The 243,356-nt window shown below is 37.2% G+C and overlaps 9 protein-coding genes and 1 long non-coding RNA gene across 23 annotated transcripts; 8 read left to right on the top strand and 2 right to left on the bottom strand.

The window, feature by feature from the left end:
* Window positions 1-10,016: 10,016 nt before the first annotated feature.
* Window positions 10,017-13,975, top strand: LOC117422848 (eotaxin-like). Its single transcript, XM_034038050.3, has 4 exons — window positions 10,017-10,178; window positions 11,308-11,428; window positions 12,985-13,055; window positions 13,147-13,975. The coding sequence occupies exons 1-4, from the start codon at window positions 10,103-10,105 to the stop codon at window positions 13,164-13,166; spliced, it is 288 nt and encodes a 95-aa protein (XP_033893941.3). The 5' UTR covers window positions 10,017-10,102; the 3' UTR covers window positions 13,167-13,975.
* A 33,599-nt stretch (window positions 13,976-47,574) lies between these two features.
* Window positions 47,575-51,879, bottom strand: LOC117974111 (C-C motif chemokine 20-like). The gene is made up of 4 exons (XM_034928588.2): window positions 51,695-51,879; window positions 50,814-50,928; window positions 49,747-49,824; window positions 47,575-48,980 (listed from the first exon to the last, which is right to left on the bottom strand). The coding sequence occupies exons 1-4, from the start codon at window positions 51,774-51,776 to the stop codon at window positions 48,947-48,949; spliced, it is 309 nt and encodes a 102-aa protein (XP_034784479.2). The 5' UTR covers window positions 51,777-51,879; the 3' UTR covers window positions 47,575-48,946.
* Window positions 51,880-62,422: 10,543 nt separating this feature from the next.
* On the top strand, window positions 62,423-65,250 carry LOC131697964 (uncharacterized). Its single transcript, XR_009307580.1, has 2 exons — window positions 62,423-62,735; window positions 63,374-65,250. It is a non-coding gene; the product is annotated as an uncharacterized LOC131697964 (long non-coding RNA).
* LOC117423289 (C-C motif chemokine 20-like) lies at window positions 63,274-66,031 on the bottom strand. The gene is made up of 4 exons (XM_034038822.3): window positions 65,350-66,031; window positions 64,333-64,447; window positions 64,154-64,231; window positions 63,274-63,410 (listed from the first exon to the last, which is right to left on the bottom strand). The coding sequence occupies exons 1-4, from the start codon at window positions 65,420-65,422 to the stop codon at window positions 63,380-63,382; spliced, it is 297 nt and encodes a 98-aa protein (XP_033894713.1). The 5' UTR covers window positions 65,423-66,031; the 3' UTR covers window positions 63,274-63,379.
* A 6,431-nt stretch (window positions 66,032-72,462) lies between these two features.
* On the top strand, window positions 72,463-75,707 carry LOC117422969 (C-C motif chemokine 20-like). The gene is made up of 4 exons (XM_034038234.3): window positions 72,463-73,276; window positions 73,495-73,603; window positions 73,964-74,041; window positions 74,257-75,707. The coding sequence occupies exons 1-4, from the start codon at window positions 73,198-73,200 to the stop codon at window positions 74,279-74,281; spliced, it is 291 nt and encodes a 96-aa protein (XP_033894125.1). The 5' UTR covers window positions 72,463-73,197; the 3' UTR covers window positions 74,282-75,707.
* Window positions 75,708-77,629: 1,922 nt separating this feature from the next.
* Window positions 77,630-79,632, top strand: LOC117423000 (C-C motif chemokine 20-like). Its single transcript, XM_034038305.3, has 4 exons — window positions 77,630-77,942; window positions 78,161-78,269; window positions 78,629-78,706; window positions 78,923-79,632. Exons 1-4 carry the CDS (start codon window positions 77,864-77,866, stop codon window positions 78,945-78,947), a joined length of 291 nt encoding a protein of 96 aa, XP_033894196.3. The 5' UTR covers window positions 77,630-77,863; the 3' UTR covers window positions 78,948-79,632.
* A 6,376-nt stretch (window positions 79,633-86,008) lies between these two features.
* Window positions 86,009-87,603, top strand: LOC117422971 (C-C motif chemokine 20-like). Its single transcript, XM_034038235.3, has 4 exons — window positions 86,009-86,169; window positions 86,543-86,642; window positions 86,832-86,909; window positions 87,136-87,603. Exons 1-4 carry the CDS (start codon window positions 86,091-86,093, stop codon window positions 87,173-87,175), a joined length of 297 nt encoding a protein of 98 aa, XP_033894126.2. The 5' UTR covers window positions 86,009-86,090; the 3' UTR covers window positions 87,176-87,603.
* Window positions 87,604-89,969: 2,366 nt separating this feature from the next.
* LOC117422972 (C-C motif chemokine 20-like) lies at window positions 89,970-91,607 on the top strand. Its single transcript, XM_034038236.3, has 4 exons — window positions 89,970-90,133; window positions 90,300-90,408; window positions 90,766-90,843; window positions 91,202-91,607. The coding sequence occupies exons 1-4, from the start codon at window positions 90,058-90,060 to the stop codon at window positions 91,224-91,226; spliced, it is 288 nt and encodes a 95-aa protein (XP_033894127.1). The 5' UTR covers window positions 89,970-90,057; the 3' UTR covers window positions 91,227-91,607.
* A 25,502-nt stretch (window positions 91,608-117,109) lies between these two features.
* On the top strand, window positions 117,110-140,417 carry LOC117423218 (transferrin receptor protein 1-like). 8 transcript variants are annotated; one of them, XM_034928583.2, is made up of 22 exons: window positions 117,110-117,243; window positions 121,903-121,970; window positions 122,109-122,325; window positions 122,737-122,956; window positions 123,283-123,420; window positions 123,714-123,810; window positions 124,373-124,495; window positions 124,877-124,972; window positions 126,050-126,189; window positions 127,878-128,044; window positions 129,250-129,369; window positions 129,462-129,547; window positions 129,874-129,937; window positions 130,102-130,169; window positions 132,511-132,581; window positions 133,297-133,378; window positions 133,478-133,705; window positions 135,823-135,963; window positions 136,471-136,591; window positions 139,105-139,137; window positions 139,371-139,431; window positions 140,152-140,417. In XM_034928583.2, the coding sequence occupies exons 2-21, from the start codon at window positions 121,938-121,940 to the stop codon at window positions 139,382-139,384; spliced, it is 2,259 nt and encodes a 752-aa protein (XP_034784474.2). In that variant the 5' UTR covers window positions 117,110-117,243; window positions 121,903-121,937; the 3' UTR covers window positions 139,385-139,431; window positions 140,152-140,417. The 8 variants fall into 8 exon arrangements, 5 of the variants coding, with proteins under 5 accessions (XP_034784474.2, XP_034784475.2, XP_058846113.1 ...); XR_009307582.1 differs by lacking the exon at window positions 139,371-139,431 and having other exon boundaries at window positions 136,471-137,188; XR_009307583.1 differs by lacking the exon at window positions 139,371-139,431 and having other exon boundaries at window positions 136,471-136,747.
* Window positions 140,418-142,345: 1,928 nt separating this feature from the next.
* On the top strand, window positions 142,346-230,777 carry LOC117423530 (activated CDC42 kinase 1-like). 7 transcript variants are annotated; one of them, XM_034039467.3, is made up of 17 exons: window positions 142,346-142,755; window positions 166,739-166,938; window positions 205,401-205,578; window positions 206,704-206,774; window positions 210,198-210,425; window positions 210,853-211,005; window positions 211,477-211,754; window positions 213,195-213,321; window positions 214,036-214,182; window positions 215,120-215,214; window positions 215,919-216,113; window positions 217,801-217,892; window positions 218,880-218,924; window positions 219,772-221,225; window positions 223,894-223,989; window positions 224,810-224,937; window positions 225,689-230,777. In XM_034039467.3, exons 3-17 carry the CDS (start codon window positions 205,416-205,418, stop codon window positions 225,693-225,695), a joined length of 3,279 nt encoding a protein of 1,092 aa, XP_033895358.2. In that variant the 5' UTR covers window positions 142,346-142,755; window positions 166,739-166,938; window positions 205,401-205,415; the 3' UTR covers window positions 225,696-230,777. The 7 variants fall into 7 exon arrangements, with proteins under 7 accessions (XP_033895358.2, XP_033895354.2, XP_033895360.2 ...); XM_034039463.3 differs by lacking the exons at window positions 142,346-142,755; window positions 166,739-166,938 and adding an exon at window positions 178,229-179,779; XM_034039461.3 differs by lacking the exons at window positions 142,346-142,755; window positions 166,739-166,938 and adding an exon at window positions 191,958-193,188.
* The last annotated feature ends 12,579 nt before the right edge of the window (window positions 230,778-243,356 follow it).

A 243,356-nucleotide genomic window follows, 5' to 3' on the forward strand; every position in this document is an offset into this window, starting at 1 on the left:
AAGATGGATATCTTTGCATGTTGCAAAGTCACTAAGGTTCAGTGTATTCAGTTGTGTCATAAAATGTATTGACAAAAAGTGACCTGATTCAAACATTTCTCAAGATCACCCTGTAATAGCCACACTCCATTTGTGTGATCTACACATCGCTTAATAGTGTCAGCATACACTGGTAACCCATCTCTATCGTGAACCTCTGATCACTGTATTTTTATTGTATTCAGTGATGTTTTCAAGAGGGGCAATGAATCACTGCTGGTGTAATACAGCAGCAGAATTAAACTGATGCACTGCAGTTAATACCATTATAAATGAACTCCATGAACTACTCATGCCAACCTCCCCTAAGAGGCCCTTGTCTGCTGTCTGTGACATAGAAACATTTGTACCAAAATACAGTCTCTTGGTTTTACATGTTTTTATTGGAGATTAGATGATATGGTACTGTATCCTGTTACAGTGTGTGTATAACGACTGTGTATTTACATAGTAGTTACTTAGTAAATACATGTACTTATACATAATTACAATGTTATTATGCATAGTTACAATATATTTAATGTACACATCTTTTTCGCAAGCTATAACCCTAACCCAACCGTAACTCTAAGCCTAACCCTAACTCCGTAACCCTTTTCTGATACAATTCTGTACTTATATCATGCACAAAGATTTATACATTAAGTAAATTATAACTATGCATAATAACACTAATTGTGTAAGTACACATGTATTTACTAAGTACTATATAAATACACAGTAGGTAAAGTTTTACCATAGATGAAGCTAAATGGAAAACCATGCCTTTTATTCAGTGAACACCTACCTCTTGTTCAACCAACAACTAGTCCACCCAGTTCCTCAATTTAAAGAGAGATGTAAAATGTTATACACCATGAGGTTTACTTTCGTTCCATATCTAATTGTTTCTAAGCTTTTTTTTATGGGAGATTTTTGGATTCAGTTTATTTTTCTCATGTTGTGTGTTTCAACAGTTTCAAATATTCTACTTTGCAGTTGTCCTAACCACAGCCTCCCTTCACCCTTCTTATGATTAAAACCTTGTTTAATGGTAACTAACCAAGTTCAAATATGACCTAATCCCTTCATGGCTCTACAGTTTGTGATAAATGGGTGATTTTATTTCAGTAACACTGTATGTGTGGATGTATTCTATACATCCACAGCAGCCAACAGCCTTTCTTGAGTGGAATACAGCTGATGCACAAGAGTGTAACCATTAACTTGTCCCCCTGCAACACTCTAGCCCTTGTGGATATAAGAAATACATAATTAAGATATACTGCAGCGAATAAATGTGGTATTTCTTACATGCCCAGGGGGGCAAAGCATTGCAGGGGGATAGGGTAAGGGATATACTCTGATATACCAGCTGTACTTAGAGAGGAGTCATATTTGAGTGCTGTAGAGACCACAGGAGTGTTTAAAGCTTCTAAGATTCCCCAGGATGTGATGACTGAAAGAGAAAATGGTATACAAAGTGAATCTAAATAACAAGGGTAATACATTCAGTTAAGATACTATAACTGGTTATGCCCATACTCTTTCATCATGCCGTACTGAAATTGTGGGACACTCAAAGACACACTCTTGTTGATCATGAAGAGCACTAGGAGCTGGTCTGTGGTGTTGTATGTATGATTAGCAATGTGTTCAAAGTTACAAAACATATTAGAAATAGCTGGTTGAGCTGAAAGGGAGTGACAGGGGTACTGAAGCTATGAAACATCAATCTTAAAACCTTACTTTCTACACAGTGGATGTCCATGTTGAAAGTTCTGCAATGAGCATGTTTTGAAAGTTTATGTAAATTCCATAGCTGTTACGGTATTTTAGCAGCATGGGTTTCTCGTATTAGCTGGTGGAAAGGGGGGGGGGGGGGGGGGGGGGGGGAGTGTTATGTTGCCTTGTTGCTTTGACACATTGACCACCTTTAACACTTTGTCATGTTCATGTTAAATATATAACTCTGTGACACACCCCTACGCTGCGTGTTTTCCAGCTTTACATTATTTCCCTGTCTACGAGTTATACTTATATGAACAGAAGATAATTGTTTGAAGTTGAAGGTGTATTAAGTTCAGCTGTGTTTCAGAGTTGCGAAAAAGGATTTGTAAAATGAATTGTAATTGGAGCAAGAGACTATTTTGGACAGCAGTGATCTTGATCATTTTAGGAAATGTAACTTTGGTGGGCGGCAATTGTAAGTATCCTTCAGAATAATAAGTACAACAACTGACAAGTATACTGTTGTACATTCAATACAAATTGTAACGTATATATGGACATTGGTTTCAATATACAGTTTTATATATTATATTTCTATGTATTTATTATTATTATTTATTTCTTAGCAGATGCCCTTATCCAGGGTGATTTACAATTGTTACAAGATATCACATTATTTTTACATACAATTACATTTTTTTTTTTTTTACACATTATTTCTACATACAATTACCCATTTATACAGTTAGGTTTTTACTGGAGCAATCTAGTTAAAGTACCTTGCTCAAGGGTAGAGCAGCAGTGTCCCCCACTTGGGATTGAACCCACAACCCTCCGGTCAAGAGTCCAGAGCCCTAACCACTACTCCACACTGTTGCCCTTAAGTTAATTTAAACTTATATGGCAGAACACTGCGTTGATATAGCATGTTATTATTTTGTAATTGGTAACCATTGAATAATGAATTGTCAATAATACCCAAATTAGTGTTAAATTACCGCTGGTAATACCATTAACTACTGTACAATAAACAATGTTCAAATATATATATATATGCAAAGTAATGCAAAAGTCATTCTTGTGTTTCACTGATTTATTTTCGAATATACTGTATTTGAGACTGTGTAACCAATACATCATGATAATAATAATAATAGTAATAATAATTTCCTTTCAGATCGTCGACCAAGCAAGGTTACTACAAATTGTTGTACATCTGTTTCCATAGCCAAGGTTAGCTACAAGATAACCAGATTCAAGGAACAAAATGCTCTTAAACCCTGTGTAAAGGCAGTAATGTAAGTACAGTTTAATTTTTGTTTTATAATGAACATATTACAATTGAGTACTATGTGTTGACCACTAATTATTATATGACAAGTGGAATCTGGTTGCCATTCACTTGTATTGCACTTTAAATACTATTATCCTGCGATAACAAGCCAGTTTCAATATACAAAAGTCTCCCATTTACAACATATCCTTTATAGGAATGATACAGTTGAAGTCAGACTCTGTTAAATTAAAATCCAGGACCTAAAAAAAAAATCAACAGCACTTTATTGCCTAAATATACCAGTAATGGTATATTGTTGCAATTAAATATCCATATTTTATATAAAGGCAAAACATTGCTGCCGTAATAAAACTACTAATAGATTAGCATTTAAATTAATCTAGATGAATCGTCCCTTTCACGATTTACAGGTAATTTTCGTGGCTTGCACCAAGGTGGAACATCGTGTTGGTAATTGAAAAAAACCTATTTATGAATTTGAACAACACAAACAAAGACATGATGTGATTTGTAAAGCAATTCTTCCTCTTTTTCTCTGCAGATTTTACACTGATGAGGTTGGCCCATTCTGCGCAGATCCAAGAGCTCGTTGGGTCAGAAGCAAAGTAAATGAGCTCAGGTTAGTGGATCCGCTTTAATCTTGATTAGTTATCATTAGTGCGTCTGATTTTCAGGTGAATATTTTTTCCAAATTCAGGTGAGTGCTTTTTAAAAAAATGGGTAGAATTATTTAATATAAAAATCGGGTGAAATCAGGTGGATTGTGTTATATACAGTACACTCAAGAAAGGATCAATATTCGGATAGAAATCGGGTAGAAATAAACAAATGCTTAAGTACAAAGTGTTGACAACAAAGTTGTCGTCGACAGTTTAAATCTCCAACGTATGTATATTTCCACACATTGGGGTATGCAAACTTTTGACGACATCTCTCTCTCTCTCTCTCTCTCTCTCTCTCTCTCTCTCTCTCTCTCTCTCTCTCTCTCTCTCTCTCTCTCTCTCTCACACACACACACACACACACACACACACTGTATATGGAGGCATTTCTCCGTTCCAGTCAATTTTTATTTTGTAGTGGAGATGCAAGTATAATTGCACACAGAACATACGGGAAAACTAAACAACTTTACTCCATGTTGTTTTACAAAGAGAAACAATCGACTGTTGCATCTAAACGCTCTTGGCTTAAACACACACTCATAAAATAACTGACTGGGAAGAAAAAAAGCAAAAACCTTAAAGCTATATTGCTGTAATTTTGAAAAATCTAAATATATATATATTACACTAAGAAGCCACATTTTTCCAATAGGTAAACCAGTTTACCGTCATCGGTGCCAGTTCTGTTCTGTTGCATTTGAATCACAGACAACTGCGCATGCATCTATTCATATACAGTAACCCGAATGCAGAACCCGAATGCAGAAAAAAGCATTGGAGGGGGGTATCGGCTTAAATTGGGTAAAACCAGATCAGACGCCCTAGTTATGATCCTACAGTCTTTGCTACATATTGAAACATTTAAAAAAACATGGGTGTTGGGACTGCTTTAGCTCCCAGAGTACTTCAGCGGCTGTTGATGATCAATTAGAGCCATTAGAGGCAACGGAAAGACATTTAAACTAAACTATTTGTTTTGCATGGCTTTATCAAAGATTTAAAGACATTACACAACAAAGCAAGGGGGTTAATCTAAGTTACGTCATACTGTCATTAAGTGAATGGACTCACGCATTGTTCTGCGCAACTCCTTTCTCAAGTTATACTGTGTTTTATTTGTCACATTTGTGTTGAATAATTCTCATCAACTGAATATTTTTTACACTATTTAATATTATGCAAATTAAGAAGGTATTCCTTTAGTGAGTTTGTCCAATGGATAATGTTGCATAAACTTAATTAGGATTTGGAATTTATTAATTTGTTTGTGTTGTTTTGTAGGAAAGCAGCTGCACCTACGAAAACCTAGTTACAGGACAAGCCCTGCATTCTAAATGTTTTTGCTAATATTATTACGAAGATGGCCTGCATTGATTCTTATACACCCAAGGCTAGTGCAACCATGTGGGCTCTGGAAAAATGTAATTTGTGAGCATGCAACAGTTTTTTTATTCTTACTGTATATGTTTCTCACCTATGGGTTTCTACACCAATGGGGAAGCATATTGGTGTAGAAACACATAGGTGAAGCACTGTCCACTGAAACCTGTGCAACACTGATATACTTCCCCAGAATCAGCCTTGGTGAGTCTTTTCAAAAGCATTTGTTTGCTGAAATAGTTAGTAAGCGTGGCAACTCAACATCTGTGATATATTGCACACACAGATTTGTATAAATTGGCTGTCCTCACATCACTGATTACTGTGCACATTCCTGTTCCAAACTATTTTAGCTCCCAATGGTTAAGATGTGACAGACTGTAATAGCAGAACTCTGTGGGCACATTTAGAAGAAACTAGGTGTAGTTGACTGCAGTTTTGGCTAATGCCTACTATTTTTATTTCATTACATTACTCAGCAATTCAAATCTAAATTATTATTATAGTTTATATCAAGCACCTTGGCACAACATTAAAATACGCTCTCTATATGTACAGTACTGCACAGTGTTTATTTGGTTGGATGCTCTGGTAGTATTTGTATTTTTTGCTTTCAGAAGTGCAGAGATAACAGAAACTTTTTTGTGAACTTTGAATCACTTCTACTTGTATTATTGTATAATTAAAAGCTGAATTTAAACATGTACCTCCTACCACAAATACAAACATGTTTTACTGTCTTGTCTTGGTGTACTGACCGATATTGCTCTATAAACAGTTCAGCTGAATTTGAAAATATCTGCTGTATACATTAGCTGTTTTCTGTATTTTGTACCAATAAAAAAAGGCGCTTTTGATTTTTTCTTTTTTTTTGTGTGATTTCTATTTTGTTTCCATACTTGTAGTCATTTACCTTCATGCTAGTTTAAACAAGACTGGGGGGAGGAGGTAGCTTGTGTCCCCAAAGTTATGTGCCAGTACAGTGTATCTACCTTTCAAACTGGAAGTTAACAGAATACAAAACTATGGAAGAATGTTGTAAACAGACACCGAAGAATTATGTTGGTTAAAACTTTAACTGATCTAATCAATTTTTTGTTTTTATTTCAGTAATATCAGTAAAGCTGTAAAAATATAAACCGTTTGTTAAATGCTGACTTGCATAAAAAAAAAAAAAAAAAAAAAAAAAACTGTACTGAGAAACTCCTGTAATGCTTGGCAAAGCTTTCTGTGCTGGACAAGTGTGAAATTGCTGTTGACATTGTGGTTGATGAGTCAACGCAAAAACGGTGTTGTTGTCAGAAGCTTGCAGTAGTGCCTGCACAGTAAAAATGGGGGGAGCAATGAATGTCATCATTTTATTTGTATGTATTTTGTATAGAAAATAATCCTGGTGCACTCCAGTGAGTATTTTTTTCTCACTTACTTAAAATGTATGTGAGAAAAAAAAAAAAAAAAGTTCTTGTATGTATTATTTTACCCTTTACCTGGGCAATGGGAAGGACTACAGCTGGAAGGCAAGTGGATATTTCAATCTGTAAAGTGACTTTACATAAAGTCTTGTATCCAGCCTCTCACCCATAGTAAAAGTTTGTCTTTATATGTGATAGATATATAGGACCATTTTCTTTTTTAAACCAAAATAATCTTTAATCTTAACTACATTCACTTAAATCCTGGAAAGGAGTATACGCTATTATAGGAATCTGTAGTGCTGTACAGTTCTAGTGTGCTGCATCGTATTATACAACACCATGAGGGAAGTAGGATTAATGCAGTCGGGTTATATTTACTATATAAGAAAAGAATTGCCAGCAAAAACAGGACTGCTGCAGTGCATGCTTTTTTCTTAAAAAAAAAAAGTAAACTACAGCAATACTACAGTTCCCTTTCAATTTGAAAATGATCAACAACCATACTTTTGGGATATGCCTGCCTGTGGCAAAGTGGTTTGCAGTGCACAGGTGTAGTGGTGATGCGATGCTCAGCAATGATAGACATAAATACAGTTCACGGTGAAAACACAGCTCTTTATTCAGCTGGGTTGCTTGGTTTGCAACTTGAAATAATAATACCTAGCTCTACACAACGATGTGTATTGCACAGGTAAACCACAGGTTTCAGTCCCGAAATAATAACAGTAATCACACACACTTAGTACACACACACGATCACAAGTCCAATAGTGAGTGCTCCTAGTGTAAGTGGTGAATTAATACAATTGGTGACAACAATGGTGTAGAGTGGTCCAGGGTGGGTGCTGGCTTTTGGCTCCCAAATTAGTTAGCCGTCTACAAATGACAAATGTACAGTTTAGTAGACATACAAAACAACACAAAACACACACAATTTTTTTCTCATAGGTCCTTTACTGGTCTTTCCATAACCACAACAAATAAACAGATTGCTTAGCCACATCTCCTGATATACCCTCAGTCACGCCCCCTTCGGTAGCGAGTGCAATCACATATCCTTCAATCCATGACTGACACATCACCTACCACATTAAGGCGATGACTTCTGGTGTTGTGACTCCACCCCATTTCTGGATGGCCGACTTCCAATTGACCCTGGAATGAACTGCCAAACCATCCAGTCCGGGGCACACTGTTCCTGTTATAGAGCGCCCTCACAGGTCGGGAAGGAAAGTATTGACTAGGATTAATTTGGTCTCTGTCACACTGCCACAAGTCAGGTATTTACTGAGCATTTTATGTTAAAGCTGCTGATAGGCCCCTCCGGGTCGGGTCGATAGAAATCCCTGCACATAAATGTGCTGGAACTGTGAGCGGTTCACCATGCTCTCCAGCACTTCCAGTGCTCCAGAGGAGACATGTACTTGTCCATATGGACAGCATGTCAGCAGTGGCTTATGTCAACCGTCAGGGAGGACTTTGGTCCCCGGGGTTGCACTGCATAGCTTTTCAATTGTTGAACTGGGCAAAGAGGCACTTGTTATCCCTCCAGGCTGTTTATCTCCTGGGAGTGGTGAATTAGGCCGCAGACTTCCTCTCCAGGGAGGGTCCTCACCCTTCAGAATGGCAACTCCACCCTCAGGTGGTACAGCGCATTTGGGAACAGTTTGGGAGGGCCTGAGTCAATCTCTTTGCCACGACAGAGATGACTCACTGCCCCCTATGGTTCTCCCTCCACCGCTGCGGCTGTCCACTAGGCATTGACGCCATAGCGCACAAGTGGCCCTGAACGCTTTAATACACATTCCCGCCAATATCGTTGCTCCTGGCCTTCCTAGAGAAAGTTCGGAGAGAAGAGGTGACAGTTCTCCTGGTGGCCCCCAGATGGCCCAGGAGAATCTGGTTTACACATCTTTGCCAGCTGCTGCAAGGCCAGCCCTGGGAGATCCCGCTGTGCATGGATCTCCTCAGTCAGGCGAGAGGCACTCTCTGGCACCCAGAACCGGGCAGACTCCAACTGTGGGTCTGGCCCCTGAACGGGACCGTCTGTCCGCCTTAGGGCTCTCAGATGCCCTTGTCAGTACACTGCAGAATGCTAGGGCCTCCTCCAGAAGGGCACTGTATGCCTACAAGTGGAGGTATTTTCAAAAATGGTGATCAGGTCATGATCCCATCTATTGTCCTATAGCAACTATTTTACAGTTTCTGCAAGATCTGCTGGAGGCAGGTAGGTCCCCATCTATACTGAAAGTGTACCTAGCAGCTATATCTGCATGCCATGGCCCCATTGACTCAATTTCCCCAGGCACTCATATTCTGGTGACCCATTCTAAGGGGTGCTCGTGGCTACGTCCTCCTAAGGCCCCGTTTGAGCCTATACATTCCATAGAGTTTAAATATCTCTCTATGAAGACAACCTTTTTGTTAGCCATCACCTCCCTAAGCGGGTTAGTGAGTTACAGGCTCTGTCAGTGCACAGTTCTTGTATGAGTGTTTGGGATGATGGAAACGGTGTCGTTACAAATGAACCCCGCTTTTCTCCATAAGGTGGTTACAGCTTTCCACTTGAATCAATCAGTGGAACTAGAGGCTTTCCATCCACCTCCTTTTTTTTTGGAGGAGGATTGGAGATTGATTTTCCTCTGCCCGGTTTCGGCCATTGACATGTTATGTGGATAGGACGAAAGCGCTGCGTCATTCTGACTAGCTCTTCGTCTATCATAGTGAAAGGACCCTGGGTCAAGCCCTCTTGAAGTAGCGACTGTCCCACTGAATTTTGGACACTCAACTGCATATACCAATGCCGGTCTACCTCCACCTGGGAGGGTGGCCGCAAACTCTACCAGAGGAGTGGCTACGTCATGGGCCCTCTTTAGAGGTGCCTCATTGACTGATATCTGTACTGCGGCTAGCTGGGCTACTCCGCATACATTCACCAGGTGCTACTTAATGTGGTAGATCCCTCTATGCCTTCATTAGGCACAAGGGACTTTGAGGCTGCATGCTCACACCACAAAGATTAGTTTGGTGGTAGTGAGACGTCCCACATCTGCTCTCTGCTCACGCCCCCCTGTGGCAGCTCTGATATACTTTCCCAAAAGTATTGTTGTTGGTCATCCTCAAACCTTGCGAGGTTGCATCACTCGCATTCACGGGTTTGATGCAAAAGAGAACATAATCGCCACGGAGTGACTACTTAATCCCTTGGTAAGTGGAACCGAGGACATCAGTCCCCGGAGGGGCCTATCAGCAGCTCTGACATAAAATGCTCAGTAAATACCTGACCTGTGGCAGGCATATCCCAAAAGTATTGTTGTTGGTTGTCTTCTCTTTCAGGGAAATCGTTTTTCAAACTGCCCTCCTGTGAAATCTTTGTGAGCACATGCTTTGTGTTTCAGTGTGTTAGAGGCAGGACATGATTTTTTGTTACTGTAATTGACATGTGATTTTTTTGTAAAGCCTCCATTTCCTGTTTTCACACCGTTGTGGTAGCCTCTTTCAAAAGGACATGTTGATGCAATTACCTGTCATTATATTGTAGATGTATGATCAGAAAGTGTTGCATTACAGTGTTAGTGAACTGATAATCTCGCAACATGCAGCGTTCCTTGAAGTTTGCCGCATTCTCCGTTTTAATTGCCTTGGTGGTTACTGCAGTCATGGCAAACCCTTGTAAGTATAATTTTGCATCAGATTTGAAATGTGTTTATCTTCCTGAGAACCTTGAACTTTTGTTGCGTGATATTTTATTATTATTATTATTTATTTCTTAGCAGACGCCCTTATCCAGGGCGACTTATAATTGTTACAAGATATCACATTATACATTATTTCACATTATACAGATATCACATTATTTTACATACAATTACCCATTTATACAGTTGTTTTTTTTTTTTTTTTTACTGGAGCAATCTAGGTAAAGTACCTTGCTCAAGGGTACAACAGCAGTGTCCCCCACTGGGGATTGAACCCACAACCCTCTGGTCAAGAGTCCAGAGCCCTAACCACTACTCCACACTGCTGCCCTATTTACAGCATGTAATGTGGCAGCAGCGTGGAGTAGTGGTTAGGGCTCTGGACTCCTGACCGGAGGGTTGTGGGTTCAATCCCCAGTGGGGGACACTGCTGTTGTACCCTTGAGCAAGGTACTTTACATAGATTGCTCCAGTAAAAACCCAGCTGTATAAATGGGTAATTGTATGTAAAATAATGTGATATCTGTATAATGTATGTAAAATAATGTGAATCTGTATAATGTGAAATAATGTAAAAATTTGGTATCTTGTAACAATTGTAAGTCGCCCTGGATAAAGGCGTCTGCTAAGAAATAAATAATAATAATAATAATGTTGGGAAGTTAACAGGGAAGTTGTATCTCAGTTAACATTTATAAAAAAAATATGTGGGGTCGTAGGATCTAAACAGCCCACAATAATCTCTTGATTCCTACAAAAACTTTTTATAAAGCATTTGCAAATGTTGTTTCTACAGTGTATAGCTGTACTGTGTTGTTAATTAAATATATCCAATATATTAAGTATACAGTATACAGAAAGTATGTATTTGGTTATCATGTGTACCTGCTTTCCATCAAATACAATACTACTGTAGAGTCAAGGGATTATTAGCCTCAACTGATACTACATAGTCCCAGGCAAAGTATCTGTCAGCACTATTCAATGTTATAATACACTTTACAACATTATAATAGTTCTAGGAAAGTAAAATCTGCATTTCATTTATTACATAAACTATTTGTAATAAAACATGCCAATTACCATGTATTGATAAAATGCAGATCGTCGACCAACAAAGGTGACAACCAGCTGCTGCAAGTCAGTCTCCCGAACCTGGATTCCCTACAACATCACCGGCTACCGTGAGCAGAATGCTCTGGAGCCTTGCGTGTCTGCTATCATGTGAGTAACAAATCCTTCTGAAGTCTGGGTCTTATTTATTTTAAAATCTTTCTGAAGGGTTTACCAGTTTGTTTTATGCACAGGTTAATTAGACGTGCCTTTTGAGTATACTTGTCAATGTTATGGTTTTTCAGATAAAGATATTCAAAGACAGTCAATATTATGACTTTACACAACTTACACAAAATGCACTAAGCAAACATGACCCAAGTCACATTTTGCAGCCTTGAACCCAAACAGCAAAACTCAAACAGTCCCCATGCAGGGCTGTTTCATGTGGACTGAGAAAGCATGTGAAAATGTGAGCTAGATTATGTATACTTTTCTTCAGTTTACAGGAATATACCCAACATAGTGCCTGATGCATAACATCCAGGTAGCGATATAGTATACAGTAGTACAATTCTGTGACGTTTATTTTAGCCATGCAACAAGCACCATAAATTACAATTCATCACCAAGTCATTTTTTATTACCATCCTAGATCAGTGGTACTTTTGGAATGCTTTTGGTCTGCCTTGACCTGTGCAAAATAATCCATTCCTAATGTATCATTAAAATAAACCAAATGTTCATTTGACTGACTTTTCCCAAAACAATGTGCAATCTCTGTGCATTGTAGGGATTGTGTATTGTTGTCTCTGGATAAGAAATTGACCCACCAAATTGTAAATTATTTGATTGCACATTATCTCAACCTTGCCTCAACCCTAGAGTTCATGTGATCCCTGTTTATTGTTGGCTGTGTATTATAAATAGAGCTTCTGATTTTTGGTTTTAACCGATAAAACACCCAATACAAAAAAAAAATGAAATCTGTGTATAGCCAATAAACACCAGTAAAACACTGGAAATGGTTACTCACATGTTGACTTGACCCCTTTCCCCGTGAAAAAAATAAATACAATTCTACAAAAAAAAAAAAAAACCTTTCCCAGTGCAGTTGGGGCAATGGTCATTCCTGACTTGTATCTCGCATTGATTAATTGTGAATACTTTAAACCCACCGCAACTACTGAGTGGCATCAAATTCCTACATTTCTATTGGAGGATTGTAACACCCTTGCGAGATTTAAAACGAGATGTTCTTAAATCTATATTACAGTACGATAAGTATTTACACACTCGTGGAATTAAATAACAGAATTGCCAATTGTGGCGAAATGTAAAAAAATGCCTAAAGACACAACAATCCCAGAATATGCCCATGTCCATAAGGATCTTGTTGTCAAAGACAGCAAAGGCAAGAAGGTACATTGAAGTGTGCAAGTACTGTCGAGTTACTATACGTACTGTGACAGAAAAAAATGAAAGTAACCAAAACAATAATTTAATACAGTACATAAAAAGCAAAAGCCTCAAAAAAAGAAGAAAAAAAACAATTTACATATAACTTGAAAATAGCTCAAATAAGCACTGAAAAATGTAATTAATAAAAAAAAAAAAACAGAAGCCCTAATTATAAAGCATGTCACAAACCCCTTAGGATCAAAATGAAGGTAACATACACATGTGATTTTGAAGGTTTTCATAATACTCCTTTTTTTCTGATGTAGATTTTATACAAAAGAAATTGGGCCAGTGTGTTCCAATCCTATTGCCCGCTGGGTACAAAATAAAATAAAAGGTAAAAAAAAGTACAATATATATTTTTTCTTATTCCTTGTTTTTAAAATCTCATTTACTGACTTGAACAATTATGTCTTACTTTTTTTCAGTGGTACCAATGGTCAATTAACTCATCCAACTGGGAAGACCAAATGTCACTTTGAATTGTGATTGATTAACATGTTGCATAACCTTGTTATTTTGCTGAATTGCTACACTGGAATTGTTGCTCATATTTCAGTTGTATTCTGTGTACGTAAGTGTTGGTGAGTTGACATACTGTGCACTGTAGTCAATGGCTCATGTTTTTCCATTCATTTACATTAAGTATAGATGTACTCATTTAAACTTCACATGCTCATGGACTATACTTCTAAAAATGACCTCAGGTCCTCACACAGTGTGTGGACACTGATGTCTATAAAAGTGATGCCACATATATTTGCCCACAAACATATTTTTTAAAGCCCTATTAACATTATTGACTGAATCAATCATTTGTCAGATATATATGTCTCCATTCTCCTTCATCCATAAACATTAGGTCAAGGTTTGGGTTTGGGTTCAATTTGGGGTTTCTTGATTGCTTTGTAACATGCTAGAACAATGTGGTTATAAAACTCTTTTATACCTATAGATTACTAGTCATATCCACATTTAATTTCCAGTCATTTAGATATTTTACCGTAAACCTAAACTACAGTGTTAACTGTTTTGTTCAAGCTGCCAATGCATTACTAATGCAAGTGTGTTTTTTTCACTTTATTTTGTAATGCTTTTAATATTTTAATGTATTGCACTGTGTGACAAAGGCCCTTTATAAAAGCAATACCGTGATGTTTTTGTTGTATTTGGTCTAACTGGTCCATAACTATAAGTAACTTCATTGCTTTTTATTCTATGCAAATAAATGTATCAATCTAACCCTATTGTTTATCCGTTGTTTACTTGTCAAACCAGGGATTAGAAAAAATAATATTTTAAAGCTTAGGTAATATAATGATCTTTCTAAAGATCTGAGGTATAACTATACAATGATAATGGGCCATTACTATGTCTGAAAGATATTTCCATCTAAGATATTTTGTAATGTCTATATGATAAATGATGTCTAAAGAGGTGTTAAGGGTAACCATGACTGGGGATGGGATTTTGTCATGGTTGACACGGCAGTCACGGAACCCGTGAATTGTGACATTTGTTTCCACTCAGCGTGAGATGTTTTCTTTTGAATTGGTTTCAGTGTTAAAGCGGTCAGCAAACTTCAAATAAAGATGAATACTTACACAGAACTATAAAAAAGGTGCCAAAATTAAGTTCTAAGCAACTAGCAGAACAATATCCCAAACAATTTCATGAAAGCAGAGGGAGCAGCTTTAATGAGAAACAAACTTCAAATTTACCAAAACCTTTTGTGCAGAAAATATACCTCTGCACAAACTTGCAAAACCTAAAGGGAGGACAACTTACAGTTCTGGAGAAGCATGAACCCTGATTTGCAGCTTGTCGTTCCCCTGAGGTGCTTAACCTGTCAACAGTGTAAATGCAGAACGAGCCTTCTGATCTTTTAATGTACAGCTTGTAATACCAAACCCACAGCTGTGTTTAAACAGACACTAACGAAAAGGATATTGTAAAATTCTCAATTTACAACCAGAACATTTATTTAAAAAAAAAAAAAATTTCAGTGTTCAGATTCATTTTTTTTTTACATCGAACAAGGATTATGTGTTAAAATTAAAAGGTAAGCATATTCCTGCTTTGGTTGTTTTTTAAAAGGTAGGCTACTATTAAAAAAACTAATCTATGTTTACTTTTGACTAGAAGAGTGTGTTAAAAGAAAACACATTACAAACATTTTAAATACATTAAATATGTGTTTACTATGCACAAATACAAAAATATTACAATATATTACAGGAATAAATATATTTAAGTTCAAATCTTTGCAGCAGTGACCATTCCTTGAAATTGTCTATTTTTATCTGTGACTGTGCCATGATTTTAACATATTTTTACCATGACAAAATCACTAACCATGATCAATGCTGGTTAGACCTGGTCAACATTTAACATGAGCAAATCATTTCGCACCAACCATCTCCACTCATCATTTGCACGCTATTTTAGAACTTTGTAGGGGTGAGAAGGCATTTGTGGGTTTCCCGTGTTTTCAATTGCATGAACAATTCTAATAAAATATCAAGGTTTTTTTTTTTTTTTTTTTTTTTTTCTAATTAAAGTATTTCATTTTTTGTTATGCTAACCCTTTCCGGTCCGTAATTATTGGTTCTGATTGTCAATAAGCAGCCCACTGTACCCTCCCTTTGCACTGTGGCTCACAGGTTAACAAACACAAATGGTGGGGTGAAAATGGGTAAAATATAATATTGTTAATTATTGTAATTTCATCCACAATACTCATTTTTATATATTTTGGCACTGTAGTGCTGTAATCAACTCCAGATCCTGTTTTATGTACAGCTTACTCAGTAAATTCCAATTCTGTATTTTGTAGCTTGCATTGAACGGTATCTAAAGAAACAAGTCATATAGTCAGAGCGAAAGTGGAGACCCGCTCCATGTAGTCCATTAATTATTGTGTAAATACAATACATTGGTCACCTCGTTACAAAAAGGATATTGCTGCTCTAGAAAGAGTGCAAAGAAGAGCAACCAGAATTATCCCAGGTTTAAAAGGCATGTCGTATGCAGACAAGCTAAAAGAATTGAATCTATTCAGTCTTGAACAAAGAAGACTACACGGCGATCTGATTCAAACATTCAAAATCCTAAAAGGTATAGACAATGTCAACCCGGGGGACTTCTTTGACTTGAAAAAAGAAAAAAGGACCAGGGGTCATAAATGGAGATTAGATAAAGGGGCATTCAGAACAGAAAATAGGAGGCACTTTTTTACACAGAGAATTGTGAGGGTCTGGAACCAGCTCCCCAGTAATGTTATTGAAGCTGACACCCTGGGATCCTTCAAGAAGCTGCTTGATGAGATTCTGGGATCAATAAGCTACTAACAACCAAATGAGCAAGATGGGCTGAATGGCCTCCTCTCGTTTGTAAACTTTCTTATGTTCTTATGTTCTTATTTATACATCTACAACGTGTATGTGTTTTCGTTTAAAGCCTCAATGGCTATTCTACATACATAGCTCACCATACCTACAACAAGATTTATGTGCTTCACTTTTATGCCAGTTCTAGGGATGTTTTCAATATTCAAAGGCGATAGTCTTCCATTGACATAATGTAATTCCAGATATTATTTCACTGTTTTGTATGGGTCATTCTACGAAAATGATGGCTTTCCTGTCCCGGCCTTAACTACCAGGAAAAACACTTAAAAGTGTCATATAATGACACAAAATAGATGTTTTTTGTTTTAATTGAAGTGTTTTATTGTTAATAAAACATATCTAAGACAGTTATATTGCAAACCATTTTTTTTATATATTGTAGAACACGGTCAGTACCATGAAATTGGCTTGTCCCTTGGGTCAGGAGTCGTGGTTTAGTGACATATTTTGATTTAAAATATATATATTTCTCCCCCTTTAAATGTCATAATACAAAGGAAAGTATTTTAGTTATTTAGTGGACTACTTAAAGAACTAAAATATCAACTAAATATTATAAATAATTTACAGGGAATAGCTGTCCCTCAATTTCATGTCACTGGTGTTAAAATTTATAAAAAACACCACTTTGAAAAAAAAACACAACATCCTTGCCAACTTCTTCCTGGGTGAAAGGTTAATTGGAGGCGGGGCTATTTTGAAAAGGACATGTTGAGTGTGCACTCTCTCTCACACTTGGAGGAGCACCTGAATGTGTGAAAGTGGCAGATGGGAACTGCCTACTAGTGAAGAAGCCGTCAGTGCCTAGAAAGCAATGGTAAAAGTGAAGTAAACAGTACAGTAAATATTCCATGAACATGTTTTACTGCATACAAAATGTTCGTATCAGTGCTGTTTTAGTTGTTTTAGTTTGCGTCCAATGTTAGTGTTTCTAATGTTCTAGTGGACATGTTTTATATGTTTGTATGACAATGCTGTGTTATGAAAGACACATTTTAGTCAATAGGTTCCATCTTTTGGTCTTAATCTTCTTATGAAATCTGAAATTATTTGTAATGAAAAATATTACTAATAAATTGATAAAATTTGTTTGAAATAATCTTATGTTATGTCATTGGTTTCACATTGCGTCACTGGTGTTGCATTGCGTCACTGGTGTTACTGCATGGCATATTGGTGTTCTGGCATCAGAGTTGCCCAGTTTCATAGAATATGGTTTTTGTATCTACCTAACTGTTGCTCCATTCATTAGTAAGCATTTTAAGGATATGATCGTTCAATTTTGATGACTCAACCTCAATTATTTCTAATGTTACAACAAAAAACACAATGGTAGAAATAGAAAAATGTCACACAATAGAACTTTACACATACCTGTTTAAAGTAAATTATTACTAATCAAAACAATTTCTTAATATTATCATTAACCTTTTCTGTCTTTGATTATATATGCAAATTACATAGTCAAATTACATTCTGGAAAGCCTGAATTGTCATCTAAAATATAGGTAACACCAGTGACAAAAAGGCAGCACAAGCATTTTTTAATGTAATGTAGTAAAAATATAAAAATACATTAAGCTGTCATTTATGTTGATTTATAATGTTAAGGGGTTAACTATTATCTGACTATAAGTTTTGGTTTAAAAAAAAGAATTACATTTTTTAAAAGTTGGCTGTTCAAAAAGCCACCATTTTCATAGAATGACCCGTATGCTCTTGCCATAGTGCCCATGTTTGGTCAACTTGACATTTTACATGGGACTTGATCAAATCTCTATGTAAACTGTCCCTTAAATGTATATGAATCTAGGGACATACACAACTACTGTATGAATATCTATATCCATTTATATTTATATTTCAGTATTAGACATTCAAATTCCTTATTACTGCAGTTATCATAGGGTGCTCTTTCTGTAAAGTTACTTAGTGCTGAAATACTTCATAATAAGTGATGAAGCTTTACTCAGGGAGACAGATCGTTTGACAGATTCGGAACGGTTTACCTCATAAAACAATATTACAAGTCTGTGAAGCTATGTAAATAAGCAGCAGGCAGTTTTCTGAACCACTAGTGCTTTCAATTTGAGAATGGTTTCCCTTGTTATATTTCATCAGCCACATTGAACCATTTCTTAGAATTGAGTATTGCCTTCCAGAAATTACCTTTTTCAGTTGTACTGGTAGCATGTCAGGGGTGTTCAGCATAGTGCTTACAGTTATGCGTAAGGCCAGTGTGCCTGTAGCTAGTTCTTAACTAGGGACTAGATTGTCAGCCTTGGTGTGAGGCTATATCTACAAGTTTGGGAGCGCACTATAACTTAAATACAAGGGAAGATCCTTGCTTTATGTTCTGTTTTTTCCTCATTGTACAGTAAATGGTTGAGTCACGTTAGCTCCTGGTCTCCTAGAGACACCAGTGCTTCACCTGTCAAAATGTATTTTGCTTGGTGGGGGACCACTTTATTTGGGAATATATTAGGCACATGAGTCTTACACAAAACCTACACAAATGGATGGAATGCATGTTTTCATGAATGAATGGTTTATCAAAATGTTGCAGGTTCTAATCTAATTTTAGATGAAAAAATTATATTTTTGGCTGGACTCTTAGCCACAAAAACAAAAATTGTGTGTCTGCATTTTTTTTTTCAATGTCTTTGTCCCAACCAGTAACACAGGAAAGAATAAGTTGCAGTTTAGAGATATGTCAAATGTTAATAAGATGTAACAGTATTGATTTTAAAACCTTGGTTGTCCCTCATTTAGTATACAATGGATGCACAGTGGGGCTAGATTGATACATTTATTTGCATACAGTAAAAAAGGTTAGTGATAGTTATGGATCAGAAAGACAAAATACACAATAACATCCCAGTATTGCTTTTATAAAGGGCCTGTGTCGCACAGTGCAATACACTAAAATAATTAAAGCAATACAAAATTAAGTGAAAGAAAACACACTTGCATTAAAATGTGTTGGCAGCTTGTGGATATGACTAGTGGTCTTTTGGGTATAAGAGTCAGTTTTAACTTAATATATGTGGGAGGGGAGATAACAGCCACTTAAAATAGGGTAACATACCCAGTTTATCATGGCATGAGTTTTTAAGTACAATTTTTTTTCAGCATACACACACACACACACACACAAACCAATTGAAAACTAACAACATTTTAAAAAAATAATCATAGACTGTAAAAATACAGTGAAGTTTATCTACCAGCTTGACAGACTAAGGCATTACGCCCAGTCTATGGGTTTATACGGGAGTCTATGGTAGCTATATATACTGTACAGTATTGGTGCATGTTGATGTAATTCATCATGAATGTTCATGCAGATTTCTTGGATAATAATGAATGACACATCGATAAACTGCTAGCTGAACGTGGGCAGTGAACAAGCTTGCTGACCATATGGATTGACAGAGGGTCAGGAATGACCTTAACTCTTTCAACACTGCAGATTTTAAATTACTGCTTTTCACAAGTTTTTACAAAGGAGTATACGGACAACATGCCCCACATGTCAACCTGATCCAGTTTTAAATAACTTCAGCATAACAGAGGCAGAAGTCTTAAAAGGACTAGGAGCTCTTAAAATAAACAAATCCCCTGAGCCGGATGAGATCCTCCCAATAATACTCAAAGAAATGAAAGAAGTTATTTACAAACCGCTAACCAAGACCATCAACAGTCTCTTGACAAAGGGGTTGTACCAACAGACTGGAAAATTGCAAACATAATACCGATCCACAAAAAGGGAAACAAAACCAAACCAGGTAACTACAGACCAATAAGCCTGACTTCTATATGTGAACTTCTGGAAACTATAATAAGATCCAAAATGATCCAAAAACTATATGGTAACAGTATCCTGGGAGACAGTCAGCATGGTTTTAGGAAAGGGAGATCGTGTCTAACTAACCTGCTTGATTTTTTTGAGGATGCAACATCGACAATGGATAATTGCAAAGCATATGAAATTGGTTTATTTAGATTTCTAGAAAGCTTTTGACAAAGTCCTGCATAAAAGATGAATTCTCAAACTGAACGCAGTAGGGATTCAAGGAAATGCATGCACATGGATTAGGGAGTGGTTAACATGTAGAAAACAGAAAGTACTGATTAGAGGAGAAACCTCAAAATGGAGCGAGGTAACCAATGGAGTACGATGGGATCAGTAGTAGGTCTTCTGCTATTCCTAATCTACATTAATGACTTAGATTCTGGTATAGTAAGCAAACTTGTTAAATTTGCAGACAACACAAAAATAGGAGGAGTGGCAAACACTGATGCAGCAGCAAAGGCATTTCAAAATGATCTAGACAGCATTCAGAACTGGGCAGGCATATGGCAAATGACATTTAATAGAGAAAAGTATAAGGTACTGCACACATGCAATAAAAACGTGCATTATAAATACCATATGGGAGATACTTAAATTGAAGAAGGAATCTATGAAAAAGACCTAGGAGTTTAGTTGATGTTTATGTTGCTATAAAAAAGGCCAACAAGATGCTCCGATATATAGTAAAAAGTGTTGAATTTAAATCAAAGGAAGTAATGTTAAAACTTTACAGTGCATTAGTAAGACCTCATCTAGAATACTGTGTTCAGTTCTTGTCATCTCGCTACAAAAAGGATATTGCTGCTCTAGAAAGAGTGCAAAGAAGAGCGACCAGAATTATTCCAGGTTTAAAAGGCATAAAAGAGCAGACAGGCTAAAATAATTGATTCTATTCAGTCTTGGCGATCTGATTCAAGCATTCAAAACTCTAAAAGGTATTAAGGCAATGTCAACCCAGGGGACTTTTTCGACCTGAAAAAAGAAACAAGGACCAGAGGTGGAGATTAGATAAAGGCACATTCAGAACAGAAAATAGGAGGCACTTTTTTACACAGCAATTCATGGGAGTCTGGAACCAACTCCCCAGTAATGTTTTTGAAGCTGACACCCTGGGATCCTTCAAGAAGCTGCTTGATGAGATTCTGGGAGCAATAAGCTACTAACAACCAAACGAGCAAGATAGGCCGAATGGCCTCCTCTCGTTTGAAAACTTTCTTATGTTCTTATGATCTTTTCTCTAAAGGTGTCCAAGACAAATAATCTTACTCCAGTTAGACAACTAGAGCAGGGACAAAAACACTGCTAAATTGTCCTGGTTTCCTGAACAAGACACTGAAACTATTTCATTAGAACAAGTACTTTTTGCAAAGTTACTTGGTGATGAAACAGTTTAACTACTAGTGACCTCACTGAGTAAGCGCTTACCCAGAACATGACACAGTAAAACTGGGAGATGGAAACTCACTTAGTTTTATCAAGCAAATGCAGTTTTGTCTTATGACACTCAATGTGGGGGTTGGGAGACTGAGTGTTATGAAATGTGGTTTGAGGTTTTTTTTTTTTTTAATCTATTAACTCAACCGATTTAGCTTTTGTTTCAAAGCATGTTGTGTTTGGATTATAAGGCAATATTATATAAAAAGAAGTTGAATTTAGTACAGTAGTTAAGTTAGTCAGGATTTGTGAGATTAATTCAAATGTTTTGCTTTGCTTTTGGACATAAAATATTAACAGTGATGAACAACAGTAGTTCAGATAGAAATTACTTCTGTTAAAATATAATATTTGTTATTATTATTACAAAGTTAACACTAGAACTGCCGCTGTTATACTAATACTTAAAACCACTGCAGTCATTATGACGGTTACTTTTTAAACATCAGTATTAAAATGAAAAACAAACTATCAGATACAACTCAAAAGTTTTATTCAAGCACATCATATCAAACATCTGCACAGCCAAAACACAATTTTTCAATGAACAATTAAACATAAAAGGATTTATTTTCTAACTTAATTAAACAATGAAAAACTATAATAAAATAAACATTTCAAAAGAAACTAGTGTGTAAAAAGGTATATGTACAAATGTAAAAACAAATGTATTTTTTAATTTAAAATGAAAGTAACATGTTTACTCTGCGTGCGTCACTCTGTGTAACACTGAATCCAGGTTGAGCTGCTGCAGAAATGCAGCATTTAAAAAGGGGGTTATGATATGTCATTTTATGTTGCCTTTTTAATACACATGCTGTCATAAAAATTAATACCATGTTAATATACAAAGGCCAACCTTGCTTTTCCGTTGTAGTCATTTTCAGTACCTATTGCCATTATAACTACCGGTACTGTGAAGTTTTGTAATATGGATTTACTGGACAGGACTTGCTGCGACGCTACTGTTGGTAGAACAGGTCTGGATTAACAAGGAGCAGTTCCACAAACCTGGCCAGAAGAAACGTGTCTGAGATACAATTGCATTAAATATTCAGGCGGTTGGATATAGCTTTGTATATTCAGTAGTATTTGACCAGTATGTGACCAAAAATGGCAAAATTTAAAAACTGTATCTGATAATAATAATAAAGCCAAAAAAGGAAAAAAAAAAAAAAAAAAAAAAGTGGTAATATTTTAATGTAATGTCGCAGTAGCATCTCCTGAACCGCAGACCGGACCTCCAGTATCATCTACATCTACAGCAGTGTCACCCAAAACCCCTCAAAATCTAAAAGATCATCAGAGAAGCCCACCATCATGGTTTAAGAATGCGTTAATGAAAGAAGAGGACAGTGACCAAAAATGTAATAAATTAATAGAAATAGGTAATAAACAATTGGATATATTAAATGAAAGGAATAATTTGCTGAGGGAATTTAACCAAATTTTGAAGGATATCCTTAAGAAATATGGGTGAGTTTTGTGGTTTTATTTTATAATAATAATAATAATAATAATAATAATAATAATAATAATAATAATAATAATAATAATAATATAATAAGCCTATGTTATGCCCAAGAGTGACACATTTTGGAACCAAGCATTTTAAAGTCATAATATATGCGTTGATAATAATCTGTAATTGTATATATGAAATGAACAGAATTTGTTAATAAAATTCATGAAATTGATACATTTATCATTTGTGTTTTTAAGAGAAACTGCATTTCTGTCTTTGTTTACTTCTATTCTTAGATAATACATTTTATACAAGTAGTTGTATATTCGGCGAGCGTATTGCAAGGCAAAAATAAACACATTTACAAACAAATCTTAGGAATTCAATACCAATGCGACCCTCATCTCGGGACATTTCATCAACCATAACATCACAAATACCCAAAAGCAAAGAATTATTAGTTGCCATTTTAAAAGTCGCTCAGCGCTCTCGTGTAGCAGAGTGTTAAATTCAGCTCAGTGTGCTTTCTGAGCGTTCTCACTCTGAGCAGCTCAGTTACTTAACGCGCCCAGTGTGCCTTAGTAGTGATGTCACCATGCAAATGAATAGGATCTAGAATGCTGAGATTGGTTGTGATGCAAATTGGTAGGATGGGCTCCAAAGACAAAGTGATATGGTATTGTATTAAAGGGTAGCTTGTGTCATTTCTAGAAGTCGCTAATAAAGGCACTTACCACTCAATATCCATGTCCATAATAATATCCTGTCCAGTTTGTTTTCTCGCATGCTTTGAGACCCAACATGTGTGAAAACATCTGCACTGCACAGGATATTACTTTATTATTATTATTAATTTCTTAGCAGACGCCCTTATCCAGGGCGACTTACAATTGTTACAAGATATCACATTATTTTTACATACAATAACCCATTTATACAGTTTTTACTGGAGCAATCTAGCCGGTCAACAACCCTCCGGTCAAAAGTATAAAGCCCTAACCACTACTCCACACTGCTGCCCAATTACTATGCACATACTGAGTGTTAAATGCCTTTATTAGCAACATTTCTAATCAAATCGCGTTACCCTTTAATATAACATTACAACAATATGTACAAAGATCGGTAATCCTTCATTCCCTATATGGGGGTGGTGGAAACTTGCATTATCCATATTCGAAGGTGTATTTGCAAATACAGATCTCACTATGTTATATAACATTGTAAGCAGTATCTTCAGTGTTGTCTTCACATATTTCAGAGGAGTCATCCTGACGTCTCCACTGACAAGGCTGATGCTGATCGGCCCCGGTCTTCCTCCTCACATGTTCAGCCCTTCAGCATTCCCACTGCTACTTCAAAGACGTACAGTTCTACTCATGCTCATCAGCTAAGAGCCACCAATGCCTTGGCAGACTATATAGCTGACACCATTACTCCACTGTCCCATGTTGATCATCCCAGCTTCTGCATATTCGTCGAGGCACTGGATCCAAGCTACAATGTTCCCTGCCGCAAAACCCTGTCAACAGTGTGTCTTCCTGCCAAGCACAGCAGTATCCACAGTCACCTTGTCACCCTGCTATTCTCTGCATATCAAATCTCTATGATGTCCTGCTGGCCTCCAAGAGGTTTAAGGGGTGTCACACAGGGGACAACATAAGTGTTGCATTTGAAGAGACTATAAACCAATTTGGGATTAAAGGGAAAATCACCAATGTGATCACTGACAATGCCAGTAATATGAAAAAAGCTTTTCGACTGCCTGAATTTGAGGAGATGGGTCAGTGTGATAGTGACACTGACAGTGGGGATGAGGATACTGTGTTGGAGAAAGTTGACCTTGTGGAATCCCTTGATGTACTCCCCCATCGTGAAGGCTGCTTCATGTCACACAGCATGTTGTGAGAGATGGCCTGTCCAAGTGCCCAGCATCCCGGAAAGCCCTTGTCAAAGCTGGTTCTCTTGTGTCCCACACCCACAAATCAACCATTGCAGCTGACATTCTGGATGGAGAAAGAAAGCTTCAGCCTGCAACTGCTGTACGCTGGAACTCTGATCTCCAGATGATGCGATCCATTTTGAGGGCTGACCAATATAAACTCAAGCAGATCAATGAACCAGTACAGCTGACCCCAGCAGACATCCAATGCCTCTAATGAACTCTCCTCACCCCGGGTTCCAACTTTGTTTCTGCCAGCTGAGTCATTCCCAGCATCATTGGATTAAGGACCTTCATGAGCAACTTTAATACAAAGTACAATGCCCAGCTTGTGACTGCCCTGAAGGCATCCCTGGAGAAGCGCCTCTCCCTTTATGAACAGATGCCTCTCTACAAGCTGGTGTCCAGAGCAGCTACTGACAGCCACAGCTCTTCTCCAGCAGGAGTGTGCCAGGTTTGCACCATAACCTTCCCAACCTGCCACTGCCCAGGATCCACCTCCAAAGAGAAACAAATTGTTCTCTTTCATGCCGGCCCCCATACCATCTTTCGCTTCTGCTTCCACAGAGGTAACAGACTACCTGTCTGCCTCCTGCCTCCCAGAAGGATCTGACCCCCTTAGGAATGTGTGTCAAAATGTGTAAAATGGGTGTTTTTTGCAGTGCAAACTCCACATTCCATTACACTAAGATACCACCTGAAGATTTTTAGACTGGCAGGGACTAGGAGACAAACTTGTTTGCCAGGTCAGTGTCCAAAATATCATACAACAGAGCTTTGCAGAATTGCAGAATTATCTTACATATTTAACATACTTCCTGTGTCATTGCATATGGTTTCTTGTTTGGCAATCATGGAAACCACATGTAATTTGGCTTTTTCTCACATTTTTGAAAATGCTTGCACACCACATTTTTAATACACGGTTTACCTTGCATTTCCAACCACACATGTCTCACATAAAAATGTATATGAAAGGTATAATTAGAACTGTGAACCCACTTTTTCATTTCACTGTTAGATTTTGTGTAATGACATTTGACAGTAAACAGGTTTGGTTGTTTCAGCACATATTTTATGTAAATATAAAAGACACATATTAGTATTACACATACTAAACTGTAGTTGTACTGTTCTCTCTCCATACACCAAGGTGGCTTTGCACTCTAATTGTCTATTATTATTATTTGTTTATTTAGCAGACGCCTTTATCCAAGGCGACTTACAGAGACTAGGGTGTGTGAACTATGCATCAGCAGCAGAGTCACTTACAACTACGTCTCACCCGAAAGACGGAGCACAAGGAGGTTAAGTGACTTGCTCAGGGTCACATAATGAGTCAGTGGTTGAGGTGGGATTTGAACCGGGGACCTCCAGGTTACAAGCCTTTTTCTTTAACCACTGGACCACACAGCCTCCATGCACTTGTTTCATCGTGGCAAAATAAATGAACTTAAGGTCCCATTTGTTTAAAAAAACAACAGCTGTTTTTGGAGGTAGGAGGGTGCATAATGGTTGAGACAGCGATAGGCAAGTTTTGAATTGGATGCGAGCAGTGATAGGGAGCTAGTGGAGGGAGCCGAGCAGCAGAGTAGCGTGGGAGAAACGAGGAAGGGAAAAGACGAGCAGCAGAGTTTAGGAAGAGCTGGAACGGATGGATAGCAGAGGCAGGGAGGCTGGCCAGGAGGGAGTTGCAGTAGTCAAGGCGGGACAGTACCAGGGCCTAAACTAGGAGCTGTGTGGAGTAGTCAGTGAGTAAGTGGCGAATTCTGCGTATGTATGATAAACGCTTACAGATCTCACAGTGTCTCATATTCAGGTTTTTTTTGCCATTGTAAGAAGGCAACCTGTTGCTGTTTTATGGGATATTTGGAGTTTCAGATTTATCAGTTTGAAGTTTAGGATGTGATACAGGTGCACTGAGTAGGATGGCATTTGCTATCATGCTCCTGTGATAAATAATTTCTACTACCCAGTGTATGGACACCTTACTAACAGTTAGGCCTTGCAGTGTATTGCACAGTGTATATTGCACAGTGTATCACAGATGTGACTAAAAGATGAGGAGCAGGATTGGGTTAACGTTCACAGAAATTCACAGTTAATACATTTATGATACATAAACAGAGAACCAGTGACATCTGCTGGAAATGCACTGATTTTTTTTTTCTGTAATGTGTTACTTTCATTTTTAAAAGCTTGGACACTCACACCACTGTTTACTAAATATCTTGGTATTATTGAATTGATAATCATCTCCTTTCCAGAAACATTTGTTGCTGTATTTTATGACGGTACTTTTGTTTTTACGAGCAGAGGCATCTCATCTAGTCTCTTTACCACATCCTGTCCTAGGCTGTAACGAACACTAAAGCAATCACAATCACCAGCCATCTGATGAGCTGTGCTGCAGCAATAAGAAACTTCCAAGGGATTATATTAAACCAATTGTTACCACTCTGCACATTTTATATTGGACTTTAAGGAACCAGCTCTCTATATTAAAGTTAACTATGGTACACCATGTAACAGCATAGAAAAGTAAACTGAAAAATGCATATTAACCACAGCTTTAGTTTCACCATACTTTTATGATCTTTACCACGCTTGCTCATGCATTCAGATGGGTTACTGTGCTATTTCAGCAGGGTTAGTAGGTATTCCTTCAGAGATGTCTTGAATTATTAAATGGCTATTTGCACTTTCTTTCTATATATACAAAATACACATCTAAATGTTTTTCTGCTTAACCCCAACACCCAAATCAATAAAAAATATGAATACTAGCTCCCTCTTGTGACAATTACCAACAATGCACCCTGTAACTTTTTGTAACTACAGATGTTCAAACCTTTAGTATAATTGTTTTTGCTGCCATTATTACTGTACGGTTTAGTTTGACTTTTAATTATCAGTACAAGCACATGAAGCACATAAACTTTAATAATTATAAAAGTTTACTGTGATATGCCACTGATAAATATTGTTAAATCCGAAGAATCCGACCCTTCCTCACCAACTATGCTACCCAGCTCCTGGTCCAGGCCCTGGTACTCTCCCGCCTAGACTACTGCAACTCCCTCCTGGCTGGCCTCCCTGCGTCCGCCACCCGTCCGCTCCAGCTCATCCAGAACTCTGCTGCTCGCCTGGTGTTCTCTCTACCTCGCTTCGCCCACGCTACTCCACTACTCCGCTCGCTCCACTGGCTCCCGATCACCGCTCGCATCCAGTTCAAGACTCTTGTACTAGCCTACAGATGCCTTGATCAGACTGCACCCAGCTACCTCCAGACCCTCATCTCTCCCTACACCCCCACTCGACCTCTCCGCTCCGCCTGCACTAGAAGACTGGCTCTACCTCCGCTACGCTCCCCTGCCTCCCGAGCCCGCTCCTTCTCCACCCTTGCTCCGCAGTGGTGGAACGACCTTCCTACAGATGTCAGGACTGCCCAGTCCCTGACCACATTCCGGCGCCTCCTTAAGACTCACCTCTTCAAACAGCACCTGTAGAACTCCTCTGTTGTATCCTGGGACACTATCACCCTTCATTTAAATATGCTTTATTTTGCTCTTATCTGCCCCCTATTTTACTGCATTTAATCCTGTACCTCAGAATATTGTAATCTGCCAAGTGTTTAATCTGTAGTATTTTGTACTTAATCATATCCTGATGCAACTATCACTATTTAATCATATCCTGATGTAACTTTCACTATTATCTGCTGTATTATTGAATTGTGGTTTGTCACACTTGAGAATTATTGTATTTCTTGTTCTTATTGTATGACTTATATTGTAACACTTGAATGTATTTGTTTTGCTTGCGATTGTAAGTCGCCCTGGATAAGGGCGTCTGCTAAGAAATAAATAATAATAATAATAATAATAATAATAATAATAATAATAATAATAATAATAATAATATGGATAACCATGATAAATAAAGAAATAAAAATGATGCATGTTAAGTGTAAAAACACTGCAAATTGTTAAAGCAACAAGTCATTTGTGTTCATGGGGAAGATTGCTTGAAAATTAACACTGACAGCTTTAAAAATAGTACACGTATGGGATACCATTTGCAAATCAATACTGCGATTGACAGCCCATATGTATATGTGTGCGCTGCACACTACCCAGTTTTGTACTATAGCAAGTAACCACCAGATAGCACTGGTGTTCAGGGATTTTTTTCTTTTTTTAAAAGCTATCTGCATTTTATTAACCTTTTTCAAAATCACCACTAGGTGTCAATCCAACACCATCATTGTGTAAAGCAGAGTTTATGCTCAGCTGTTAAGTAAAAAGTGGGTTCTGTTTGCCAAATAACTGTATCTTGCTCCCCTCGCAATTCATTAACCAATCAAAAACTGGAACTCTTATTAAGAGAAATGGAGCTTCCAACAGTAACTGGATGTTTGCTTGTTTGTTTTTTTCTGTGGGGGAGAAGACAATATGGCTGATCTACATGAAGCCTAGTCCAGTATATCCTGGAATTCCAAACTTCCACAATCACATGCTTGTATAACAAAACATAACGAAAAGATTGTACATGTGTTTCTAGGCAATGCTTATTCCCAATTTCACTTGCTTTTTGGGTTGAAGGTGGGGGCTTGAACTAAAATGCAACAAGATAGTAAGCATTTGGTTCAGGGGCAGGGGGCAGAGTTCCTTCCCCTTACCGTCTTCAGTCAGCTTGCTATTTAAACATCTAGTCAAGCCCCCTGTTTTTTTCATTTGCACTTTTTCTACACCACTCCTCCCCATTACTACCTTTGCAATAGCATCTCTACCCCTCTCCTCCCCCTTGGAGGCTCACCTCCTCAAGGGTGAGTGAGGTGGAGGGGGACCCCCGGCCAAATCCATACAAAACTAGCATAACCCTATCTGACACTCTCAGACATTGCTCCTGTCCAGTGAATGTTTGTAACCCTGAAAAGGGGTTTTGTTAAAAAGCAGCGATGTAGTGATCAAAGTGATGTTTCAGAAACGGATTTGCAAAAGTGTACATCTCTATAAAATCTATAGGAAAGAGAGTGTGTGTGTGTGTGTGTAACTATAATAGTCACTGTCCTAAATGATTCACTGTTCGTTTTTACAGAACGTTTAACACCATCCTACACTGTTCTACAGTTTCATTCCTATGTAATTGAAGTTTAGCAGGACACAGTTACATAATGTTAAGTAATGAACTTCAGATGAATGCAGTCTTATTCAATTCTATTGTAAAAGTCTGAAGTGTTTACCACACCAAAAAGCCTTATTCTAATTAGGTCAAATGATGATGTACTGTACCTCCTACAAACTGCAAACTTCATCAAATGCCTTCTGTTCTACTTGGGGTAGATGGGTAAAAGAAAATTTGGGTGTCTTTGGTCTGGGGTTAAGTGGTACAAAGCACCCACAAAAGCATTTGTAACCCTATAGTGAAAGTCCAGTATAATTAAAAAGCAGTACATTTTTTTTTTAATTGTAGTTAATAATGATACCAGAATATAAAGTTGTTAGGCTAATATACACTTTTAAAACAAATGTATTATTTAGGCCACATTTTTTTTTTTTTTTTTTTTTTTTTAAATATAAAAATAGTTAACAAACATGTTTGGTGGGTGATTTAAAACTAACTAAGCACACTGATATGGGGAGGACGGTGCTAAGGGCAAAGTTGTACATTTAGAGAAACAGGTCTGTTTCAACTGCCATAAGCAATAAGGCAAAAAAGCATGTTTGCTAATGTAGTGTTTGTCCTTTCTGAAAACATAGATGCAAAACAGGAATGCAAATACAGCGCAGTGGTTATAGAATAAAAACCTGTAGATTTGCATACAGTATCCAACCTAAATGCCAATGTTATTTAATTATTTAGACAGGCAAGTTCTTCTCATAGTAATAATAACAAACAAATAAATCTCGAAGAACCTTGAATAAATCTTGTTGTGAAGGATATTCTCAGGTGCCTAGACTTTCAGTCATTTGTCCAGACTGTTTGTGACCTGTACTGTTTGTGACCTGTACTGTTTGTGAGCTGTAGTGGGAAGGGTTCTATTGCACCAAGGCCTAGTTTTTAGAGTAAGTGTTACACTACACCATCCTGACAACATTTACACATCACTTTAAAGTCTGTTTCAAAGCTCTTTTCAAAATCGCCACTCTAGTGCACTGATATTGTAAGGATTAAACATTGTCAAACAGGTAGGGACATTTAGAGTCTAAATCACTGCAGGAAGTGATTAAAAAAAAACAAAAAAAAAAACATAACAACAAGTGTGCTGGCTTTTCTGTTCCGCACCACATCATGGATCGTTATTGCTGTTTTACCTGTTGACAATGTGGGCAATAATCCTTACACTATCAGTGCATGTGGCAAAGTGGTTAACAAGGTACAGGTGCAGAAGTGATGCGGTGCTTAATCAGGAGACTAGACAGTGATAATCCAATCCGAAATGTTTTAATGTTGTAATTCAGGTTTGGTGACCTCAAACAATGTGTATTGCACTGTTCAAAAGAAAGGGTTTCCAGTCCCAAATAATAAACACAGTCCAGTTACAAACACAATACACAAACACGGTCACCAGTCCTGGGTGCGTGCTACAGTGCTCGTGATGCTAATACAATTAATATCGTGACACAGGTGAAGTGATGTCCGGGTTTGTGCTGGCCTCTGGCGTCAGCTCCGGAACGTGTTAGCCGTCACTAATAACAACAAGTAACAATTAGAGACGAGACAAAACAAACAAAACACTCACGATACGTTTCACAATAATGGTAATTCCGGGTCGTTCCTTACCATAACTGTAGGAACTGATCACGTCGCTTTGTTCCCTATTTCTACCGTCATGCATGACCCTTTGGTAAACAATTGCAGCCGCTTCTCCAATCCGCGGCTGCCAAATCATTTCCCTTCCGGGTCGATGAGTTAGTGCACCGAAGCTCCATCCCCTTTCTACGACTTCCTTTTAACCCTGGGAATGAATTGTCAGGCCAACCAGTCCAGGGTACTCTGTTCCCGTTACTTAGCGCCCTCACAGGTTGGGAGGGAGAATCACCACCAAGAATCATTCTATTTCTGTCACAGTGCACTAGAGCGGTGATTTTGAAAAGAGCTTTGAAACAGACTTTAAAGTGATGTGTAAAAGCTGTCAAAATGTACATTATTTAAACAGTTGTAGCAACACGTGAGGATGTGTAACGCTATATTTTTTGGAACCGCTACTTACAATTTATTAAACCCCTTACACATCAACTCAAATTAATTAAAGACCTGCTGACTCACTTGAGACATTACAGATTTTATGACTCCTAAAATAAGAGATTTAGCAAGAGCTGCTTTGCACCTGATCAGTTTAGTAACATTTCTACACAAGGAAGTTCTAATAACCAGTTGTAAGAATGAAACTATAATTGGGTACGCCTTCCTATATATGCCAATATATTTTGGTGTTTAGACAGCAGGTTGGTATATGAAAGGCTGAACCATGTGCTTAACGGCAGTTGAGTGGGATTACTGAAATTTACAAGATGTACATCTATTTTAAAGAGCTAACTACTCTTGAATGTGGCTATTCCGTGGCTTAAAAGCAATAAAGACTTATTTATGTGTTATTAATGCACTAGCGTCTCCTGGTCGAAATGTGGGTAACCAGTCCCAGCAAGAAAACTTCTGGATCATTTTAAGAACAACCTCACAGCGCGGACATGACAAAGTGAATCCCTCCCCTTGCTTTGACTGTTTTTTTATAGAAGAGGGCACATACAGTTTAGTTGTGATTAAACTTGCTGAGGACATTGTTTAGCTCAAGGTTTTAATGGTATCATAATCTGAGGCCATAATTAGGTGCCCTCTCTGTCAAGGTTATATTTTTACATATACATAATGAATATCGTTAAGACGTTCAAAGTTTCTGAGTATGAGAATCTGGGGGTATATAGAGTTTTCTGTTGCTCTGTCTGCCTGTTTAGCCATCGTTGCGGCCTTTTTTTTTCGACCTTTATCAAAAGTCACTTTAAGACGTTTCCCCTTTTTTCACACCCACAGTAGGAGAACTGTCTGTTGGTTCATGCTTCTGTAAGCCTTTTCTATTCTTTGACATTAAAACACTTTGTCATGTCCAATAATAGAGCTGCGTTGGAGTGCAAGCATGTGAATGTGTTGAGAATTAGGACACGAGAATCATGTCAGGTGGTAAACACGGTTGTTAGAAAGTCTGCATTCACTCAGAGAAGGCTGCTGCATTGTGGAAATACCACATAACTCAACCTCTGTGAACAAATATAGCTCCTTTTAGTTTCAGCCTCGGTTTCCATAATGCAGGGGAATGCACAGCAGTAATATAAGTCTTCTTAGTTCATTTTGTGCTCTTAAAGGCAGAAAAGAAAGACAACCTGTTAGAGTTCTTTGAAGAAGTTACTGCAAGGATAGATATAAAAAAGAACGTATGAGATCATATTCTTGGACTTCCAAAAAGCTTTTGACAAAGTATTATTATTATTATTATTATTTATTTCTTAGCAGACGCCCTTATCCAGGGCGACTTACAATCGCAAGCAAATACAAATACATTCAAGTGTTACAATACAAGTCATACAATAAGAGCAAGAAATACAATTTTTTTTTTTTTTTTTCAAGTGTGACAAACCACAATTCAATAATACAACAGATAATAGTGAAAGTTACATCAGGATATGATTAAATAGTGATAGTTATATCAGGATATGATTAAGTACAAAATACTACAGGTTAAACACTTGGCAGATTACAGTATTCTGAAGCACAGGATTAAATGTAGTAAAATAGGGGGCAGATAAGAGCAAAATAAAGCATATTTAAATGAAGGGTGATAGTGTCCCAGGATACAACAGAGGAGTTCTACAGGTGCTGTTTGAAGAGGTGAGTCTTAAGGAGGCGCCGGAATGTGGTCAGGGACTGGGCAGTCCTGACATCTGTAGGAAGGTCGTTCCACCACTGCGGAGCAAGGGTGGAGAAGGAGCGGGCTCGGGAGGCAGGGGAGCGTAGCGGAGGTAGAGCCAGTCTTCTAGTGCAGGCGGAGCGGAGAGGTCGAGTGGGGGTGTAGGGAGAGATGAGGGTCTGGAGGTAGCTGGGTGCAGTCTGGTCAAGGCATCTGTAGGCTAGTACAAGAGTCTTGAACTGGATGCAAGCGGTGATCGGGAGCCAGTGGAGCGAGCGGAGTAGTGGAGTAGCATGGGCGAAGCGAGGCAGAGAGAACACCAGGCGGGCAGCAAAGTTCTGGATGAGCTGGAGCGGACGGGTGGCGGACACAGGGAGGCCAGCCAGGAGGGAGTTGCAGTAGTCTAGGCGGGAGAGTACCAGGGCCTGGACCAGGAGCTGGGTAGCATAGTTGGTGAGGAAGGGTCGGATTCTTCGGATGTTGCTCAGGAAGAATCGGCAAGTGCATGCCAGAGTGGAGATGTGCTGGGAATAAGAGAGGCAGGGGTCCAGGGTGACTCCAAGGTTCTTAGCGGAGGAAGAGGGAGAGAGTGTGGTAGATTCCAGAGGAACAGAGATCAGAGGAGGGGGAGGAGGAGGGAAAGAAAAGGAGGTCAGATTTAGAGAGGTTGAGTTTGAGGTGATGCGAGTGCATCCAGGAGGAAATAGCAGACAGACACGTATAGATACGGGAGGAGATGGTGGAGTCAGAGGTGGGGAAGGAGAGGAAAATCTGAGCATCATCAGCATAGAAATGGTATGAGAAACCATAGGATGCGATGAGCTGGCCCAGGGAGCGGGTGTAGAGAGAGAACAGGAGAGGACCCAAGACTGACCCTTGGGGGACTCCAGTTAAGAGAGGGTGAGGTGTGGAGGTTGCTCCACGCCAGGTTACCTGGTAAGTGCAGTTGGAGAGGTAGGAGGAGAACCAGGCCAGAGCAGTGCCAGAGATCCCCAGGTCAGCAAGAGATGATAGTAGAATAGAGTGATCAACAGTGTCAAAGGCAGCAGAGAGGTCGAGGAGAATTAGGACAGAGGAGAGAGAGGCAGCTCGGGCACACTTAAGTGAGTTGGTGACAGACAGGAGGGCGGTTTCAGTGGAGTGAGCAGAGCGGAAGCCAGATTGGAGAGGGTCAAGCAGAGAGTGGTTGGACAGGAAAGCAGAGAGCTGGCGGTGTACAGTCCGCTGGAGGGTTTTGGAGAGGAAGGGTAGGAGGGAGACAGGACGGTAGCTCTGGAGGGAGGTGGGGTCGAGGGTAGGTTTTTTGAGGAGGGGAGTGATAGAGGCTTTTTTGAAGGCAGAGGGAAAGATGCCAGAAAGTAGAGAGGTGTTGAGGAGTGAGGAGATGAAGGGGAGTAGAGCAGGAGCAGCAGCTTGAAAGAGGTGAGTGGGGAGGGGGTCCAAGGCACACGTGGTGGGTTTGTGACCCTGGAGCAGGGAGGAGAGGTCAGAGTCTGAGAGGGACAAGAAGGTGGAGAGGGAGGGCGAGTTAGTAGGGGATGTAGTGGGTGTAGGGGTTGGAGCAGGAGGGGGTGCGGGGGAGGGAGAGGTGTTAAAGAGTTTGCGGATATCTGAGATTTTAGAAGAGAAGAAGGAGGCAAAGTCATCATGGGAGATAGAGGAGGGAGGAGGAGGGGGGGAGGGTTTAGGAGGGAGGAGAAGGTAGAGAATAGTTTACGTGGGTTGTTAGTGGAGGCTTCGATTACAGATTGGAAATAAGCACATTTAGCAGAGGAGAGAGTAGAGGAGAAGGAGGAGAGGAGAGTGCGGTAAAGGTCTAGGGCAGTAGGGAGTTTGGTTCTCTTCCATTTCTTTTCAGCAGATCGCAGTGTGATTCTTGCCGAGCGGAGCACAGAGGAGAGCCAGGGATGGGGAGGGGAGGGGCGAGCAGTCGGGAGGTGAGGGGGACAGAGGGAGTCGAGGGAGGAGGTGAGTGAGGAGAAGAGGGTGGAGGTAGCAGAGTCTACGGAGAGTTGTGAAAAGGAGTCGATAGGAGGGAGGTGAGAGAGAGCAGTGGAGGCAAGGACAGAGGGGGAGAGAGAGCGGAGGTTACGGCAAGAGGTGACAGTGGGGGTAGGTGGAGTAGGGAGAGGGGGGAGAGACAGAGAAAAAGAGATGAAATAGTGATCAGAGAGGTCCAAAGTACTGCATGAAAGACTAAATTGTACATTTGAAGTCATAAAAAGAAGCACATGCAACTAGATAAATAAACCTCTGGACCCCTGTTTCTTATCTGTATCAGTGACTTAGATTGTGGGATAATTGGCTTGTAAAATGTGCATATGACACAAAGCATTTTGGGAGTGGCTGTTACACTTTCAACCACCCAAGAAATCCAAAGGATTTAGACTGCATACAGATCTGGATAGAAATGTGGCAAATTAAATGTGAAGTGTTACTCAACAGACAGGCCCACCAAGAGAAAGACCTTGGTGTTGTAATGGACTCCCCGCTGTCAGCAGCAAGGCATTGTGGGAGGCAATTAAAAAGGTGGATAGTCGGTGCAAATCAATGGAGGTTATGATGAAGTTGTTAAATGCACTTGTGTGACCGCACTTGGAATACTGTGTTTAATGCAGCTCACCACATTAGCAAAAGGACAAACAAATAGCAACCAGACTAATCCCAGGGTTTAAAGGAATGAACTACGAAGACAGGCTGAAGAACTGAATTTATTTAGACTAGAACCAAAAAACAATTAGGGGGAACTTGATAGGAGTCTTTAAAATCTTAAAAGGAGACACAAATAACCCTAACCAATACGTTGGCTATAGCACAGAGGTCCCAATTGGAAATTAAGTATAGATAGACTTAGGAGACACTTGGTGAGGGTATGGAATGGGTTGTCTAGCCATGTTGTTGAAGTTGAATGATTGGGGATACCCAACATGATAACGTTTTGAGATCACTCAGCTACTAAGAACTGGACGAGCATAGATGGGATGAATGGCCTCCTCTCATTTGTAAAATATTCTTATATGTTCTGATGTTCTGTTGTTTTTGTGATGTTGACTAATGACTTAAAGACATAACACATTTGCATTTATTTTAGTAATACTTGTGAACTGGATTTGAACAAAGACATGTAGAGTTAAAGGCAGGATTAGCAAGTGAATTAACCTACTGCACCAACTACTCCCCAAGTCCTGTTTGTTAAGGCTTTTACGGCTTTAGTAATCGCCATATGCTGACTTTTAGAGGTCAGGCTTTTAACTCAGTATTACATTTGCTCTGTAGGCGTATTACTTTACGACCACATGTATCAAAAATAACTATGAGCTACATACTGTAGCATGCAGGAAACATGTACAAACCTGTAGAACCTGAATTTAAAACCCACGTGAAAAGGGAAAGCAACTGGGGGTGTTATTTCTTTGGTGATGTCTACATACATACCTTAACCGCAACTGATAATATGGTGAAATAGCTTTGGAAATAACATTTAAAAGGGACAGTTACTAGATTGTAACAAAGATTGTCTTTGTACTACTGTATACATTGTTTTAATATTTAATTATAAACAGTGGTTATTATTTAAGTTATTTCAATCCCCACCCTCTCTATTTTGAAGCAACTGCCCATATTTTATTCCACAAATGTAATGTAATATAAAACTAGCATAACAATTGTTCAAAACAATAATTTGTTTATAAATTGTTTATTGCTAGTTTTAGATCATTGATGTGTTTTTCCTTTTTGAAAAACAATGTTGGTGGACATTGCATTGTTTTCATTTGACCCTTAACTTTTCGACTACCACACAGATAAACGTACACGTTCTGTTAAAACATTTTTAAAACAAACAGCATATAATCTACACTCTGGTCCAGTGATTACATATAGATTGATACAGATTAGAATCTGTGTGTTGCCTGTTTTAGAAACAGCGCTGTCAAATCACCCTGCTTATATACACATATGTATAAAACAAATGAGTGTATGACAGATATCGAGTGTGTGTTTTATACATATCTAAAACTTCTCCTAAATAGATCAGTTGAAAGTAATGCTCAAATGAGCCATTGCAGTTATCTCGCACATAACTCTTTTAGTGCATACATTCAAGAACAGGAAAAGTAGTCTTGGGACACTGTACAAGAACAAATACATTGATCAGTATAGACAATCAGAAAGAAAAACCATAGCAATACATGTGAAAAAAATAAAACAATAACTATGAACACAAAAAAACATAACAAAAACCATTTTTAAAAAAGGGTTGGCTTCCATCTGCTAAGGAGATCAAAACAGAGCCCATGCATGTTTTTTAAAGAGCCCACACACTTAGTTTTTGGTAGGTTGCACACTGTTACAATCTTTATAACAATATACTATATGTGTGCTGAGACCTCTCCAGTTTTAACCCTCTCCATGCAAATTAATTTACATGGAAACTGCAACAGAGAACACCTCACCAGGGGGCACGTTATATTTGTAGATACATTACTTTTATGTTTAGAATGGATCTGCAAAATAATGTGATACTGCCTATTTCTCCTTATTGAAAACATGAACATTGTGATTTAAGGGTAAAGAGTTTGTTTAAAAATTATGTATTTGGTAAATCTATTAATTTACTACATCTGTGTAAGTGCGCCATTTCAACAATTTGGGAGGCAATTTAATAGGCAATGCTATTCTGACAGTTGGAGGCCAAGCGAAAATAAAGCAATATCATCTACAGTAATACTCAGAGGTTAACACCTTTCACCACAACTGCCACAAACCCGCCTGCCACAAATTAAAATTAACTGTTTTCACTTTTTTGTATCACCTATAGTATACACCACGGTTTTGTGGTCAATGTGCCACAGCACAGTTTAAATAAGGATTATATCTGTTACGTGCATTAGTTTAAAGATTTTTTTGTTTGTTTTATTAACTAACATGATTAATAATTTACATTATTGTATCTAGATTGTATGTATCCTGTTATGCACACAACAGTGCAGTACATTTGCATTAAGGAATGTTGTTGACAGAATTTTTTAAGTGCACTTTCCCCTACACACAGTATGGGTGTGTTTGTAAACTTCTACAACATGGTTTATACATGCATTTCATGTTTACACACCATGCAGTTGGCATTGTGGGGGGGGAACAGTTGCCAGAAAATGACATTACTCTCATGTGATTTAGGTCTGGAGAGAGTAGATCCATTGACCATTACTGAAGCATGTGAAAAGTACCAAGTTCTGTCTATCTGACATCAGGGATTTCCAAAGTTGGCTACCTTTCACCTGTGTCTTTGGCAGATTGAAGTAGACATTTCATTTCCTTACTTCCCTTTTCTTTGTATGTGTCTTCTGATAACTATAGATATAAGAGTTCACAATCCAAACCTGGTTTAATTTGACTTTATATATCCCTGACCAATTACTAACATGTCTCTTTCATTTTAATGTGTGGACGGGGTTATGAATCTGTATCCCTATGGTCGCCCTGTTGACTCCACTTTCTCTTAAAGTAATTGTAGCTAACATAATATTTCCATAAACCTGTTGAGCACAATTCTCAAGTGTGCAGTTTTGAAACCAGTGATTTTCAACCCCAGTCCAGGGGACCCACTGTGTCTGTTGGTTTTCATTCCAACTGAGCTCTCAATTACTAAACCAGACCCTTAATTGAAATGATAATTTGCTTAATTTTACCTATTTTATTTCTTTTCAGCTCTTAAACAGTTGCAGAGTTCAGGTTGCTAGCTATGGTATATCAGTTCAATTAAGGGTCTAGTTAAGTAATTCAGAGATGGAATGAAAACCAGCAGACACAGTAGGTCCCCAGGACACATAACTTTTGTACAAATGAAGGAGGGAAGCTTTCATTTTCAAAACTGGTAACACTTTATTGTAAGTGTTTGTATGGAAATTTGGTGGTTCAGTGGTTAAAGAACAGGGACTTTGAGGCAGGGCTGGTCTCTATTCTCCAGGATCGGTGGTCTGTCGACCTGTCCTCTGGATTGTTTTCAATATCTGCATTTTAAATTGAGGAAATTCTCATGACACAATCTATTGCATTGCTTCACGAGTACCTTCAAAAAAGCAGAACAAAGGTAAATATGTTTGGTATTGCATTTTTGTTTATCTTTTGGCAGTGCATACCTTTGGTATAGAAAGTCCCTTCACTCATGTGGCAGACTGTAAAGTCACTTTTCTAGAAAAAAATAAATACCCTCCAATACAAACCTGGAAACAAAACAGATTTATATATTTTAGTACTTGGTTCCACATTTCTTTCTAATAATTTCAAATTAAATGAAGTAAGCTTACTCATTTATTTCCCACTTGTCTGTGTAAGTATAACAGGTATTATTGGGGTACAGACAGAAAAGCAGTTCTTCTGTTTCTGTTCTCTGTGACTGCCAACAACTGGCTAAGTGACAATGAAAAGATGGTTAAGCTAACCTGTATCGGTACATTCAACAGACATAAATACAACTGCAGGCTATTTGGCCCATCAGTGCTTGTCCAGTTCCTAGTCTGGAATGTGTCTTGCTGCCAGTACAGAGTTAAATATAACTACTACCACCTGTCGTGTAACCAAGGTGACACTTGGAAAATGATCCCAGTAAAAACTAGAAAGAGTTTGTTTTGCCACTGCCCACACAGTTGTGGATTTTACTGTGGTTACCAGGTTACCCTTATTAAAGAAATGGATCTTAGTTAATGTTCTACCTTGGCCCTCTTCAGCTTGACTGGTCAAGCAGACACAGCTGGTTTCACAGCCCCCGATTAGCACTAAAGTTCCTTTATTAGATCTTCAATAATTCATGGTAATTGGAATCCTTGAAACCAGATCATGGTTTGATATTGATATGCTTAAGTTAGCAAAACAAGTTAATGCAACAGTACATTTTAAAAGTCTCAGGTAATTAATCCGAATTAGCACGTTCAGGATGATTACACTGTTCTATTCTTGAGTGCACTCCCCAGTACTGAAATTATCAAGTGCACATGTAATTAAAGAGGTAATTGGGGCGAAATGGCCAATTAAGCAATTAAGGCTTACACTTATAATTGCAAAAGAGAGAATACAAAATGTAAAGGAGCTGAAATACAGAGCTGCTTTATTTCCTGATTTTTAAGGCTACTGCAAAATGGTAGTGGAAGGAATAGACTAATTCAAATTGAAATATTAAGACAGTCAAAGATGGCAATGATATGAATTCATATATCTTTAAAATTAAATAAATATATACTTAATATAGTGTTTAATAACCCAAGTCTCAAGCGCAGGTCAAAAGTATATTCTAGGTACAGTATTATGGGTTTTTCCAATGTTCACGCTAATGTGCCCTAAACTGATAACAGTGTGCCTTAACTTTATGTAAATATTACATCATGTGTATATTAGAGAGCGAGCTGTGGGGGGAAATTCCTTTTATACCAAATGGAATTTCTTTCATTCCAAAACCACATTAAAATCATTGTATCTTTTGATTACATTTTGAAAAAATGAGGAACATAGTCTAAGGTGAATTGAAAACCATTAAAGGAACATGGTATGACAGTGCTTCCTTATAACTAAAGGGAAACAGCTGATATTTGTGTTTTCATGGAAGTTGGAAACATTTGACAATTGAAGCACTGTACTGGGGACGGTAGCCTGTATTTTAAAGGTTTATATTAATAACTATTTACATACAGGTTATTCCAGCGCAAAGGGACCAAATTCTGTGGTGGAGTTTCTTCCATTTGTGGTTGATCTCATGTGATGGAGAAGAAGCTATTAATTTATAGCCCTGTGTTGAAAAAAAATCCTCATGTCATTGATCAATCCCTTTTAAAAGCCCTTGAAACAAGTTTTGAAATTACATTAACATTATATGTCGTTGGATTTTCAATATACTTTGCAGGATGGAATTCCTTTACAAACTAGTGCGATCATGTTCTCATTTAAAGTAGTGACAAGGCCAATGAACTAATCACAAAAAGCAAGCAACAATAAGACTTAACTAAACAAGTGATGTGGGCCCATTGGAACGATATTTTTAATGCTATAGTTTACTGTTTTATTGCACTATTAATATTGTTATAGTACAGTATGTAAATACTGTTTAATCTGAGTTCAGGTCAGCAACGCTTGCATAACTAAGCATAACCCACATAATGAAAGAAAATATAGACTGCTACAGTACAATATTTTATTTCAGATCTACAGTAAACAGGTGTCCACCATCAGGGTCATCCCACTCAAGTGGACCAAGTTGCTCAACCCCTATGCCAGTGACTTATGTCTTTTTTTTTGTTTTTTTTTTGTTGGCAAGCCATAGAAACAAGTGGTAAGATGTCCTGGGTTTTTGAAGCATGAATGACATTTAAATACATTTAAAAACCTGGCTCAGCTTCTTGACCTGTTCATGTTTTATTCTTTTTTTTTAATTTTAACTAAAATGTATTTTCAATACAGACTTAGTCAAACCCTTTTAATATCACTTCAAACGAATTGAGCAAAACTGGTGACAAAAAGCCATGTTGACTTTTTACCTAGTAAAATAAGTTTTAAAACACATAAGTGTGATGCAACAAATATGCCTGCCATGGAACCAGAATCAGTGTGTGCTATTCTACACATGTACAACACATTATAATTATCAGGAAGGTTTCAACACACAGTGTATTGTTTTGTACTCTATCGATGTTAAATGGTACAACGTTATACTTCCCAAAGCGAAGTGGAGTGTAGCGTACATCTCTTGTTTTTCTGATATATGTGATTGATGTTAATTGTAATGTGATTTCAGGAGCTTGTGCTCATTGACCGTTACTGAATATTCTGGCCAAGACATTTCAAAGTGGTGATAAGCAGAAGGTGATATTAAATGGGTGTAACTGTAATCAAATGACATTTTTAAATCAATATGTAGGCATTTGAATTAATAAATAAGTGTTTGTCATCTTAATGTTTATTTAGGACACTATAAAGTGTTTCCTATGTGGGTTATAAAACTGGGGGAGTGAGTTTAACATTATTGTGCAAAAATCAGGTCACCCAACCTCACATCCCTTGAAGGAAATAATAATGGTTAAGAAAGCAATATACATTAAAATTTTTTTTTTTTTGACATACATTTTCCTATTGAAAATGCATACTTTATATTAAAAGATTTTATTTACCAATTTTATACTAGGTGTATAATATGCCATTATATATTTATTTAGTTTAAACATTGTTATTATGACTTAAGATTTTAGGTTTTCTTTCAAATATACTTTCCCTCACTGTCAGTCAAGTGTTTAAGGATGCAACAGATTATAAACATGTTGTATTGTTTATATACTTACACTGTCTTATTAACATTAATTTAAATGTTCACTATAAAGGGATGCATATGAAATATCAAGATTTGTTTCTGCTGCCGGGTTCATTGTCAATCCAAAGTAGAACTTTTAGAAATTCAAGAAAACAACTATAAAAGTACACTGAAGATGGCCTTCGTTTACTTGACTTAGTTTTATCTTAGAATATCTAACCACTCACTACTGTCACTGTGACAGATTATGATAATTACTGTGAATAAATGGCATGGTAAATATGCCATTTAAAATGTAATTAGGAAACCAGTTTTGCTCTGTGGAACCTATCTGAAAATATGGGTTTGGCAGATGATGGGACATTCATCAAGACAGCAATTTTTGTTATAGGGTTGTCTTTTTGCAAAGTTAGTGGTGAAAGAGTTAAAGAATAGATTCATTAGATGGATGCTTCTATAGTGCTCATACAATATTTGTGGTGGTTTCCTAATTATTTAATTTGTCTAAGAATGACAAAGTACTCTCATGCTTTCATGCAAAGGGCACTTGTTTTGATATCAGACATTCAGACTCAGACATTAATCCTATTCTACAGAAAGGTTTATGTGCATATGCTTCTGGGGTTGTAGAATGTGTAGACAGCAGCTGGTGAGCTGTTAGTTGAAGGAGCATGCAGTTAGACAACGTTGTTAGTGAATGGTTCTTTGTTTGTTCATGTCGAGTCAGAAAAAACTTTATACCAAAAGCCCACTGTTATTTATGCCTCACTGTAGACAGCCTTAGTCTATTCTGAAAGTGATAACGTTTGTGTTTTTTGTTTTTAGATAGCAGAAAAGTTATAAAATGCCCCCACTTTTCCCAGTCATCTACTTTCTTCCTACATTGACCACCTTGACCTCTTGCAATGGTTGTATGTACTTTTCCATGTAGTGCTATCAATTATTTTATTGCAGGGGAAATCCCTTGTTGCCCGTAGTGTGAGTACTGTAGTGGACGTCATAACACTAAACAAATATGTGGTTTGCTATTTGTTTGCAGATTCATGGCTGCAAATTAATATGTGTTTAAGTGTTGCCACAAATCCCATTAACATAGAGAAATTCCACACAAACTAGCTCAGTGCATTTAAAACAAATTGATTTTTATTTTAACATTATCAGAAATAAATAATAAAAAAAAAAAATTAAATGCAAAAATAACAAATGCATGCTTATTGTGCTTTAATAGCTTACAAAGCGATCATTTATGGTTTACTGGTTAAGGTTGTACTGGAATGTGGAGTAGGTTGACTATCTCGCTCCAGGTTCACCTGGACATATTTTATTTATTTAATTACGTATTTACCCAATATATTAAAGTAATGTTATATTACTAAATGGTCCCTACAGTATAACGATGTACATAATGTAACTGTATTTTGAAGTTTATTCTTACTTTCTTTCCTTAGCAATATTCTATTGTGTGTGTGTTATCTCTTGTTCTTAGAGATGCAAGACTACAAGTACCAGAATGCATTGCTGTGTGAGTTTAAACAAACCTAACCTGGAGCATTAGTTGTGAGGCATGTGGTACAGTCCTAAGCCACCTGGGAAGACACAACCACATACAGTATACTGTACAACACAGTCCCAATTGAAGCAATAAAACAAATCACAAAAAAAGCATTAAAAGTTTTGGTAATAGTCAATTGGCTGTAAAAGCCATACATATTTCTTTTGCCATTTATGGAGCTGCTGGTGTCATGATAGCTGTGAAATGATCAGGAATAGCCTTCTTCCCATCTCCATTTTCATCAGGACGCTTTTTAGACAGCTGCTTCAGCCTATAACTGCAAATAAAACATAAAGCATGCTATTTACACAATCAAATGGTTTACATTTTCTAACACCAAGAATGATGGTATTAAAGAAGGAGGTACAAAACAATATGCTATTATTGCTGAAGTTAATTTTAACTGACAGATTAATGGACAGACAGGGAGATGGGTGCGTAGAGAAATAATGAAGGAACTGTCAGGCTTTTTTAACATCAACATCAAGTGTGTTCTGTATAATTCTCCATGATTTCTGCTTAGATCATAATTTGCCAAGCTAACTACAGTGTTTGCTACAATAAAGAATACAAGGTTGGTTGTCGGGAAGTGAGGTGGGGAAGCTTTTAAGCATTACATTGTGCACTGAATGGAAACAATTAGGCACCGCTGGGGAATAATAGCCTAGATATATGAATAAATGTTTGTTACCTGAGACGTCTCATAGTGGATTTAACCCAGGCATCTTTTGAGTTGGCGCACACCTTTTTGTCCTCAACAGTAAGGAATCTTTTACAAAAAAAAAAAAAAAAAACAGGTGCACTTATAGTGAGTGTCCACATTTTTAAAACACAGATTCCTATGAAGGGACACCTCCTGTCAGCAACCTGTACAGATATAATAGGGTTTAATCCACTGAAGACCAACTGTGAGGTCATATATTTAAAATGTGGTATAACCGTATGAGAGGCAGTGTGGTCCAGTGGTTAAAGTCCAGGGCTTGTAACCAGAAGGTCATTAGTTCAAATCCCACCACTGCCATTAACTGACACACTGTGTGACCCTGAACTAGTCACTTAACCTCCTTGTGCTCTATCCTGCGGATGGGATGTTAAATCAATGTCCTATTGTAAGTGACTCTGCATATAATGCACAGTTCACAGCCTACCTCTGTAAAGCACTTTGTGATGGTGGTCCACTATGAAAGGCGCTATATAAATATATTATTATATTTATAAAGAGAAGTAAGATCACCCTGGGGACAAAAGACACAGTCTGCTATTATGCTTTAGTGGTGCTTATCTGAAAACACAATTTGAGCTTGCTCTATGGTTTATTGAGAGTTCTACACTAGTGCCAGAGAAGGAGAAAGAGAAGCACCTTTTATGCACATAGTGGTTCAGGAGATATGAATTCTTCAGTTTAAATGCAGTATTGAACTTGTTTTGTTATTCCATCTAGTGTTGTGCAGATACTCTGATGTTTCAAGTAATTCCTTTTAAAGTGTTTTAAGTCAGCAGTTATTATTTAAAACAGAAAGAAATGTGTTAATAGTGAAACGCAAAAATGATGCTTTTCACAACGTCTTAATAAAATAAATATCAAATAGCTTGTTAGAAGTTAGTCAGTCACTTTTACCTGCAATTTGTATTATTTTAGTTTCAATATATAATCCATTTTCTAGTACCCCCTAATTCCATGTATTGTATTTTATCTGAAAAAAAAATGATCAATAAGGTCTATTCATTGGAAAAGTACAATACACAACAATACAAACCCATGGAAGACTGGGAATTACATTTTAGTGTAAAATGATAGTAGAAAATTGCATACTTTAAGTATGAAGAACTGTGAATTTGATTTCTACAAAGCAGAAGGGTCTCTGCTTTGCATCTAATTAAATAGATGTATCTATTTACTTACATGATTGCGTCAATTCTGCAGACTTTAAGGGAGCTTTGTTCCATGTACCCTTTTATAAATCCAATGGGTACAGGCTTCCTGGTGTAGTTTATACAACAGTCATATTTATGTGGTCCAACTACAAAAAATAGCATGAACAGTATATCAGTAATACTTGGAGCCAGTATCAGACTTAGCAGTAGTAGTAGCAATCATAGTTACAAACAATAATAAATGTAACCCCAACTGTACATGGTAATTCCATCTCAGAATTCACGTGATGAGAAACTTGAGTCTTGAGTGCTTTAGTAGATCAATCACACTCCTCTAATGGAAATCCTTCCGTGTACAATATGTGTAGTTCAGGTGTATTTGATTGATTGTAAGATATTCTATTCACATTACAGAACACCATGTCTACTCTTAAATCATTTGTGTCGGACAGGTTTGCAAAGCGTCATTCTCCTTGGTTTTGAAAAGGGAAAATCTGGGCAGATTTTAAAATGCTGCTATTCACTTTATAAACCTTAGAACAAAAGCCTTGTTGATAATTGCTTTTCATTACCAGGAATCCATCCAACCCTGGTTAGTTAGAATCACACTGACTTAGTCTATAGTTACTTTAATTAGATTTAATAATTTTACTAGATTGTAACTGATAAAGTGGTTTTTACAGGAGCTATTAAGAACAGTGATTTCACATTGATTGTTACATCAATAATAGTATGAATTTCCACAAAAATGTTGCAGTATTGTTAGTCCTGCATAATTTTCCTAATGGTGTTAAAAGAGAACACAATTTACTACTGTAAATCATCACTCCTCTTTTAATAGTTGCTGGTTTTTCTCAAATGTATTCATATTTTAAAAATGATTACAATATCACATTGAATTACAGTAATAATGCAAATTAATATATTTATTTAATAGTATCTTAGATAATAAATATTTGCTGAAGTAGCCATGTATTTCAGCACATTGGTCCAATTTATACTAAATTATGATTCATTTTTAAGATAAAAAAATAACTTACATGCAGATGCCTGGTCAATGAGAATGCTAAGAATGAAGCTTGATATCAGGACATATGTGAGCAGGCTTCTGTTAGACATCCTGCTGGTAAGAGTGGTTGAAAATTGAGGTTGATGCTTATATACTTTTTGGTGTAGGTATTAGGATGTTTTCTGCATTTCTTCACCAACATGCAGATGTTCGAGTGTACGAAGCAATATTTGACAATAACATCCTGTCCTAATTTTTGGAGAGTGGTTAAGTTGGGTAATCGCTAAAGACAAGAAAGATCAACAACAATTTTAATTAATCAATTGTACTTTATATGCAACATATACAAAAATATACAAAAAAAGACAACACAATTTACCCTGCAACACACGCACACGCACACGCACACACACACACGCACACGCACACGCAAACACACACACACACCCCTAATATGATCTTTGGTTTCGAAATATGAAAAAATCCCACTAGTTTCTGTAAGCACTGGTATCTGGAGTTAATGATAGCGAGATATGTTTATTGATAACTTAAGTCTTACGTAGACATTTAAAACTAACACACTATCAGCTTGTGTATACAATTTTGGATATCCTGATAAGGTTTAGAATTGGAGTCAATAAAGCACATTGTTGTTTTTGGATTTCTTCCAGTTTTTCTTTAGTTGGCAGTAGTGTGTAATTTATTTATATGTATAATTTATTGTCGTTGAGCAGAGCAACACACACAGCTTTTGATGTGTTTCTGCATATAAAATGTATATTGTTCTACATTGTATTGCAGGAGCTTATATTTCCCTTGAGAAAGCATTAACTGAATTAACTATATTCCATATAAATAATATTTGTCTAGACCTTGTTTTGGATTCATATTTCTCTATGCATATGATCCATAGTAACATCTCCAATCAAAAGTAAATCAGCCAGTATACCATTTGTGAGTCACAGTTTTCCCATCTTTTAGACATTTTCTATCATGGCTAAAACACAAATCCAGACTGGAAGTGTAATTTTCATGTCATTTTTACCATGCTCGAGAATGTGACAGACAGCTTATGAAGCTGTGTTGCTATCTACTGCAAAAACTTAAATGACAAACAAAACAAAAAAACTTTAACTTGTGCAGTGGTTTCACTACAATCCAACTGTCAGTGCATGTCAAACAACAAACAAGTGAACACATTATATTGACCATTTCTCATCTACAGCTTATGGTTTAAATACACATACAACAACCCAAGCAAGGACAAACATTAAGCATATTAAATCGTTGTTTAAATAAACTAGAAAAACCCTAGAGAGCGGTTACATTTGTGTTCTCCCTCAATACGAAATAGAGGAAAAACTGGTCTTGTGCTTTAAAACAAAGCAAGATGTTTATAGTTAGATGCAACATGAATCAACTTTTTTTCACATCTCAATGATGTTCTTGTGAAGATTACGATGTATTAAGACTTTGCGATGACTGTCTTCATTGTTTTCTCGTCTTCCTCTTGTTTCTCTTGCTGTAACACAAACACAAACAGAATTTAACTGAATTTTAATGCTGTCACTGTATTGTATAGCCAGTTTACTGTAAAGTTGGATGTGGTAGTGGTATATTTGCTTATTAGTTTATGTTTATATATATATATATATATATATAGAGAGAGAGAGAGAGAGAGAGAGAGAGAGAGAGAGAGAGAGAGAGAGAGAGAGAGAGAGCTTGTCTGTGCTTTACTACTGTAATCATGGATTCTGTTGTTAGCAACTAATATTCAGTGAAACTCATCTACAGCAGTGTTTCTCTAACCTAAATAGTGCAGACACCAACACTTACTGGTGGCAGCACTGTACTACAGTGCCCAATATGAACTATTAAAGAGAAGCAGTTGGAGGGATAGATAATATTGATTGCTGTCTAAACCATGACAAAATGTTTTCACTCTAGCTCTGCCGGTGAAATGATCGCCTAGGAAAGCACTACATCTCCTGCAATTACCCCCTGATAACCCTTTGTACCTCAGTAAAAGTGAGGTGGTGTTTTTCAAGGTGATCGTATCTCAGTATTTCTCAATTATTACAAAGATTATGGGACAAGCAGAACTGGTAATGCTAGGCATGTTTATACAGCTACACATTGGCATCACTTCCAGTATGCGTTATCGATGCCAGGCATGTATTGTTTCATGTGCTGATCACAGGGTGCACAATATGGCAGGTGTGGTGGTTGAATAATTTCCCCCTGTAAACAATCTTGTGTGGCTCCTATGTAAGTTGCACAAGACTTACCTCAGACGATTAATCAGTCGCTTCACCCACTTAACCCTTGGATCGGCACAGATTTTCAGATTTCTTCTCGTGTGGAATCTGTAAAAGAAAGTATTAGTGATGTCTCCGTTGGACCTATTGGCAGCAACTATGCTTATAAGTGTATTGAGAATGTCACACTCAGAATGTCAATGACAAACATTCAACATGTGAACCACAACAGGTTCTAAACAGCTGAATGTGTTGATATCAGCTTGTCATCTGTTTTTTTTTTTTTTTTTTGATGAATCAAGTTGAATTAGATTTAACTAATGAAGTTGTGGGGTATTATCAGGTATCAACACTCAGGTTAATTTTGCATTGGAACATATCAAATGGATTTACTAATATATTTTAAAGAGTCTATACTATAACCATAGTATTGGCTTCTATCAGGCAGAATATTCAACTTAATAAAAACAATAGCACATTGATCCATACAGTACATACAGGCTAACCAATGCATGAGTGTCCTAACATAATATTACTTATTTTTATTAATGATTATATAAATAAGGATGATGAACACTCAGCTTTACATAAGACTATAATTCCATTAAGGAGTTCCAGGTGATATGATAACCATGAGAGTTTGAAAATTAATTAGTAACTTCAGTAATGAAGGACAGTTAGACTACTAAACTACTAAACTTGAATTTATTGGAAAATAAAAGTTCACTGTGAAATGTCTTTAGATGGAGAGGTAGAAAGTAAGATCCTTGGTGCACAGGTTCTGTTCCATCAATCAAATTAATGCGAACAGTACATGTCATGTGCTTATGGGTTGTACACCATATGACTTTCAGAGTTGACTGCTTCAAACAACTCTACTGTTATCTAAAGTTCAGGTGTCTCCCTACAGAAAATATCAATAGCTGATGTAATTTCATGCACATCAAAACAGACCTGAATTAAAATAACACAATTACAGACATTGTATGCAAGATACAATAAGAATAGTACATGTTTGCTTGTGTGTATCAATGGCATGTGTGTATCAATGGCATGTCTTAAAGTGATGGGTAACATGTAATAGATATCCATCTTACACGATGGCATCAATATTGCAGAGACCAGTGGATTCCTGTTTTGTGTATGTCCTGATTGCTCTTAAATGTATCATATTGGTTGAATAACTGATACAGCAGCTCCCTGGGCCCGCAACTGTGGATTAAAAACAAATGAAAATAATTGATTAATGCAGATCAATTACAGTGTATTAACCGATTTATCAAATATGTAGTTAAGACAGCTTTTTCATTAAATGCCTTGGGCATATTTTTTAAGCATTACCTCCAGTCTTATATTGTAAGTTAACACTTTCTATCAAAAGGAGAAAAACTGTTTTACGAATGTAGAATCAAACTCTCTTATCCTAGTCACACTGCCAATATAATGTGCAAGCAACACATTTTGACATTTGAGTTTAAGATTGGAGTGAATTCTTTGACAATATTGCCCTGGCAAAAGCTTTGTTTCATGCACTGCAGGGCTGGTGTTTCAGGTCAAGATTGATCCGTCACTAATTAGATGAATGAAGGAAGGATTTCATGCATACCTTGTACAAAACATGCATTCTCTTTGTTTCTATAAATCTTGCAAATTCATTGTGCGATCCATGCATCCCTTGCATCATCCAGGCATACCTCTGGAATGTTGTGTAAGACATGCATGGAAATCTCCTTATCCTTATCATCCTTACATAGTTCTTGCTTTAAACTTACACATACTGTATGGTGCTGTATGTTTTACTTCATCCTAGTGTATATCCTTGCATTATTGGTAACCTAATAAACACTATTGACTTTTCAAATCTATTGTCACTATCACCTTGTTTAACACAGCAAAAGCATTCAATAACATAAACAGTAAAATATAGAAATCGTAATCAGAAAGCACCCCATCATTCAAATTCCAATGATCTACTTACAGAACGCATCTGCGGTGTTGTAGGATATGAGCACCAGAGTAAGAGCCAAGACAGCGGGGATCAATATCTTAATGCCAAGCATTTTGAATATACCAGTTAGCAAAGTCTATGAAGAGTCTGTTGAACTGAGTCTTGGTACAATTTTCTGATTTGCAAGCAGTTTACAAGCTGTGTTTTATACACCTGTCCCAAGCACAGGGGAATCACACAGGATTCTTGGCAACTATTCATTATTTCCTTCTTGTGTTCTAACTGGTGTCTGATTACGCAACCTCACTAAAGATTTGTTTTGTTTGTTTTATGGAGGACTGTATCAGAGTCTTTGATATATGCTAAATAACATAAAGCTTATGGTTGGTAGGATCTAGGATAAAGATAACATGAGAAAGTACCAATATTATTTCCATTTGATAACTACATTAAACATGACAATAAATGCAAACCTGACTGCTGATTGAGAACAGGTGAAAAACCCTGCTACTGCCCAGGCAACTTTACAAGAGGCACTGATCTAATGTGGAAAATAATGTTCCAATGTGAGTGTATAAGAGCCAACTGTGCCACGCTCCATGTTTCTTATTGTTTGAGTCATTTGCAAACCGAACTAATGCGTTGTAGTTCTTATTTTCTTGTGACACTTGTTTTTAGATGATGCACCTTGTTGCCCCAGACATGCAAGAAAAAACACATTTCATAATCCATGACCTCAAGGGGTTCTGCCTAATCAGTTTTCACAGCAATGTGGATTTATGTGACGTTATCTTGTTGGATCTCTGTGGTAATTCCCCTCATTAGCTGCACCTAAACATTAACAAAAATGAGGTGAAGGTCTCACTGCAAAGCACATTCAGTGCAAATCTGTACAAGACCAGGGCAAGCTGAAATCACCTTTATCAACTTTATATTGCAAAGCAGACTTCTAGTTTTTGAAAATATAAATCTCACACACAACTTTTGTTATGCATTGATATTAAATATGTTCTTGTTAATACCACGAATTATCATAAGTTCCTTTTAGTTTTGCTGTTAAACTTTTGTCTTATTTCCTGGGGGGGGAGGGGGGGGGGGGGGGTTGTTTTTGTTAAAATGTCACCAGCACTGTTCCACTGGTCTTCGGCAAGGAGGAAATCCTCTGAGAAGACTCTGTTACCCTTGTCCTGGGCAACTTGTTGTTATACAATAAAGTACCACAGGTACCTTAAACAGTATATATACCTAACAGGCTAACAGCTGCAAATCCTCACCTCGTTTCAGAAATTCACCCTTAAATGATTGAAAAATGGCTTTTTGATATACTGTGTAATAATCGTGGTATTGTGCATAAGTATAAAGCATAAACAACTTGAGAATTGTAGGGAATGCAGTATAGCACCCCTAGCGGTCATTTTGGGGATACTGGATGATACAAAAAATGTAGTTCAGTATTATAGCGTCCACACTTCTGACAAACCGCACTACCTGATGCAATCTAATTTTGAACCGGACTCAAGACTACCCCATGAAGTGTTCTCGAGCATGGTATTAAACGCTGCGCAGTCTAGATGCTAACTGTATAAAGGCAGGTATAAAGCTGGTTTAAAGGCAACTAATACGGTTTATAGGCATAGAGTGGACAGGGCCTAAACTCAAGAGGTTGACTGTGCATCTACACAAAGTCTAACAACTAGTGGGGAATGCTAGCTTTTTCCACCAAACCCCAAAACACAAAGTTTTACGATTTACTAAAACATTAATACATAGAATAGTGGAAGAATTCAGGTTCACAGTTAGCAGGTGTTATATACTATGCCGAGTTACCTTGGTGAGGACAGAGCTATCTGATTGGTAGCACTCAATGCATTAACTCAATTCATTAAACCTACCAATCTTGCAGTCCGCCCCCAACTCTACCACAGTGAAACCAGAAGGTTATCCTATTGTACTGTGGGCAAAACTTGTACATGCCATGTCACCAAGGTCCTAACGTCCACCAGGTAAAGTGTGGGATGTACACCCCATCACAGGAATCACACATAACATGATATTAAACAAGTAGCTGATTTAACTGGGGGAAAACAAACACTTTATTACATGTTAGAAATGTTGTTCTGTGCCCTATTGTGTTTAGAGTTAATGTATCATAACCTATTTATAAACAAATACAAAAAGGGGCAGCTAAAACTGTTCCCTACATTATCAAATCCAAGTCGATCATATCATTGAAATGGGGTTTCACTTGATTAAAGAAAACAAACCCACACAAAATGTAACATAAAACAATCAAATAATCATCTGTATGAGTCTTTCTCTATTCTAAGTGACAATTTATCTTGGCTCGCCTATTTGTGATTGAAACCTTGCCAAGAGGAAGCTTTTGAAAAATACACTACCTTGGTTATGTATTATGTTGCTACTAAATGGCAAGCCAACCCTTTAGGGTGCTTTAATGAATGCTTTTTAGTAAGTGGACAAGTGCCAAACATGCATAACTCACCCACAATGCCACACCAGAAAAAAACTCCAACTGCACACTTATGTCATTGACTACATCCGTTCACTCCCATAATATTGAGGTCATGATACTATAGGATAGTGAGCAATACAAAGGTATTTAAGGTGCTGCTTTTAACCTATTAGGCTTCAAATGGCCTTGGCCCATCATACTTAAATGATCTTTTAACCCCATATGTTCCTAGATGCTCACTCCAATCACAGGATGCCGGGTTACTTACTACTATATATACAAAATTCAGAAAAAAAAACCCCAAAAAAACAGGTTGTACAGCATTCAGTATAAAGCCCCTAAATTATGGAATAACCTGCCTAGCTCTGTTAGGAAAGCTCCCACGTTGCTGCCTTTAAAACCAGATTAAAAACACATTTTTATAATCTAGCATATATTTTAAAATGCTTTCTTACATTTTCTTGCTTGCTTTACTGTTTTACTGTTTTATTGCTGTTTTTATTCTGCTGCTCATTTTTACTGCTTATTGTTACTTTTTGTGCTGAGCATGCTTCAGTGACCACTACTGGTCAGGTACCCCAAAAGTCCATGCAGAGATTTTGTATATTATTTTTTTTATAACCACTACTTAAAACTGCATTTCTGAAGTGAGATCGAGATGATTTGAAAAATGACCACACAGGTCAGCAAGATGGCAATCGCTGATTGGAGAAAAAGTGATTGCACATGCTACCGAAGGGGGCGTGACTGACAGTATAAAAGGGGATGTGCCGAAACAAACTGTTCCTTTTGTTATAGTTACGTAAGGCCCGCTGGAGGACCATAGATAGAACCGTGAGTGTTTTGTGTTGCTTTTGTCTGTCTAGTAATAGTCTTGTTTGTCATTGTTAGACGGCTAAGATCCAGGAGCTGTCCCCTAAGAAGCCAGCACCAAACCCAGACTGCACTATACTCATCGTTCACTATAATTGTATTTCACCACCTGCAGTCACTGTGGACTTGTGACTGTGCCTGTTGCTTGTACTATTGGATTATTGTATTATTATTTTGGGACTGAACCCCGTGGTTTTTAACTGTGCTAATACATATTGTTGTGTTTTTCCAGTTATTATTATTTACGGTCGCAAACGACCAAACAGCAAAATAAAGAGCTGCTTTAACCGTGAACTGTGATTGGTCAGTTATTGTGTGCACTTCATCCCCTCCACACCTGCACACTACAAACCACATTGCCACACTCACCCACCAATGCCACACCAGAAAAAAATTCCAACTGCGCACTTATGTCATTGAATACATCCGTCCCCTCCCATAATATTGAGGTCATCATACTTCTGGCAGGTTTATTATTTGCCAAACATGTACAGTAGGATGGTGAGCAATCGGCAAGAACCTGCATAACAGTGTACTTCCACAATTCATTGCTCAATGATGTTGCTTTGTTATGCTTCATGACATATTCTAGTAAGTATGATGTATTGCCCAAGTTAATTAAGGTATGGTAGAACTGTGTGCTACTTCAAAAATTTCAGCATTTCAGCCAGTGGAAAAACATGAAAAGGTTCTTGAAAGAAATGAGGGCTGGGCGGCGCAGTGGATTTATGCAGTAATTCGCCTTGCAGTAGAGTGTAGGAGTTCAATACAAGTTTAGAGTGAATGTTTCCTAAAAAAAATGACTTGCAGTAAGAATATATGTCTTTATTTGCTTCTGTTAAAATAACTGAGTCCAAAGGTTTAAAAAAGAAAGAAAGGCAAATGCCTGTGACAAAGTCCAATTGTGCTGTGTAACGTCACGGCCCAAGATGTTACCGGGAGGAAAGAGACCCAGAGCCAGGCACAAAATAAACAGAACACAAGGTCCAAAATAAAAGGTTCACACAAAAACAAAACAATATAGACTGGGCATCTATCTTTACAAATGAAGTGCTTATTAGAAGCTTAATTTGTCCAATTATTTAATTTAGGGTACAACTGGAACAAAAAACCAGGAGGGACACCAGCCCTCCTGGACCAGAATTGCCCACCCCTGCTTTAAACCAACAAGGGATAGCCTGATGGCTTTTCACAGCAAAGATCTGTAATGAAACAAGCCTACTCCCATACAAAGTGATCGAACTGATCAGGAACCTCATTTGCATTTTGAAATCAGTAAGTGATAGTAAAACAGCATGCATTCTTTATTACAAGTAGAGCTTTTCTGACATTCACTTTCATTGGGATTACAAATCCTGTTATGCAGAGATAAAATGTTACATGAAAATTAGATAAACACAAAAGTCATAAAGGAATTGATCTGGTTGAATTTTAACTCATAGTGAAAGAGGCAGTTTGATAACCTTGGAATTGTACAGGGTGAGTGATATGATCAGGAGATTGCTACTTTGAATCCTGGTTGTGCTGAGTTGTTGACCTTGGTTCGGGGCCCACTGGGAATGTTTCACTGGCCTTTGTGCTCCTGTGAGTTATGGAGGAAAATCTGCCAGGCATGCTTCAGTGACTGCTACTGGTCAAGCACCCCAAAAATCCATTTCTATGAAATGCCTGCTATACCCTTAAGAACTTAAGTGCCAATTGAGAACACCGGCTGTTTTGTTAAGTGTTCTAATTATTTTCTCTTTGTAGGCAAAAAGTATTTAAACTGAGTCAACCCCCATCCCAAGATGAGGGAGAATTTTTTTTTTTTTAATGAGCAGAGTGTGGAGGTATTGGGAGACGCGAGGACTATTGGTTTGTTTTAGCTAGGGTTACCATGTGGCTCCAGATTAACCGGACGTTGTGAGACAGAACGGGATTTCAAACTTGCCCCTAAATTGAAATAAATGAAGGTGCAAATGAACCATCCTTAGCTACAATTAATAATGGTGCTTAAATACCCGCATGCGCGTCAAATAATTGTATTATACTAAGAATGAATTGCAGCCAGACGCTATTTTTTTCTGTTTGTTAAAATTCAATCGCCCAGATTATTCTGCAAATACAATCGCATCATCATCTCGTTGCTCTATCGATAGATTAGCTGTTCGTTCATTAAGATCTGATCGGAAGCAGCTGATCAGTGTGAATTGTTTGCTGCGCCCAAGCAATTCCACCACAGCAGGATTAATCTCAGCAAAGGTGGAGCTCATTTATACGTGAATTACTTTCAATTTAGGGGGAATTTTGAAATCCCGGTCTGTCTCAAAGCGTCCGGTTAATCTGGAGCCATATGGTAACCCTATTTTAGCGAGTGCTTGAAGACCAGCTTATTTTTAATTGCATTGAGACGTTCTCTCTGCTTGTGCCAGTTGCGCTACTTTGAACCTCGGAGATCCACAGCTGAAGTATTCTGTATAGATAAGTACTAAATTCAAATTATTACTAAACAGCCTTACCCTCTACGCTCCGTGTTAGGCCAATATGTATCGTGTATGTGTTTTTACTTATTGTGTGTAACTATTTGAAGGTTGCAACAACAAGGAATTGCTTATTTTAAACTTGTAACTTTACCGCAATTGTATTGCTACTGTGCATTGATTCTGATAGACATTTTGTTAATGTGATGGCCTGATCAGTCTAAAGTATCAGTTGCTTGGTGGTAGTTAATTATTTTTAGTATAGTGCACTTAAAAATGTTGGATTGTGGGATTCTTTTTTCTGTGTGTGAATACATATTTGAGATTTGGTTGCTGTTTTATTTATTTCTTTATTTTCACTGATATTTGTGTTTGTTTCACATTTGATATTTATTTTAATTGTTCTGTAGTACGCACTGCTGCTAAGGGCTGAGCCTTTTTACTTGTCACCTGATTGTTGCTGAATTGAAACAATTGCTGCTACACTGAAACAATTGCTGCTGCATTTAAACCATTGCTGCTACACTGAAACGGCTACAACTAAGTACATTTTCTAAAGAATTACCTGGTGTTAAAACCTGTTACACAGGGCCATTGCATCCAGGGTACAGGAGCTCAGTAGCAGTCCTCGTGTGTTGAAAACTGGTACTTTTTTATGGCATAAACAGAGGATTGATAATATGAAATGCTCTATGTATCCTTACTTGATATTTTCTTTATATAAATCCAATATTCAGTATAAAAGGAAGTTATTTAGTCATAGTTTATGGACAAATGTTAGTTATGCTGTTAATCCAGCATTATAAAGTAGCATGGCTGTATAAGTTTGAAAGTAAACTGTTGAAGCTAACATTGTTAGAAAAATAAGGGTTTTTTTTACTAGGAAAAAATGTATAGTTTTCTTTTACCTCCAGTAGCTAACATTACCAAAGTTGTCAGGATCAAATGTATGCTTTTTAACTAATAGTGTCATTGTAACTATTTTTTAAAAGCAATTTCCTTATGAAGTCATCTAGTTAGTACAACAGCAAAGGTTTCCAGGAACAAAAAAGGTATTTTGCTTTTGGGCTACATCAGAAAATCTGTCTGGTACAAAATCTGGTATTGGCAAGTGTTCAAAGCACCTGCTCTTTTGACCTTGTGAATTTCCCAGAGCAGAAATTAAGTTACACAACAGTGACAGCAAAGTGGTGTGAGATTTTGGGCTCATTATCAACAAGGGCAAAGTTCTCTCACTTTTCTTAAGAGAATGTAACCATTTTAATATAAATATAACTAGCAATAGTCGTAGTTACAGGCAGAAGCAATTAAACTATTATGAGTTTCTGCTTGATCTTTTTTTATATATTGTTTATTCATTTAAAAAACTATTGGAGCAAACATGTCTGTTCTTTGAATGAAAGTAAAAATACTATAATATGTGTTTTTGGTTAATATTTTTTGCATAAGATTGTTTTCCTAACGTATAAAAAAAAGATTATTCTGGGATACGGTAGGGCTTGTATTTATTACTTAATCTGTCATAACAAACTTAATACTTTCTCTTGAAAGGTGAGAGGTTCTGTATACAATCAAGCACAGTGCTGGAAGGCACTATAAGGGCAAAACCTCAAAGCTTTGCAGAAACACTCCTATCTATTGTGTTGTGCTTTTGTGTTTGACTATTTTCCACTGGGTGCTTTCCCATGTCCTGGATCGCTTGGGCTTAGTGCTTGTAATAATGAGTACATGACATTATTTGATACGGGGAGGCTGGCTTTGAACTATTCACTGCAGTGATCTCACGCTCCTCTTAGATTCCCACTTTATTCTCTTCCAGTGCATTTCCAAAACAGATCAGCCTTGGCAAGGTCAATTTATTCAGCTATGAAAAATGGACTCTCCTCTATGCCCGTATGCTTCCATGTAGAAATATATCACAGAACGCAATCCTATTTCAAATTCTGACCCCCTGTTCATTGATTCAAGCCGGACAGTTATATCCAGACATTGGTTCATATCTCATCTGTCTACGTTGGTTTCCAGAGCAGGACTACCCCCTCAATTCTATACTCCTCATTTATTCAGAATCAGGGCAGCCACATCAGCAGCAAGAGCAAAGATTAATCAGCAACGATTACGTTCTTCCCCATCTGCGATATCTTCTGCATATCAGTCTACTGCTAGCATATCCGGAGTGTGGACGACCCTTCCGCTGGTGCCACCAAAGGTTTCCCCTTAAAGAAAAGGGTTCTTCACATAGTCAGTAAGGAGCCAGTTACTAACCTCCTTTGTGTTAAATATTTTCTTGCTTTCTTTGTTTGTATATGCATTGGCAGTTCTCTTGTTTGTCTGCACATATAGGAGTCTTTAGTGAGGAGCCGGTGGTCCATTCTTTGGGGGGTTACTGATCTCACTTTCTCCAACCCTTGGTTAAGCTCAGCTTCCTTTACCTCCGCAGGAGGGTTCTCCACAAGTCAGAGGGGACCCACGTCCAAACCCAACCTTTTAGCATCTCATGATCTGTCACTACCCTCGCAATCTGTGGGGCTAAGTTTATTCTTGCTCTCCCTTCGTAATACGAGGCTCTCTCCTCGTTTCAGGTTCTCTGGGAGTGCGTCTCCGTCCCAGCTTTGGAAGTCTATAATTCACCTCATCGAGGGCAGCTCTCTTGAGTTCCCCTTTTCTTCCTTCCTTTCAGGTTCTCCAGCATCTATTTATGTACTGGGCCCCTCCAAGAGACAGGGACCCCTCTTTCATATGTCAGATCCCCCAAGAGAAGGGGGTCCCTTGAGTATGTATTCAGTCTTTACTAACTCTATGTCCCTGAGGTTACTGTGCGCCCAGCCTTGGCGGTTGCCCCCCCACGATGCGGTCTCACCTAACTGCGGCGGTGACTTCACCACGACACAGACCTCGTCCTGCCGAGGACTTGGTCCTAACTGTGGGCGGCTCTCTGGGAAGTCAGGCGACGTCACTACAGGTAGCCTGGCTCCCACCCCATGAATAAACAAGTGATGGGGATTTGTATAGTACATGCAGTGCCCTGGCAAAATGATTGGGACAGCAGCCCTGGGATGAAACAACTATGGTGGTAATTAGTATTTATTAAAGGCTGTAATACTGAATATGCAAGTGGCCAAGATAGAAAGGTTCATAATTCAGGGAGGTAGAATTTAGTGAAGATAAATGCAATTTGAATTTGACTTACTAATTTAATCAGTTTTACTTTTGTTCTCTTTTTTTTTTCTCAATGAGTTCAATCTTTGAAGCTTTTGTTCTGTACCAGTTATTCCTAGAGAATTAACAACCTGTGCAGCAACAACTAATGTGTTAGATTCCAACGTTCTGTCAGGCTTATCATTCTAAATAATAAAATGTTTTCTGTACTATATTGCTGTTCTATATTTCTGCATCTGTGCACATGAATGACCAGAAGTAGAATCACAAACTATCTTACTGCAGCTCATGGCAGTTTTAATACTTTCCCTCGAGCGGTCATGAGACACAGATTCATGGGGTGTTCATGAAACAGTGTGTGCGGTGTACTGAATTTCAATGAAGTTCATGCTATTTCATAAATATTCATGGGCTTCATGACACATTACGCATGAAATCCCTGAACTAGATTCATGAGTGCGCGGTGGCATAAATAATTCATGTATATGCATGGTTTATTCGTGCTCGTAAATGCATGCAGGCTTTGCTTTTAAGACAAAGCTGAGCCCTAGGTTCCAGTCTTGCATTACACAGCCTCAGTTTAGAACAGAAGTTCACCCTTGGTTTTACTGCAGAAACAATGTAATGTAAGAAAAAAAATCTTCAGCTGCTTATTCTGAATGCAAGAGGCCGTAACCTGAAAGGTCTTTTACTATTACAGGAAATGTATCTGCAGCTTCGATTGCTTTGTCCAGATCACCAGTCATCTCTATGAAAACACTCTACAATGGCTGCAGATTCACTATTTGTTTCAGATAGGAAACCAGCAAGGTTTGTTTAATGCTATCTATTTTCTTTTTGAAAGATACACTAGCTTAATGTTGTTTAGTAATTCAGATACAAGTATTAACACAGGCATTGTCTGTACTTAAAATGTACATATTTCTGTTAATTGTTAACAAATAGTAATTGCTGTACTGTGAGTAACAAATAGGTATTTTTTAAATAGGCAGCACATTTTATGCGTAGGTTTGTAGAGAGTATACAACAGTCTATAATGTTAACCTTCTAATTTTACAAAATGATAGCCAAATAACAGGAATATTTAATTAATCTTAAACACCAGCCAGGGAGAAGTATTTTTTTATTTTCTTTTACCTTTAGCCTTTTCACACTGTGTGAACCTTCATTTTCAGCATCTTGGAGAGGCTGGAGATAGTGGAGCAGAAGGTGGCTAGGATACCTAAACTGGAGATGGAAATCAAAGAGCTACAGGACCAAGTAAGAAGGCTTCAGAAGAAGATTCAGATCTTGGAAGGAGACTCAGGTGAAAGTGCAAAGGGAACCACAGAGGATTTATACAATGACCATACGAAAAAAAGTCTAGAATCTGTCCTTGGGCATGAAACATCCCTATCTGGGGCATGTAAAGCATTGCTTCTGAAGGTTTTCGATGAGAGCTACTTGATGTCCCACAGTATAACTGGTCACCGTGGGAACACGAAAAGGGAGGCTAAGCCAATGATGGACGAGAGAATTATTCAGCTCATTCGATATTTGCTCAAGCGGCAGTTTGGTCCACGCGTGACTGACAGGGTCATTACACAAAAAATTCAAAATGTGCAGAAGGTTCTGAGGCTAAAATATCGTAGCAGAGCTGCACACTCAGACTAAATGTCAACACTTTGTAAATATTTTGCATAAACCGCCATATATAGTGTACAATTCTTTTTTTGTATTGTTGCCAATGTTTGCCATTTTCTAAGGCCTACATTTAAACTGCAAACCAGTGGTGGGGGGGGGGGGGGGGGGGCTCCAACCTAATTCAAAATCGAAATCTTTTATTAAAGTTTTAGTTTCCTTCAGAAGCTCACTGGTCACAGGCTAGTGTATTTAAAGGAAAACATGGAATCCATGAACTCAGTTCCAAGATAACATCTGGATACCTGGTTTCCTAGGAGCTAGTCCAGCAGGACAGCTATACGCTAGAATCCGGTGTAGTATTGTGTACATGCAAAAACCAATGTATAACGCTTTGTTACAGGTGAGACAGAAGTATTCTGGTTTGGAGGAATGCTATGGGCTGGTTTACTAAAATCGGTAACTTCCCTCAGATATGTCAACAGAAGTAAGAGAAGTGATATATATATTTTTGAATCTTTAGTTAGTTATCATGGCACCTCAGAATAGGCCAGTTATAAACATTGTAGAGTAATTATAGTGTTGTGCATCAAAAGTACAAAGTATCATCACAGTGGTCAAACCTGTTACAGCATTTGTTTACGATTAGATTAGAACACAACAGCAAGTTTAGACAGAACTCTGCCCCACCCAAAAATAATTGACTAACTAAGAGTCAATTGTATCAGTGAAATTGGAAAATCTTAGTGAACCTGAAATCCACTATCTTCATATTGTTTAAGCAACACAACAATAGTTAATTCATTATCAGTATTTATTTTTATATGTCAGTACAAAATATATAGCCATCTCTTTAGTTTTTTTTTTATATATTACATTTTAAATCTCAATATGTGAACATTTTAAATCATAAAATAACATGTGTTATTAACTTAGTACATTTTACAAAATACAACACCTGCCTAAAAACAAGACCAAATTATAACTGCAGTACGTGAAACAGTACATGGTTCCATTGCACAGTTAATGTTAACAGTTAATCCATTTAAGATTTGTACATTTTAATCAAACACTTTTTGCACGCTTTTATTTTTCACAAGTTCATTCTTCTGTATTTTCTTGCAGCCCAGATCAATGCTTTGCAGCCCAGATCTTTCTGTTACTAGAAAAAAAAAGAAAACTGGGGTGAGCTGTTTGTGTTATCAAGAAATATAATTGCATGAATGGATTACACAGAAATGCTGATTCCAGAGATAATTATGATGGTCCAATTTTATACAGCTTGGTAACAAGCAAAAATCAATAAATGTGTGTTCTGGTTTCCAACTGAAATTCCCAACATATTGATGTTACTTTTTAATATTGCACATTGCAGTGCTCAATTAGTATAAATGTGAACTAATAGAAAAAACATAATAACAAACACATTTGTTAATCAGAGTCTACTCCTATGCAATTCCATGCAACTCCTATTGAAATTCATATGAATTTGTGGCCATTATGGTTCACAGTTTTGTTGGTTTCATGTCTGCTGTAGAAATGTTTTTCTTTTTGCAGTCGATCGATTTGTAAAGCAGTATTAGAAAGCAAAAATCGGTAACAAATCTGGATCAAAAATACACATAGGAGGCTGTGTGGTCCAGTGGTTAAAGAAAATGGCTTGTAACCAGGAAGTCCCTGGTTCAAATCCCCCCTCAGCCACTGACTCATTGTGTGACCCTGAGCAAGTCACTTAACCTCCTTGTGCTCCGTCTTTCGGGTGAGACGTAATTGTAAGTGACTCTGCAGCTGATGCATAGTTCACACACCTTAGTCTCTGTAAGTCGCCTTGGATAAAGGCGTCTGCTAAATAAACTAATAATAATATTCTACTGTATATCCTGTAAAGAAAATGTATGATCTTACTTTACACACTGGATTGCTTCGACAACCCACTCCGCCTTTGGATTCGCACACACTTTCTTTCCTCTCGCTGTTAGGAGACTGAGGAGAGAAGGGAATATATTTGAATAAAACAACCTTTTTCTTGTAAATTAGGAAGTTCAAAATTCCTTGGAATACAGTTTAATATACGTTTCACTTACACTGTTGCTTCAATATTGCAGACACCATTGGCATGCTGGTGTGTGTAGTCTTTAATGAACCTGCATGGCAGTGGCTTTGGGGAATAAGAAAGGCAGCATGGTCCAGTAGCTAAAACTAAAAGAACAAGTTACAATGTTAGTATTGGCGAATATGAATGTACTGCTGAATGTAGTCTTCTGCCATCCCAGGCTGGTATAGTTTTACACTGCATCCACTAAAAAGTAATATTGGGCAGATGTGAACAGTCCCTCTTTAGCCTATGTATTGGCTGCGTCTCCACTTTACCTTCTTTTTGTCATACATTTTGCAGCTCCTAGGGATCCCACACTAAGAGTTACACTTTTTAGTGAGGTATTTGATGATATCCCTGCATCCGGGCTGGAGTTGCCCTGGTCTTTAGAACTCTGTTGGCTAGTTAGATGTCTGATTCTTTTTGCTGGAATGGTGACTGCTCCACCATCATTGGGTGAATCAGGGGAAAAGATGCACACTCTGTATACATGTAGCCTGGAAAAATCCATATAGCTACTATTTCTGACCTACAAATTCCTATCCTCTTGTCTCTACTTCCTTCACTATTTTGTTGGGCTCCCTGTGTTCTCTTTCTTCCTTTCTTCTTTTATCTTCCTGGTCTCTGTTGTTAGGTTAATGTTGGTTCAATAAATAATTTACTGCTACATTTATTTTTCCTCCTCTATTTGAAGCCATGAACTAAGTCCTACTTTTTGAAAATAACAGTTATAATGACACATACTATACAAATTCTCTGTACAATTGGTGATTCTAGTTCTAGATTTTTAAATTGAACAGTTTTTAGTAAATTTTCCATATGCTCTTTTTTTTTATTACCAGACTTTCTCGGTTTGTTTTCACTTAGACAACTATAAAACCTTTAATAAACACTGTTCTAAACTCTTCTGGCTTGTTACATTGATTTACACGTTGGTAAAAAGATTAAACTACCCATTGACTATACCGATCAGCCAATATTAAAAATGAAAGTTGATAATACTTACATTGTGATTCACTGAAGGAACTCAGCGCCAGCACTAACAGGACAGCTGTGACGGTTAAGCTGATGTGTGCCATTGCCTTTTCAATGATTTGCCTTTGCAGTAGAGAAGTAGTGCAACTCTTCAGTTTGTCTTTGATTAACAGATACCAGGGTGTCCATTTTATATAGTTTTGGCATGGGGGAAAAATTTAACATTAAAACCCATAGAAAAAAATCCCATAGGGCAAAGAACTCAGTAACCCGAAGGGAAATAGATACGTAGGACTGTTTCTTAAAGGTAAGTAGGTCACCTGAGAACTGCTAATGGGAAATCATATTTCCTTTTAACAAGAGATGCATTACGATTAATTCCCCATGTATGTAATTAAACCCCCAAAAAAATCCACATTCTTATTTTTAGCTTGAACTTTTAAAATGTAACAATATAAAATAAGTCACAAATTACATTTTCTACAGGTAAGACACAGTTTTGCATACTTGTTGTACATACATCCTCAGATAGCCTTTTTATATTAGAAACTAGGTCCATACACATGAAATGTTCATTTTTTTTTGTTTTATGGGAAAAAATGAACATAACATTCAAATAAACAGAACATTTAGAAAATGCTTCATTTATCCATTATTACTTTGTTGACTAAACCTGTTTGTCTTCACAGTGAGCTGGGTGTAGAATAGGTGCCCCCTCCTCCCAGTTTCTAGTTTAAAAAAAAAAAAAATTAAGCATAACGGACTCCAGTCCTGCGATAACATTTAAAAACAGGTTTAGCAGATTAACGATGACAGAGAAAAACCTACTCACAGTCATTTCTATTATAAAACTTGTGAGAAACATTGGGGCTTGCTGTAAGAAGAACTGTAAAAGCTGTAGTCACAAACGTTTTGAAGTCTGTTTTAGGTCAGGTTTACAAATTGTGAACTGTCTTCAAGAACATTTGATAATGCTATTAGATGTATAATGGAAAACCAAATTATCACATTGGATAATGTGCATTATAAGTCATCTCACCATCAGTAGGAACTACATTTAGAAATCTTAGTGTAAATGAAATTCTAACTATATCATTATTTACTGAACTGGTAATATAATGCCAGTGAGTAAATGAAAATACCTAACTTTGTGCCAAAAAAAAAGTAGTTTATCTTTGTTCTTTTAACAGCAACTCAAGAACAGCTAGGGTAGCCTGTCTCTGGAAAAGTCAAGCCATAGGTATTTTACATATTGCCTTTTTTTTTTGTTTGTAGCAACATGACTTATACTATCTGTAATGTACTTTTTGACCAGGACTTTTTAGAAATCATCTATAATTTAGAGTGCAAATGATATGAGACGTGCTTTACATTGCTTAATTGGTTACATACGGAATGTTTGTAAGGGAAGTGCTCACAGCCAACATGTTATAAATATGGCAAGAATAGAATTGTTCAGCTACGTGGGTATGATTCCTGAAGCATACTGTGAAGATACCACTAAAATTGGTGGGAATCCAAGATGGTTAGACTGTGCAGTTAAAGTTGTTCTGCTTGGTAGCACTCCTAGCTTGAATAGCTACAGTCTACCACTTTGAATGAGTCCCAGTCCTGCTGTCGAAGGAGTCCTTGATTTGTCGTTTGGGGGTCAATATACTGATCACATAGAACTGACATGTGCTTGTGGATTTTTTTCAAATATCTATATAGGCTACTCCCAAAATAAGCACAAGAATGACCCATTTTAATAAACTATTCCAGTGAAAAAACAACCTTAAAACAGGAAGGAGGATATATTTGCATCCATTTATATGAATAAAGGTCTTCATTAAAAAACAAAAAAGCTTTTATATATAATGTAAAATATCAAAATTGGGTGAGGTCGGGGGTGGGGGGTGTATAACTATATTTACCACACAATCAGAAACCTACGCTTACCAAGAAAGTAAATTCTGACCTACTTACTGTACTGAAGTGCATAGGAAATCGCATATAACTGGGCTTTTGTATGGTTCCATATATCTTCCTCTGGTAATTCCCTATCCTTTTTGTCTGGTTTCATTTGAATAGCAACATATCACTCAGTAATTCATTTCAGTATTACATTTCACATTCAAATGTATATGTTATAATCAGCTGATGATTTTGAGTAAATAGGCTGATTTATTCTGTTATTCTGTACAAATGGCATCCCTGGCATACTGTATACTCTGTATTACACAGTGGAATTTGATATTTCTCAATTTGATATCTCTTACAATATACCGATTCATTAGAGAATCTGTATATACTGTGATAAACCACCATCATAAAGGCTGTCCTTTTAAACCTCTTTAGTCATTTATCCACTCAGTTGAGGCCTCTTAAATGTAACTATTATTATTATTATTATTTATTTCTTAGCAGACACCCTTATCCAGGGCGACTTACAATCGTAAGCAACTACATTTCAAGTGTTACAATACAAGTAATACAATAAGAGCAAGAAATACAATAACTTTTGTTCAAGTGTGACAAACCACAATTCAATAATACAGCAGATAATAGTGATAGTTACATCAGGATATGATTAAATAGTGATAGTTACATCAGGATATGATTAAATACAAAATACTACAGTTTAAACACTTGGCAGATTACAGTATTCTGAAGTACAGGATTAAATGCAGTAAAATAGGGGGCAGATAAGAGCAAAATAAAGCACATTTAAAGGAAGGGTGATAGTGTCCCAGGATACAAACAGAGGAGCTCTACAGGTGCTGTTTGAAGAGGTGAGTCTTAAGGAGGCGCCGGAATGTGGTCAGGGACTGGGCAGTCCTGACATCTGTAGGAAGGTCATTCCACCACTGCGGAGCAAGGGTGGAGAAGGAGCGGGCTCTGGAGGCAGGGGAGCGTAGCGGAGGTAGAGCCAGTCTTCTAGTGCAGGCGGAGCGGAGAGGTCGAGTGGGGCTGTAGGGAGAGATGAGGGTCTGGAGGTAGCTGGGTGCAGTCTGGTCAAGGCATCTGTAGGCTAATACAAGAGTCTTGAACTGGATGCGAGTGGTGATCGGGAGCCAGTGGAGCGAGCGGAGTAGTGGAGTAGCGTGGGCGAAGCGAGGCAGAGAGAACTAGCCACAAATGATCTCCTAAATATATAAAGCTGCATCTCCCTGAAGTTATAAGAGGTAGGACACTGATTTGAGGTGTATAGTAGTCACTTGGTTGGCGATGCTTCTCTAAGACTGAATAAATGACTCGCAAGATTACAAAAAAGCTGATTCTGTCAGCCATCATGGAAGACAGCCTTTTCTGCAGATTTCTAACCTTGACTTCTTGGGAAAACTAGGGTTAGTAATTGTTGATCTTAACCTACTTAAACAGCTTGAAGACTTGAAATCAGTACTGACTTGGCTGCTTAGGGTTATGACAGGTTAGTTAGTATATGATTCTAAGTCATTAAAAGTTGATGACACAGCTAGATTGACAGGCAGGCAGGAAACACACAACATTTATTTATAATAATTACATAATGTTTTTTTAAAGGGGAGACGTTTCCCCTGACAGACACATATACAGACACACAAGCACTTATCTTTTACTTTGACTTAAACACCTTCAGTGGGACATCTTTCAACACTTGAACAGTACCGCCTTAAATGAATGTCCCATTCCCGCTTAGAAGTCGGAGCAGTCCTTTGTTTATTTGACAATTGACAAATTTGCACTATTTTTTTATTTTTTTATTTGAATGAAACTTTGATTTCTTGAACCTGTGATTACACTAATAATATTGCAGTTTGAAACCAAAGTAGTGACCTAATAGGGAAATGTCTGTAAATGCTATAATTAAAAAATTAATTCTTCAGATTTGAAAAATAATCCATGCTTTAAGTGTTGGGTGCTGTACTTTAGTCCTTTAGTTGTACATTTAAAGTCAGTAAGCCAATTAGTCAAACACTACTCAGCATTTTTCCATGATTGTATAACCTTTAAATACCTATTGCATTTGCAGTGAGACAAAAATGTTGGCAATATTCTTGCAGTGAAATATTCAAGTCTACCAGCCCCTGGAGGACAAAGGCTAACCCTATAGGTGTCCGCTTGATTTCCCCTGTCGTCTGGCCAGTAGGGGCAGCTGTAGTGTAGTGAGGTGACGGTCCATGACAGTTTTGTCTCCCTAACCTGGGGGAGTACCAGGACTAAAGCAACATTCAATGTGAAATTCCCATGGAAAATTGCCAACTTCGCACAGTGGAGAAGCAAACCTGTGCTCCCCTGTTCATATAACACACCCTGTACAACATGCAGTCAAACCTTTACCAGGTGAGCCAAATATTTAGCATCTGTTGCTAACGAGTTTTGCAATTCTTGTCACAAATGTATGGATTTATTGGGTGAGGGTAATCTGTCAGGACATCCAATGCAGTTGAGTTAAGAACCATTGGTCTAGGAAAAAAAGAACAACTTTCAGGCAAATGACTCCATCATGGTATTATTATTAATTAGTCATTTAGCAGACACTTTTATCCAATGCAACTTCCAGAGACTAGGGGGTGAACTATGTATCACAACTGCTGCTGCAGAGTCACTTAAGACCTTGGTTTTACACCTCATCCGAAGGATGGAGGTTAAGTGACTTGCTCAGCATCACACACAGTGAGTCAGTGGACCACCAAGCCTCCTTAACCCAAACCCAAACAGCTTTCAACACCTTACAATACTGTGCTTGATAAACATGGCTTCTTTGTTTAATCATGACATTAAAGCATAGATTTCCCATTGTCACTAAATAGGCCAACCTGTGTTAGTTCAAACACATAGTCTGTGACTTACAAACTGCAGGGGAAGCCCCATACTAATGGCACTCACAGTTTCAAGGGACTTACCCACTCGTGTCCCCATTTCAATGTTTATATACTAATTGAATTACCAACTAACCTTCTACAAAGAATTGCTCATCTAACCCCATCCGCTGCTGGCTTACAATAGCATTTTTCACCAGCAGTTGTCTCCCTTGGCATTACAATTCTATACATGTTTCCACCTGAAGGCTGTTTCAAAGTGGGTCACACACCATATGGCAAAGGCATTGCTAACTTCTTAGCATCACCATGTTAATACAGGATTAAAACAGACCAGCCAGGTACTGTCTGCTAGATGTTCAAGTTGCTGTGGAGGTCCTGTGTGTCACACTCCTCATTGATAACTACACTTGGGAGGTGGAATGTCAGCAGCCAATTATATTCTTCAGATTGGTCCCCTTTGAAACACTTTCCCATGATTCATGACCCTTCAGTGATTTGTGCCGTCTTGGCAAGAGCAACTTGCTATGGGTATGATATAGCAGTGATATTAACTTATGTATTGTTCTGGGTCTTTAGATTCACTTTGTTGAATAATTTTCTGTTTCAGTCATTACATCTTGGTGAGTTTTTAAAACTCAGAAGTCTTAAGCTTACAACTCATGCACCAGAGTGTAACCTTAACCTGCCCTGCTGGAACACTGCTCCTAGTGGATGTAAAAAATATATCACAGGACAAACCACAAAGAACAAATTAGATATTTCTTACATCTAAGGGCAGAGTTCCAGCAGGGCAGGTTAATGGTTACACTGGTCTACCAGAAGACATGAAGTCACGGGAATTCTAAAAAGTCACCAGAAGGTGTTGACTGAAACGGAAAACTGCACAAAGATATTCTAAACAAAATTACATTAGTTAAGATAACAATTAACATTTTAGAGTAAAGAACTTTGAGATTTTAGCCTACAGATTTGAAAAATAAATTAATTGCATAAAAATAAATAAAATGAATAAACAACTGTTAAAGTGGTATACAACAAGAAACAGCTTAGAAAGAGTAGTTATTATAAGCATAACAAATGCTGAAAAAAACTTTATCTCAATGACAAACGTTTCAACTAGAAGTCTTTTTCAATGTCTCCAACACCATCTGGTCAGAGCGCAACTCAATCCAGGACAATCAACTGAAAAATCAACAGAACGGTACAAAAAAGGAGAAACAAGCAACAGTTTGATCTGGCCTCAAACCTGAAGCACACAATGTACGTGTTTCCATTAAAAACAGAAAAGAAAAGGACCCACCAAAGAACAATAAAATAAACCACTATCAGAAAATGCTAGACAACAGGAAACAAATATTACCACACAACCGCTGGTCAATAGACCAAAACCAAGTGAGAAACCTGGATTGTGCCCACATACTACACTGCGCGGCCTGCCTACAGGTCAGTATACCACAGACATCAAAAGCACAACCACATAATTGGTTAAGTTTGACTGCCAAACCACCAACAGTGTTTACTTTCTTTATTTCAAACGGCACGCATGCATATAAGTTTTATATGCCACCAAAACGCTCAAATTAAAGAATAAAGAGCAACAAGCAACAGCACAATTAATAACTGATAGCCAATTTTGAATGAACAAAACAACACCACTCTTCCAGGAATATCTGACACTGTCTATGATACCCTCCACTACCTCTTATCTCACTTAGAGCTCACACTGTCTACGATCCCCTCCTCTACCTCTTTCTCACTTAGAGCTCACACTGTTTATGATCCCCTCCCTACCACTTATCTCACTTAGAGCTCACACTGTCTATGATCCCCTCCCCTACCTCTTATCTCACTTAGAGCTCACACTGTCTACGATCCCCTCCTCTACCTCTTTCTCACTTAGAGCTCACACTGTTTATGATCCCCTCCCTACCTCTTATCTCACTTAGAGCTCACACTGTCTACGATCCCCTCCCCTACCTCTTATCTCACTTAGAGCTCACACTGTCTACGATCCCCTCCCCTACCTCTTATCTCACTTATAGCTCACACTGTCTATGATCCCCTCCCCTACCTCTTATCTCACTTAGAGCTCACACTGTCTACGATCCCCTCCTCTACCTCTTTCTCACTTAGAGCTCACACTGTCTATGATCCCCTCCCCTACCTCTTATCTCACTTAGAGCTCACACTGTCTACGATCCCCTCCCCTACCTCTTATCTCACTTAGAGCTCACACTGTCTATGATCCCCTCCTCTACCTCTTATCTCACTTAGAGCTCACACTGTCTATGATCCCCTCCCCTACCTCTTATCTCACTTAGAGCTCACACTGTCTACGATCCCCTCCCCTACCTCTTATCTCACTTAGAGCTCACACTGTCTATGATCCCCTCCACTATCTTGCCTTTTATCACTCTTACCAACGACCATCAAGAAACCATTCAAAGAAGACACTGAAAAATCACTGTATGTGCTTCAAAATAAAACTTGTGATCTCTGCACTGTTCTGGGAGATGGTTTGACAGTGTTATTTATTTATTTATTTATTTATTTATTTATTTACAGTAACATTCAAATTGTGTGAATTCAGTGTGGAAACTGGTGTACATTTGTACCTCACATATGATAATGTATACTGCTGTTGAATGAAACACAAAAAGATGTACTGCATAAATCACCAAACAGTTATTTTTTCCCACATTTATTCATGCGTTTTTTTTTCTTTGTTAGTAGCATGGTTTGTGATTTCAGCGTAGCATAGAATTACACCTGTTTAGTTTGTTTTTTTTGTTTTTGTTTTTTTTTATTGTCCCATAATAGTATAGTTATCTTTGAAAATAGTCCCACGCAATGTTTATGACAAGTATTGGAAGGGAAAAACATGCAGGAAGTAATTCATGTTTAACCTGTTGTCTGAGTTGACGGAGTATAGAAAAAACCATTACAAATCTGGCAGCAACTATTTATAGGAACTAGGGAAAGTCCTTCCAACTTGTATAAAAAAGAATGATTCTCAGGCAAGGGAATTCAGAAACAGACTTCAGACAAACAGAGTAACTTCTTGGTTGAGTTTAACGGAATCATTTATTTCAAAGATGGCTCATTGTAAACTGTTTGTTGTTGCTGTGGCATTGCTTCTAACTTTGAACATGTTCAGTGAACAAGTATCAGCACGTAAGTACAAGCAACTTCCATTTGTATTTGTTTAATGTACAAACCTGAGTGATTGATTGTTAAGCTTTAATTTAAACTTCAGGACTTTGCCTTTGGTAGCTAAACAGTAAGCAAATAGGAATCACACTGACATTGTATTGTATGGTGTTTAAGTTTTCTGTATGCAAGTGGTTGAAATATGAACCTGTTAATAAATATGTATTTTGTCCCTTTTTTAGAATATCAAGACTGCTGCATGTCCTATTCCAAAAAGCCGTTGCCATGCCGAGGGATTCGGGGTTACTCAATACAGTCTGTCAAGGATCTGTGTAATATTGAAGCAGTAATGTAAGTCTTTCAAAGGTTTTTTTTTTTTTTTTTTGCACTCTTAAAAAAGTTCATGTCTTAGTTAAGTTTTGCTTTCTATAAATAACTGTTGGCTGTCAGATTCTATTGTAAAGGGATTGTTATATGTTAAATGAATTTCTATGATCTAGTTTGTGTGCATGTCTTTGAATGCCATTGTATAACAACTTCACCTTGGCTCTAGGAAAGGTGAGCCAACAAATACATATTGAGTAAAATACAAATAAAGTGGAAAGGTAATATTGATTTATCACTCAAGATATGTATAGAAATACATTGCAGGATCTCATTAGTCTGAAGAACATATTCACTAATTACATCTCCACTTCTGTCCTTAAACAGTTTTCACACCATTAGAGGCAAGAATATATGTGCAGACCCTGCTCAGGAATGGGTGATGAACCGAATCTCATGCCTTAAGTAAGTACATCTTTCATGTATTGATATACACAGTGCATTATGTTCTACAATCTTGAGGTGTGTCTCACCCACATTGAGTATTTGTTAAAATGTGTGAATTAAGAAAGTCTGTATTATTTTGTTGACCTAAATAGAAAATGATCATACATCAAATCCACTTGGGAAATGCAAATAGCAGTGTTTAATAGCCTATGCTTTTTTTTTTCTTTTTGTAGGAACAGGGTAAAGAAAATGGCTTAAACGGAAGTCCAAGATGCCAAGTAAAAACAAGAAAAGTTATTTAAATTAAGATATAACTGTATTTTATGTTTATTAGTTTAATATAAATGATTTACAATGTTTTTTAAAAAAACATTTTATAAAAAAAAAATGTGAAAAGGGAACTTCGTGTTAAAACTCTGAATTATTTATATTATTATTTATATTACTAAATGATATGTTTTTTTCAGTGTGTGTGGTGGAAGAAATATGTATCTATTATTGTCTTGTAAAGCATATTGCTTTGTTTAACAAAAAACGTGAAGTTTTGAAAACTTAAAGTATGTATTCAGTGGTTTGTATCCACTATTGTGGAATGGATATCTGCCGGACAGTACTGAATTCCTGTAGAATTCATTGTCATCCTACATTTTCTGCTAATAAATTCTAAAATATGTAAATACTGTGTTGCTGGGTATTTCTTTACTTTCCAAAACCAAAACCAAAATGATTCTTTCAAAAGCTTGGGAAAATCCAGAGTTCCATTTGTGTCTCTATTTCTGATCACTGTTATGATGTTGCGACTGGGTCGATGGTCCTTATCTTTACTTAGAAGCCAGTCCCCAAATGTAACTGTAAATATTGTGTTATACTGTAAATTGTGTAGATATTTCATCTTGGGATTGCTTGATCCCTAGTTTAATAAGCTTGAATGGATGGCCAATTGGCCAGTTAGCTAATTGAGGCAATCCATCTGGAAAGCAGGTGGATAAAGTTTGTAAACAGGCCTCCTCTGAGAGAGAGAGAGAGAGAGCTGCAGGCTGGAGCTTGGACAGGAGTGTCAGTTGGTTGGAGATTGAAAGTATTAGGAATCCTAGGTGTCCAATGATGTGAATACATTAACTTGTTGTGCGATATTATTGTAATTAAAGAATGGTTGTTTTTACATCTTTCTTTTGTTACGTTATACTGTAAGCCAGTGTAACGAAACTCCTGCATATGTATTTCCCTGACCTTGTAGCTCTGTAGCTTGGCACCAGCCCCGAAAGACACCCATGCCAGGGAGTGACGGGCTTTTCATAACTCAGACTGCAGCTGTGATGATAACACTTTTTTTGTTTTTGCATAAATTGTTTCTGCTTAATAAGCTGTTTTGAGCCTATGTACAAACCATAATTAAACCAATTAAATCTGTTTCTAAAACCACTTACTTTTGTTAAAAGTGACATGCTATAACGTTAGGTAAAGTGTCACAGAACACCTAATAACACTCTAACGTTTGCTATAAGTGGGGTGCCAGGTAGACAATTTTAGAACTAGCACAAAATGAAAAAATAAAATGTAGGTGCAACTCATTACTAGGCCAACAGACCAAACCCTACATAAGACAATTCCAAACCAGGGTAAATGGCGAAACAATTACAGAACTTCTGTGTTTTTATTATTTTACACAGACAGCAGCAAAGTTAAAGATAATCCTTATAATAGAAAGGATCAGAAACAGCAAAAAACAAACAAACGTATTTACTGTATTAAAAAAAAAAAAACTCAGTCACACATTTTAGATAGCAACATTCAACACCCACAGCCTGTCAGTTAATAACATTTAAGTTAAATTTAAAAAGCTGGTTTAAACAAGGGTGGTTTCAAGTCAAAAAAGAGAGAAAAAATTGACAGAGAAGCTTCTCACTATGCAAAAATTGTGACTTTCTGTTTACACAGAGCTACACAACAGTCAAGCAAGACAAATACTGGTATTTTCCTTAATCGGATTAAGCAAGCAGAACACTTAACCCTTTAAGGACCGGGATCGTGTAACCACACTAAAAAAAGCACTTAGTTTTGATGACATACAGGGCCATCATACTTTGCTGTACAGGCTTGAAACACATATCAATGGATAGGGGAGGGAGTGACGTTAACTTCCTGAATTGTTTTTTCCATGTGACGTCACTGAGAGGGGCATTTAGTGTCTAAAGGGCAGAGACAGTTTACTGCAGCCAGGCAGAGACAAAAGAAACAAAACATCACAGGAACTTGTTTAGAGCGAATAAAAAAGGGAAAACACTGTACATTTGATGTATCTGACTTTTATTCTGTCTCATGTGTTTTAATATATATGTTTTTACAACATTTATAAATATCAAAAACTGAGTGGACATAAGCATATACTATGTCATGAACTAAATGTATCATGTATGTTTTTTTTTTCATTATTACTGATAATAATGGAATAAATAACTATTATTTTATTTATAAATATTTATTTTGTGAAAATAAATCAAGAGTAGTGTCCATTATTGCTTATAAAGACCCTGAGAATAAACATGTATTATGTCATTGCAATCACAGGTGAAACAATGTCTGGTAATTTGCCCAAACATCAATATTTCTCAACAAAACTTTCAGGACGTATTGTAAGGTCTCTCGGGTTATAGAATAACATGTTTTGATACCCCCCCCTACCTCTTATCTCACTTAGAGCTCACACTGTCTACGATCCCCTCCCCTACCTCTTATCTCACTTAGAGCTCACACTGTCTACGATCCCCTCCTCTACCTCTTTCTCACTTAGAGCTCACACTGTTTATGATCCCCTCCCCTACCTCTTATCTCACTTAGAGCTCACACTGTCTACGATCCCCTCCTCTACCTCTTTCTCACTTAGAGCTCACACTGTTTATGATCCCCTCCCCTACCTCTTATCTCACTTAGAGCTCACACTGTCTATGATCCCCTCCCCTACCTCTTATCTCACTTACAGCTCACACTGTCTATGATCCCCTCCTCTACCTCTTTCTCACTTAGAGCTCACACTGTTTATGATCCACTCCCCTACCTCTTATCTCACTTAGAGCTCACACTGTCTATGATCCCCTCCCCTACCTCTTATCTCACTTAGAGCTCACACTGTCTATGATCCCCTCCTCTATCTTGCCTTTTATCACTCTTACCAACGACCATCAAGAAACCATTCAAAGAAGACACTGAAAAATCACTGTATGTGCTTCAAAATAAAACTTGTGATCTCTGCACTGTTCTGGGAGATGGTTTGACAGTGGTATTTATTTATTTAATTATTTATTTATTTACAGTAACATTCAAATTGTGTGAATTCAGTGTGGAAACTGGTCTACATTTGTACCTCACATATGATAATGTATACTGCTGTTGAATGAAACACAAAAAGATGCACTGCATAAATCACCAAACAGTTATTTTTTCCCACATTTATTCATGCGTTTTTTTTTTCTTTGTTAGTAGCATGGTTTGTGATTTGAGCGTAGCATAGAATTACACCTGTTTAGTTGTTTGTTTGTTTTTGTTTTTTTTTATTGTCCCATAATAGTATAGTTATCTTTGAAAATAGTCCCACGCAATGTTTATGACAAGTATTGGAAGGGAAAAACATGCAGGAAGTAATTCATGTTTAACCTGTTGTCTGAGTTGACGGAGTATAGAAAAAACCATTACAAATCTGGCAGCAACTATTTATAGGAACTAGGGAAAGTCCTTCCAACTTGTATAAAAAAGAATGATTCTCAGGCAAGGGAATTCAGAAACAGACTTCAGACAAACAGAGTAACTTCTTGGTTGAGTTTAACGGAATCATTTATTTCAAAGATGGCTCATTGTAAACTGTTTGTTGTTGCTGTGGCATTGCTTCTAACTTTGAACATGTTCAGTGAACAAGTATCAGCACGTAAGTACAAGCAACTGCCATTTGTATTTGTTTAATGTACAAACCTGAGTGATTGATTGTTAAGCTTTAATTTAAACTTCAGGACTTTGCCTTTGGTAGCTAAACAGTAAGCAAATAGGAATCACACTGACATTGTATTGTATGGTGTTTAAGTTTTCTGTATGCAAGTGGTTGAAATATGAACCTGATAATAAATATGTATTTTGTCCCTTTTTTAGAATATCAAGACTGCTGCATGTCCTATTCCAAAAAGCCATTGCCATGCCGAGGGATTCGGGGTTACTCAATACAGTCTGTCAAGGATCTGTGTAATATTGAAGCAGTAATGTAAGTCTTTCAAAGGTTTTTTTTTTTTTTTTTGCACTCTTAAAAAAGTTCATGTCTTAGTTAAGTTTTGCTTTCTATAAATAACTGTTGGCTGTCAGATTCTATTGTAAAGGGATTGTTATATGTTAAATGAATTTCTACGATCTAGTTTGTGTGCATGTCTTTGAATGCCATTGTATAACAACTTCACCTTGGCTCTAGGAAAGGTGAGCCAACAAATACATATTGAGTAAAATAAAAATAAAGTGGAAAGGTAATATTGATTTATCACTCAAGATATGTATAGAAATACATTGCAGGATCTCATTAGTCTGAAGAACATATTCACTAATTACATCTCCACTTCTGTCCTTAAACAGTTTTCACACCATTAGAGGCAAGAATATATGTGCAGACCCTGCTCAGGAATGGGTGATGAACCGAATCTCATGCCTTAAGTAAGTACATCTTTCATGTATTGATATACACAGTGCATTATGTTCTACAATCTTGAGGTGTGTCTCACCCACATTGAGTATTTATTAAAATGTGTGAATTAAGAAAGTCTGTATTATTTTGTTGACCTAAATAGAAAATGATCATACATCAAATCCACTTGGGAAATGCAAATAGCAGTGTTTAATAGCCTATGCTTTTTTTTTTTCTTTTTGTAGGAACAGGGTAAAGAATATGGCTTAAATGGAAGTCCAAGATGCCAAGTAAAAACAAGAAAAGTTATTTAAATTAAGATATAACTGTATTTTATGTTTATTAGTTTAATATAAATGATTTACAATGTTTTTTAAAAAAACATTTTATAAAAAAAAAATGTGAAAAGGGAACTTCGTGTTAAAACTCTGAATTATTTATATTATTATTTATATTACTAAATGATATGTTTTTTTCAGTGTGTGTGGTGGAAGAAATATGTATCTATTATTGTCTCGTAAAGCATATTGCTTTGTTTAACAAAAAACGTGAAGTTTTGAAAACTTAAAGTATGTATTCAGTGGTTTGTATCCACTATTGTGGAATGGATATCTGCCGGACAGTACCGAATTCCTGTAGAATTCATTGTCATCCTACATTTTCTGCTAATAAATTCTAAAATATGTAAATACTGTGTTGCTGGGTATTTCTTTACTTTCCAAAACCAAAACCAAAATGATTCTTTCAAAAGCTTGGGAAAATCCAGAGTTCCATTTGTGTCTCTATTTCTGATCACTGTTATGATGTTGCGACTGGGTCGATGGTCCTTATCTTTACTTAGAAGCCAGTCCCCAAATGTAACTGTAAATATTGTGTTATACTGTAAATTGTGTAGATATTTCATCTTGGGATTGCTTGATCCCTAGTTTAATAAGCTTGAATGGATGGCCAATTGGCCAGTTAGCTAATTGAGGCAATCCATCTGGAAAGCAGGTGGATAAAGTTTGTAAACAGGCCTCCTCTGAGAGAGAGAGAGAGCTGCAGGCTGGAGCTTGGACAGGAGTGTCAGTTGGTTGGAGATTGAAAGTATTAGGAATCCTAGGTGTCCAATGATGTGAATACATTAACTTGTTGTGCGATATTATTGTAATTAAAGAATGGTTGTTTTTACATCTTTCTTTTGTTACGTTATACTGTAAGCCAGTGTAACGAAACTCCTGCCTATGTATTTCCCTGGCTCTGTAGCTTGGCACCAGCCCCAAAAGACACCCATGCCAGGGAGTGACTGGCTTTTCATAACTCAGACTGCAGCTGTGATGATAACACTTTTTTTGTTTTTGCATAAATTGTTTCTGCTTAATAAGCTGTTTTGAGCCTATGTACAGACCATAATTAAACCAATTAAATCTGTTTCTAAAACCACTTACTTTTGTTAAAAGTGACATGCTATAACGTTAGGTAAAGTGTCACAGAACACCTAATAACACTCTAACATTTGCTATAAGTGGGGTGCCAGGTAGACAATTTTAGAACTAGCACAAAATGAAAAAATAAAATGTAGGTGCAACTCATTACTAGGCCAACAGACCAAACCCTACATAAGACAATTCCAAACCAGGGTAAATGGCGAAACAATTACAGAACTTCTGTGTTTTTATTATTTTACACAGACAGCAGCAAAGTTAAAGATAATCCTTATAATAGAAAGGATCAGAAACAGCAAAAAACAAACAAACGTATATACTGTATTAAAAAAAAAAAAACTCAGTCACACATTTTAGATAGCAACATTCAACACCCACAGCCTGTCAGTTAATAACATTTAAGTTAAATTTAAAAAGCTGGTTTAAACAAGGGTGGTTTCAAGTCAAAAAAGAGAGAAAAAATTGACAGAGAAGCTTCTCACTAAGCAAAAATTGTGACTTTCTGTTTACACAGAGCTACACAACAGTCAAGCAAGACAAATACTGGTATTTTCCTTAATCGGATTAAGCAAGCAGAACACTTAACCCTTTAAGGACCGGGATCGTGTAACCACACTAAAAAAAGCACTTAGTTTTGATGACATACAGGGCCATCATACTTTGCTGTACAGGCTTGAAACACATATCAATGGATAGGGGAGGGAGTGACGTTAACGTCCTGAATTTTTTTTTCCATGTGACGTCACTGAGAGGGGCATTTAGTGTCTAAAGGGCAGAGACAGTTTACTGCAGCCAGTCAGAGACAAAAGCAGAAACAAAACATCACAGGAACTTGTTTAGAGCGAATGAAAAAGGGAAAACACTGTACATTTGATGTATCTGACTTTTATCTGTCTCATGTGTTTTAATATATATGTTTTTACAACATTTATAAATATCAAAAACTGAGTGGACATAAGCATATACTATGTCATAAACTAAATGTATCATGTATGTTTTTTTTCATTATTACTGATAATAATGGAATAAATAACTATTATTTTATTTATAAATATTTATTTTGAGAAAATAAATCAAGAGTAGTGTCCATTATTGCTTATAAAGACCCTGAGAATAAACATGTATTATGTCATTGCAATCACAGGTGAAACAATGTCAGGTAATTTGCCCAAACATCAATATTTCTCAACAAAACTTTCAGGACGTATTGTAAGGTCTCTCGGGTTATAGAATAACATGTTTTATACATGTATCTCTGAACAGAATACTTAATAAAAAATACTTAACCCGATGAAAACAGAAAAACATACAACCTGCCAAAGCTTCTCCCAAATACCGACTATTTCATCTCCAAGTTATAGGCAGTTAGTCCATTTACCCAGCTTCAAAACCAGCCAGTCAAACTGCCAACCCTGTTTCGGTTCTTTCCGCACCAGCCAATCCACCTCCTGCCAACTTGAATGAAGCCCCGCCTCCAACAACAAGTTTCGACATGGACTGTTCAACAATTGTACAGTTAATTTATCTGGCAATGTCCAGATAAATTATAATAAGAAAGAGTAAGACCCCAATAAATAAATATGTTAGCCAAATAATAATAATAAAACTGTTTTCTCTACATGTATGTCGTCTTTCTATTCTGAGTATGTTAGGGACTATTTTCCTCAGTGGAAAGTTACCCGGCTAAATATCAAAATTTCAAGGTAAATATAGGGTTTAAATTTTTTTTTAAAGAGAAAATAAAGAAATACATTGTTTTATAATAGCAATAGCCCTCTCGATGCATGCTCTAGATGACCTTGACTTTCATTAGCGCCCTCGCCTGCGGCGTGGGATGCATACCTCCAGTCACGGTCATCTACCACATGGTAGAGCCCGCAACGAAGGCCTCTATCACTTAAATAGATCCTGACATGTGCTGTTAGTAACTGCAGCAACCACCTAGTGCTTGTGAACACATATTTTATATTATGTCCTCAGCCAAAAGGGGGGGGGGGGGGGGGGGGGTAATATGGTTCATTAAAAAAAAGATAGAAACTTGAGGTTTCTTATGCAAGTATGGGTGATGTGCTCCGAGATAGCTCTGTTTATGGTTAAGAAAAGGGAGAGCTCACACTTCCTCAACAGCGATCTTGCGAATTAATAGCCTTATATGTGTTACACAGATCACTGAGTTAAGCAGTGAGTGTTTTTCTTCTGTTACAGACTGCTATCACAAGAGTATGCATTCCCAGATGAGAAAAGAAAAGTCAAGGGCGACCCCATTGTGGTCTTTGACTTTTGTGTGTGTAAGGAGAAAAGGAATTGCTCCCAATGTGTTAAGGATTGGGCATGCACATACTATTTTAGTACTTGTTCAGCCTATAGTGATCATTGTTGTAGTTATACTTCCAGTTTTTAAAAGATTCTGATCTGCATAATATAACTGGTAATGTAATTAACATGGTGATATTAAAAGGAAATGGGTTAGTAATGTTTAGCAGACCCTCCACAAGAATAGTAAAGAGAGATGGTATTTGGATGAGTGTTATTAGTGAGGATGGATGTGTGAGAGGGGGAAATAATATATTATGGTATGAATATGGAGAAGGTTGAAGGTGGGGTATACTAGCATACAACTTATGGAGTATAATATGTTTTGTATTAACATAGTTAAAACAATAGATTACTAATGATAAGAATGAAATGTTTAATTATTATTTTTTGTTGAACAAGGATAAAACACAATTTCTTATTGTTTTTTTTCCTTTCCATTATGAAACCCCTTGCTTATGTTGCCCCTTTAAATGGTAAAGAAATCATTGAAACTACCTGTAAACATTGTGTGATTAATTCTATTTTTAATGTAAGCTCTGAATCAACACATGGTTAATAAACTCTTAAAATTAACCTGTACATAGCTTTAAGTAGTTTTGCACAACCTACTGGGCTGGTCTCTCTGGGATGCCCCAGTTATGGAGTAAAGCAAGAGGTGGAGAGTTATGTGCAATCATGCAATCAAAGTAACATGACTTAACTAGAGGGTAACAGTATATAATGGAGGTACCTGATAAAATAATGCCCAAATTGACCAGCCCCCCCTCCTCCTCCATCCATCTATCTATCAGAATTAGAACCCCTAGTGCCAACCCAAACATACTCAGACATCTTAACATTAGATGTCCCTGCATTAATGGTACTTATTCATTTCTGAACTACATTGAAAGTATTTTAATGTGATATATGTTTACCCCTTCATTTTAATCACACAAAGCAGATGATTCAATAATGCAGTGGGAATTGTATTGGGTAAATATCAACAGGAATGCATTTTTTGATGACCATAATCGTTGATTGAATTAACCAATAATTCTAATAATACACATATTTTACTATAGGTTTAGCGGCTAGTTACACCCTGATTAGCAAATCCTTTGGACTGTCCAATGTTGTTTTAAAGTAATCTAATTGGCTTGTATTCAGTTAGATATTATTTATTAATGGTATGTAACACAATTTTTGTTCCTGGGTAGTAAGTGTTATTTCCTAATTGCTTATGCTTCAAAAGTATAGAAAATTGCTATTATTCCCCACAAACTTTGCTTTTGTGACCAGACAGTGATATTTTGAAATTTACCTATTTCCAATGAGAAAACGGGCGAATTTGTGTCTTTTCGTTCACATAAAGTCAGAAAAAAACAACATATGAATCCAAATTAACATGTATTTATACTAAAGTAATACAAAAATGACTACAAAAGATTTAGAAGTGAGTAGTTTTTCGAGATTTACGATTATACTGTAAATCACTTTCACGAATCAGCCCCCAAATGTAGTCTCCCATCATGTTCTCGTTATACTGTCCTTGGTAGCGGCATTCAAAGTCCAGTATCCTGGTGGAAGCACTCGCCTTGCTCCTCCGAGTATGCTCCCATGTTCTCCTTGAATTTATCAAGATGAGCATCAAGGATATGGACTTTGAGGGACATCCTACAGCCCATTGTGCCGTAGTTCTTCACCAGAGTCTCAACCAGCTCCACATAGTTTTCGGCCTTGTGATTGCCCAGGAAGCTCCGAACCACTGCGACAAAGCTGTTCCAAGCCGCTTTCTCCTTACTAGTGAGCTTCTTGGGGAATTCATTGCACTCCAAGATCTTCTTTATCTGTGGTCCGACGAAGACACCGGCTTTGACCTTTGCCTCAGACAGCTTAGGGAAGAAGTCTTGAAGGTACTTGAAGGCTGCCGACTCCTTATCTAGAGCTCTGACAAATTGTTTCATAAGTCCCAATTTGATGTGCAGTGGTGGCATCAGCACCTTCCGGGGGTCCACCAGTGGCTCCCACTTGACGTTGTTCCTCCCCACAGAGAACTCGGTCCGCTGTGGCCAGTCCCGCCTGTGGTAGTGCGCCTTGGTGTCCCTGGTGTCCCAAAGGCAAAGATAGCAGGGAAACTTGGTAAAACCGCCTTGGAGACCCATCAGGAATGCCACCATTGCAGCCTCTTGATGCCATCTCAGAAAAATGCAGATATGTATCCACTTAGGCAGCTGGAACTAAACTGAACTGGTGGGCTTAAGGCCCCTGTATTTATACTACTATTTATATTACTGGAAAGTTCTAGAAAGTTCTAGAAGTTACTCCAAGTTTACTCAGCACTGAATCTATCTGGAATGTTCTGGAAAATAGGTAAATTTCAAAATATCACTGTCCTGGTCACAAAAGCAAAGTTTGTGGGGAATAATAGCCATTTTCTATACTTTTGAGGCATAAGCAATTAGGAAATAACACTTACTCCCCAGGAACCAAAAAAAAAAAAAAATTGTTACACGGTGTAATCATTTAGTCAGGATTGAATACATGCAGCTGAGCTAAAGAGGTGAATGAGATGAATCTACACAGGGACAAACTAGCACAGCAGCAATAAGCAGTGGTAGTGTCTACAGGTGTAGAGCTGTCTGAGTCAAGATGAAATGTTTGGCTTGAAGGCGTTTTAACTATGAAGTGAAGCAACAAAACAAAACTGGCTTGGTGATTTTTTTTACTATAATAATACAATATATGTAAACAGCTTACAGTACATTAATGTTGAAACACACAGAGCTTTAGTTTGTAAAGACTCCCTCTAGTGGAGAGTCAACAATCTCTGATGTTTTGTGTTACCACACGTCTCCTGCTAGTTTTATATTTGTGTGACTGAACCAGTAGAAAATATACTGGCAGCAGCCTTTTAGCATTTCTTTTTACCAGTACAAATGTTATTGCCAGTAAGAACCCCCATAAAGACTACTGCCATTATTATTATTATTTTTTATTTTTTGTGCCTTAGTCCCAGTAAACTCTGTTTCAGTGTATATATAAATTGTAATAATTGTAATGTACTACTCAGTTGGCTTCAGAATACACACACAATTTAAAAAAAAAAGTATTTTCCTTTTAATAGTTAGAATTTGTGACATGGAAAATCTATAGTATTTATGGTTCATGGTGTATCATCTATTAAGTGTTTATATGAGCAATTATAGTAAAAATCAAAAGTGATAATTAGGTCACAATGTAAAAAAATATAACAGAACATGTCATTGCCAAGCCCTGGAAAAATTAATACAGAATATATATATATATATATATATATATATATATATATATATATATATATATATATATATATATATATATATATATATATATATATATATATATGTTTAATACAATAAAAACATTTTAATGTGTGTTTTATAATAATTATTGTTGATTGTGAACTTTTATTGCGTTCTTCATTAGCATGACACAAAGGCCGGGCGGGGGAAAAACTAAAAGGAAGTGTTTCGGAATGTTTCCCTCGCAACAAAAAAATCCCCATGACAGGCTGAACCACTTACTCGTGGAAAGTCCTTGTTGCTCCAGCCTCTATAAAAGTAACACATTCTCCAAGGTAAATCAGAAAAACACTGCAGTAACAAAGCAGAGGCATTAGTTGCTGGTTTATTCTTGATACTGAAGACTTGACAAGATGGCTCGTTGTAATCTGTGTGTGGTTGCAGTCCTGTTTCTGGCCCTGAATGTATTTTGTGAACAAGCAGCAGCTGCTGGTAAGTACATCATCCATTAAAAGTGATGAAATAGTGATTCGAGTTGTAGCTAAATGGGTAAAACATTTGCAGAAAAGGAATTTCAATTGTAGCTGTAGTTCACTAAGTGTATTTATTACTTTGCAATAAGACAGTAATTACACATGTGCAACTACATCACACAATTAAAAATGGAGGCAGTTTCCAACGCCATGTGATGTCACACTGTGTTCCATGTGTATTTACTGTGATGTACATTCTAATTACACTGCAATTAGATACATAATGCAGACTAAATACATTTACACCAGAAAACAACTTTAAATATTAAATAAAATGTGTTATTTTTGTACTCCTCTTAATTTTGTTTTGCTCTTCTTATCTTTCTCTCCAGGTTGCTGTTATTCCTATTCCATAAAGCCACTGCACTGCAGTCGGATAAGAGGCTACACAATACAGACCACCAAAGATGCCTGCAACATTGACGCAATTGTGTAAGTATTACTCATCTTAATCACAAAGACTATATATGGAGTAAAGTCAAATCTGCAGTAAGGGCAATTGAGATTAAAATCATAGCAATTGATATCGCATGATATTTGAATAGATTCATTCTTGCAAATACTAAATTGTTATGCGAATAATACATTTTTTCACTGAATAAAATATCCTTTTTATTGCAGGTTCCATTCTATCGGCAACCGTAACATTTGCGCTAACCCTCTGGATAAGTGGGTGATGGACAGAATTGAGTGTCTAAAGTAAGAACAGCTCCCCTGTGTTTTAAATAAGATTATAATATACATACTGGTAGTGATATAATGTATGTAAATATAAGAGACGACTATAGAGAATATATAGAGGGTTATTTATACTTTTATTTAAATACATTTGACGTAGATGTCTTTTGATAATGTTGAGCATCAAATGTGTGATCACTACCCCTCTCTTGAAATTAATTTAAAATGTGTTTTCTTTGTGTTACAGCCGCAGAGTGGACAACATAAATGGCAGAACAAGAAAATGAGAGAAAAGATGTTACTGAAAAGTAGTTGCCTCTTTATTTCATAAAATGTGCATGCATTACACTTTCACAGTTTTATTGTGATATAATGTCTGTGGTAAATTGAAATGTTTCAAGATTGAGAAACTTCCAATATTCTTTTATAAGGAAAAAAACCATGAAGTTTTAAAGCTTACTGTATCACAATGCATTTTTGTATATGTGGTACTTATTGGTAAATGGGTTTCTGTTGTCCAGTACTTAACTCCTATGGAATAATGTTATATTTAAAAACTAGTTTTATTGTAGATTTTTATGAATAAAAAATAAAACTGTAAATCATAGGCCTGTTGTTCAATATTGTCTTTGGTTTGAACCATATTTCCAAGCTGTATTGGATGAATGTCTTGTAATGTGTGTCAAATTCACATAACTTATAAATAAAGATATCTACAACATTGACGCAATTGTGAATGTTTCTATTACTCATAATACACTGGGCCAAATGGTAGCTATGTGCTTTCTATGCAAAATAAAGATGATATGAGTTGTAAAGCCAAACTCTTTTTGTTTGGTTTCAATAACTTTCCACTATGGAAAGGAACAAACTAATGAACAAACACTATGGTTTATAGCTGGTTAATACATTTTGTTTTATTTCAAGGCTTTCCCATTCAAAATACAGTTCCAGGTATTGCACTTAACCATTCATTTTCCCAGTTTCTTGTGCCATCGATATACCACCATCCCCAAGCTCCAAAAAAAGAAAGCTTGCATTAAAAAAAAAAAAATCAAGTAAATAAATGATAACTCTACTCACTATAGTATAATAATAAAACATTATCCACGTAATTAGTGTGTAAACATTTAAATGCATCTGCAGCGGTATAATAAGTTTGGCCATAACAATTCTAAAATTCGATGGAATATGCATGCTCCCTCTTTGGGGGGAAAAACACTACAAAGTGAATCTTTCGGAGCTGGCAAATGGGTCTGATCTACTCAAATGCTTATACTCTGCTCAATACAATTATGATTATTTATTTGTAATTTTTTTTTTTTTTTATGTGTGGAAAAATGAGGGAAAAATCACTTTAGTAGAATAAATTAATCTATAGGGGTTAGTTTAAATAATGATAACAATTAAAATACTGATAGCATTTAACATAGAGTAAAGGGATTTAGTAGTCAAGTCAGCAAAAAAAAAACAAAAAACATTACTGTAAGTGTAAGTGTAAGTCTCTGACTCTTGGAAGTAAAAAGCATCTTAAAACAAATTATTCAACATGTTTTAGTTAGTACATTACATTTTAGTTGTACTAGTTGTGCATGTTATACTGCACACTGTATGTGGGTCACCTAACCACATACAGGACTGTATTTAAGATTTTACTGAAGTGTTACACTTGCACCAATTTCTAAACCTTATTTGATCTAAACCACAGCAGTAACTCTTATAAAAGTTTACCACAGTAAAAGCATAGCAGTAAATGTGTAATAAAGTGTAGTGAAAGCATGGTAAAGGACAGAGAGCTATGGTAAAGCAAATTTAAAACCATGCCAAACCATGGTCAACTATAGTAAATGCATAGTATAAATATAGAAAAAGCATGGCCAAACTATACAATTGCTGTGGTAAACTTTAAGGGAAACAATGATGATTTACAGTAGTTATAATGTATTTTTGGTCCTGTTATGTATGAAAAGAGGTTTGAGAACTACCGGGCAGCAGTGTGGAGTAGTGGTTAGGGCTCTAGATTCTTGACCAGAGGGTTGTGAGTTCAATCCCCAGTGGGGGACACTGCTGCTGTACCCTTGAGCAAGGTACTTTACCTAGATTGCTCCAGTAAAAATCCAACTGTATAAATGGGTAATTGTATGTAACAAATGTGATATTTGTATAATGTGATATCTTGTAACAATTGTAAGTCACCCTGGATAAGGGCGTCTGCTAAGAAATATATAAATAAAATGAATACTGTATGAAACTCTCCTCACCTGTTTATTAACAAGGTGTTGGACTTCATTCCTCACTGTAAAAGAAGTGTTTAAGTTTAACATAAATTGTATACATATGTTTACATATACCTTAAATGTTTCTGTGTCTGTTCAGCATCTAAAGTACAGTGCAAAACAATATTAACATACTAAAGTAAGTTTCAAACATTCTTTAAAATACATGGAATTCAAGTTTTCTGAATTGTGCTAATATTAGTAGTCGTAGTAATAGTTCATTTATTTGTTTATTTATGTATGTATGGATTTATTTATGTATGGATTTATTCATAACTATGTTTATTTATTCATATTAGGCTATAGTTTATATTTAGAAGTTTCAAATGTAGGACTGTTTAAGTGGTATATATTATACATGTATTTGTGTAGTGTTTACTTAAAAACATAAAGTGCCCTACCTCTAGCCTTCTACATCAAGCATTGCTGATTCTTAAAATACCTCCAACCTACCTTATAAATAGCTAGACAAATTAATAATCTATCTGCAAAATGTTACTTATCACTGTGTATGGATATATACAGGTAACAATACTAAACAGAAAAATCTGAAACTGTATTGATTGTATTTATTAATTTATTTATTTGCATTAAAAGTACAGCACTACTGTATTGTAATTACACTACCAGATTTTAAAGATGTATTTTAGACTATACTGGTATGCAAATTAATTATTTAGAGGTGAATACGTGAAGGGAAAACTAAAAAAGGAAGTCACTTGGGCTGACCTGATTACCTTTTGTGTTAGCAGAAAAACCCATGACAAAGTGTTGCTAATTTTAGTGACCTGAGAAAACCTCTCATTATTCTAGCCTATATAAAGCAGGACATCTGCAGATGTAGTTAGACAAAGATTTTACAACTTTGATCATTTACTGCAGAAATTCATAAGATGGAGCGTTGCAATCTTTTCCCCGTTTTTCTAATGGTCCTGTTGGCTTATTTATATATTGAACATGCAGCTGCAAGTAAGTACGGTACCTTTGATTTTACATTAATTTCTATCAGAGATGGCACCCGGATTTAACTGTTTTTTAGAGGTTCCATTTATGTGGAATGTAAATTTTTCTGAAATGTGTTTTTGTGGTAGGGGGTTGACCTTTTATAAAAAAGTTTTTTTTTCTGATTTTATAGGGGATCACAACTGTTGCCTTGCCTATTCCAAAAAGCCATTGCCAAGCAGTCGGATAAAAGGCTACACAATACAGACCAACAAAAATTCATGCAACATTGATGCAGTAATGTAAGCTTATTTACTCATTTTGATCAACTATCTAGGCCACGGAAGTAGTGTAAACTGTATCTTAAAAAGACGTGAACATTAATTATGATGTTTGTAATCAGTCATAGTGGCTCGTATTGCAATTACTCAAATGCTGTTTATTTAGTTTGTTTTATATAAATAAGTCTTTGCTTTTATCTAAGTTTGTGAGCTACTCTTTAGTTCTAGTTGCAAAGCAGAAGCAGCGCCATCTAGTGATCAGCTAGATGTATCTTTCCTAATAAATGTACAGTAACTCAATATACAAATGGTGGGAAATATGTATTGTCATGTTCTTTGTAACGTGAAAGCTAACTCAATAATAATATACTTTTACAGATTCCATACAATCAAAAACAAACACGTTTGTGCAAACCCAAGAGATAAATGGGTGTTGAACAGAATCCAGCATCTGAAGTGAGTACAGTACTTCTCTAGCGTCTGTATGAAAAGAAATAGGTATTTAAACCCTTAATAATCATCAGGGCTGTTTGACAGGTAAATAAAAGCTACACATGTAAATGGGGTAAGAGCTACTGTATGAAATCAGAAGTGGATGGGGGCTATGTTGCTTTAGTATTGAGTGGTTTGTTTCATGTCACAGCACTTGGGTGTGTGCTAGGTTGTAGATTTGCGACACATTGATCAAATCGCTTATCCCAGCAGGGTATATGTTGGCACCTTAGTTTCTTATAACTAGGGCACATATACTTAAAACGAATCCACTACCAGTGTGAGATGTGTAATAAAATCTGTTTGTGTTTTTGTGTTTTAGGGTTGAAGTGGAAAGAATGTCTTAAAGAAATATGCACTTTACAGTCAATAAGAAAGGAATCGATATTTGCAATACAAAATGTATTTTGAGTTTCAAAATGTTGAATATAGTATATACAATTTATGTATTTCTATTTTTATATCCATGTAGAAAACTTTTTTTTTTTAAAAAGACCCACAGTAGTTTGAAATAGCACCCCCCACCCACGCATTGTATTTATAATATATATTTTTAAAATGTTAACTTAACGACTAGTTTTTACAGACTGGATCTGCATTAATCTAGGACCACCTACTTTTGATGTAGGTAAGGTTCTACCAGACCTAAAGGTTTTACTAAACTGTGATTTTGTATTTTCATTTTTTTTTATGTTACTTTAAATGTGTTAGTAAGTTATTAGTTTTAATAAAACATCTTATATTTTTGTCATAAAATAAACAACTATATAATATATAATTTGTGTTATTTCCTTATTTATTATGTTCTACCAAATTACCACTAGAGTGAGACAAAGGGCCCAATTTGTCTGCATTAAGGTTTGCATTGCATTGCCCTAGTCCTCTTCATTAGTATGTACATGTTTCCCATGCTGCACTTCCAACACCTTAAACGCCATCAACCATCAGAAAGACACATGTCATATTTGCAGAGTGAAACTTTGAAACTGACCCATTGCCTAGTACGGCTTCCATTACTGTGATTTAACTCTTTGGTGGTGGTGTTTTCAAGATTGGAGATATGGTTTGGGCATACTCTGTGGAAACCAGGTACTAAATACTATGAGGAAATTAGGAGATACAGTAGGAATACAATGAAATATTCAATTGACTATAACCTACTGTAACATTAGTCTATTAAAGCCGAAGCATGTGACAGGGTGGTACATATTTTTTACATTTGTTCTTCATCGTTTCCCTTTAGGATGTGGAAGTTACTGAATGGATACTGTCTACAATACGAATAGAATAATGAATTGTCGTGCCCATACTTGAAATAGATCATAAATTATCATAGAGAAATAAGCTGCAACAAGACTTTCAGAAAGTAAACACTCTATTGCATACAATTCTTGGTGCTGATTGGTTGAAACAATAAGCACCCGCCCTCACATTGCAATGCTTAGTGCTAATTGGTTGAAACACTAAACACCAACCCTCACACAGCCGATTCATGACAATATTACAGGCAGTGCAGATCAACCATACACTGCTCATACATTAAGAAGAGTACAGGTCTGTTCAGTCGCATCGACAGCACTTCCACTTCCCGCATCCTAAGGTACCAAAATAAATTAAATAAATAAAAACTGATGCGCCGAGTATGTGAAATTTACCTGCCCCAGCCCAACAGAGTCGATGATATACTGAAATCTAAGAGATTTCAGTGGGCCAATATCATGAGCACTTGCGTAGCCAGACCATTTTTGCCACTGGGCCAAAAATACAAATAGCTCTAGAAACTTTCACTTTTTGCCAAGTGTTCCTGTTCTGATTCAGTTTTAAATACAGCTATGGCCAAAAGTTTTATTATTATTAGTTTATTTAGCAGACGCCTTTATCCAAGGCGACTTACAGAGACTAGGGCGTGTGAACTATGCATTAGCTGCAGAGTCACTTACAATTACGTCTCACCCGAAAGACGGAGCACAAGGAGGTTAAGTGACTTGCTCAGGGTCACACAATGAGTCAGTGGCTGAAGTGGGATTTGAACCTGGGACCTCCTGGTTACAAGCCCTTTTCTTTAACCACTGGACCACACAGCCTCCACACAGACACAGTTTTGCAGCACCTAGAATTTTAAAATGGAGACTTAATTAAATAAAAAAATATGAATATAATTTATATATTGTATTTATCATGTAATCAGAGAAATTACAAAATGATATCTCAAAAGTCTACCGGAAGCCATAATAGGAGTACAGTATTTCATGCTAGATTTCGAAATGTCACACATATTTTTAAACTACTGCCACCTGTGCGTATACAAGGCAGTAGTGATTGAAAAAAAACTACATCTTGCTTTTCTGGTCAACTGTCTGAATGGGTTCATGTTTATAATGCTCTCGAATGAGGTGATCTTTTGACACTGGATCACATTAAAAACAATTCTAAACATGCACATTTATCCTCATCCATACTGTACTTTGTGTACATTTCTTTCTTTAAACTGTCGGCGGTGAACATATATCCCAAGTATATCCAGCCAATCAGATTAGCAGTCACTATAATAGGCAAGTGGGTGGAACTATTTTTAAGGAACTGTATTTTACAGTGTACGGTTTCCCTGGCTGAGACGGGGATATCCAGCCAATGGGATCACTGCTATCCTGACCCCCCTCCCCCAAAAAGTCCTGGCAAAAGTAAATAAATACATGAATCATTTAAATGTAACAAAGTGCGGGGTTGGTGTAACTAATGAATGCTAGACTACGAATGCTAGACTTATGCCACGTTGGGAAGATTTCGGTGGGAATTGAACTTGTTCATGGCCCCGTGGCAACATTACCCTATTTTTTAATTCTAAAACCCAACATTATTTAATTTACTCTCTCTTCCTTACCTTTTTTCTTTTAATATTGGTCTTATACTCTCTCTTCCTTCAGATATTTTTGTGAGTAATAAATACAAAATATATTCCTATATTTAAGTATTAATATTTCATGCAGTCGTTTCTCCTGACTGCCTGCCAAGTTCGCATTCACTTAACAACGTTTTTTCTACTGTTAGCCACCAACATGTTTGTGCGTGTAGGGAGAATTTATTGTGATTGTTTATAAATGTGGCCCATCTTCTGAATACTTTTCCATTTTTATATTTTATAGGGGGGGGGGGGGGGGGGGGCACGTGTCCCTCCTGCCCCATGAGTTAGGTGCCTGTTTTCAAGGTTACACAGTGAGTGAGCGAGGATTTGAACAAGGGCCCTCCTGATTACAAGCCTTTTTCTTTAACCACTGCACCACACAGCCACCGGAGCTTGAGCTTTTGTCAAACTATGGTCTGTGTGTGAGTATATAGCAACTGATTTATTTAAAGTTATCCTGTAAGCATTTAGAACTTTTCAACTGTGTTGAAGTGAACTGTTTGTACAATAGTGTTGAACAAAGTTTCATGAAGCTACAAAATAACAGATTTTAGCATTTTCATAAGGCTATTGCATTGAACTGCATGTACAAGGCCATTCATTAAAACAAGGATACCACATACAGTAAAATGACTATCCAGTGCTGCACTACATGCCATTTATTTAGGATTAAAACCCACATTTTTTTTGTGTGACCCTGTCAGGCATGTTGATATCCCAGGACATATTCAGAGTTGGTTCACAGTGTTTCAGCAGGGAAACACACCCTGTGGGAGTGGCATGATCTGCAGTGGCTGCTCATAGATAAGGATACTGAGAAGACTCAATGAAAGCAATCGGAGATATTTAAAGGTCTTTTTAAGCCCCGCTCTATGTGTTCTCATAAATTGTTATTAGGATAACAAACAGTAGCAGACCCAGATTAGCACTAATATTGGACTAGTCCAGCGCTAATCGGAGATCTGTGAAACCAGCCATAGAGTATATGACATCCCTAATTCCTGATCATGTGGTTCATGGATGGGCAGCACGAGTCCTTGTGTGGTATAGGTTTATCCAAGGAAGGTTGCATGAACGACTGATGTGTTTAATTTAGACTGAGCACCTCATTTACACTGTACAGTGTTGATCTATTAATAAATCTACACATTTCGTCAAACAAATTCGGAGTAAGTCTACCGGACTCTTTTATTATTATTTATTATTATTTATTTCTTAGCAGACGCCCTTTCCAGGGCGACTTACAATTGTTACAAGATTTCACATTATACAGATATCACATTATTTTTACATACAATTACCCATTTATACAGTTGGGTTTTTACTGGAGCAATCTAGGTAAAGTACCTTGCTCAAGGGTACAACAGCAGTGTCCCCCACTGGGGATTGAACCCACAACCTGTGTGTGCATGTCCATTGAGACTTGTTAACAATATTTTGTGGGACTAACAAGAACCCATGGTAACCCCGAACATGCCTACAATGTGAAGCTGGTGTGACAACATAGAGGGAAAATAAAGAACAAGGCCACACAAACCATTGCATAACAACATGGAGTTCTTTAAGTAATCAATTGCACAATTCTGTCATTACAGAACGTGTGTTTTGAACTGAATATAAACACAGAATTAAACCAATATTGTTGTTTTTAGAAATAAATCATTTGGGAAGTTCAACAACCCAGTGTGAAAGGTAATGTTTAGTTTTATTTTATTATTGTGTTGGGTTTTTTTCTGTTATTTGGCTAAATCCAAACAAAAGTCAAGGCTGATGCTGGATTTTGGCAGGACAGATGTACTTTTAACAACATATTCTACCTTTTGTACAGACACTGAATTACATTTCCAAGTCAATAGCTAGACAACTTGAGTCTTGTCACTGTTTTCTGCAGTTCAAGTTACCAGTTTAGTCCCTATTCTACTACGTGATTTTTTTGTTTGTTTGTTTGTTTTATCATACTAGAACGGGAGGGGTAAATATAATACATTACTTGCACTTGTATTAAAAAGTTCCAGAAATATTAACTAATAGTATTTTTCCCATTTGTCTGTTGGAAGGTTCTGAAGAAATGTAGAATCCTGTAAGATATTACCATGGTTTGTCAGAATAGCATGGTCTTTCCTCTTATTGTATTGAAAATGCCTTGCCATTTAAGTTGTAATATTAAAATAAAATAAATTTTGTCCTTTCTGAATTTAATCAAGTATGTCAGTAATGTACACCACCACTGTTATAAATTCAAAATTAGAGCTACAGTACAGTATCATGATGAAAAAGTTGATACGGACAGATGGCTGTATGGACAGACAGATGCTTCCACATATCCCCAGAATCGGATACTCTCAATAACTTATGGCAGAAATGTAATACCAAGTTTGACAACTGGATATTTGTTTCTCCAGATGTGCAAAAATTCCCCAGTCTGATATGCTCAAAAACCGAACTAAATAATGTTAATATGAAGTTTCATCGTAACTGGATAAGCGTTTCTCCACATGAATGCTAAATGTAAGTGTCACATACATATGGATGGATGGACAGGCAGACAGGCATACATACCCGTATATGACCAGAAATCTGATATCAATAGCCTATGCTAGATTATTTTGGTTCTTGGTTTTTATATTTTAAACAAGTTTATAAATCCTTCAATCCTTAAACTTCAATGTTATGAATCATGAATCTCTTATCCGCCGGTCAATGTCTGATTCCTGAAGATTCTAGCCCAGGGGCATCTTGTTTTCCCACAGAAGGGACCAATATTTAAGTATCTGCACTGTACAGTTTGTCAGTTAATGAAACAGTGAGAAACGTTTTCTCAGAAACACAACTTCAGCCTACATATAGTACCGTATAATTTTATAGCCAGCTTTTTATGATTTACATTATCACTGCACTAGCCAAGCAATTTTCACACAGTGAAGGGAGGTGTGTGGTCTCAAAAGCCTGGAAAATATAATTCACAGTAGGTTTTAGGATGACATAATAACCCAAAATGACTATTTATTTTATTCTGATTCCAGATGACAAGCCAAGACGATTCTTGGTACTGTAAATCGGAGGGCTATAATTGTTTTACACAATGTAAATGAATGTATTTATTAGACCCCACACATACCATTTAGAGCGGGTTCTATCATTGCCCCCCACTATTTCCCAGGGTAGGGGGCTTTCTTGAGAAGTGTCATGCTAATCAAGGCTTCAGTTAAATTATAGTTTCAGTCTACCTTTGATAACACCATACAAGATAAAGATAACTCCCAAATAGTTTTCCTTTTTAAACATGATTTTACCTGAACTGGATTACTGCTAATTGCCTGGACCAAAACACATAGAAAGCAACCCCCCATTATTCTTTGAGTTTTGTTGCTGGTAATTATGACAGAGTCTTATTAAATTCCACACACATTAGGCACCAGGTGTTTAGTGAAATCTTAATCTCGACTTAAGACAGAACATGATCGGTAACCTGTTTCTGATGATTTGTTTATTTTTATTTTATTTTTTAACACAAATAGATCCACAGTCCAGTCATCTTTTTTTCCCAAACACATACTGCATGTCTATCCCTTATAACAGTTTACCATAGTAAAAGCATAGCAAAGTGTAATAAAGTACAGTGAAGGCGTGGGTTAGCATTGTAAAGAATAGTGATGTATGATAAACTATGGTAAGCACATTGCATAACCATGGGAAAATCATGGTGAAATTTCAAAAATACAGTGATAAACACTTAAGGGATTGGTTTGGTGACACCACTGTGCACCAAACCAATAATGACTTCTGGTATCAAAATGGACAAATTACTTAAAAAGCCTTTATTTTAGTATGCTGAAAACACAGCTTGTTTGTTGCCAATGGCCTCAGATAATAGTTACTTAAATCTTGATGACAGTTGATTCTTGAAATAAAAATGAGTCAGCTTTCTGGATGACATTGCAATTATTAATCTGTCTTCAACTTTGCAACTCACAGAATCCTATAACAAAACACAGATCTTTTCATTGGGCTACTTACAAATCAAGCAACCGCACTTGGCATTTGTTGAATCCAAAATGCAATAATACAATCATAATTATCATCCAAATATATTATTTTTAATGAACGAAGCAGAGGAAGATTAGAGAGCATTAGAGGATGAATATTCCTTGATTTTATTTATGGATAAATGAAAGCCCCAGGTTTTCAATGATGTAGCCGAACAATTATCATGCTTTTTCTCTTTACTACTTTTGATGGGTGACGCTGCTATCTAGTGTGAGCCTAGGGAAGTACTTTTGTCTTCTTTGTGCACAACTGGCATAAATGTTAATGTTGTAGGAATCATGAATAGAACAGAATTACAATGAAACTGGGGCACTAGACACTAAAGGGTTAATAACATACAATACTCCCTTTCACCAACAGAGGTCCCTAACTATGTCTATTCATCTCTTTAGGAGATCTTTAATATTGTCCGCATCTTAAAGAAATGCTGAAAGAAAGCCATATACCATTTCAACTTTACCACACACACACTTTACCACTTTACCACATGTAGCCCTGACTTCTCACTTCCTTACCTCACCCCTGGAGAAAAGAATTTGCTTAATACAGTACATCCTTTTCATTTGATTCCTAGAAACATTTCCCACTCTAAAATATAACAGGATAACAGACAGCATAATCAAACACAGTGCAATAAGCCCTTAAAACGCATGATATATAATTAAAACCGTTAAACACAGGGAAAAAACATCATAAGAGACTATTATATACATTTATGATTGTTAGCAGCTAATGACTGTCACAGACCACACATTCATACACACATACAGTCATCCAATACTATATATAAACATAAACAGATTGTAAAGTATTTGAAGATCCAAATTTAATCATGGATATTTGAAAATATGTTTTTTTTTTTAACAATTTCCAAGGCCATAGAAAATCCTGAAAAACTATTCCGACTTGCCATAACTGGTAAAGTATATCACTTTGGATTGTATACTAGCCCAGGGTGAAATGAAGAATAAATATCCCACCTACTGTAGTACAGTAGTTCTGCATTGGTTGTACAGTAAACAAATAAGATTTAGGGTGCAACTGCACTTGTGGGTTTCCTTATTCAGGATATTTTGGAATAAACACATTTTGTTGAACTTCATGAAAATAACATTTACAGTAATCTTAGTGTTTCTCATTGTAACTGATAATGCTTTTTGTTTTTCGGCAGTAATGTCAGTAGTAATGTATTTTAGTATTTAACTATAGTGTAATGTTAGTAAATTCCTGTACATTTGTATACACTATTGAAGCTTGGAAGAATCACTTTAACACAATATAGGGCATACTTTTTCTCCTCACCCTAACATATAAATATTCAGTATATAGAATAGTTTGGATAGAATTTAGGATTTACTTTAAGGATATTTTATTGAATTGTATGATGCTTTTAATCTTTTTTTTCTGACAGGGTGGGGAGTACAAGCTGTAAGTGAGATAAGACGACTCTAAACGTGGCTCCATTTTCTTTGTAGCTTAGGCACCTTTTAGAGGTAACCTTTAAAAGAGTGCTAATCCATTTTGTTACCTCTTATTGTCTTTACCAACATTGTTATTGGTCTCACTTTTATTGAAAATATTTTGGTTCTAGTTTAAAAAAAAGAAAAAAAAAACTTTCATTCTGTATTCAATCAGAATATTATGTGCGTGCACAGGTTCTCTTTAAAAGTAAGGTTTGGCATTTTATGTAGTTGCAGCTGTGGAGTGTTTAACTTGCTATTCAGAATACCTGTGTTACAACTGATAGAATTTCACCTTGAAAGTCTCCATAAATATTCAAGGTTTGTAATATTCATCTGAAGCCAACATAAGCACACAATATTAAACTGTTTAAAGACGCAGCCACCTTCATTTTTTACATATTTCAGCCAGCATGGTTGAACAGTTAGAACAGTTAGAAATGGATAGTTCACCAACATATCCTGCAGTCCACCATGTACTGGGAGACAACTGTAGGTTAGCTTGGCCAAGGGTGGGGTGCTGATAACCATACATAGTTCTGAGAAACACTGGGGTTTCTGATAAGCTGAGGACATCTGGTTACATAGATACTGTTCAAAGGAACCATGCAGCTAGCAATGCTGAAGGATTAAACTGTTCACCCAGTTCTATGATATGTGGCTAGTGTGAACATGGTTGTGGGGTTTATTCATCAAATAATAAAAAAAATTAGATGCCTATACTCTCAATAGGCACAACTATAAATGGGTATTAAACAGATGAAAGGGCAGAGATGAAAGTTGAAGGATATTTGAGTTTGCATTTCTTTAGATTATGTGTGTGTGTCAATTGACAGAAAGAGCCTTTGTGAGTCACCACTGAACATTATTGTTTTTATATTTTGTATCAACAGTGTGATGCACTTTCAATACCCCTGGGTGTGTGGTCGCTGTGGTGCGTCATGCCTCCACATTGTTACATCTACTACAAAAGGAATTTTACTGCCACCAATTGAACTTAAGTTTTAAAATGTTGTATTTTGTGTTCATGAAAGGTGAGGGACAAGGGGCCCTATTTTCTACTGTGATGTAACAAAGACATAACTATCTAGGCCAATGCCACTAGCTACAGCCATGATAACTTGATCTCGGAGCAGGCCCAAGCCAGTCCTCACCCTGAGATTCAGGTCTGGGCCTCTATCACAACACAGATTGATAAATTGTGTGGTGGCTTTTTGCTAATGTTGCTAATGCTATGGAGGTAGGAAAATGTATTTTAAAAAACCTTGGTTATTACTCCTCGAACGAGAAAGTCTCGCCTCTAATGCTGTCACGCTAAAAGTGTGTCCAATGCAAAGTGACTGGTTGTGCATACTAGACTAAGAATGCTTAAATATAAAGCTTAATTGTACCCAAAATTAATGTAAATGTATGTGTTTTCTTTTGGTACTGAAAGGAGTGCTAACCTTTTCCCATGGTCTTACCTTGCAAAAGGAATACTGTCCTTTCTGAGCAAGAATCAACCCTGAACCAACCCATGCACATGTATGCAAACCATAATCAAGCCATTCAAATATGGCCTCCAGAATCAAGCGGCAGCAATTTATTTTTTTGCTTATCAGCATTGTTCAAGGAAAGAACAACAATGTTTTGTTTTCATAATGGTTTTATAAGTAAAATATCCCCAGGCATGTAAGGCAGAGGTTAAAGGACTAGACATTAATACATTACATTCATTGTCTACAGTACCTCTTTCCCTGACGCCAAATTGGGTTTAATGTAGAGAGCCAGAATATCCAAATGCCGTTGCAGAAAAGTGCTACCACCAGGAAGAAATACACTTTGTGTGTGGTTTTGTTTTGCAGTTTCTTTTATAAAGAATAGCTTTTTCTTTTATCCTATAAGATTACTTTTTTAAAGTTCTTAAGTAAGCCAATATGGAAGTATTGCTCAGTGAGGTGGGTTTAGTTCCAAGGCATGTGCGTGTTTATACCACATCAAAAGGGGTTAACATGACCAAACATTCCTAAAAAGATATTTATTGTATACTGTGTATGTCAGAAAAAGGAATTAGCACAAATAATAGGAAAGTGCTCTGTCTGGAGCCAATGAACTGTGTACTGTATTTAAGATAGCTCTGTTTTAAAACTAACCCTGCAGATTAACTCACAGTCAGCATGTTTTTCTGTAATTTTAAAACATGTGGATACCAGTTGTGAACATTATAAATATAAAATATATTATACTCATGGCCCATTAAATTAATGGAAGAATATAAACAGTTTTACCCAAGCAACAGTTCTCCAGTCAGTTGTTTAGTTTAGTTTTGCCATTCTCTATAAAGGTCTCGTGTGAGGCAGCCAATGGATTGGAGACTGCAGAAACCAACATTCTGCCTTCGTAATAAATCATTAAGATTTTGGGTATTTTGCCCAGATAGATTGCATTCTGTGCAATATCACATTTGTTTAGCAAGTATTTGACTATTCAGGGATAGCATGATACCAAGATTACTGAGTGGGGTAAATTAGACAATAAATGTCCTATCGCCATTTTCTGTATTCTGTGGTATTGCTGTTCTTGCTCATTTGAAATATTTTGAAGATGGGACGATTTTCCATTAAGGTATACTTCGATATTTGGTAACCATGGGATCTGAGTGGGGTGAAAAGGGCAACAAATGCCCTATCCCATTCTGAATGTATGGGTGCTTTCCCAAAACTTGCTGGAGGGTACTGTATGACAAACATAATTTATGTAACCATCTGGAAACTCAATTCCAACTTAATAGTGGACCTAGACAGAGAAAGATGATTGGACTGCGGTTTTGTTTAGGACCACACCCTTTCCTTGGAGGGGTGTAACTAATGGTCAAGTCTTTGGTCCCTATTGTCAGATTTCATTGAGTGATGTAGGACACGTACTGTTACAGAAATTTTTTATATTGAATCCTACTACCCTTCCGTCAATTTCTGTACTTTTATAACTTTTTGCTTCGCTGTACAAAAGCATGGCTGCTGGTGATACTCTGTAGACAATGGTAAGTCGAGGGATGTGTAAAATAGTGAAGAATAAAAAGGGGGGAGTTGAGGAGAATGATATGAAATCAGGTATTGGTAAATTGCACAAACCGGTTTATTCTGTTACGCTCACAATAGGTGAGGCTCATTGGTTCTGATTGGGCTAATTTACCACTCCAAGTAAAACAAATAGAGACAGCTGCTTAGAGTTGTGGTGATTGCTGTTCTACACAGAGTCTAAGAAAAGCAGCAATCGTCACACATCCAAGCAGCTGTTTCTTCACTGGTTTCATTTTGAATGGTAAATTAGCCCAATCAACAACAATGACCCTCACCTGATTGTCAGCACCTGGTTTCTGTGGAGAGCTCAATCCGAATGATCAAATAATCCTTCCGTGCAGCACTTAAAGGTGACAACCAGTGCATCTGAACCTTGCAAATCACTGTTTTGCTAAGCTTCAGCCTGCAATGTCAAAAGAGAAGTTCCTGTAATGATCAGACAAGTGGTTTAATTGGCTGGTGGCCACCAGGTTGTTGCCTTGACTTCTACAAGAAGAGTGATTTTATGACTGTCTGCCTGTCATTTGTTTTTCTCTAACACCCTGGTAATGCTTGAGAATAAATTAAACAAATATATTTAATTCAGTCTGATGGTGCTGTCTGACCAATTGAATACAGTATTTAAAGATGCAGTGCTGACCTTACAGGATTTTTATAAAGATATAAAAATGTGTGGGAAGAGTGAGGCTAGATGACCCTTTACCCACTCTGTCAATTTATAGATCAGATATAATTTCTGACAGCTCTATATTAACTGTGCCACAGGTACCACTAATTATTGTTATACGATATTACCAAGTCGTTTTATTACCCAAACTCTAAGCATCCAACTTTTTAACCTATTACGAAGCATTATGTGCATGTTGGCAGCATAATACCTAAAACCACAATGCTATCACAAGATCTGCGCTGTCTTAACATATTGTGGTGTTCATTTTCTACCAGTAAACGTGGAAGTTTTAGAAATCCCCTTCTCACAAGTTTTAGAGACATGAAAGTAGAGAGCACTAAAGTCATTGGGGTAGTTTCTTGTAAACTAACATCCACAATATGTTTATTTTGTTCTGGTAATTTTTGTACCATATGACCAAAAATAAAAATGATGTACTGGATGTACAGCTATTTTCCATTTCTATTGGTCTTTTACTCCAAATCGTTATCAGTGCAATTTGTGTCTGACTGGAAACATAATTTACAATTGCTTGAACAACTAAGTTGTAGATAAGACATATTATTAAATGTCTGAGTTTATTTGTAGTTTGGTAGTTTATTTATTTTATTTTAGGTGGTTGTTGAATTCCCCAGAGCTGTCAGCTGTCAAGCAAGGCTGTCAAACCAAGATATCCCATCTATTCTTTTTTGGAGATGCCTTTGGAGAAGTTCAGGAATGGAAACAAGACTCCCATTGCATAGTGGTTTGATCCATTTCTGCCTTTAGTAGTTTAATAAGACACATATGAGGTTGTTACCTATACACATTGGCTTATCAAGATTGTATTAAAACCTGGAATGGGTGAAACTGCTATGGAATAGGAGTCTTATTTCCATTCCTGTACATGTTAGTATTTTACACGCTGTAAATATTGTAAGGTTTATTTGTTTTAGTATATCGATGATTGATACTATAAGGTATTTTTTGTCCCATAAAGGTGTCCCATTTTACGCTGCTCCAGCTTCTCTTTGAATGACACAAAACTGATACCATCCTCTCTTTTCCTGCTGCCAAGCCAAAGACCAGTTTTCACCCGACAAACCTAAGCAACGGACAGCCTTGGAACCTTTCCCTTGGACAAGTCGGAGGCCTGACCAGGATGATGGAAACACTGAGGTGAACGTACCCAATGCAGTTCTCACTGTGCTTTCCAAGCCAAGATCAATTACTTGGTGTGAACAGGATTTGAACCATGCTTGATTGGCTCACCCTGCACACCAAATGGAAGTGTGTTTACTCAGTTTATCTTTCTTTGAACTCGACATAATTGATAGTTTTTGTGTTCTTCAGCCCAAAAAAAGATTTAAGGATTGCACTGAATGCATGCATAGGCTTATGTAATCTAGCCTATTTGGAACAGCTGCATTTACAAAGAAACTTTGAAAGATTTAAATGACAAATATTTAATCAATGTCTTTGCTGAGAAAGACTTGAAGCGGTTGTCATTGAATTTTACAAATGTATTTATTTCCATAGTTTTCTTTTGGCAGTTTGTTTGCTTCATGGGCCTTTATTTCAAATGTAACCATGTTCTGTTTTATTCACCTGTACTGTATTTAGTTGGATTACGATTAGATAAAACTATTGTAAATAGTTTTAAATCATTTACAAGCACTGTATCCTAAATACAGCTAATAAAGTACAGTAGTTACATGCAACTAATGGATACCAGTCAATGAGAAAAGATTGACTGCAGTTTGAGATAAATTGTGTTCAGAATTAATATATTAATCTTTTCTATCCTTAAAAACACTGGAAAACTTCTTAGCATATGCTATGAAAAACCAGAAGGATCAAAATGAAACAATCTTAATCATGCATAATTTAAAGTGAGTTTTACAATTCCTTCCCCAGGTGTTTCTGTTGAAATTGTTGTTCTGACAAATCTAAAGAACTGTTTTTTCAAACATTCACTGACAAAGAGTTCTTTTAGTACAGTATATCTCTTACCCTCCCACACAGGACCTGTTGAATCAAGTCTCATAGCCCTGTCAATACTCATTGTAACAGGAATTGGTAGTGCAGCAGCAGGGGTGGAGTCTCCAACATACCTGTTGGCAGCAATACAAAATGCTTGGGTATAATTGCACTCCATTTGGCAGGCCAAATAGCTTGAGTAAAGTGATATTGCTGAACATGACTAATGTTATTTTGATTGGGTACGCTTATTAAGTGTACCCCTCTGATTGGCTGAACAGACTTCAACATACAGAATGTGGGTAGATGTTCATGACTTAACAAGTTTGAACCTGTGGACTATCTCCATAGCAAGCAATCTGAATGTCCCCTCTGTGTCACATGATTATGAGATTCTTTTGTGATTCCAAACCGCCAGGAATTGTAGCAAGCTAAAGATCCAAGCTGTACGATTTCAAAGTTTTACCATATTGATTTATTTTTTAGTTACTTTAATCTGAGTTAAACAACAACTAAGTAAAGGCTAAATACAATTAAATTTAAAACAGACTAATAGTAATTGTAAAAAAATAAATAAATAAATACATGCCTTCTTAACTTGCGTCACAGTTGAAAATTAAAAATGTATTCCTATACCTTTCAAAAGCTTCACATGCCCATTCTCATGTGTGGTTTCATACTGAAATAGGATGCAATGCCTGAAATGTGCCTACTGGCAACTTGACAATGATTTCCATTTCATTTGAGAAAAAAAACTCCAATATCTTTCCCTTTGTTTTCAGTACCAAGTGAAGTGTAACCTTTTGAACGTTGCTGAATACCAGTACGCTTCCTAGACTGGTCGTTCCTCTTTCGAGGAGGCCACCTTTCTCTTACAAATATAGTTAAATTGTATTTCCCTTGAGGAATGCTCGTAGGCCGCCAGTACTTGCACTTCCTTTAAATATTTGTACTATATTGGGGTTACAGTTAGCTTGTCCTAATCCCACCTTTGCCCCAAGTCAATGTATCAGACAGTGTTGTGTGATGCGCTGCTGTAATGGGTTCTGTCCTATCTCGCTTGAGATGAGCTTAAGAGCTCTATAACCATGAATGCAGACGAGGCTCTTTCGCACAATGGCAAATAATCTTACTTGCTCTGTGTGTGGTCACCAGTACAGGTAGTGTAATCTGTTTTTGCATGCAGCAATATACCTTAATCCAATTTGGTCAAAAACAGCATGCTGATTTCTATTGATCTATTAATGAAAAAAAGCATTTCACAATTTTCAAATATGCCACAGACATCAAATGGATTGTGAAAAGTCGCAAAATTAGCATCAGTGTAACCATGAACCTGTCCCTATGCAATGTTCTGTTGTTAATGAGTTTCAGAAATTTGTTTACACATTTGTTTTTAAATATCACCAAAAACAGTAAGAGTTATATGGGGATGGGTTAATAGTTACACCCTGGTGTACCTGATCTGCTCTACAGAGGCTTTTAAACTTCTGAGTTTTAAAAAAGTTACCAGGATGTAATGACATATAGATAAAAAATAAGTTATATATTTGGAAAGCAAATGAAGTATTGGATCCTAAATTTAGAACAGGGATAATATTGCCTTTTTATTCAGAATTCAAATAAGTGGAAAATGTTAAGGGGAAATATTTTCTATAAACCAATGTTCTCTTTGGATGCACTGTATGGATGAAAAATGCTGTGCGGGGATTTACTGCAGCTGTAAAAATAAAGCTGAGCCCTATTCTGCAGTAAACCTGCATTCTGATCACGTATCGTCAAAGCAGAGCAGACAGCAAATTTGCTTTAACAGTTATGCTCCATTTAAAGAAACTACACCGCATGAATCTGATTACGCTATCTGAAAATTAGATATCTATGTATACTGCCAACAAGACAGATTGTTCCATATATTTACACAGTAGCACTCTGCAGTACAGTACTTAATCTGACACATACCAAACTTTAGCACTGATAAAAATGTGAAACACAAAACCAGAGTCTGAATGAAAACACAAAACAAAGCAAAACAAAAGTTTTCAGACCGTTTTTCTTACTGATTAGACCAAAATCTGAGCCATTTTTTAATTGGTGACCATTTCCCCCCCAAGTGTAAACACACTCCAAAAATTTAATTAATGGCAAATCAACATATTTTCTTCTTAAGCCAGACATGGTGTCTGTGGGCACTGTGGGAGCTTCTCCCCTCACAGCTCTGCAAGAGCACCAAGTCCTGACATGTGGGTACTGTGGGAGCTTCTCCCCTCACAGCTCTGCCAGAGCACCTAGTCCTGACATGGGTACTGTAGGAGCTTCTCCCCTCATAGCTCTGCCAGAGCACCTCAGTCCTGACCTGTGGGTACTGTGGGAGCTTCTCCACTCACAGCTCTGCCAGAGCACCTCAGTCCTGACCTGTGGGTACTGTGGGAGCTTCTCCACTCACAGCCCTGCCAGAGCACCTCAGTCCTGACCTGTGGGTACTGTGGGAGCTTCTCCACTCACAGCTCTGCCAGAGCACCTCAGTCCTGACCTGTGGGTACTGTGGGAGCTTCTCCCCTCACAGCTCTGCCAGAGCACCTAGTCCTGACATGTGGGTACTGGGCTTCTCTAAGCAGAGACTGCCAATTTGTTTGCACTGCAGTTCTCATTCTCTTTTCTAGGTTCAGAAACGTAAAAATTAAACCACTGACTGAAACGGTTTTTGCCCAGCTTATCTAAGCTGGCATCTTATTCAAAATTTGATTTGAACAGATTTTCCACAGATATGATTAAATGTTCCATTTCCGTCTAGTATTTTATGTTTTTTTTAAATGTATGTTACAAAGCACAATGCCTGCACTTACCAAATCTGTCTGTTTTCAGTTGTGTTGCAGTGTTTTACTTCCTCATTCCCCAGTACCAGTATCTGCACCTGTGGAAAGCATGCATACAGGTGCCAATGCAGTGAATTTAGATTTGTTCTTCCCTGAGCTCTGTGGAGCTACTGTAATTGATAGCCTTGTTGTATTTCGGTTGGTTAAGGTTCCTGTGTATCTGAAACTACCTTTAGGGCACAAGACTAAATATGCAAGAATATATGTTACCCAGGAAATATATTTTAGAATACAATTGTGGTTTAATTGAAATATTGTGAAATACAGCTGTTTTGTTTTTCTTTGTGGATCAAATGTCCATATCGTATGAACTCAGTGTCTTTTTTATTTATCGCAGATCAACGGTCAATGACACACAATGGCTTGGCATGCTTAGCTGGCGACACGAATATGCATGCCATGTACAATGACATCCAACAATAATAGATAAGGCCTGCCTATGCTTCAGGCTCCAATTTGTATTGTTAAATATTTTCCAGTGATCATTTTATACTTAGTAAAGTTTACAACTTGGCATTTTCATTAAGCAAAATCAACCAAGGGAAATAAATTGTAAAAAAAACCATTTGATCAAGAAGACATGTGGGATTATCCTTTCAGTAGAGATTGAAATAAGATCCTTGAATCTTCCTTAGTAAATTAAGATTGGGCGTGCCCATGACAGGCGTCCCAGTTGCACATACATATGAAATGCCAATCCAATTGTACTGATGCTTTTTGCAACTAATTCTATGTTGTAATTTACCAGAGCAGACCGTGACTAAAACCCTAAAACACGACAGAAGAGATTAATGCAAATGTTGCACTTGTAAAAGCCTCCATTTCATTGTTGGTACATTTTTAGGCTTTTACAGAACAGCACAATTCAACAGTCTTTGGGCAGTCTACCAAATCCCCACTCTATACAGTAGTGAAAATACATCCAGTGAGGTGGGATTAGAGAGCACTTTAATTTAAAGATAGAGTGGTCTATATTCCTAGAATATACTTCTCTGATGTGTGCCTACACTATTATCTGAAAGATTTAACTTGCCACTGTACAGTGATAAAGATATTGAGTCTAGGGGGTCTAAAGTACTTGAATCAATCTGCAAAGTGGCACAACCTCTAATCATGTGCACACAGTCCAGTGGAAAAGGTGTATTAGAGCACCTTGCTGGTTCTTCCTATCATAATTGTACTGGAATATGATCATGAGAGTTTACATCTTAATACATGCACTGAGTACCACAGACTTGGACTGACCACCCAACGAAATAGAGAAAAGGTTGCTAAACTAGATGAAACAAGTCGGTTTGAACTCAAGTACCCCTGCAGCTGTGAGATGTTAAAAGGCTCACCCCACTACCCAATACAGTAGGCGCAGTGAAAACAACTTGCTTTGGTCACATTTCAGCACTTTCCTGTGCACTCTCTGCATTCGTATTATTCTTGTTAATCTTAAAAAGCCAAATCAAGACTTCCCCTTTAACTGCCAGGAACAGAGCAGTTTCAGTTTCTACCAAGATCTGAATTAGTCATACAGTTCTACCGTAATCCATGTGTTCGTACAGTAAATAGTTGCTAAACTGTACATTTTATATTTTCGCAGTATTGATTTGGTGTTTATAAAATATGAAGGATTATCATTTGTGAGATATTGCATACTGGTGTTTAATTAATTTAGTTTAGGCTATATATGCTCTGCATTGGTGTTTAGAAATGCATTCTAAAACATAGCATTGCTAATGTATACTGCTTTTGAATGTTTAAGTACAGTCAGTTGTAACCTAGATGTACAGTATGTCCTACTTAAATACAATGGAGTACCAGCAGTAGCACTGTGTTTTGTTTTCTGTTGTATACAGTAGGTTATACATTTGATTTAAGGCAGATTTTTTTTTTACACCAACATCTTATTAAAAAATCCACATCATTTTTCAAAAAAATACTTAAACATCCCTCATTCCCAATATGTTACACATGTAGTTGCTATCACTCTTTTCTGTATTAGGAGCTGTTCTTTCAGTACCACAAGCTTAAGTATAGGGCAATTTAATACTGCTTTGAATTGTAACTGTCTCACGAGACAACCTGCCATCTTCATGCTCCTGAAAAATACATGTTTAAGCTGCTCAATACACTGTAGCAACAAGATTGTGTCATTGCAGTTCATTTAGTTACTATTCATTGAAGCAGTGTCGGTTTGCTCATTCTACTTTCTCATTCTAATCTCTAAACACATGTAAACCCTATTTATAAATGGAGTAGGACACGATTTGCATGATAACCGAATTCCTAATGACCCAGTCTCACCTAGATAGCCATTCCTAATCCTATGAGAAAGGGAGCCATGGCACATGTAAACAATAATGTCCTTAACACAAAGCAATGGTTAACATGCAAGTTAGCTTAGCTTGTAACCCTATGCATTTTTTTTAAAGCTTGCAGCTTTGTCAAGACTTCGTTTTGGCAATGGTTCACATCAGCTATGTGACCAAAAGTACGTCAGCCTGCTGCCATTCATAGATTATCACAAATCTCATTATTCCTTACAGGTAGTGGACTGGTTAAGCATGTTTGGTAAGGTGCAGATTACTGATGGTTTCCACGCCTTCTTACACTTGGGTGCACCTGTGAGTTTACCTGTACCTCTACGGTACCTTTGACACAGGAACAGGGTGACGAGCCAAAACTTTAAAACTCACTCACTGTAAACTTTCTTTACAGTACAGTATGTCTGTATCTTTAATTTCACACTATTCACATGCTCAATTCACCTAGTCCCCTGCCCACCTATTTAGGCTGTGAGGGCTGAAAGAAGAATTGAGCAGTGTATAATATATGCAGACTAACAAAAGTCCATACAGCATTTCTTTTTACACTCAAAATGACACCCGTTTCCAAACAGCCCCTCCTCCAACCATTAGAGAACAATATACTCAAGTCATGCTGATAAGACACATGACAGGGACAGGAACCATAAACACCCATCAACCGTGTTAAAAAATGAAAAGAAGAGCACACAATAAAAAAAATTAAAAAAAAGAAACAGCCACATGATTTGAGCTGTTGGAATCTCCCATCCATCCTTCAATTTCCTTATGACTTTAAAAACAAAATAACTGTCAGTAGAAGTGGTTAATCGCATTGGATTTCCCCTTTTTTTAGAAAATGAACAAAGGTTTATTTGAAGAACTAATTTGTGTTTTTTGTAATAATTATTATCATGCTCTCATCACCTTTGCTTTTCCAAAAGGAATTTTATTTCGATTGCAATGGATGCAGATTCATAGACATTCCATGTTAACTGCAGTTCAAAAGAGCTGGTTTTAAATTCGACAAATAAATTTGTATTTATTGTTTTGGTAATTTGTATATTTTTTATAATTAAATTTACTGTAACTGACTTACAGTAAAAATGCAGTACAAAACATAGGGTAAAATTAACTAGAAACTGAAGGAGACAAACATTTCTTGTATTGCCACTAAACCATTAGCCAACACATTTGTCAATTTGACATTTCTGGTCATGCAGAGGATTCTGTTGGGTTTTGACTAATTCTGAACAATGCTGCCTTTTTGAAGGATTGCAACATAGGATTACAAATTTCTAAAAATCCACTTTTTGTGATATGGAAGGGGCTAGACTAATTGAATTGGAGACAGAAGTCCTTTTATCTACCCACAAATCTGTAGTACAAGATTATTCCCAAAACTGACCCAAGTTATGTCTCAACCCTGCCGTAGAGATAGTGAAGGACCACCCATTGGAGGCCAAAGGCATAGTCCAGTCTTCAAGCCCTTTCAATTCTTCTAATTTGTCTGAAAATAAAATTGTGCCAATAATTGTGAGTAGTTATTCTAGATTTGGAATGTTAATGGAATGAGATCCATTTATGCACCATTTCCATACAGTAGGTTCAAAACAATTGAATGTATGCAATTAGCTATACACTTGCTGTTATGTCTAGTTTGCAAATGGCAGCCTTCAGTATTTGAACTACATAACTGCTGAAGGAGTGGTTTAAGCCAAAATTAACTTTTGTTCAAAGGAAAAGTTGTAATTGTAAATGTTTGGTTAATAAAACTTTTTACTTTTGTGGTGACTTTTAAAACTGTTACTAAATAGTTAGGTTTTTTTCAGCATCTAAGGGTTCTTAAATTAATATTGTGTTTTAGTTTTTTTCAAATTTTGAAACATTTTACTCTTCACAGGTTTTTACAAAGGAGGATACAGACAACATGCCCCACAAATAACTTTAGCATAACAAAGGCAAAAGTGTTAAAGGGACGAGGAGCTTTAAAATAAACAAAACCCCTGGTGCGGATGAGATCCTCCCACTAGTACTCAAAGAAATTAAAGAAGTTATTTACAAACCACTAACTAAGATCATGCAACAGTCTCTTGACACGGGGTTGTACCGACAGACTGGAGAATTGCAAACATAATACCAATCCACAAAAAGGAATACACAACCGAACCAGGTAACTACAGACCAATAAGCCTGACTTCTATTATATGTAAACTTCTGGAAACTATAATAAGATCCAAAATTGAAAATTACCTACAGTATATGGTAACAGTATCCTGGGAGACAGTCAGCATGGTTTTAAGAAAGGGAGATCGTGTCTAACTAACCTGCTTGATTTTTCTGAGGATGCAACATCGACAATTCATAATTGCAAAGCATATGACATGTTTTATTTAGATTTCTAGAAAGCTTTTGACAAAGTCCTGCATAAAAGATGAATTCTCAAACTGAACACAGTAGGATTCAAGGAAATGCATGCACATGGATTAGGGAGTGGTTAACATGTAGAAAACAGAAAGTACTGATTGCAGAAGAAACCTCAAAATGGAGTGAGGTAACCAGTGGTGTACCACATTAATGACTTAGATTCTGGTACAGTAAGCAAACTTGTTAAATTTGCAGACAACAAAGGAGGAGTGGCAAACACAGCAGCAAAGGTCAGTCAAAATTATCTAGACAACATTCAGAACTGGGCAGACACATGGAAAATGACATTTAATATAGTAAAGTGTAAGGTACTACATGCAGGCAATAAAAATGCCCATTATAAATACCATATGGGAGACACTGAAATTGAAGAAGGAATCTATGAAAAAGATCTAGGAGTTTATGTTAACTCAGAAAAGTCTTCATATAGACATGTGGGGAAGCTATAAAAAAGGCCAACAAAATGCTTGGATATATAGTAAAAAGTGTTGAATTTAAATCAAGGGAAGTAATGTTAAATCTTTACAATGCACTAGTAAGACCTAATCTAGAAAAATGTGTTCAGTTCTAGTTACCTTGCTACAAAAAGGATATTGCTACTCTAGAAAGAGTGCAAAGAAGAGCAACCAGAATTATTCCTGGTTTAAAAGGCATGTAGACAGGCTAAAATAATTGAATCTGTTCAGTCTTAAATAAAGAAGACTATGCTGTGATCTGATTCAAGCATTCAAAATTCTAAAAGGTATTGACAATGTTGACCCAGGGGACTTTTTCGACCTGAAAAAAGAAACAAGGACCAGGGGTCACAAATGGAGATTAGATAAAGGGGCATTTAAAACAGAAAATAGGAGTCACTTTTTTACACAGAGAACTGTGGGAGTCTGGAACCAACTCCCCAGTAATGTTGTTGAAGCTGACACCCTTCGATCCTTCAAGAAACTGCTTGATGAGAGTCTGGGATCAATAAGCTACTAACAACCAAATGAGCAAAATCCTCTCATTTGTAACCTTTCTTATGTTCTTATGTTCTTATTCCTTAGTTTTCAAATACTATAAACATCAACATGGTGTTATAATTTGTCAGAACTTAATTTCACTAGCCTACAAGCTGTAAACATATTAAATATGAAATGTTTTGACATTTTTATATTGTATGTCGTAATTTTAATGAAGTGGTCAATTAATCAAACCTGAGGGAAAACTACCAGTGGGATTCTTAGAGTTACCGAGGGAGTACCACGATTCACCTCTTTTTAGATATTTCAAGAAGACTAATCAAATTTGACTTTTATTTGTGGATATTCGAAGACAGGAACAGTAGATTGGAAATACAACCAGCTCCTGTGTAAAACAATATCTCCATTCAGGTGCTATTTTCACAGCTGCTGTCTGCACATTTGATCTTTTTTTTTTGGCTGGAGAATTTCTATGTCCATATGGTTAAAAGTTCTATTGGACAACATCCAGATTACACTTAAAAATTTTTTTTATTATTTTTCCAACATACACTGTCTGGAAATATGACAATAAGATTGTATAAACTGTTGTAGTTTAAATGCCAAGGTCAACATATGGTGCGAAGGGTAGACCTTTCAAGACACACTCTTTCGGCTGAAACATTTGACCTGCTTTTATATAACTCCCTCTTAAAAAGGAAGCCCACAGAGCTCAAGACTAGGCCTGCAACAATCTCCCAATAATTTCAGAAAAGGCTTCCCACTACCCTTCCCTTTTTTTTCAAAACTACCAGTAATTCAAAAACAACTTCCTTATGTTACTATTTATGTACATTTTCTTGAGGTGCTTGCAGAAAAAGTCATTCGCATCACAGTTGTAAAACTATTTTAAAGAAATATGTGGTCAAAATGTCTTTGTAAACATAAACGTTGCATTAAAATATTTTTTTTCAAAGATAAAAATGATGATTGTTTATACAATTTTGCAAAAACAAAATAGATTTTCCCACCATTTGTTTTAATGTTACTTAAGTACTTACCAGGTGCTTTTTATAATGGATATGATATAAAAGGCTTTTATAAGCACACATTTGATAAATATCTAATCGATTGTGATGGTAATTACACTGCTGTTTTGGCAATGACAAGAGCATTCTGATAATGACAGACAAACTTTTACTATGCAAACTATGCATGCTATGGTTTCTTTTTTCCCGTTGTGGTTCTACTGTTATCATCACACTCAAAGAATTTTCTAATTTCTTTGTTGTCTTCTTGACCAATAGCATTTGATTGTTTCTTTCGTTTGCAATGTAGACTTTGTGGCCTTCTTTAATTTGCTTTTCTACTTCGAGCGGAATATCCAAATGCTATTTTTGCTTCTTTCATTGCCGTTCTCCTTCAGGATCTTCCCACTGATGATCTTTGAAGTGACTTGCCAATATTTTTTTGCATAACTCAGCAACAAGGGCATAGTGGAAAAGAAGATGTTTCCTGAATTGATGAGGGTTGGATCTACACTGCAAGCTAGTGTTTTTGGAGACGTGGTATTTCTAAATCTTCCTGGATTTATAAAGCTCCTTCTATACCTTTGCTCGATCCCTTCTATCTTTTTTCCATCCTCTGGTATATGCATTTTCTTCATTTCCCCCAGCTTCCTGATGGGCAGGCAGATCATCATTCCATCCTCTGGTATATGCATTTTCTTCATTTCCTCCAGCTTCTTGATGGGCAGGCAGATCATCATTCCATCCTCTGGTATATGCATTTTCTTCATTTCCCGCAGCTTCTTGATGGGCAGGCAGATCATCATGTGGTGACACCAGTGGCGTTCACAGCCATGAAATCTTGTACTTCTTCATTTTGTCGGCGTCTTCTGTTTTCTTGATTTTTTTCCCCCATTGCCGTCTTTTGTATTTGTGTTCCCTTTTTGATAACTGTTCAATATTCTTTAACTTTCCACTTTGTTTTCTTTTTAGGTATCTTTCTTTTTCTTTTTTAAAATGCTCCTGATATTTCACAGGATCAGACTTCATTTGTTCTCTGTATTTCTTTGACCTTTGAGCAGATGACTTTGGTCCAATTTTCCATGAAAATAAATAAATAAATAAATAAGACATATAAAATATATTAAACTAGTATAATTTAAAATGAGACAAAAAACTATATTTAGCATAATTCACAAGAATCTTTTAAAAGTATATAATACTAATTAATCAGATTATTATCATTACTAGCATGCTGGTGTCATTACCATCACAGTATAATGTGTGATGGTAATGACATGTTGTGGTAATGACATTTAAAACATTTTTAGACCTAAAAAGTAGGTTCTTAGGCCTACTACCTGAAATGGCCCAAATATCTCTTAGTAAACATTAATTTAATGAAAATAAAAGTCATTTTTAAAAATTCTGACACATTTTAAACAGTTTACGGCATGAATGGTAATGACACATAATCATAACTCCTTAATTGAAAATATTTACCTTCTGTTTTCTTCATAATTTATTTATTATTGTCATTTAGCAGACACTTTTATCCAAAGTGACTTACAGAGAGACTAAGGGGTGAACTATGCATCACAACTGCTACTTCAGACTCACTTACAATAGGACCTTGGTTTTACGTCTCACCCAAGGGATGGAGCACAAGGAGAAGGTTAAGTGACTTGCTTAGGGTCACACACAGTGAGTCAGTGGCTGAGCTGGGATTGAGCCAGGAACCTCCAGGTAACAATACCCTTTCTCTAACCACTGGACCACCAAGCCTACTTGTTTCAAAGACATCAGCTCCATGTGCTTCTTACTTGTCTGTCATTTGCATGTGACCAAATGAATAAAGCTCAATAAAACTTTATTGTTCTATCATTTCTGTTTTTTGATGATAATGACTGCAAAACAAGGGGACAACCAGTTTTTTGACAAAAAAAAATAAAACAATTCACACAACAATATTAAATATTTTATTAACTGTAAACACAAACAAAACAAAACCCAGAGAAGGGACACGCACAATATGAAATGTACATTCAAAAGCATAGAAAAATAATATAGAAAGCACTGATTATTGAAAAGATAGTACTTGGCCTAAATCCACAAAACATTCTTAAATTGGCAAACCAAAAATGTACAATGAACACACTTAAAAACAATTATTGCTTTGGGACATCAAAAAACCTGTACTTGAAGAATTACCCTTATATGCAAAATTTGGTAATATCAGACTGAAAAAAATAAATATAATCTGATGAATTATACAGATTCAGACGGCTTTGCAGATTTTGGCACTATTTTATTTGTATATATAATTGTCCTTGCATGTACATGTATCGTTATCATGATCCAATTTGCAAGTGTGTGTGGGGGTAGACCTAGTGAGGGGTGGCTTTGAGAACACACACGCGGAAAATCCTTACTGTTTTATGCCCCAGTATGTTAAATCAACGCTGTTACAATTTGTAACGACTGCAACCAGACTTTCACAGGCTTCAACTTCTGTGTGTTGACAGATTTCAATTGATCTGAGAAGTGCTTGAACTCGTTACAGTGCCAAACAGGTATGTACGTGAAACCGGAAGTGATGTAATGGGTCTCCAGTCGCCTTTTCAGTTAAAGGAGGGCACTGGAGATGAGAGGGTAATCTTGCTGGTGGAAGCTGCAGGACTGAGCTGGGTTGGGAGGGGTTGAAAGCCAAATAAGAAGAGAAGACCGTTAGGTAATAAACACAACTATATTCAGGTTAATCTATATTGGAGTTTGGGGTACAAAAAAAAACACTGAAAACCGTCACTTGTGAACATTTTTATTTATTTATTTTTAACCAGAAAAAAATGATACTTTTAATTTGCATTATACTGCATCATAATCCTGATTGCAGCATATGTATCTTATAATAATGTAATACTAAAATAATAAATACAGTAGGGTTACAATCAGCATGTCGGCGCATGCTTTACTAATTTTAAGCGCATGTGTTGACAGGTAACTTACATGTATTTGTTGTGTGTTTAGTACATGCACTGTGATGTGTCTTTATTTTTATTCTGTACATTGTAACAATTCTGGTGCACCGTACAACAAAGGTACAGAACTGCAGTGGATGCAGAACCGAAGTAATATGAAGCGTGGACATTACATTTAAACTAAAGAAAAGAGACTTGGCTAACAACGTAACATGATACTATAAAATGATTTTGTTATTGTAATTAAATTAGGTGTAATTTAATAATCTACTTGTATTAATTAAAGCCGAAACAAAAATCCGGTTACTTCGGCACATGGCTGCTGCTTCTAGATTTCAATTCGGTTTGGAGGCGCTGTCATTGACCTTGAGAGTGAAATACATTTTGCAATTTGCATACTGAAGAATCTGATCTTCAAGTTGTATATTTTGAAGTTAAACATTTACAGTGTATCGTTTATGTCTTTGTAAGAGCAGATAGTTAATCATTTATAAAGCACAGATGCTATGGTAGTATATTACTTATGTAACACGTGTTCTTTTGACCTTAATTTGACATCTGTATCGTTTATGGCCGCCTTCTGTGATGAGTTGCTTCAGTGCAGCAATTGTTTGTAATCTTGACGTTATTAATAATTTTACAAAAATCTTGTTGCAATTAAGAGACATAACATACTTTTTGTTTATTATTGAATTTGGTTTTTAAAATATAAAGCATGCTGTATGTAGCACTGTTTAGGGTTTTTTTTAATTTTTTTTATTGAAAATCGTTTTGTTAGTCTAAACATCTGAGCAGTTTCATTGTGTCCAATGTACTTAATCCCAAAGGCCCGTGCCTTAGTGGTATCAAAATGGAGCTAAAATGCCTGAATTAGTTCTAGAGGTTTCCAATGTGATTGTCACATGATGAAAAATCTAGAGTTTGTGGTGGGGGTTAAAACTAAGCTTGTCTGTAGTGAAACATAAAACAATGTTTAATTAAAAGCTATGTTTTATTTATTTATTTATTTGTAAATGATCACACAAAAATGACTTGTTTGTTAAATTCTTGAATGGCATTGGCATGATTCCCATTGGTTAGGTGTTTTCTGACTTGCTATGTTTTCTGAATAGGTAAGGAAGGAAAAGAGTTGACCGTGGTGTAAAAATGCACTGGGTACTGTATATATAAAATTGATTTATTTATATTTGTAGTTGCATTTGTATTTCAAAATATCTGGCTCCTTGAGGGGCATGTAATTGCATACTTTTTGTAGTTAGTATAATAATACAAATAATAATTAATAAACCCTTCTGTCCGCAGCCTCTTTGGCCCAGCCCTCAATCCCCAAATCAGGCACACTGCCAGATTCAATAGGCCAGTGTGTGCATCATTTTCTGGTATTGTGTCTTTAACGTCTTTCCAAGGTGAACTGGGCCACTTGACTGAAATCGTTGGGCATATGTAAGAAAAGTCCACTCATATGATGAAAAGATTACGGAAATGTCTTTTGTATTATACAGCTTTAATTGTTCAAACCTTGTATGGACATTACAGTTGTTATTTTTATCCCCCATAGCACAACGACCTTCAAACTGTATTTGCTAGGGTTGTTTTGTAAACCTTCAGACAAGATAAGTTTAACAACCTTAAGTTTTCTCATGCAATTGTATCTTTTTACAATAAAGAGACTTTCTCAAATTATAAACAAAATAAAGTGTCTGGTAAAATTCAGCAGGGCTACAACAAGGGGGTCTAGTCGGAGGGGCAGCCTATAATATGAACATAAAAATAATAATCATGTTTTGTTAAACAAATATTGCATCTGTTGAACTAAATGTATGTATAACCTTACATGGGGCTGCAGCAGATACATTTACCATTTATTATTATTATTATTATTATTATTATTATTATTATTATTATTATTATTATTATTATTATTATTTATTTATTTATTTCTTAGCAGACACCCTTATCCATGGTGACTTACAATTGTTACAAAATATCACAGTACAAAGTATCACATTAAATATCACATTACAGAATATCATATTGCAGATAAGAGCAGAGTACGGTAAATGGAAGAGAATGATTTCAAATAAGAGTAATTACAAAAAAAGTGAATACGGATACCTATAAGAGTAAAATCAAATACAAGATACAGGAAGTAGTTTTAATTAAGAGCAGTAGTAGAATATGGGAGGGATGGAGCAGTTCAGTGCAAGTACAAGCTAATGCAAGTATTGGTACAATTGGGTGCCATATAGTCCAGTATAGTCAAGAGTTGTGAGGTTTACAGATGCTGTCTGAACAAGTGTGTCTTGAGGAGGTGCCGGAAGATGGTCAGGGACTGAGTAGTCCTGATATCCATGGGTAGGTTGTTCCACCACTGAGGGACAAGGATGGAGAAGGAGCAGGCTCTGGAAGCGGGGGAGTGGAAGGAGGTACAGCTAATCTGTTGGTGGAGGAGGGAAGGGGGTGAGAGGGGGTATAGGGAGAAGTGATAGTCTGGAGATAGGAAGGAGCAGAAAGGTCAATTAAATTACATAGGGGGTAGTCTGGGGGTAGTTGAAACAGATACAACTGAAGCAAAATTACAAACATGAGGACAAATCAATTCAATGTAAAAAAAACAAACAAATAGCACTTCAAAATCTCTCAGTAAAAACAACAATGAAGAAATTGAGAATCTTCTTTGGGTCTATTCCATGTTAAATGTGTTACAGCTACATTAAAGACTGGAAATCTTATGGGTTTTTAAAATTGTAATCAAGAAAATGTTCCTTTAGGAAGATTTGGCTATACATGTATAACATAAAAGAAGTGTTGCATCAAGTTTTCAGCCTACATTACAATGCAGGCTGCATGCATAACGTGGAATTGGCCTTTGACTCCATAGTTATGCTTTATTTGCATGAGTATAATCCATTGGGGGGGAGGGGGGACAAACACTTTTGTGTGTTGTGCAGAGTTGCCAGTATTTCATTTAGTCGTAAACTTTGAAATGTGCACTGTCACACTGTATACTGGTTAAATACTGTAAGTGTCAAGATGGAATGGGTGTACCGTGTTCATGTAATGCAGGTGTGGTCTGATCTACAAAGGCTGTTGCACCATTGATAGTGGCACTTCCTGGTAAGAAAGGGTGTAAGATGCAGTGCTACAGTATGGATTCCTTCAATCTAAAACAGACATGTGGTCTGTCGAGTTTCAACACGGATATCAGGTCTGCCACTCGTTTTATTGAACAGGCATTATTATCTAAAGATAACTTGGCTCTTTGAATCTAGTTTTTGTCTTTCTTTCAGTAGCTCATTAGTGGAATATCAGGATGCACAGTGCTGTGCCATGTGGTCACAAATTTGCTGCAAGGGCCTTTATTCTCCTTAAAGGAACATAAGCCTGTTTTTCATATGTACAGTTTAATATAAATAAATGTCATTTGGTTTACCATTTTGTTATATATTTAAAGCAGCTTTGAGTGAGGTGTCAGGTTATTTCCTTGTTGTTTTAAATTATTATGGTAAATGACTTCCAGTTAAACTGCCACACTTTTTTTTCCTGCTGTACCAGTAGTATGATTTTCCTGGTGAGAGATGCAGCAATTCTAATTGTTCTTTATCATTTTTCTCTTTTGCTAAAATAATGCTTCCTCTTTAAATCAGAGCTAAATTTTACAGTAGTTCTAATGAATGGGATAATTCCAGCAAGTACAGTACGCTATAAAATATAATGATAGTTTCCTGTTTTAAATACTTGGCAGAAGGATACGGATTGTTTGGGCGTGCCATCTATCTATTCACAAATGTCTTTGCTTGTATTTTCATTGCCATACTTTGTATACTCCTGTTTAGCATTGTTTTTCTCAAGGCCTAGGAATTCTGATAAGGCTATAAGAGTTGCAGAACATTATGACCTGTATTCCTAGCTGACTCTACCAATCTGACCAAAGGATTTAATGCTACCCAGTTTGTAACTGTGCTCTAATAGAAGCTGTGGTTGAAGTGGTCGTTCATACAGGTTGATCTTGTTACCCTCCAAGCTATTTTTTTTATTTTAGGTTGTGGATAATTTTAAATAGAAGCTCACTATTGAACTAAACTACAGGCACAATGTTTACTTCTGAGTTAGGTTACTTTGTATACTTTTTCTTGTGTGCAAAAGGACCGAGTCCAGCAGTTGTTCACATTGCGATTTAGCAAGCAAACCAAACTCTGTGCACTTGCCAAATGGATCGAGACCACCTATTACTTAGTTTCCCAAGCAGACTTTATTGTTCACACTTCACAACAAAGGTACCAAACCGTACCGAGTTCGGTCCAAACCCTCTAAACAGACCCACTGTAAAAAGAGCCTTAATATTACGGCAGCTTTTTTTTTTTTTTTTAAATAAAACTATAGCTTCTTTCTTTTCTTTCTTTTTTTTTTAGACCCTGTGATATTGTTAACGTCCAGGAAGTTGAAAATGGATACAGCACGATCAACTATATACAATTTGGTAAGTTCTTTTAATTTGTGTTTTTTTATGTACAGTAAATACACCTTGTGTCATGTAAATTAACCCTTTGCGGTCCTATGTTGGACCCTGAAAAAAATGCTCACAACATGGTGTTCTTTTGCCTTTTCTCGTGTATAGTTTCATGGGGAGCCAAGCACGTATACCCGCTTCAGCTTGGCCCAGCATATGGAAGGTGACAATAGCCAAGTGGAGATGAAACTGTCAAATTCTGAGATGGACGATGAGGTTGGAAACTCCATGGGAGGTCACAGGGACCCTCGCATTATGAAGCCAAAGCGCAGCCCCAAAAGCATCTGCTTTATGATTGTTTGTACTCTGCTTATCTTCCTAATAGGTAAGTTGTGGGTTTGACAATTGATAAATAGTTGTAAAATATGAATTGAAATCTATATTTCTACGGGTACTGCAATTTCACTATACTTAAGGGTGTTCATTCCACTATGTGTCGGCACACAACACTGTAAAAATAAAAAGTGTACTAGGATTACTAAAACTATGGAGGAAAAACAGTGCATAGTACATTTATAATTTTCAATAAAATGGTACCCCTATGCACACTGTGGGCAGACATCTACAGTGCAGTGACCCTACAGTTGAAAATCACCACAAAATTCAGTTTGATTCATGATTAAGGCACCACAGGTGCACTGAAAAACACAGAAATGGAATTCTTTAAAAATACATTTAAAAAATGATTGCCACAACATCTTAATCATCTTTTTTTCCTTTTCTTCTTTCATGCCAGGCTTTCTTATTGGTTATTTATCGTATCGCGGGCGAATGCCAACAAGAGAGCAGGGCTGTTCCAATGCGGACAGTGTTTCTTGTGGCACCATTGAAGAACTGCTAAGTGAGGATGACAGTGATACGACTCTGGAAGCCGCTCAGCCTGTCCTTGAATGGAAACAGCTGAAAGAACTGCTCAAAAGCAAGTTTTTAGTATCAAGTTTTGAATCCCGCATCAGGTGAGCTGCTGTAATTGTTATCTTTAAATTGCTTAACCTTTATGTATACCTGTATACAGTTTAGATTTTATTTGTATAGACTACTACTTATGCTGTTTTATTAATATACTTGTGGATTTGACAACTGACAAATGGCAATTCATTTACAGCTTAATCCAGAATGCACTGCACAATATTTAGCTTCTCTTTGCAGCTTTCTTTGCATTCAAGATTTAAGAAGTACTGTAACATTTTGCTGTTGTCCCATATTAAATAGTTCTGTTTAAAAAGAAAGCAATGCATTTCCTTAGCATTCTGTTCTGATTTAATTTTTATCTTTATTGAAGGGCCTTTTCTGCAAACCATGAGGCTGGTTCTGAAGGTGATCAAAAACTTGCTTTGAGTGTGTATAACGAATTCAAAAACATTGGGCTGGATAGTGTCTGGAATGATGAACACTATGTGAAGCTTCAGTCCCTTGGCAGGTCAGTGTGAATTATGTTTTCAGTTACTTTGGATATACAAGGTATAATTCCAGTGATGAAGCTAATATTACTGTACATTTAAAAACAAAATAATAATAATAATAATAATAATAATAATAATAATAATACAAAAATCAGGGGTGAGGTATACTTTAAGAAAACTTTCAAAAAAGCAAATAGTCAAATGAGCTGTACATTTTACTGAATATGCACCTTTGCATGTCCACCAAGTTAACTTTGTTTGTTTTGACATGATAAAACCCTATAGTGACATAACTATTATTATTTTTTAGCACTCCAAACAAAGTAACATTTTTGGGTTCCGGAATACCTGAAGTTATTGAAGTTCCAAAGGGTTACCTGGCTTACAGTGCTGCAGGCCAAGCTACGGTAAACACACAGTTATTTATTAAGTGCTCGTCTTGACCAGAACTATACAATTATTTTGATTATTTAAAATATCTAAGTAAAAAAAAATGTTTTGTTGTTTTCATCGTGAAATTGTTAATGATTTTTAAAATCCAACAAGGCAAACTTATTGTGAACAAAAATACGTGTGACAGATTCGCACCCAGGCCTTATGAATCTTGGCTGCTTCATCAGAATTATTCCTACTGCCTCAGAAAAAAGTTATGCCATGATGTTTTGCCCCTTCACACATTAAATGGTACCCCCACCCCTCTTTTGTTTGATGCATTCCCATCCCTCCACCTCCCCCATTTCCACCCTTATAGTTACCCCTTGAACCAACATATTTTTTTGCCTCTTCCTTTTGGCCCCAGGCAAATGATTATGTAACATGAATAAGGATTTTATTGTATTTCAGATTTCTACTTTGTTCCATGTTTGTTTTGTAACTTGATTGATCCAAGTTGTTTGACCACTGTCTTTATTTTACCCTGAATCAATGCTATGCTAAGATGACATTAATAGTTGTGCATACCTTTTGCAGGGTAAATTGGTTTATGCTAATTATGGAAGGGAAGAAGATTTTAAAAAATTAACATCTTTGGATATTACTGTGAATGGCAGTGTTGTCATTGTTCGAGGTGGACAAATAAGCTTTGCCGCTAAGGTGAGTTCTCTTGCCCTTGCTGTTGCATTTTGTAAAATAAATAATTCATGTGATTGCTGGGGTAATGTTACATTTGGTGTATGTACACATCGTGCCAGTGTTTATAAAATTGTGTTACCTACCAAATGGATTTTGAAGATGACTGTGTTTTATCAGTTCAGTTTCCTTGACTGGTGTTGTCCAGTAAAAAAATAACATTTTAACCTCTGCACATTTCAGTGATACTGACAACACCCTTTGACCTAAAAGTAAAGATGAATTTCCCCTAACATTATGCTCTTGGGGGGGAAAACCATTTTTCACAAAAAAAAGAATGATTTTTAGTTGGTATTATGACTTGGAAATTGACCCATGACTGTTTTTTATTTATTCCTATTTTAGGTTGCCAATGCTCAGAAAGTGAAAGCAGCTGCAGTTTTGATCTACCTAGACCCTGCTGACTATAACATGCCTGAGAACACAGATGTGTTTGGTCATGTGAGTGCATGTGCATGTTCATTATAGAGAATAATGTATGGGTCAGAATATTTTATCACATATGTCTCGACCAATGAGAGACATATTATTGTGTGATATTTTCTGACCTATTTGTTATATTATATATTCTAAGTTTCTTAACCCTTTGCGGTCCTATGTCGGACCAGGTCCGACATCATCAAAAAGACGTCAAGCACAGGTCTCTAGTCGTTTTTTTCTCCAGAAAAAGCCAAGAAAACCATTCAATGGCCAAGTGAGACCGATAGGAGCCGAGAGAAGCCGGTGAAAAAAAGGGGGGTTGGGGCGTATCTGAAAAATACACATAGCCCTGGCACCACAGAGATAACACGGCCATAAACAAACAAGATAGCTGCTTCTGCATCCAGCGCTCAAAGAATATCACAGACATTTGCAGAGCTTTTTGAGATGTTATAATAATAAAATAATGACTTGGATCGCATTATTGAGGAGTTTGGTGATAAAACAAGTGATCACGAGATGATTTATCGGTATGTACGACTATGAAGAGGTATATGAAAAATACAGCGAACTTGATAAAAAAAATACTTTTAAACAGCGCGTCTAAAATAAACTGCGCTTGTGAAAATGAATTGGACCTGATGCGCTTGAGACGTGCTGAATAAATTGACCGCAAAGGGTTAAACTATACAAAAGTTAAAAACATTTACAAACAAACAGCCACCATTATCACTCTTGCTACAACAAGCATGGAGCAAAGGAAAATAAGTCATTCAAAATAAAGATATTGATCAGTGTTACCCATTTAAGATGAAATTTAGGTATCTGATGTTGTCTTGTTTCTCCCACTCAACGCAAGTAAGGTTTTGAGATTTATATCAGCAAGTGTTTTTCCTTGTTTTTAAAAGAGCAAGACAATGAAATGGCATCTCCTTAAACTCTGCTGTTATTCGAATGAACCTCTTTGTTTCTGAGTTCTCGTCTTTAGTTTTAAATGTATTATTTCTTCTCGGCTGTTCTCCTACTTGTTGTAGCGAGTGATAGTGAGCGAGTGATAGTGAGCAAGCGATTAAGGAGATATTTTACATTTTGTTACAGGTTCATTTGGGCACTGGTGACCCATATACCCCAGGATTTCCTTCATTTAACCACACTCAGTTTCCTCCTGCACAATCCTCAGGGCTTCCCAGCATCCCTGCTCAGACCATCACAACAAATTCAGCTCGTCGGCTGATGAGGTAATGGTACATTTCTTCACATTTCCCTTGTAGTGTTTATATTGGTACTATACACCTTTTCTGCAAAACTCCAACTCGATAAACAATAGAGGTGTGCCGAAACTATTATCTTTAAGAAATTTGAAGTAGGTATTAATTAAATGCAACATAAAACAATGGTCCATCAGTGTCCTTTGTTTACACAATTATTGAGTATTGGTCAATAACAATTTGACAGTGTTATAAAGTATAGAACCTGTCGTGATCAAAAAATAAACGAATGGATGTGTGTGCAATTTAATTGCATTTTTTTAAACCCGACCTCCTTATGTCAGACAAACATACGGTTTAGCGACGGACTATTGAATGATTATGAAAAGCTTTTTGATATACACACATTAGAATCTGGTGGGATTAAACTGCCTTTCATTATTTTTGAAAAAATGACACACAAATCTCTCAATGCTAGAGATCTCGCTAAGATGACGCATATTGCGGCTCTCTTAATTACCATATTTTCTCTTAGTACATATGACAAAATGTATACTGTGAATTGTCACAACGAAAATGCAAATTGCATTATGTTTGCACTGCCATAACATCTACCCCTCACAACGGAAGTTAATTGTGTTTTTGATTTATTAAATACCTGCCAATAAATACTTCTTAAACCTTTGCGGTCCTAGGTCGGACCTGGTCCGACATTGCAATTATTCCTATCCAGTCCAATGTCGGACCCTGTCCGACATCATCAAAAAGACGCAAAAAACGGGTTTTTGGTCGTTTTTTCTCCAGAAAAAGCCGAGAAAACCATTCAATGGCCGAGTGGGAGCGACAGGAGCCGAGACAAGCCGAAAAAAAAAAAAAATAGGCGTTTCTCATGAATAGTCATACTTGCCCCTGGCTTCAGATAACGGCGGCCATAAGGAAACAAGCTGGCTGATACTGCATCAGCGCTCAGAGAATACCACGGACATTTGCAGAGCTTTTTTGAGATGTTATAGTAATAAAATAATGACTTGGATCGCATTATTGAGGAGTTTGGTGATAAAACAAGTGATTGATCGGTATGTACGACTATTATTATTTATTTCTTAGCATATGTGAAAGCGATATCGAACGAACAGGGCTGGAGATGCCTAGTGAGTGTTTTGTTGATATACAGGGCCTTTTAAACCCGTTTGACTGTGGGGAAAAAAATACTTTTAAACAGCGCGTCTAAAATTAACTGCACGTGTGAAAATAAATTGGACCTGACGCACCTGACACGCACTTAATAAATGGACTGCAGAGGGTTAAAGTTAATTACTCTGAAAATACAAGTATCAGCATACCCATACTAAACACTATATAGTGCCTGTTATTTTACTTTCACTTTTTACAGAAGTAGGTACAGGGATTGAACAAACGTGTACACATGATATTATACTCTGTAATATAGAACATTTTCTTTATTGTTCTACTCCAGCCAAATTGTGTGGTGGACTATTATCTACTGGGGTAGGACCAAGCTAATGTTGCTTGTGATCATGCTCATTTTTGAACCAGGCCTTCAGGGACAAGAGTTTTGGCCTACTGCCCTTTGTCACTGGTTGTTTATAATTGAAAAGAGAGATGCTGTTATCAACCTGGTTCTTTATCCCTCAATCTTCTGCTATTGCTTTTGTTTCATGGCTACTTTTTATTTTTTTTATTTTCTTTCTCAACAGTAAAATGACAGGACAGCCTGCCCCTTCGGAATGGAAAGGAACTTTATCTCCGCCCTACAATTTGGGAAATGATGATAATGTCCAGGTGGAAGTGGAGGTGAACAATGAAGTTGCTGAAAAGAGGATCCTAAATGTATTTGGAGTGGTTAAAGGACTTATTGATCCAGGTTAAAAAAACTTTTTATAAAGCTGTCGGTTGTTTCATGTAGCAACATGTTACCTCTGAAATAATTACACCTGGCCAGTGCCTTTTGGCCAGTGTTTACTACTGCTGGCCACGTGTAACACTTCCTTGTTCCCTGATCCTTGCATGTATACCATGAATTTATACAAAATGGGATTCAAAGTTTTTATAGGCCTAGATCCACTAGCATGTCTCATAAGCAATGCATCTGGTAATTTGGGTAACCTACTATGACAATGGTGCAGTAATGGGTGGCCAATGAAAAATGAATGTAAGTTTTTTTTCCTGCCCAAAAAATGGGCTACAGACTGTAAAGCATGCCGACTCCTACCCTGACTGCCATTTGGGATAGTCATTTGTCCTTTTGCTGTAATCATAATGGAAGTTGTATTCCAAGGTCACCCACTTGCATGTGCCAGGATCTGTTTTGACTAGATATTGGCAACTGGCAACATTTTATTGCAAAGTTTATGTTAATGCATGAGACCATGGCCATACAATTCCTAATGTCCTTTTATTATGAGCTAGAAAAATGTTGACACCACATTCAGAACTTCAGTCTAATTGCACAGCTGTTTCTCTGTGCTTCCTCATTATTAGGTGGCCTTTATGTTGTGGAAGCAGTTATAAGATGTGGCTCTAATTTTCCTGATAATGCCATTCCATTACCAATTGCATTGTTATTTCTGTTCATCCTTATGAGAGTCTCTTTACTATGGCTTCCAATAAAACCATTAAAAAGAGGAAGCACTGTAAGTATATGGCTCAATAGCTTGTTATTGGGCAGATTCTGAATTGATGAAAATGACTAGGCTGTTTTTTTCAAATGTATTTTTTTATTATTATTATTTATTTCTTAGCAGACATCCTTATCCAGGGCGACTTACAATTGTTACAAGATATCACATTATTTTTTACATACAATTACTTTTTTTTTTAACACATTATTTTTACATACAATTACCCATTTATACAGTTGGGTTTTTACTGGAGCAATCTAGGTAAAGTACCTTGCTCAAGGGTACAAGCAGTGTCCCCCACCTGGGATTGAACCCACGACCCTCCGGTCAAGAGTCCAGAGCCCTAACCACTACTCCACACTGCTGAAGACTTGGGCATGATATTGCTATCGGCAGAGTTAAAACCCTAACTTAATACAAGCATTTTTTTTATACATTTTTTTTCCAGACCACTATGTTGTGATTGGAGCTCAGCGTGATTCTTGGGGTCCAGGTGTTGCCAAATCAGCTGTGGGAACTTCTTTGCTGGTGGAGATGGCTAAAGCACTTTCAGACTTAGTCGTAAAAGGTCAGTAGAAACTAGCTCATAGGTTTAGTGTTATCTTGCCTTTGCTGTGTGTTTTGTTGTTGTAAATAAGGTAACCATGAACAATTCTGCAGATGGATACAAACCCAGAAGAAGCATTATTTTTGCAAGCTGGAGTGCTGGCGATTTTGGAAGTGTTGGTGCAACTGAATGGTTGGAGGTGAGCATGCCTAGATCATTTATCAGTCTTGTGTTTTTAAAAAAGCAATCCAATTTTAAAATGTCTTCATAATGGATCTTTCCTGCAAGTCCATTTACAAGCTGTGCAGTTACACTCTTTTTTATCATTTTCCTTGAGAGAAAAAATGTAAATTTTTACTTTCAAAAACACTATTCAGATATGTAAGTTCTATAGGTGCATTTCTGGTCTCGATACTGGGTAAAGATGCTGTGATCATAACTAGTATGTGAAGATGGCTTGACGACAAACTTGTTTTTTTATATTTACCATATAGATCAATAACTTCAATTATGTTATTTTTTTAGGGTTACCTGTCTATGTTGCACCTGAAAGCTTTTGCTTACATAAACCTTGATGCTGCAGTGCTGGGTAAGTTTAGAACATGAAATAGAAAGATTTTAAAATAATTTAAGGATAGACGGTTTGCAACTGAAATATCAAATATATTTTAAAACATATTGTTTTTGTATAAGGAAGTATATTTATGTATTTTATTTTTTGTATTAAAAAAAAAAATGTATTCATTCTTTTAGGCTCTCAAACTTTTAAAGCATCTGCCAGTCCTATGCTGTACACACTTCTTGGAAACACCCTAAAAGAGGTAAAGAATTTCATTCCAATACATGATCATACCATAAATGATTGATACCAGTGTTCTTAACCTGGGCAGTGCACTGTGCAGTTTTTTTTTTGTTTTTTTTTTCCGATTATGAATATTCTATTCTATTATTAACAGAGTAGAACCAAATCTGAAGGCCTTTATTTATCCCAGTGAAATAACTGCAAAACAAAGGTTACCATACAGTACTATAAGAAAAAAAAACAAAAAAAACTAGTAATTCTAGTGTGTACAGATGTGTACTTTACTTATGTCTTTTTTACCTGTTGGAGTTAACGAACAAGCAAGTGAAAACTGTCAAATTTAACTTGATTAAACATGTCAGATAGAATTAATTTCAAAAAGGGGGTGTTGTACTATGAAAAAAAAAGTTTTTCTCTTATTACATTCTGCATAAATTAGGATCAAAACGTAAAACAAAAGAAAAACATTTAAGATTTCCATTGCAAGTTGGACCAGGGTTGGAAAGCATGAGACTGTTTGGAGTGGTTTGCATCTGTATCACAGACAGAAACAGACCTCCGATTCTAACCTGCTTCCCAATCTGAAGCAGTACCTGCAACACTAGGTAGAGGTCGCTATTTGGCAGCCTGGGTTGCATGTGCATCCTAATCTAGTAGACTCTGATCACTTCTAGCTGTCAAGAACTGTAGAATTTTAATTAGGGGGTCAAAAGCTGCTGTTTTTTTTTTAATATTTATTAATTTTTATACATAGAAGTCCTACATAGGCAGAGCTCTCTTTTTCCACATGTTTTGAGAAGGTGGTAAATCTGTTCAAGGCCAAACACTGAGTTACATTATTTCTTACAGTCTAACAATCTACACTGTTAAAAAGGTAGTTTTTATAATTTTCTTAAGTAGGTCACGAGAAAATAACTGCAGGTACCTTGTTAGACATTTGTACTTTAAACGTCCTTCCATTGGCTAGGACATCTCTCAAGATTTATAGTCCAGTGGTAATCAACTCTGGTCCTTGAGATCCCTTCCAGCCCAGGTTTTCACTTCAAACAGGTTCTAACGTAGTTAAGTGAAGCTGCTAAGAGGCAAGTAACTAATTTAGGACCTGCTTGGAATAAAGACCAGGACTAGAATAGATCTCAAGGGCCAGAGTTGAGTACCCCTGATATAGACTATAGAGACCTCATTGGGATTGACAAGGGAGGTTGTATGCTACTTTTGCAAGACTTGGGAATCCTTCCCAAAATGAGACCCACAATAAAAGCTGTAGGTTAAACACTTTTTTTAATGGAAGAGTGTTAAATAACAAACGAGATAGCTCTTAATTTTAAAAAATCCTATTTTGCTGGCAGGCAAAATAATAAAAACCATATGGCTTTTACACACAGAATGCAAATTTTGTTCTTGCATGCATTTATACTTTTTATTATGCATCCTATTTGTGTAGCCTTTTATCCTTTCTTCATTATCCTTTTATCATTATTTTTGCTTTTTGAGTCTTAACCCTTTCAGGACCAAGCATTTTTCAGTGGAATGCTCCCCCAGGACCAGGCGTTTTTTTTGGCTGTAGTTATATTAGACTTTCTTCCTATAAAGTCACTAATTCAGAAACCATATATATATATATATATTTTTTTTTAAGTTAAATATTTTTTATTATGTATTCTGCTTGGAGATACATGTATAAAAACGTGTTATTCTATGATCCGAGAGACCTTACAATACTTCCTGAAACTTTTGTTGAAAAATATTGATGTTGGGGCAAATTACAAGACATTGTTTCACTGGAGTGATTGCAATGACATAATACACGTTTATTCTCAGTGTCTCTATAAGCAATAACGGACACTACTCTCGATTTAATTTTCTCAAAATAAATATTTATGAATAAAATAAGTTATCCATTTCATTATTATAAGTAATAAGGTAATAGTAATAGTTCATAAAATAGTATATGCTTATATCCACTCATTTCTTGATATTTATAAATGTTGTAAAACATATATATTAAAACACATGAGACAGAATAAATGTTCTAATATAATAAGTTAATACATCAGATTTACAGTGTTTCCCTTTTTTTTTTTATTAGCCTGGCTACTGTAAACTGTCTGCACCCTTTAGACACTAAATACTCCTCTCAGTGAAAAAAAAAATCAGGAAATGAACGTCAGTCCCTCCATTATGCAATGATATGTGTTTGAAGCCTGTACAGCAAAGTACGCTGGCCCTGTAAGTCATCAAAACAAAGTGCTTTTTTTATCGTGTTTACACGATCGTGGTCCTAGAAGCCCACTTCAGTATGATTGTATTAACATGGTCCCAGTCGTCAAAGGGTTAATGAAAGTTTGCTGTCTGTTTAGGTCAGCGCTCCACTGGACAGCAGTAAGACGTTGTACCAAAAACTTGGTGCTGATAGCTGGGAGAAGCAAACGTAAGATATTAAATTTTTTTATTTTGAAAACACATGGGTTTTTTTGTATTAATTGTAAGTATGAGGAGCTGTATAAGACAGGGATGTGGTAGATGCAGCCTGTGGGGTTTTGCATATATACAGAGAACCTCTTGGCTAATTGTGCTCCTGGTTTATTCTTTAGCGCAAGTTATTGATAGTAGCAGATACGGAGGCAACCTTTGTCTGGCCGTATGAAACACTTTTGGAACACAACTACTATTTTTTTTCATTCATTTAGAGATTACATACAGTTCATGATAGTATTAGAGTGTGTGGGGTATATGGAGACTCCAAAATCAGATATTTTTACTTGTGTATAACTAATATCCCAAATTGGAATGTATCAGATTTGACCTCCTTTTTAAGAGAAACAGGTTTTAAGAGAGACAAATTGCAAAAATGAGCCAGCAAATTATATAAAGTTAACAAGATAAAGTGCTCACCATTTATAACGCTACAGTGGGGAGCCATAGTTACAAGACCGTGCTATTTGTGTTCCGCCTTATAACGAGTATAAAAGGGCTACTGTAATGGCATTATGGAGCAAATGGGAGCCACTACTCTACTGTGTTATAACCGATTCCACACTATAACGAGGCGTGTTACAACGGATGAGCACTGTATATATTTAGTTTATTCTCTTTTTTTAAAAAATCAATGTAATCTTAAACCAGATAAACCTTTATTTTCATAGAATTGTCCCAATGGCCATGGATGATGCGTCATATGCCTTCCAAGCATTTTCCGGAATACCATCTCTTTCTTTCAGGTTTACGGTACGTTTTTGAAATGACTCCTAATTTTAAAATTCCCACAGTTTATTTGTATTTCCAAGTTGTTTTCATAAAACTTACAAGAGTATTCAATATTTTCAGAATGATGGAGTGTATCCATACTTTGGAACCAAAGAAGACAATTGGAGCAATCTGAATGCTCGCACAGGAAACAGGATAGACGACATAGCCAGAGCTGCTGCAAATGTGGCTGGGCAGATGGTGTTAAGGCTGACCCATGATCATCAGCTCTCCCTGGACTTTGACAGATACAACGGGGAGCTGTACTCGTCTGTATTGAAGATCAATCGATTTGCTAAACAGTTGAAGGTAAGAAATGCTCAGTAGCTAAAATTGTATTTATTTAAATTGTATTGGAGCACAATTGAATGTGTTGTGTGTTTTTTTTGTTTTGTTTTGTTTTGTTTTTATTATAATGCATTCAATACTGTTTTAGTATAATTATATTGTCATGAACCACCCAGCTGCCCATTTATTTGGGCAATTTCCATGTTAAAAATGCTCTTTAAAAAAAAAAAAAAATTGCAGATTTGTCATTCTTAGCCCTCAAATAAGCAATTTGGACAGTTTTTAAAATAATTTTTGCTATTTTTTTAAATACACACTTTTTTATTGCGATTATGATAAATGGAAATACAGTATTTAAATAGAACTTAAATAACAACAATGTGTTTACAATGATAGCATTATAGTATAGATCACAACATAACATCATTTTTTTCCTGCCAATGGCAGCATTATATAAGTGTAAGTAACATTTTTTACAATGGCAGCATTAAAATTACATTATAATACTTGTGCAGGCATATCACTTTTTAGAAATTATTTCTTGTGTGATAGATTTCAATGCAGACGCACTTCAAACCCTGATCAATGCTATAGTCTTTAGCAGCTATACATCAGAAAACTTGCGTCACAAATTTTCAGTCATGTCATATACAGTATCTTCCCCAGTTTCAGGCACGGGTGTATAGATAGCGCTGTTATATGAATTATCTGAAGTGTAGGTACAATAAATAAATGTCATTTTCACCAGTACCAAACCTGACAAGGCTTCCTTACAACCTGTAACACCAACAAATAAATAATGAAATCTCCTTGTTTTGTTCTCTGTAGATACACATGTTCTTATTATCATACAATACAGTGTTCTTATTTTTTCATTGAAGCACGTTAAAAAGACGTGTTAAACTTTGCATATGCACATAGAAGCGCCTGCACACTATTCTCACGGGAGTGACAAATTAGGAATTGCATGCGCTCCACGTGGAAATCGCAGGGTAAGCAGCTGGGTGGTTAATGCCTTAAATTATCTTATTTGCTTGAACTCTTGTCAAAAGCCCATAGTGCAGTCTTAGACATGTTGCATTTTTCTCCTCTGATACATTATGAGCATCAACAATTTACTCAAAGCCTCCATTAGTGTTTTCTACTGTTATAACAACCTTGATTTGCATAAAGAAGGAAAAACATTGAGTGAAATAGCTTGCATCACTCGATTTTCAAGGTGTGGTATCCGAAGCATAATCAACAAGTACAGAGAAACATCACCTGTAATTGACAAACCCAGGACTGGAAGACCCAAAAAGCTATCTAACAAGGATGAGCAATACTTGAAGATAATATCCTTAAGGAATAGAAAGCAGAAAAGCATTGCATTGACAACAGAACTGGCAGAAGGCACAGGTGTCATTGTCTGTAAATTTTTTTTAAAAAAATACAAAAATCCACTCTTGAAATCAGGACTTAAAGGATGTGTTGCAGTTAGAAAACCTCTGTTAAGAAAGGGGAACAAGACTACAAGGCTAAAAATATGCACAAAAACACAGAAATTGGACTATGGAACAATGGTCAAATGTGCTTTGGACTGTTGATGGATGGATGGATGGACAACGATGTGATACGAATCGTATCATGGCTTGTGTATCGTGATACATATCGTATCGTGACCTTGGTGTGTCATCTCGCCCCTAATATATATTTTTTAAAAATCCTGTCATTCAGGATTTTTGTTTAGTTACACATGCAGTGTGATTATAAAGAATCATACTTTTACTTTTAAGTTAATAGCCTGAATAACAACTTGGGTTGGAATAAACTAAACAGATTTGGATCATGTAAGAGCATAAACATTTTATTAAATTATTTTAGTTTTGTACCCAAGAAATAAAACTGGAAAACTCCACTACTAGCAGGTATCCTGTCTTGTATGTCCTTCAAATGCATGCCAAAAGTTAATGAGCTTCCATGATAAATTTCAATCTTTAATAATAATCCATCCATATCTGGCGTTATTGTTCCCTAAACACTTTGTCAACTGCTTGAAATGTCATGCAAGGATCCAGAAAGCATAATGGTTCTACATTTGTAAATTCAAGCACTTGGTAGTTTTGTCTAATGGGACTGTTCTCTCTTTGCTTTGCCAGAAAGCAGGCTTGACTATAAAGTGGCTGTCCTCTGCTCGTGGTGACTTTGACCGAGCTACAGAAACACTGAAAAACGACATTCTCAACAGCGACCTGAACGATGCAGAAATGTGTCGAGCCATAAACGAGCGGATCATGAGGGTAATATTATCTTCCCAATTCTGTTTAAAAAAAACAACAAAACACAAATGTTAGTTATTTAGGTAATGTTAATGTATTGGAATGTTTAGTTCAGTAGCAGTGTTTGCTTACTTTCTTATGTAAACAATGCTGCCCCAGGCATTGTTGTGTACTTATATTTTTTAGTGTGACTATTGTGCTGTTAATTCATTTGATTAGTTTGTAGCGCCACTCCAGTTCAACTTCAGCTCTTAAACTTTAGTCCTTGAATTTGAGCTTGTGTTTTGTTTTTGTTTGTTTTTTTTTCATGAGGAACAAGGACAGCTACTGTTACTAAGGACAGTGGCGGCACGGATTACTGGTATACTGTGAAAACCCTTCTGTGCATCTTGTATATAACATGCAGATACTAGAATTTGCAAAAGGGTGCGAGTTTTATATTCTGAAAACTGTTGTTGGAAATTGATCCAGCCAATCTTCATCTGAGCTGATTTTAATCGAATCAACTATTCTTTTTCTTTTGAATAGGTGGAGTACCATTTCCTCTCTCCCTACGTCTCGCCAAAGGATACTCCCTTCCGCCACATTTTCTATGGCTCTGGTCCCCACACTTTAAAGTCTCTGATTGAAAACCTTAACCTCCTGAATGGTAACACCTTAGACCTCGACATGGACGTCTTACGAAATCAGCTAGCCTTGGCCACCTGGACCATACAGGGGGCTGCCAATGCTCTGTCAGGCGACATCTGGGACATAGACAACGAATTCTAAATGCTTGGATTGGTGTCCAGTGTTTTCTCTAAAGGCAAGCTGAGATTGAACCCACATTAAAAAAAAAAAAAAAAAAAAACATTGGCTTGACATTTTACAAACCGGTAAAACTCATTTTAAATTTAGCCTACACACAGCAAAACATGCTTATCATTTTTAATGCCATAATTGCTAGCTGCTCATAAAGTGGATTCTTTTTTTTTTGTTTGTTTTGTCCGATTAATAAGATAAAGTTAAAGCTTCATCTCCCTTTGGAGAAAATGCCCAGTTTTTTTTTTAATTTCTGTCACAAAGAAACATGTACAAGAGCTAAATCCAACTATGCCTTTGAGAGAACACTGGAATTTAGGTATAGCTAACATTCAGTACAGTGTGTTTTTTTTCCCTTTATAGTTTTTGTATTGTTTGAACTATACAATGAAGAGTTAGCAAAGATTTTAGCCAGAACTAGATAGAGGAAGCATCAGTAGGCAAGGTATGTAATTTAAACTTGCATGTGAATTGTTCAGTTAAATTTTCATTTAAGATTTAAGATGTAGAATATGCGGGTCAGTGTTGCAAAATCTGGTGCATTTTATATTGTATGAACAATCAATGTCTCATTGGCCACTGAAACGTTTGCCTATCTTGTTTTTGTTTTTTAAACGTTAAATGTGTCAAATTGATATTCATTTAGCTGAGCAGTGCACTCAGCAGTTGGCTTTATTTTTGCCAATGGATTTGCGTTTCTTGAAAGCCTCTTTTATCTACCTACATGTTTCGTGAATAGCTAAAACATGCCTGATGACAGCTATCTGTTAATAAGGATCGAAATGTAAGAAAAGTGTAAAATACACCTACCAAGGCAATATGTGAAAAGCAATTTCTGTTACCAAATTTACTGATACAGAATGTGAGCTTTTGTTTCCTGTCGGCCAATGTCATTTGGTTAGAAAAGAAAAAAAAAAAAAAAAAAATCAGGAAACAAATGTCTTCACCGTCTGGCACTGAGATATTTATTTGTGTTATTTATTTATCAGTGACAGGGTTCACTATAAATAGTATTTTTTTTTTAAAACTATTTCTTATATAAGATAATTATCGGAAGCAGTGCCTTCCATAATTATGACAGTTATACTGTCACTTTAATAAAAGCAGCATCTGCTACAGAAACACGCTTGTTACCAAAATGTTGACCAGAAACTGCAGTTGCATGAAACATTTACAAATAACGACATTTAATTGAGTCTAGGTTTGCCTATGAACTAAATGTAAACTGTTACATCTATCTTCATTTTTTAAATGCTTTACCTGCTCAAAAGACCCAACTGATTTGCACTGGAAAGTCTTGCTCACTTTGCTAGTCTTTGAACAGCTTACAAAGTTAAGCAAAATAATTGCAGTATTGCATTTTTTAATCCTGGTTTTAGATCATATATATTTTTTAATAAGCATGAAGATGATACTTGATTTATAAATTGTGTTGCTGGTTCCACCTTTTACACCTTGAACACTAAACAAGGTAGTTTTTAAAAGAGCTTGCAGTTTCTGGTCAAGCAGTTTTGGTGCATTTATATTTCTAATCCTAACAACATTATCGGGAGCAGTGTCTTCCATAATGTAAAAAACGAAGGTAGTTTTTGCCTACCAAGGTGTATATATCGGGGGCAGTGACCTTCATATTTCACACTGAAGGTGTCTGTAATTATCGGGAACAGTGTTTCCCACATTCTTTGTATATTGTTTGCATTTACGAACTATTGCAAGGCTTGAAGTTGTTTGTGTCTCATCAACATTAACCTAAATGGGTTAGATTTTCCTCTTTATTTCTTTAGGACTCTTTAATTCCAATAAAGTAATCAACTTTTTTTTTATTTGTAAATTTTATATGGCTAACCTGTGCCTTGAGTAAACTCGTATTCTACAAACCATTGGCAAGAATCCTTGAAGCGCAACTTTTGCTTCACAGTATTGCGAATCCTTTTAATTAAGTAACCCTATTCATCTACTCATGTTCATGTGATGTTTTGAATGCTTGTTGGACAGTTTTAATTGAACAGTTTAATCTCCATTTAGACATAGGTTTAACTGTGGTAACTGAATATCTAAATTGCTGAGGTTAAAGTATGCGGGCGCATGAAGATGCATAAATACTTACGTTTTTTTGTTTTTTTTTTTAATGAAAAATCTATTAAATTATATGGTATTCACTTGTATCTTCACAGAAAGAATTGTAATGTCTGTCACAAGTCAAAAGAAACCGTATTAACTTGTTCTCGTGTGATATTTGATTTGTAATGTTTTTACAACGGAAATGGATAGACTACTATTGCATACATGAAATGTAATATCTGTTCTGTAATTGTTTTGTTTCTTGGATTAATCTTATGTTCTTTGAAATTGTCCCAACAGTTTTGCTCTTGGAGTGTTTGATCTATTTGTATGGTAAGCTTCTTATTATATCTGTAGGCTCTGCTATTGCTCCATTTAAAAATGTATCTGTTGGAGATAAAATTGTTTGTTTAAATTTTGGTTATGGTGTGAAATGAAGGGAAGTTGGGTTTTTTTTTTCTCTTATAAAGTGGTGGTTGGGATTGTGAAAAGATGAGCAAGGCTTTTTGTTGTCTGCAATAAATGCAATATATAACAATCAACCGTGTGTGTTTTATTCTATTCAGGGTTTGGGATTTAGTAATATTAAAAGCCACGGTGAGGCGACGGGAATGCATAATTAACATGGTAAGCTGCAGGCATAGTGGTTGCATTTACCAAATCCAACTCTGGTGCAGGTTAAGAGGGTACAAGAGTGACCCCTGCTGCATAAATGAGGTAATGCAACAGGTCTCAAAAGTGGTTAAAAGCTGGGGTTTCAGAGCATTAGGTACTGCGTTCGAGCCCAGCCAACATCTGCTTAACCTCTCCAGACTCTGCATCGGAAACTCTGGCATACACAGGAAATCCCATTATACCCTATGGGTATACCGCCATGTATATTATGAAACTGAATTGTGAAACGTCACGTATGTTATGCAGCGTACATCAAGACACCAGGGAAATTGATGTGGTGCCCTTGTTCAGTTCTCTTGCAGTTGCAGTAGGAGGAATAAGCATGTACAGTAATCTGCCCTTAACATAAGAACATTTGTTTAATTGGATGTTGTGACAGAGCAAATTAATCTGAGTCAATCTCCCTCCCGACCTGTGAGGGCACAGTATAACAGGAACAGTGTGCCCCGGACTGATGATTTGACAGTTCATTCCAGGGTCAGTTGGAAGTCAGCTATCCAAAAAGGGGGCGAAGTCATGCACTCGCTACCAAAGGGGGCCTGACTGAAGGTATACCAGGGAATGTGGTTGAACGATCTGTTCCTTTGTTATGATTATGAAAAGTCCTGTAGAACCTTGGGTGTTTTGTGTTGTTTGGTATTGTCTAATAACTCTTACGTTTGTCATTTGTAGATGGCTGACTAATCCGGGAGCTGTCGGTAAAAGCCAGCACCCACCCCGGACCACTCTACACCATTGTTGTCGCCATTAACTGTATTGAATCACCACTTGCACAAGGAACATGCACTATTGGAGCGTGTGTGTGAACAGCATTGCTATTTCGGGACTGTGCCCTATGTTTTTACCTGTGCAATACACGTTGTGTATAGCCAGGTACTATTATTTAAGGTTGCCAGACAAGCAACCCCACTGACTAAAGAGCTGTGTTTTGACTGTGAGCTGTATTAGTGTCTATCATTCCAGAGCACCACATCACCACTACACCTGCACACTGCAAACCACTTTGACACAGATGTGTAGCAGTTATCATTAGCAACACCATTCAAGTCTGATTTAATAAGCACGTCAGAGTCTCATGATAATATCCATTCTTTTGCTAAAGAATGCCCACGTTTTCTAGCAAATAAGTGGTTCTAAAGATGTATGTACAAATGTTAGTGTGACATACAGAAAGACAGACAGACAGCCTCCCTTTATCCCATATTTTGAAACTGTCAAAAATGTCCTCAGCAGGTTTCTTTGTTTTTGAAAAGTGGTGAAAGCTTATTTTGCACTGTTTCTCTGCGATAGTGTTTCCTTAGTAATTGTAGTTTTATTTTTATTTTTCTTATTCAACCACTGGGGAGAGCTTCCCCCCCCCCCCCCCCCCCCCCGTGTTGGAAACAGTTAGGCGCTGTTTTTGGTATGGTTTCTGATGGGGAGGTCTCGCACAGGTTGATTAGGATTACCGTCTATGTTTTAACGACATGATTATTATGAGTGAATATAGTGCACTTTGCAGAATGCACTATACAATAATATTGAAATATGGCCACAAGGGGGAGCCGCATTACAAATACTGTACATGCAAGCGCTCCTTTAATATTACCAAATGCTATTGTAGTTTCATGTGATGCGCATATTTTAGCTCGTGTTTACATTTACCAAGAATTTCTAAAATGGGCTTATGTGGAGCTGGGGCTTAAAGGGTATTCACTATAACTTGCAATGCCGTTGTAGCCATAACTTCAAAAAGCTCAAGGTAAAACTACAGTATAACCTGAAGTAGACATTTTGACTCGTGCCTTTTACACAATGATAGAAGAGTGGTATTTTAATGTTCTTCAGTGTTTACCTGTATGCCATGTTATTGTTTATTTGGGCTTGTAACATTTCCATTTATCATGTTTAAAATCATCCTGAGTGTATTGTTGAGTTATTTGCTCTGTTATTCATACACTTTTTTTTCTCGGTTAATCCCTCTACCTGATGTATTAGTGTTTATGTAAGTGAGAAACGTACCAGTCTGAACTAGTTCACTGTATTATCTGCACCCTAGCAAAACACAGCGCAGCTAAAATGATACTTTACATCCGTATGTCCTTCCACCGACCTGTTAGCCGGCCTGTCCATCAATAACACTTCATAGTGGCAGATCACTGTTTAGATTAATTGATAGTTAGCAGAATACGTGATTCTGTATTAATTCATAATTAGATTATTTTGTATTGTATTGTCTTATATGCGCGATCATCAATGGATCATTTTATTTATTTTACATCACAACAGTCACACATGTTGAAACGCTCTTAAAGGTACAGTGCTCTATACAGTTACAAAATACTCATCTGTTTCAGAAACGGAACACCCATGGTAAAAATAAATAAATAAAAACATATAATCAGTATAACTAAAATTGCATGTGAAGATAGAGGCTATAGCGTGTTCTTTTAATTTTTTTTATTTGCTTATTTATTTATTTATTTATTTATTTGCTTCCCAGTGATGACACTTGTATATGCTCAGGTAGTGACAGCAGGACGCCAGGGATGTCCAATCCTGGTCCTGGAGGGCCGGTGTCCCTCCTGGTTTTTGTTCCAACTGTAACCTAAATTACTTAATTGGGACAATTAAGTGCTTATTAGAAGCTTAACTGGCCCACTTAATTAATTTAGGGTATAGTTGGAACAAAAACCAGGAGGACACCAGAACAGGATTGGACACCCCTGCTTTAATCAATGTAAACAAAACTGGAAAGCCAAAAAAAAGGTCGTGTGTCTTTTAAAACAGTGAAAAGAAAAATATTAAACAGTCACGTAAAGGAATTATATTTTAGTATACAATAAAACACGAGCGTGGGACAAATAAATACCAAAACAATATTATGATTGACAGTGGTCAAGGCAGAGTGAATGGCATTTGTTCTGTTGCCCCTTTAACTGCGAGAATTCGTATGCAAGACACTTGCTCCATATTGCTCTTTTGAGAATGGGACTTGTCATGTGGTTGGCACTGCCCCTTTAAGAGTGGGTTTGCGGTTTTAACATGGAGCATGTGCAGACAGACTGCTGTGCCGAATGACGCTTGTAATGCCTAACACGGGAAGAGAGTGAGTAAAGCAGGGCGAGTGGGGGAAACAGTGATCTGACAAGTGAAAATAAACCAGTTCTTTTAAAATCGGGTGAAACAGGAATCTTTTGACAGGGGCGCTCACAGCAGAAACAAACAAGCAGAGCAAAAGGATTTCAGACGCAACAGAGAAAAAAAGACATCCAATATACGAACCACAACTGACAGGTATGTAGGAGGTAACAGACTACCGTTGTGTTGTGAAGTGACTGCGAGTGTAGGTTCTTTTTTTTTTTTTTTCAATATAAATTTCCAGTTTATTTAATTCCCATGTCTTCACGACAGACACTAGCAGAAATGTCATGATTTGTGTGGTATTTACTATCGCGGCTGATAAGTTTACATCTAATTTAACGGGCCAGGACATTTGGTGATGTGGGCATCGATTTGTTAGGTATCGGCTGGGTGACAAGGTTGATTATCAACAGCACCGCATTGCATCACAGTACATCTTTGCATGTTTCTCTGTAACTTTTCATGCTCAAGGACACTGTAGTATTAGGATTGATATCGCATTAATTTATGATGACCAAGAAAGAGGTTGTATAGGTATACTGTTGGACAACACGAGGACGTACATTGTACAGTTTGGTATAAAGTTGGTGCAAGCCTTTTTTTTTTTTTGAATGCATGCATGCATGCATGCATCCTTTTTCATGCGTGCTACATCAAACTCAAGATACATCCTGTTCAAATGCTGGTGGTTCTTATACTGCAGTGCCTACCATGGTTCAGTTACAGATTCTTATGCACCTGGCCGAGTTCAAAATGCCTTTCAAACAAACACGCAGATTTTCCGTCATCTTTTACCACGCTTGATTATAAACTACCTTTTAAAGTTAAAATAATCTCTTGACTCAGTTAGCAGAGCTTTTCCTACGGCTAGTATGTAGGCATTCTTGTTTTGGTGATAAGAGGGTGACTTAAAGTTCCTCGCCGATGGTGCACACTTATTGATTGTCGTAGATAGAGGTATTGACCAAACTATTAGAAACACCTGCTATTATGTCAAATAAATAAACAACAACTCTTTTGTTTTAATTTGTTTTCCTTAACGTAACAAAATAACTTGTAGAAATAGCATCCCTGGCATATAGATGGAAAGCTGCGTGACCGTGTTGCAAGTCTATTTCAGTAATGGGAAAATACAGCATATGATTTGACAGTACAGGAGGTGTTCAGTTGGCAGCTGCATCCAGGGATTCATTATCGGTACGAGTTGAATAAGGCATGCCTGCGCTCGTTATCTACATTAAAAGTTGTGTAATAAAGTGTATAGTGAAATAATAATAATAATAATAATAATAATAAAATAATTGTTTTCAGTTTTCTATTACATACAGTCGTGTCTATATCCTGATCTAAACATAAAAAGATACCGGCAGTGAGAATTCAAATATGCGTACCTAGGTTATAAAAACAAACATTTAACAGTGAGTCTGACAGCACTTTTAAATGCCATTTTTAAAGAAGACTGTTTCCCAATACTTCCCTCCCACCAGTTGGTTAAGACACAGACAAAATGCTAAATCCTTCTCAGCGTGTGGTTGCCAAGCTCCCTCCACCCCTTGAGTAACCAGTATATTGTAGTTTCTCTTAAAGCCTTGGCTTGCAAGCAACACTAGGCTGCACCAGTGAAGTTATATACAGGCTGGACAATACAGAACAGAAAATGTATGGAAAGCCAATTAGCGGCGTTCATTTGATACAGAGCTACAGCGTGATGGAAAGCGCATAGGAAGTTACTAGCAACTGAACAATGATTCTGAACAAATATGTTGTACTTCAGTAGAACCCATTTACTGTATCCTAACCATCCTGTCATATGGGCCTAGTCTCTCACCTGGTATCTGGTGGCAGAAACTGGTCACAGTCACTTCAAATGTGTATGCGCGTGGAATACATTATTAATGGTGTAATAATACCTGCTCACACAGATGCAGCTGGTGGAAAAATGCTCCTCCTGTTCTTGGTATATAGCTACTACTATAGTTACTACTCAGAAACTGATTTTTTTTTTAACAGGCTTTAAGTTGGGATACAATGAAAACATTTGACAAATATTTCATAAAAACATCACTTTTGACATAACTATGAATCTATGTTCAAACATTCAGCGTTGAATTAACCTATTTGCCAACTACTGTACCCCCCCCACCCCCCACACACACCCCCTGACAGAATTTCATTAAATGATAATAAAAGCCATGAAAGTGTTTAAATCTGTGAAATTATACTTTGTGGTTGAAAATGTGCAGCTCATTTCTTTAAGTGAGCACCTCCTGTAAATGTGCTAGGCACAGCTCTGCAGATATCTGTTTACTTTAGAAGCGAGTAGGCTTATAGCTGCTGTATAGCCAAGCCAGGTAATTCTGATACTGTGAAGTGTGATCATTTTTATATTTACAATCAGGGAGGAGTAATTGCACCATAAATCTATCACGACAGGTATGGGGAGTGTCCTGTTATGTTTAAGGGGAGGACAAACTTGTCAGAAACCAATTGAGGAGTTTGACTGTACACTTAATTTGTAGTGTCTGATCCTGACAGTGTAGGCTATTGATGCAGGGAGCAGCCACATGGCATGAAGAGCAGTTCCCCCTCGTTATTTCACGTTTTGATTATTTACTAATGTTGGCGGTAAATTGCACATGCATTTCATTGTGTGAGATACTGTAAAACCATAAATATTTGCAAACAAAATATTTGGGGAATCACACCCATAAAACCTATTTTGCTCCAGAAATGTTGGCTACCTGTTGCAATATTCAAAGTGTTAGTGGAATTTGATTTTGTGCAAAAAATGTTTGCTTTTTTTTTTCTCATATGTGAAAAATGCATAATAAAAGGCTTGCAAATATTTATGGCTTTACAGTACTTAACATATTTTGCTGTATAAGGCAAATAAAGTGTGAGTTCTGTTGTAGCTGTCTCAGGCCTGATTGATCTACAGGGTGGGAAATAGGTTTACAGTGGGAAGCACACTTATGTCACTACAAAAAATAGAACTAAAACTGAACTGTCGATAGGTTTTCTTTTTCTCAACAGTGCACAAAAATGAATAACAACACCCAGGAGGTAACCATGGAGAAAAACATGGTCTTGTTATATTGTTTTACTATTCCGTCATAAGCCACCTCAAAACCGAAATATTTCTGTACTTCACTGCGCACAGACATTCTAGCCAATCAGGAAGTAATTGAATCCTCAGCTGCTCTGTGTGTAAATGCTGACTCACAACACCTCCAAAAGTATTAAGTAAGGTGTCATGCCGAATGTTGCATTATTTTGAGATCTGTTTTGATGTTTTAAAAGTACATCTCATTTATAATACTGAAGGTTCACATTTTAAAAATACGTAATAGCGTAAGTAATCACACGGACGAAATGCAATGAACCGCTGACACATGCGCATAGATGTAAAATTGTAATTCTTGTGGTCCATGAGAATCTCATCTGGTGAAGGTACGCGTGTTGTGCAGGGTGAGTCATACTGTCAGACGAGCGTAGGTTTGTGCCCTGGCTGTGATCTGCTGATCTTCTCTGGAGATTCCACACTATCTGGTTGTCTCTTGTGCTCTTGTGGGTTCGGGAGGCAGGTACTGTCTTCTTCAGCGAACTCCTCAAAGAGGCAGTTGGCATGGTGTTGTGATTGGAGGACACCTGCGCAATTGTGGGTAATGTCTATGTTTAGGGATTTACTGTAGTTCCAAAATTGTGCAGAGCAAATAGTGTAAACATTTGGGAACACTAAATGTATATGTAACCATAATTTAAAAAACACTCCATCTTTGCTAAAATATCTTACTATAATTTCTCTCATGCGATCCTTTGATCGTGTAATTCATTAGAAAACTAGATTCGACAAAACCAAACCAAAACCACAGTCCTTGAATATGTCTCAAATGACGGTCAATTACAAAGGTGTCATGATTTGTTTATATTTTCACTAAAAGGGTGACTACAGATGCTCCCAGAAGGTTATTCTTCAATGCTATGTACAGCAAAACAATATTGTTTTTAAAGGGAGAAAAAAAAAACTCCAAGTACGGCAGGACATAAAATAATGGCCCAAGTGCTACATTCTACATTTAAGTGTGATATTAGCCTTCACCGTTCCTTAAAAAAACCCATAATACATTCCATTTGTTAAACCAGATAATTGTCCTGTAGTCATATTCTGTGTGGAAATTGTTGCTCTGTGTTTCTTTAAGGTTACATAAGAATAATGACTGAAGTTGTGGGTTGGTGTTATCTTTTTATTTCAGAAGGGCAACCTTATATGTCATTGTCTGTGCTATCAGTAGGTGTTTTTTCTTTTTCTTGGCTTATGTTTTCTGGGATGAAGTACTGAACCTATTGCTTGTTATCTGAAATTATGGTCAATCTGTAACAGCAATTTCCATTTATAAATTCCATCACCTACACTGTATCTTATCCACAGCCTACATACAGCATGTTTTGTTTTTGTAATGTTACTTCTGCAATATGATGTTTGATTCAGGTCGTTTATTGGATCGCTTCCCTTCTAACTGGGGCTGGCAGAATTACACAGTTTGGATTTGGTGGGCTGCAGATGCAAACAGGTGGGAAAGATTTCTTATCACTTTCAGCTTGACCCAGCACCCTGTAATGTTCATGCATCTTCCAGATTGAGGCACCGCAGGAGGAAAAGATAAATGAAACACATTTATTAAACACATTTTGTGGGCCAGTGCCATTAACTAAAGACAAAGTTGAAATATTTTGCTTAATCAGACAACTGTAAACTGCAAATTATAAAATTGTGATGCCAAATTAGGAACTAGTATTTAACTTATGTTTCAGGGTGTTTCTGTAGTCATCTTTCTGCAGGTGACGTGTTTGGCTTATTTCTGACAGCCATTTGAAAGCAGCAGTTATTTTAAGAGCAGGGGGGAGCATTTTAATTACGCGTGTTTGTATGTGTCAGAGGAAACACATCCTTTGATTTGGTAAGCAGTGCATTTTCATCAGTATCCCCTTAGTTGTTTGCTTTTCAAAATCTTACAGGGGCCTGCTTTTTAAAGTTTAATGTTAATTTATTTAACCTAGGGTTGACATGGAAGCTTGAGACAGGCAGGGCTTGTGATGGTATTTCACTGGTATCTTTAGAGCCTTGTTAACACAGGTTTTGTTATTTGGATCTGCTTTAAAAGATTTTCCCCCACAGCCAGCTTGTCCTTAGCTCAGGACAATAAATCAATTTTTTCGGGTAAACCTGTTTACAGCTAACTGTTTACTGAGACGTCTTCACAAATGTTTTTACTGTACCTGCTGTAGTAGAAAAAATTAGGCTTTGGCAACTAGTTGCTTTTGCATCACCAGACAGTCGCATGTGAGTCTAGAAATCGCCCTTAGCGACGGTCACACAATTGAAGAATGAACCAGCCTCTACATCGCTAAGACTGTAAGTCCACTCTACCATCTACGGTATACTGTTCATTAGTCATGAATAACTGATTTTATTGTTAGTGTCGCCTCTTTAAGGAACCCTGAACTCTGTTGCTCTGTAGAATGTACTGTGTTGTTGCGTTTTAGCAGTTAGTTAGTTAGTTCGTTCTACATGATGACTGTTCCAATAGAATCCCTGATTTATGACCGTTCGCCCATAAACTTGCTGGGTTGAATGAGCCTCCCCCATTAATAATGTTTATTTTTGGCACCCCAGCTGGTGCTACCCTTGGCTTGTGCACATAAATCCATCTTCAAACTGATATTAACGGAAACATAGTATTCTGTGTTCCTATTCCTGTAGGATTTAGTTTTGTGGTGTATAACTAACTAAATTGAATCTGATTCACATTGAGTCGGTAAAGTTATATTTAAACATGTAAAGCCTTTTCTGAGGACAGATATTTTTTTAGGTTAAATCTCATGGAGTAATGTACTAATATGTTTAAATCACTGAAAGAAAACATAGAGAGACTGGATAACTGAAGTTGACTTCAACTTAAGCAGAATTTGCAGAAATGTTTACTATCAAGCACAGAATTAAAAAATGTTCTTGTTTTGTGCATAAGTACTGTAATTTACCATGTGACTTACAGCACAAGCAAATTAAACACATCTGTGTAGAAAAAGGAAGTAACAATACATTTAATTTCAAAGTATTACATTAAAATCTCAATTTTAGTCAGACGATGTCTCGTTTCGCTTTCAAGCACATTTCTTGTGGTGCAAAGGTGAATGCAGGGGAGTCGTTCAATTATCAGTGTGTTAGTCAGCAGTCACTTTTGTTTCTCTTTGTGGTTGAACTGCGCCCGGGCTCTGTATCTATGTCTGATTTTTGCGTGGGTGTGAAATGTGCAATAACTGCTGCCTCCAGGCTTCGTATATGGGGGAAGGTTTGATAATCCTGCATGTAAAGGCAGGCTGTTTTCTGGGGACCGTTTGTTGCAGGTTTTTCTTTTTTTCTCAACAATTACTCTGTAGCCTATAAGCTCAAAGATTAATACATTTAGACTTGAATATGATGTTGTTTGCAGTTTATGAACTTATCGGCTTATAAGAAGATGATTGTGGACATGTCTCTGGAGGATTGGAAGAACATTCCTTTTGTGATTCTCTTCAGCTACAGTAATAAACTATATTTACCGACACTGGGAAAAGGTTAACTTAGTGATGCCTTAGCCTCCAATTAAAAAAAAAAAAAGTGAACATAATCCTTTGAAGCACATATAGCCAACAAAATAATACACACACAGCCACTGTATAGGTCTCACAGTTTGTTACGTGAAAAATTCAATTTTTCAGTGCTGTTGGTGAACAAAGAGATCGACACGTTTTGTTCAACTAATATGATTTCTTCAAAGAAGATGCTGTTACAAACCCATTTCCTGTTTACCGTAAGGTGATTTTATTTTATGAAAATGGTAGACCTACAGTTCAAGATATACTAGAATTATTTTCTTTGCTCTATTTAGTAAAGCAAATTATGAAAACCAAAAAAAAAATAACATACAGCTATGGCCAAAAGTTTTGCATCACCCTATGGAATTAGCTAATTTTGCTTCATAAAGTCGAATGAAACCTGTTGAATAATGTGATGCTAACATATTGAATTACATACTGCTTTGTAGTTTTCCATATACTTAACAAGAAAAAAAAACGGAAAAACTGAAATCTTACATGAAATACTGTACTACTATTATGGCTTCCGGTAGATTTTTTGCGATATGTTTTTGTCGTTTTTCTTTGATTACACAGTGTTAAATAAAATATCTAAATGATGTTAATGCACTTTTACATTTCTTTTATTGTTATGTCTCAATCCTAAGGGCACTTTCACACCTAGTTTACTTACAAGTGATTCGAATCGTGGTTCACTTGCAAACAAACACATTTTTTGCAAGTTTGCTTAGGTTTGTTTCACACCAGAAAAATTCAAGTGAACTTGAGCTTCTTTTAAAGCATTCCAATTTGCTTGTTTGGTTCACTTGCAGCTTCATCCAGACCACAGTTCTATTGGGTTCATGTTCCGCTTTCCAGACACACTCGGCTCTCTTACCGATTTACGAGAGCGGAAGTTCTCTCTGGAAAGCTTTCTATCATTTTCAACATGGAAAATCATTTACGTGATGTGTTTGTGCTGTTGTCCGTGTTATACTGTGGTTTATTTGATGCTTTTTACGTATAATCCTTGCTGAAAAAGCATCAAGTATTTGTCAAAAAACTGTTCTTTTGGAGGAAATTCCAGAGACAATCATGATTATGAAGAACATGTGCATTCAACCAACTGCAATGTAGCTGTTATTTATAATAATAATAATAATAATAATAATAATAATAATAATAATAATAATAATAATAATAATAATAATAATAATATACTTTTCTTTGTTTGTGACAGTTTTGCTGTTATGCTTAAAGAACATGCTTGCTGCAATAGTAATTAAATCTTAAACACTATTAGGGTCATTTCATTGAATACTACCCCGGGTTGTGCCAGTTAGTAAATCAGTCTCATATCATTTTTTCACATGTGACATTGTGGTGTTCTAGTCTGGTTTGTGTGTTTTTTGACAGGCCCTGCGTTGCGTATGTGCGACGGTGGTGAGACGCTTTTCTTACGTCCATGATTTGCTTCGCTGTTTAGAGTGGTTCGGTTTCAAGTGAACTGGAATATGCGAGCCGAGACCCCCATTTCAAGTGTTCTCGGTTGACTTGGTTTGATGCGCATCCTGGTGCGATTACGTGGTTCTCTGAGGTTTCACATATCACTTCAAGTGAACCGAACCGCACTTCAATCCGCATCAAAGGGTCAAATGAACTAGGTGTGAAAGTGCCTTAAAATTATGGGTGATTCAAAACTTTTGGCCACAGCAGTACAATAGTAGTATAATAAGCTAATGAGTACAGGCAGTGTTGGGTGATGCAATTGCGAAAACTGATAGACCCAGTGCCGGAAAAATAAATTCTTCCCTTAACTACCGTATTTTCTGGTGTAAAAGTTGACCTAGTGTAAAAGTCGACCCCCCCCCCCCCCATTGTGAGGGCGAGATTCGGATATATATGTTTAGAAAAAAAAAAAGATGTATTAGATATCCTGACAGCGTTTCTACCTAGAACCGCCAGACGCGTCCTGTTGACGCGTATTACAATATGTTTTTTTGTTTTTGTGTAGCCTACGATAGTATTATTTTAGTATACAGCCCCCTCCCCCACTTCCTTCTTAGCCCACACTGAAGTATGTATTTCAGTGGAATGGGGGGGGGGCGGTGTGGTCTGGCTGTAATTCAGTGAAACTGCGACTGTGTTTTACGTGACAGCTCCTGGATGTAAACAAACCAGGGATTATTTTTTTTTAAATATATATAGACAATGTCACAGAATCTTTTTTGCCAAATCTTGAGATGTTTGCATTTTGATTTGAGAGAAATTAGAAGCATTTGCTCTGTCAACGAGGGCAACAAGGATATGCCCACAACAGTGGAGGTTGTTTGCTGTTTTCCACAGAAGTACTATGCTGCAGGGTCACGCAGTAGAAAAGATAACATTATTATTGTTATTATTATTATTATTATTATTATTATTATTCCACTCCATAGCATTTATGCTGCCGCCAGTCATTGCAATCAGTAAATATAGGCTTTTACTATAAATTATAGATTGGTTCATATGTTTGCTTGTGTCTTAGTCGACCCCCCCCCCCCCAACTTCAGGATTGTGTTTTGGGTTTAAATTTCTTGACTTATAGTCAAGCTAATACGGTAGGTCTTTGCGGTCACAAAGGGCTACAGCAGGAATTTAGCATTTGAACCCAGTTTTGGACCATCCTTCATTGTACTCTATTGCATTATTACATGCTTTCTGTGTGGTAAAATTGGCTAGTTTAGTACTGTAGATGAGATTAGGCAATGGGTCTAGAGAGATATGCACAGTTTGCTACTTTAGTGCTGGACATGTGAGATGTGTACAGTGACGGGCAGTGCACCACAGGTAAGATTTATGGAATTATTTATTACAGTAGCTGTAAAGCTGTATTTCAGGCGATTGCTTGAAAACCACAAGGTTGCTGGTTTGTGGCTAGCCTGTTACAGAGCCATTGAGAGCACCAGTGCATTTCAACAGTTGACACATTGCAATTCATTATATTGCAATGCATAACCTCTTTCAGTTTTTGCTACAGTAGTTTTCTCTTACTCCGATGCATTGCTCAAATTCAGTCTCGTGGATGCTGTTTGAACAAACCTTTCAAAGTACTGTAAACAGATTTCCAGTTTACTGGGCCAGGTGTGTGGAGGACTGCTTTTGAGGTATTTTGTCCACCATATGAAAACTGTATGGGCCCCAGTATTCATTTTGATTTAAAGTAGGAGGCCAGAAATCATAAGTAGAAGGCAGGGGGGTATGGGGGTCTTCCCCCAGAGGAGGTGCTGGGGGCAGCACCCCTGTGCAGGGGTCTAAAACAGCATACCCTGGGCCTAAATATGTGCCTTAATAGGGCCCCAAAATTCAAAATAAGTGTATAACTTTGTTCATTTTGTATGATTTTAGACGTCCAGATTTAAAGAGCAAGTAAAAATTGCTTATGTGTGTCTATGAAACCAGTCTTACGGTGTTGAGATCTAGTTAACTACTGAGTCAGAGAATGCGCAAGTGCATTAATAAATAAATAGTAATAGTTTTTAAAAAATGCGCTTGCAAGAACTGCAATTTTGAACACTGTTTATTTTACAGTTTTCAGAAGTTTGTTTCTGTTGCAATTTCTTTAAACATTAATGCGATTTCTACAGTAAGTTGTATTTTTTTTGTCTTGCGTTTTTAATATTTTTTCAATTCTGTTAACTGTCCCTTGATTAAAATAAATAAAATAACAATAAATAATGTATTTACCAGGTTTTTACTAGTTTTAACTACAGTATAATGTACATTTTGTAAGGTGATGTGGGTGCTTCAATGACAAAGAGTTATATCATTATTTTAACGTTAATCAAATTACTTTCTGCACCTTAATATTCCAAAAATTGTTATTCTTTTAAATATTGCTTATTAAGCAAGAAGGTGTGGGTGGTGCTTTTATGTTTTATGTTTCAATATGAAATTGAAAGCTCAGGTAAGCTTGCATAAGGAACAGACAGAGAGAGAACTTGCAACTTGGATTTTCTAAGGTAATGTATAGAAAATAAATAGTGAACTAACACATATTGTTTGGCGACTCAACAGAAACCTGGTCGTCGCGACCCCCACTTTGGGAAACGTTGCTGTATGGAATTCTTGTTTTCGGTTAGTTTTCAAAATGCTTGCCGATTTTCTTTCTGTCACAATATGTATAGTAACTCGACAGTACTTGCACACTTAAGTTGTACCTTCTTTCCTTTGCTGTCTTCCACAACAAAATACTTATTGTTAATGGGCACATTATTCTGGGGTCTTTGTGCGTCTAGGCATTTTTTTACATTTTACCACAATTTCCAATTCTGTTTTAAATTATCCTTATCTAACTGTAATATAGCTTTAAATTCCGCAAACAAGCTTTCTAATTATAAGCTTGTTTTAAATCTCGCAAGTGGAGTCTCCAATAGAAATGTAGGAATTTGCTGCCACTCAGTAGTTGGGGTGGGTTTAAAGTATTCAGAACGAATCAATGATAGATACAAGTCAGGAAGGAGAGACATTGCTCAACTGCCCTGGAAAGGTAGTTTATTTTTTAATTGGGAAAGGGGTGGAGAGTCAACGTGAATTGAGTAACCATTTCCAGTGTTTATCGTTTATACACCAATTTCATTTTTTTTGTATCGGGGTGTTTTATTGTTTTTTTTTATTGGTTAAAATAAAAAATCAGAAGCCCTTTTATATACCAGTCGTGTGGTATACCACTAGAACATGTTATACAATGGGGTGCATTATATGAGGTTCTGTATGTTAAGTGACTAGTGTTGGTATGTGGTCTAACTATAGGTGACTACGACAGGAAATTACATCAGAAGTTAGGCAATATTTAATTGTATCTAAATGCAGCCGCTGTTAATCAAAGGTTTTAATAAAACCAAGCATCCAACAGTGTATGTTAGTTTCTTCTGTCTGTAAAAACCTCAAAGTTCATATTTTAGTGGTTTAAATGGCAGTAGTATTAAGATGCACTGCAATCTATTGAGCCCCAAGGTGTTGTTTTTTTATAAGTCACTGTGATTAGCCTACTTCCTGTCTTTTTAAGGCAGGCTGTGATAAATATGAATAGCATGGCGACTCACTGTGCAGAGGTACAGTATCGGGGTGGCTGTCTAGATGATGTTCTGGGAGCAGTCAGCTACTGGGAACTGGATGAATGGCCTCCTATGGAACTGCAAGCCTCTGTGCTGCTGAAGCAGACAGGTGCTCCATTACTCTTGTAGCTGTTTAAAAACTAGCATAATAAGGCAGTTAAGCTTAATAATCACATAGACACAGTATTCAGTGCACTCAATGGAAATAAGGGATAGATTGTTTAAATATAAGTTCGATCAGTTTGTCAAAGAAAAAGTCCCTAGCTCCTGGTAACAGGAGAGAAGAATTCTGTTTCATGCTGACTAGTTGAGACTGTGTAAATTCTTCACGAACAATCTCACTGTCGTTTTAAAAAGCTACTTTCATTTCCTGCACTGTGGGGATTCTTTTAGAGTCCCTTTCAGATAAACTGCTGCTGTTGTAGCAATGACGATGAATGCAAATGTGTCCAATTATTATGGGTGAGAGGCAGTGCAGTGTGTGCAGGGAACAGCTTCTGTTCATTTAACTGCTGAACAAATAATTATGGAAACCCTGGGCAGACTGTTGGGTTAACATTCAGAAAAAGAGGCTGTCATGCTCCTGAAAAAGGTGATTTGTGATTGGGTACCAACCTATCCCTTGGCTCCATTACTATATAGCTGGAATCTGTCCTGGTTGGTTTTTTTTTTTTTTTTTTTTACATCTGCAGCAGCACAATATCCTCGCAGTTTGAATTGGGTTGAGTTTGGAATACAGGCTGAGCGAAATCGATGCCGCCAAATGAACAAAGCAATTATTACTAACAAGGAATATTACAAGAATATTACAAATTCTATCAGAACTGACATAATGAAGTTTTTCTGTAGTAGTTTGTTAAATTTGACATAACTGATTTAATCATGCTGCCGTTGACTTTAGTTATTTGAATGGAGTCCCTCACTGGTTAACATAAGCTTAGATCTGTCATTATTATTATTATTATTATTATTATTATTATTATTATTATTTGCTGCTGTGTCACAAATTGTTACTGTATGTTGACTCATGGTGTGAAAACAGAGAAACATCAAATATTTGGATAACACACTGGTATGAATATTTCATGATAAAAAAAATCTGGCTCAGTTTTCTTCAGTGGAAGAAATCCACGTTCCAAATTGATTTTGAAACCTAACTATATTTGGAAATGTTGGAAACTTCATCAGGGTTAGAATTAGTGCTGGGACGAACATGGGATTTTTTTATTCAGATATTCATTCATAATTTAAATATTTGTTGGGATATTTATTTGTTTTTCAAAAAGTAATAAAAGCCATTATATTGCTCTGAACGCAGACAAAGACAGCATAGCAGCAGGGGCAGGGGGTGTGGCCAGAGACCTGTAAGGCGAGACCTTACAATATGTAACATGTTAAATTAATATCCCAGGAGAAAATAAATTGTGTAGGACTTACTTTACCCCAGTGAATTAACTACAAAACAAAGGATGCCAAATAGCAGTTCAAGTAAAACGTTGTTTTGTTTATTCCCAAAATAAATAGTACATAAAGTTGGCAACGCATTTTATTTCTTTTTTTTCATTCCTTGCCATTGCCGTTTCCTCACAATAAACAGTGGCCATCGCCACGTTTTCATAAAGTAATAACATGAGGTTTACTTGTGCCTTTTTGTAACTGAACAAGCAAACAAAAACTGAAATTTAACTTTAAACACAAATAAAACAAATGTGGAAATGGTGTTGTAAAGTGAAGGTGAAAAAAACTCATTTTGGTTCTCGTTTATTACATTCCACATAACAAAGTCGCAACAGAATATATACAGTCTATATACAAATCACTACACAACATTTTCAGGAAGTTGGGTACTATTTAAGCGAGGCATTTCAGAATGACGTGCTTGCCTTTTTTCTGTCCCATGAGATTCTGGCTCGCTCTAAAGCAGCACAATGCATTTTTGTCCTAGATGACTTTCCATAGAGATCACTATACGTGTGCACGCATAATCTGTGTTTATATATACAGTGCCTATAGAAAGTCTACACCCCCTTGAACTTTTTTCACATTTTGTTGAGTCAGTGCATCAGAGTTTCATGCATTTAAATGAGAATTTTTTTCCACTTATCTACACACCATGCTCCACTATGTTAAGGGGAAAAGTTTTTACTGAGAAAAAAATTATATATTAAATACAAAACTGAAAGATCATAATTGGATAAGTCTCCACCCCCCAAAGGTGGAAGCAATTACAGCTGTGAGTCTGTTGGGATAAGTCTCTACCAACTTTGCACACCTAGATTTGGCAATATTTGACCAATCTTCTTACAAAACTGTTCAAGCTCTGTCAAGTTCCTTGGGGAGCGTTGATGGACAGCAATCTTCCAGTCATGCCACACATTTTCGATTGGATTTAGGTCAGGGCTCTGACTGGGCCACTCAAGAACATTTACCTTTTTGTTCCTTAGCCACTCCAGTGTAGCTTTGGCTGTGTGCTTTGGGTCGTTGTCATACTGAAAGGTGAACTTCCGTCCCAGTTTCAGCTTTCTTGCAGAGGGCAGCAGGTTTTCCTCAAGGACTTCTCTGTACTTTGCTCCATTCATTTTCCCTTCTATCCTGACAAGTGCCTCAGACCCTGCCGATGAGAAACATCCCCATAACAGCAGCAGTGTGGAGTAGTGGTTAGGGCTCTGGACTCTTGACCGGAGGGTTGTGGGTTCAATCCCCAGTGGGGGACACTGCTGTTGTACCCTTGAGCAAGGTACTTTACCTAGATTGCTCCAGTAAAAACCCAACTGTATAAATGGGTAATTGTATGTAAAAATAATGTGATATCTGTATAATGTGAAATAATGTATAATGTGATACCTTGTAACAATTGTAAGTCGCCCTGGATAAGGGCGTCTGCTAAGAAATAAATAATAATAATAATAATAATAACATGATGCTGCCACCACCATGCTTTACAGTAGGTATATTGTTCTTTGGGTGATGCTCTGTGTTGGGTTTGCGCCAAACATAACGCTTTGCATTTAGGCCAAAAAGTTCCATTTTAGTTTCGTCAGACCACAAAACTTTTTGCCACATAGCTACAGAATCTCCTGAGTGTTTTTTTGCATATATCCAATGGGATTCAAGGTGGGCTTTCTTGAGTAATGGCTTCCTTCTTGCCACCTTACCATACAGGCCAGATTTGTGGAGTGCTTGTGGAGTGCTTGGGATATTGTTGTCACATGCAGACTTTGACCAGTCTTGGCCATAAAAGCCTCTAGCTCTTGAAAAGTTGCCATTGGCTTCTTGGTAGCCTCTCTGATCAGTCTCCATCTTGCTCGGTCATCCAGTTTGGAGGGACGGCCTAATCTAGGCAGGGTCTTGGTGGTGCCATACACCTTCCACTTCTTAATAATCGTCTTGACCGTGCTCCAAGGGATATTCAAGGCCTTTGATATTTTTTATACCCATCCCCTGATCTGTGCCTTTCAACAACTTTGTCCCAGAGTTCTTTTGAAAGCGCCTTGGTGCTCATGGTTGAGTCTTTGCTTTGAAATGCACTACCCAGCAGAGGGAACTTACAGGAACTGCTGAATTTATCCTGGAATCATGTGAATCACTACAATTTAACACAGGTGGAGGCCACTTAACTTGGTGTGTAATTTTGAAGGCAACTGGTTACACTTGAGCTAATTTAGGATTGCTATTACAAGGGGGGTGGACACTTATCCAACCAAGCTATTTTAGTTTTTATTTTTAATTATTTTTCTACAAATTTCTAGAATATTTTTTCACTTGGAAGTTGTGGGGTAGGATGTGTAGATAAATGAAAAAAAAACTATTTTAATGCATTTTAATTCCAGCCTATAAGGCAACAAAAGGTGAACATTTTGAAAGGGGGTGTAGATTTCTATAGGCATTGTAGAATGTCATTGTTCCCGCAGCCCACCCGGGACTGTGTCGCGGCCCACCTTTGGGCCGCGGATTGGGAACCCCTGATGTTAACTACTTTCATAGTCACTGACTTCTTCCTCCATCATCTCTGCAAGTTCTTCAGGCTGCCGTGTCTTTCTCTGCCGTCTGCTCTCTGCCATGATGTCCTCATCAAGTCTGTGTCTGTGCCTCTCTGTTCAAATTTTTTTCTCTGGCTTTTGAAGAGATACTCGGCTGGTTCCGCCTTCTTTCTGATTAGAGACGATTGGGGAACACTGTCAGCTTTCTCCGCTCAGAGCCGACACGTGACCTGTTAAAACAGGGTTTTTTGCGATGTCGGACCAGGTCCGACAAAGGACCGCAAAGGGTTAAAGAAGTGTGAATAATACAGTTGCAGACAAAAGTATTGGCAGCCTATTGTAAATGTCTGAAAGCCGTAATAAAAGCAAAAGGAAGACACACAAAATGCTAAAACAGGAGTGGCAGTACTTTTGCCATGAACACGTTTTGTTCATTTTATTATAAAGATGATGTGTTAAATTACTAGACATGGTGTATTTTGCTTTTTGTTTTATTAAAACTTTTGCCTGCGACTGTAAATTGAAATTAGACACTCCTTTTTAATATAAAATATTAAACTGTTCCAATTTAAAGATGTACTGTATTAAATATTGTGTTCTCTGGACTGGAATACAGACAGCACTTGGATATACGGCACTCAGATACTCATCAGTCGTGTTTAATCATCGTTGTATAATGTACTTACCCGTCACACGCGATGTCCGACTCCGTCACCAGCTTTCTGATGCAAAGCCCATTTCTTCAATGTTAAAATGTATTTGAATAAACGTCACAGCCCACGTTTCTTTTTTTTTGTTAGTTTTTTTTTTACAAGCGCAATCCAGCCATGCACATGGCTGTGTGTCAGGACAGTGTGTCAGCGCCGTGCTCAGGCTGCAGAGATAATGCAGCAACAAGTAACCAAACGAGAAGAGCGATTCCAGCTACGGAAATGTAAAAGCGTTCATTGTAAAACGGTTTTAGATACTCTGTGATGGTTTTTTTTTTTTTTAAATCTGTGATCTTGCTTTTGTGCACTTTATTTACAAGTGGACTGTGCAATTAGAGCCTTATTGAGTTTCAATTCTGAATAATGTGTTGTTTTCTGATTCTTTTGATAATCTTCAATGTTTTACGCAATTCTGTGCATGGATAACATTTTGATTTCATTTTGTTATTGGGTTGTAATGTGGAATTTTACGTACTGCTACAAGTGAATACGTGCCGGATACTTTTACAGTCCACGTGTCTACAGTCGTGTCTTTTGGTAAATGATATTTTCAGAATCATATCATTCTGGATTAAAATACTGTTGAAAAACTACAGTACATCTAAATGGAAGCCTATTTATATTAGAAACACAGTCCTTTCAGCTATGTATTTGACATTGTATCTTTTTTTGTGATTCTTAAAAAACGGACAAGGGTTGAAATGGGCAAAAATAAAATAATCGGATATGCGTCACACTCTTTTAACCGTCACTGAAGTCAGAATGTTATAGGGTTGGATATGTGAGTGCTGACTGTATAACTCTCTACTGTAAGCTTATCAGCACTTGACCAAGTACAGGTGAAGTTCAGGCTGTTTGTTTAACAAAGTTATAATCAAACGTGTTCAGTATGAGTGTGCATCATGGATGATTTTTTTAATTAAATGATAGCCCTTTGTTTTCAAGACCAATAACTGAAATTAACTGAACATTTTTTTTGTTTTTCTTAAAAAAGCTTGCTATGCGGAACCTGGAAAACACATTAAAATGTGTCGATACAGTTTCTGCAATGATTAGTAGTCTGAACTTTGCAGAGTTTCTGAAATATTCTGTACCGCACTAATGGATTTTAATTGTAGCATTCTGAAAAGGAGTTGACATTTCGCTGCATCAAAGTTAATATTCCTATGATGTGTGTTTTGTATGATTCTGTATTGTTATTTGTGTCTAGACTTGCAATGCTTACTAAATATCCCAGCAAAAATTGCTTTAAAAAGATTTCTCAAGGTTGATTTTCTATAGTGAGGTGGAGACTCATATTAACTCAGCATGTGTACTGAAGCTTTCGCATCGATAATATGTTTCCTCAAATCGCTTAAAAACAGTTGGGGATATTAACCCTAATTTTAAAATATTCCAGCAAACTATGTAGATGTAGGTAGCATGAATACTGTATTCCGGTTGAACAAGCCAGCTTGTGACAACAATAGCTTTTCATTGTTTGTTAACGTATTTGTTTCCTGTTTCCTGTTTCCTGTTTCCTGCATAGAGTTTTTTCTAATTTGTGTTGGAATTCTGGCGGGACCTACTGTATAGTCTACAGGTAATGTTTACAACAACCTCTAGACAGACTGTTTGTTTTATTACAAACACTACACAATCAATGCCTGTCTGTAACGTTTGTGTAGTACAGTATAATCCGTACTAAGCCGATTACTTTGTCTTCTTTCTGTGTTTGCCATTCCACAAAGATGCGTGACAATGTTATCTCCTGGTTGTAGTTCCACTCATGTTATGTGGAAATACAGGTACTGTTGGGATCAGGGTAGTTGTTTTTTGTATATGAATCACTTGTTGTTATATACAGTATATAGGGATGTCAGTTAAGGGGCTGTACAGTATGTGATTCCCTGTTAAATGTTAGTGTTAAGGGCTTTAGAACACAGTACCACACAAAAATGGAACCACAAACTTCATAGTTAAAATGAAGTAAGATATTTTTGTTTTCTCATACAGATCTAATCTTACCACACTTAAATCATAAGTGCCTGCCATGCCCTTCAATTAGCTGGGCAATTTGTACTACATAAGTAGGGTTTGCAACAAAGACAGTGAGCAGCATTAGTTTCTGTGGTATTAGTGATTGCACAAATTACTGCAAATAGAAACGATGGTCCAAAACAAAGGATCAACAAAGACGATGTTGTAATATCTAACTATTCATTTAAGATGCTGGTTTCTCAGTAGGTGTCCTGTTTGTTTTTGGTCAAAACAATGGAGTGTTATTTCTTGAGAGTTCCTTGTAAAGCAGCAATACTTGTGATAGATTTGCAACCTTATCCCATTATGAATGACATTCACCAAAGAGACAAATTTACAGGAACGTAAGTGTCTGCTTGGCCTGTTTATTTTACAATTTGAATTCATTTGTATTCATTTTATTTAAAAAAAAAAGTTGAATCTTAACTGCCTCTAACAAGTAGTAAACTTTGACGAGTTACGTGACAAGTGTTTTTTTAAACTGTTTTCACAGAGAAGCAATCAGGAAACGACAGATGTAAACAAACACCATTCAGCTTGTAAAAGAAATGACTCCCACTGATTTGTATACTCTTGTTTACTTTATTACAGGGTGCAATAATCAGGCTACTCTGCTGTTTGTGTGTGAGTGACTGGAGAGGTTCAATCCCTGTGAGCTGGCTGGGGAAGTGGTCTGTGCCATAGCAAAACCATGGCACTCATTGAACAGCATTAGATTGTTTTTACTATCAGGCAGACACATTGGAACTAGCTTCAGAGCTGACGAGTGATATAGCAAAGTGTGGGTATTGTTCAGACTCTCCCTTTGAACAGGCTTGAAAGCAGCATCAAACAGATTGAAATCCAGCTCATGTTTTTGCTAATTCTTTAAGTACTGCAGTGGAATAGAAAGAGTAGACTGTGCAGAATGTATTGTATATCAGTACCTACTGTAAGATGACTTCACTAATTAGAGGTGTATGGCCCAAGCTTTACATTTGTGATTGATCATATTACCAGAACCCCCAGTTGGAACTGGTATGTATAGATGTACATTATTCCATACACCATCCACAGATTGTTCAAAACAATATTGTTAGGAATGACCCATTTTTATCTCATATAATTTCAGTTTAAATTGTGCAAATACGTTGTTGCTGCTCATGCTACTTTATTATTGTCAATGGCATTCATCCAGTGTCTGTCATACAGTTAAGTGTTAAATACTTAAAACAGGAACTTTGATTCAGTGAATATGCATGTCTTTCCTTCAGGCATATAAGAATGATTTATGTGGAGAGCGGCATGGTGACAGGAGTTTTTCTTCTCTGAAGGAGCAAGGCCAGCCTTTTACTGTTCTGACATAATGTTTGTATTTGGGTTTGGGACACAAACTCTACAGCAGGAAGTCTACAGAGATTGCACTGAGGCAAGTCTAAGAAATTGTGTACCGTCCTGACAAAAGAGGCATTGTTTTATGAAGGAGCTGTATCCAGTTTCGAGTGTCTGTCTGTGCTTGAGGTGGGTGTGTGGATTGAATCACCCCAATTCAGCAGCACAGCTAGGACATTCCTATGAGACACTGGAGTCCCAAGCGCCCATTGCCAGGAAATAATGCTTTTCAAGGGGATTTGTAAGTAGGTGCCTCTGGCTAGTTTACCAAGTTAATGACTGCCACATACGGAAAGACTGATGTCATAGATTTCTTTTGAAAAACAAGTATAAACCCAGGATTCTGATTTTCCTCACTGGAAAATTGCAGTACTGAACTGGGTTTTAATGTAGCTGATGTACTGTAGCAGGCATTACCTGCTGGTTAATTGAATTTTGCAACGAATCATTGTTTACCATGCTTACTAACATGCTCCCTCTGCTACTATTATTTTGTATAGATTTATTTTTTAAATGTACGAATGCATAGCTGCCACACTAGCAAATGGAGCAGAATTACAATTCTGGTCATTTCTAAAACCACCAAATTCAGCTAAAGTGGGTGAATAAAGAACATTTTTGCTGGAATAGGTAGAAAGTGTGTTAAAACAACAAGATACACATTGCAGAGTATGAAATAGCTAGGATTGTGACATTATTTCAGTATTAATATATTAGCCTTCTTGGTGGTCTTTTACATAGACAAATACACATTCTGTTTCAAATAGAAATAGAATATGCCTGCACTATACTGTACTAAAATATAGTGTACAGTGCCATTTAAACTAGAGACCAACTCAAGCAATGAAAAGGTACAACTAGCATTCATAAACTGTGTAATTTGAAGTCTTACTTAAACTAAAATAAACTGTACAAAGAACAGTAAAACCTAATGCTTTTATGGGATATCTCTGAGTTTAGTCAACAACTGTGAGCTCTTTTCTACATACAGGTTTGTACCGAATGGAGAATTTACGCACACATTTAAAAATAAACTTATTTTATGCTGTTTGACACTGGAGGAATTTTTGAAAGCAGTTACAAATGAGTGTTTAATGTCAAATACAGACCTGATTTCATATTCAAACAGTGGGAGAGGAGACGCTCATCACATTGGGGAATCTTCAAACCTCTTTTCTTTGAACAAACACCAGAAGCCATTCCAATCTGTGGTTGTTGAATGCTAGTGGTGTTTGCTTGCAGATTGGGCAGACAGGGAATGCGTCACTTTCATTTAAAAACCAAAGTAAGAAGCTGGGAAGTGGTTTAATATTGGACTGCAAAACAATTCAACTGTGTAGGTGCAATAATGGAGTGGAGTTATGAAGGGCAGTTCAGTCGGGTACAGAGAACACTGGCTGGGCAATAAGAAATAAATGACGCATTATTTCTGAGGATTCTTAAAACTGAGAAGGAAATTAGATTTTCACATGCTGAGATCCTGTGAAATAAATACTTTAGCTCAAAATCTGCACTGACCCTGAATATCTACAAGGAATTCAAACTGCCTACTATAGTCTATATATGATAACTAATGTTTTATTATTTATGCGTGATTCATACATTGAGGGAAGGAGGATATTTTGGATGTATAGTTTCTTAACTAACATAAAGAATTTAATTAATCCTTGAATTGTTGCTTGACCCTTCCCTCCATAAATATAAGCTACTTCAGTAGTTCCAGTGTTTTCTGTCATTGCAGTGTATTTTATATGCTTTGGCTGTGATATAGTTTTCTCAAATAATTATTGACCAAAGCATATACATGTATAAAATGCTAGGGTTTTGTGTTACAATTTTTATTTATTCCCTTGTTGGGATTTTTAGATTGTTTTGTTGTCGCTGCCCAAAATGCAGTGTTTTATTGGGACCTTTCTTTACCGTTCAAAATATTAATCTTTAGGAAATTATGAATGCTATAGTAGTGCTACAGGCAAAGCCCTCCAAAGTTTAGCTTTTAACTGACAATGAAAGAGATGGGCTTTGGAGTAGGGTTGTCCTTGCTCAGGCTTTTCTAGCTCCTGTTTCAGAACTGGCTCTGGTAGCTCCAGCTCCAGGCTGGCTCCAGAGCTGATGGAGACCCCCAGCAGCCCCTGCTCCAGTGACGCTCCACACTGCTGTTCCAGCTCCAGGCTGGCTCCAGAGCTGATGGAGAACCCCCAGCAGCCCCTGCTCCATTGAAGCTCCACACTGCTGTTCCAGCTCCAGGCTGGCTCCAGAGCTGATGGAGACCCCCAGCAGCCCCTGCTCCATTGAAGCTCCACACTGCTGTTCCAGCTCCAGGCTGGCTCCAGAGCTGATGGAGACCCCCAGCAGCCCCTGCTCCATTGAAGCTCCACACTGCTGTTCCAGCTCCAGGCTGGCTCCAGAGCTGATGGAGAACCCCCAACAGCCCCTGCTCCATTGAAGCTCCACACTGCTGTTCCAGCTCCAGGCTGGCTCCAGAGCTGATGGAGACCCCCAGCAGCCCCTGCTCCATTGAAGCTCCACACTGCTGTTCCAGCTCCAGGCTGGCTCCAGAGCTGATGGAGACCCCCAGCAGCCCCTGCTCCAGTGACGCTCCACACTGCTGTTCCAGCTCCAGGCTGGCTCCAGAGCTGATGGAGAACCCCCAGCAGCCCCTGCTCCATTGAAGCTCCACACTGCTGTTCCAGCTCCAGGCTGGCTCCAGAGCTGATGGAGACCCCCAGCAGCCCCTGCTCCATTGAAGCTCCACACTGCTGTTCCAGCTCCAGGCTGGCTCCAGAGCTGATGGAGACCCCCAGCAGCCCCTGCTCCATTGAAGCTCCACACTGGTTCCAGCTCCAGGCTGGCTCCAGAGCTGATGGAGACCCCCAGCAGCCCCTGCTCCATTGAAGCTCCACACTGCTGTTCCAGCTCCAGGCTGGCTCCAGAGCTGATGGAGACCCCCCCTTTCACTGATTTACCACCTTGCCAGAAGCTGGCAACAGTTTCTAAATTAGCAATAGGAAAAATATCACTGGGATTTCTATAGCTATATAAAAAACAGAAGATCAACACAGGCACTATTGGTCTCCTATTTACTTCTGGCTGTCAATAAATATTAGGCTGCACATGCAACACTAGCTGCCAAATAGTGATCTCTACACACAATGGCAGGGATATGCGTTGTCTACTTTATGTTTTACCTGAAGTGCACACGTTTTGTTTGTTTTTTAACCGTAACTACTGTACGGCATCCTTTGTATTGTAATTAATTAACCAGGGTAAAGTCAGACTTTTCTTACTGAGATGTTTTTCAACTTTAATAGTCTTACATATAATGACTGATAATGTTTGAAAATACCATGTTTGTTCCAGCAGCATAATAAATATATGCTACATGGATGGAATCGGTGTTCTATAAAGTGCAGTATCTAGTATGTCTTATGATACATATTACTTTAACATTATACATTTCATTTAACTGCCTGTCTGTCACACACTACATTGTAAATATGGTAACAGCCTTGATTTTGTACCAATGTTCACCATGCTTTTATTTTATAAACAGGCAAGCACTGCTCCAGAGCCCAGATCAGAAAACAGGCAAGCTCTGCTCCAGAGCCCAGATCAGAAAACAGGCAAGCTCTGCTCCAGAGCCCAGATCAGAAAACAGGCAAGCTCTGCTCCAGAGCCCAGATCAGAAAACAGGCAAGCTCTGCTCCAGAGCTCAGATCAGAAAACAGGCAAGCTCTGCTCCAGAGCTCAGATCAGAAAACAGGCAATTACATAACATTGGAATGGAGCATGGTATGAATGAACCAAACAAATAAGAATTCTTGAATTCTTTTAAAGCCTTTGCTTCCTTTAAAATACCATTCACATATATTTAGAAGTTAAAGTAAATGCTGACAAAACTTTGGTAAATACTGTATAGCTATGTTATGTTATTGTAGATATTTCTGGGTCCATGTTTTTTAAGATGTACATTTACCTCAATAGACTAATAAATTAGTTAATTCATTTTTATTACAAATATGCTAAGGGTTGCATTTTACTTCAGTTTCACTTGGAATACACCATACAAATTTGACCTTATTCGCAAAGCTTTCAGTTTAAAATCATATCAATACTGTAATGCACTTTCTGTCCCAGTGAGTCACACTCAACTGCAGGCATTACTGACTGGGAGAGGCTGTTTAAATACTGCTTGATCCTGTAGCTGCCTCTATTGTCATTAGGATGACTACTCTGTACACAATTATATCAAGAATACACAGCATCTGCTAATTTGTATACTTTATACCAATGTATACATTCTGGTCTGATTTCAAAACCATATTATTATTTTTTTTCTATTCAGACGTCCTCTATGACAGTGAAGAATTCTTCATGGACTGGGATATCCATATCACCCTGACAGACTGACATTGGGAGCAGTGAAGTTGCAATAGACCACAATGGATCGGTGGACTCGGATCCTGATCTGAGAAATACTGCAAATTTGCAAGACGGATTTTGCATCTGGTTTGATTCTGAGACTGCCGAAGAGCTCAGAGGCTAGTAAGTGATCTGCCATTATTAGCAATTTGATTGTGGAACACAACAGCTTCAGTTGTGAAGGATGAGCAAACAATAGTAGATATTCTCAATTATGCTCTTTATAATACAATAAATACGCTCAAGCCCTACAGTGATGCAAGAGTCTTTGACAGTCACATGTGAGTCAGAGCCTGGTGAAAGCATTAATGTGTTGAATGGGGCTGCAAACATAGAGCTGCTATTGATTTGTGCTCTATGTATGCCGTGCTTGTTGAATTTACTGTACCACTGATTTGGTCAGAAGAGTCATTTCACTTCAAGAGCCATAGGAGAAATGTGCAGTAGATGGTGATTTTTAAAAACAACACTTAATATAATTTGTTTGAGCCATTGAAGATGTGCTTTTTCCATGGTAAACCATAGTAGACGTCCATAATGGTATACTGTTCTACTTTATTAGATACCACACTGTGTTTGTTGGCTTTCCAGTTTGTTTTTGCACTGACTGTGTGGGACTGTGTCCTGGATGATTCTTTAATTATGCCGTGTCTTGATCTTTGTCTGATGGTGAGATAAGTTTCCAATTCTCCTTTACCAATGACAGGTGCCTCTTTCATTGGCACAGGGGTTAGCAGTAGGCCTCTGGGGTGGGAAAGTACCACATATACTTCAATGACAGCCATGCCTCCTGCTGCTGATCAATATCCGTCAGTGGCTGGCAGGCAGGCCTAAGCTGTAACACGCTCTGAACAGGTCTCGCATCAGTGCAGTGTGTGCTGTAGCACAACGGGGGTGTTAAAAGAGATTCAACATTCTAGGAAAACATCCTCCACTTGTGTTTGAATCCCCCACCCATTGACTCCAGACTGAAAGAACCTTTTTTATTGTAATTTTTTTAGCCGCTTAACCCAAGCTGCAATTTTTAAAAAGAGTGTGGTTTCTTATTTCATTTCCTGTTTTTGGTGAATTAAAACAAGAAGTAGAAGGTTTTATAACTATACCTTTTAGTGTTTTAGAGAAGAACATGGGGGCAATGTAGGGATGGTTATGTTTTCTACTCCCCTTTTAATGTATAGTGAATTACTTTAGAGACAACTGTGAGACTTTTTATTAAAAGTAAAGAAACCTGAATTGCACAAGGAGATTAGTGCCTTCACTTTATGATGTGATCACCGTTATTTCCCAAACAACAGTTGTTCAATTCACACTTTCCTGTTACAGAAGCCATTGTACATTGACTGCTCAGTCAACAAAAGTGACTGCCTCCAACTGTTGTTATTATTATTATTATGATGATGATGCAGAAAACAATTTAAAATGCATCCCTCTGACCTGCATGGTTTAACAACGTTTATACACCAGTGCTAAGTTTGCATAATTTTTGCAACAGTTCCAGCACTAGCAAGATACATCTAGAGTGCTTGTACAGTTGGATGTCTTAACTCAGTCTCCCAAGTTATTTGTTCATAACATCAACGCTTTGAAAAATGTGATCCAGTCTGACTGTCCGGCTGCTGGGTTGATAGAATAGGGGACATGCCATCAGAGGAAGTGTAGCTATTCATGAACACAGGAGTGCGGAGTGAGTCGCCCAAAATAGCAGCCATGTGCTCAGATTGGAGTGTTGTTCCAAGTGCCTGGAGTTCTTTTAACTCTGACTGCCAGCCTCCGAGGGCAACAAGGGAATGAGCCAGGAGGAAGGAGCTGGAGGGGGGGTTTAACCTTTTATATCCCCTCATCTTGGCGCTATTGATATCATGGCATGACCCCGATAGTATATGGAAGATGGAAATACTTGCAGACGACAATGTTATGTCAGAGTTCCTGTTTCTTTTGCTGCATGCAGAGTACGTATTGGTGTGTGTATACTTGTTTTACATAGCAAATTCCTGTCTGATGTCCTCCAAAGTGCGGGTTCTGACTTTTTTTAGTTTTGCTTTACAATTGTAGATTTGATTTGGCTATCAGGGGTTGCCCACACACTTTCAGTATGGTGCTGGGACACCATGGGGAGACACAAAGCTTAGCAAGTTGTTCAAATTTTAATGCATTGTTGCAAGGCTTTTACATTTGTTTATCTTAGACAATCTAAATCTTTTGGATTTAAAAATGTCTCTTGCAAATAAAATGCTGTAGGATGTAGTGTATATATTGCTAGACATTTGGCAGCCTTTTAAAGGCTTAAACTGATTGAAATCAGCCCGTTATCAATGATTGGCATAAATCATAAAATGACCTCAATTGCAATAAGCTATCTGTGACTTATGGCAACAGTCAAAATATACACACAGTAACGAAATTCAGATTTTTTTTCTGCAAATCATCTTCATAACCCTCATAAACTGTCCCACGTTTGATTTTGGAAAGTTAACTTGTATTTATGTGGCACTTTTCATCCACACAGTATCATATTCGGAATTGCCTTTAAGAATCAGCAGGTATTAAATAAATCCATTCATTCCCTGGGTACCCTGATGCAGGCAGTGGAATTATGTTACATTCAGTCTGGTACTATTAAAAATGCCTCTGTGAGTGCTGTTGATGGCACTGGACGATCTTCAGTTTCTGATCGCAACAAAATCCTTGACTGTTTGATTATAATAACATTGGAGATTGGTATAGGATGTGAACTGGTGAAACTCTCATATGGCTGTCTTTAGCTGCCTTGAGTTCCAGGGTCCTTTCACATATACAGGTGTGGTTACTTTAACTTGCCTCTGCATACTCCCTGGAGGCAAGAGTTCAGCCTGACTGATTCATCCCACTCCAGTCGACTGTCCTTCCCAGCCTGCCAGAGTGAACAGCCCACTGCAGTTTTGGTCCCTTGCCAAAATTAGCTCAGAAAGGATTTGTACCTGCAAGCTCTCGTCCTTTAATTGGGAATCACTTGTCTTGAGGTAGTACTTTTTCACTTCTTTGGTCACTGCTTTTTGAAGGGACTAGATGCATGGTAACAGAAAACAAATACATATGGATCAGGTTTAGCAAGCTATTGCCATAATGCAAAGTTTACAGCAATGTCCTTATAAATGGCCATATAAAAATAATCAACAAGTGCACACGTAAGCTATAATATACAGTTGGACCCTTCTGGAATTTATCACACACACACAAAAAAATCCCTAGTAAATCTGATTAGAACACAGAAAATAGTAGATACCATCGTCTGTGGTTGCACCCCTTTAGAACAGTGGCAGTATAGTGTAGCAGTCATATCACTTACAGTGCAAAACATCCTGGGTGGAGGAAGGAATGAAACTGTAAAGGAAAAAAGGTCTGTGTTATTGTCAAAGTGGCATGAAGGAGGAAGGGTGGACTGCTGTGTACATTGAATCATGAAATAAGTATTGTGATTCCGCCCTGTTCCCCACAGGTTTTACAATTCCTGTGGCTGTTAGTACTGTTAGCTGACTTGGCTTGAGTGTACAGAAAGTCCACATTGTTGTATTGAAATCCCATGAGTCGCATAGTTTATAAGTGGGAGGGAGTAAAATGGAAGAACCTGCCATACCACTGTCATTAGGGTGCAGGGGTACCATGGACAATGTGAGTGCAATCCATTGAGCATTCTTTAATAATGTCCCCAGGTTGGGGGAATCTCCAGAGTTAAAATCCTCCCTACAAGAACACGTGGGAATAAAACAGGTGTTCACGGGTGGGAATGAGATGAGAGAATTTGTCGGTGTGAGCTGCTGAAGGTATGTGTTTTGAGGGGCTGTGTAAATATATGTCTATAGATAATTATCGTTGGGGTGTAGGGGAGTTTATGTAGCCGTGTTTATGTTTTGAAAGTGGCAGCTTGGACTACAACCGCAGAGTTAAAAACATATATTTATAGTGTTTTGTTCAGCTGTTTGTTTTGGCCACTGTGCCGCTGTTTGTTTTTTTGTTTGTTTTGTTTAATTATTTATAATTAAAGTGCACAAAAGTGCATTTAAACGTGCAGCTTTCTCATGTCCTTCCTGGTAGAAACAGCTTGCCAGTGCCATCGTCCTACCACAGATAAAGATTTATCACAGATAAAGTAAGGACATATTTCCATTCACATTTAACACTGGAACAATGCTCTGTCAATGTTGCCTATCGTGAGTGTTTGCTACATGCATGCAGGTATTTCTAATGTATTCCCAGTGCTATTACTTAAACGGCAGAGGGCTAGATCTAACAAGACAAGGCTCTTCCTTGTTATGGCTCTGGTTGATCAAGTACTACTGTACTACTTTAGTGGTCGGATTAGGAGAGACGGCAGTAATCCTGATTATCTGCATCCTGTGATCAGAATTCCATGAAGCTATTCGCAGGGGTGGAAGTCGTTACAATTTCTTTCATGTTGTGGTCATTTGGTCAATCATTATTATACATTTCAAGCCAGTTGCAAGCTTGCAGTGTTATGGTGTACTGTATAGAAACGTTAATGCACAAAATAAACTGATATCTATGTTCTTAACAGTATGGCATTCATTTATCATAATGTTTGGTGGTGTGACTTGTATAGAGATTAAACTATATGAATCTGTTGTTGGAAATTGTAATGGGCTGCCACCTGGTGGTTTAGGTATGTCATAGCAGAAAGGATTGTGCTGTGTACTGTATTGTAACATAAATGAACAGAAGAGGGGGCTTTACTACACACTCTTGGTTCTGCTTTTCACATGGACTGTTAAAAAAAAAATAAAAAAAAAATAAAATAATGATACAAAAGTCAATGCATTCTTTTTTTTAATCTTTGTAAAGGTGTTCCCTTGTCACAGAATTGTTCTGGCAGTGTTGCATAACAAGACTGAGTAACGTGGTTGTAGTGAATGAAACTTCATACATCTTACCTACCATGCCCTTCCTCACCATGTAGGTGTGGTGTGTGCAACTTTGAAAGTAGAACATGTTACAGGAAATAGAGATTTTCATTTTAAACAAATGATGTCTGGCTGGCAATATACTAGGCTGAAAAAAAGCTTTCAGGAAGCCTTACTTCCGGAAGGTACTGTTTGACTTTAACTCTTTAACTTACTATGGTAGCAGAAATTGTTTTAAAAGAAAAGAATATATATATATATATATATATATATATATATGTGCTTATAAATTTAGTGTGCCCAACTATTTTACCACCCTTAATTGTGCAACTAAGCCAATGGTTTCTTTACACACAGGAGCTCTACTGGCCCCTTGATGTTCATTTGAGTATACAGGGTGCCTGGCTGGTAAGGTCTGCTGTACCACAGTGAGGAGGAACGTTCCCTGATGATTTTGCCTCCCTAACCTGTGGGAGTGCCTGAGCCAATGCGACTCTCCCTATAAAATCCCCATTGAAGATCGGCAACTTCGCACAAGGACACGAACCTGCGCTGGCTATACGAGTCACCCCGCAGACCACGTAATTAAGTGAATGCGGTAACCTGTTAACAAGACATCTTAGTATCAATCAGTTCTCAATTTGCAACCCAGAAAGCCAGGACAGGGCAGTTTGCTAATAATCTGTCACAGAGCATAGGGATATCCTATTGTATTTCTATTTATAAGCAGCTTATCCAGTCTTTTCCTAGAAAGTGAGCTGTGTAAAGATTAAGGTGTGAGGATTTTTTACTGACAGTGTTGTCTAGCAGATAAACTTTCTAGTAAAAAGAAAACAGAAAAGCCTACCATGGAACAAAGGATAAGAAGGAATATATATTTCTTATAATCATTTTGTAAATGTACCCTGGATAGTGTGCTGTAGCCATATTCTGAATGACAAGTGCACTGGAGCACATGGGGAGCATTGCATACTGGAGTAAGTACTGTTAGCATGTATTATTTAATGGCTGGACAGAAAAAAAAAACAGAAAATCTCTTTTGGTGAAAATGCTCAACTCTTTAACAGGCATTCACTGATCCCTTAACACATCCCACCCCTCTGGAAAATGTGGATGGAGTGCTGCAATAAAGCAGGGTCATAAAGCAGCTACTGTATTGAAATTGAAACCATTGCGGTTTTGATTGGAATTCCAAGAAAGCTTGCCAGGTCGTGAGCAGAGGAACGTGGCTGTGAGACCCCTTTCTTCTCAGCATATGGAGGGGATTTGAAAATGAAAGGAGCTCAAAAATTGCAGACACATAGAAAGAAAAAGGGTTTGCCAGCCAGCTCAGTGTTATAATTGTAAATAAGGATAAAAAAAAAATCTAAATGAACCTAGTTTGGTTAAAGTGATGTACATAATTTACATTCTAGCTGTTTGGGGTTTAAAAATACTGTATCAGCCTGCAGACCAAACATACAGTACCGCTTGCACCAAAACTTACAATGTTAAGGGTAATGAACTTTTTTTGAAGCTGTTTCACAGATCTACTGAACAGGTTTTAAGGTCTTCCATACAGATGTTCAACTAGTGTTTTCATTAGTGACTTATTGGTTCTTGCAGATGGTCATGTCCTCTCAGCAGTTACTCGTGGTTGTTGAATGATAATTTCATCTCTATTTTCCTTGCTCAATAAATGTTTCAGTAAAAGAGTTACCTCACCCTTAAATCAACATGTATCTCCTACTCAGAAATGAGTGGGGAACTGACATCATTACCATGTGACATTCCTATAGAAGAATTGTAACACAGTTCTGGGCTGAAAAAGTTAATAATACCAGACAGGAGGACACATCATCTGCCATCGAATGGTAACTTTTTTTTCTTTTCTTTCCCCATGGGTGATATGTTGTGTTTTTTTTTTTTTTGTTTGTTTTTTTAAGGTATTGGGTTTCACTTGATTCAAACAAAGTCAGAATCTGGGAATCTAAGGAGATAGATTATTTATTTGTTTATTTATTTATTTTAACTGATCTAAAGAACTGCGTATTCACTTGTGCTAGTCATAGCCTATTTGGTTTGTAGTAAGATGATAAACTTTATTTAAACTGGAAAACAACCTGTAATATCCTGCATGCTTTATCCAGCCAAATTTGTCTTTTTTTCAACCATTTTCATTTAAGAGCTACATTTCTGAAGTGAGGTGGTTTAATAAATGACCTTGCAACTGTAATGTATCTGCAAATGGAAAAATCTCTGTACAAAACCACAGTTTCAAAGGGGACAGATATTGCAGTACTGCTGTACAGTCCTTGCGGTAATTTTTCAAGCCACCACATTTCAGAAATTCCATTTTGAGGTGTGGTTGAAAATGACATTTTGCTGGAATAGTTAATAGACACGGTAAATAATAATCTAAGCAGAACAGTAAAGTAGAAATGTAATTTATGAATGTACTGTGGATGGTGTAGTATCCCTTTTAATATGGTAGTACAGTACTGTATATTGATCAGACAGTGCTTCACTCCATCGACATGCCTGCAGTACACTCCTATTGAAACGTTATCGTTCGCTCTGGGAATAGGAGGTGGGTCATGTATACAGGATCTCACAGACTGCTGAAGAATCAATTTCATTTTAGCTGCTTTGGTCTGTATGTCAACAAGAACCTCCTATTAACAGTTTGACCCAAATTGACGAAATGTACACCAGGCTGTCGTGGTGTACATTTCGTTTATTTGGGTCAAACTGTCTTACTGTATTGGTTTACAAACACTTACACTTGCTACAGTATATTATGGCAGTTTCATTTTGTGGTCAAGTTAGTCATCAGACTTTGTTTATATCCATTTTGCTTTTAGTCAGTACAGTTTTTAGCTGTTGCAAAAAAAATGGTACTGTACGATTCTAAAAACACATTTGATTTAACTGGAAGTTTTAATATTTGTTGAAAGGGTAGATGTTATATTTTGTCTGTCTGTTACCTTAATTGCCATTGTAGTTCCTGTAAAATGACATCAGTACAAGCAATATTGTATGTAGGAGATCAAGTATTTTGTTCCCTAGCGTGCAGCATGTTAATAAACAGTTACAGCAGCTGCTGTGTAGGGAAATAAGTTATCAGACTGTAGAATATTATTGCTCTAATAAAACAAACTGGGGATGAGTGATGTTTTAGAAATGTACTTTATCCCTCAAATTAGACATTAATTCAACATCCGAAATGCAGCGGATCTTTTCGGATGACAGTGTAACGTTTAAAACCCAGCGACTCACACACTTGTCTTTCCCTGGACAGATCATTTAGTCTTTACAGTGGGGACATAACAATAATCTCCACTTGATTTAGATTGCCGCCTCTCAAACGAGATGACTTCTGTCACATGTAGAGCATTATGGGCAGCTGTGGAAACGGTCTATTTGGCATCTTCCTGCTGTAGATGGTGACAGGGCAATGACAGAGTAGTAAGAAGGCTTCAGTGAGGATGGAAAGGGGAGCTGGAATTCAAAGGTAGCTGAAATTACATGGAGCATGTAAACAAACTGGACACCCAACACAGTTTAGGTTCTGATGGAGTACAGTATACAGGGTTAGTAAACAGACCTCATATTGTAGTATAACATGATATTAAACCTGTAACGCGTTACCTTATGGCAGAGGCTCGCTTTTCACCCTACACACACACCCAATCAGAACACAGAACTTTATTTTAAGCGCAGTTGCACACTTTTTTATTATTTACAGTAATAAAAACAAATAAACAAAACAAAAACCTAACTCCCCTTCGGCGCGCCAACTCAAACTTTCTCAATCAACTAAATACGGCTGGACGGCTAAGCCTTTTACCAGCCAAAAACAAAACACTTTCACACAGGTTCACACAGTAACTTTGTTGACCACACAGGTCTCTTCAGCAGCTAGCTCTCTCCTTCAGGCTGCCTGGATAGGGCTGTTTCTCCATCAGCCCCGGGAACAGGATTTCCCCGCTTTTTTGCAGGGGCTTAATTAGGTTCAGATGCTTCTCATTTCAGAATGGAGCCAGGAGACTCCCCTTTGGCTCCTATTACTCCTGTGGCATTCTGGGAAATGCAGTCCCTATAACCCCTCCTGGACTACAATTTTTCTCCATTCACCTGTCTGCCACACATCCTCCATCTTCTCTGCCACACTACATACAGACGTGCTCAAATTTGTTGGTACCCCTCCACAAAAAACGAAGAATGCACAATTTTCTCTGAAATAACTTGAAACTGACAAAAGTAATTGGCATCCACCATTGTTTATTCCATATTTAATAGAAATCAGACTTTGCTTTTGATTTTTTATTCAACATAATATTGTAAATAATAAAACAAATGAAAATGGCATGGACAAAAATGATGGGACCGCTAACCTAATATTTTGTTGCACAACCTTTAGAGGCAATCACTGCAATCAAACGTTTTCTGTAGCTCTCAATGAGACTTCTGCACCTGCTAACAGGTAGTTTGGCCCACTCTTCCTGAGCAAACTGCTCCAGCTGTCTCAGGTTTGATGGGTGCCTTCTCCAGACTGCAAGTTTCAGCTCTTTCCATAGATGTTCGATAGGATTCAGATCAGGACTCATAGAAGGCCACTTCAGAATAGTCCAATGTTTTGTTCTTATCCATTCTTGGGTGCTTTTAGCTGTGTGTTTTGGGTCATTATCCTGTTGGAGGACCCATGACCTGCGACTGAGACAGAGCTTTCTGACACTGGGCAGTACGTTTTGCTCCAGAATGCCTTGATAGTCTTGAGATTTCATTGTGCCCTGCACAGATTCAAGGCACCCTGTGCCAGGCGCAGCAAAGCAGCCCCAAAACATAACCGAGCCTCCTCCATGTTTCACTGTAGGTATGGTGTTCTTTTCTTTGAAAGCTTCATTTTTTCGTCTGTGAACATAGAGCTGATGTGACTTGCCAAAAAGCTCCAGTTTTGACTCATCTGTCCAAAGGACATTCTCCCAGAAGGATTGTGGCTTGTCAATATGCATTTTAGCAAATTCCAGTCTGGCTTTTTTATGTTTTTCTGTCAAAAGTGGATTCCTCCTGGGTCTTCTTCCATGGAGCCCACTTTCGCTCAAAAAGCGACGGATGATGCGATCAGAAACTGACGTACCTTCACCTTGGAGTTCAGCTTGTATCTCTTTGGCAGTTATCCTTGGTTCTTTTTCTACCATTCGCACTATCCTTCTGTTCAATCTGGGGTCGATTTTCCTCTTGCGGCCGCGCCCAGGGAGGTTGGCTACAGTTCCATGGACCTTAAACTTCTTAATAATATTTGCAACTGTTGTCACAGGAACATCAAGCTGCTTGGAGATGGTCTTGTAGCCTTTACCTTTACCATGCTTGTCTATTATTTTCTTTCTGATCTCCTCAGACAACTCTCTCCTTTGCTTTCTCTGGTCCATGTTCAGTGTGGTGCACACAATGATACCAAACAGCACAGTGACTACTTTTCTCCATTTAAATAGGCTGAATGACTGATTACAAGATTGGAGACATGTGTGATACTAATTAAAGAAACTAATTAGTTTGAAATATCACTATAATCCAATTATTTATTATCTTTTCTAAGGGGTACCAACAAATGTGTCCAGGCCATTTTAGAATATCTTTGTAGAATAAGCAAAAATTCATCTCTTTTCACAGCTTCTTTGCTTTATTCTATGACATACCAAAGGCATGCAAGTATACATGATAAAATAGCTTTTAATTTCATCACTTTTCAGGAGGAATGAAGCATTATTTCAATGAGCTGTAAGGATACCAACAAATTTGAGCACGTCTGTATATTTCTTTTTATAGTTGTAGATTTTCTACATTCTAATCCTTTACATGCCCTAGTTTCGATTCAGTTATTGTTAGTAGATTCAGAAATCATTTAGTCCTTAATCTTGCTGTTTTAAATACAAACAGTGTTTAATTGTGAAGTGTGCTGCCAGTGGTGAAAGCTCCACAGTGAACTGAAGGACTGTGTTCTACGTGTCACCTGACAGCTGCGACGAGCCTGACACTCTCCATAATAGGCTTCAACCATTAGACCAGCTACTGATTAGTACTGATCTATCCCTTTATTTATGTTGTGTAGTTATTATAAATCAAGGATATTTTATTCACCAATATTTCTTTAAAATAAAAAAAGTCATGTCGGTGTCTACTCAAAAGCTCCACTATTTCCAGCCATGAAATGGTTAAGCGAACTGATTATTTTTTTATTTTTTTTTGCTGGAAGGGTTTTTATGGCGCAGGCTGTCCACCCTCAATGTCCTGGCTAATGGAGCATGTTAATTTCATCAGGGAAACAGTGGGCAGCATGGACATTACCTCCCTGTTCCTTTGTGTGTGTGTGTGTGTGTGTGTGTGTGTGTGTGATTTGTTCTGTGCCTGTCTGCGTGAGCCTGTTTCCATCCTCGACAGAGGATCTCGTCACATCAGAGGAGAAACAAGTACAATGACATTGCGATACACTCCACAGCCATCTGGAGAACCATGTTGTGGGGGGGGGATGGTAATGGTAGCGCAAGACAGTCATTAAGAAATTAAAATCATATACAAAGACATGTTTAGTAGAACAGACAAAGCTGAACTGATGCTGTCGTCATGAGCTGGAAGTACACAGGAGACTTCAGCAGGGCTGATATTGCTGAAAGCAATTCCACGTAAGAGGATAAAAATGATGCAGATGAAGTAAGTGGTACTGCAGTAGCCATCACCAGGCAATGCTGCACTGATGCGCTCTCTCTCTCGCTCTCGCTCTGCCTTCCTCTCCCTGTTTCTCTCAGTGTTTTGAACTGCTGGAGGTGAGGAGAGAATGAGAATGTGGAAGGGAAACAATAATAGCATTTCAACAACAGATTTAGTGTAGTGCTGATGTGATGCTTGGACTAGTGTTTAGTGCAGCTGTGTTTTCAGGGACGGGATTTGTTGTCGGAATGTAAGCTGGAGGAGCACAAACAAATGTCCAAACAAAAGGTTTTTTTGACGGCAATTAAGGTAATTGTTCCAGGAAACAGATGCAATCTTATGTTTCTGAAGCTTCGAGAAAACATTGTGCAGGAAAAATAACAGTGCTCGGCTTGAGAAATTACGTGATCAAGTTATGAAAAATAATTGTGCGCATGAATGTACGGATGTATTGCACATACAGCATTTCAAGGAGTGTGAAGGTAAAAACAACTATTTTGGACATGACTGTGAAGCTAAATGTGTATGGCAGCCTCTCATAAAGAGAAGCTTTTATTACAGCATTCAGTTATTTTAATTACGGACATCTGTAACAATTTTTTTAGACCTTTGTATGAAGCAATCCTTTTCTAGCGACGATTGAAGCAAGCTTTACAGTTGAGCAGGCAAGTTGCTGTCAAAACTGTAAACAGTGAGAGGAGACGTGAAAGCAGATCAGAAATCCTGTTGATAAAAACTTGGTCCAGATGTCTGCAACATATATTCACAGATGGCTTGCTGTTGGAATACACTGAGGTGTTTTGGCAGACATGTTTTTTCTCTTCAGGCTAATGCAGCTTAACTGAATAGCCACTTTCCCAACTATCATCTTTTTTTTATGGTTGAAAGTGACAATAATGGATGTTTTGGAGTTTGCATGAGGCAACAGAAGATTATGGGTGCATTGTATTAGAAAATATGTAAAAAAACAACCCCAGAGCTGTTAGCCAATAGAATTAAAAAAAAAAAAACTGCTGCTGGAATTGGACACAAATATTTTCTTGTCTTAACCATTTCTAATGATGGTACAATGGGACATTGAGGATTAAAAACTGAGCAGTTACATTCAAGTGTCTACTTGAGGAAGAGGAAGCAGAGCATCCTAACCAAAGTGGTGAAATAAATCCTCCAATCTCTTCAAGAAGCAGAAAAACTTGAAAGTTAAGAAAACAAATCTGCCAAGGGTGACGGCGAGGACAGCCTACACTTTACAACAAGAGGGATTGTGTTGTATTGTTTTGTGAATTGAGCATTGTTCAAACATTGTGTCAATGTGAAAAGGATTTGCAGCATACATGGGGGACTGTTCAGAGTACCAGCGGCTACCAAATGAGGAAGAGGAGGTAGAAGCGTTATTTATTATTTATTATTCAAAACAGTTCTGCCCTCAGTTCCCAGTATGTTTTGGGGTTGATTTTAAGGTCTTGCTCAATAAGGCTCTGAAAGACGTTTCATCCTGATACAAAATCGTTCTGTCCGTACTGTTACTGTATATGTATGGGGAAGCAGCTTCCCAATGTTAAAATGCGTTCCGTGATTGTGCATTTTCTTGTTATGCTCCTAGCTTTGTGAAAGTCCTTACCACTGAGTCTCGTTTTTTTTTTTCAAACCATGCTGAAAGGCTCATTTGTTAGTATATTTGCTAATATAGATTCAATTGGGTGTTGGTTCGTGTTTTTAAAAGCTACTCTTACAATGATTTTTTTTTTTTTTTTTAACTTCTGCCTGTGTTGATTGGTTTTATTGATTTGTTAAAGCTTCAGTTTCCCACAGTCTTGTTAAATGATAAAGTAAAATCTGATTGGTGGTAAATTTGTACTACATTTTTAGTTTTAGCCTTCTGTGCACTCCCTGTAAGTAAGGCACTGTTGGCTTATGGGATTGTTTACTTTACCTGAGGTAGTTTTAGATACGGACACACAAACTTCTCCCTCCTTGAAGCTGTTTGGCCACTTTGACTAAACAGCCATTCTCCTATCTGCTATCTGCAGTAGCAGGGTATTAATGTTGTATGTAATCTCGGTTTTAGCTCAGGGAAACAAAACAAGAATTTAAACAAAGAAAAAAACGTTAATGTTTCGGGCTACTGAACATTTTACAAAGAAATATCTATGAAGCTAGTATTTTCAACTTGGCTTGTGAGTTGAAAATAATTGTGTATGTGTGTGTGTGTGTGTGTATATATATATATATATATATATATATATATATATATATATATACATACATACATACATACATACATACATACATACATACATACATACATACATACATACATACATACATACATACATACATACACACCACCCACTCGATATGTCGCGGGTGTCGGGTCCAATATAAATCCGCTATATATCAAGGGCAGCGATATAGCGAGAGACCCATAGAAAAACAAATAGGCGAATAACGAATACTGTACAACCACTCCCTCGTTTTATTGGGGGTGTCAGGGTCCAATATAAATCCTCTACGCAACCTGCTTTTTCTCATTTTTCGTGTAAAAAGCAGCACACCATTTTAATTTGTACAGCGGAGGGTAATTGCTTCTCATCAACTTCAGTCGCCAATTAATTTCATAATTCTTCCTATCCTTTCTCAAATGCCCAAACTGCTGCATTAAACGAATCCATTCCTAACATAGGAGGCTTGTTGCTAGGGAGCTGACGTCACTGCCTTGTGACTTTTGCTAGTGCATTGCTGCCACAAGTGAACACCTCGTTGGCTAAAATAAAAACCGCTTCAGCAAGTAGATATTTAATTTGCTTTGTGTTATTGTGTAATACATGTATATATGATAACAGTGCGATATGAATGCTTTGTTTTTAATTGTTTTGTATGTAGTTGTTTGTGATGTGCAGTACGAAATAAAATGAACAGTAATTCTAAGTGCCTATGTATATTGCAGCTAAGGCATACAGAGTTAGACAGTAAAAATGGGTAGCTCCAGGACCGCGATGTATCCAAATCCGCAGTATAGCGAGGAGCTATATAACGAGGGGTGTGTGTGTGTGTGTGTGTGTGTGTGTGTGTATATGTGTGTGTGTGTGTATATATATATATATATATATATATATATATATATATATATATATATATATATATATAATATGAATATACAGTAATTCGTCGCGTATCCACCCGTCACATATCCGCCCTAGCCATTTAGTTTATTATTGAACAGAGAAGATTATTTCAGATATTGCAGATCATACCTGTTGTATGTGCGCTGTGTGCTTCCATTGCTGGTAGTGTCATGTGAGCTGTTCAGTGTGTTGATATGTAAATAAATCCTGTTTGCCTGCGGTGCGTCTGAACTTCAACCTCCATCTCGATCTCCTGTCTGTCAGTCAGCAGTGAATGCACACACCCACATGGCAGACGGCTACTCTGTCACAAGCATTAATACCCTGTATCTTTCTAAACAAGAGATTTAGGGGAGCTCCCTAATAAAAGCTGAATCTCACAACAATAATTCAGTGCTCACCCGTTATAACGTGCCTCGTTATAGTGCGGAATAGGTTATAACACAGTAGAGTAGTGGCTCCCATTTGCTCCATAATGCCATTACAGTAGCTCTTTTATACCAGTTATAAGGCGGAACACAAATAGCATGGTCTTGTAACTATGGCTCCCCACTGTAGCGTTATAAATGGTGAGCACTGTAATTGTTACAGTTGTGTATAATGGTATTTAAAACAGGATTCATTGAACCGTCATTTTACATATCTGCCCTTAGTCTGGTCCCACCGCAGTCGGATATGCGACGGACTATTGTAATACAACGTAACGCAGCAGTCTTCATTTTTGCTATTCCATTGGATTTTGCACGTCCTAGGAAATAAGTTGATCGGGAAATAAATTGATCAAGCTCTAGAATTTAAAGGGGAGGTTCCATTGTTTCTAATGTCTATGAGCTTAGGCTTGGAAATAAATAGATCGAGCCCAGGAAATAAGTTGATCGGATATATTAACAAACAATAAATAATTTAAAATTAATTTTGTAAGTATAATTTATATAAATGAGTAGATTGGATGTCTTCGACAGTATGCCGCTAGATAAGAGACTGTGAATATCGCTGTAGATCAGATATATTAGCCTAACAAAATATAAATAATTTTAAATTAATTTTGTAAGTATAATTTATAAAAAATAAGTAGATCGGATGTCTTCGACAGTATGACGCTAGATAAGGGAATGTGAATATCGCTGTAATATATATTAGCAACCAATACATAATTTAAAATGAAATTTTTAAGTAGCCTGTGATATTAATGTGTATTTCTGTTTGTGTAACTAGCAATGTGTTACATATTTAACGTTATTTTGCTTTTCAGGAGGTGTTCTTGTTTTGGGAAGCACTACTGTATGGCCAGGTATGCAAGCGATTTTCCAAAAGTTAAAGCATGAGTTTCAGTAAAAAAAAAATATTCAGTAAAAAAAGGAATATTGTAGGTGCAATTACTAACTAGGCCACGGTGCACATCAATCACATGGTTTACTAATTTTAAAATGTAAACATACGACCTTTTCATACTAATATTATGGATGCAGCATGTCAGTAGATTATATTACTGAACCATTTTAATTTTGATTAAAGATTGACAACATTTTGACGTGTAAAATCATTTAATATATAAATAAATCTCTGCAATCACACATAAACTATATCTGATTGACAGCGATGTTATAGAAACATAAAAAGACAGGGGTTTAAAACAACCATATAAAGAGTCATCGATCACACATTTTAAAGGTCATACGAAAAGACAGTGGCACAAACACATACCAACATAAGTCTTGCAAATAAAACGGTCAGATAAAAATGAAAAGCCATGCAATGAGCCTCCCCTTTAATCAAACTGTTGCCCCGCCTTACTTTTGCCTACCTTTGTATTACTGTGCTTGCGCGATCAACTTATTTCCCAGTCACAACTTATTTCCTACGACACTGGTACAGTATTTTAAAACAGGTGGATCAGGTTGCTGTTTGTGCTGGGTGCCACACATTCTGTGGTGAGACTTGTATCCTGTATTTTGAATTGATTTGGTTCTTAGCCAAAACGTATACTTAGTTTGTGAAATTCTGCTTTTTTTTGGTAGTCTTGACTGAAACTTACTATAAAGGAATAGTCACACCAGACCAGGTGATATTTTCATTGTGTATTTGTACATGTATTTAAGAGGGGTGTCAATAGGGGTTATTCTATAATAATAATAATAATAATATTCTCATTTTGTCAGCACATTTCTAAAGCACGCCACATTCAGCCAAAGCCTATACTGTAAAGTGCAGAGGCTTATCAATTGAAGAACATTGACGGCATTCTCCAGACAGCAGACTCAACCGTGACTCAGACCACCTGGGTCTGTTCTGTGGTGAATTAACTAAACTAAACCCCTTTGTGCATTGTGGTTTTAATTCAGCACTTGCATCTCAGGAGTGGACACATGGTTTATTTAAATTTTAATAAAAGCTGGGGAATTTCATTTAAAAACCAGCTAGTGTGATGTGCAGTTGTACTTCTCTGAAGTTGGACTTGAACCAATCAAATGCGTACTCAGACTTCTGGGTATCCATATATTTACCAAGACAGACAGTATAACCCTCGTATCAACGACACTCATTTTAATTGACACACCCCATTTAGTGATGTCACTAGCCCACCTATTCCATTCATCATTGCTTGCTTGCTTCAAGACCATAAAAAAAAAAAAAAAAAAAACTGTAAAAGACCTAAACTAATGTAAAATTTGTCAACCTCAGCAAATAATTGGATTAAATAAACTTATTGGGAGTTCAAGTTGGAGTGAAATTCACAAGACTGTTATCAACACATTATGCATAGTAAGAAGGTTGCAATAGGTTTGTGGTTCTTGTTATTCTAGTAGTAGGTAATATGGCAGTAGTGAAGGACATTTTAAAAATTCAACTAGGAACAGGATGCGAATGAAAAACACAAGAAAAAAAGGGTAACCCGAAAAATATCCTGCCTGAAAGGTATGTCATGCAGTGATATCACGGGACGGGATGGGACAGGAATGAAAAAAAAATTATATGTACGGAACAGTACGGGATGGGAAAAATTCTGGTGAGACAGGATGGAACAAAAATTAAATTGAACATTTTTTTGACGGGAAGGGATGGGACAGGAACATTTATGATATTACTTTTTAGTTTTGTTGAGGGGGAGACTTGAAGGTTTGTTTATTGTTGAGAACGTTATCATTGTATTAGCCTACTTTACCAAGTATAGTACAGGCTCTGTTATTACTACTCACAGCATCTGTACAATAATTGTGTACTTGTCTAACATAAACTAAACATTTACTGCCAACAAAATACTGCCAGGTTTATGTTTTGTGTAGTATACTGGATATTTATTGAAACATTTACAATTGTACAGATATTTGGAAAGCAATCCTGGCAGAATGCCGATGAAATGCTGTGGGAATCCTATGTTTATTTATGTGGGCTTATGCTTTATTTTATGTACAGTATATGATGTAATTGTTTTTGTAGTAATAATAATTGGTGGCATTTATACTAGTATACCCAGAGGTTCTCTTCAGTGCTTACCTTGGGTATGTTTTAAAGGCAGCTCCATGCAGAAGTGGGCAGGCGGCTTCTGATTTAGCAGCTCATCCACATGCACGCTGAACGGGTTAACCGCTGAAGAGGGGTTCTCTCCGGCCCACACTGCGGCGGTGCAGAGATCTTTTTGTTTTTGTTTGGAGCTCCCTGTTCTACAGCACTGCAGTGAGCAGCTTCTCTGCATGGAACCATTACAATCTCCAGCCGCCTGCCTGCCTGCCTGGTGGATTTAAAGAGGATTGTAAAAGCAGCAAGGAATGGGGGGTTTAGCACCCGCTTAAATTTCAGTTACATAAACACACAGACAGACAAGTGGGAATTAAACTATTGAATGCTTTGACAGCAGGTTTTGTATTCATTTTCGTCTATTTGACCAAGGTATTGTAACCATGTATTCATGTGCTATACAGTGTGCTACAGCAGTTTGATGCCTTGTGGTCTTTAAATGTAATTTTGTCCCCATTAGGGAGTAATATATGAACTGTTGTATATTTTATTAACTGTTAAATATTTTATAAGGGACACTGTGTATAAAATTGTAAGTTTAAGGAGCAAATAGTCAAATATCATTTTTTGTACTGAGGATAATTGTAAGTGTGTTTTAAATGATTTTATTGTTTTTTGTTGTTACGGATGTTAATTGTTTACGTTTATATGTTTGCCAGGTGCTACAGTAAATCTAGAATTCTGTTTGGTATATTGTCACATGGTGGCTAGATGCTGTCTTAAACAGGAGACTTTGATTTTAGCAGGTCATTCTTTTGGCTGGTTTCCACTATTATCTGTTCACTGTTTTCTGGTATTATGAAGAGGTTTGCTCCCATCTAGGGGCAGGACTGGGTAAGTACTCTTTATACAATTGTTACAAGACCATAGAGCAGGGCTTCCCAACCCTGGTCCTGGGAATACCATGTGTCCTCTGGTTTTCATTCCAATTGAGCTCAAAATTAGTTAACTGACCTCTTCATTGAACTAATAATTTGCTTAATTTGACCATTCTTACTTGTTTTCACCTCTTAAACAGTTACATGTTTCAAGTTAGCTATAACATTTTATAAGTAACTTTGAACTCAGCAACTTTTTAGGAGCTGAGAACAATTAAAAATGTCGAATTAAGCAAATTATCAGTTCAGTTAAGGGTCTAGTTCAGTAATTGAGAGCTCAGTTGGAATGAAAACCAGAAGACATTTAATTTGAATGATTTATGTTATTTTGGAGGTATTGTACACCCAGTTATAAATAGACTCAATAGCAGTGTTCAGGTCAGTGGTAGCTTGCTGAGCTATAGTATGGCATTGACAGGTTACATAAGGTCAACACAGTGTAATTTGATACAGTAGAGAGGAACTACAGTAGTAGTGTAACCTCAGGCTTGGGTGTCATTGGTTGAGCTGTGACCCTGGGGAGAGAGTGGCCCCCCACTTGGCAACAGACACCAGGCTTCAATGAAGGCCTCCATTAGATAGTCCCCACAGAAATCCACGGTAAAATTTCCTAAAATCTCCAACGAGAAAAGAGTGTTTTCTGCAAAATTCTGCGGCAATGACTTTTTAATGAAAAACAGTGTTAATGAGTATAAATAAATAACAAAAAGTAAGTCACAGTTAGTCAAATTCATTTTTTATTAAATCACATTACTAAAATCTGAAGAAAAAAAAAAACATTTTATGGAGATCAAAGAAGAAGAAAAAAAACACATACAATAAAGCAAAGAGAGTTCACTTTTTAAAAAAAACTCTTACAACACTGACTATTGGATTTTTTAAAATATACATAAAACATAACAATTCTTAAATACATTAAATACAGTTATGGCCAAAACATATGACTATATTTAATCACATTTAGTAATAATAACATTTGCCTAGCAGAATAAGATTGTAGTTGTGCACAGGGATTCAAATTAGCATTGGTACAATTTACAAATGCACTGTTTTACAAATGTGTACTAGGCTTGGAGCATTTTTGTACAGATGTAACAGGGTATTTTTAGAAACGTGTTGTTCACCAAAATTTTGTAATTTTAAAACGTATCCATATCAAGAGAGCACATAGTTTGAAAGCTGTGACAAGCGCTTGGAAACAATGACAGGCGACACTGATGGCTGATAAACTAGCTTTTTTGTTTCTTTGACCAAGACCACAATGTGAAAGTGCCACCGTCACAGACCACAAAACAAACGGGAAAGAAACAATAAAAAAAAAAAAAGAGGATTTTCCATATATAATTAGACATCTTTCAGGACCTGCAACAGGGAGTACAAACAAGTTCCTAATTGTTTTTCTCTGACCTTTCACATAGGAGTAACAGAACATCGCTTTGCATTGAACTTGCGATTTAAACTATGAAATCCTTTTGTAAAATAATAATAATAATAATAATAATAATAATAATCTTACCTTATTTCGTTCTTCAGTAGCCACTGTTTGTCTATCCATGGTCATTGTCACGGTCTTCTGAAGCTATGACGGTGAGTTATTGGAAATACTGGACTTGCATTTTGCATTTGTGCCCTATCTTTTGCCGTTGTATTCGGTGCTAATTTAGATTTGTTTCCGGAGCTCACCGATGGCCTTAGGAATCTCTCCATGGCTGAACTGAAGCTCTCACTGAAACCCCGCCACACTTCTCGCTATATAAATAGCGTGTATGCACTCTAGTGACATGTACAGTGATAGTAGGGAGCAAATGTTTGAGGTTTCGTTTTTTTTTCAAAAAATTGAAAATTCCGAGGGAAGAGAGAATTCTGTGATTTTTTCCACGATCAGGGAATCCTGGAGGGACTAATAAGAAAGTATGTATGTGTGTTTGTATGAACTCCAGTCCATGCATCTGAAACGTGTTTTAAACACCAATTATAGTACATATTTAGTTCTACAGAAAGATGCCTGTTGACCTTGGGTTATAAACCCTGTTTGTTAATTAATGGTTTCTAACTGAAAAGCTCTGTGTAGTAATTAAATAAAAAAAATAAAAAAGGTATTGCCTTAGTTTGTCCAGATGTATTACCCAAACCCAGTAACCCTGCACTGTGGGTCTGCTACTGTAGGTATATGTTTATTAAAAATGTTAAAAACATGTTATGTATGATGATACATATGAAATGAATTTGCACCAAAGTGTTTCTGGAGCAAGAGTCTTCACAAAGAGCCTCGAAACCAGCAGATGCGACTCTTTGAATGTTCTGCATGGCGCAACATGAAGCCAAATGCAGAAAAACAGGGCTGTAAAAATTATCAATACACTTTTTAAATGGACTTTCTCCTCATGCTGAATTTGTTCGGCAAAAGACTTAAAGTCATACCTTCACAAAATTCACAGCGTTAATCCTTTTGTATTTTGTGTCAAAACCCTATTTTTGCCTTTTTCTAATACAATAATCTAGCCCAGACCATTGATAGCTATTCATGTTATGCTCAAGAAGTGTTTTTTTTTGTTCCCCCTCTCACGCAGCTCCAAGGTAGGACATACTTACATACTTCCTTCAACTGAAAATATAGCAACATCACTCATGGCTCCCTCTTGTGGACAAGGGGAATATTCGGTCCTTTTTTTATCCTGTAAACAACTGTTTTTTTTTTTTTCCATAATAAGAAACAGACGGCCATACTCAAACAACACTAGAGTAGACATGCTCGCTTAAATGTGCCAACTAGGTACATTGAGAAGGCAAAATGGTTTATGGATATGGCTGAGAGCTTTACACATTGTTTAACGAATGTTAAGTCTCTTTTAAAAAAATAAATAAATAAATATACACTGCTGTGCAAAAGTCTTAGACATGTTGAATGTTTCTACTCTGATGCATTATGAGCATCAACAATTTATTCAAAGCCTCCACTAGTGTTTTCTACTATTATAACAACCTTGACTTGCATAATGAAGGAAAAACATTGATTGAAATAGCTTGCATCACTCGATTTTCAAGGTGTGGTATCCGAAGCATAATCAACAAGTACAGAGAAACATCATCTGTAATTGACAAACCCAGGACTGGAAGATCTAAAAAGCTGTCTAACAAGGATGAGCAATACTTGAAGATAATATCCTTAAGGAATAGAAAGAAGACAAGCGTTGAATTGACAACAGAACTGGCAGAAGGCACAGGTGTCGTTGACAAACAGTGGCACAAGAACAAAGAAATTGGACTATGGAACAATGGTCAAAGGTGCTTTGGACTGTTGATGGATGGACAATGACACAGCGCTCCCTCGGTCTGGAAGAAAGAAGATTCTTTCACCAAGAACAAGTAGAAGAATTGTGAGGAAGGTTAATAACAATCTGAGATTGACAGAGATATTCAAAGTGAATTGGCTGCAAGTGGTACTAGGGTTTGGGTAATATATCGGGACAAACTAAGGCAATACCTTTTTTTATTTTTTTATTTAATTACTGCACAGAGCTTTTCAGTTAGAAACCATTAGTTAACAAACAGGGTTTATAACCCTAGGTCAACAGGCATCTTTCTGTAGAACTAAATATGTACTATCATTGGTGTTTAAAACATGTTTCAGATGCATGTACTGTAGTTCATACAAACGTACATACATACATACTTTCTAATTAGTACATCCAGGATTCCCTGATCGTGGAAAAAATCACAGATTTTTCTCTCTTCCCGCGGAATTTTCAATTTTTTGCAAAAAAACGAAACCTCCTAAACCGCAAACATTTGCTCCCTACTATCACTGTACATGTCACTAGAGTGCATATTTTTGGGGAATTCGACGTTTAACGAGCTTTACAGTTTTAATATTGAAAAGTAGCAAGTATATATATATATATATATATATATATATATATATATATATATATATATATATATATAGAATGAATGAATGAATGAATGAATGAATGAATCAGTGCTTGGAAAAAGGTTAAAACCTCACAACAACAGAAAATAGCTGAATGTGAAAAAACTGCTGAACAGCGATTCTGTGACTTAACTAGGGCTGTAATGAAGGGTACATTTTGACCTTCAAAGGTTCGGAACACATTACCGAAGGAAGGTTCGAAGCTTCGGTGGTACTAATTTGCATAATTTACTGGTGACTATAGCTACTTGTTTATATTTGATTGAATATAATAATCCATTTAAATGGAATAAAACATTCGCATGTAGTTTAAAAATGTTATATTGAACAGTAATCATGTTTTAATAATTTAAATACAAATAAAAATACACATAATTGATGCTGCTTGCGATATATACAGTAAGCTTGCATTGCAGCAGCACCAACTGCAATGGACTTAGACAAAACAAAGCTTTATTTAACAGTCACCGTTCCAAGCAGGTTATCAGTCACAGTCACATTTTACTACTACTAAAAATATTATTAATAATACTACTACTAATAATAATATGAACTTACACTTGTCAAGTGACAATGGAGATTGGTTATGTCTTCATTATATGAGTCACTTGCACGGTTTGCATTCTACTTTTTTTTGGTCATCTGGGCATTTAACAAAAAAAAATCCCAAACAGCAGAGGGGTTTCGAGACATTTCTTTAAATACAGCTCACGCTATGCAATGCTTTTCTGTCGAGATGGCGAATGAAGACATTAAAGGTTTGCCTCTGGATAACATGAGCTGATATTTTGTATGTTTCAAACATATTCTACCATAGCACTTCTCTTACACTGTCTTGTACATTAGGTATTCAGTACATATTTTACTGAAGCACTACAACCGCTCTAGGTACCCCACCCCCAGGCCCTAGTGCTTTGGCATACTATACCTTGCTCCATACACGGCAACGGCGCCATATAGAGTTGCAACGTATAACGATTTGGTAGTGGACAACTTCTATACAACTTTTGTTTACGTAATATGCATTATACACATCAAAAGATCACATTTTGCATGCGAGTGACAGTGTGTGATTTTATAGTATTCACACTTTGTCAAACGGTTTCTGTTAACAGAGAAAAAAATAAATTAAAAAAATAAACATACAGTGTGTGAATGCCACCTGGCGTACCTTCGAAGGTTTAAAACTACCTTCGAATTCCTGGCTAGCGAACGAACCTTCAAACACAGCCAAATGAATCACAAAACATACGACAAAAGAAAGATGCTCCAAACACTAAAATGGTGATTACCAGGTCACTGTCACTGTTTTCTGACTTTCTGAAATTCAAACAAATTCAACTCAAAGTGTGAACAAATATGTATCAACTATGATTCATATAATAAATATGTAGACTCACTTCATAGTGGAAAATTAAATGCCCCATTGGAAGACTTGTTACCTCCTGTCGGTAACAATAGTGTTCACTCAGGGCAATAATTTTCCACTATGGCCCTCCTCTCCAGTCTGTATTTACTATATATATATATATATATATATATATATATATATATATATATATATTATTTGTTTATTTAGCAGATGCCTTTATCCAAGGCGACTTAGAGACTATATATATATATATATATATATATATATTGTAAACAACTATTCATAAATGGAATTTCCGTTTTAATTCCTATCGCAGGAAGTGAAAATTGGTTGCAGATTGTTTTCATGAGCAAGTTTGAGTCAGAGCCTAGTGGAACCGTCGACATCTGTGTCTAAATAAAGTAAAAAAATAAACCATGTTATTTAGTCCCTACAATGTTGGGCGCCTTCCATCCCTCTGAGTAATAATGTGTGAATCAAGACCCTACTTGTCATGAATTTGAGTCTAAAAAAAGTTATAGTCTAGTACTCCAAGTTTATGATTGCTGGCACAATAAGCAGTAAACCAGTAATAATGTACTGTACATATAATCCCTATGTTCCCAATGTTCAATGTAAAATCTGTGATTAATAAAGCTCTGAAACTCTAAGATGTACCAGACAAGCACAGAAGGGCTGAATGGCCTCATCTAGTTGGTACATTTTCTTATGTTCTTATAGTATTGCATTTTTAGTGTAAGGGCTGACTTGCCCTTTGAAGAAAGACTGTACAGTAGCTATGCCACAGTCATACAATACCCTCCGGCTTTTTTTACAGCCCTATTGTAGTTAAGTAGACTATTGTAGGAACTTACATGTACTGTTTATTCAGCAATCCAGATTACACATTATTTGAGCAGAAGAAAAAGAATGGCACGTAAAAAAAAACAAAAAAAAAACAATAAATGAACTCTACAAATAGCTGTTTCAAGAACAGTACTCTCCTTTTAATAAAACTGGGATTACATGAAGCACACAAAACAAGCAGAGCGAGAGAGAGAGAGAGAGAGAGAGAGAGAGAGAGAGAGAGAGAGATACGATCCCTGCATCAGGGGGCCCACAGGAAACGAACTCCCCATCATGCAGTTAAATCTGACCTCTTGGCTCCTGATCAAATACTATTCCATCCGAATACCATAGCGTCTCTGTTTAACCAGCAAGCAAAGCTGGGCAGGCTGCAGGACAGCGGACACTTGCAGTACAGTTGGGGACTGCTGGATACAAAACCACATAGCTCCAGACAGACGCTCTTTAAAAGAAGTAACACTTAAGCTCCTCCATAACGGGCATGATATCTTTTTTTCCCCCCCTCTAGATCAAAAGCTAGATCTCGTCTCAAAAGGGAAAAGGCAAGAACAAGCTGTGGTTCTATTTATAGTGCATTGTGGACTGGATAGTGGAATTGTAGAACAACATAATCCACAGGCTCCCTTTTAAACTTGAGGAGAAATCTACAGGGAGAGCCAAACAGAGGTCTTTGAGTATTCAAAGTGGGTGTTGCAACTGCATCAGACTTGGAGCCAGAAGAATATTTAAAGAGTCTGGATTTGTTTAAAAAAAAGTCATCATTGGCTCTTTTCAGCTGCATGGGAATGCAACTATCAAAGCAGACGGGTTTTTAGTTTTAGAAGCATACATGCAATGGTTGACAGAGGAATTTTACCAACATTTGTGGCAGGAAGGATCAATTTTGTGGAAGTACGCTTCATGTATCCTGAGCTGACTTCTCCATTTGAACCATCGGAGAGCTCACTATCATCAGTGGGGATTCTCAGCCCTGAGCTCTTTCAATTCTCATAGCAAGAGCGGAAACATCAAAGGAGTTTTTTTTTTTTTTTAAACTGTAAGACTACACTGCCCAGCAAGAATGCGTCGCTTCGATAAACTCAAGAAATCAATTCCTTTTTTAGCACACTTCCATGTGTACAGAGTAAGTTCTCCGATGCATGGTTTATATCTTTTAAGAGAATGTAGTCTCTATATTGCAGTATATTGCACAGAAAATACATTAGTCTTTAAGGTTACAGTGTCCAGAAATCCTATTTAATTTGACATGCAATAAAATAGAAGGTTGCCATTAGAAAGAAAACCTTGAGTAACTACGTCTATTTATAAGGAGTTGTCGTTATCAGGGCACAAGCTTCCTTCCCTCTTAAAACAGTCTTGGTCACTATCCTTATAGCAGCTTTTAAAATATACCAAATAAAGAACAAGTGTGGTGAAGAAAACAGTTTTTGGATAACAGCTTGTGTCATCGTTTTTGTTATTTGGTACCTTTTGAAAGCTATAAGGATAGTGGAGCCATAATTAAAATTTAAACTGCTGCAGTAGGAGGTTATACATGACAGATTCTGTTCTGTTTTAGGGAACTTATAATGTAGCCTCAACTGTGTTTTTGAAATTGTATAAGGAAAGTACATATTTAAAATAAATTGCAATAATAATAAACAGAACATGAGTACTTCCGGATAGTCACCATAAAGGTATAGTATATTGAGGGATACATCTCCTCCCCATGGGATTGCACCTGTACATCACAGCAGGTTACAATGATCTCATTTATCAAGGTCTTGTTTATCATGATGCCAAAGTGTTTTTTTTCTTGTTTTTTTTTGTGAAATAACAAATTGCCTTTCACATTACCATGTATTCATTCTTTCTACTATTTAAGTAAATACACATATGTTGCCCAACTTAAGAGACATAATCATGAAACCTGAGTACTAGAATAAGAGGTTTATTTTGTTTTAGACAGACAGAAGTGTCCTTTTCAATGTCAAGACTCTAGACGTTAAAGAAAGAACTGTCTCCTTGACTAAGAGTTTCATTTCCACAGCCTCCATATCCACATGTGCTGCTGATGCTATAGTACATGACTTGTGTGGATGCTAACCTAATGGTCAAAGATTGTTATATAGCGTGCAACCCTGTGACTAAAATTTGCTAAGGACCATAACTTATTGAGTGCATCATGTAATATCTCGGGGTGTATGGGGACTGACTGGCTGTACTGCGTGTCACACTTCCATCATATGCCGTTCTAAACAAGTGTGTAAAATTGAATTTTAGGATGTTTCATTCTGTTTAATTTCCTAAAACTTTAACATAATGAGATTTTATGTCACCAAGTACAAAGCCATTATGAGAAGCCCTTGATTAGAGTACTCATACTTTTTTATGATACACTGCTCCATTAATGTGTGATAGACAACATGTGCACCACATTTAAATGCAAAGTTTTTGAATACATATTGAATAGGTAATGGAATTACACTGCACACATCCTCCTATATACAGTGCCTTGCGAAAGTATTCGGCCCCCTTGAACTTTGTGACCTTTTGCCACATTTCAGGCTTCAAACATAAAGATATGAAACTGTAATTTTTTGTGAAGAATCAACAACAAGTGGGACACAATCATGAAGTGGAACGAAATTTATTGGATATTTCAAACTTTTTTAACAAATAAAAAACTGAAAAATTGGGCGTGCAAAATTATTCAGCCCCCTTAAGTTAATACTTTGTAGCGCCACCTTTTGCTGCGATTACAGCTGTAAGTCGCTTGGGGTATGTCTCTATCAGTTTTGCACATCGAGAGAGAAATTTTTGCCCATTCCTCCTTGCAAAACAGCTCGAGCTCAGTGAGGTTGGATGGAGAGCATTTGTGAACAGCAGTTTTCAGTTCTTTCCACAGATTCTCGATTGGATTCAGGTCTGGACTTTGACTTGGCCATTCTAACACCTGGATATGTTTATTTGTGAACCATTCCATTGTAGATTTTGCTTTATGTTTTGGATCATTGTCTTGTTGGAAGACAAATCTCCGTCCCAGTCTCAGGTCTTTTGCAGACTCCATCAGGTTTTCTTCCAGAATGGTCCTGTATTTGGCTCCATCCATCTTCCCATCAATTTTAACCATCTTCCCTGTCCCTGCTGAAGAAAAGCAGGCCCAAACCATGATGCTGCCACCACCATGTTTGACAGTGGGGATGGTGTGTTCAGGGTGATGAGCTGTGTTGCTTTTACGCCAAACATAACGTTTTACATTGTTGCCAAAAAGTTCGATTTTGGTTTCATCTGACCAGAGCACCTTCTTCCACATGTTTGGTGTGTCTCCCAGGTGGCTTGTGGCAAACTGTAAATGACACTTTTTATGGATATCTTTAAGAAATGGCTTTCTTCTAGCCACTCTTCCATAAAGGCCAGATTTGTGCAGTATACGATTGATTGTTGTCCTATGGACAGAGTCTCCCACCTCAGCTGTAGATCTCTGCAGTTCATCCAGAGTGATCATGGGCCTCTTGGCTGCATCTCTGATCAGTCTTCTCCTTGTATGAGCTGAAAGTTTAGAGGGACGGCCAGGTCTTGGTAGATTTGCAGTGGTCTGATACTCCTTCCATTTCAATATTATCGCTTGCACAGTGCTCCTTGGGATGTTTAAAGCTTGGGAAATCTTTTTGTATCCAAATCCGGCTTTAAACTTCTCCACAACAGTATCTCGGACCTGCCTGGTGTGTTCCTTGTTCTTCATGATGCTCTCTGCGCTTTAAACGGACCTCTGAGTGCAGTCACAGTGCAGGTGCATTTATAAGGAGACTTGATTACACACAGGTGGATTCTATTTATCATCATTAGTCATTTAGGTCAACATTGGATCATTCAGAGATCCTCACTGAACTTCTGGAGAGAGTTTGCTGCACTGAAAGTAAAGGGGCTGAATAATTTTGCACGCCCAATTTTTCATTTTTTTATTTGTTAAAAAAGTTTGAAATATCCAATAAATTTCGTTCCACTTCATGATTGTGTCCCACTTGTTGTTGATTCTTCACAAAAAATTACAGTTTCATATCTTTATGTTTGAAGCCTGAAATGTGGCAAAAGGTCGCAAAGTTCAAGGGGGCCGAATACTTTCGCAAGGCACTGTACGAACTATAGCTGACATCTATATTTGGCATGCGTATTTTAGACAATGGTTGAGCAGTTAGGAAAAATTCTGACGGTTTGAACACTTGGAAAACATTTACATCCCTTTCAGTACACAATTTCTGTGCCCTTGCCTTTTAATTAGTTAGAAATAATTTAATAACACATCCCCCTGTGCTTTAAAACATTAATCTTAAATCAATAAACAAAGCTTTAACAGAAATCTAGCTTACATCGTATACATTGTTGTTTAGCAGCAGTATTTTATGCTGGTAAAATCTGATTGACGTGAAAAAAAGTGGCCATTCACTTTTCACTTCAAGTAAATAATAACTTAACCTAGTTACTGGCAACTGTAAAATAATTTGATTGCACAGAAATGAAGTGGAAGTTAATATTTGTTCATTGTGTTAATGAAAAGCTGGGAGTATACATTTAATACATTGAGCAGTGCACTAATTATACACAGATCAGTGCTGCTGTACTATCTGATGAATGTAGACATTTTAACTGTAGTTAATTGCAGTTCATATGTACTTGGCCCACGTATTTACTATAAAAGCTTTTACAAGAAAATTGCATCTGCACTTGCATAACAGACACATTATATAATTGTTCCATCTACTGTAGTGACTGTGTCAAGATACAGCCTCAAATTACCAGTAATGTTTCAATGGCGTTTTCAATAGATCTACTGTTTCTGTTAATGTGAAAGTCTTTGAGATAATTGTTACCCCCCACGGTGAGATACTGAATAGATTGTCACACTTGCATTTTTTACATGTCTCAAGAACTAGTCTCGTTGGAACTTGAACGATTATGTCTGGAAATGGTGACCTACAGTACTGTGCAGTGGTTTGGGCTTGTGGTTTCTTTATCTATTATAGCTTATCGTCTGTACATTTATCATATTTCCTTTTTAGCATTCTAGAATCGTTCTTTGGAATCAGAGGATGGAACATAATAAATAATAGGCATTATTTCTGTCTTATGATTGAAATGACAATGAAGGCTAAGTAGAAATCAATTGACACATTCTGTAAGTTCCATCCCATAGTGATGAAATGTTTTTCCCTATACGTGGGCTTGTTCATTACTGGTTTAAAAAAAAAAACAAATGACCTCAGGTGTCAGACATACCCAAGATACTTGCGCTTCCTAATTGCCTCCCAAAGGGGCAGAGATCACCAGTAAGTTGGCACATGAGAGTCGGGCGTTCCCAACCTTGCATTCCCCAAGTCAGTGTTAAAAGTAACACAAGCTAAATAATGTGTACAGCTTCCGTCACCACCAGTGAGTTTCAAAGGCACACATTGTACAAAGTCACTTTTTTTTATTTTTTAAAACGACAGTTCACAATAAACACTGCGCCAGCTTTGCTTTTGAATAAAGCAAATTCCTATGTGCAGAACATATTTTCAGATTGACAGCACATGTTCTTTAGCATTGACTTGTTGCGCCTGATTTATCAGGGTCTTTATGCCCAGTTGTGATTTTATAACACTTGTGAAAAGAAAAATTCAGCTTTCAATACAAAACTAGTAAAAAAAACAACTCAGCGGGTTAATTTAAGGAGGCAAAGCAATGACTGAAATGTTTGTTACCAGTGTTATATTAACAGTTGGGTTTTCCTTTCAGATTTCAAATGGCATGTTTGTGTTTAGTGCTTGGGAAATTTGGCCCATTGTTCCAACTGTTTTTTCCCCAAGATATTGACAAAAGAAGGAGCTCCGTGGTGCAGGGAAATGCTGGGAGGCACTTTGGTTAGGAACAGCTACAGCGAGGAAGTGCCCTGCGAAACTAATCAGCTGTCTGTAAACAAACTGTGAAAGAGTTTGCTGTGCTACTGCCAGGCAAATGCTGCCTTTACTACAACATAACGAAGTGACCGCAAACCTAAAAGATTGTATTCCTGATTAAATAGTTTAAAAATGCAACCTCATTTTGTCTGGTGTTTAGTAGCTTCAAATGTCATTATTTATGTATTTATTTATTTTAACATTTCTCTGTCGTTTATGATGTATGCAGTCATTCTGAATGGTTCTGTTCCTCCACTATTAAGTTGAAATCTGCCTTTACATGGCTTTGAACTTGGTTTGAGGGTTGGGATTGAAACGCCTTCATCAATTTATTCAAATAATGTGCAGTAACAAGAGTTGCAAGGTTCTATTGTCACACAATTTGAATGGAATGAGGAAGGCTGTTCAAAGCCAGGTAACGGGTTTTAAAGAAGACTATAATACATACAGTACTTCTATAAATGTTCATGTACAATTGAAGAACATTTCTTGGGTATGTACAATAGTTCTAAATAATTTTATTAGAATAAAAAAAAACAGCTATCCCCCAGGTTCAACCTTCTTGAAACCACAGATAAACGTGTTGGAAACACCTAGAATTCTTCTGATATTATGATTTTCATAAGCCTGTTGTATTCTGAATACAATGACAGACATGTCAGCTGCAAAGGTGAATTACTACCTCTTCTTATATCAAGTATCAGAGGCTCCTACTTTTGTAAAACTCAAACTGACATTATTTCCATTTGAAAAAGAAAAAGGTAATATAAAAGTGAAGATTATTTGATTTATGTGTCTTTCAAGTCGATTTTAAACCACTGATTTTAATCACTTGATTTAAAAAATTGATTTTAAATAATTTTTTCATTTACTACTTATTTTATATAGTTTCTCAAGGAAAAGACACAAAAAGTATGTTTTAAAAACCTTTTATTAACACAAACATCTTAAACTCTTACTGTCTATAAACTAACAGGGCTATATTCTGATCACAGCGCAAATGCGAGGGCAAAAAAATAAATACTACACTGAAATGGTATTCTGAAGACATATCTTGCCCCGTGTGGCAGGGCAAGACATGTGTTGTTAGTTGGCGTTGTATAGTAGTGAAGGCGAATGCCCAGCCTACGTTTTGTGTTTGTTTAAACCTTTATTTTGGCCTGTGTGCCTTTTTGTTTGGCCCTTGTGTCCTTTTGTACTTTGTGTTATTTATTAAATGTGCACTTTAGCACTGAAACTGCAGCTTCCCTGTGTCTCCTTCCATGCCGGTAACATCTGGGCCCACAAAGCTATCCTGTCACACCCCGTTATAGAGCGCCTGCCCCAACATATTCGCCGAAGCGATTCTGATGCAGTGAGGTCCAAACTAGACAATTGAGCACTGTGTTAAGGTTTATTTAGTGGTGCAATCAGGAACTTTAACTATTGAACACACTATAAAAAGCAAAGTAGTCCTAAGTAACAACTGTGTGTGTTTGGACTGACACAGAAAGAGGAAATCAAAGAAAGATAAGTAAAAGAAAAGAATGACTGGGATGAGTGAGGGGGATTTTTCTCTGGCGTACTCCATCGCTAAATTCTTGTACTTCACATATTGTAGTTCACATTTAGAGGATGCCACAATGATAAATAATTTGCTTTATTTATGTATTCATTTTGATTGAGTAATTTAGTTTGGTATGTAACTATTCACAAACCACCATTTCCAACATTCTTAAATTTACAGTTGGGAGGTACTGTAGAGCTACAACTACGGTATTACAAAAAAAAAAATCCATGATTCAGAAAGAAAAAGGGAAAAAAATCTGATTTAAATCAAATAAATCTGATTTTTTTTTTTTTTTTTTTTTTTTAATCGCCAACCCTGGTGTTTTTGATACCAATTTTAATTTTTCCCAGAGGAAATGGCTGTGACATTTTACTGTATTTTGATAGAAATTCAAAAAAAGACTAAAAAAGATCTATCCATTTTACTTTTTTTTCATTTAGTGTTATGCGATTGCTGCCTTGTTGTGTTGCTGTACTCTGGTACAGTACATATCAGTCAACAAGAGACATAATCATAACAATTTGACCCTGGATTTCTACTTTACGGCAGCTCTTGATTTATATAAAGCTGTCGTATACAGTTAACTAAATATAATTCCACTGTAAAGTGTTTTTCGTGTCCATGAAGCACCTGTAAATCACAATTTACGACCACCTCATTTTCACTCAGGCTAAGAATTCTTTAAGTGACGTCTTCACAAAGTTGTCTCAAGATTCCTAGAGGTTGACAGTCAAAGACGTGCTATTTTTATCAACTGCTTCCCAATGATATTTTGTTTATTCTGGGTGTACCATGGAAACCAGCTATTTTCACTAGCACTAGACAGTCAATTACTGTAGGTCGGCCTGGTTAGGCAATGTAAACAATGACTTGCAGTAAAAAATAAAAAAAAAGTGAAAGCTCTCCTTGAGACGGGATTACTGTGTGGGCTGTGTACGTGACTGCTGTACGCTCAGCGACTGTTGTTGTGATTCATGAGGTCGGCCAGCATGGGAGGAAAGCAATCTTCTTACCCCATAGCAATTAACATATAAACTGAAAGAGGGAGATTAAGTTCATTTTGACCTTGCCGACCCACTTGTTGCCCACAGGAACCATTAGAAAGAGGACCGGCCACTGTGTTCTCTTTGTATTCCAGTGGGGAAAGAAGTTGGTGTGCCACAGAGTGAGGTTGTATCACCAGAACGTGGAGAAAGTGCTTAGTTGTGTCCTTTCAAGGGAAATTAATTAACGCTGAGTAAGGGGCTGGCATGCTGACACAGTGTCTCAATTCATCAATGCCCCCTGTCTTAGTTTATTGACCTTCCTTCCTTTCCTACCATGATTTCTGATATTCATTACAAGATTGCAGCATGTTTCCTGGAACACAGGCTTGGGAGTTGCCTTTTCCTTGGTAGAAAGGGTTGGTCTGCCACATAGTAAAAAGCAGTAAGGTCTTTTTTCTGATCGTTGCTGAGGTAGAGATGTGTCTACCTATTGCCGATTTTTATGTAAAATGAAGAGTTAACTCTTTACTTTTTACAGAGATGATTCGGGAATACTAAAGTCCAGGTCAGTTTTGTCTATTTTGATGGAATTCATCACTGTTTGTAAATCGTTTGCCTTTTTGGAGAGAACAGTTGCTTCAAATTGGAAAGAAAATTCAGAACTAGAGATATCCACTTGTGGTACAAAAATAGGCAGACATCAACATGCAACAACTGCGGTACAAAATACAACTGCCTCTTCTCAGGAGCGTCACAAGATAAGAAAAAAGTAATGATTTATCTGACTGAATTATCTGTTGACCTGAATGAGTGTTTGGCAGTATGAAAAACGAAATATGGACTGTCTATCTTCAACAGAATCTGGTTGTCTTCTACACTGAAACCTGTGGTAATAATTGTGCCAATGAATAGACTGAGAGTCGCTAGAGCATAGATAATTTACCCATATGGTAAAAGAAATCATCTTCTTACAGAAGGATGAACTTGATGATGATGTTATTTTGTTATATCCCACACAATGGAATGTAGTGGGATATAACAACATGTAATGTAGTAGAGGTGTTCTGTATGCACTTCAGAGTTGTACTTGTATCTAGAGAAGCACTTTTCCAATTACTGTGTTTTGGCTTTTGGCTGTTCAGACCTGTCTTAACTATTTAAAAAACCCTGTTGGCAGCTGTAGGTCATGGTATTTCATGGTAGGTGTACTGAAAGCTCTAATTGTGTATTTATAGTCATGCCCGGGGATGTACTGTAGACTACATTTTCTGTTCATTAAAATATGGGTTTATTTACTTTTGCTGGCCAAAGTCTTCACAGGAAATGAAACCATTGTTTTCCTGTTACAGTAACATGTTTTAACTACACTGTACAATAAATAAATCTGTTTCAATGACAGCTTCTGTGGCATTGTGTGTGGGTGAAATCCTCCCCTTGAGGAAATGACATTTGAAGAAAGTAAAGCTTCTATTAAATATTCTTCTGTATGGTTTGTCCATTGCTTCTGTTGTACATGGAAATGCAACATCAACCGCTGGACAAGATTGAGTTGCATGTAACCATTTCAAAATAACAGTACAATACCATATTCCCACTGGTGTATCAAATGAGTGGAACATTTGAGTTGGATATTAAATAACCTAATTTTGCCTCGGGTAGCATCAACCAGTTTAAGGCCTTTTCCAAAATGACTTGGTCCTCCCTTGTCTTGAGTCTGTAGGGGGGTGGGCCTTTTTTGCAGGGAAATGACCATCTGGCTATATAATATCCCACAGGTGTAAGGTCTGTCCTTTTTTAGAAAAAAATCTGGTCTGTTTTTTATGGCCTCTATTCATGGTCTCATGGTGCTGAAACAGCTGGGGGGGGGGGGGGGGGGGGGGGGGGGGGGGGCGTTGTTTCAGTGACCTTCCATGCAGTATCTGAAACAAGGACAGACTTATAAACCATGACTGACATTTGGTAAACTATGGTTGTTTTATGGTCAGTCACATGGATAACATTGACTAGTGTTACAGCTTTACTGTAGATTCAACACATCTTGGTGTAGCCGAAAAAGTGCAGCAGTAAGGCAGCTCAACACAGAGCTGATTTGTCCAGTTTGTACAACTGTGATTTAAAAACATTAACACAACAAAAACAACCCCTGCCTACTTGACTTTAGCGTCACCTCATTAAAAAGCATTAGGCTTTGTTACCATGTCTGCAGTTTCCATAGGGGACACAGCTGTGTAGCGCTGTGTTTAACAAATTACACAAATCTGTGCAGCCGTTGCAACATTCGAAATCCTGGAGTTACCAGTGGGGTGGTAGTAATCAGAATCAGCTGATGTACTACATGTACTGTTAATTAAAAATAAATAAATAGAATACTTTTTCCCAGCAACTCCAGGATACAAGCAGAGTAACCAGAACGTTTTTCAATGAATTACTGGACATTAAAATAATCCTTAATATTTGAAGTGTTGCTGGTACATGTAAGTCTGATTTTTCTTTTTTTTATATACAGCTGCATTGAGTTTTTTAAATCTTTGTTTTCCTGAGCTATTTCTGTTTCTACTCTCATTGCTTTAGTGCTTCTATTTGCTGGTGATTTCTGTTTTGTTTTATCTTCATGTTATTCATTTACATGCAGGTGTCGCTTCTTGTAACACATTTTGTCACTTGGCTGACCCAAAGTAGAAAACTTAAATTTGATTTGAAAACGTTAATTACAAAAAAAGCAGTGATTCTTAGATAGTTTCCACCTCTCTTCAGTTATGTCTGAAAGCCATTCTTTGTTACATTACTACTGGTAGTGGATACATTAGTGGCAGTTTATACTATAAACACTACTTCAAGATATGTTATAGATCAGGAAGCAAACCCTAAAATAACCTCAAAGGTCCTAATAAAACATATAAAATATGTAACAACTCGTTATTTAAACACATCTGTACACCTTTTAAACAAACAAGTAGAATTTCTATAGCGCCTTTTATCCCAAAGGTCCCAAAGCGCTTCACACAAAAAACCCCAATTAAACCATTCAATGAAAAACAATCTATAGCAATCTGACAGTGTTAATACATAGGTGTGTTTTGATGTACAGTGCCTTGCGAAAGTATTCGGCCCCCTTGAACTTTGCGACCTTTTGCCACATTTCAGGCTTCAAACATAAAGATATGAAACTGTAATTTTTTGTGAAGAATCAACAACAAGTGGGACACAATCATGAAGTGGAACGAAATTTATTGGATATTTCAAACTTTTTTAACAAATAAAAAACTGAAAAATTGGGCGTGCAAAATTATTCAGCCCCTTTACTTTCAGTGCAGCAAACTCTCTCCAGAAGTTCAGTGAGGATCTCTGAATGATCCAATGTTGACCTAAATGACTAATGATGATAAATAGAATCCACCTGTGTGTAATCAAGTCTCCGTATAAATGCACCTGCACTGTGATAGTCTCAGAGGTCCGTTTAAAGCGCAGAGAGCATCATGAAGAACAAGGAACACACCAGGCAGGTCCGAGATACTGTTGTGGAGAAGTTTAAAGCCGGATTTGGATACAAAAAGATTTCACAAGCTTTAAACATCCCAAGGAGCACTGTGCAAGCGATAATATTGAAATGGAAGGAGTATCAGACCACTGCAAATCTACCAAGACCTGGCCGTCCCTCTAAACTTTCAGCTCATACAAGGAGAAGACTGATCAGAGATGCAGCCAAGAGGCCCATGATCACTCTGGATGAACTGCAGAGATCTACAGCTGAGGTGGGAGACTCTGTCCATAGGACAACAATCAGTCGTATACTGCACAAATCTGGCCTTTATGGAAGAGTGGCAAGAAGAAAGCCATTTCTTCAAGATATCCATAAAAAGTGTTGTTTACAGTTTGCCACAAGCCACCTGGGAGACACACCAAACATGTGTAAGAAGGTGCTCTGGTCAGATGAAACCAAAATCGAACTTTTTGGCAACAATGCAAAACGTTATGTTTGGCGTAAAAGCAACACAGCTCATCACCCTGAACACACCATCCCCACTGTCAAACATGGTGGTGGCAGCATCATGGTTTGGGCCTGCTTTTCTTCAGCAGGGACAGGGAAGATGGTTAAAATTGATGGGAAGATGGATGGAGCCAAATACAGGACCATTCTGGAAGAAAACCTGATGGAGTCTGCAAAAGACCTGAGACTGGGACGGAGATTTGTCTTCCAACAAGACAATGATCCAAAACATAAAGCAAAATCTACAATGGAATGGTTCACAAATAAACATATCCAGGTGTTAGAATGTCCAAGTCAAAGTCCAGACCTGAATCCAATCGAGAATCTGTGGAAAGAACTGAAAACTGCTGTTCACAAATGCTCTCCATCCAACCTCACTGAGCTCGAGCTGTTTTGCAAGGAGGAATGGGCAAAAATTTCAGTCTCTCGATGTGCAAAACTGATAGAGACATACCCCAAGCGACTTACAGCTGTAATCGCAGCAAAAGGTGACGCTACAAAGTATTAACTTAAGGGGGCTGAATAATTTTGCACGCCCAATTTTTCAGTTTTTTATTTGTTAAAAAAGTTTGAAATATCCAATAAATTTCGTTCCACTTCATGATTGTGTCCCACTTGTTGTTGATTCTTCACAAAAAATTACAGTTTCATATCTTTATGTTTGAAGCCTGAAATGTGGCAAAAGGTCGCAAAGTTCAAGGGGGCCGAATACTTTCGCAAGGCACTGTATTTAATACCTGTCAACAAATACATCTTAAAGGCATTTACTCTGAAAATCTGAGTATCAGCACACCCCTAATACAACAGTTATAGAAAAGAGGGATTTGTGCTGATACCTACTTGTACATACACTAGTAATTATTTAAAGTTTACTCGTTGTTGTGTTTGCCTCTGCAGAAGCTGGGCAGTAGCATGCAGTCAGATGAGGGTACAGACTGGCTCCTGGAACTTCTGATAGAGGTGCAGCTTCAGCAGTACTTCCTGCGTATCCGCGATGACCTCAACGTCACCCGTCTCTCTCACTTCGACTACGTCAAGAATGAGGACATGGAAAAAATCGGCATGGGGCGACCTGGTAAGTATTGGACAGGGCTTGTGTCTGTCATGGCCCTGGATTGACACTATAACAGCTACAGTATAGTAAGGGCCTTGGCGTGGATTTAATTGCAGTCTAAGCTACTAATGTGTGCACGTTACTGTATCAGCAGCACCTTATTGTTTTTGTAGTCCAAAGGCAGATTTTCAGAAAAGAATACAACCATTTAAACAGTATAAACCTAGCAAGCCCAGAATATCATCATTTACAAGCTTCTAGCAGCAAGCTGTTTAATTCTTTAAAAAAATTGAAGTTTGATGGACATTCTTCTTACTTAATTAACAGTAACTTTATTTCAGTATCTCAAAATTGGAAAATCACTGGTCTGTGGATTTGGGTGGTGTTTAAAATGGAAACACATATAACAGTAAAGTAAAACATATTGAAAGCATTATAAAGTGCAGGCAAGCAAAACACCATTTTACCGTAGCTGTCCTGTTCATGTGCTACCATTATCTCGTGTTAAAGAAGCATTATACCTTAGGGAAGGGGTAACCCTTTCATCTTCATGTTTTATGTAAGTTACAGGTTTTCATGAACATGCAAGCAGAGCCAGCTCAGTAATTGATAATCAAATTCTGTACAAACCTTATAGAATGTACGAGCAGTGTACTGAACATGGATCTGTACAGCACAGATAGGGAGAACTGAAGAGAGAACCTTGAAATCACTTAAAACGACTGCAAACTCGTTCTACTGCAGAAGCTTTAATTGAAAAAAAGTGACTGCCCATGCAAACTGCTTTGTGATTAATATTGGAAATCAGTAACTTCATTGGTACATTAGAAAAAGAAATGAAAAATAGACAAACATCTGTAAATGAATAATACATAGTCACTGTGGGTCGCAGTACAGTAATTGTGGTATATGGACAGATGCCAGACAGAATCCATATACCCCCTCGACTGTGCTGAAAATGGCCCTGTTGGCGGAAACACCAACAGGCTTAAAATAGAGTTGAAGGTTGGCAGTATTTAGTATATTTGTATTATGTACTTACAAACTTGTCCAACATTATGATTGATGCATGCAGAAGTTGACAGATTTGAAGGTATGCATTTATGTATACAGGATTTATTTATGCATATGTTTATCTATCTTTAGGGCAGAGGCGGCTGTGGGAGGCAGTCAAAAGAAGGAGAGCACTGTGCAAACGCAAGTCCTGGATGAGCAAGGTACTTATTCGTGTATAATCTTTCTGGAAGAGAACATAACATACCCTAACCTTAACACTAACCCTAGTGCCCATGTAACTTTAGTTACCAACAGTTTTGAACTCTGGAGTCACCACACTGTCTAATTCCAAACCTGGAAATATAGGAATACATCATTAGAGAACACACATATACCAAAACCTGAACAGAGATGCCAACTGCTACGATTTGGCCGTTGCAGCTACTATTTTGGAGGGTCTACTACTTCAAAGGGGTATAATACTATGATTTTCATTAAATAAATAAATGATGGATACTCCCTGAACGTTTATGAAATATTATTTCAATACCATGTGTGTGTTTTCCTATTTAATTTTTTTAATGAAATAATGGTTCTTAAATAATACCGTATTTCACTTATAGTTTATTGTGTCATTTTAACTGACATACTAAAAGCTCTGAGCCCGGTTGCTTAGTAACCAGTTTAGAGGTCCTCCAGAAACTGCTGCGCAAATGTCGCTTTGCTATCAATGATAGTATCATTATCAATTGCACGGTTACTTGGTTGCTTATCAGTAAGGCTAAGGATTTTAGTGGAGAACATTGAACTTTGCCAACACAACTTGAAATTCAACCTAATTCAAAAAAAAAAAAAAAAATGTTTTTTTCACGGTTTGGCTAATGATGTTGAACTAGCTCGGTTGCCTTACGTAGCCATTCACACTTTAAATCAATTGACAGCACTGAAAAATTTGAAACATACATGCAGTGCAACTCTACTGTCCGATTTTATCAACCTGCAGCTGCATGTTTCAATGCCTGTCGGGTCTTTGAGTATCTCAGCATAGCTATTCTAATGTTTGAAGTCAACTGTGCAGCACAACGTGGATACCGTGCTCACTACGAAATTGTAGGTGAAATTAAAAAACATGGATTTGAGATTCCCAACTCTTGCTGTAATCATTTTCTGCATACAACAGCAGAAGCTGTTTTTGAAAGGTATGTAAAACCTAGTTTTTGTTTGCTGTCCTGTAAAAACCCCACCAAATGTTATGTAAAACAAACAATTTTGTTTATAGTTGTATACATTGTGAAGCTTACCGATTTTACAGGATTAAATCAGAATTAAATTATTTGTATGACACATTTTATGTTTATGTAGGTACTGTATATTGTATTAAAAAAAAAAATCCCAGCCTTACTTAACAGTTATTAAAATAGAAAATCAAACAAAAAATGTAACTCTCCTGCATGTAAAAGATCGAGAGGTATTTACCACAGAATGGTCATTCATTCAAGGAAGTCTACTGTGAATACTGTCGGACAGACTTCTCTGTGAAACACGGTGGGCGTCAGGACTGTATCACTCACATAGGCACGAATCTCTAAAGATGATTTGGGCAGAGTTTAGTCTGGACAAAATTTTAATAACATAAAAAATAGAAGGCAAAAGAAATACCAAAGACTATGCCGTTTGGTTTTAACATTTTCTGCTGCTCCCTGTGTGCTCTTTTTCACTCTTCGGGTTTGTAGTAATATAACCCTTTGCACTCTCAGGCTTTATTATTTTTGGCCGAAGGTGAACTCTGTGAAAGGCTTCTAATTGCAGCATCCCCCATGGCTGGCAGCGGGACAGACAAACAGGAAGTGAGGCGATTGATAGGCTTCTAAAATTACACGTGTTTGTTTCCGTTGCTGGCAAGGGTCTGGGACAGTGTAATCTGCACCCGCTCTTGTACTTCAACTTCAAACTGAACCAGCAGACTGCGGCCTTCAGCTGGGGGAGCCACACTGCGTCTTTATCAGAATGCACTTCATGGTTCAAGGCTTGGACTGCACGTATTTTGTTTCTCACACCTAGCAAGAAGCCGGCCTTGTGTTATCGCCACTGCTGCATCTTTCAGGGCCTCTTCTTTAAAAATAGATGTGCTTTGAGCGCTCTGTACTGTGGGACCTACTGTATAGTTCTGGGACTCCTTGCTTCCTGCCACAGTGACCTTTACTTGGAAAGTGCTGCACCTTACTGACAGTCCAGTATGTTTACAGTACATTCCACGTAAGCTGTTTTAGCTGCTGGGACACAAGTTTCCTTGAAAATGATCCTATCAATATATAACCAGTTTGGAACATTTCTGGAATGTTTTTAATGTTAAATTTAGATGGAGGCGTATACCCTGTTGTTAATCATTCAGTGCCTTTTGCAATACTGTATACTGAAGCAATAGTCTCTGAAGACAGGCGGTCCCACAAAAGACTGATTAGTATAGCCATTAGAGATAATTTGAAATAGCAACATGTTAAGTGGCATTCAGATAAGGCTTAGAGGGGGCATCCCCTTTTTAATCAAGCCAAGTGGGTCGATGGCAGTGTCGCCTAGTGGTTTGTGTATTTGCTTCTGTTTCCAGTTAGCCAGCACCTCAGCACCTCCATCTGCTGGGACTTCATCATCTCACCCTGCAGACTGTTCAGTACATGGATCCTTACGCTTTCTTACAGACAGGGTACCTGTTACAAAAAAACATTTGAAATACAGATATGATTCACTTTGTAACAGTGATTCATCTTATCAGTACTTGTTTTAATGTGAAGGCCAGCTGTCTGAGGTCTGATTATTGCTGGGGTTTTAGAGTCCAGAGCCTGTCCTGTTGTTCAAGCAAAGCACTTACATTGATACAGAATATTTTGTATACTGCCTCTCCTTGTGACACTGTTTTATTTTCAGTGAAAGTACACCAATAAAATATATTGCAAAAGGAATAACGGACCTATTAATATAAAAAATACACAAGGGCCGTTCCATGAAAAAGTACATTACACTAGTCAAGTCTACCCAAGACTTATTGATGGTAAGATGTCTGTATGGTAAGTTAGAGATATCACCACAATTTGGGCTTTCATCTGATATTGACGACTTATCAAGCAAACCACTTCAGGGAGTGGCCTCACAAATTACAATTTAGTAAACCATGAAATTCTTAAATTAATCATATCAATATAGGGTGTTGATTGGTTTAAATAACCCACCAGGAGTATATAAAAGAAGCTGCAGAAGGCCAGAGATGATTACCCACTCCAGAGGTTAGCAGTGTTTATTTATTGACTTGTTCCTGACTGTTTGTGTATTTGTGTTTTATTTGTTAAACTAAACATACAGTTCATTGTGGATGACTTCCTGCTTTTATTTGCCTGACCGTCGCCTGTTCGGTCACATTACTCAACCCACTTGCAGAAAATATTGGACTACAGGCGATCACACTGCAGTCTTTTCAATTCCTTGGTTATCACACCAAAGACAGTGTCATTGGGGGCTGTGTGAAAGCATATTTGATTACAAAGCAAAACAAATAGGTTTTAATAAGGATAGCAAAGATAGTAAGCTTACCTACCACAGCCATGACAAGCACCTGGTTTTGGCGAGGCACATGGAATTACTCTCAGCTGCAGCCTCTGTCTCGCGCTCCTCAGGTGTTCAGCGGGAAGCGTCCTGACTCAGAGTTCCAGCCTCAACCAGCCACCACCTTCCGCAAGGTGTGCACCCCACCCCCCCAGGAGAGTCAGCAGGCTCTCACCTGCCTGATCAGCGAGAAGGACCTGGTGCTCTTCGAGAAGCTGGGGGACGGCTCCTTCGGGGTCGTCAAGCGCGGCGAGTGGTCCACGCCCACGGGGAACGTGGTAAGTGGCTCTGCCTTTACACCTTACAAAAGATAATCATTGTAAAAACATAGCAAATTGTAATAAAACATGGTAAAGCATAGGTATGTACTGTAAAGCCCAGAGAGGTATTGTAAAGCTTATTAGAAAACATGGCAAACCATGGTAAACTATGGTACAACTCAAGGGAGAAGTGCAAAATTGTGGTAAACAATAAGTGATCACACGGAGAAAAGAACATGTAGTGACCTTAATATTTTTTTAATATGCTTTTTCTAGAATTACTATATTACTTTTCTTTTTCAAAATATTGTTCCATATTAGTAAAAATGCACAAATACATTGTACAAAGAGTATTGTATAAATAAAATGTAAATATTTCTGTATTAAACCAGTTCCCGTTTCCCTTGATGTTATTTGGCTGTGTTGTTCATTGCTGTATTATTAGATGAATGTTGCTGTAAAATGCTTGAAAACTGATGTCCTCAACCAGCCAGACACCTTGGATGACTTCATCCAGGAAGTGAATGCCATGCACTCCCTCGACCACCAGAACCTGATCCGGCTGTGTGGTGTGGTTCTCACACACCCCATGAAAATGGTAAGAGGAAACGCATTTCAAAAATACACACGCTCACTGCACTATATGCTTTTGCTTTTTGCGCACTACATTTTAAAACTGCTTGGAATTTTCTATGCTTGGAATGTCATGTATATGTTGGATTGCTGCCGCATCTGCACTTCTACAGGTAGTCTTTGTAAACTTATTTAGTGCTAAAAGTCTTAGTTGTGTATTATTCTAGTAAGCAGCTTTTATTCAGACCTGGTCAAGAGGAATGCGTGAAGAAATACAATAATACTGTTGGTTTTAATGACGGTGCTTTTAGGTATTGTGCAATATTTAGTTATTATATTAGGTCACACTAAAATGAGGAATCTGATTTTATATTTGGACATACGGGGGATGTTGGTCACGGTGATCTATAATTTCCTGATTCTGTTAGTTCTAATTTTATATTAACAGCTGGCTGTTACTAACATCCTATTGTACTGTATCATGCTTGTTTACCAGGTAACTGAACTGGCACCTTTGGGCTCAATGCTGGACCGTTTGAGAAAGAACCAGGGACATTTCTTAATATCAACGCTGTGCCAGTATGCCATCCAGATCGCCAACGGCATGGCTTACCTGGAGTCAAAGCGGTTCATCCACCGAGACTTGGCAGCTAGGAATATCCTACTAGCCTCCAATGAACTGGTAAAGATAGGTGACTTCGGACTCATGAGGGCACTGCCCAAGAATGATGATCACTACGTCATGCAGGAACACCGCAAGGTCCCCTTTGCATGGTAAGCTCGGTGTTAAATCTGCTGAACCCAGGCAGAGTGAATACTATGGCAAGCCAAATTATCATTTAGAGATATCTCAAATTGCATTTTAAGATATCTTGAAATATTTAAAGATATCTCTAAATCATTTTGAGACAATGGTGCAGTTTATAAGATATCTAAAATTCATTTTAAGATATCTGTAAATCAATGAGAGATATCTAAAAATGAAATAAAGATATCTCAAATTGATTTAAAGATATCTTTAAATGCTATGGAAACCATGTGGATTTTGCTAGCATGGTACGCCAACCTGTCATTTTAGAGATATCTTAAAATGAAGGTTTTAAAGATATCTCTAAATCATTTAGAGATGTCTCTAAATAACTTCCTGTTCATTTGGAGATATCTCTAAATGGACAGGAAGTCCATTCAAAACATAGAGCATTTTCACAGGAAGTCATTTTGAGATATCTTGAAGTGGCTTCCTGTTCATTTGAAGATATTTGTAAATGATTTACAGATATATCTAATGAACAGGAAGTCATTTTAAGATATCTTAAATTAAATTTCAGATATCTTTAAATGATTTAAAAGATATCTCAAAAACATTTAAAGATATCTTTAAATGATTAAAAGATATCTCAAAATGCATTTTAGATATCTCATTTAAAGCTCCATTTAGAGATATCTGTAAATCAATTTAAGATATCTCTAGATGTATTTTAAATATCTTAAAATGATTTAGAGATATCGTTAAACACTTGATGCTATCTTCATATTTGAAGATATTGTCACATATGTAGAGATATCTAGAAATGAATTAGAGATATCTTTAAATATTTAGAGATATCTCTAAATGATAATTCGGCTCACCATAGAATACAGCCTCTCCATGTCTACTTTTAAATGCAAATAATGTATATTAGGAACAACCAGAAGATGGCAGCACTGGATACAATAGAGTCAGTGTAACCCACCACATCAGCTGACCAAAGATTTATGTCTATAGTTCATATCAACCATCAGATGAACCACTCCCAAGTCTTAAGTAAGAGGCTTAATATATATATATATATATATATATATATATATATATATATATATATATATATATATATATATATATATTTCTCTTTCTTGGCTTTTTCTAGTTTATATATTCTATGTGAGTGAATTAAAATGGAAAATAAGCTCATCTTAACATAAGAACATAAGAAAGTTTACAAACGAGAGGAGGCCATTCAGCCCAACTTGCTTTTTTGGTTGTTAGTAGCTTATTGATCCCAGAATCTCATCAAGCAGCTTCTTGAAGGATCCCAGGGTGTCAGCTTCAACAACATAAATTGTTGAGTATGTGGAATTTACTAACAATGATATGTGGAATATAATAATGCTAAAGCTAATAAAAGTATTTAATTTAAAGCCTAGTTAGCACATCTTTCATGGTTTGTTTTGCAGGTGTGCCCCGGAGAGCCTAAAGACCCGCACCTTTTCACACGCCAGTGACACCTGGATGTTTGGTGTGACACTGTGGGAGATGTGTACATATGGACAGGAGCCCTGGCTAGGACTCAATGGCAGCCAGGTACCAGTGTGTGCATGAAGCTGGTTCTCCTGCTCCTTATTATTGAAAAATTAAATTGAAGTGCATGGGTGAAGTTTAGTGAGTGCAAATAAAAAATAAAAAAACATCCTCAACACATTATTAAACTTACTGTCAACCTTCTCAACAGCACTGACGTTTATGTCTCAGTACAATGCATGCCTTGAAGTGCGTTGTTGCCATATGATGTCATATATTTGTAGTTAACTAAGAATAAAATAACAGTTACACTAATCTTAATGTGACATCATTTCCATCTGAAACAAACTATGTGGTAGAAAGAAATGTCAGCTGGCTGCAGCAAGTTGATGGTTGAAACTGCCAAGCTTTTCCCTATTTCATGTGGTGAACGTGCCACACTGTTTTAGCTGTAGCTTGTGATTAAACATGATGTGGGTGTTTCCAAGTTGTTGATGGTATGTGTCTAGAATAAGATCATCTGTTTTTTTTTTAGTTTTGGTCTCTCATGGGTTAGGTTTATGAAGGATAGTTATTGCACATATTTTGACTGGAGATCATCTACTTTTTCACAGTAACGACAGTAGTAATGTGTTGATATCCTTGACAAGGGATTTGCATGTTACAAACCAAACTAGTCAAGCCAGGTAGTGTTTGTTAAGACTACTGGCAACCTCCATCTGTGATCTGGATATCATAAATGAAATAAAGCATTGACACTGTTTTGACCCTTTACAGATTCTCCATAAGATCGACAAGGAGGGAGAGAGACTATCCAAACCCGAGGACTGCCCCCAGGATATCTACAATGTGATGCTGCAGTGTTGGGCGCAGAAACCAGACGACCGGCCTACCTTTGTAGCACTCCGAGAGTTTTTAGTAGAGGTGAGGGTCAAGGAGCCCAGTCAAATGACTGGATTAAGAAGAAATGCTAATATTACAGCACTATTTGTATGTTGGTGAACCAGAACAACTAGAGAAAAGGAGTACACCTATACTTAGCACTGTTATTACAAAATAAGCATGTTTAATACCCATTGTATTTCTAACCTTTTCAGATCAAAACATTAAACTGCCGTTTGTAAAGCACCAACAGCAACAAGTCAGTACACATTGTAAGCAGGTGGTAGATTTCTAAATCCCGCAATTTCTACTTTAAGGACATTGACCAAACTAAATATTTCTAGTCAATCTCAGCTAATATGTATTACCGTCACTGAGTACATCTCTGGGGTTCTGAGGCTTGGGTATATTCTATTTTTTGTGATAATGCCGTTACTGTTTTGATTTTATATTGCCTCATGTGCCTGTGTTTAACATCCCCCTAGCTAAAGATCCAGTATGTGAAAATGAAAGACATGGGGACTGTCACTTAGAAATTTGCTTTTAATACAACAGCATGGTAACTTGTGGTGGTAACAATAATAAACCTTTGTAAATTGAGTTCAAATATGTTTTTGCTTTTATTTATTTCTATTCAACTGTTTCCTCCCACATACAAACACATGCACTTATCTCGTGTATAAGCACACCCCATACACATGCACGTATCTTGTGTATAAGCACACCCCACACACATGCACCTGGTAGTGCAGTTTTAAAGTATGTAAAAAATAGATTAGCCATACTTGTCCTCAGAATTTATGACTGAGTTATTAAGTAGGAAAAAAAAAAAAACGTTTCTAGAAAGTTTGCTGGCTTTAAATACCCCCCCCCCAGGCTAACCATCTGTTTTTTCTGTATGCTTTGTCTGCTTTAAAGTGACTGAAGGGAAGGAATTTATTTCAATTCCTACCAAAGCCTGTTTGTTCATTCTCTCCAGACTATGCCTACAGACATGCGGGCGCTGCAGGATTTTGAGGAACCGGACAAACTGCTTATTCAGATGAACGATGTCATTACAATCATTGAAGGCAGGTAGGTATTCTCAGGACAAGGGGTTTGAAACCTGTCTTTCCAGTAAGTTACAGCAATACTGAGACGAAGCCATTTTGAAATGTGTCCCCTTCCTGCCAGCCCCAGTACAATATTTTACCCTTATCCTTTCATAAAAGCCACTCGGTTTGGATTGTAGACTGCAGATGGAACCGGAGGTAGACAGGCCTATTCTGAATTATTGAAACAAGCTGAGATGTACTGACTGGTTTCATAATGCAGGTGGGAATGTTCTATACAGTAAATTCTTGAACTTGACTTGAAGACCATGCTATTGTTTAAAGGCACAGTGGGCCCTAACCAATGCAGTCTTCTTTACTAAACCTGTATACGTGAGTTACTGTAAATGAAGGGGTGGTTAATTTCCATAACGAAAGTTGCATTCATTTTCTGTTTAGAGGACATATAATGTCATTTGTGAGCATGGTAGCCAAAACCACTCTTAATTTCCTGTAATTGTGACTTAGAACATCCAAACAACATAGTGTTGGTACCAGAAGCATGATTTTTTTTTCACGAGTAGTCAATCCTACCGCTAAAGACAACTTTGTCTAATAGCCTGGTGGAAGTCTGTTCTAAGACAACTCCTCTCAAAACTGCAGACCAGTAAACACATTTTCTAAATACCCATATCCTGGTTTATTGATACTAATTTATTTATTTGTTTATTTTACCGTTGTAACCAGGGCTGAAAATTACTGGTGGAGGGGCCAGAACAAGCGCACCCTGAAGGTGGGCCAGTTCCCCAGAAACACCGTGACATCCGTGGCAGGGCTGTCAGCCCAAGACATCAGCCGGCCCCTTAAGAACAGCTTCATCCACACAGGGCATGGGGACACGAACCCTCAGCGCTGCTGGGGGTTTCCAGAAAAGATCGATGAGTATGAAACAACTCTGTATATACTGTATACATATCATCTAGATTAGCCACTTTGGATGAAGTTTCCTTGTGTTTTGCTGGCAGTGCACTGCTGTGCACTAGATGGTGTTGCTGCTTATTAATATAAAGACACTTTTGATGATCTAGCGTACATTACATATGTCTATGAACGAGAACTGAAGAGCAGCTCTTGAATGTTTGCAGTAAAAACCAAAAAACTGTAATTGAAAGTGTTAATTTGAAGCTACTTTTTCATTAAAAGTCCTGCATTAGAATCAACTGCGTTCCTACAGATGCTCAAATAGACCCATGTCCAGTTGCACGTTGTCCTGTATCACAAGTGACATTTCTTGCCAGCACCACTAGAGGGAGACAATACATTATATTGGAGTGCAACAGCAGGTATACGGCAGTCAATTGTAATGTGATTTTATAAGATGCATGATTATCTGTAACTTTTTCATTCTTAGTATGAGATTTAGTCATATGCTCTAAAGAACAGCATTTTATTTAAACATGTTTGTGTTATTTTTGTTTTCATAGTTTATATGTTTGATTTCCTAATAATTTCACTCCCATTAGATGTATTGTATTAGTGTTGAGCCCATCTAGTCATTCACAATTGCACAATCATTCACAAGTCATTCACAATTTATTCATCTGTTTCAGTACTTGTTGGAGGGCAGTGTATTTTTAGAGGAGGATTTTATGGGTTCCTTAATGTATGAGCATGTGTGTTGACAGTGTGGGAACTTACCTGGACTTCTAACATGAAAAGTAATTGTAAAGCCACAACTTCCTATTCCAGTAGATAGGGGGATGGAGTTACACAAACAAATGAAACAAAATGAAACAAAACAGGAGGCTGTGTGGTGAAACAAATTAAACAAAACAGGAGGCTGTGTGGTCCAGTGGTTAAAGAAAAGGGCTTGTAACCAGGAGGTCCCCGGTTCAAATCCCACCTCAACCACTAACTCAGCGTGACCCGGAGCAAGTCACTTAACCTCCTTGTGCTCTGTCTTTCGGGTGAGACGTAATTGTAAGTGACTCTGCAGCTGATGCATAGTTCACACACCCTAGTCTCTGTAAGTCACCTTGGATAAAGGCGTCTGCTAAATAAACAAATAAAAAAATTGTCAGTTCAAAATACACAAATATTGCACTAAGCAGCCCACCTGTTGAACTACCTGACCCCAAAACAAAAACAAGGCTTTACAGACATTTAACTGTCCTCTCATCAGCATAACAACTTCCCTAATTGATCTCCTGTAACTGTAGATAATCTGATCAGATCCACAAAAAGATATGAAATCTGAAACAAAGGTTAGAAAAGAAGGAACAGCTATATAAAAATGTTCTATCTGTAAAAACAATGAAGGTAAGTTTCCCAGTGGCCCACCTGCTACATGGTTTGAATCCTGTTCACGCCAGGTAGCTGATGCTGGTTTGGGACCCACAGGGAGTGTTTCATTGACCATTGCATTTCCATTGACTGTGGATAATTCATCCCATCCTACTCCAGCAACCCCCCCCCTACTGGTCAGGCACCCAACAAGGCCAGCCAGAGACTAGTCAGGGTAGGCCTCACCTCCAGTTCCGCTGGTGAAAGTTTGATGAGCAAGCCTGCAGATATAATGGACACTGATTTCATTGAAATCATTTAAATTGCTATTTCATTTTGCCTTTAGCCTGTACTTGGGTAATCCTATGGACCCACCTGATGTGCTGGGAATGGATACGAATGCTGCCAGACCAACTCAGCTTCCAGGAAGGGCAAAAAGTGAGCAACAGTTGGTCAACATGTTCTGTTTTTTTTATATTTGTAATTTAGTTTAAAATGTGACGTCTGACCTGCCCAAAACACGCAAAAAATCTATATTAAACTAAGCATGTTTTAATTATTGTACAAGGGATGTGTGCTTTGTAGCAAATAAAAATGTGCATTTTATAGTTTTACTTATATTGATGTGCTATAGAAACAAAACTATAGGTATAAAATGACAAAGAAAGAGGGACCAATCTCATTGGCTAACAAGTCTTCTAACCTGTGCAATTATGTCACAATACCAGCACTGCTTGGTTCTAGCTTTACAGACATAGGCCATGATTGTTAGGTAGCATTTCAACTGGTGACTAACATTCGGTTTCTAATTGAATAATTATAAAAGTGTCTAACACTAGCATTCGCTCCTGTAATGCTAGTTATATGGTATTTATTGTTTAAAAAAAAGTTCTACCAAACTTTTAAAAAATATATTTTTTCACCGCCAATGAGCAGTAGTAACATTTTCAGAGGTGTTCCTTTTTCTTCTGTTAAATATCAATTTGTTTTTATAGTGTAATTCTTGAGAATTAAGTATAACACAGGCCTAATGACTTCCTGTGCCAGACCATTGGAGTGAAACTGAGATACAGCACATGAAGTAATTATTAACCAGGATGTAGCAAAATTTTTTACTTTGACAGTGTTGTCTTGGAAATAGCTGCGTATTCCAAACCAAAGTTTTAAACACATGCAAAAAACCTTCAATAGCAGGAAAAGGAGGGCTAGTGTCGCCAATGCTAATAGGTGGTTTGATAGTGAATTTGAAAACCCTGGTTAGCACTCCTTTTAAGCTTGTACCTGGTAAGTTAATGGACAGTTTCTTTCGATTCTTTTAATTATATGTGCAAAATAATAACCTGTCGACCTGTCATCGTCTTCTTTTCACATTCGTTCTGCTTTGTTCTTTCTATTCTTGTCTCTTTGCTTACTGCCATGCTTCAGAGGAGCCCCCGCCACGCCCCCCTCAGCCAGCCATCCTAGTCAAGAGTAAGTCTGGCCATTCTCTCTGGTTTAGGCACTGTTCCTGCCCTCTCTGTTTCATTCTAGCCCCACTCTTCAAAGGTATATCATGCACTTTCCTGCTTGCTTGCCATGCTGTGTGATATGCCTGGTTTTGCTGTGTGATGTGCCTGGTATTGCTGTGTGATATGCCTGGTTTGCTGTGAACACGAATCTTGTCTTTGCTAACATGTCTCCCAACCCCAGAGCCAGACTGCCAGCATTTCACAAAAACTGTTATTTTGGTGGTATTGAAATATTGACTTTCTGATGAAATAACCACATTTGTACAACATTCCCAGTATTTTATCTATCAGAAGAACATAGTAATGTTGGAGAACAAGAAGAGGCAGTTTGACCCATCAAGACTTGTCCCTTGATAGAATCTAATGGAATCTCATACCAGAGACTAGAAACTAATTATTCTAGATGTTACCTACCTTAAGTTCTGAACTAATTTCTAGTTCTGCTCTTGTCCTACTTTGTGTGTGTGTGTGTGCCCAGTTGGAAATAGTGAGGTTAGGATGCTGGTTAAGATAGTTGGTACTTCTATAAGGTGCCTATATCATTTGCTTGTAATTAAAAACTCTGTTGTGGGTGTCAGTGGCTGGTGAGAGTTTAGTTCAGATTTCACTGTATGAATTGTATGTTATTAAACTAATTTTTTTTTGTTGCTACTGTTTTTTTTCATTACAAGTAGATTGAAGTGTAAACATTGTAATGTGTAATCCGTAGATTAAGACCTGACCTGTTCTCTAACCGGATTAAATGCACAAACCTTATCAAGTTGCATATCTGTCTAAAATTCAACCTTTTCATGTGTCTGACATAACAGAGCCCTGCTATGACCCTGTTACTGAGGAGGAGGATTTCACACCCACAGGCTTAAAGAAACTATCCCTGAAAAAACAAGGACCAGCCAAGGGGCTCAAACTGGTCAAACCAGCTGCGCGGGTCACTGGCACAAAGATAATGGACCGGCAGTGTTTTGGGAGCAAGCCAGCATGGCCCCAAACCAACGAGGTGTCTCTGATTGACTTTGGAGAGGAGATTCCTCCAACCAACCCCTCACCAGTGGTGGAAATACAGATTCCGACACTGGCTAAATTAGCATTGGAGGCAGACTCTATACTTGACAAAACCCCACCCCAGAGTCCTACAAGGGTCCTTCCTCGACCTCTGCACCCTACACCTGTGGTTGACTGGGATTCCAAACCCCTGCCTCCCCCTCCTGCTTATGACGACGTAGCTCAGGATGAGGAGGACATAGAGGTCTCTTCCATAAACAGCTCTGAGCCTGTTCTGTTGGACGGGAAGTCCAAATATGGCACAGTGAATCTCCAAAAACTTAAGGAGAAGGGAGAGACCAGCTTTGGCTATGTCCAAGAGACTGATTCAGGGGGAAAGCCCAAATTGGAGGACAACCTCTTTCTGCCCTGCAAGCAGAGCAGACAGACCAACTTCTCAGTGTCTGCGGAGATCTTCGAGGAGCTCCAGCATGAGTGCATGAAGAGACTAAACGTTCCTGTGGTCTCACCTCAACCCTCCTCCCCCAGCCCCACAAACCTGGAGCTCCGCAAGCAAATCGTCTTGTCTTTCTCTGAAGAGAAGCCACAGATCCCGCCACGGATACCCATCCCACCTCGGCCCATCAAATGGAACGATTACGGCCGCTGGTCCGGGGATCTGTCTCCGTCTTCGGGAGGCGAGGAGGATAAACCCCCTCAGATCCCACCACGAGACCCTTTATCCCAGCCCAATTCCAGAACTCCAAGCCCCATGAGCCTCCACGTTGGCTCCCCCCAGCAAAGGTCAAGCCTCTGCTCGACAGTATCCTTTGGCTCCTACCTTTCCACCTCCCCAGGCAAACAAATGCCAACCACCCAGAGCTTTGCATCAGACCCCAAATATGCCACACCCAAAGTCATTCAAGCACAGGGAAAGGACTGCACTAAGGGGCCATGCATCTTGCCAATTGTCAAAGATGGTAAAAAAGTCAGCAACACGCACTATTACCTCCTCCCAGAGAGGCCACCCTACCTGGACAAGTACGAGAAGTTTTTTAAAGAGACCGAAAACCCGGAAGACGGTTCCGCCAAACGCAGCACTACCACAGCGACGGTACGACCCATGGTCCAGGTGTCCGACCTCAAGGCCAACTTCTCCTCCAACAACAGCAACCTGGGGGCCAAAACCACAATAAAGACGACATACAGCCTGCAAAAGATCACCTTTGACGGGTCTGTTGGGAAGGCAGAGGGAGCCAGGTCTACTGACAAAATCAGATTGGTAAGTATTAAGAGTTGTGAGGATAAAAGTGGTTGTGAATCTGGGATTTATAATGATGCATCTGCAAAGTCTCTTTCAGAAATATTTGTGGTGTTAAATATAAATGTGGCTGTCAGAAATATTAGTGTTGTGCATATCTTAAACTACATACAAAAGAACAAAACTAAAATGTGATGGGAGTCCTGTGGTAACAACAAAGACTGAGATCGCAGTACACACTTTGAGGCAATAACAGGGAGAATGTGAACAGAAAGCACTGTATAACATTGGGCTGAAATTAAATCATTGAACCAGGGTCCTCCCCAGGCCTTTTCAGCCGGGTGGGCCACCCGGGAAGGTGTCTGTTGCCGCCCGGCTGAAAAAACCAGATCCGCCCGTCTTGCAGATGCTACTGTGCCTTTAACAATAAGGATTGATTGTGCTTCTAGCAGACTTTGCTGGGTAAAAAAAAAAATCTTAGAACATATGACAGCTGTGTTACGTCTTGACACCACATTTAAACAATCAGAGAGTTGAAGGGGCAGGTTTTCTGTGTTAAGCACTTCGAGAGGCTAAAACGTTAAAAATGATTGCTAAAAAAATAAACAATTATTTTCAAAGCAAAAATAGTGACAATGAATGCAGGGGGTCAAAATAAGCCGTCGATCGGCGCAATCCACCGCCTAATACTATATTTGCGCCGGCTACTTTATTAAAAAAATATGAAGATTATTTTGGGGTATTATAATTCAGTCCATTTATTGTCATATTAGTGTGACAGTCTGGCTGGCAGTGGTGAGTGTGATGACGTCACGGACCAGGAAGTTACTGACACAAAAACAGTGGATGGGCTGGTGAAGCTGAATGCTCGTGCACTCAGCGTATTTAATAAACAAAACAAAAACAAGACTTAAACAAAACAACAAAACAAAAGGGCACGAGGGCCAAACGAATGAACAAACAAACAAACAAGTAAGTGATGTGCTGGGTAATCCAGCACGTTTTAGCAATTGTTTTTTTAAATGTTACTCGCTCTCTCCGCTCCCCGTACTCTCCTCTGTACACCCAACATCAAGTGCAGAGAGCTGCAGGTTTATATACTCTGGCCGAGGGATTAACTAGTAGTTAATTATCCTATTATCCCTCGGCCAGAGTCTGCACGCGTTTGGTAAGGATGCATGACTGTCAGCTAGTTAAATAATCAGTAGCTGATCAGCCATGCATCTTCACAGGCTTTTTAAATATAATAATAAAAGACGCAGCGCTTTTACCCGCACCGCAAACAAAAATACAAATAATAATACATAGGGGCGGGACACTCCGCCACAATTAGCTATACATATGCACCAAAAATAAATAAATAAATAAATAAATAAAAAAGCATATTCCTTTTGTTGTGATCGTAACAATATGTACCCAGGTGCTTGTGAGAGATAGTGGGGTTTCATTTATAGAGGCTGTACGCCTTTAAGAAGAAAGGCGTGATGGGATATCAGCTGTTGTCAGATGACATACAAATGCTTAAGTCCAGAGGTGCTGGATTATTACACTGCGGTTTCATGCAACAGTTATGATGGTGACCAAACGTGCGTGAGTACTGTTGTGTTAAAATGAACTGTTGCATTCAAAAAATGTAGAATAGTGAAAAACAAAAATGTCCTGAAAACTTAACATAAAGAAAACAATTTAAATGAAGCAATAAGCTCAATAATTAAGCTAAAAGGAAGTGAAAAGGTTACGTTTTTTTGTTGAACCCCAATAATCTTACGTTATCTTTCCCCAGTCAAACCGTAGAGTGCCTAAATAAGCACGGTCATTTACCATAATAAAAAAAATGAAAACGAAAATGTAGAACATAAAAAAGCACAACCAAATATAGTCAACGAAAGACAACACATTATTCATTATTTAAATTCTTTGTCGTATTATATATTTAAGGTAAGGCAAGTTTATTTTTCTGTTAAAAGTGCTCCCAGCTATAATGGTCTGCCGCCCTGCTGTACAGAATTCCTGAGGAGAACCCTGTGAACAGGGTGTCATTAGGTACCAGGAAGCAACAGCAACATGGAATTCTATAGTTGTATTTTAAATATCTGAATATCCCTAATTTTAAAGTACAAAAAACAGCGAAGACCAAACGATTTTCATTATAAGAAAACGGGAACCAGTGCTTGGAAATTGATTTTAAATTTTTGTTTTATCATACAGTATGTGCCCCTAGGCAGAGTTTAGGGTGGAGGAGAATGCACATTGATGCTTGATTACCAAACCTGTTTTATAATGTGGTTCGCAACCAAAGGGGTGTTTAAAATAAATTCCTAGCTTCCCTGCTTGAGAAATGTAATAATTTTAGGGAATACCTTTCCCAAATGTACCTTCTCATTATCTTCCTATAAAATCATTAAGCTACAATCCTTACAGTAGTTAAACAATTTCAAAATTCCTGACCAAATAATTAATGCTTTTTTAAGACGTAGAAATTAAACCTATTCGTAAACGGTAAAAATATAGTTAACCATATCACGGAGGCGAAGGCCAAGGAGACTAATTATTGAATCTCATTTTCCTAAGACTTTGCCACTGGTGCATATGTCTTCATTTCACCTACAGTACCTCTTCTGAGCAGTGGCTATTGCTTTTAGTCCCAGGTCAAACCTTTTCCTTTCTTACCTTCTCATTTTGTGTTCAGGTGCAGGAAACTGTTCATGGGGTGACAATGGAAGAGTGCCAGACAGCGCTACAGAATCACTGCTGGAATGTCCAGAAAGCTGTGCAGTACCTGAAGGTGCATTTCTATGATGAGAATAGATAAACAACTGGATGACAAATGTAGTGGTATATCCAGTTGTTTGCAGCAAATATTTTGCAACAAGGATAAAACAGTTAAAACCGTTGGTACTTGATAAATCCTATATCCTGCATTACACTTCAGTACAGCCGTGTGGATTCCCTGGCACTGTAAAATGCTCTAAAACAAATCAAATGCAAGGTATACATTGATAAAATGTCAAACATTTGAATTACAGCTGCTGACCATTTACATTTTCAGTACAACAGTGACACCAGCTTGCTCTGTACAGTAAACAACATGGAGGATAGTTATTATGAGTATCTTAGATAGTTTTAAGCAGGTAATATTCCTAAAAATAATAACATAAAAAACATGGGTTGTTGCCAAAATGTACACGTTTAAACCAAAAAACAGGCATTCTCAACAGATCAACTGATTAGACAACGCTCCTATAATCAGCTTCCATTCAGTTACTGTATTGCTCAGCCCTTTACTGTGATTCTCAACACAAGAGAATCCCCCCCCATCCCCTGTCACACAAATTACCTGGTCCGAAACCAGATTTTATTAATTAATCCGTGACCAATTCCAGATCGCTTTGTTTTGCGAAACTGAGTGAAGAGACCCCAATTACCAAAAGTTTAAAATGGAAAAACACTTGTACTGTGTGGGAATACAGCATAAGAAACAGGAATTGGGCAACAGGTAGTAGCTTAGTGTCACATTTCTGTAAACTAGCACACTCCAGTTTAATATCCCCTCCCTTCAGAAACTGCAAAAATAAAATTCAATCTTTTCCGATGCCCTCTTCTAGGTTGAGCAGTTGTTCTGTCTTGGGCTGAAGACAAGAGCAGAATGTCTTAAAATCTTAGAAACATATGACTGGAATCTGGAACTGGCTAGCTCACAACTACTGGACTCCTATAGCACACTGAGGCAAAGGTAGGGGGTCTCATTAGAGGGCATTTTAAATCTGTCCTTTTGCATGTGTCACTGCACAAAGCTAAATGATGTGAATACAATGTATTCTAATCATTCCATAAATCTGGGAAGTATCCGAACACTTCTCAAACAAAGAAACTGGTTTTGACAAGTTTAGTTTAATTTAATGTAGAAATCAACAAACAATGAGGGGGAAGTTTCAGTTCACAGTATGTTTTCATTTGATTGTTGTAAACCACTGACATCCCTGCTGAACTCTCTGCAATGGTAGTCATAGATACAGCCCACTCATTCAGGGGAAGGAACTCAAAGGGTTAACCACCTGTCCTGGCTGCTGGTGTAATTGTTGTCCTTTTAATGTTTATCTGTTATCTGATAACTTAAAGTTACACAACACATTGCTGTCTGGATCCTGGTATTATTATTTGGAAAGCTAGTTGTAAATATAAACCGGATTGTTTGGATTTCTTATTCAGATATACATCAAGAGTCATAAATAACCTACACTGTACCCATACTTTATCATGAAGGAATAATAATGCACATCAACTGCAGAAAGTCAAATACAGAACTAGTTTTCTCATGACTAAAGCAGGGCAAAGCTCTGTGCAGAAATCTTCTACATGTTACCGACTCCTTTTAACTACATTGTCAGTATTTGTTTTTCCTTTTTATTTTGGTGAACTTCCTCTTTTGGTGCCGGTATCAAATTAATTAATATATATTGTCTTCTTTTTTTTTTTATTTATAGACGATGACAAACTGCAATTAAGAAGTGAAATCCTTCAGTTATTTTGGCACCACTGGTTTTGTCCATGGAATGTGTGGACAGAGAAACTGCTGCTTGACTAGGAACAAAATCTCAACAGGATTACTGAATACAGTTCCTACCTACGTCCTGCTGTTCCCATTGTAATACTACATATTCAGGCTAAAGGTCAATGCCAACCAATCCAGTATTTCTTCTGAAAAAAGTTCAGCTTGTGTGTGTGCGTGTGTGTGTGTGTGTGTACTTCTAAACAGCGTGCTTTATCTGGGTTGCTCACTATTGTTTTATACAGAGTTCTATATATATATATATATATATATATATATATATATATATATATCTCAACTGCTTTGGAAGTTAGCTGGTAATGGTACCTAATAATGCACTAGGCAACCTAACAGAATAATCAATAATTGTAGCTAACAAAATAATTCCAATTACCCGTTTTTCACTTCCATTAGCTACATAGTTCTCACGGTGTTTAAAGATTACAGCAGACATGTATTTTAATTTTAAAACAGACATCTGGTACGACACTAGATTAACAATAGTTCCAAGTTGGATTGCCTTGCCTTGTCTGCCAGGAAGTATGTTACTGCTTTACTTCCGTCTTTATTTCAGCCCAGTCTCTTGGGTCAAAGCATTGGCTAAAATATTTTAGCACTGGCTAAAAGCATGTCAGTCAAGAGGGGAAGTAGCCGATTGGTTATTGACAGGAAAGAAGCCAGTGAAGGGGTGAACAGTGTAGTACCAGATCTAATTTCTTTCAAAACTGCACATTTGAGACCTATATAATTAACTTGTGTGCATAGCTGAGAACATTTGGTGTACTATTTTGTTAGCTCCAATCCCTTTAAGATTATTTCTCTTGACACAAATGGCTGCAAAGAAGGCTTCTGCCAGGTTTTCTGTCTGGCACATCTGTACAAAGCTTCAACAAAGAGATTTTTAATATAGGGTTGCCATATGGCTCCAGATTAACCAGACGCTTTGAGACAGACCGGGATTTCAAAATTCCCCCTAAATTGAAAGTAATTCACGTATAAATGAGCTCCACCTTTGCTGAGATTAATCCTGCTGTGGTGGAATTGCTTGGGCGCAGCAAACAATTCACACTGATCAGCTGCTTCTGATCAGATCTTAATGAACGAATAGCTAATTTATCGATAGAGCAACGAGATGATGATGCGATTGTATTTGCAGAATAATATGGCCGATTGAATTTTAACAAACAGAAAAAAATAGCGACTGGCTGCAATTCATTCTTAGTTTAATACAATTATTTGACGCGCATGCAGGTATTTAAGCACCATTCTTAATTGTAGCTAAGGATGGTTCATTTACACCTTCATTTATTTCAATTTAGGGGCAAGTTTCAAATCCCGTTCTGTCTCACAGCGTCCGGTTAATCTGGAGCCACATGGTAACCCTATTTAATAAGGAAATTGTTTGCTTTTTCTTGAATTTGCCTATTAGCTTTGAAGTCATGAAGACTGTAGTGTTCTTACTGAAAGCGTAAGTAGCTTTAAATGTAATAGTAGTTCTGATAATTGCTGTAATTCTGAATGGAATCTGAATCTGACTTTGAGCTTGTCGTGCGAATCCTAAGTGCCCAGACTGAACATACTTCCTCATTGCATTCTACTAGCCCCACCCACTCTGCATTGAGATAGACAGAGAAGGCGGGGCTGGCAGAGGTCATATTGTCATGTGATTTGATGGAAAGGAGGAGGGCTGTTCAGTCCAGGCACTTAGCATTATTCAAAGCAAGTTAGAGAAAAGGGGAAATAATTCAGTATTGGAGCAGCAGAATCCAGGAGCACTTAGAATGACTGCAAGCACACTAAACTAGTGAGGAGAAATGTTAAACAGCAACCAGAATTACATTTGAAGCTACTCACTCTTTAAAACTGCATTTGTTCTGCAGCATAAAAATTCTTACAAGGTAATTGGTGTGACATAGATTCACCCTTATCCTTTAAGCCACCATTGTATGTATCTACAGTAAATATATGTCCCCTCCCTCCCACACACATGAAAGAAGATCAGTCAGCATACACACTGCCACATTGTGGAGCATAGTATATGTAGAATTGTGCATACATACGATTTGAATTATTGCATTGCAGGGATTGAAATGAGACACCTATTGCATAGCAGTCACTTATTCCAGGTTTATTATGTGCTTGATTAGCCCCAGTGTATATGTAATAAGTCTGGGTGTCTTTTTAAACACATAGTAAAACCAGGAATTGATCAAACTGCTATGCATGGGAGTCTTAATTCTATCCCTGAATTCTGCTATAGGAAGATATTACTTTACATTAAAAGCAGAAAGGTAATGGGGCTAATGCACTAGCCTCTCACATCCATATTCAAATCATGCCCTCAGTGGACATTAGTCAACATCACAAAACCACGTAATAATCTGGAATCATACAGCACAATGTTCGTCTTTGCATAAGGACTGTTCAGGGAGTGTTCAGGTCCCAAGAGGTTTGGTGTAAACTTACTTTACAAATTCAGTTATTGCCTTTTAACTTTTAACCGACCAAATCAGGAACATGCTAGACAAAGCAGGTTTAACACATGCATCAAATCCTTTATAATTAATGCCACCCGTGCAAGTATCTTGTCTTGCAAAAAGACGTACTGATAACTGAAGTTTCATGCCTCTTTAAGCAGTATTAATGGTGATCTGATGAGTGATTCCTTTTACTATGACCTAAAGTTAAAACATCAAACGCCATCTCCTGTCTTATTACAAGAGCCTCTTGTTTAAAGCACACAGTACATTTGCACACCACAACCAGTTATGAGCAAAACGTGATTCCAGTAGCTATTTATTTTTAGAACTAATCTCGTAGGACTGATTTTGAGGATACTGTATTGTCCACCAGAATACATTATTTTAATAACGAGTTATTTAAGACAAGTAATTTCCTTACTTACATGTAATATTGCTATAAATATATACTATTTGTATATTTTTTTACACTGTTCTGCATGATTCATTGTGTATGCTCGCTGCAAGCAAGGGGCATGGAGTTTGAATCCGTCGCCTGTAGACCTGTTTAATTCTCACTGACAAATACACATGCTGTACAGCAAGCAGCAGGGTAGAAAAGTCTCTAAATGATTAAGACAACTGAAAGTGGGCCTCTTGTTGGTTACCACTACTGACCACTTTTAACATACACACACAGGGGGTATTTCCAAAGCTTGGAAATGTATATTGACTAAATCTCTGCTGTGACGGTTCTAGAACTAAACAAGCAAGTCACATTTTGGTGATTAAATAACATTTTGAGTAAAGCAGATCTTGCATATGTATTGAAAAGCAAAAGCAAATTTGAGTAACTCCTGTTTCGAAAATACCCCCGTCCACCCCAAGTGATTGTGTGACCCATTGGGTTTTAAAAAATACTTTGTAACCTACTGCTTATGCAGCAATTAGAGTACCCCTGGCACCCAGACACATCTTGGATAAATGTGTGTGGGGGGGGGGGTCAGAAATGGCAGTCCCAAAGTGAACAAACTCCCCACCCTGTGGAGTAGAACTGCTGTCCTAATCCTCAAATTGATCACCACCTTCCCCAGCAATGGGATTTTTTTCCCACCCAGCACGTTCAATCTCCAGGTAATAACCAGGTAACATCACCTGAGGTGAGGTGTGGGTTTACTTTGACTCTTGCATTGTTTTGTTCTCTTGTTAATCACATGGTTGAGGTGTATGGCTTGACATTTTAGTACTGTCGCTGCTACTTTTAAAAAATTCTAGCAAGTCTGTATGCTTTTAGTATATCACCAGTACACAAAGTGGGATTGCTTCACATTGAAGATTCATGATACTTGCAGGCTTTTGAAAAGTTTGCCCTTTTTAAGAGTATTTCAATTGCAAGGACACTGCATTTGTCATTTAGTCCTGATTTATTTGTAACCCTCTGTGGCACACGTCACTGGAACTTGAAATATTATTGTATTGATTTCAGTCTAAGGAATGTGGATTTGAGCATCTAAACCTAACTGAGCATCCTTTTGAGGGGTAGAAATCTGACTTTATCAGGTCAGGTTTTAAGCCTAAAATCAGAACCACATTTTGTCTTAATATCTTAATCCACATGACGTATTTTGAAACATACATTATGCATTACATATATTACAGTACAATCAGATGCTGAATCAAATTACATTTAATAATATAAAAAAAGGGAAATTTCTTCCTGTAAATTTGTTGAAATGACTTCTGTTTCCTGTACTTTTATCACTGAATGATGTCACCATACCCAGATAAGTTTAAAGGATGTCATCTCTAAATACACTTTCATGTCTTCTGTCTTATAAAAACATGCACAAGTTTTGCCTTGTAAGTTAGTTATTTAAAGTTGTGATTTAATAATTGATTTTTTTGTTTGGCTTCTGTAGCACAAATCTAAAAAAGCCTCAGAAACAGCAAACTGTATTTAATGGATTAAAAAAACACTTGCACGTTGTAAGAAAAGCTATGCCACAGAGGGTTGAAATAATTACTTAACTTCAAAACTTGTTTTAAAGCTGTACGATAGCCATCGGAAGGCACATAGCAAGACAAAGGCTATTTTATGCAGTGTAAATTTTCCTTCACCTGTAACTATTTGACCTGAACCCAATGTCAGTTTTCAAATGAACAATATAGGAGATTACTTGGAGCTTATTTCATTCAAATGCAGCAACATTTCATGTATACTTTGATACTCTTTCAATGAAGACATACTATCCATATTGACTGTGTGTTGTACATTGTATTTTCTTCGCTGCTATTGTTTTACAATTAGTTCATTTTGTATTTGTTAACCCAGGTAGTTATTTTAGTGCAGTGCAGGTACCTGAACAGACCCGTTTTATTTATTCAAGGAAAAGTGAAATATTTGTGATTTATTTGTTAAGAGCAAATAAAGAAATCAGTCGATGGAATATTGATGTATCATATGCCATATGTATGATGTGTGAAAGGGTTAATTATATTGTGTAGGAAATGCACAGAAAAGAGAATGCTGCAGACCTTAAAATATATAATGTATTTTTTATTAAATATTAACTGTTTTGTGTCCGTTTTGTAAGTGCATGTCTATTATGTCCCCATTGCTTGGCTTGGAGAACTTTGTATCGGGGCTAACTCAAGTTGTGTTGGGTCACTGCAAGCTTCAAGGGATTTTCTCAGTTTGCAGTTTCGCTTCCTTGGTTATTCCACCACAGCAGTGCAAACATATTTTATTATTTAACTTAGGTACTAGGTGCAGATATCATGTTTTAAAATGAAAAAAAAACAGGTTTGCAATAACGTGCTTCTTTCAAAACTGCTTAGCCGATACCTACATATTGAATGAAACTACACGACAGGTAAGATTTATGAAAATGTTTTGTCAGCTGCAACCATTTCAGATTTAAACCACAGTTTCATAGTGTGGCAAGAACAGTGGAACATCAGTTTTCCAGCAGAAAGTATTGTGATATAGCATAAAAACGCTTTAAAACATTTTCTTACCCCTCATTAGCTTTCTCACAAGACACAAGAGTATTTTAGCCCTATACTCCACAAAATAATCTGCATTCCTTTTTCTTGTTGTTTATAAAGGCTCCAAAAAAATTTACACTAACAGGAAATTTGTGTTGAGTGAATTCGTATTTTAAGAAGTAATTTACGGTACAATAAGTGACTGCTAAAATGTCCCAGGACTTTGTAAAAATTAGTACCATCAGGAAATTCGTCTAATCTGATTTTTTTTTTTTTTTTTAAAGAATTCACTGTGCATAATATATATATATATATATATATATATATATATATATATATATATATATATATATATATATAGTATTACCATACAGCATAATTTTTGGTTCCTAACCAAATCCCTATTAAAATTGGTGCGGTCCCCTCTATTCTGCAATCCAGCATGATTTGTAAGTCTTGTCTGCCTAAACCCAATCTAAGTCTGACTGGCTGCAATCCGGCACGGAATCATGTGCTTTTTCTTTTCTACATGTTGTTTAAACATGCACATGTCCCACAGGTATGGTATGTCTAAAGTAAAAACCCTTGCTTATGTGATAGAGAAAATAAATTAAAAGTTATACAAACCTTGAATTCCAGGTTATACCTGGACACTACTACTGTCTGTACTGCAATTCAAATTAAAACTTAGTGAATTTGTATTCATTATTATTTTCAAAAGTATATACAGTATCATGAAAAACACTTGCAAATTCCACAGTTTACAGAACACAGAAATAAAATATAAAATAATAAATGGGGATCACCATGATACTGTGTGAGATTCATGTAATTTTATGTACAGCCCTCTATGGCTATGTAAAGATTAGGTTTTCTGATTTTAGTCATGAATGTTTGTATATATATTTTTTTATAGTATGTTAATGTAAAAATAAAATAATATATTTTAAGTGCAATTTCCATGAATATGGCAAATATCATCAATGAGAAACTCTTCCAAACATGCTAACACTGGAGATGTCTTTGTTCTAAACATGCTAACACTGGCGATGTCATTGTATTTATGTAAATTGCTGCATCATAAAGATGGGTAGAAAGATTTTGCAGTCTGTGTGAATGTTCTGTTTTCCCTGGTAAATTCATTCATGGTATTTATTCACAAAATGTGACAGTATTTCTGGTTAGAGAATTATTAACATACATTTCCAAGCTTTCAAGTATATCTACCTGCATTACCCATATACAAAACTGCATGTGTTGAAATGCTCTACACTGTAAAATGTTTCATCAGTGTATGAAATGTTTCTCTTGGCTCAGTAGGGGAGCATACCTCCCTCTGAGTCTGGGAATCACCAGCCCCTCTTGCTTGTATAATGTAGCCCCTAGGTGATTTGGCCATAGGCATGGAAAACTTTTAGGTATAAGACCTTAATTACACAACAAAACTGTGTTTCATTGCATCACACTTTAGTTTAAGATTACATTTTAACAACTTCTACACATGTGTTTGTAAATGTTTTTACTGTTACTAACAAAAAACAAAAAAACAACTAGATTCTGTCCTGTTAAATTAGACCCCACTATTAGGGGTAAACATTTGTTTATCACAACATTGTACTTGTTTGAAGCTTTGTCTATTGTTAAGGTGTCTTAACAATACCTTGTATATATAACACTGTGTTGCAATAGCCTGTCAGTATTGTTATTAATTGTCCAATATTGTTTCTAACATCCTTAGATTTATATATCCATTACTGACTGTTTAAAAATGATCCTTAAACTAAAGTGCATTGATAATAATAATTTGTACATCAATAAAATCCATCGAAGTAAAGTATACAAATACAATCGGGTGATAGTATTTTATTATTATTTAGAAATGATATTGACAGCTATTTTATAAGTACAGATGTGTGTCAGTTTAATCTAAATTATAGACAGGCCCTTTGAAAGTACAGTTCAGTGCCAGTTTCATTCAGTGGAGTTCTCACATTGAATTCTCACATTGCAGGGGTGATTTGTGACATGAGAGGGATGGGCACGAAAATATTTTACTGTTTACAAAATACCTATTTTCAAAATAGAAATTGCTTTTTAATTATTATTTTTTTAAATAGAATTACATTTGCTATTAGTCTTGTATGTCTTATTGTACATGTGTGACTATCAAATCCCATGTCTAATGTTGCCAGTTGTCTTGGTCATTATCAAGTACATGATGAGAAAGCCATCAAACACTGTTGTCTTGCTAACAATGTACCATTTTATATTTACATTCTCTAATCCCCTATTACCTACATGCCCTGTTATTGTCAATCAACATTCTCACAGACATGCTCTACTGCACTAGGCAGCCAAATGCAAAACCTTTTCTCCTTATCAGCCTGTGATGGGTTGGCATCGGCAAGGAGACTCAGAGACCAGAAATGCTACAGTTCAAGCACTCACCCGCATTTATTTACATCACGTAACACACTAAAAACACAAACCAACACCAACACTCCTTCACTAACACCTGTGATCACCCTTTAAACACACCTGTAGCTAGAGCCTAATTAATCATGTCATTATTTATTCAATTGACAGCTCTAGCCACATCCCCACGTGTTTTTGCAGGGAGGAATTTAAGCAAACCTCTTTTATTTTCACTTTTTACTGATTTCATGAAAATATGATATTCCTAAAATAACATATTGTAATGTCACGTGTAAAATGAAAGCAGGCTCCACACAGGCAGTAGCTTCGTGCGTGAATTCAGCAGTTTATTAGCACAGGACAAATAAACAATTAAGGACTACGCCAAAGCAAAACAAAATAATAAAAACCTCATCTCTGTGCTAATTTCCAGTCTATCTTTCACTCTCACTGATATAGCCTCTGTCACTTGCACAACTGTGCTCAAGCATGCACTTCTATTTATCTCTTCGCATTAAACCTTGCCTTCCATCTGCCTTCACCAATCGCGGGCATGCCATTCAGGCCCCAATCTCCCGCCACCATTCTCGAGGTTCAAATGCATGATTGGTGAACCCAGACAGGCTGGCAACCAACACTCCCCACCCCCCAGCTAGTGGCATGGCACAGCAAAACATGCAATACAGAAACATAAAAAAGACAAACAAATGGGACAGTCAATAAGTCCTGCAACAATGGAAGTCTCCGGGTTGTTACAATATTGTAGCGCTGACAGTGTTGTATCATGCCTGGGTTTTATTCCTGTGATTTATGCAAGGCCAGTCTGCCAGTTGAGGATAAGCACAGCAGGTGCTCTTCCTCTCTGGGGCCAGAGCACGGCAAAGAGGCACTAATTAACTGCAGTTTCTGTGACTTTTGTGCAAGTTTCTCTAAGCGCACGCTGGAGAAACGTGTCTCGCAGCTCTGCAGAGCGTTCTGTGTACATTACACTAGGACAGTGCGCTTCCTCATCACCTTCTCCACTTATCTCTGTGCCAAGGGAGAGCAGGCGACGTGCCCGGGGAAATAGCCCATGTAGGAAGCCATCTTCATGGTCTTCCTCATCCACCACAACAGCATACTGGTAGCCTACCAGGCCTGTTTGCTAAAATTGCTTTCGGACCCTCACCAAAGCTGCATTTGGTGAACAAAAACCTGCTCTGTGTCCTCAAATTGAACTGTGGGCAGGAACCTGGCTGCTTTGATAGCTGCAAGAAGGCAGCTTTAGCTTTCCCAGCTTTAGCTTTGCCTGATGTGGATAAAAGCAACACTGTTAGATGCTCCCATCACACCAGGGCATACCTTTGATCCTGCGGTAGATGATAGGCTACAGTGCTCTCACCAGGCACAGGAGTCCTCAAAGGACCTGGTGCGTCTGCTTCCCAAGCGACCACCTCCAATGCACAAACTAGCGGCAAACTTGAAATCACGATTTAGGTAGACCCCTACCTATGAGCGAGCCAACTTGCCCCCTCCAGAAAATCTCACTGCTCTTCCACCGGGGGCATGGCAACTTCGTGGGCTTTATTCCAGGGTGTATTTGTCACAGACATTTGTAAGGCAGCAGTGGGAGCTACTCACAATACCTTTACTAGGTTCTATAGACTGAATGTCGTGAATCCACAAAACCTTGGCTTTGGAACTAGAGTATTAAGGGCAGCTTCCGGGTCTACCCTTACAACATAGACATAAAGGTGAGTTTCTCCCTCAGTTTTTTTTTAGCTCTAGCTACTTGTTACTGGGGTTCCTAATGGTAACGTGCAAAGTAGCTTTTGGCTTAGCCTTGTAACATTCCAGTATTGCCTGGAAAAATAAATACATCAAAACTATTTGTCCAATAATGGCAAAACTTATTGTCCCGGGTGTTTGGGGCGATATGAATTGCACACCCCTACCACAGGTGAAAATATGCACACTTTAGTAAAAACAGATGCGTGTATTTTTGAAATATGAAACTTTTTGGTTTTCATGGTCAAGGTCACTATCACTATATTATGGAATTGTCCATAAACAGGTTTGAGAGCGATCCACAAACAAAGCAACTGTCATGGTTACTAATTATTTTGTTTCTGAATATTGAATTAGAATTCTGAATATGACCATAACAATCTACTGTCATGATTGCATTATCACAGTCAAATGAACAACATAGCTCATCATGTATTTTGAAGCATGAGTAATTCTGATATTACCATTTCGGGTACGATGCTTGAACTGGGAAAAAAACAAAAGAAAAAACATTTCTGTAAAATCCATGAGGATGGCAACCAAGAATAAATATAGGAAATATATTGATACATTCCATTGGCTTTTTGCCTAAGCATTTTGATTGTAAACGTTTGGTAATGGTAGTAACTTCATTTCTTTTATTTTTTCCTTTCAGAAAAACAAAACTAGGGACAAAAACTGCATTGGGTTGACTGCTGTAAAATCCATGAAACACAAACAAATTATTTTAGTTTAAAGTTTTTTTTTGGTGTGTGACTGAATGAGTGTGTGACAAAATGGAAATGTTCTATCAGGAACTTTAAACCAAAAGATTTAATACAGTAGTCATTTTGCAAAAAAAATAGACAAATGTAAATAAATCCCCAAATAGTACAACGGCAAAAATATTTGAAAACTAAAATTAGCACAATAATCATCTTATGTTGATCTGCCATCTTCCCTCTGGCAACAATCCAGTTTACTTATCTAATCAGTGACCTGTAAGTCATTTGTTCTTATCCTCCACCACACCTTCCTTGCATCTGAATCTGTCGTGATTTTGCAATTTGATTATATCACTTTATTCAAAGGAACTGAAGAAGCTGTCTTGTTTACAGTTTCATTTTTGCTTGTTTGATATTTGACATTTCGCTATCTGAACATATCGCTTTACTCAAAGTAACTGAAGAAGCTGTCTCTTATTTACTGTTTCATTTTTGCTTGTTTGATATTTGACATTTTGCCATTTGATTATTTTGCTTTACTTAAAAGGAATTGAAGAAGCAGTCTCTTGTTTTCTGTTTTGTTCTTTGCTTGTTTGGTATTTGACATATTGCTATTTGAGCAAAATAATTTGCCCAAACACTGCAATAACCTTTTGTTTAGTCTTTAATCCTGTAATATATATATATATATATATATATATATATATATATATATATATATATATATATATATATATATATATATATATAAAATAATTATATATATATATATATATATATATATATATATATATATATATATATATATATATATATATATATATTATTTTATATATATATATATATATATATATATATATATATATATAAAACACGGCTTGGAAAAACAACTACCTCTGATTGGTTAAACAGCATGACATGACCGTGCGTATATATAGCGTATAGCACGGCTTGCATACTAATGAGCCGCTTCACGCTGAATAAATCACTACGCACCACTACATTCTAAATTCCATGACAAACTTCCATTTTATTTGTTATTAGTTACAAAACCACAGCCAAAATATGAGTGGCATTTGACACATTTCCTTTAATATATTTGTGGATGCAACTCCACATAACTGGTACAACACCAACTTTCTGAGTGAAGACAGCAGTCCATCTGAAAAAAATTAATAAATAAAATAAGTGCATCAGCAAGAGTAGACACATAACAGTGGATGAGGAAGAGCTAAATGAAATAGAGAAAAAACAAAGATTGAAACACACACACACACACACAAATACAGCATGGGCTGGTTAATGTACTTAAAGAAAAACATATGGACATTCATTTTATGGAAATAAGTCCAAAAAAACAACATTAAAGGAATTTTATGCCAGTGCAAGAAAAACTGGGGACCAGTATTCAGTCTCCAGTTTTATAACGCTGGGCTGGACTAAATACATATTTTAACAGGAGAAGTTTTAACATCTCTGCTGACAGCAAGTTTAAAACCAGCAATAATGTATTCCTGTCAGTCAGGAAAACTGTTAGAAAGGCCAGACACCACCCCCCAAATTACCAGCCTGGATTTGAAGTGTCTGCGGGAAACTGAGGTACTGTCCCCTGACACCGCGGTCGGATTGGTGTGTAAAATCTGGTTTGATCGTCAACTTAATCTGGCACGATTTGGATGCAAGGGTGTCTGGTTTTTTTATTCGTAAAACTGTACTTGACCTTTTCTATGAGGTTTTAGGTTGGGTTTATCAGTTTTTGTTATTACTAAGTTGACTTTTTTTTTTTTTTTTTTTACTAAAAGGAATACAACATTTCTAATGGGGCTAACTTTATGCTTTGGGCTTGTGAAAAAAAAAAAAGTTTTGAGTGTCGGGATTAGCCCAAAATCTTCATTGGTAAACATTTTCTAAACTGCCGCGTTGACATTATTTTTTTCCATGATACTGTGGCACAGGGCAATGATCCAAATATAAGAGATACAAATATGTTTAAGTGTACTTTTACATTGTGTATCTTTAGTGTGGTAGAGCTGGTGTCAATCCGCCTTCATTTGTGTTGGGGCAGCCAGGTGAGACAATTGGGGAAATGCCAGGTGAAGTTGTTCTCTCTCTCTCTCTCTCTCTCTCTCTCTCTCTCTCTCTCTCTCTCTCTCTCTCTCTCTCTCTCTCTCTCTCTCTCTCTCTCTCTCTCTCTCTCTCTCTCTCTCTCTCTCTCTCTCTCTCTCTCTCTCTCTCTCTCTCTCTCTCGATTGACAGTTTTCAAATTACTTTGTTTTCAGGGGAGGCAGATTATTGTGTGAGGACAGAGCTAATATGAGTTCTTGTGACACAATCAAAAGACCTGTGTGTTTACAAAAAGTATAATACGGTCTAGATAAAACATTTATTTTGCCTGACTGAGGAAAGAAAGTATTTTCTTTTTGTTTAATGCTGTGGTTGTATAGGAACAATAAAAGTGTGCAGACCGCAGTGAGAAATACAACTTTGATCAATCTGTTGATTCTCCACCACTCTGATTGCACTGTCACGGGTGCGAATGAGACTTTTCTGTTACATTTTGACATGTTCTGTATTGTAGTGAGACAAAATGTTACTAACTGGTAGGCTGTTATATACCCTATTTAAATTACTAGTTTATTATTTAGGTTAACTTGTAGGTATTAACACTTTGTAATAGATCACTTTTTTTTTTTAAACTCAATGTTTAATGTCTGGGTTCTCAAGCTAGTTCAAATGACACTGAGCTTTCTTAATAAAATCAGTAAATGCATGTTTGCATTTCACCAATTCTTTTAATGAGATCGAAACACATGTATTAATTGTTTTTAAAAGAGTTACAAGCTTCCAGTAGCAGAAATCATTAAACCCACCTTAACTAGGTTTTATTTAACATCCTGCTGACTTTTAATTTAGGGTGACTTAGAGTAAGTAGATTACAATGTGATTGACTTGCTCCCTAACTGTACTATAGAGTTTGCAATCATTCTTAGTTATCCTAGGTTGTCTCAAGAATCAAGGCAGATGTAAAAGAAAATGGAATTAACAAACAATATTGGAGCAATGGAAGCAGAAGCACTCAGAATTCAAACATCATAAAATAATAAGGGAAGTGTTAAAATAAGTAAAATGACATTTGAAGCTACTTGCTCTTTTTCAAGCTGCATACATTTATAAAAAGTTGTTTAAATGCAGGGATAGTGTAGACAGGCATTAGCTTTCCTATGCAGCCTTTCTGGTTTCTCCTGCTTCTCAATAGCATTTTGTGTGTGTGGCGAGAGATCAGTGGCACAATTGGTCAGATGCCTGCAGTACAGTGGTATGAACATGTTAATAGCTTTAACAAATAAAGGCAAACAATTATCATTGTTGAAATTATCATTAATGATCCATTCATGATAATCTCACTGCTGAAGACATCAACATGGTTCCATTGAAGACATGCTGCTTGGAAACAAAGGGAATGTGAGTTTATCTTCAGACTAGGAGCTTTGGAACCTCTTGGGATGAACCATCTGTTCTGACATCATTCACAGAATTCTTTAAAACAACAAGTTTACTGCACTGTGTTTACTTTTCTTTCTACACAGCTTTTGTTCGAATATATATATATATATAAATCATTTAAACCTTTTGTGTACATGCAAAAAAAAGAAAATACAAAAAAAATACATTATTATGTATATAAGGAAAAGGCAATGTAAGTACATAAGAATGTGAATAATTATATCCGGATGTTTCAGACTACAAGTCCTTCTTCAACTGGATGGAAAAAAGCAGTGCTGTAAACAAGCTGTTATAAACAAGTTGTTTGATTTTTTTTTTTTTTTTTTTTTTTAACAATTATTCACATTTTTATGTACCTACATTACCTTTCTCTGTTTGATTTTTCGCTCCTTTTGGTACATAGCAGTTTTCCTTTTTCAATTGGTATATAAGGCTCACACGCTAAGGCTTGCTGTGACTCGATTCTCTATTCACAACTGTTAAGACTCAGATGTATTTGCAGCGACGAGCAAGATTTCTTTACCAAAAGTGAGGAAATGTGTGGGTTTTTTTTTTTTTTTTTTAATTTTGGCTTTCCGGACAAGATCATCACTAAAACTAAATGCTGCATTTCAAATATAAATAGAAAAAATGCTTTATATAATAACAATATACAACACGCAGATGATAGAATCCCTCTGGTCCTCACTTACCATCGTACCAACAGAAAGATACAGACAATTGTGCAAATAAACTTTAAACTTTTACAACAAGACCCATCTACAGCACCTATTTTCAAGACTTCCCCCTTGATGTCATATAGAAGAGACAAGAATATAAGAGAATATGTGGTACACAGTGATATTTGTCCTTCTGGGGAACCTTTGAAAGGCACATATCCATGTAATAGACCATGATGTAATACCTGTAAATACATTCATTCTTAAACAGAGATTAGAGGCACTACATCTTCATTCAACAGTCATGGGCATTTTACATGTACCTCTAAAGGTATAGTTTACTGCATTATCTGCAAGAAATGCAACAAATTGTATATTGGGGTAACTAAAAGTCATTTAGCAGACCGGTTTGTAGAACACTTAAGAAGCATTCGCATTAACACCACTGCATTTCCAGTAGCTTGTCACTTCAACAGTGATGATCACACTGCTGAAGACATTACAGTCTATGTGATCAATCAGTGCTATGGAACAAATGTTTCTCGGAAACAAAAGGAACACAAGTTTATCTTCTAACTGGGAACTTTGGAACCTCTGGGAATGAATATTCTATTCTAATAATCATGACACCATCCACAGAATTTTTGTATAATTACAAATCTTGAATAATAACAAGTGTACTGCACTGTGTTTACATTTCTTTTTAAACAGCTGAAGGGCTGTTGCCCGAAACACATGTTGTATTTTATATGTTGAGTCATATATGACTGCTTAATGTTAGTGTCCTACCTGGACATCGTATGAAGTTTGCATGGTTGTCATATATACATACTTGTACACTGGATCCAATAAGGATTTGTATACCAAGTGTACAAATGCTTATCGGAGCCACGATAAGGATAGGAATGAATAACATGGAACTTCAAATAGCACATAAAAAACACAACGAACAAATGTAAATTACTTTGTGAATTTTTAATGAGTATGCAGTATACTTGCAGTGGTTCAAAGAGACTATGGGGTAGATGTACTAAGATGGGCCAGCTGCAGCGCAAACATACCACAATTTGCATTTTGGTTACGACAATTTGAAAAAGTGCACATTTTGTCATATGTACCAAGAGAAAATATGTTAATGAACAGAGCCGCAACATACTAATTTAAATATTATTTGCGTCATCTTAGTTAGATCTCTAATGAGAGTTGTGCGACATTTTTTCAAATAAAATAGCGGCAGTTGATTTGTGGTTTGATGCAGCAGAGGGTGCCCGAAGGATAACGCCTATACATGCAAGGGTGCAAGAATCAAAATAACATTGTTTTTGTTAAATGTAAATGTCCAATCTGTACAATGCATTCTGTTCCGTCTTCATTTTACCTATTTTAATACTGTGATATATATTAAAAAAAGGAAAGGCAGTTTAATCCCATCAGATTCTGTAGTGGGGCCCCAACCTTCTCCCCCAAAAAGCTTTTCATAATTATACAGTAGCCCCTCACTAAACCGGACATGTTTGTCCGACATAAGGAGGTGTTGGGTTTAAAAACAATACAATTAAGTCGCACACACATACATTTACAGTTCTCGATGTATTTTAAATATTTATCATTGCGCTGAAATAACATTAATGTGTTTTGGGTTTGCCACACATTACATTTTGTAAAAATATAAATCTGCACAGTAGGCCTATACAGTATACAGTACAGCAGTAAAATCAAATGAATACCTAGCACACTTTGTTTGTACTTTAGCCTACTGGTAACACAAAATAAATCATACCACTGCATTGTACACATTGGTGTACAATGCAAATAAAGTTATTTTAAATTGAAACTAAATGATTTTAGTTTTTTTTTTTTTTTTTTTAAATTTTAATTATTATTTTTTGATTATAACTTGGTCTGCTTAGTAACCTAGACAATTAACACACAATAGATCATGGTCCTATACAGATGCTCAGAATGAGCTGGAGGGGTTAGCGGCACATGTGTGCAGTCTATTGCTCCCAACACGATGGGAAAAGCAGAAATGTCATAGAAATTTGTTTTCAAGGCTTGTAAGTACACCCTGACTTTAGTGAAAATTAGGTACTTGGGTGTTCATCTCAAATGCATTGAGCACAACTGGCAACACATGAGAAAAAGCGGACTGGGAAATGCCAGCAACATTTGCGACTATTTAAAACGTGCTTTCAAAAGTTCTTAACAAATTGATGCAGTTGTAATTGTCACAATTGCCCACAGCTTTAGTACATCTCATTACAATATTTCTTACCTCTCATTTGCACTATCTCCACCCTGTTTTTGTGAATTTCTGCAGGAATGCCCAGAATTACATATTCATATAATGCATCACAAACAACTGCAAACTGGTCACCTTTATCAAAAAGTAATGTGCTGACATATGAGAGGCAATACAGTCAAAAGTCTGCTTTATAGTGAAAACAAAACACAAGCAGAATTCTTGAAATAATGCTTTTCGTTGGGCCTATCCTATAAACAACATAAGTTGAAAAGGAAGCATTTTAATTTTATAATTAGTATTTATTTTGTTAATTAAAAAGGATTGCCATGTCATGATAAATTACCCAAATTTCCACAGCTGTGTAAGTTGTGTGAGTTGCATTTGAAAATAAATGTATTCCTGATAAGTAAAAGTACACTTCCTAATAAGGAAAGATGCAGTGACTATGTCAAGATTAACTGATTCTCTGGAAGTCTTGTCACAAAATATATCAAAAGATTGGTGAAGAGTTTGCATTTTTTTTTTTAACATACATTTGTATAAATGTGTTTGAATAGTCAGGTGACCTGAAATGGCCATCATTATATTGTTAAGGGTTTTTTTCATAAATGTTTTATATGCAAATACTAAACAGCTTTATTGTTCAAATTACAAAAAAGTTGTAGCGGGGGGCACTATGCAAATTAGTTGCATAGTAAACAAGTAAAAACCTTTTGGGCTCTGCAATAATAAACTGCCTGAGCATTCATTTAGCGTGTCATTTCTTTCTCTGCTACCAATCACATCGGATATCCATGTACCCCTGTCTCGTCAAAATACTTGCATGGTTTGCTTGTATGAGGCACATATGCAAACATGTATA

This window comes from Acipenser ruthenus, chromosome 17 (genome assembly GCF_902713425.1).
Source record: "Acipenser ruthenus chromosome 17, fAciRut3.2 maternal haplotype, whole genome shotgun sequence".
Taxonomy (NCBI): Eukaryota; Metazoa; Chordata; class Actinopteri; order Acipenseriformes; family Acipenseridae; genus Acipenser; species Acipenser ruthenus.

Bases quoted from the DNA above. Each gene is read 5' to 3' on its own strand.
- LOC117422969 (XM_034038234.3), top strand. From the start codon at position 73,198: ATGGCTCATTGTAAACTGTTTGTTGTTGCTGTGGCATTGCTTCTAACT. The intron at 73,604-73,963 runs GTAAGTCTTTCA...GTCCTTAAACAG, and splicing joins TGTAATATTGAAGCAGTAAT to TTTTCACACCATTAGAGGCA. The intron at 74,042-74,256 runs GTAAGTACATCT...TTCTTTTTGTAG, and splicing joins AACCGAATCTCATGCCTTAA to GAACAGGGTAAAGAAAATGG.
- LOC117423530 (XM_034039461.3), top strand. From the start codon at position 193,126: ATGCGTCGCTTCGATAAACTCAAGAAATCAATTCCTTTTTTAGCACAC. The intron at 193,189-205,400 runs GTAAGTTCTCCG...TTGCCTCTGCAG, and splicing joins CACACTTCCATGTGTACAGA to AAGCTGGGCAGTAGCATGCA. The intron at 211,755-213,194 runs GTAAGCTCGGTG...TTTGTTTTGCAG, and splicing joins CGCAAGGTCCCCTTTGCATG to GTGTGCCCCGGAGAGCCTAA.
- LOC117423000 (XM_034038305.3), top strand. From the start codon at position 77,864: ATGGCTCATTGTAAACTGTTTGTTGTTGCTGTGGCATTGCTTCTAACT. The intron at 77,943-78,160 runs GTAAGTACAAGC...TCCCTTTTTTAG, and splicing joins CAGTGAACAAGTATCAGCAC to AATATCAAGACTGCTGCATG. The intron at 78,707-78,922 runs GTAAGTACATCT...TTCTTTTTGTAG, and splicing joins AACCGAATCTCATGCCTTAA to GAACAGGGTAAAGAATATGG.
- LOC117423289 (XM_034038822.3), bottom strand. From the start codon at position 65,422: ATGGCACACATCAGCTTAACCGTCACAGCTGTCCTGTTAGTGCTGGCG. The intron at 64,448-65,349 runs GTAAGTATTATC...TTGTTCTTTTAG, and splicing joins TTCCTTCAGTGAATCACAAT to TTTTAGCTACTGGACCATGC. The intron at 63,411-64,153 runs GTAAGATCATAC...TTTTTTTTCTAG, and splicing joins GAAGCAATCCAGTGTGTAAA to TAACAGAAAGATCTGGGCTG.
- LOC117974111 (XM_034928588.2), bottom strand. From the start codon at position 51,776: ATGCTTGGCATTAAGATATTGATCCCCGCTGTCTTGGCTCTTACTCTG. The intron at 49,825-50,813 runs GTAAGATGGATA...TTTCTTTTACAG, and splicing joins TGCAATATTGATGCCATCGT to ATTCCACACGAGAAGAAATC. The intron at 48,981-49,746 runs GTAAGTCTTGTG...TTTGTGTTACAG, and splicing joins CGACTGATTAATCGTCTGAG to CAAGAGAAACAAGAGGAAGA.
- LOC117422971 (XM_034038235.3), top strand. From the start codon at position 86,091: ATGGCTCGTTGTAATCTGTGTGTGGTTGCAGTCCTGTTTCTGGCCCTG. The intron at 86,643-86,831 runs GTAAGTATTACT...TTTTTATTGCAG, and splicing joins TGCAACATTGACGCAATTGT to GTTCCATTCTATCGGCAACC. The intron at 86,910-87,135 runs GTAAGAACAGCT...TTTGTGTTACAG, and splicing joins GACAGAATTGAGTGTCTAAA to CCGCAGAGTGGACAACATAA.
- LOC117423218 (XM_058990130.1), top strand. From the start codon at position 121,938: ATGGATACAGCACGATCAACTATATACAATTTG. The intron at 123,421-123,713 runs GTCAGTGTGAAT...ATTATTTTTTAG, and splicing joins AAGCTTCAGTCCCTTGGCAG to CACTCCAAACAAAGTAACAT. The intron at 133,379-133,477 runs GTACGTTTTTGA...CAATATTTTCAG, and splicing joins CTCTTTCTTTCAGGTTTACG to AATGATGGAGTGTATCCATA.
- LOC117422848 (XM_034038050.3), top strand. From the start codon at position 10,103: ATGCAGCGTTCCTTGAAGTTTGCCGCATTCTCCGTTTTAATTGCCTTG. The intron at 10,179-11,307 runs GTAAGTATAATT...GATAAAATGCAG, and splicing joins TGCAGTCATGGCAAACCCTT to ATCGTCGACCAACAAAGGTG. The intron at 11,429-12,984 runs GTGAGTAACAAA...TTTCTGATGTAG, and splicing joins CCTTGCGTGTCTGCTATCAT to ATTTTATACAAAAGAAATTG.
- LOC117422972 (XM_034038236.3), top strand. From the start codon at position 90,058: ATGGAGCGTTGCAATCTTTTCCCCGTTTTTCTAATGGTCCTGTTGGCT. The intron at 90,134-90,299 runs GTAAGTACGGTA...CTGATTTTATAG, and splicing joins TATTGAACATGCAGCTGCAA to GGGATCACAACTGTTGCCTT. The intron at 90,844-91,201 runs GTGAGTACAGTA...TTTGTGTTTTAG, and splicing joins AACAGAATCCAGCATCTGAA to GGTTGAAGTGGAAAGAATGT.